Source organism: Polyodon spathula, chromosome 3 (genome assembly GCF_017654505.1).
Source record: "Polyodon spathula isolate WHYD16114869_AA chromosome 3, ASM1765450v1, whole genome shotgun sequence".
In the NCBI taxonomy this organism is placed as follows: Eukaryota; Metazoa; Chordata; class Actinopteri; order Acipenseriformes; family Polyodontidae; genus Polyodon; species Polyodon spathula.
The window spans coordinates 66505630-66750220 of NC_054536.1; the positions used below are offsets into that span (position 1 = coordinate 66505630).

General features: G+C 36.9%; 2 protein-coding genes across 6 annotated transcripts in view; both read left to right on the top strand.

The window, feature by feature from the left end:
- Positions 1–46112, top strand: part of LOC121313331 (nuclear factor of activated T-cells, cytoplasmic 1-like) — a 124204-nt gene extending 78092 nt beyond the window's left edge. For 2 of the 4 annotated variants that reach the window (XM_041245740.1, XM_041245738.1), the window contains 2 exons: positions 10205–10900; positions 43294–46112. In XM_041245740.1, the coding sequence (XP_041101674.1) occupies positions 10205–10900; positions 43294–43349 (752 nt within the window). In that variant the 3' untranslated portion in view covers positions 43350–46112. The remainder of the gene's footprint in view (positions 1–10204; positions 10901–43293) is intronic. The other 2 variants (XM_041245739.1, XM_041245737.1) reach the window with 2 other exon arrangements.
- A 28020-nt stretch (positions 46113–74132) lies between these two features.
- LOC121313332 (RNA polymerase II subunit A C-terminal domain phosphatase-like) lies at positions 74133–217559 on the top strand. Of its 2 annotated transcripts, none has more exons than XM_041245741.1 (14): positions 74133–75031; positions 81154–81237; positions 82936–83029; positions 83363–83491; positions 89007–89157; positions 91748–91838; positions 93977–94143; positions 96514–97566; positions 117104–117245; positions 118091–118321; positions 122765–122927; positions 157130–157314; positions 203481–203633; positions 217395–217559. In XM_041245741.1, the coding sequence occupies exons 1-14, from the start codon at positions 74724–74726 to the stop codon at positions 217423–217425; spliced, it is 2982 nt and encodes a 993-aa protein (XP_041101675.1). In that variant the 5' UTR covers positions 74133–74723; the 3' UTR covers positions 217426–217559. The 2 variants fall into 2 exon arrangements, with proteins under 2 accessions (XP_041101675.1, XP_041101676.1); XM_041245742.1 differs by lacking the exon at positions 74133–75031 and adding an exon at positions 79638–79803.
- Positions 217560–244591: the final 27032 nt, after the last annotated feature.

Here is a 244591-nt window from a genome sequence, read left to right on the forward strand (position 1 = left end):
CCTTTCATTATGATGCCGTCACGCCATCAATGGCATTTTCCTATTAAGTCATTTATAGAACAGGCGACTAAATAAAGATTTTATATATATATATAGAGAGAGAGAGAGAGAGAGAGAGAGAGAGAGAGAGAGAGAGAGAGAGAGAGATTTATATTTTATTTCTATACCAATAAAGCCAGTTCACAAGGAGAATGAGGCTTGTCACTGTCGTCAAGTATCTTGACTTCCTTCCTGCCAGCTAAATTTAACCTGTGATTATTCAGCGTGATGTTTAATGTAGTTGGTGGTGATGACAATCTGAACACATATCTATTTATCACCTAAGAATTATTGCATTCGGTCGTCTAAAAATAAGAAAAAAACACTCCACAAACAAAGGCAGCAAAAACCTAGATGTGAAGCGTGTATGAGTGATATATGGAATTATAAGTTCACAGTATTTGTGCAAGGTTTATCTTCATAATCCTAATCAATTAACCTATCCATCTGTTTTATAAAAAAATCCATCTAAATTAGCCAGCAATTTCAATTGACAATTACCTTATTGGAGACGTCCTGCTTCCCTGGCTTTAACTACACCAATGCTGTAATCTAATGAAAATGTCCATGTCTCTGAATGTTATTGTTAAAACAGGCCACCATACAGATCTCTTTGTCACGACTCAATACGTCCTGTCAATCCTGACTAAAAATTTGAACATAGCCTGCCTATTACATTGTTGCTTGTATTAAGTCAAAAGAAATAACTTTTTTTTTATTGAGCTTGTCACATGTAGATATGCCTGAGTGGCGTTTACATAACCTTACATCTCAACTATTCTATATACCCTAAGCAATAAAAAGAGTTAGCTTATCTTGGCATTGTTTCCTGTTGTATTATGTGAAGCGGGTTTGTTTTTTCTTATGTTTTCAAGACAGGAAATGCTGATAAGGAATGCTTTGCAGATTTACAGACACGTGCTGAATAAAACCTATACAATAAGTTCCAATTTAAATATTTTGGTACATAGCCTGACATAGTAAAACTGTAAAACTACATGTTGCTATTAGCAGAGTGAATGATTTAAAATATATTTATATATATATATATATATATATATATATATATATATATATATATATATATATATATATATATATATATATATATATATTGCCCTGTGCACCCTGTGCACCATCAATGTATCCTATGCATGCTCACTGATTGTGCTTATTGATTGATGCTTTTCAGAAGTCACAATCCTCTGCAGGCATCTTAGCTTAAGTTATTTTAACCATTGTCTCAAGTAAAGGGCCAGACAGCATGGCAAATTAATCACTTCATGACAGGTCACTTTATCATATATAAAATCAATATTTAAAAGGCAGTCGTATGGCTACAGTGCAGACAAATAATGCACACTTTCATATAAATAGCACTACACTATCTACCTTTCTTTTACAAATTAACCCCTGCCACATGACACAACAGCAATTATGGAATGTTGTGCATAGCACCACCTGATGGCCAAATATACCACTTCCCTGTCTGCTTAAGGAAATATTGCATCTGGAATGCAGTTGATAGTCAGTTGATTTCACAACCTCTGAATGTTTAGTCATCCTCATCTCACAGGCTGTGTGAAGATAAACAATCATGGCTCTGCTTGAAGAATCCTGAGACTTTTAAAATAGGAAAGCGCCACTGTCAAGCAGGATGTGACAGCTCTTTATTTCCCTGTGATACGGAAAGTGAAAAAAAGAAAGAAAAGCAATCTTTCTGAACAGCTGTCCTAGGCTGATTGTCTCGCTGGCAGCAGTAACCTGATGCTGAAGGCAATTCAAGGAATGTTTTGCTTTTATGGGCAAAGCTGAGTTCCTTGACAAGATTGACTACATACATAACACTTCTTATACTGTCAAGTGTTGTAGGCCTTGGCAGGAAAGAAAAGATGAAACATAGCAGTAACACCAGAAAAAATAAAATAATTAACTACAGAATATCAAAAAATTTACAAAATCGTCTTCTTATCATCTGAGAAGTATTGCAAAACTTAGACCTATAATCTCTACATCTGACTTTGAAAGACTAGTACATGCCTTTGTATCCTCCAGAATTGATGATTGTAATGCGTTATTTTCTGACATTCCAAAATGTGTATTGTCTCGTTTTGCAGCTGGTTCAAAATGCTGCTGCTAGAATCTTGACTAAAACCAGAAAAAAGGAACATATCACCCCAGTGTTGGCTTCTTTGCATTGGCTTCCTGATTTTAAAATACTGTTATTAACTTATAGGCCCTAAATAATTTGGCACCAACCTGTTTTGGAGAACTGCTTACCCCATATATCCCCAGTCGTAATCTTAGATCCCTGAATGTGGGATTGTTGGTAATCCCATTTGTATAATACAGTGTCTATAGAAAGTCTACACCCCCTTGAACTTTTTTCACATTTTGTTGTATCAGTGCATCAGCATTTCATGCATTTAAATGAGAATTTTTATTGAGAAAAAAATTATGTGTTAAAAATACAAAACTGAAAGATCATAATTGGATAAGTCTCCCCCCCCCCCCCCCGAGTTAATACTTGGTGGAAGCACCTTTGGCAGCAATTACAGCTGTGAGTCTGTTGGGATAGGTCTCTACCAACTTTGCACACCTAGATTTGGCAATATTTGACCATTCTTCTTTGCAAAACTGTTCAAGCTATGTCAAGTTCCTTTGGGAGCATTCATGGACAGCAATCTTCAAGTAATGCCACAAATTTTCGACTGTATTTAGGTTGGGGCTCTGACTGGGCCACTCAAGGACATTTACCTTTTTGACCTTAGCCACTCCAGTGTAACTTTGGCTGTGTGCTTTGGGTCGTTGTCATGCTGAAAGGTGCACTTCCGTCCCAGTTTCAGTCCTCAAGGACTTCTCTGTACTTTGCTACATTCATTTTCCCTTCTATCCTGACAAGTGCCCCAGTCCTGCCAATGAGAAACATCCCCATAACATGATGCTGCCACCACCATGCTTCACAGTAGGGAGGGTGTTCTTTGGGTGATGTGCTGTGTTGGGTTTGCACCAAACATAACGCTTTATATTTAGGCCAGAAAGTTCAATTTTAGTTTTGTCAGACCACAAAACTTTTGCCACATGGCTACAGAATCTCCTGAGTGTTCTTTTGCATACTTCAAACAGGATTCAAGGTGGGCTTTCTTGAGCAAAATACAGGCCAGATTTGTGGCGTGCTTGGAATATTTTTGTCACATGCACACTTTGACCAGTCTTGGCCATAAAAGCCTGTAGCTCTTGCAAAGCTGCCATTGGCCTCCGGGTAGCCTCTTTGATCAGTCTCCTTCTTGCTCGGTCATTCAGTTTGGAGGGACGGCCTGATCTAGGCAGGGTCTTGGTGGTGCCATACACATCCACTTCTTAAGAATCGTCTTGACCATGCTCCAAGGGATATTCAAGGCCTTTGATATTTTTTATACCCATCCCCTGATCTGTGCCTTAACTTAACTTGGTGTGTGATTTTTAAGGCGATTGGTTACACCTGAGCTAATTTAGGATTGCTATTACAAGGGGGATGAACACTTATCCAAACAAGCTATTTCAGTTTTTATTTTAATTCATTTTCTACAAATTTCTAGAATATTTTTTTCAATTGGAAGTCATGGGGTCTGATATGTAGTTAAATGAAAAAAAACTATTTTAATGCATTTTAATTCCAGGCTATAAGGCAACAAAAGGTAAAAATTTTGAAAGGGGGTGTAGACTTTCTATAGGCACTGTATATGTTTTAGTTTTATTGTGTGTCACAGTTTTGATACAGTACTTTGTAAAAATTATATGCATTATATATATATATATATATATATATATATATATATATATATATATATATATATATATATATATATTTTTAATTTAGTTACTGGTGTTTACATTATATATTTCTTAAAACTATTGTTTTTCATCTGACATATTTGTTTGTTTTAAGTCTGATAATATTTGTGTCCAGTAAAGTGCTATGAGATACACATGTATGAAGGGTGCTATATAAATATGATTTGATATTATATATGTGGACGAATTAGCTCCAGTATGATACAATACATTTTTGGATAACACTGTATTATATTTACAAACTGTAATTATACTTTAATTAAATGTGTATTTTTCATGATCAAGGGACTAGTTAGGTTGTTCAGTAAGTCAGTTACTGAGCTAGGATTTGAACCCAGGAACAGCCAATTTCCAGTTGGGAAATATCCGGAATTTTGATGTGTATTTTGTGATTCTGAGTCCTCATTCATGATTAGGTCTTCTGATAAATCTTCATTGAAAGCAACATTGTCCTAGATATGAGCAGTAATTAGGTTAGACAGAAAATCATTACATATTGAGGTTATTTACAACAACTTCTAGAACCAGAGTGTAGCCAAATACATGTGAAAACTAAACTTTAGACACTGCTAGTTTATATAGGTCATGAACTGCAATTCATTCTGTAGTCTGTTTACTTTTTTTATATATAGGGATGTAAGCGTCTTGTTACGATTAGATGAGGTGTTAGAAGGCATGACTTTTTCTTCTGAACCACTTTATTAAAACTTAGCTAACTGTGCTTATTGCCTTATCACTTATTACAGTTAATCTGCTGAAATATTTATAATAATAAATAAGCGCATTGCATTCATATGCAATAACCAGCGCTGCTTTGTAAAATATTTTGAGAATCTTAGAAGAGACCCTTTATCTATACATACTATGGATAAACTGGCATGAAGTGGGCAATCAAAAAGAAGTAGATACCAATGATAAAATGAACGTTAACAAAAAAAGGAAATGGATGAAGTGAAGTGATACAGTAAATGTGCAGAGTCATGCATGTGACCTTTTCACCCCTTTTCCAGCCTGTCTGACCGTTAGTCATTTATTTGTGTATTTATTAAAACCTGAGATTTGACAGTATTTTGCAATTATGAGTGTTACCCAAAACTATGACACACTGCCAGTACTGTTTCAGTCATTTACTGTCACCTAACACCTGATGAAAAGGCTTATATAAAAATTCCCTTTAATATTTGCTTGACCAAGAATCAAGCTGTGTTCCTATTAAAAAGTACTGTATTCATTTATATGTAAAACTGTTGTTTGCAAGGGCACTGAAGGTATATATTGGATGGATAACATTCTGTAGAATTTAAATTTTCCCAGTGGAAGCCTGGGCCAGCTGTTGGGACTTCTCATTTGCGAGGCAGTTCAGTTCCAAATCAGACAGATGTGAAGTGAATGCATTTCCAGTGAAAGCCCACAACTCTGTCAGTACTGCAACTGCTTGCCTCAGATTATTCTAGTAAAACAGGTATTGTTCTGAGAATTTGTTATTTTAATAGCTGATAGTTCTCTGTTGTTTATCTTTTTTTTTTTTTTTTTTTTAAGAACTGCACAGACTTTCATTTTAAGAATTTTCTGGGCCAAGGAAAGGGCATAAAAATATTATTGATTATAATAAAAATGCTGTTCTTAAAATAAAATGAGCATTTTTTTTATAATGTATTAAAAGTACAGTACTAGCAGTGGAATGGTGTGCTGTAAGACCTAACAAAGCAAATCAGTTAAATTAAAGCACAACACTTTGATATTAGTATTATGATTTTCTTATACATTATGCAGCAAGTTATCAGTGTCTATTCAATTGATCTTAACAGTGACAGATACCAGGGTGGGTCTTGTTTTATTGATTTAAACAACAGCAGTTTGAATCAATTGAATATGCCCCAGCATGTCATTTTATGAACAAGAAATATTAGTAACAGACCACTGAATGATACAAACAGCATTCAATGTTTATATGCCATGTTAGTCAAAACAGGATTAAAATACATTACAGAGGAAGCAAAAACATATAAAATTTGTTCTGAAATAGTAGTAGTGTGTATTGATCCTTACTGTTTTACTAATGCCAGTGAGAAGTACTCATTATAGAGCAGAACAAAGAGTCTTCTTTTGCCACACTGTTTTTCATTCACTAGCACCCATACTCTTAATAATGGAAAAACGTTGCTGCTATTATTAAACACAATAACATGTGCCGGCTTATTATGACTAGAGCAAACGTTTGCACGCCCACTCATTTTGCATTGTATAGTGTGTTTATGTACTGATAAATATACTTCCTCTAAAGTCTGATATAAAAATTGGAACACTGGCTATTTTCAGCTAGGTTGCATCATAATCACTGTTGAAATATTGCAAGTGGAACATGATTTAAACAGTTACAAATGAGCTGTTTAAAGAACTAATCCTGGGCCTGGCTACTCTGTGTGTGTGTGATGGGTCTCTTGCTCTGGCATGGCTCAGTTTACACGATTGTACTTGTAGATTAAACACTGATGCACAGCTTTGATAAATGAATAGAAAGTAGCAAAGGGTGGTTAGACATTTGGGCCCAGGGTCTACCGTCCAGTCCAGAAGGAGCAGTCTTCAGTTGAGGTACCACCTTTAAGGGCAGTGAGAAGTCAACAAAGGCCAGATGATGGAGGACTAGGAAGGAAGGAATGGGGAAGTTGGAGGAGAAAGACTTTTAGAATAATTTAGGAATGATGGGCTTGCTTTATTTTTATAAGATTAGTCAATAAGATTTAGCAAAGGTTGACCTCACCCATAGAGCTTTGGCAAGTGTCCAATTATTTGAGGGTCAATAGAAGCTGTTAATTGGAGTGGTGAAAAATGACCAGTTCCATCATCTGTCATATATAATCAAGTCTGCAGTCATCACGTTACGCAAAAGTAACAATTGACAATATATTCAATATTACATTTTTGTTCCTGTTTATTATTCCATATTTCCCTGGTAGTATAATTCATTGACAACAATCTGTTCTACAATTTACAGGATTACCACCCACCTCTAGATACTTTCAATTTGAACTTTTTGAATCCCGTTGATTTTCAGTTCCAAATCTTGTGCTACTTGCACATACATTTTAAATACAAACTACAAGGCAAGTGGTGTAAAGAAATGTGTTCAAAATGTAAAGACTGTAAGACAATTCTGTTTCTGTTTCATTCAAAACTATGGCAATATGCAACAAAAGCCTACGGAGCAGGCATTTCCTGATCGATACGTGACAACAAGTGACAGTTAAGTGTCAAAAGCTATCAAACAGGTAATTGCAGATTCTGAGCTGGCATCTACCATATAGATAATCTGTGAGGGTCACACTATAGGATAACAACACAACGTGTTGTTGTCTGTTCATTATCATTGAAGGTAGTTTAGATGTTTACAGTAGAAAAAAAATGCAAGCTGGTCCCAGACCGAAAAACGCTTAACTGCCTATAAACACTTTATTTACTGAGAACATGAACAGCAGTGGTTCCCCAGTATAACCTAAACTTCTTTCTTTCTTTCTTTCTTTCTTTCTTTCTTTCTTTCTTTCTTTCTTTCTTTCTTTCTTTCTTTTTTTTTTTTTTTGGAGCAAGCCCCACAATTGCAGCCAAATGTTGGAAAGCCCGCCTGTTGGTAGCATTTAAAAATAAATAAATACTAAAGTATTATGGGTTAATGTTCCTATTTGTAAACTTCTCTGCCCTGGATCTGTGCCCACCTGTTCAATGTTGTTTCACTTAAAATGTTTAAATCTTTTTAAATTGATTTTTGAACTGCTGCTGTTTTTCTTCTCTGTGCATTGCTCTTTATACGTATGTGTGCTCTTGTATTTCATTTTCTATGATAGACTGTGTATGTTTGTAACTGTGCAACTTTGCCCACTGCCAGTCACAGGGGCCACCTGGAAACAAGATACTCATTTCTTATAATTAGACAAGTTAACTTGCATTTGGGCAGACCTATGCCGAGACTGTCCGGTCGGGGTGTGCAGACAATTAAAATATGACCTTCTCTTTGATCTGCTTTCACAAATTATAGCAGTCAAATACTTTGTGCCATGTTAAACAGGCTGCAGTTACAACAGTTAGTCACAGGTGGCACTGTGTGCACCAAATGCTTGTGAGTGTACATATAAAAAATGTTGACCCTCTAGTACTGCATGGCTTTTTTTTATTATTGTTTTAATAATATGTTTAAAACATGTGTGTTTTTTTCTCATATATTATGCATGATGTGATGTTTGTTTTCAGGGCATCACTATGATGTACAGGGTTAAAGGGAATACATATTCAGTTTTTTTAGACATTTCCATTGTTTGGAGAAAAACATGTTGGCTGTCACGAATATAATTTGTATGTTATATATGTGTGTGTGTGTGTGTGTGTGTGTGTCTGTGTGTGTGTGTGTATCTGTGTTTTAAAATAAAGGTTCTTAATGCTGTAACTTATTTTACTGTGTTATTTTTTAAACACTTCCTAAAACTTAAGCATTCATTTTTAATACAGAAAGATTAGATCCTACATGCAGTGAATCTTGTCTGAATTTGGACTAATATAGCCTGTGATTATCGATTCACGAAGCATTAACTCATTAGTAATAAGAAAGTCTGTTTTGATTTTATAGACTGTTGTTGCAGCCCAGAAGAGTTCATCAATATAAAATTGTATTTAATTCATAATAACAGACAGTAAAAAAAAAAAAAAAAGACTTTAAATAGCTCATAAGTTAATGCTTAAATACAGAATGGGGTGTCTTTAACAAAAATTCGAGACAAGAACAGTGCTGCCATATTAATATGAATTCAGCATTGTTGTTTGTTAAAAATATATATATATTGCCAATTTAGCACATTCATTTGGATAATGTGATGTGTGTGTCTTGAACTGTTTTACAAATTTAATAGACTGTATTCTTTTCTGCTTTCAAAAAGAAGATTTATTTTGTTATTTTTCCCATAATACCACACAAAGTGTGTATTTTACAATTACGTGCTTGCAGGTTCTTTCACTATGCACATTGCTAACTGATGACTTAGTGTTGTAATTGCAGGGAAGTTCTTACATATGTATTTGCCATTTGGAGTCATTTATGGCTCCCCAGGGACAGGATGTGTGTGTTTTTTTTTTTTTTTTTTTTTTTTTATATTACAATCATATCATTTTGAAATAGTATCGACTGTTTTACCACAGTTTTCTTTTTAATAATGACTTTTTTTTAAATACCAATTAAATCTGCTGCTCATTTTAACCAATTTCAGTCTCCACTGTAAAGCTAAGGTATAATTTAATTGTCTTAAATGGATCTGCTTCAGTAGTCATCTATTATTTAATTAAATCTTAAATGAAATCTTTGATAAAATAACTATTTCAAACTTCCAAATATCCTTCATAAATTCCGTCAGTGCTTTTACTGCTAGGAACATCTGTTGGTACCAGAAGGCATGCTGTGGTAAAAACATTTATTAAGTACAACCTTGATAGTATCTAAATCTGATAAGAGGAATTAATCCAATTGCACTGTTAGAGTTTGTGTTAAAAAGGTACTGCAGTAATCTATTCTTCCTTGTGATTCCTTGAGAATGAAAAGTCATCTTGCTAAGGATAAAAGGAAAAGGGTATAAGTTGTGACAGTTATGTAAAACTCAAATGTTCTCAAAGAATAACATGAATGTGTTTAATATAAAATGTGTGTTTCTTGCATCCACGGTTCTTTTTTTTCCTAAATTAGGTAAATCTTTTTTTTTTTTTTGGCAACAATCTCTAAGACTATTACTGTAAAAATCTTTCTATAAGTCAATTATCTAGGTATTTTTAGGGAGTCCTAAAAAGGGGGGAGCCTTATACACCGGTGTGACCTGTAGTCTTTTTCCTGAAATTGTTGTCTCAAAAGGGGGGTGGGGGACTTATACACTGGTTTGTACGGTAATGTAATAAATGTAACATCTGCACTGCTTTATTTCCAATTTCTACAGTTGAATCCTTTTGCATTTTGAAAGCAAATCATTTGTTTTAAATTGTGGAGCCCTTGGGTCTAAGGCTCCTACTGCAACAAAATATTTTAAAATATGTTTTTTTATAGGACATTAGTGCAGGCGCAGAATCCAAAGTAAATAGGCCTTTTCAATATTAGAACCAGCTGTGAGCTTTCTTGTGCTGATGAGTCATGCATTTCTTTTTTTTTTTACTTTTCTGGGTGGGAGAGCTAGGCAACCAGCACATAGAGTCTTATTCAAGAAGTTGTTTGTTTTGCTGAGGGTATCCTAGCCACAGGCCCACTCAGTCACATGAATTTGTAAGGTATGTTTATTCTATTTTTTCTTTTTTCTTTTTTTTCAACCAGTTCCAATAATAAAAACAGAACCTACTGATGACTACGAGTCTGTAGCTTCTGGACTAAGCACACTATCCAAATCTTACTACAACCAGCAAGTCCTGACCTCCATGATGCCTTCGGATCCTGGCTCCTGTCTGGTAGCCAGCTTCCCTTCCTACCAGCAGAGAAACATTGCGATGTCACCCTCTTCACCCACCTCCAACTCAAGTCCTAAGCTGCATGACCTCTCCCCTTCCACCTACACCAAGTGCAATGCCAACACTGGTCACAGTCAGCTAGCCAGTCTCCAGCAGCCCACAGCGGGTATCCCCATAATCCAAGAAGTGCCCAACAAGTCTGTGGTTGTGCACCCCAACTCCCCTGACCAATCATCTCTCATCATGCTGCAGTCCCAGGTGAGTCAGCATCTCAGCAGTAACTGTTCTCATGGTTACCAACAATCACTCTATCCCAACAGTCCCTCTTCTTCTCCGGTTCCCTCTGCCGCCCAGGAGACACTTTATGTGCAGACCTACAGCCCACCTCACCCCTCCATGCCGATGGGGCAGCAACCTCCTCAGCTGAAGAAAGCTCAGCAAAATGGGTCTCCCACTAACCAGCCGGGGTCACCACCGCTCTTGCAGGAAGAGAATAGTCAGACCTCATTGCCTGTCATTGTCAAGCAGGAGCCCCAAGAGCTGGACCAGATGTACTTAGATGATGGTAAGTGCAACACAACGTAATGAGATTTAAATTGCCTCCAAGCACCTGTCTGTACTGGTACCACCTCACCTTGTAATGAGCAAAATAACAAAACAAGATCAGAAAGAAAGAAAAAGAAACAGTGACACACGCAGATGTGCTCAAATAATGTCAAGTTTACATTAGGGCCTTTTGAAGGAAACAAAACAATGGGGAATAATTTCCTACTGTCTAATATGAAAGATCAGAAGGTCAAGCATTTGGTAAGAGCTGCCCAATTACAGCTTGAGAGGGTTATTAGGCTCTCAACTAAAGTAACTGGCTGCTGTGTGTTGCTGTATGGTGGTAGTAATAAAGTTGACGGTCCACTGTTGTTCAGATGTCTACCAAACAAGTACATGTTTGCAAAAGCTAAGGAGGAAAAGTTGTGTCTACATGACAGTTTATAGAAACCCTACATAATCCGACAGTCCTGATACCCCCACAACCCAGTACAGACTTCAAAGCATGCTGACATCAAAAGCCTCTATCTTTTAATGCACGAGAAACCAGATGACATGCTCTAACAAACATGGGCCAGTTTGAGCAGAATATCAACTTCTGGTTTTGGTTGTCAAGCATTTATTTCAAAACTCATGTGCAACATGTGCACACACACCACAGATCAAATGGTACTGGTGTACAGCGTAACCATCAGTTTCATAGTGACATGGTTGAGTTACAGTACATGACAGCTTTACTCGGACATCAATATGGTTGCAAATGGTATCTTTTAGCTTAGTAGATCTACCTACCTCTCTACTCAGCAGTAGCAGTCTTGATTAGCAGCGACTCTGAGAGCAAATGTCTATACCGTCTGACATCTGCTGATCATAGTTAAACAAGCACAAAAAACACAGCATTTTCCATTGTAAGCCAGACATGCTTGTCATGATCAGTGGCCAAATTTGTACCAGGGATATGCCATTTGAGCACTGTTGGAATCATAGACTTTCAGTCTGGCCTGCCTCTAGCTGACCACAATAAGTGTTATACTTGAGTCATCTCATTTTTAAATAAGGATCCTTGGTTAGTTCCTGAGCCCTTGTAAGTATGTGGTGGTAACTGTATATGTCCAGTGTATCTTCCAAATTAGGCATTCCCATTCTGACCTCAGTGTAATATGAAAAAGTAATCAGACGTGGGTTTTCCTCTAGATTTATTAGTTATATGTTAGTAAGGGATCTTCTGAAATGTGATTATGTGACATCATTGGACTGTGATTTAGCACTCACCACTAAGTGTCCCGCTAGAACTGAATTTCTTAGAGTTAATGGGATACATGAGCTCCCTCAAGTAAAAAAAAAATAAGATGTAGCCTCAATATAAAACAGACAAGGAAACATCTTTCAATTGTCTACATGTACAAAAACGGGTCCCAGACAAAGAAAAAAAAAAAAACTCTGTGTATGATAAAATACTGTGATAGGCTTCCTTTGAGCAGCAAAGGAATCTTGTTGTTAGCAAAATGACAGAAGCTGGAGTTTGTCTGATCATTGGAGGTTAACAATACCAAGCTACCATTCAAGATGTATGACCTGACAGCTTTTCATCATTTTGCTGCTGATATAATAAGGAAACACATACAAGGCAGGAGTTCTTTTGAATATTACAGTATGTGTCCCTCAGTCAGATTTATTACATGAATGATCATCTCTACCTTTTTTTTTTTTTTTTTTTTTTTTTAACTCAGCTTTTAAAATATTAATTCTCTCAAATATACTGGTGACAGTCTTGTTTGAAAATCTTAACTGAAATATTTAGCTAAAATACGTCTATTTAACAGCAGATAAACCTGTTCAATATTGTTTTCAATTGGAGCCAATGGGAAACAACCTCCCTGTCAAGAAGGCATTAGATAACAGGTAGACAAATCTGTATTCCTGCATTAAAAAAAGATTTAAAAAATATCTACAACACAAAGGGGGCGGGTAATGATGCAGTTAATTTGAGAAAGCAATGAGCACAAACTGTGGTTCTCCTAAACTGACCAATAATCACTGCCCAATAGTGCAATGTATTGTTTAATAGTTCATGTCTGCTATTTGTTTGTTTTTTGGGTTTTTTTTTTTTACATTTGGGAGTGTGCCTTGGTCACTACTGATTGATAAAAACTCCTTGGCTGGCCTGCAATGGGCCATGCGTAACAGGTCATAAAATATATTTCCATCCCAGGACCAAGGTCCATTTCTTACAGACTACCTAGATAATTCAATATTTGTAGTTATGCATATGTTTAAGCTTTTTCTATACTTGTGATTATGAATGAGATTTATTCTCTTGGGTTAATGATTTGTAACCTTACGGAATGTTTGTTGTATTTCTAAAATGGTATACCGTTATTTGCACCTAGTGTATTGTTACAGAAATGATCAATGCAACTGTAGCCTATCTGAACTCTGGATACGTATATTATATGACAGCTGACCTGTATTGTAGATTTGATTGGAATTTTACAAATAAAAACTTAAGAGTACCAATCATTGGTACTCCGTGGCTGCAGCTCCCGATCTCCGTTACTTGTTTGCAACACAACAAAACAGTACAAAATACGAGCTCCGGCTGGTTCGTACTGTCTCAATATAAGGGGAAGTACTCACATAGCAGCATCCCCTTTTTACTACCCAACTCCTCCCTGAAATCAGCCCAGCGCCAGGCTTTCTCCAATCACTGCCTGCCCCGTAGCCGATTGCAAGGGATTTGTTTTGTGTACACGCCGCTACGCGCTTCCTCCAAGATGTCCGACTTCAGGTTTTTCGTCTACCGTTGAGTTGACCAATCTATGGGGAAGCGTACTGTCCACCTTACACAGCGCCCTTTCTGATCGGGAGGGAGATTTGCAGCTTAGATTCTTTCTCTCTTTGTCACACATGCATTTTGATTAACAAGTTCCCCTTATCAAGTTGTTGAGAAAGAAAGTGATGTTTGTGATCTCCAACAATTATGCATTTTAACGAGAAATGCAATAATTAACGACCTCATCCACTCAATTTTAAAGCTTTAGTGGATTGGTTTTATTAACAAATTCAGTTTGAAAATCATTTCCTACTAAAGCTGTCTTTAATATACCATGAGTTCAATACAATAATACTTGTTTTTGAAAAAACCCCTGTGACAGGACGGCTGAGGTTGGTAACATCAGGCCAGAAGCAGGAACTTCGGCACCATTTTTCTTGAAACAAAAATAAAAATAAAATATTTGAACAAAAACCACTGCTCACAGAGCGAAATAAAAAGGTTTCAAAAAAACAAATCACGAACACAAAAACTCAACGAAACAAATATGGTGCTGTGGCTTCCAGCACTCATAGCAGTTGTTTCTAGTTTTGATTTATCACAAATTAATCATTTAATTAACTAGGGAGATGGTCACCTTCTGCACGAGGTTTTGTGCCATGCTGCCAAACAATAACAAACACGTCTTCTTCTCCATCACATCTAGATCAGAACACTACAACATCACCCGTTTAACTAATTTACATGCAGGGCTTTGCCTTGTCCCCTTGTATATGTGCAGGGCTTTTCTACCACCCTGCTACACCCCCTCCACTGTATATAACGCCCTTGGCTGAGCTTCCTTAGGCTACAGCTTTTGTATAATGCTCATTTTTATATAACACTAAAGAAACATACTGTACTACACAGATCACTATTAACCAAGTATACCCAACTGTACCTCGTTTATAGAGTGTAAAATGTACACAAATGTTTATTTTATAGTATTAAAATGACCCTATCTATACAGTAATAAGGCCTGTCACATTTTGACAACAGCTTCTGCATAGTTTATTACTGAGAAAGAAAGCAAGTAATTACAAATTGATAGTCATTACAAAATGTAACAAAGGTGTAAACATTGTGAACTCGGTACTGTAGAACTTTCCAGTATGCGTACAGCTTTTATTCTTTTATTGAGGAAAGCCTTTTGTTTCCTCTAAATGGGAAGATGGACTTGCTGAGGGGTTTGTTTAGAGTCCTGTAAAGCATGGTACAGTTGTTACAAAATCATCACTCTTTTTTCTGGTGCTAGTAAGAGATGTATCTTTATCTTCACAATGTTTAAATGTGAGTCAGTAGTCCAGATAAAATATAAGTAGAACCAATATCTGAAATGCAGCTATACTCAACCTGGATTACAGACTGTACTATTAACAGCACTGTAGCTGATAGTGTCATTATGATGATCATAAATTACAGTTATAATGTCGTTCTAAGGTACTTGCACTTATTCATTCACACTTACTGAAGTTTACATCCAACACTGTATTACTGATTTGATGTAGCAACCTGATTACAGTATAATTTTGTTACCATGTCAAATATTTTAGTATTTTGAAGAGTCCATGGCACAGTTCTATAAGCAGGTTTATTAAAATAAACCATGCATGGGTGTGACCTGAAGAAAATGAAAGTCAATTGGGTGTATCGTCAAAGCAGTTTAACAGTTGACTGGCTGACTCTCAAGATTTCAACTACAAACAATTTCAACTTAATGCAACATATATCAGTTAATTAAATAGGTAAAACTCAAGTAGATCTTCAGTGAGTAAAGTGATGGATTAGTACTAGTGTTTTGTAGCTTGCCATACTTTTTAAGTATTTGGACAAGCTATGTTAGCATAGACTCAGGAACGCTAGCTAGATCACAAGATTGTAGGATTGCAGATTTGCATTAAAACTACTTGATCACTCCTGAATCATTTGACTTTATAAAATGTTGCATTATAAAAAGAAGGCTTCACATTTCTATAATGTACCAGATAATTAATCCCTTACATATAAATACATAGTGTTTATCATCAAATAGCATTAGTTGTTCTCTGTTCATCCATACAGTAATTAGAATGATTGGGTTTAAATCCCTTTAGGTTTATCTGGCGCTGCCATAATTCTCTCTTCCTCTATTTTTTTTTTTTTTTTAAACGGCAGACTAATCTCTTGGTTTTTCGGTAGTCCACATGTAATTCAAGACACAGGCAGATTGAGTGTTCAGTTTTAGGAAGGCTGGTTTACCCCCCCCCCCCCCCCCCCTCTCTCTCTCTCTCTCTCTCTCTCTCTCTCTCTCTCTCTCTCTCTCTCTCTCTCTCTAACAATCCAGACAGCTAAAATTTCTAAACAACCCCCTCTACTACCACCACCACCACTTTCCCCTTTGGAAGAAACAAAAGGCTTTCCTCATGGAAAGTTTTGCTAATCTGGCTCCATGCCTGGGACAAGGCCCTCTGCATTTCTAATGATGATTGAGAACATACACACTATGATAAAACATGCTGAGTCTTTAACATTTGGGGTCTGGAGGTTTGCGTGGTGGGTACCAATTAGTTAGGAAAGGGGAATAATTAATTAGGGTCAGAACTTTAATGGAGGTGTACTCAGAGCTTCGGAAGTGGTAGGCCATTTCAAAGACATTGACGAGACTGCAATAAGAATATTGCTTTTACAACATTCAACCTTTGACCTTAAGTTTCATCTTCAATGGGAGATCCATCACCAAAATTTAATTGGTGCAGACAACTATGCATTCTTCTGGTTGTCTTCTCAAAGACTCATGTCAAGTACTACAGATGGTAATGTACAAGGGGCTATAAGTTGCTTGCCTGTTATTGACAGGTTCTCATAAGCAAATGGCTTTATAATTTATGATTTTAAAATTGATATAGATTTAATTTTTTTCTTCTTCTGTAAGATGCTGAACTATCTTTTTTCCTAGAGAACTGTATGAACTTGCCAGAGTATAAATGTGCAAAAAAATGTTCTTAGGCCTTGGGGGGGGGGGGGCAAGGGGGGGTTAAAAATGTGTCTGAAAACAAAAATCAGTCTGCATACCTTCCCCCCCCCCCCCAGAGGATTAACAAGGGATTAATGCACTATTAAGACTACCAAAATAAACGATGACTGGACAACAGATGTGGATGAGCTGTACTTGCACAAAAAGGTATTGCAAGCAAATCATTATGTATAATAAATATTAACAGAATATAATACAGAATGGAAGAAGAATGAATCCAGTCTCTATTACTGACTGTAGACAGGAGCTCCCAGGGGGTGGCGCACAATTGGCCGAGCGCCGCCCGGGGTAGGGTAAACTTAAGTGTGCCAGGGTGTCCTCGGCTCAATGAGCACTAGCAAACCGTATAGTCTGGCCGGGTGTCTGCAGGCTTGCCTGTAAGGTGCCCACAGCCTCGTTGTCCTCTGACACTGTAGTTCTGAGGTGGCTGCACGGTGAGTCTGCAGTGGTAGGCTAATGGCACACTCTTCGGAAGACTCATTCTGACCCATCGCAAAAATACAATGGAAAGAGAACTGCAAAAAAGTAGGTTTATAAAAGTTTAAGATCTGCCACAGTTTGGATCATTAAAATAAACCATGTTGTGCTCTCTTTATTTGCTTTACAAAGTGAGGATTATAATGCAATCTCTTTCACAATAACAGTTTTATACTGCTTTATAAGCATTACCTAAGGGTGAATTAAGAGGCCAAACATTGCTATTTATTTTTTTAATAATAACATCTAAAAAAAAAAAAAAATCTTGTGTGTTAATTGGATTTACCATCTGTAGAATAACCAGACAGTTAAGTAAAAACAATCTCACTTTGTTGGTACTTATCTTTTGCTGCACAAAACAGCTTCAGCATAGAATAAACCAATTTGCATCTTTCTGCTGAATGGCTTCGGTAATGACAAACTTAGAGTAGCAGAATTAATTACAATGTTATTAAAAGAACACCGCAGTGACACCCAAACAACTTGGGCTCTGGGGACATGGGCATAATAATGTTAACAGTTATTAGAGTAGGGCAGCAACTGTGATTAAACCCACCTTTTACCCTGCTGCAGTAATCAGTTTGAGGATTAGCATTCCCCTGGCTGTTTTTATTTTTCCTGGTAGACAATAACACAGATTACATACAGTACAGCACTATCATTTCTGCCCCTCCCCCCCAACAACCTGAATCAGGCTCCCTTAGTGGCTGTTAGCTCAGATAGGGCAGGAAATAGGTTCCGGAATATAATGAGTGTTTTCACCGAGGCACAGAGAAAGATGTTAAAAACGTTTTATAAACATTGTAATGAAATCACTGTTGTAAATCAAAAACAGTTGCAGTGCTCCAGAGACAGTGTTTGATTATGTCACTGTAAAAAAAAAAAAAAAAAAAAAAAGCAGGGAAGGGGGGCTGCAGGTTTTGCGCAATCACCTTACACAGGGGTACTGTGGGGTTATTTGATACCGTTGTGTAAATTGTGAGGCGCTTGGCTCCTAGAAAAGCTCCTCTTGAATTAACGCTGCAGAGCTGGAGCTGACACGTGTGCAGTGGAGCAGATGCTTCTGTGTGCGCTAGGAAGCCAGTTGAGAGAACCCATTGGTAATCTTCAGGGAGCAACCGTTAACGTGTTTTTTTGTTTTTTACAGTTATGATTATGTGCTTGTGCTGACTTCTGTAGCTACAAACAACTCTGAATGTATGTCTTTATTATTATTTTTTTGAACTCCATAATTTAAGGGTGTACTGTCACTTTTCTGTATCTGGGTTAGAACTTTTGAAACAATTGAAATAAGCCAACAATCACAAAGTGCATTACTTCTTTGTGGTTTTTGGTCAAAATTTCCTGTAAATCTCTAGTTTTGAATTACATTGAAACAAAACAGAAAGAGAAATGTAAAAGTGACTCAGGAACTTGAACTTTTGTGTTCATCAATTTTTTTTGTAGGTTTTGGTATTTGTATTGTTATTATAAAAAATATAAAAAAAACTAGAAAACAAAGGCCTCTTCATGAAGAACTAAGGGTGGGTTCATAAAGCTTTTTTATTACAAGTCTACATTAGTACAATTTTATTCTTAAAGGAAATAACACCATTTCAATTCAAAAGTGAATAAGAAACAACTCAAGGCTACTTTTCACTGCCACAAATACTGAACACAATACTCAGTGAGCACACTGTTCCAGTGATTGCCAATTGCCAAAAAACCTAATGTTGGACTCATTGCTAACTGACAATATTAATCTTTTAAACCTGTGACAACACTCACCCTTTAAACACGCCCCAATAGCCATTAAGAATGAGAAGGCTATCTGACTGTCCATTTGACCTCTCGTGAAATGAACATGTGTGTAAGGTCCTGTCCACAATATGCCTTTACACTGTATTAATTGCCTTTAAACAGGCTTAAAAGTGCTAAATACGATTAGTGTCAACACTACACACCGTTTAATACCATACTCAAGAATCGGACTCAAGCCCACCTCAGGGGGTAGTCTCAAGTCTAGCTCTAAATTAGATCGCATCAGGTAGTGCGGTTTATCAGAAATGTGGTGCTGTAATACCAAACTACATTTTTGATGTATACTCCAATATCCCAAAATGCTTTTTGATATGTTTTTGCATGTGCTTGAGTGGGTTTTTTTTTTTTTTTTTTTTTTTTTTTTCTGGTCAAAATATGTATAGTAGGAACTCGACAGTACTTGCACTCTTAATTGCTCCTTCTTTCCTTTGTTGTCTTCCACAATGAAATCCTTCTGGTCATGCGTACATTCTTCTGGGGTCTTTGTGTGTAGGAATGTTTGTACATTTAGTCACAATTTGCAATTCTGTTTTAAATCCGCCATATCTTTATTACAATACAGCTTTAAATTCTGTTAACAAGCCTCCATTCCTAATTGTAATCTTGTTTGAAATCTCACAAGTGGAGTCTCCAATAGAGATGTAGGAACGTGCTGGAATTTGGAAAGGGGTGAAGTCAACATGAATTGATTAACCATTTCCAATGTTTTTCCAGTGGTTTCCAGTGTTATCCACAGATTTCTTTTTTTTTTTTGTATCGGAGGTGTTTTATCGGTTTTTAATCGGTTAAAACCGAAAATCACTGCCAAATTATGTGTATACTGTTATTTAAATTAATTGTTGCAGTTGTATGTGTGACCTGCTATACAAGGGTTTTGTGGTTTGTTATTTTTTTTCTGCTATATACTGTAGAGTGCTTTGCAATACATTAAAAAGCACTATATAAATGCAATAAATAAATAAACTGAAATAAAATAAAATACAGAGCATGGTGGGGTAATGTCATATTAATTACCACAGTCCATTGTGCTGCTAGGAACTGTAACTAAACTATTTCAATAGTGTTTGTACGCATTAAGCCCGACTAAACATGACTGAATTAGAAATCCTTCTCTGCTCTATGAATAGAACATGTTTTTTGGGGGGATTAACATTTCATTATCATCAAAATAGAACCTGGAACTGAGCTGAGCATGTTTTATAAAGTTTCAGTCATAATATGCAAACCTCCTTTGACACGGCAGGTAAGGAATGAGAGGTGTTCCCTGTTCCGCAAGGAAACTAGATAGCAATTTTTAAAAAAATTATAACCTCATATGAAATTTGTTAATGCTGTGAAATGTATCCCATAGTGATGGATGTCAATAGAGAAAGGTCCATAGCCAGAAGGATGGGGAAAGCCATGCTGTTTGCTGCTCCTGGCAGTGCTCCCTGCCTTCACAGTGTTCAGATAATGCAACAGCCCTTAAAAAGCCCTCATTTCTTCACAGTAGTGGTTGTCACCGGCCCGTAAACTACTGTATATCAACGAGATGTAAATACTTCAAACTTTTACACAAATCATGCTTTTGTTGATATTATAACTAAGGGCACAATATAGTTGAACACTGAAGCAAAGGAGCACTTTGGTTTCTATTCTATACTACTTTCTTTTTTTTTCTTTTTTTTTTTTTTTGTTTTTGTCTGTCTTTGCCAGACTCCCAGTATGGAGAAGCTATTTCCTCTTATTGATGACTGCCAGAATATCTGAATGGGGAAAGTGATGTGGCAGACACTGTTCTGAAACTAAGCTGGGGAAGCAGTGTCTCCCCATCACCTGTATATATTCAGAGAACCGCTTGGCACATACTGTCCTTGACTTATTTTACAAGGTTAAAAAGTGTGTGTGGTGGGATGGGCAGGGGGGTGTAAAGAGTATAAGCACACAAGTTTTGTGCAATGTCTTGGCAGTTTATAGTTATTACTTAACAGCAAGTAATAGGGTAGGGAGGCTGTCTCACAGTTGAGTTATGTGCATTATAATAAGTCCAACATTTAGTAATACGCATTACATATTTATGAAGTATGTCTACCACGACATAGTTACAAACCACTAACCATCATGTAGCGACTAAAAATATGCAGCTCAACTTCTTTATGGAACTGGCAGTTAACAATGAGATCATGCTCATCTGCTTTCTGTTTAGCTTATTCTAAATTGAAACCTGATAAACAGACAAGGAAAATAGATCAGGTTTGATGCAACTCCCAGATCTGTGGATAATCCTGACAAATGGTAATACAGTATATAAATGGAATCTTCTTCTTGATTGAGTGCCAAGTTTCCATTTTCTTGCATCAACTAGAAAACTGTTTATAACTATTGTATTTATGATGAATGCAGGTGATAAAAATGTACACTGAAATAAGTCTTTGGACACTTACAATGTTTTTCTGAACCACTTCAAGAAGGACAGTATATAGGTAATAAATATGGTGATGTAATGTACTTACATGTAATAAATCTTAACATTTAGGATTATACTGTCATATTATTCAAGGACCCTTTTTTTTCTTATTTGGTGTGTGTTGCATGTTTTTAGGATGCACATTCTTTAAAAAGAAATGTTTAAAGACAATTTGGTGTGATTAAAGAGCAGTTCAAAAGTGCATGTGAATCTCCTTGGTTAATAATCCTAGATTACACAGCAAAAGAGTTGTATCAAGTCATACAAGACCAATCTTTTTATGTGTAATGAGGTTTGTTAGCCAACCCACTATTGTAGCGTAAGAGAACAAGGCCTCTGGTGAGAATTCAATCAATTTAGCATAACTACAGTAAAGCTGCAATTATGTTATTAAACTGAACTCCAGTATTACACACCATGATAATCTTGTTTTATCATACATAGTAGAAACTACAGCCAGCTGTTATGATACCAGATGGAATGATATAAACCCACTGTTAAACATTTCACAAAAAAAAAAAAAAGAAAAGTTTTTAATTCCTGTGAAATAATCATTCTGGTCACTCTCTGTTTTCTTGACAGGCCTTCACTTTCAGTTAGTGACTGAGGGAAGCCAGTTGGAAGGATAGGTTATTTGAGACAGTGCCTGTACATTGACCAGGAATCCTGGTTGGTTGGATATTTATCTGCTGTCGTTTTGGAAGGGCTTTGAGCAGTGAACAAAACAGCATTGAAATGAGTCACCAATGTAGTTCCTAAAATCAAGGTACATTCTCAAATGGCTGCTTTAAATGGCATTAAGAATTAAACTGATGCACAGCAGTGCATTCATAAATTACATTTGAATTACACGTGGCAGAACTCCCCTCTCTATTGTATGTGGGATTTCCCAGCCATACTCTACATCACCACTTATCATCACGCATGCTATTCATTTTTCAGTCGCCTTTTTCCCCTATCCATGTGCATATTGGCATGCAGTGAGCTGTCTTGGCCCAGGATTGCAGTTGCAACATACCTCCATGGCTGTACAGCTGTTCAGGGGCATTCAATCATTCTGGAATCTTGAAGTTCACTCAGCACCAAATAAAAACTAATTCAACAAACTTTTACATCCAACCACTGCTGAAGCTGGTCACTAGCTAGCATACCGCCCATCAGTTATATTAATTTAAAGTTCTGGAATGCTTTGGAATACTGTGTAATTAGTATTTAAATGTCTTATTTATCTGTAACCCTTGAAGATATCTTATTTGTTCACGCTAGAAACAGTTGGAACAAACAAGTTTATTTTGTCTTTGTTTTTAACGCTTTTGGTGCTCATGATAGGGTAAGGGACTGACTGATGTCAGGGAGAAGGCACTTTGCAAAAACCCAACACCATGAATGGACAATGAGTCCTGGGCTAGAAAAAGGTGTGACCCCTACTGGGCTACCTACACCACTTCTTGCAACATCTGATTTTCCCATCTAAATCCAAACACTAGCCAGGCCCAAGCCTTGTTTAGCTTCTAACTGCTAATGAGATCAAACCGCAAGGTAGAAAGACTGCAGTTGTTTTTTGCTTTTTTTTCAACTCCATAATTGTTTTATTCCTCTTTAGGCCCAAAAAGTTAAAAAAACATGTATATATAAACTATAAAAGAATGCAATAGCAGAAATTATTTGGTAAATGTTGTATAAAGAAACTAAATTAAACTGTTATTTTTATAAAAAGTTTAATTTAAGCAAAATTGTGCTATCCACATGTAAAAAATTGCTCCCCCAAGCGAGTCTGCATCTGGTGGAAATCATGTCATAGTTTTATTCAAAGTAGACAAAAAGCTTGAGATCTTTGTGGTTTCCTGTTCTGAGGGCTGGTTTAGCTTGTCCTTTCCCCAAAGACCCCTGTAGCAGCTTAAAAGCTGAACAGGATCAGTCTGACTAGGTTTTCAAAAACTAAGAAACCCAACATTTCTCAAAATCAAAACTCTTCAGAATAAAAAAAAAAATATTATTTTTTTATTCAAATTAGAAAACAAAAAGATTCTTTGGACAATCAAAATGTTTTCAAAGTAAGCAAATATACCAACAAGCTTGACTGTCAAACAAATGCATTACAAGTGCAATAATAGGATTTGTGTTTGGTACTTCGACAATTGGGCACTGTGATTAAGATTGTAATAGTATTTTGTAAACCCTTTTCTCAAAGAAAGAATTGCTTATGAAATGTTAAAAGCAGCTTTCATAACATTTACCTTACATTTTGTCAACAGTGATTGAAACACTTCAGAAAACAACATATGGTTTTAAGAGTGGGTGTTTATTGGCAGCCAGCAACTAGCTGTTAACCAGAGAGACTGCTTTGAAATTTATGAAACATGTCAAAGCAAAGTTTAATCTTCATGGCACAATCAGTCTGACACAATCTTGCTTAGATGCAATTTTCCTATCTGTATATTTTCCACATGGTACAAGAAGAATATGGTTTCAAATTGACAGAATGCCACATAGCTTTTCGATTATCACAAGAATAATTAGGAAGAAGTCATGATGAGAAAACAAGATAAATACCTTGAATTAGTCACATGGAATATGATAACCAAGATGATAGCGCTGTTCATCCTGCTGACATCTATTCCTGTGTGGGTGTCGCTTTTCTATTGGTATAATTATGCTACAGTTCAGAGTAGGGCCAATATTATAAGAAAAAAGAAAGATATCATCAAGCAAATATGATTTTGCTTATAATCTAGATAGTTAGATATATGAATCAGCCTTAATCCATCTATTTCTCCCCCATAATTGAAATTAAGTTAGTGGTTTTTTTTTTTTCTAAACCTCATTTTACTCAGTCTAATGATTTGCCCCCTTATATGTCATCTTATTGTAACCCTACCTGAAACACTTTATTTGTTTTAAAGAATTCATCCCTCCATTATTGATATAACATCACCTATGATTGATTCAGACAAGAATACCCTGCTTATCATCCAAGGAAGATGTTATTTGCTACATTCATCTGTATTTCCAATAAGCTGGAACTGAAAATACTAAAGCAACAGTAATGATTTACAGTAATAAACTTAGTTAATGGGTGGTGCAATAAATGTGTTGTTGGTTTCAGGTGCTACCCTTCATCAGTGGGACTTTTGAATCTCTGGGCCCTCAATATGATATAGTATATATATAATATATATATATATATATATATATATATATATATATATATATATATACTATATATATATATATATATATATATAGATATATATATATATATATATATATATATCATATTTTTGTAATTCAGGTCGAGCTGGTATAATTGCTTGTGTGGACGAACAGACAAGTAGACACTAACCAATTAGCCAAGCTGTTAACACTGGTGTGTTTCCACGTGTATAATGAGGGTAGGCTGGCCCTGGTATTTGAAACTGAAAGTACACATGTAACTTATTTAGTGGAGCAGGTTGTCCCATTAAGGAATTCCTTCCAGTTTGGGCCTTGGAAACCGACAGAATTGACTCATGTCTGGTCACTCTTTTTGTTGTTTTGTTTTCCCTGGAGAGTTACTGCTAGCAAGGAACGTTGATTTATATCTGAAATGCTAATAAAGCAGTTGCAAACTTGTTATATCTAAACTTCATGAAACTTTAATGTGGTGTACGATAAAAAAAGAAAAACACAGTAAAGTGAAAAAGCCAAACATAGAAAATCTCAGGGGAGGATGGTGTAAAATGACTGCTTTACTATGGTGTTATAATGCTTTTCATAAGAGGCACTAGCAGCAACAATTATGCAACTACATCAATACAGTGCTGTAAAATGACATTAGAGCAATTATTAATATATCAACATTAAAAAAAAAATAATATATGGGAACTTAAACGTTGCCATAGAATTGGTAAAAAAAAAAACAATAAACCTGTGTATCATAAAGTGGTGGTGTATTTGTAACCCTCCCCGCTGTTACTGGAGTTCCGTGTTTTCCATGTCTAAGCTTTCTGCATACAGGTTTTGATCAGCTCACTAACTATAGTGCTAAAAGTCTTCTTTGTTGCAATTATGTGAATCATGAGTATGACCCTTAGCTCCGAACATGGATTCCTTCATTATTTAATATGCTCATGTTCATTGCTTGCTAATTTGATTTCATGATCTTCTTAAGCACCGTTTCAATCGTTTTTAATTGCCCATTTAAATCATAAATCCCTGCTGACATGTAATAAAGGTTGATAAATTGCTTCATCTGTCTAGTGTCTCTGAATCTATCTTGAGAAGTAGTAATTATATAGTAATCAGGGAAAATTTAATTTATATTTTTAAACCAAGCAGTCGCTTGTGAGCTCTAAAGTTTCTGTCTTTCAGAATAATTGCTAACAGCTGAAAGCATTGTGGCATACATAACTATAATGTTAAAAAGTGACAGTTTCATTACTGTAATGATTGATTTACTCACCAAATAATCTTTACCAAGGAGACACAGATCCCTTTCTAATAGATGCTTTTACAGTATCGGCCATGAAAAACGGTGTTTTATTGAAAACCCTTTGCAATATACTGAACACTATAGGATTAAGGGGGCTTCATTTTTATTTTGTTTTGTTTAACTACAGGACCAGTAATCCGTTAAATTGGACTGTTGTGGAAACCTGCTTAATACACATGTTATTCCCCAGGTTATTTATTAAAATATGTCCAATGATAAGTAGTTAATATAGATATGTCTGCAACTGTACTGTTTTAGAAGAGCACTGTACATATGGGTACAGGCAAACCAACTTTAACTGACCCCTTCAGTGCAGTAATGCTAAATTAGTTTTTGGCCACAGATGCACGTGTATTTCAAACAAACTATATATTCCAAAAAGTAACATAAAATGACTTCTACGTGATCAGATTTACTGGAGCCAGTAAGACAGTAAGCTATGTATTCCTCTGTTCCCATTGCCATTTGAAAAGTGTTCTGGCAGAGGGATCGATCCCCATTCCTTTAACAGAGAAATATTTTTTTCCAACAATGTTAGTGTCTACCAGATGGGTCTTTACATGAAGTTCTGTAGTAAAAAGAGCCATGATTTAATCGATGTTCCTTACAGCAATTTTTATATTTTTTGTTTATTGGAATTTTCCAAAAACTCCCTTGGTTTTTCAGAAATCGTGAAATGTGCCAGCCCGTCTTATTGTAAGCCAGGATGCATTTCTTCTGAGTACGCTGGTAGACTTCTCCAGCACCACTGATGTGGCAGATAAGCACACTTAAGTTTATTACCAAACTAACTCTAAGGCTAGTGGAAACATTGTCAAAAGCTAGGGTTAAATTTGCCAGTGGAAACAATGTTTGCCCTTATAAAGTTTGTGGTGTACATTACCAAAGCCAAAGCTGTTTTTGTAAAGCATAATGTATCATTGCAAAACATAGCCAAACTTGACAGAAATATTTGTGAATTAAAGGGATACTTTTATTTCTTCCACACTTTCATGCTGTAAATTCACAGTTGCTACAGTTGCAGAGGGAGTAGAAGTGGAGTAGAGGGGGTAGAATATATATGTGTGTGTGTGTGTGTGTGTGTGTGTTATATCTAAAAGGTAAGCAATTCAATCTTATAAGACAGGGGAGCTTGAAATGTACTTTGATGGCTTCAATTGATTTTTGTTTAGAAATAAGCAGAAGTTCAGTTTTGCTAATCTGACTCAAAATCAAGGACTGCACCTAAGAAATAAGTGAGATTTCCACAGCCATATCAAGCCAGTTGGTGAGGCCTGTGACTAATCTAACTTGTCCTCTCCCTGTAGGATTAGCTGTGAAGTTGAGTACTGATTTCCTACAAGTAGAACAGAGGACTTTTATAAGCAATGGGGATAGAAACCAGTGTCTTTGTCAAGTTAAAGGCTGTGAGCCACAAAATTCTGGTTTCAGATCTCAGTTCAGTGCAAGTGAATGTTTGTGTAAGATTGAGAGTGTGTGGGAGGGGGCAGAAGGGAGGTTGGTTAAGTCATATCTCCTCCTCATGACCGAAGTACTACTCTGCTCCCTCTTTGAATGATGACACTTTTGAACAAGAGTGCTTTTCATTATAATGTAAGGTTGGGGTCATGATTCAGAACAGTCAAAAGTAATTATTTCAGCATTTGTTAGAGTACCCAACCTGGTCACATTTAAGCTATTAACAGTAATAAAAAAAATAGTTCACCCTTAAAGTAATGCTCCTGTTCATGATGAAGTAATGTTTAGGTGAGATTCTTCAGATGAAATCTCACATCCAGTGTTCAGTGGTTTGATACACCCATTTCTAAGGATGACCAGATGAAGAGAGGTGGCTGGCTTGTCTGCCTGTTGATTTTTAGTGCTATCTGAGTTGGTATGTACAGTGCCTATAGAAAGTCTACACCCCCTTTAAAAATTTCCACCTTTTGTTGCCTTATAGCCTGGAATTAAAATTGATTAAAATAGTTTTCATTTATCTACACATCCTACCCCACAACTTCCAAGTGAAAAAAATATTCTAGAAATTTCTAGAAAGTTAATTAAAAATAAAAACTGAAATAGCTTGGTTGAATATGTTTCCACCCCCCTTGTAATAGCAATCCTAAATGAGCTCAGGTGTAACCAATTGCCTTCAGCATCACACACCGAATTAAGTGGCCTCCACCTGTGTAAAATTGTAGTGATTCACATGATTTCAGGATAAATTCAGCAGTTTATGTAAGTTCCCTCTGCTGGGTAGTGCATTTCAAAGCAAAGACCAAGGCACTTTCGAAAGAACTCCGGAACAATATTGTTGAAAGGCACAGATCAGGGGATGAGTATAAAAAATATCAAAGGCCTTGAATATCCCTTGGAGCACGGTCAAGACGATTATTAAGAAGTGGAATGAATGGCACCACCAAGACCCTGCCTAGATCAGGCCGTCCCACCAAACTAGATGACCGAGCAAGAAGGAGACTGATCAGAGAGGCTACCAAGAGGCCAATGGCAACTTTGCAAGAGCTACAGGCTTTTATGGCCAAGACTGGTCAAAGTGTGCATGTGACAACAATATCCCAAGCACTCCATAAATCTCGCCTATATGGTAGGGTGGCAAGAAGGAAGCCATTTCTCAAGAAAGCCCACCTTGAATCCCGTTTGAAGTATGCAAAAAAACACTCAGGAGATTCTGTAGCCATGTGGGAAAAAGTTTTGTGGTCTGACGAAACTAAAATGGAACTTTCTGGCCTAAATACAAAGTGTTATGTTTGGCGCAAACCCAACACAGCACATCACCCAAAGAACACCATCCCTGCTGTGAAGCATGGTGGTGGCAGCATCACGTTATGGAGATGTTTCTCATCGGCAGGGACTGGGGCACTTGTCAGGATAGAAGGGAAAATGAATGTAGCAAAGTATAGAGAAGTCCTTGAGGAAAACCTGCTGCCCTCTGCAAGAAAGCTGAAACTTGGACGGAAGTTCACATTTCAGCATGACAACAACTAAAAGCACACAGCCAAAGCTACACTGGAGTGGCTAAGGAATAAAAAGGTAAATGTCCTTGAATGGCCCAGTCAGAGCCCCAGCCTACATCTAATTGAAAATTTGCGGCGACTTAAAAATTGCTGTCCTTCAACGCTCCCCAAGGAACTTGACAGAGCTTGAACAGTTGTGTATAGAAGAATGGTCAAATATTGTCAAACCTAGGTGTGCAAAGTTGGTAGAGACGTATTCCAACAGACTCACAGCTGTAATTGCTGCCAAATGTGCTTCCACCAACTCAGGGGGGGTGAAGACTTATCCAATTATGATCATTTTCAATTTTGTATTTTTAATATATATTATTTTTTTCTCAATAAAAACTTTTTTCCCCTTAACAGTGTGGAGTATGGTGTGTAGATAAGTGGAAAAAATCCTCATTTAAATGCATGAAACTCTTGAGGCAATGACACAACAAAATGTGACAAAAGTTCAAGGGGGTGTAGACTTTCTATAGGCATTGTAGATTGGAGCATGGAAGACATTGAAATGAAGCATTTTGAAATGACGAGACAGCAGGGGTACAAGGCATGATGGGGCATTGTGAACGTGTGGGTGGCAGTGTGTGGTGTAGGGGTGATGCAGGTGCTCCAGACAACAACAAACACAAAGTTCACAGTTCAAGATCTTTTCTTTTTCTTTTTAATGGTCTCCTTAACCGTATGAAATAATAATGCTAGCTCTACCCAAATATGGGTATTGCCAACGTATAAACCAAGGGGTTGCAGTCTCAAATTAATAATACAAAACACAGAAACACAACATAGATACAGACACGTCTCCAGACAGTGAGTGCCCTAAGTGCAGGTGTGGTGCTTAGACAGTGGTGTTTGCTTGTTTACAGGTGCAGTTAAGTCCGGGTTTAGTGCTGCCTTTAGCAGCTGTTCCCAAATTCGTATTATCCGCCTGAAAAAGACAAATATACACAGTTAGAAAAACAAACAAAACACTTCACTCCCAATTTCACAGGCACTCTAAATTGAAAATAAATAAACAATGGATGATACGAATAGTCTGTTATCATAAGTTAATATGTAATGTGTAGGGGATCTCTTATTCATACGGGATGTTATCTTGTGCAGGACCACGAAGCAGAGCGGTTCTTGCTGTTCAAAGTGTAAAAAAATATTTCTGTTAAAATAAAAGACAACCAACACATGTTTCAAAACCCCCAGAATAGATCTGCTGTGGAAACCTGACAGTGCCCACGCTTTCAGTAGTGTGGAACAACTGCTATCCAATCCATGCTGCAGGTTACAAAGGTAGGAAAGGAAGATAAACAGAAACAGGCACTGGAGTAGGGAAATCAGTCCCATTGTTGTGTCTGACAGTCACTTGTAACAACACTATTCATCTCTGCCAATAGAACATGTTCAGCTGAAGGTATCATGTTTTATTAAAGCCTGCTACTTGTAGTCAGTCAGTTGCTATCCTAGGCACACGTTCCAGAAATAGAATAGCCTGTGGCGATGGCTCGTTATGATTAAAGAAATGCAAATAAGTCCTGGGTTTGAACAGATCCAGGCACTTGAGGCAATAAAATATATGATTTTCTTTTTTTGTTTAGTTTTTTTGTGAGTGGAATGTGTGAAGTCATATTTTCATTACTACACTGGTTTTTAGTCCAGTATCTTGCTCAGATTACTCTTTATTTCTGTTATAAACTACAACTGTACTAACTCTCCCTCTGCAATATTTATTGAAGTAATTACAGAATATTTTAAACTCTTCTCATAACACTATGAGATCAATTATCACAAGCTTTAACCAATCACATATGCATAGTGCTATATACGATATAAGGCAATATTTCCAAAGCAATGGCTTCCATTTTTAAATCTTTTACACAGCATATCTACAGTATACAGGTCTAGTAAAGATTACCACTCAAAACTTCTGTCTGCTTTAATAGTACTGTACAGGAAAGACAGATCCAAGCAGCAGACCAATAAACTAATCTAATATACTATTGTGTCCAACTGTATTTATTTTTCAGTATAAAACCTGAATCTATTTAATTAGTTATCCAAGGATGGTAAAGTTACTTAGTTTTAAACTTGTAAGGTATTTTCTTTAAATGAGTCGATTTAATGGGGCTGAATAGTTACATATATTGGTTGACGTAACTTACTCTTTTCAAAAGGACTAAAAACACTGGTTAAAATTACATAACTAGAATAAACACAGTAGGTATTTAAGTTACATTTCTCCTTCTGTAATTCAAAAGGGACATCATCCTTTGATCTTTTTTTTTCTTTTTTAAAAATGTAATAGTCACCAATTATTTTGTATAATTTAGAATATCCAATTATTATTTAAGCTCGGCTCACTGCTAGCACCCCTGTGCTGACTCGAGAGTGGCGAGGACGAACCCTCCGAAGTGTGTGCCATCAGCCGACCATTTCTTTTCACACTGCAGACTCACCATGCAGCCACCTTGGAGCTACAGTGCTGGAGGACAACACCGCAATGGACAGAGTACAGGGGTCGCTGGTGCATGGTGAGCCGAGGACACCCTGGCTGACCTAACCCCATTCCCCCGGGTGGTGCTCAGCCAATTGTGTGCTGCCCCCTGTGAACTCCTGTCCACGGTCGGCAATGGAATAGCCTGGACTCAAACCAACGATGTTCAGGCTATGGGGTGCATCCTGCACTCCACGCGGAGTGCTTTTACCAGATGTGCCACTCGGGAGCCCCCCCACCCTTTGATCTTTTAATTGATTAATTCTACGCAAAGTGGCTGGGGCTTTGAAGAGGAGTGCAGGGCAGGTATTTTGTTCATTAACTGATCCCCAGTTTATGCTACAAATCCACAAAACAATTCAACAGAAAAGTGAATACAATTTTATTATGCAACAATCATCTAAACAGTTAGATAATTATAGTATTACACATTTCAAACGTAACACTTAGAAAATAACTTTTCAACCCACAGTTTCTCTTGCCTAACAGAACTCGAAAACAGTGAATTACTTTTATCAATTTAACACTTATCGTTGTTTATCCCTGTGGCATGGCGGAAGACTTGTTGGTTTAATGTGTGTGTGGGGAATATTGGGTTGTCATGGAGGGGGTTAAATTCATCCTTGTTAGAACACAGGTGAGAATGTGTCTGAGTCCATAATGGAATAATTGATCATTAATTAGGCTTCATCCACAGGTGTGTAAAAAGGGAAAAATCACTAGTGTTAATGTGAAGATGTGTGAGATGTGTGTGGTACTGTGTTGTGCTTTGCTGTGCTGTGCTGTGCTGTATTTTTAGGGTGATGGAAACAGCCTTGCCAGTGATGCTATTCTTTCACACATGGTGTCAGATCATGCCCCTGGAGACTCAGAAACAGAACTGCAAGTTTAAAAAAAAAAAAGAAAATAAAGATGGACTACAGGGAAAGAGTGGACAAGCAGTAGTGCTGGTTGGTGGCAAAGGGGCTCCTATGTGCGGAGACCACCTCTTTAAGGAGGCCTACTTTCTCAATTAGGAGGTGTCATGTAAGGAATGGCTCTGCCTGAAGGCTCTCCAAATGCCAGCTTTGTAAATGCTGAAGAAGGATCCCCCCACCTACCTCACTACTCTCGAGGCCTCAAGAAGGGGAAGCCGGCTCCAGCGCCCAAGAAGGGGGTGCTGTCTCCAGCTGCATGTCCGGTAGAGCCAGCGTTCATGCCAGCTTGCCACTGCTGGAGTGCCCAGCACCATTGCCAGTATTGCTGCTGCTGGAGTGCCCTGCACTACTGCCAGCATTGCCACTGCCAGAGTGCCCAGCACCGCTGCCATTATTGCTGCTGCTGGAGTGCCCTGCATTGCTGCCAGCATTGCCACTGCCAGAGTGCCCTGCAGCTCTGCCAGCATTGTTACTGCTGTAGTGCCCCGCACCACTGCCAGCATTGCCACTGCCAGAGTGCCCCGCAGTGCTGCCAGCATTGCCACTGCCGTAGTGCCGCGCACCACTGCCAGCATTGCCACTGCCGTTGTGCCTCGCACCACTGCCACTGCCAGCATTGCCACTGCTGGAGTGCCCCGCACCTCTGGCAGCATTGCCGCTGCCGGAGTGCCCCGCACCGCTGCCAGCATTGCCGCTCCCGGAGTTCCCCGCACCACTGCCAGCATTGCCACTGCCAGAGTGCCCCGCACCGCTGGCAGCATTGCCATTGCCGAAGTGCCCCGCACCGCTGGCAGCATTGCCACTCCCATAGTGCCCCACACCGCTGCCAGCATTGCCACTCCCGGAGTGCCCCGCAGCGATGCCAGCATTGCCACTGCCGGAGTGCCGCGCACCACTGCCAGCATTGGCACTGCCAGCACTGCCACTGCCAGCATTGCCACAGCTGGAGTGGCCCGCACCGCTGCCAGCATTGCCGCTCCCGGAGTTCCCCGCACCACTGCCAGCATTGCCACTGCCGGAGTGCCCCGCACCGCTGGCAGCATTGCCATTGCCGAAGTGCCCCGCACCGCTGCCAGCATTGCCACTCCCAGAGTGCCCCACACCGCTGCCAGCATTGCCACTCCCGGAGTGCCCCGCACTGCCAGCATTGCCACTGCCGGAGTGCCCCGCACCACTGCCAGCATTGCCGTTGCCCCCGTAGGGGGTAGAGAAGGGGTTAAACGGGCATCTCCCTACAAAAGCCCAGGGGTTACAGTAAGGGTTAAATGGCCACCCCTTCCACAAGACCCAGAACCAACTCAGTTGAAGAAGGAGGTGAGAGGACCACGACGCAGGCTCCCAGACACCAGGCATTTGTGTTCAGACCTTTGGTCACTGAGCCTAGCTCCCGGGTCGCTGCATTGCCAGGCACAGTTGGTCATCTGGTCTCCCCCGGAAGGCCCAGACATCGCTCCATGGTTGCCAGGGCTCACACCTTTGCCGGCTGCTGCACCTGCCGGATTGCCAACCTGTGCTCCCGACGCCCCATCCACATCACCCGGGTCCCCTGTCGCAGGTTGGCAGGGAGGGGATTATATTCCTCCCTGCCAGAACACATGTGAGAACGTTGTTTGGGCCATAATGGAATAATTGATGATTAATTAGGCTCCAACCAGGGGTGTATAAAAAGGGAAAAAACACTGGTGTTAATGTTGCTGTTAAAGTGTAACTTGCAGGGTTTTTTTTTTTATTTTATATCACTGAAATGGATGCAGCAGTGTTTATTAAGAATATTAGGATATCACAGACACCAATTGCAAGAAATAACTAGGAGTAACTATACTGTGCATAACCTACTGTATAATCTATTGTAGCTAGACAAAGAATCATTTTGTACAGAAAAGTGCAAATCGGTTATGCTGTGAAGGTACAGAATTATTTGTAAAGAAGTAAAAGCAGGCATGCAGACGGTATGCAATGATATAGCTGTGCCCAAATCGTGTAGAGAAAAAAAATGCGCTGTATGCAGGTATGTGATTTATGAGAACACTTCCTTCTTTGATGTTACATGCTGTTGTGATTGTAAACCCAATTTCCTTTGTTTATTTATATTGCCGTGTTTCAGTTATGTCCGTATGAATGCCGTTATGTCTTCGTTTGCATAGTAAGCTTTTGCATGCTTTTTATTTCTATAGGCTACATAAACACGTTTATTTTCAATGTCCTGTTACTTATTTTGTTTGTACAGTTTTATTAAATAATAATAAACCTGTATATAGACGCATTTCTGTTCAAAAGTTGTTTTTATTTATTTATTTTCTGCAGTCGGCTGGTATATGAGCATTTTTATATATAAACACATTTATTTTAAAATGTGTCTTACTTACTGTGACAGAAATACAATGAATCTTGTCTCCCTCCCAACCTGTGAGGGCGCTAAGCAGAGAGGACAGAGTTCTTTGGATGGAATGGAAACAATGTAGCAGCCACAGATTGTAAAGGCAGCTGCATTCGTTTACCAAGGGGTCATGCGTGACAGCATATAAGGGGGACGGAGAATCATAATCTGTTCCTTCGCTTTGGTTTGTAGTGAGTAGAACCAGAAGGACATTGGAAGTATATTGTTACTTAAAATCGTGAGTGTTGTGTTTTTGTTTGTTTGTAATTGTCTCATCTTGTCTTGTACATTACCAGACAGTTAATACAGTTCCAGGGGCCTGCACGAAACTGGACAACACCGCACCTTTGGCACAAATATAAAACTGTATCACCCACCATGAGCACTACTGCACGCACCAGGACTGGTGACCGTGTGTGTATAATTGTGGGACGGATATTGTTTGGTCGCCTGACCTGGAAATACAACAAAAACATTTCTAAAACTGGATTACAGTTATCTCTGCTTCTTTCACGAACTGCATCACCCCTGCACCTGTCTACAGTAAACCACATTGCCATTGAGTGTAGTATTGTGTATTCATATAGATGTACCTTGTGCTGACAGACAGCTTTAAGACGGATCTCGGCTCATAACACCAGCTTTCCATCAGTGCTTCCATCCAGCACTCGATTTAAGGTGTGCTTCATGGTCAGCATAGTTTAGTAAATATCGTCTAATATCATTAGCCTCATTAAGGCTCTCATACCACTTCATTTGAATATATCACCATGTATTTTGCATATTCAGCAGATGCTAACGGCCCCATTGTGTTATGTTTAAGGTGTGCGTGTTAACTCACGTCTTATGGTTTAAGTCGTGCTTTATCGTGGTTGTTAAATACGGGATTATCTAGCATGCGCCTTATCCTTGGGTAACACACGTGTCATCGCTTAATAACCTTTAGTAAATGAGGCTCATTATGTGTTGTTGTCACCTTGAATGCAAAAATGTTTAAAACTATTAAGCACTGTTTTCTGTCTTGATTCAATTGCTGGTGAAGGTTGCCAGTTTGGCAGCATTGAAGACTGAAGTCATCTATTTGAAATACTAATCAGGTACAGTGTAAGCAGAATCTATGTGTTCCTTACCCCAGTGTCCCACCAGTGGGCCAGAACACTTCTCAGCAGAGGGTGCCTCAGTTACCTTGCCTATGCTGCCCTTTGATTCTCTGAGTGGCTGCTCACAAAGGTGCCAACTCCAGTGCCAATTGTGATGTCATGCAGGATTAATACAGAATGAAGAACACACTCCAGGGCTTATGCCTTGTGTTGCATTAACATACAGCTGTAGTTGGGTTGGAGGCACAAAGCAAAGCTGAGTACCTTCAACCAACAAAGCTAAATGTTAGTGCAACACAACGCACAAGCCTTGGAGTGTATTATCCCGCTTATAAAATGGGTACAATAAAAAAAAAAAAAAATCATTGTTTTTCTTTTTTTTAAACAAACAATTTTATTATAAATCCTTCCGCTTTGGAGAAAAAATAGTCCTGCAAACAAGGTTCTATTTGTTGTAAACATTAAACTGGAGGTTTTAAACGTTTCCATTTATTGTAATTAATTTAAATGAATGAAGCTCTGTAAACAGAGCTGACATAACCCTGCAAACCTGCAATGTTAGCCTTGTTAGTGACCAAGCGTGTATTGATAATTTATTAATCGAACTGTGCTTCGGCAAAAATAAAGTTATTGACCAGTCCAAAAAAAATAAACAGTGATAATATCCTTCACATTTGTATTTGCATATTCATATCATTGTAGCTACCAGTGCCAGTGATTACGTTTTTATTCTCCCTCATTTCATCAGGTACTGATATTTTTTTTTTATAAAAAACGGTTCATTTAAAATTAGCTTTCTAACTTTTTTTTCTGTGAATTTCTGCTGAAACCTTGAGGGACTGCTGATTATACTTGTTAGCTTGTGATTAAAAAGAGTGTAATATTGGCAGTAAAGATGCACTCAAAATGCAATTCAAGTAGGCGAGTAGAAAAGCTTCTTACATGTAGTCGTATGTAGTTTCTTACATGCTAACATTCTGAGAATAAAATATTGTTAAATATTGAACACTTGACATGTTTTATGTTTATAAAAGTATAAGTATTGTGATGATGGTTTGGTGATAGGAACTGGGTTTACATCACCAAGGGTTGTTTAATATGGGTCGACCGTCTCATTTAAATTACTGTTGATCTCTACAATAATATCTGATTCAAGAAACAACTTCTTATACCATCACTAATCTACTGTGCTACCTAGTCCCTTACAGTAAGTGACTAATGTTTCTTACAAAGTCTGGCTTTTTTTTCCTACAAAAAAAGTGTTTTTGTTGTTTTTTTTTTAATAATTGAATTATACTGGCTCGTTTTCATGCACCTTCTCAGGTCTGTTTTTGGTTTACTTGGTGTGTATTTCTTCAAAACTACAAGTCAAACTTAAGTAACAACGTCTGGGATCTGTTTAAAAATAATCTTGGTAAGTTTCATGAAAGAAGCCTCTGTATCCTTTTTACATTAAGCACCCTGTTCAAAAGACAGATTAAGGTCAGGGATCAATGTTTGCTTCCAATCTGTGAAATCCTGAAAGCTACAGCAGCAATTGTTAATGGGAGTCCTTGTTTGCTTGGTCGAATGCCACTGTAAAGTCATGATTTCATTCTCCAGTGTGTTTTGTCTTAAGGGGATTCCTGGTAACCTTGATAGAGATAACACAGCTGAGACAAAATTTCCTTTGCTACAAACTGCTTGTTTAATGTGGTCTACTGTAAACCAGTACCGGGAAAACGAGTAACTAGAACCTAACTAGGTGTTGAAATTCCAGACCATCTTCACAATGATTGGGCTGAAGCACTTCACTTTCTGAAGCAGCATACTATGTCATACAAGGAATAACTTACACCCAACTTTACATAATAAGGCTGGGTTTCTGTTGATGTTAAAAAAAAAAAAAAACATGAGGTCATTTCTTATTAAAATGAGTGTTGTTCATTGTGTTTGCATTCTTTTACTCCAGAGTATTTTGCTTGATAAAACCTGAACTGAAGCCCATTGTTGTTTTTTATTTGGTACAGTAGCAATGGCAACATTGCTTTGTCGGCCAGTACAACTACCAGCAACATTGCTTCACTGTGTTCCATGGGCATTGGTGTGTAATACACATAATATAAATGCACTAGATACGCATCAGACAGGAAAAGTCATTTTCATCTAATGTACTGTTTTTTTATTTTGTATTATTATATTTAGTTAGTCTAATGTTTACTAAGCCTAGCTTGCTTAATTATAATAATACCAGCAAAAGTGGGATATGGGTTTTCTTGCATGTTGGAGACCTGAAACAATATGTCTAATTAGGGTTTATAAGTACTGTTTTAAATTATAAATTATTCCATTTGTTATCTAGGTAAGATTCAATAGGTAATGAATACTAGACAGTATTGATCCAACCCTGTCCTAAACCCTTGCTGAATATTATGTGTCCACTGTTTTCTTAAAGTATGGAGCATACTTGACCTTTTCTTAATACTCCTTATAATTGGTCTGACTGTGACAGGAACCCTGTGTTGTTACTTGAGTACTACTGTATGCCTGTCTGTCTACTGTTTGTCAACAGCAGTGTGGCACCAATAAATTATATTGTAAACAATATAATCAATCAGTCAATCTTTATTTTATATAGTGCCTTTCATAGTGGACCACCATCACAAAGCGCTTTACAAGAATCACAAATTGTGTAGTCTGAATTTCTCCCTGACAATACATGACTTGCCCACCCACTGTTCTGTTATTAAACACAAGACTAGCCTTGGACAAACATCAACATTTAACCTACTGCAGCAATAAGAGTCTCGCCTTTTGAAATACCAGCTGTTTACAGTTGCATAACTGCTAGAAGCTGCCAAATCTTTAACACCTGTTGAATTATAGCCTGTAAAAAGTGGACTTGTAAAGGGTTTTAACATACAACTTAAATGTCATTGTTATTAGCCACATTTGATCAAAGATTTTTAATATTTAAATATTTACTTCAAGTTCTGTATTTTTAAAAATGAAGCCGCTATTAATAGAAAACCACACAAATAAAAAAAAAACAGTCAAAGGTTGAACTTTCGTCTTGTGATATTTTTTTATGAAAAAGTTAAAATATAAATATAGCCTGAAATAGACAATAGATTTGCAGTAGCAGTTAGCTATAAATAACCCTACAGTACCTAATTGCATGTGGTCTAACAGTTTGCCACATCCTGTTTCAGTGGCTTAGTATATTTCATGAGGAGTGAGTCTGACTACCTGTCAAACTACCTGTGGAACTGACTAGCATTTCTTTATGTTTGTGTCAGTGGAAACATTTTATATGAAAATGGAAAGTATTAATTCATAAAAAAATTAAAAAATAAACACTGGTTTAGTGTAGGTGTCGATGTACAAAGCAAGGAATTGGTACAGTGTGTCACAAACAATGAAAGTTCAAGGTACTTCCTTGCCACTTAAAAATAACCATTTTTGTCTTCAGCAGCTGCCATTTTTTAAGACAGTGTCACAAGGGCATAAAACAGCTTAAATAAATTTCAAACAAATGTAGCTTAAAAAAACAAAGTTTCTATAATTATTAAAGAAATAATTCTGGCATCATATTAATTTTTCCAATGGGCGTTTACCAAGAATTACCCAAGAAGAAGTAGTAGGAAAGTATTATTTGCATCTCTATAATGGCAACTGCTTTAGAAGATTGTTTTATGTGGGTCTTACAGAGCTGTTTTTTTTTTTTTTTTTTTTGTCATCTTCTGGTTTTACGTTTCAACCAGTGCCAGATTGAAAGTTGTTGAATGGTTAAAATGCACAGATTCAGAATGCAGAGATTTTTACAATGTGCATGACCAGATTGTAAAAATTAAAATTTTTAAAAAAGAGTTTTTTTTGGTTGGAGAGTGATTTTGACTATAATATTCAGATTTGTTTTTCAAATATACAAAAAAGTTTTGTCTAAGAGGGAATCCCCCTGGACGACTTGAAAAAGCCCCTAAAAATTGAAAAGTGTCAAGCTTCAGTAAAGTTATGCCGTATGCTGCATATGCACCCCCACAACGTTGTGAAATATTTTATCTTGCTTCTTGAATTCCTGTTTTCTCTACGTAGGGGCTAGACTAGATAAACTGAGTTAGGTTGTGAACCAAACTCTATTCAATGCAGATGGGAGATATTTAAACATCTAGGTCCCTGAGACCTTCTCCCAACCCTTTCAACATATGGATTTTGTTTTTTTGTTTGTCATTGGGAGTCTATTCCCAAATCTGGCTTCTGCCTGATTCACTCTGCTGGCACAATTCCCCTTTCCCTCTATCTATCATCTGTAGCTATAGGTTATTACACCCACCTGAGCAGAAAGCCACCTGTCATAACAAGAGAAGACTGTAGTAATAATACTGCTATATTTTGGATGTTTTTCGAGGGATTTAGGAATATTTCCCACAGATTCACTACTAAAGATTATTGTTTGATTTATAAGGGGTTTTTCATTCTTTTGAGTGCATTGTTTCTATGTTTGATATTGATGAAACACATGGCTGTTAGGTCAGCTAAATCACCAGTGGTACTACGTGGGAGGTCGTATTGAAAGCTTGCTTCTGAATATAATGAAGGTGATTGCTGAATATTCTTAGGTGAGATTAATTTGCAACTGGGGAGCAATGCTTTTTTTTGCGACCCCACAGACGATGCAGCCAGCAGTGGCACTGAGCGGTTGTCAATCATGGGGTTTCCATGCAAGTTTTGTTTTTTTAACTCAAGACATTTACATGATAAAAATGTCTCGTGTAAAATGTGTTTTGGGGTTTCCATTCGCTCAATTTATTTTACTCAAGTAAACCAGGCTTTTCACCTGACATCATGCAAATGAATGGGACAGGTGGGGTTTGATACTCGTGCTGTTTTTGAAGATTACTAGTGACATTTTGTGAAAATCGAGTAGGCTTATGCTGCCAGAGATTTTCTCCTTTCTTTTAAATTGAGTTGGATTTACTGCTGTGTTATTTTTTAATGATGCAAATAAATAAAACACAATCAATACGTTCATTTGCAATTTTATTTGGTCGGTTGTGAGAGGGCCTCAACAATATATTTAGTATATTTGTGTATTTGTTGCGCTGTTTTGGGCGATCGAGCTGGCTCATGACAGCCAGTTCACCAACTATATATATATATATATATATATATATATATTTTAATGGTGAAGGGCAGACACCGGTTGTCTTCGGACACAGCTCAGATCAAAAAAATCACAGGAATTAATTCAGTTACAGACATTTAAGCAGCTCGGTTGCTCTTCATGTTTAACAGCAAGGGTATTCTCAAACAGCTGCTTTAATAATACAACAAGGGCATAACATAGTTCTTGGTTAGTGGTTTTATACTGAACTGTAAACCCACAAGAGATATAACACATGACAGTCCAGACACAGCAAAAAACTATAATAAAAAAGCTGCTCACATTATCATTAAGGTGAACTACACCACTGCTAACCATAAAATCGCCCTTCAGCCACTACTTTCTGCCATCTTGGAACCCACAGTAACAACTGACCTGCTTCCTTGCGATATTTATAGTTAAGGCTAAAAACGCTTATTAACATTTGCACGTGAAATGCGGGTTTCCATGCAAAACTGGGCGTGAATTTTCCAATGTGTTTCGTCATTTACATGAGTAGTAAATGAGATTTACCCTATCCCTCTCCTTGGCCAGTTTTTTTCGGCCACAAGCTTGATTTACACAAGTAATTCTCCCAAACGTGTACACGCATTGCCATTTCACATGTAAATTGACCCGCATGGAAACCCCATGAATGAAATCAAAAACAAAGACATTGGCTTTGCAAAACCTTACCGCTGACATTTGTGCAAGAAACGTATTTCCTATAAGGGCATGTGATATGAGCAGACAAGGTGGCACAGCCAGTGGCATAAGAAAATAAAGGTTTCCTGTGCTGGCTCCATGAGGCTGCACTGTTGGATGCCTGATTAATACTTATTTTAGATAATAGATTGGATGCATAAACAAGTTGCTGCCTTAGCTGTGACATTTTCACTTATCAGAATGTACATTGAGGGAAATAGATGTGCTGCTGTTTGTTTAGCTTTGGTTGGTCCCTGCCATTTTCAGTCATTTCCTGTTCATCTGCCAAAGAACACAACTGATAAACGGACGCAGCTTCAAGTGTGGGAAACTAGTGGGGGGAAAAAGCAAAAAGAGAGTCTTTTGTAAGGAAAGCACGATTATTACTGGCCATGGAGTTTCTCACTGCCTGATATTGTGAGATAATACTATTTCTTTTTCTCTCAATTTGAATTAGGATACCAAGCATGTAGGCATGGGAAACGATAAGGCTTCCTCTATATTTAAAGTTGATGTAAAGGTGATTTAGTGTGAGAGGCTGGAATTAAAGCCGCCCCCACTGTATTGATAAATCTGTTCTAATTAAGTAGAAGGTGGTCATCATTAGCAAAAGGGGGAACTTTGTATACAAAGTGTACAACTTATTATTATTATTATTATTATTATTATTATTATTATTATTATTATTATTATTATTATTATTATTATTATTATTATCACTTAATTCCAAATCTAGAATGCTACTTTTCTAGAATACAACCATGTTGCATGTTGAAAACTAACATTTGTTTTAAAACAGATCTTCATGGGTTCTGTCAATGAATAATGAACTGTTACATCTATGATTAGATATTTTTTTCTTCATGATAGTCCCTTGAAAATTATTTCTATAACAACATCAACTCACATTCAACACTAATTGACACTGGCCCTTTTTCCTTCTGTGACAAAACTGGTTTTATAATTGTAGAGAACATATTAAGCTACAGCATTTCTGTAGAGATGGCAGAAGATTCAATTGTAGGCTATTTTGTAAGTTACCAAGAGTGGATATTGTTTTCTTTTCATCTACTTTTTGTAAACATTAATATTGTTTTTGTTCTGAGAGTAAGCACCTTTTGCAACCAGTGGACTTCTTATATATGTATGTGTGTGTGTGTGTGTGTGTGTGTGTGTGTGTCTGTGTGTTTATATTCAATGTTTTGATATCTGTACACTTTCAACACCTATGTTTGCCTATGGAGGGGAATAGACATAGGAGATATTTACCCAAAGTTATTCTTCTAAATTCTCATCTGTAATTCCTGAGCTTTTATTGTAGCTAACCTATTGGTTTCAGTACCACTGTCACTGCCCCTCATCAATTGATTTAGTTTTTTTCATCTTTTAAACATCTGAATGTACAGCACTGTACTTATCCTCCGTGCTGGACAGAGGAAATATTTATTTGTTATGCTTCAATTTGTGCAGACCAATATGCATGAGACAGTTTCAAAGTAAAAAAAAATGTATTAGACCTGAGTGTTCAACTGCACAACGAAAATTTTAAAACCTTATCTTTACTGAAGATTGTTCCTCTTGTGCTTTTATTGCCTAATACACTTCCCTGTGAGCCTCAAAAAAGTGATCTATTCATAATGCTATTTATAAACTATGTGTTATTAATTCTGTGCTCTTTTTTTTTTTCACAGTAAATGAAATTATAAGGAATGATCTCTCCAGCACTTCCATCCATGGCCATGCATAGCCACATACAAACTACAGGACTGAAAATTAAAAAAATAAAAAAATAAATAAAATCATAATAATAATCATTCTAAGACTCTGAAATGAACTGTTCTGGTGAAGAAGATGTTAAAGAGTGGAACACTGATCTTCCATTGTTGTTCAATGATAGAAGAAGAAGACAAAGCAGCAAAGCAACCCTTCTGCCCAATAAAGCACTAACTTCCTGGGACCACTTTTTGAATAGTTTTATTAGAAACTGGCATTTTTTTAAAGGTCTGATCTTCCATCCAAAGAAGTTGCTCCTGAGTGGCACTGTTCTATCTTAGAGCTAGCTGGCACTGTTTGGTCATCAGTTGAACAGCCATGGATGTGCCTTATGTATTTATGTAGTGAAACTGGGATGCAATACAACATAGAAAAAAGATATTGTCTTCGTAAGTGATTTTTACAATACAAAACTAATTTAAAAAATATTAATGTTATGCCTTTATTCTGGTTTCCTTTTTCATCAGCATCAAAACCATCAGGTTTTTTAATGTATCTTATGCCGTATTTGTTATTTTCCTTTAAAGTGGCCTGTTTATTTTTTTTTTAATGAATAGTTTTACACACTGCTGCACAGGATACAATGGTAATTTCCATCATAGTGCACAAACTAAGCTCACAATGAAGAACTGCATATCATCTAAACTAGTAGCCTATATGGTTAATTTACGGTACAGAGAGACTGGAGAAATCCGTGAGGATTTCTTAAGTTTGCTATTTTAAATGGCATAGATTTTTGCTAATCAACATTTTTCTTTAATATTGACTTATCACATATACAGTGATCAAATGTGAGTGTACTTGCCTGCAGGGTGACTAAAAGGGAAATATTCAGAACTGAATAAAGAACAGGGCTTCAAACACAGTACCTTATTCAAGACTGATTACAGGTATGTGTGCCCGTAAATACAACTTTTTTAATTATGCAATTAATATATCTGACAATCAGGATCTTTTTTTTGTTTGCCGTTTTGGAGGGGAAAAAAAGGACTTAAGCTAGCAATAAACTGTCTGTGGATACCAAAGCATTCTAGCTAGTGAAGTTACTGCTTTTTGTTTGAATCTTTTTGGCTGTTTTAGATTAAGAAGATATAGTAGCTAGCTTGTTTGTGCTTCATGAATGTATGCACTTGAGATACTGAAAAACAAACTATGGTTTGTATATTTTTAATGACCAAATGTTGTCAGTAGATTGAGGGAACTGATAAATTGAAGAGGATTGACTGCTAACTGTAATCTCCTATAAGAAAACCAAATATTTTAATGGAATCTGAAAAAAATAATAATCTAGATGTATAGCTTCCTAGAGCATGTTATGCCTATGAATAGTCGTACTAGTTCCACTTGGAATACAGTTAACGGTTTATTATATACTTATGAATGAAACTGTACTTTTTCAGATTGTGTGTAGAATAGTCTGTGGCATGGTTTGATATATGAAATTAGTAAAATATTGTGCCTTAGTCAGTCATGGTTTCCGCTAGATGTGGCTATACTTTACACATTCATGGTTTGTCAGGGCTTACAATACTGAAGCACAAAGTGAAATGTATTTCCTCTGAAATTTTACATATTTATGGGGATTTTAAAATGATGTTTGATGTATTCATGGTGTCTTTGAAAACAAAAAGTAAATCAAATAAAAGCCATATTGGTAATATTTGCACATTACTGTGAAGACTATAATATAGTATGGCTTTAACTTTAAAGACATTTGTATAGTTTTCCAAAGCAACTTGTTGCAACAGTCCCTGTTAATCATAGCTGTGACTTACTGGTTCTTTTGTCCATAAAAAAAGAATAGATTTTGCATGCCATGTTTCTTTTAAAACATATCTTTTAAATCATATGCCCTCTTCAGAACCTTGCTGAGTGCATTGTTAAACTCTCCAGCTTCCAGCATTCAGTCAGAAGACAAAAAACATCATTAAATGTGTGCCATTCAGAATTTCAAACCAGACATACTGCTGAAACACCGTTTTCTATGGAAAGCAGACTTTTTGATCAAAAAAAAATTAATTTAATTAGCTCAGAATCAAATTTCTCATAATTAGATCTTCTGCAAATTTCCATTCACATACACTAGCATTCTGTTTCTCATGCTGGCACAAACTTCAATGTTGTTTGTTCTGATTTGTATACTGTGTACTGTATGCTTGACCAGTGACTTGTGCTTATCATGCTTTGGTGTATAATGAGTGCCTTCATTTTGAATCTAAGACCTTATTTGTATATGGAGGTGAGAGAGGTGGGGACAGGAATAAAGTGAAATACCACTGGTGATGCACCACTGGCTGAGATGATGTGTTATGAAGACAGAAGCTGTTGTTTAAGTTGCAAAAAGAGAATGTGGGTATGTTTATGCAACGCGTTTTTGCTGCAAGGAGTGTCTTGCCATCGTCAGATTGGAGCTGGGTAGTTCTTGTAATCTTTCACGCTGTCATGTTCAAACTTTCCTTCTGCTTTGCAGTAAAGCTATTCCAGAAATAAAGGGAAAAAAAGTGCAAGTGAGCTTTCTGCATTTAAAACTGAAATAACCCTCTCCTTAGTGACAAAATCCATGCAGGGTGCAGTCTGGTCTTGCCACACATCCCTGCAGTCCAGTCTCAGAATAGCTCTTCTATTAAAAGATAAAGTCACACCTTTTTTTCTGAATCTTTCTGTTGAGTTGTTGAAATATTTAAATATTAGGTGGTTTCCGCTGACTCGTAAAATGTAACATTTGCTAAATATAATTTTGTCTTTTTGTGTGTGTGTGTGTGTATATATATATATATATATATATATATATATATATATATATATATATATATATATATATATATATATATATATATGCGTGTGTGTATATATATATATATATACACACACACACACACACACACAATAAAAAAGCCCAAATGGAAACTTTCAGTATTGAGAATGATGTCTTTCTTTTTTCTATATTTATTCTTGTTTTTTTTTTCTATACAACTTTGGATTTGTTCATGTTAAAAAACACATGCACAATTAGGTTGCCTTTTGTCTTCGACTTCGATGTAGTTGGCACCATTCTAAGTTAATATAAAGGTTATTTTGGTTTAGTTATTCTTAATGTCAGCTTGCAATACCACCTTAAATAAACTGTGTGTCAATATTGTAATTCCACCAGGTAATAAATAGAATAATACTCAAGAAGGCCTCCCTCTCCAGGGCTTGCAGCCACTGCCCTGGAGCACTTTGTCTTTGTTAATTGTTAAAAACAACTCAGCACAGAGACTGGGAAATTGGGTGTATATAGATACACTAAGTGTCTTTCATTCATCTATTCTGGGCAAGCTGCAAGTCATCTGAAAGGATACATGGTGCATGAATTCTCAGATGCTGTAGGAACTGGGTTAATCAAATTATTCCACCCTTTAGATCCTTACTGTGGCAGGACAAAAGACCTAAATGTAGTGTGGGGGTGTGTGGTATAAATATAGGGTTGGCAGGGAGGGGGTTAAAATCCTCCCTGAGATAATACATGTGAGAATGTGGCTGGAGCCCAATTAACCATTAATAATTCAATTAAGGCTCCAGCCACATTCTCACATGTATTATGGCAGGAAGGATTTTAACACTACCAACCCTATATTTACACCACACACATCCCCATGCTACATTTAGGTCTTTTGCCCTGCCACTCCTCCACACAACCAAGCACGGTTATAGATCAGGCACCTTCAACTGTCCATGTCATTAGCAGCTGCTCTTGTCTTTGAAGCAGAAACACTAGTACATAAAACTGAAGCTGACAATTCCAAGTGTTGTTCATTCACATTGAATCAGCTCCCATTATTATACAGGTTGCTTTGACGGTTGTTTGGCGAGATCCCAGTGGAAAGCTATCTGAATTGAGACCATGTGAATGCAAAAGATGAGCTAGCTGTCTCTTGAGTGCAGTGGTATCCTAGATATTATATATTTACTACCAACTGAGAACCAGTGCTAAGGGGCATGTGTTGTTTACCCCAGCATCTGCAATGGCTGCTTCAGTGACTGGTAGCACACTACACTTGTGGGATGGAATGCTTATTCAAATCTTTTGGCTCTATTTAAGGGGTTGATCACACCGTGTAACAAATTTATTTTATCTTTTTTGTTCCTGGGTAGTAAGTGTTATTTCCTAATTTCTTATGCCTCAAAAGTATAGAAAATGGTTATTATTCCCCACATACTTTGCTTTTGTGACCAGGACAGTGATTTTTCAAAATATCACTATTTCCAATGGGAAAACAGGCAAATGTGTGTCTTTTCGTTCACATAAAGTCAGAAAAAAACAACATATGAATCCAAATTAACATATATTTATACTAAAGTAATACAAAAATTACTACAAAAGATTTAGAAGTGAGTAGTTTTTCGAGATGTACAATTATACTGTAAATACAGTATAATTGTAAATCTTGAAAAACTACTCACTTCTAAATCTTTTGTAGTCATTAGGAAATAACACTTACTACCCAGGAACAAAAATTGTGTTACATAGTGTCATCTACTCACAGATACCAAAGTATAGCAATGGGTAAAATGGGTAACAAATATCCCACCCTCACTCATTCTGCATTTATATTGTCTGTTCAAATACTGTACAAATACTAACAAAATGTAACCAGTACCTGTACCTGCATTGTCATTTTACCAATTGCCTGCTTATACCCTTTTAATATAGCTTTTAATATCACACATAAATCAACAGTATAGGTTACAAGATTAAAACAGGTAACTTTATTACTGTGGAACAACAGGAACACAAATAGGTAGTCAAAGGTAAAACAACATATCTGTAACTATTTACTCTAAAGTGCTCCATGCTGGTGGCCCGTCGCATTTTTGAGTCCCAAATCCCACCTACAGTATGAATATTATACCTACATACGGGAATGGCAGTGCACTGCAGGTAAGATTAATAGAATTATTTTGGCTTTCTGAACTTTGTAATCAAAAGTGTTCATACACAAATCCTTTAATCAAAAAGGTGCAGGGCACGAATTACTCCAAACAAGTAAAAAGATAAAATGCCTGCACACTTAAAGTATGAAGCTCCATGTCTTTTAATTAGTTTAAAAATGCCACTCCATTAGGTAAAATCAACGTTTCCATCTACAAAAGATCTTCATCTAACAAACAGTTACTAACATTGTATATTGTAGTATGTTAATATTTCTACTATTACCACCTGTTGGTACAGTATTTATTTTGTGCTGGTATTGCATTACCTACTGTATAGTGACACCTGTTGGTGAACACACTTTGCTTTTTTACTGAGGATGTATTCATAGTGCTGGTATGGAGTCTTCTGACAGTTGTGGAATTTTTGGCTTTTGCTCCAGCACAAACCACCCCAAAACTAGTAACAAACATGTGATGTATACACCAGAAGCCCTTTAATAAATCCTCCTTAGCCAGTATTTCTAGTTTTGAAACATAGTTCACCATTCTCGCTTTCAGCAAAAAGGTGTTTGAGATGAAATTTTGTTTAAATACACGACATTACAAATAACAGTTAAATAGAGGTGTTCTCTAAACACATTTACATAGAGGTGTTCTCTAAACAGTTACATAGAGGTGTTCTCTAAACACAGTTAAATAAAGGTGTCCTCTTAACACAGTTGAAATCATGACGAGTGAAATGATACTTAGCAGTTGCACAGCTAAATATTGAGCCTGTGAATGTGGAAGAAAACTTTAAAAAAAAATAAGGACTGTTATATATAGGAGGCAGCAACTAAAAAATATATTTTTTATAAATGTCAAAAGAGGATTTACACAATTTTCAATCTGGGGGTATTCAAACAAATTGCTTCACTCAGACCCACCCAGGCAGCACATTTTAATAATCAAGACATCCCATAAGTGCAATGGTACCCCAAGTGTTATCTATTGCAGTGATTTTTGTCCTACATTTCCCCCATATTGATGCTGGAATCAGTCCACAACTTGCCCATTAAAAGCATTTGCATATTTAAAGAGCAGATGATTGTCTATTCAGAGATACCAACATAGAAAAAGTGGACAAAAGATGTACCACAAATGACCACAAAACAGGCTAGAATAAATGACTGTAATATAACCATGTGACGGAGTAGCGTCACAGCTCAAGGAGCGAGACTCAGAGGCAAGATAGCGGCAGTTTAAACACTATCGTGCCCATTTAATCAAAAACAGTAAAGACAAAAAAAAACCATTAACAAATAAAAAGGCATAAAGACAAAAAGAAAAAGTATATACAAAAACTCACGGATATAAAGTACAGTAATCCATAGCAAGGCACCTCTTCACCAACACCGACATTCACACCACAAACACCAGTGATTCCCCTTCTTATACACCTGTGGCTCGAGCCTCGTAACCATTAATCATTCAGTTATGGCCTCAGCCACATTCCCACATGTTTACTCCTCACACACAAACACACACACGCACCTTACACCGGCAGGGCTTCGACCCTGCCACATACACCCCCCCCCCTTCCCCCTCCCCCCGTGCACAGCACACCTGGCCACAAATTACCACCTTCCCCCCAAAACACCAACCCTCTCCCCTCATGTCCATCTTTCTCAACATGGACTTCCGTGGATGGGTTGGAGGGAGACTGAGAAACGATGACAGAGGACACAGATGACGTGGACAGGGCCATGGGAGCGCAACAGGGCAGGTGCAGCAAAAGGTAGAGGTGCGAGCCCCAGCGACCATGAAACGATGTCTGGGCCACCGCGGGAAACGAAGCAGGAGACCAGGCGACTGACTTGGCCTGGTGATGCAGTGACCCAGGAGCTAGGCCCAATAACCAAAGGTCCGGACAGCATTGCCTGGTGTCTGGGAGCCCGGATCAAGGGTCAGGACATATGGGTGGTGGTCCCCTCGCCTCCTCCTTCGGAAATGGCAACATTGGCAATGGCAATGCTGGCAGCAGCGCAGGGCACTCTGCCCCATGGCCATGCTGCTAGCGATGTGGAGCACTCCAGTAGTAGCAGTGGCAACCTACTTACACACACACCTTATACCAGCAGGGCTTCTGTCGTGCCACACATCTACTTTTTAATGCCAAATGCATTTTATAATAAGCAAAATTGTATTTCAGAAACTCCAAAAAAATCTATCTTCAATATAGCATAAAATGATAGAATGTTTTTAAAGACGTCTTTGAGAAAGTTTACAACATTACTCTGCAGAGGGTGCACCTGCTGCACTGGGAATTATTCTAAAATCATTTCAAATTAACCCTTCATACAATAAACTGCAGTTCTGTTAAAAACGCATCTCCAAAAAAAAGACACATAAGCAAAAAAAGACTGCTGACAAGTGGTTGAAATGTACTCCAGGCTTAAAATGGGATGCATATTAAAAAGGTGACTGTAATATTGTCTGTAATCACAAGGGTAGGAAACGTATGGAGTAAACGTATGGATTACTTCCAGCTGCTTTGCAGTGAACTCATTGCTGCCCCTGGCCCAGGCTTAGACAGACACAAGCAGCGAGGGAGGAAGCATTTCACCCCTGTTCCAAACAAGTCCAGCAGGCATTGGATGAACATTTATAGGCCTCAGTGTTACACTAAGCATTTACAATAACACACAATAAGCACTGCTTGTCTGAAGGGACTAACTCCTAGTAATGATTCATAATTGATAATTAAATATTTGGGTGGGTGGATATCCTGCATACACTTTTGGTATTCAGCCACCTGGTGTGTGTGTGTATATATATATATATATATATATATATATATATATATATATATATATATATATATATATATAAAAAACACGGCTTGGAAAAATAACCACCTCTGATTGGTTAAACAGCATCACATGACCGTGCGTATATATAGCGTATACGATGGCTTGTATACTAATGAGCTGCTTCACACCGAATAAATCACTACACACCACTACTTTCTAAATTCCATGACAAACTGTCATTTTATTTGTTATTAGTTACAAAACCACTGCCTAAAATGAGTGGCATTTCACTTATTTCCTTTAATATATTTGGGGATGAAAATCCACATAACTGGTACAATACCAACTTTCTGAGTGAAGACAGCAGTCTATCTGAAAGAAAAATTAATAAATAAAATAAGTGCACCAGCAATAACAGACACAACAGCTGATGAGGAACAGATAAATGAATAGAAGAAAACAAAGATTGAAAAAAAATGAAAAAAAAAACTATAACATGGGCTGGTTAATGTACTTAAAGAAAAAAAAAAATATGGACATTCATTTTATGGAAATAAATCCAAAAAAATCTCAACAACATAAGGAAATTTTATGCCAGTGCCAGAAGTTAAACTAAGGACCAATATTCAGTCTCCAGTTTCATAATGCTGAGCTGGACTAAAGACATATTTTAACAGTAGAAGTTTTAACATCTCTGCTGACAGCGAGTTTAAAACCAGCATTAATGTTTTCATGTCAGTCAGGAAAACTCTTATAAAAGCAGATAACGCAAGGCCTGCCGAATTACCGACTTGGATTTTAAACATCTGTGGGAAAATGTGGTACTGTCCCCTGACACGGTGGTCGGACTGGTGCGTAGTCTGGCTCGATCGTGAACTTAATCTGGCACAACTTGGACGCGAGGGTGTCTGACAAATAACAAAAACATATTTTGAGATCCAAAAGAATGAAAATGTACTAGAATATGTGTAAACTTTATAGTAAATGCTTGCATATAACAAGTTAACAAACTCATTTCAAGATCCAGCTTCAGTCTTTAATGCAGCTGCTCTCCTTACTTCCTTAGTGTAATTTGAAACTCCGCCCATCATCCAGTTTGTGCCCAGCCCTCTAGTTTCTAGTGAGATGGCACTTTCGATGCAGAAATTCACAAAAAATAAACATGCAATTTATTTTTAATAAGCAAACAATGAATTAAATTAAATAAAATTTGGGACTATATTACATTGCAGATATATACACAATAAAAGTGTCTGGTTTTGTCTTAATTTAAATGTGTTATAAGCGGTATAAACTACTATGGGCTGTGCAGTTCCAAAGATATATACCCCACACAATGTCTGGTGGTGGAGTCCCACCACATATAGAACCCTTGGCGTACCGGGAACCGCATGGCCCAAAATATGTTATATATATATATATAATATATATATAATATATAGATATATATATATATATATTCAAATCGAAAAGGACCATAATTATTCGTAATCATATGTTGTTCTTGTTTTAATGCACTGTAAGTGTAAATTAATTGTTTAATAATGGCACAAAATGTGTGAATCCACAACCTTGAAATATAAAAACTTTTTTTTTAAGTGTATATGAAGGGGATCTGTTAACACTTAAATGTTAAAGAAGTCACATAGTGAAATATGAATATGATTTTAAAAGTTCGAGGAAAAATAAACTCATGCAACACTGACTACCAAAACATTGTGGAAAATATTAAGCAGCAGTTGAAGGGTATCCAATTTCCTCATATTAACCCACTCAATAGTCTAAGTGAGGCAAAAGAAAGATTGGTGACTATGTTTATAACATCTGTTAGAAAATATCAATTTTAATTTTATATTAAAGCGCCATAAAATGCCAAAAACAAACTACTGACATAATGTTTTGCAAATGTTTTTATGTGATATTTATGTATTTCTTCCAAAATGTGTTAAAAAAATGTATTTCATAAGTAAGACTATGTCACAATCCTCTGCTGTCATAGTCATCCTGGTCAATAGAAATATGGCCGTAATGGTAATGCGTGATTCCCTGTCTCAATTGCAGTTACAGTCTGGGATGCAGATGCTCCGACTACAGACAACCATTATCAAGCCCCTTTCAAAGTCCAAAAACTCTTTGCTTGTACACATTTTATGGCCACATAACTAATATTTCACAGTCGATCAATTCCTAATATCCCCTTGTGACAGAGACAGAATGATTCTTAGTGATAAATCTCCCTCCTGACCTGTGAGTTTGCAGTGTAAAGGGAACAGAGTGCCCTGGATAGAATGGCCTGACAATTCATTCTCAGGTTTAGATGGAAGTCAGCCATCTAGAATGGGGTCTCAGCTGCAGTACTTTAAATCATTGCCCCAGAGGGAGGAGAAAGGACTACATTTGTTAACCAAGGGGGCATGACTAAAGGTACAAATAGTAGACGTAGATAGGTGATCTAGGACAAAAGTAAAATAACCATAAGTGTTTAGTGTTTGTTTGTTCTGTCGAGTCTACTTGTACTGTTTGTTATTTATTAGATGGCTAACACGATCCGGAGCTGTCAACTACAGGCCAGCACAAATACTGGACAACACTTCACCACTGTGCATGAGTAAATTGTATTTCACCATGAGCACTATAGCACTCATTCTGAACTTGTGACCTATTATTTAAGCAGTATAACCAAACAGATAGAAATACAAGGGATATCCAGGCTGGATAGGTAAATATTATAAGATGGCTGTCTTCCTTTTTTTTTAACTGCTGTTAAGAGACCATAGAGACATAATATGGATTTGCAGGGTATTTTAATTTATTTAGCTTGTGATGAAGAGGTCTTCAGGAGGGTTACTAAGGATTAGACTGTCTTTCAGCTTTGTGATTTGAACTGGCACTCCATTGACAAATAATAGGGATGGCTTACGACAAAAAGTAACTACTATCATTACTGTAACTGTAATTCTGTTTTTCCATTTACTGCTGCCATTAGTTTGCAACACAAGATACAGGAGAACAAAGCTTGTTAAAAACTCTGTGATGTTCAACCTTCATGTCACTGACATTAATTTGACCATTAAGAGTGTTAAAGAATTGGTGTTCCACATATTCATTTTGATGATCTTTCATCATTGATTTGTTCAGTGCGGGGGATGTAAGATAATGGTTTATATTTTCCTGTCACTCATTCTAACTGCTTAAATTATACACTCAATGCACTTCTAACTGAGATGTACTAAAACTAAGTGGAAATACTAGCCTCAATTAGAATGAAAGGAAGGAATGCTCTAACCAAAGAGATTATGAGATTGCCACAAGCGTGTACCCTGTCTTAAAACCTGTTTTATTTAGCCCAGCATATAAATAGTATCATAGTATGAAGATGTTAAATTCATAGAAGATACATCATAAAAAACTATGGCATACAGAATTCATGTGAACAGGCTAAAGGCTTGTTTATTATTGGTGCGTCTGCCCGTGACATTAATATGGTTCGCCATGACCTTTCATCTTGTTTATGCCATGAAAGTTTACTTTTTCTACAAATACAATATCAGCTCTAGCTACCTGAACTACAGTAACTTTGGTTTGGGTTCCAAAGGGAGTGTCAAATAGGATCTGGCGCTCCTACGGGTTATGGAGTCAAAAAACAGCAAAAACTGGTTTGCGCTACAACAGACCCTGGTGAGCTCAAGTGGACATCTGCATGACTGGCCTTTGTCCTCCAGTCTTGTGGCTCCCTGACATCTGCTCTTGAGTCTTTGGGTGTTATCCTGAGCTGTCTGGGAATCTGTTGCAGTGAGGGCACATAAAGAGACATTTTAAATTGGGGAGAAAATTGGGAGTGGTTGGGACTGGTTATGAAATTAATCATGGCATGGGAAGCTACTGTATCAGTTTTATTCCCAGTCAGACATGAACTTGGCTATGGGGCTGGTTTGCCACAAATTGTACAAGGAGAAGATAATGGTCATCTAGTGGACAAATTGAGTCATCCAGTTATAGCTAGTGTATAAATATCAGGCATCAGGCAAGGTCAGGTGTTTATTGAAACTGTACCATGTGTTATTATTACAGTGTAGCAGGGGAGACCTGTGCTGACTATTTTTGCGCATGCTTGGTACTGCAGGTAGGGGGCAGCATTCTCATAGATCTGCCTGTCAGGCATGGCAGTGACATGGAGAGGTGGAAAAAGGGTATGTGGCTTTTCCTCTCTCTGAGTGGCTGAAAGGCGGGCTTTGGGGGATTGCTGGCCCTATAAAGATTACACTCGGTGTTCCCCCAGGCTGCCGCTCTAGACAAATACAAGCCAGTGGAAGCGCTATGGGTAAACCAAGCACAGCTGGAGAAAACCACAGCATAAAAAGAAAGATTATTTTTGCAGCGGGGAAAGAACTCGGGCAGACCCCAATTATTGTATAGGGTAGTGAGGGAGCGCAGAGTAGGACGGAGACCCGGGTCGTGTGGGTAGCGATGGTCGGGGTAAACGCTGCAGAGTGCAGCACCTTTATTTTGTAGTTTTATTACAGTGTTTTATTTTCCCTTTTTCTTTCGCCTTTTGTCCTTTATGATTATTATTTACAGATCACCTACGAGGGCACTTGCAGTGGGCTGTGTACCTGAACTGGTACGACCATGGACTTGTTTACCTTTGCCGGTACTCAAGCCACGGACAATAGTGCCCTCTTCGGGCTAAAAATAAGAATTAAAAAAAAGAAAATAAATAAAGCTGAACACATGTAGGGTGTTTCCAAGTACATCTTTCTGTCTCCCGTGTCAGTGAATACCCACACCCTTCCACATACAGGATAACATGATTTGGTATCCAATGAATGTGAACAGAATACCAATTCCACTTGCAATATAACGTTAATCAAAAACAAGAATGCTTGTTATTAAAAACAAATTGAAGGATTACTATGCAAACCTAACCGACAACATAAATACAGTATCTAACCAAATTAACATCTTTAACAGCACCAAAAGATACCAGTACAAACAAACCATTTGCTACAAATCTTGTATCACAAATGGTCTAATCAGTGTTTGTCAAATATTATATGACACCAGACTAATGAGATATGGTTTGCTTTGGCAAAATAATATAATGGAGATATTTGGCTATTGTGAGTATATTGAACAAAGAATAGCCCAAGTAACTACTGTATGGCTGTGAACAATGGGTGTGGAAACCCAAACTAATGGTACAATATCAGTTGAACAAGAGGGAATTAATTCAATACATTTGAGGTCAAATATATATCAGTCAGCAGTTCGAAGACACTTAATCAAGAAAATGCTGACTGACCTCTTGAAATAAGGTTGTCAGCTCTGTACACTGCTGAAGTCTGGTTTGTCTATACTCAGACCATACGAAGACATCAAGGCTGGAAATACAATGCAGTCCAAGTGCACCATTGTTCTGATACAGTGTAACCGCAGGAGCATTTACTGAAAGCTCAAACAGCAGTCCTCTTTATTAATCTTTTATTTTAAAAGGCTTTATTTAGGAGCCAGTCTTTAGTGTTCCTTTTAGGTTTTTATTATTTTCTTTACTCCAGTAAAATCCACCAATGGTCATATATTATAGACATTTTAACTGCAATTTTGTTGGCTTGTCCACATACAGTACAGTACTGTAGCAATCCATACATTTATGTTTATGTACTGTACTCCATGCTGTCTGTTTGTGTTTGTATTCTGTGTGTGTTATTCCCTTCCTGCTGTATTCACCCATGCTTGTTTACCTTTTGTGTGTGAATATTCCTGTACCTTGTGACCTTGTGACAGAGAGCAAATGCATCTGAGTCAACAGTCTCCCTCCCGACCTATGAGGGTACCGTATAACAGGAACAGTGTGCCCTGGACTGGATGGTTTGACAGTTCATTCCGGAGTCAGTCGTAAGCTGGCCACCCAGGAAGGGGGTGGGGCCACGATACCAGAAGTCATTGCCTTAATGCTGTAGGTGATGTGTCAATCAGGGATTGGCCGCGCCACCAAAAGAGAGTGTAACAGAGGGTATTTAGGGGAAGTGGCCCCAGCAATCTGTTCCTTTTGATGTGGTTACCACTAGGATCAAGAAAGGAAGTAATCAATTTGTAAATTGTGAGTGAAGTGTTTTGTTTGTTTTTGTAACTGTGTATATTTGTCTTTGCCAGATGGCTAATACGAATCCGGAAGCTGCCACTTCAAGACAGCACTAAACCGGAACTGCAGTGCACCTGTGTTCAACACCACTGTCTAAGCACCACACCTGCACTTAGAGCACTCACTATCCGGAGACGTGTCTGTGTTTTGTATTATTATTTTTGGACTGCAACCCCTTGGTTTATACGCTGGCAATATAGTTGGCCCCTGTCTGAGTGGGGAGGCTCAGGCAGCATACCAAGCCATGACCAATGAGGAGGCTAGCCAGTACGACTCGGTCAAACAGGCCATCCTCCAATACCTTAATATCATGGGAGAAACACACCTGGTGCGTTTCCGGGAGTACAGGGTGGTCGCGCAAAAACTCTGTGACCACATGGTGCACCTGTTCAGCCCCGCCGAAAAGACAGGTCAGCAAATGAGGGAAACCATAGTCCTGGAGCAGTTCTGCCATGTAGTCGGCACAGAGACCCAAGGATGGATACAGCTCCACAAACCAACCACCCTGGAGGAGTCAAACTGGCTGAAGATTTTGAGGACTCCCAGGTCTCCATAAAGACCAGACTGCTTACCCCTCTCATCCCACCAACCAACCGAGGATCAGTGCCACCACCTCTCCAACTGGGAACCAGACCCAACCCCAATGGAACGGCCCACCTCCTTACCATGGAGGCAGCGATTGGCCCCCAGCTGGGGTAGATTTAATGCCCCCTACCTGCTTACTTATCGGCAGTGGGACAGACAACTAATCCCAGTGCCTTCTGCCCCACCTGTCTGTTTTAGGTGCCATGAGCCCGGACACATCGTTATTATCAAGGGGCAATTACTGCATAGGGTCAATCCTGCCCTGGGCACAGAACAGCCTGTAACACAATTGATGATTGACCCGTCTTGTCAGCCCGAGGTCATGAGGCTGGCGCATGACATCACCTTTGCAGGACACTTGACAGCCGATAAGACGAGGGAACACATATTGGCTCGATTTCATTGGATAAGGCTTTATAATGAAGTGTCGAAATATGTAGCCACATGCCCAGACTGCCAGTGAGTAGCCCCCGGTCGAGTGCCCCCCGTCCGTTTGGTCCCACTGCACATTATTTCCACTCCCTTTGAGTGCATTGCAATGGACATAGTGGGCCCTTTGCTACCATCTTTCGAGGTATACGCATATATTAGTAATGGTAGATTATGCGATATCTGGAGGCAGTTCCATTGAGATCCAGTGTGCAGCTGCAATAGCCAAAGAACTAGTGCAGATTATGTAGAGTGTAGGGATCCCCAAGGACATATTGACTGATCATGGAATTAACTTTCTGTCTCAAACGTTACAGCAGGTGTAAGAAATATAAAAAAATATGTCCCAACTGGACATCTGGTTATCATCCACAGAGGATGGTTTAGTGGAATTTTTTAATTAAACATTAAAGCAGATGCTGAGACAATTTGTGAACCAAGAGCAGAAACATCTCCCCTACCTCCTTTTTGCAATGAGAGAGATGCTGCAGAGTTTGACAGGGTTCTCCCCCTTTAAGCTCTTGTACGACTGAAAGCCCGCAGCATTCTCGATCTGTTGAGAGAGGGGTAGGAAGAGCACAAAGGCTCATCCAAAAATGTAGTGCAGCATGTGCTCCTACTCAGAGATCATCTGGATTTGGTCAGTAGTTTGGCCCAGGACAATCTAAAATCAGCTCAGCACTGGCAACAGCAGCATTACAACCAAAATGCACGGATTCTGACCTTTCGACCAGGAGACGAGGTAATGCTGCTTCTTCCCACCTCAGAATCCAAGCTGTATACTAAATGGCAGGAGCCATAAGAGGTATTCGGGCTATAGGGAACGTAAATTATGAAATTCGGCAGCTCGATTGCCATAATGAAAGGGAAATTTACCATGTCAATTTATTAACCCTTTGCAGACCAATGTCGGGCCAGGTCCGACATTCCAATTTTCCCTTGCCAGTCCAATGTTGGACCTTGTCCGACATCATCAAAAAGACATAAAGCACAGGTCTCTAGTCGTTTTTTCTCCAGAAAAAGCCGAGAAAACCATTCAATGGCCAATAATTTGAAACAAGCTCTGCAAACTGCTATAGAAATTGAATAAAATGACAAACCCAATGACAATGACAAACCCCTTCTCAACTACCAGACCAATTGGTCATAGAGAAAAAAAAAAATTGGTGATATTAGGATAGCTTTATTCTAGAGACCAATGTCTGTAGGAAGAATCCTTACACATCACAAACTAAAAAGGCAACAATTTATTTGAAATAGGATGCTCCATTACAAGTGGTCAGCAATAAAGGCATAGATGTTGATATCTGTAAATCAGCAGGTACATGCAATGTCTGGATGCACAGGAGCTTACTGTTTTTGTTCCAGAGCAAAAGGGAGCAAAGCCCTTTCCCACAGTTCCTCAGTAACTGTCAAAGTTGTTACGAGCCCCTTATAGAAAAGTGTCTAATATAATGCCTTTTTCATTATTCCTTACAAAGGATAAATAACAAGTGAGTTTTATTTAAGTAGCCTAAATTTATCTTTGCTTGTCTGGGCAATGTAATGAGTAAGAATAAGTTTGTGATATTTGTCAATTTTATGTGCTGTACAGTGAGAAAAAGAAACAAGAGTCACTGAAATCAATTCCTTAAATGGTCAGACCCCACTTGCTTTAAAACATTGCTTTTTGCCTATTTTTTTTTTTTAATTTTTTTACCTCAAACTCCAATCATTATCCATAATTCAGTGTAATGACAGACGTTATCTTCTGCCTAAGGCAATTAGCTCACAAGCAAAAAATTGAAAATGAAGAGCCTGTTAATACCTTAATCCTTCTTTTCAAATGTACACATTAGGATTTTTAAGTAAAAGCTGTAATCCACTGTCATAAAAGTAATACATGTATATGTGTTGTTGTTTTTCATTACAAAATTCAAAAGAATCAAAGCAGAGCTATGGGATTGTTTTATTTATTTTTTAATTATTCATCTGTTCACAAGCACTTTGCTTTAACCTGTTTTGATCCCAATTAGTAGAGCTAGGGTTCACTCATTTTTATAGCACTGATTGACAATGTTTTTTTTTTTGCAAGGCTAGTCAGATTTATCCAGGATAACAAACAGACAAGCTCAATTAAGTATTTAAATCTGGTCAAAGGTTAACCATTAGCCATTTCTGCAGCATGTATTATTCAAAATTACCTTTAGGTCTGCTTTTTAAAATTAAAAAATAAGATATCTTGTACTTAGGTAAGACTCCTAAATAAGAATCAGTTTAGTATCTTAACAGGTGCTACAAGACTAAAGCAGACTAAAGCAGCCATATGGATACAATTCTATAAAATACCATTGCACTGGTGCATAAATCCTATAGAATATGTTTTGAACTGATTTATAGCAGCATATGAAGCTTTTTTTTCTTTTTTTTAAGCAACATAGCCTTTGGCTTTATTAACATTTCACTTAGTTACAATGCCCATTATAAAAGACACTGTGAGCTAGACTTGGCAAGCTATTACTACACCAAATCATAATTTGCAAATGTATTTATTTATTTATTCTCAAAAAAAAAGAAAAAAAAAAAATAATAAAGTTGCCAAAACATAAATAAACCAATCAGACACTTAATTTAGTGGAGTGTACCTAGTCCAAAGGTGTTTGTTATTACATTGTTTTGTGTTTTTGGTGTGATAATAATATTTTATTTTTTATGTAACCTTTTAAAGTTGGCTAGAAGTGAGTCCACATTACTTCCTAGTAAAAGCATTGTATAGGAATGCAGGGTGAGTAGGGGGGCTTGATGGTTCAGATCACAGTCATGACCATCTTCAGGAAAAGGGAGTGCCTCACTGTATCACAAGAATCTGTGCTGGTGAGGTGCCAAAAGAAGGCAGACTAAACTCTGGTCACCAAGGCTGAAATGTGTAGAAGCAAAGATCTATCAGAATTTGAATAGGACACAATAGTATAGTCAGTGAGATTTGGGCCTAAATGAAGAAAGAGCTTTCCTTTGTCATACAGTACATTTACTATTACAAGCCACTTTCTTTCAAGATTATCTAGGACAGCCAAACCCAATTGCACCGACAGAAAAGGCACAATTAGGTCAAGTGACTTACCCAAGGTTGCATAGCAAGTCAACGGTAGATAACGGATTCGATCCTAGAACCTATGTCTCTCTGTTCCTTGCTCTAACCTCTTGACCAGAATGAATGTTTGGTTTCCATTTTGGATGAGGTCAAAGTATTTTTACATTTCAATTGATCTTTTTTAATGCAGAAAATGATAGACAGGGCAGCAATCTTCAGTGTTGAGGTTGCATTGACTGTGCAAAGTTTGAAATGAAAAATTATCATCCAATTGTAGACTGTCTATTGTAGCCTGAGTATTTACAATGAGAGCAGATACAGGCCTTGTTACCTCTTTGATTACCCATAGGGAGTGATCAGAAAATAGCAAGGAAATATTTGTGAAACTGAAAAATAATGGCAGATCACTTTTGTGGATGTTTAATTGCTTTTGGACTTGGATTATATGCGCTGACTCCTCTTTAGATCAATTTATTGCATGAATTTGTGTTTACCTTTATAACTATTTCTATAAAAAAAAGGGGGGGGGGTATAAAAGTGTCACTTCTGGGTTATGTCTTAAGTTTGAGAATCAGTTGTATTTGAAAAAACTAAAAAAAACAAAGGCAAATTATTTCAATTTTTGATCACTAATTAATGTTAAACAGTGCAATCTGCTGAATGATTAGCATATTAATGAGACAGCAGGGCACTGATGATCAAATTCATAAGGAAACAGATACAACCACATTGGTTGTCTTTAGTAAACCTAGACCTTAGATTCAGTTCCAATTAAACTATTTTAAAATGACTATCAAGCAACTATACCACAAAACCCAACTATGACAGCAGTCATTTGCAGTCTAATATGACTATGTCATAATATGAATATGTCTAATATGATTTATACTCGTGTTCTTTTATTTGATATTTTTGGAATTATCAAAGGTGTATGAACATAATTTGTAAAACAAAAGTGTATAAAACAAATCCCAGGTGTCTTTTCACTAAGCAGACTTTAAATTTACAGTTGTGCAGTGGACCATGACTAACTTTCATGACACATTGTAAAATGATCGGCTGGTTGCTTAGTCACCAGTTTGCTTGTCTAAATACATATTTTTTAAACTACGTCAGACGGCAGGAGTTTGTCTAGACTACATGAAGTGTACTACATGTGTTGCTTGTTTGACTTCTGTTGCAACTCCGAAGAGAGCGGTACTGTGCAATACAGACAGGCAACCAATTCAGAAGAGATGCCAAAGTCAATGTGCCTTATATATAGAGGGAGAAGTCAGAACACAACAGGGATTCAAACAGATGCATTGGTACCTCTATTAAAATGCACTTCTACTGTATATGTTGTTTATCTTGAGCTAACTAGATCTTAAAATTACTATTTCACAGACAAATGGAAGAAGTGACCATTAAAGAAAACAGTATAAGCAAGAACAACAGCAACTCAAGCATATGTACTGTATAGTAGTGATGTACCATATAGTAGTGCCATAACCTTCCAGGAACTCTCAAGGTGCTTAGCTTTCACTGCTGACTATTAAATAATGTAACTTAGCTAAATGGTTTTGTAATTTGTACCTAGAACTCAATCAATATTGTGTGTGGTTATTATTGTAAACCTTGCAAATTGTAGTAACTGGAAGGTTAACAAATTGTCCAGATTGTCTTTCCCCTGGTAACTGAAGCAGTATAGAGTCCCTTTTTTTTTTTTGTCTGTTGTTCTGTATGTTGTCTGATTTGGGGTTACATGATAAAAATGAATAAGCTTTCCCTATTTTAAGTAAGGAAAGCAAGGAAAGTTTATATAGGGGCGGTCTAGCCTTGAGCAGATTTGCTACTGCTTCATTATTCTATTATTTTATTGAAAGCAGAACAAAAAGCCAAATAGATAATCAAAGACTAATGGAACTGAACAATTAAACCAACTTGCCAATTAGGCCAAATAAAAGCAGAAGCCTAATGATCACATGAATGATCTGGATTAAAGAGCAGAAGAATGATCAAAGAGGCGGGTGAGCTAATTATATAGTTGAGAAACAGCTTGGGCCTCGGTTCCATCCCTCAGGAGCTCCCAGACCTTCCTCAGACCACCCAAGTGAAACCCAAGCCTTATACAAGTTTACCATAGTAAAATCATAGCAGTGTAGTAAAGCATAGCAAAAGCATGGCACTGCACAGAAAAGCATTGTAAAGCCCAGAGAGGTGTGGTAAAGCATATTAAAAAAATAAATAAAATAAAAATAAAAATGGAAAACCTTGGTAAACTATGGTAAATACACACTGTGCAAATTTACCAGGGTAAACTTCTATAAGCGAAGGGGACAAAATCCCTTGGTGGTCAATGGACAGCTTATTGGGTTGTTGGAACAATGACAGGCTTCAGAGACAAATAGTGAGTTTCTTAAGACTTGAAAAGTGAACAATATCACTTGCTGATGTCTGTTAGCAAAGACATTAATGAATATTGGACATAGAGGCCTCCCAGTTAACTCAATTTGTTAATGATAAGACAGAGTTGGTCTGCATTGTGGGTGCGGAGTATAATGCCACGTTTCCTTCTGCACCATGAAAGCAGTCTACAAAACTATTTTATCTTGTTCCAATATCAAACCGGGGCTGCAGCCAGTTCTATCTGCAGTGTACAATCTAGTCTGCAACCAGACATTAAACAAAAGTCAAAGATGACCTGTATGAATTTGATATCATACTTTTATGTATAATTGCTCTTTCTAAATTAATTTGACAAATTCCAGCATTTCTCTGACAGCGTAATGTATTCACAGCCATCATATTCATCTTACATGTAGTCAGTTTTAGGTAAGAAGGGAAAAGATGCCTTTGTTACTTGTGAGGCTTAAAACTAATCAACATATTTGGTTGTTTTTATTCATAAAGAGCATTTTGCTGTATTTCAGTAATTACTTGGTTAGAAACATGAACCTTGTCCATATACACTCATTTTGCAGGATTTAGGTATCTAAAGTAAAGGGAGATGGTGCAGTGAATTCACTTGGTCAATTAATGATTAACCCTTACTTGAACTGTATTTAAGTAGGCCTGTTTAGTGGACCCATGTGTTCTGATAAAAACTGAACAGTACTTTGGGTAGTTATTATAAACTGCTCCTTGTCCTGAAGTGGTTTTGTTTTCAGCTTTTCTGGGTGGTCTAATAATGAAATAGAAACACCTGTTCAATGTAACCCACTCCTTTGTGTTGCTGGGCTGTACCTCACATGACAGACTCCTAAAAATTCCTCCCATCCTAATTTCCCTAAAGCATGCATACTTTCAATTGAATTTTAAACATCATGCAGACTCTTCACGTTTAATCCATGCCACCCCGGGTTCCCGTTGAGGCCCAAAACACTATTGAAAGTGGAATGAGTTCCTAATTTTGTGTCCACTCCCTGCATAAAGACATCATTTCACCTCAATGTCACAGTATGGGAAAGCTTGTTACATGTAAGCATTTTTAATCGTTCAGTTCAGATTTGAGTTATGTTTTCTTATTTATATATTTCACAAGGGAAAACTAACAATAGCATACAGTATAAACAACATCTGTGTTGTTTTGACGCCAGCTTTTTTAACATTCATATGTTTGTAGTTTCCAAATCTGTTGCAGGGAAGTCCCTTATCAAACTAAATTATAGTACTGATTTTTTGGATGAGTAGGGAGAAGCAGGGGAATAAATCTCCATGAATAAGAGGAAAAACTGAGGCTTTTTACTTTTCTTTATAGATAAGAAATGATACTGTATATTTCACCCTGCAACTGTTGTTTTGAAAGAAACTGCAGCAGCTGATTTGTCATGTTGTTTTTGCTGTGTCATGTTATCACAAAATTTTCCAAATTTGACAAAATGGGTTATTTTAAAATACCTTAGATGGTCATAGCGATGCAGTGAAAACATAAATTCGGTTGGACTAATGAAGTTAGTTGATAAGAACAACCAGTTCACATTCATCATTTTAAGTGACTCATAGTCTATTCATTTGAAGTTATTAGTTGCCATTGAGTAAAAGTTTTCAATGAAATTGTATTGTAATATTCTTCACAAAATGATATAAGGGATCATGTACACCAATAATATATATATATATATATATATATATATATATATATATATATATATATATATATATATATATATATATATATATAATAAGGCGATGATTCCTTCAAGGGTTTCAGGTGACAGTAATTTGAAAAGTGTTGTTTTTGATCTGTTGATTTTGCCTGTTAGTTTGTACAGATGTTCTAAGTTGAAACTGGGAAGACATTTTTGTTTGTTAATTGCAGGTAGAGCATGCAGTCTTACTGTAGTACGACTCCTGTAGTTTATACAGATGTAAATGTTTACAACTAATTCTAATTGAATAATGACTGATATATATTTGAATCCTGTAAATGTCTTTTCAGAATGCAAACAAACACAGACTTGTCTCTGAAGAAGAGACTGCACTGAACAATAAACTATACAAAAAATGTGCTAAGCGAACACCATAACCATAACATCTCATTTCATTTAAAATGGTTCATGACTGTGGAAAATTGTTAGAACTGTGCCCAGTAGCAACAACTTTTTAGAAAAAGTGAAAACTCCCTTAAGATTGGTAATAGAAAACAGCTGGCAAAACAGCAAAATAGTATCTGAGGAGTGTGTGGCTGTGTGATTGAGTTATTATCCCTCAAGGGGACCAACTCTGTCAGTTGCAGCAGTTTAAAATTTGGAAAGAAGTACTGCAGACACAATCCTATTATGAGAACAGTGAGTGCCATCTGGTGGAATTAATAATGAATTTACAGCAGACACCAGTTAGATTTTTTTTTTTGTATAATACATTATGTTAGCAGTCTTTCAGTACTTAGGTTGGGAAGAGAAAAGGTCTTGCATTCTTTTTCAATAAGCTGCCTAAAATGCTGTATTTGTATATTTATATATAAAATACAAATTCTGAACAAATATGTAGTGATTTGTATTTATTAGCACGTTTTAAAATTTTTTTTTTTTTTCATTTTTTTATTTTTCCCACCATAGTGTGATAAGAAAGTATTATACATAAAAACATGTATAGACACATACTTAATAATACATAAGTCAGGCATCATAGGAATAACTATTAATATTGGTTGTCTCTCTATTACTTTCAGATGTGATTTCCATTACATGATAGTAGGTGTTAAAACTTCATGGTGATATTGGACTCGGCTCTCGCCAAGATAAGCACCAACTAAGACATAGCTTTTTTTATTGAAAACTAATGTGAATCATCTGTGTTTCCTTCCATCTGATGATGTAGTTATCCTTCTGCCTGGTGTTGATGGCTGAAGTGCAATGCTGGCTCCAGGGATCAGCTATTTTACCTTGCTGGTGCAACCTGGAATACCAGCTTTCTATACTGAAGTTTCAATGAAGCAGTTCTTCAGTAAGTAAGCTGACAATCTCTGAGCAACAATGCTGAAGAAATTTTGCCTTCCATGTTTAACAGAGAAATAGGGCAAAACTGATCGATACTCATAGAATCTTTTTCTTTGGGTTATAAAGACCCCACCTGCTCGGCGCCATGCTCTTGGAACAATCTGTTTTTCCTATGCTACTTTCATTAATTTCCACAGAATTCATAGAACACCAGGGGCACTCTTGTACTCTATATGGATAATCTTCAAATAATTAAATAATCTTTCCCTTGTAAAGGTTTGCCATGATATGTTTGCCCAGAAATTTAGCCATTTGGCGTTTTGATGTATTTGTGACTTTTATATAGTTGTGACTGCTGTTCATTGATATTCAGGAAAGATTATACATGGTTCTTGTCATTTATGTGGAGTTTTTGCTAATACAGTACGTGGGAGGACTATCTAACGCAAAGAAAGAAAATCCAGTACTTCAAAGCCCTTACAGTTCTTTAATATTAATTTTGAAGCTTAAATTGATGTTTTACTCCATTCAGCTAAACAGTGCAAATTACACTTTGAAGTAAGATGCCTGGTCCCTTAGCCTGAGTGATATGTTTGCATCTACTGTAATCAAAGTGTAATGTGTTTATGTTTAAGCCATCCGCTTCTTCATCTTTAGTTAAACAGTCTTTGATAAAAAATTTGATTTCTATATACTATTTTATAATATTTTGTATTTCTTCTGATTGTATAGTAGATGCAGCATAGTTTGATTGTAACTGCAAAACACATTTAATGGCTCTTTAATATCAATCCCTGTACTTCAGGTCAAAGAGATGAGGACGCAATATAAACCAAAATGCACAGGCACTGTCATACTAATAAAACCATTGCTACATGGAAATCAGAGTGAGTCATACAAGCATGGTTTAAGTCCTGTTTGCGCCAACTTGCTCCACTATGCTGGGGACCCACAGGGAGAGCTGCATTGGTCTTTTACAAACCAGAGTAAGGAGGAAGGCCAACTGCATCAAAGATCAGAACATTTCACAGGCCTGTTGTTATTTTTACATTTATTTGTGCTTTTAATTTGTTTGATAATTCACTCATGGTGGAAATAGAATGTCTTTAAAAGGTGGACATAAACCCCCCCCCCCACTCCTTTTTATGCATTTACTGTCTTCCAGATAAGCATTTAAGCATTTAGGAACATTTGTTGTATATAAAGCTAGAAAAAAATAGCAATTTTGAATGTGACAATGCTATTTTTTTGCTTTAGTAAATATTGTTTAATTATGAAAAATCTTGAAATACCTATTTTTAGACTATAAAATGCCGCAACTTTTTACTATGAAAAAATACAGCCCTTATCTGTCAAAGACATTAAAATTTATTAAGGGAATTGTACTGTATTATTATTATTTTTTGTTAATATAATGATTTTGAGTGCATACAGTATACCTCTAAATATAACGTGTGTATTATGTATATTTATTTAAACATTGTTGAATAAGTGTCTTGTTATTCTGTTATATTTGGATTGTTTGACCTAATGGAAAAGCCCTTAAAAGCAATGATAAAAGGATTCTTCTACTTCAGAATAATTCTACTTCAGTGTTAAAAATATGTTATATTCTAAAACGCTTAAGGTAATTTGCATTGTATTGTACTTGTGTCTTTTGTCCATACTGAGGTTGTAAAAGTCATCTTGCTGGAGACAGGAGGACTGTAGGGTCATTATCCATTTTTCCTAGAAACATTCATGTTCATGAATCAGACGTCATGCATTTAAAGGAGACTGAATACACAAGCAATGCCATCAATTAAAGTTAAAAAATACAGATGTCCCGAACAGAGCTGCTACTTCAAAATACGCATAATAGAAGCTTCCAATCCATTAAAGAATCAGATGCATATAATTTCCAGTGTGTTAGAATCATTCAGGCTACTGTTTAATGAAATTGATCAAAATTACTGATATCAAGAATAGAATTGTTGCTATCAAAAATTGAATTTCTCTATTTGATGACTATGGAGAAGGGTCAGATAGGATTAATTTTCACAGTGTTTACAATTTTTTTAAACTTTTGAAAGTCTGTTTCACTGTTGCCCAGGATCTACAGAAGAAATATATTAACCTGATGAATTATGACATATTTTAATTGATAAGAAAATTAAGTTTTGCCAACACAGTTACTCCTCTGTGCATGCACAGTTAAGATTACACATTTTCTAGTGCTGTGTAAAAACGTTTTGTGATTACATGTTGCAAAATACTTTATTTGTTGCAGTTGTAAGCATCGATAAAATCAGCTCAAAGCAGCTCAAACTGATGCCACTCCATTGACTGTCAATAGAGAAACTTCTCCTGAGCTCTCTTTATATCCCATAACCCTTTGTGCAGTGTGGAGGAATCCCCAAAGAATCAGCAGAGTTGAGTATCTTTATGTAATAGAATATCTTAGGCCTAGCGCTTTCAAATTAACTGCAATATATATATATATATATATATATATATATATATATATATATATATATATATATATATATATATATAATATTTAACAAACATTTAAATGTTTGATATCAACAATTCTATTTTTTATATAAATAATTCAATTTGTGATATCAAAAATGTGACACAATTACTGATATAAAAAGAAAAGAGGATTAAATGTTAAAACATCTTGCTATAGTACTTTTTGTTTTGAGTGACACTCAGTAAGCAAATAAACAAGCCTGTGGGTCTCCTGTGAGATCAAATAAAGACTTGGCTTTTAAAATGTAAAGGTGCAGAGCGTCATTAATGTAAACACATTTGCAAACCAATGTGCATAAAAACATGTAGTTACACAGTTTTATTCTACATTTGTGTAGATATACTTTACAGAAAAACAATACATTCCAGCTGCAGTATAAAAATAAGTAAGTAAACAAAAATTAAAATCTTACTGTTTTTTGTTTTCTTTTTACAAAATACATTTTATAAGCCCAGTAACCCATGAAAAGGTGTGTGGTAAGACGTATCTTAACGTCTCACCCTAGAACCTCATGCATCACAATGCGCCCAGGCATCTGGTAAGATATGTCTTACTGGCGCGCACCCTGATGTGGGTTATTCCTTGCATAACAAATACTAGTATTACTACCATTTACAAAAGTCTGGAAATTCATTGCAAAAAATGTCATTAAATAATAGTTATGGTTTTAGCTGGAAGCCACAAAAGTCAGGAAATTCCTTACAAAAAATTACAATTAAATTAACTTCAATGGCGCAGCTTGAGTTTTAAACACGTTAAAAGTAACAGCTTGGTTATGTGTACTGTCAAGCAATTCTGACACCTGTTCATTGGCTTACTGGATAAAAAACAGCCCCAGACCTTATTGTCTAGCCAATTCATGCAGCTACATCATAAAGATACCATTACTCTACATTGTAGTGGTACCCCAAGGAAAACAATGTTGTCTTTTATTGGAACAAGCAACTAAGTTATCAAGCAAAACTATGAGAAGAGAAAATGTTGTATTTTCAGCCAGCTATTAAAAGCTGCTGCACCAGTGACAAACAAGATGATAAGATTACTGAGGCTCAATTCACAAAGTGTTTGCAGATGTTGTCTGACAGGATTTTTCCATAAAACTGTTGTTCATTTTCCAGTGTTTTTGTTTTCAGGAAAACAGTGGTAATCTGGGATAGTATTTTGCTCTCCTAAACAATTTGGTTTTGGGTGATTTCAAATTGTAATTATGCAATCTGACTTTCAAAGAATACATTTCAATACCCAACCATTTAGAGAAAAAACAAACAAACATAGGTATACAATTATAATAGCAATATATTACCCTTGCAAAAACATGAGCGCAGCCTTACCAGCATTAACAAAATAACTGATTTTGAATAAATATAGTACATTGGTCCTGATATGGTAGCACACTGGTACTTATATAATGGCACTGCAGTGGGTTACAGTGTGTTTTAGTTCATACTATTGTGATCAGTGAGATGTCAAAACATGAAAAACATACTACCAATGGCTCATGCCTATTAATCTGTTATAGCTAAGGGGTAATGGTATTACTGTGACATGTTACAAGGTCATATGGAACTCCTGTGTCACTGAAGTCATTATCATTATTTTACTACAACCTTATTTTTAAGTTATTTATTTACAGTAAGTTAGTTCCTTTTTACTGTTAAACTTCAATTGAATATGGGAGACATAAAGTAAAATGAAGGTTGGGTGTATGAGAGGATAGATTACAGTTTGTGGTGAATTTTAACTTATTAATGCATGTGTATTGACTTACATAATATACTGATCATCCATATGAATTGCAGATAGCAACATACTGCACTATTTTAGAAGGTACCACAGGCCTACAGTACATATTGTGGTCCTTTATAGTGTACAATTCAGTGGGCTAAAAACAGTTAAACCAGATGCTCACATGCTCTCAAGCTCAGTTTTCTTTGCTCAGAAGGAAATGAAATGACAAGGATATGCAATAGACTACCTGGCAGTAAGCCATGCAAACTGAGAGCTTTCTTTAATCTAGTATGCTATCAAGTATTTTGTAAAATGAAAACCAATTTGCTATAGTGTGTACTTTTTTCAATATGTTATACCAACATACTGCATGGAAGTTCACAACAGGCATAATGTATTGTTTATTTTTGACACAAACTACCTGAAAAAGAATATACTATATATATATATATATATATATATATATATATATATATATATATATATATATTATATATATATATATTAAACGTTATGAATTATGTTTACTATACTTTTGCAAACTACTTAATACAAATGATTGAAATATTAACTTAATCCATAAGTTGAGTCATTCATAACTTAACTAAGTTTAAGCAAATTAGGCCCTTTTTGTGCATTTTTAAAAGTGAGCAGAAGTACACATTTTTTCATTTAATTTCTGGATATGTAGACTGCATGTATGGTAAGGTTTATTTTTGCATAATCGGAAAGAAAATGTCTCGGTGCTGCTAAATGCATCACCTGCAAGCCACCCAGGCATTGTCTTTCTACTGGATGTCTTTGCAATCATATAATAACGGATACTGCTGCACCTTATAAATTAACTTTTCATCATTCATGATTAACTTGTTTTGAGGAGTGTGTTTGACGTGTTTCAAGGGTGTTAACTCTGTTTCTGATTGGTCTGTTTCATTCTAGTCATGAAACGAAAAAAACATAGAAACAGGTTCTATTTTTGACGGGAAATTTTCTAAAAGCTCCTTGCTGGTGTGAATACTCGCATGTGACTGCAGCGTCACTCACGTCAGGATACGGCTTAACACAAATAGCCAAGGCCATCTCAGAAACGTCATTGTGACAACCCAGATTTAACAGCAGACCCCCACTGATCTGGGATTGTTACCAATTTAAACCCAAATGGATTAGCTGAAATTGAGTTTACTGTTTGAGAAATCCCTGCACTAACTGAAAATTCAAAAAATTCAATAATACAAATAAAATATAATGTCCCAACAATGGTCAAAATATATACTGTATATAATCAGCATTGTTCAGAGGCAGAGCTGGTTTAAAAAAGTCACTGATCTTGCTCTTGAGTCTTTAATTGTTGTAACTGCTCTTCATATTCAGAGTGCCAGGCTAGAGAGTATTAAATCTGCTTTCTGCTTGGTTGTCACTGGTTACACTAACTACAATACACTACTGTTCGTTGGCTTGCTCTATACTGTACCCAATTTAATTGAATTGAATTAAATGATAACTGTGCACTTCCGCACAGATACTCTGATTTCCGCACTAATAAAGTGTGTGAATACCCGCTTCCGCATAGATCAGATGATTTCTGCACTAATATATTTTGACAGTGTACTGTATCAAACCGCATAGATTATCGAAACACGAATTAACTGGAGTCTACTGTAATTTCAACAGTCATCAGCATGTCATTATTGACAGCATGTCATTATTGACAGCATGTCATTATTGGATCAGTGGTTTAACACAGTAAGAACCAAGTTTGTACCTAATTGTTTAATTCTACAGAATTGTATCCAAATCGGATTATCGGTTCTACTCCTGTCATGAGAACATTGAAAACAGAGAATCAATTTGGTATTCTGTGACCTTGACCTGGAGGTCTAAAGTCAAAGATTTCCCATAATCCTTGTATATGATTTAGTGTACCTGTGTGACAATTACTTAGTTTGTGAGTAATGGAGTGTGAAAGGTGGATGGACAGAAGGAAAGCATTATTTTAGTACAGAGGGTGGTGGATTCAAGAGGAACAGAGATGGAAGTCAGCAGTGGGGGAAGAACAGGGGAGGAAGAAAAGGAGGTCTGATTTGGAGAGGTTGAGGAGGAGATAGCTGAGAGGCAGGTAGAGATATGGGAGATGTAGGAGTTGGGTGGGGGAGAAGAAGCTCTAGGCATTGTCAGGATAAAAATGATAGAAGAAGCCATGGGAGGAGTTGAGGGGACCCATGGAGCTGGTGTAGAGAGAAAACAGGAGGGGTCCCAGGACAGAGCCTTGGAGGACACCTGACGATAAAAAGCAAGGCAGAGGGTGAGCCACGCCAGGACACCCGTTATGTGCGATCGGAGAGGTAGGAGGAGAACCAGGCAAGAGCAGTGCTGGAGAATCCCAGGTTAGCAAGTTGGACAGGAGAATAGTGTAGTCAACAGTGTCAAAGGCGGCAGAGAGGTCGAGGTGAATTAGGACAGAGGAGAGGGAGGCGGCACAGGCAGAGAGTAGAGAGTTAGTGACGGAGAGAAGTGGTTTCAGTGGTGCCGGGCAAAAACAAGATTGGAGGGGGTCGGGCCAAGAATGTATTGACAGAAAAGCAGAACTGGTGATGTACTGCTTGCTCAAGGGTTTTAGAGAGGAACGGGAGAAGAGACAGGACGGTAATTCTGGAGGGATGAGGGATCAAGGGAGGTTTTTTTTTAAGCTGGGGTGATGCAGGCTTGTTTGAAGGCAGAGGGGAAACACAGAGCAGAGAGGTGTTAAGAAGATAGGAAATGAAAGGGAGTAGAGCAGGGGCAGCAGTCTGGAAGAGGTGAGTGGGGAGGGGTCCAGAGCACACATGGTGGGTTTTTGGTTCTGGAGTAGGGCGCATAGTCTCTGTCTGTCATGTGCCTGGTTCACATCACTGTCAGTCCCGCCCCTTTTCAAAGGAACGCCCTTCTGCCCTGCACCCACAAGAGAAAATGGCTGAATACCAATTGATTAATGTAAAGACTTGGTAATGTTATTTTCTAAAACCTAAATGTTTTCTTATTACAAAAAAAAAAAATAGTTTTACCCAGAAAATTATTACAATATACTGTTCACAGAAATGTTATAAACTAAAACCTCGTAGTTTTAGTTTTTTTTTTTTTTTCACACAAAATAAAAAAAATATATAATACATACAACTAATAAGTTTAATTATCGTTCAGGCTGTGGGTCGTGATTTCCGCCGTTTCTATCTTTATTCACAGACGAATTAGAACACCTCTGCTACGTGGAGGTAAAATGTGTTCTTTTTTTTTTTTTTTTACGCAGCTCTAAACCACGTTACACGTTGCTGACATTGAATGCTGTTGTACACCGAGTCCAGCGTCTTACTGTTACAGACGGCGAGTGTACTGCCCAGCTTCAGCTAAAATATAATTATATATTAAAAAAATATATAATTATATATTTGATCAATTAGCGATCACAAGATCCATCGGTGACGAAAACAACTCTGCCAATACCACTGCGTCTCTACCGGAAGCTGTGTACGACCCTGTGCTGTCTCTCGCAAGATTGTGTTTCCTGTTTACGGGCGGGAAGAGCGAACCTGAACCCTCTAGATATGCTCTTGCTCTCTGGTTTCTGCTGTTCAGCTGTTCAGTTTTAGCGCTCTGTCTCTTTAAATCCCGAGTATCTGCTACAGTGCACATATTTTTAGCGTGTTGTTTTGGTCATTTGGATATTTGTGATCAACCGCTGCAGCTAAAATTTAAAGTGATTGGAGTGCAAGACAGATGGAGGACCCGGCGGACTCTGGTGGCGGCGGCACCGCAGCTTCTGCGGACCCCTCGGTGCTGGTGACGGAGATCCACTGCTCGGCGGGGGCTCGTCCCTTGAGGCTGCTGGAATGGAAGGTAAAGCCCGGGTCGCATGTGAACATCGACTCGGTCCTAGCGGTGTGTATCCCCATCCCGGTGGATAGACAGGCCGGAGCAGAGCCCCGGGACCCGCCGAGTCGGCAGGCTGAGAAGAAGGTGAAGTCTGACCGGGCCGGAGTTGTGAGAGAGCTGTGCTGTCAGCCTGGACAGGTCATCTCTCCGGGGTAAGTGCATTACGAAAAAAATAACAAAGTGGCAAGTATCCTTTTAAAACAACGTCATGTAGCCATGGAAACACACCATCAGGTAATATGTAGAGATTTGGCTGTTTTTAGTGCTTATACGTTATGGAAAACTGTTAGAATAAATTAATACAAACATTTCTTGTTATCTTTATCCTACACAGATTAAAAATAATTTGCTAAATGCCATACTTGATTTCCCTGCTTTATTTATTATTGGAGAGTAATTAAATACATTCAGATTTTACTGTACATTCTATTACTAGCAGTTTTATACAGGTGACGGGACAGCGATATAACATCATTTTCTGAAATGCATTGGTGGCATGCAAGAATGACATGTGCAAACTGTAATGCAATTCACACATTGCCAACAGCCAGATCACCACCATTTGTAGCAAGTTGGTTTTAATTACATTTTTAGGAAATAATAACCTGCAAAGTTTACGTTGCTGGAGAATTGACACTCGGAAGCATCGACTGCAAGAATGTACATGACCTTTATTCATGTATGCATTTATTTATGTAAAAGATTATATATTTTTGTATTGTAAAAAAACAACAAAAAGCCCAAATTGGAAAACACAGCAACGCAAAGTATTTTCTGGAAACGCACTATTTTTGACAGGCCTAAAAACAGTGCAGCAGTCACAAGGAGGTGTGCATTTGTGTGCAAGTTGAAAGATGCGATTTTTGTATTTAGTGTTTACTATGTGTATTTGTATTTAGTGTTTACAATAGTTAAGTGTGTTGAAGTAGTGGTCACAAACATTAAAACATTTCAGTGTTTACAGCACAGAGTTTGATAGTCTGTGTGCTGGCCACGTGATTTTTTTTTTTTCGTTCTCTTTCTAGTAAATGTTAAGCTGTGTAAACTAAGACATATGAAATTGTTTTTAGTAAAAAAAAAAAACACATTTATGCTTTAAGTTCATTTTTCTAAACGTTGGCCTGTTGATCTTTAAATATGTCTCATACAGTTTTACTTTAATATTTTTTTTAAAGCCTTTGAACTTGAAAACATTACCTACCTCTTGATGTTTCTTTAAAAATATATCGCTGTAAAAGACTGCCATTTGTAACCACCTACCTCTGCAAATATAAAACTACCTTTAGTTTTAGGGGATGTAATGGTAACCACACCTATAACTCTCAGGTAAAACAATGGCAAATGCCATAGAAGTGTAAATCTGAACATATGAGGGACACTGCAACTGTAATGCCATAATACGCATACAATTTTTTAAAAAAAAGTCAGTCTCTTCTACTTTCACCTGAAGAGCAGACCTTTGACCTCTTGAAAGCTTGTGATTATTGTTTAGTTAGGCCAATAGGTATCACCTCTCCTCTTTGTCAGTAATTAAAAAGAACATGAACTTGTTTGGAAGCAATTATTGAAATTAAGGACCATTATAACTGCACATCAGAATAATCTGAAAAGCTGTCTGCTCTAAAGTGCTATTAATAGATATTGAATACAAACATACATCTGTTTTACACAGTGCACTTATCTGCACTAACATTTTATATAGTTTGGACAATGGTTGGATTTTCACAGTAAGCACCAGGAAATCTCTTGCTGTTAAAGATGGTTGGTTTCATTAACATGAGTTTGGAAAAGTAACTCATATTAATAAGAATGCTGGGGTGATGGTGCATCAGTCCCTTGTATCGTTTCAGTGGTCAAGCCTGTGCATTGTTCTTTGTGTGACTGTGCTATAGTAAATCACACTTTTTAGACCATCTAACTTGTGGCCTCAAATATTGTGTAGTCCCCAAATATTTTTTGGTAATACTTTTATATATGTATTCAGCTGATCCTGTTAAATCATGTATTAACCAGTGTGCTTATCCTATTCAGCCCACTAATCAAGCCTATTTCAGCAAGGTACTTACTGCTGGAAGTTTTTCTAAAGCAGACATTTGTCCAAAACCATGGCGTTTATCACAAGTTTAACCTACAAGTTCCAAACCATGTACTGCATAATAACAAAAATGAAGCATTTCTAGTCAGCGGTTTTGAGTGGAACTACCCTTCCTTAATGTTTTATACATGTCTGCAATGTTAAGAGTTCAAATTATTTGTTTAGATTGTCCCCTGCATCGGGGGTCAGCAGTTAAATTTCGTGGTGGGCCAAATAACCTGCAGAAGCTGCAGAGTGGGTCACGTACATCCACGACCCACCGCAGGGGAAATAAGCTCTACAAATGAGTTGCTGTATGGCGCATGGCATAGAGAACACATTGAACATTTTCAATGTATTTCAACCTGTCATTCATATCATAGTCCGGGGCGCACTGCACATTTTCATAACCTATGTATGGTTGCTGCTGTATTTTTGATGCGCTTACATCAAGATGTGCCTGCATGCACCCTGGGCTGTATGAGCTTTACCTGCATTCCTGGTGGCAATGCTGCGTCTGCATATATGATTCAATGTATCAATATCTGTTCCATGATGGGGGGGAAAAAAAAACCCAGCAGATTAAATTGTTTCACCAGCAACCGGCTCATCAAAAAAAAAAAAAAAAAAAAAAAAAAAAAAGGAATAAGGTAACAATTGTGATTGTGTTCTTGTAAACTCCAAATACTTATCAGTAAAAATATTATAGGGTTTGTGTTGCATCTTTAAGAGACAAATTAGTTTTCTTTAACATTCCGATATGTTGAAAGTGAAACATAACTCGAAATGTCAGCTGCTGAGCCGGTGCCCTCCACATTTGTCAAGTAGTTTTGAGAGACATTGTGCGATGTGGTATTTCAGCAAAGTAATGAGGGGTGCATACATTTCTGGAGGACTGCCTATTATGGCTGTCAGGTCTTTCACACTCACACCTGATGTTTTTAAAGCTGATCGTAAAAGGAAAGTGCAGTTGTTCTCATTGAATTTGTTAGAACGCAATGAAGCATTTAAACTACAACACAATCATGTTTTTTATTAACACAGGTGTGTGTTTACATGCATTGACCAATCGGAATAACCGCTCCAGGTCAGCAGACGAAACCATGGCCAGCCAATAACAAACAGCTGCAAGGTGTTGAAATCCAGTGTTTTGCAGGTGTTAAGGAGGATTTTTACAGGACTGCAGCAAGGCCAGCAAAATGAAAAGCAACAAAATAGCTTTTTGTCTTACCATTTTACCAACAAATGCACAAAAAGGTCAAAGTACACATGCATGCCGTATGCATATGAGTATTGAGCTCACATGTCCGACGACAGTGTATAGTACTTATTTTTTATTTATTAATCAAAAATACAATTCGCCACATGTTGCTAATGTGTTGAACAACCCTGCTGTAAATAATGGAATGTGTCTGCAAAAAACAGCAAGTTTTGTCTTCACAGTAGAGATTGTAGAAATGCAAGATTTTATCTTAACCACTAGAGGGATCCACAAGCCAAAATAAACAAAACAGTAACCACAAATTAATGATTTTCCAAGAGACGCACACATCTTTTTCCTGATTTATAGTAAACACAGTTGGTTCAGATGTGCTTTCAATTAATTTACATAACCAATATAGTCTTGGGTCTAAATGCAAGGTGTCATGTTTTTTTCTGTTTTTAATTAAACAATGGAGACAACTGCACAAACTACTGTGTTTTTTATTTGCTGTTGTAATGATATCCATTACATGAGAGTAGATGTTGAACTTCATGCTGATTTGAACTTGATAAGCACCAACTAAGACGTAGCTTTGCAGTAAACTAATGTGATCCATCTGCATCTCCATCCATTTGTGCTGTTTTCCATCTGATGATGTAGATGTACTTTTGTCTGGTGTTGATTGCTGAAGTGTAATGCTGGCTCCAGGGATCAGCTCATTTTGCCTCCCCAGCGCATCAGCACACACAACAGCTGTGATGCTGGCTCCCCAGCGCATCAGCATGACAACCGCCTAGATTCAGCAGGTATCTCTGGGGTCTTCAAGTGGGCACCTTCCATCCTCTGTGTTTTGTTGACTCGCCCACAACACCTCAAGAGGACTCGACAATGATTCTGGTGTCCCAGCATCACCTCACTCCATCCCCCGCTCAGCCCAGCACTTACCTATACATTAGCGTTGCTTTCTTTCTAATGTGCTTGAGATCCCCATCCAGAATCTTTCTGTCTCAACCACAGCCAGTTGCTGCTCCTTTCTGCTAATTCAGATAAGTTCTTCACTGTGTGATGCAACTCTTGGCCACTGAACCCGATGTCTCTGAGAAACCGGATTGTAGAGTGTGCCACAAATCCTCGGCAACCCACCTCCACTGGGTACACTCGGACTCTCCATCCTCGCTGTTCTGCTTCAGCAGCTAATTGACCCTACCGAAGTTTCTTCCTCTCATACGCCTCATCCACAGTATCTTCCCATGGCACTGGTAACTCTACCAAATGAACAAGGCGTACTGATCCAGACCACAAGACAACGTCTGGTCGAAGGTTAATGGTGGCAGTCTCGGGTGGATAAATAAGCCGTTGACCAACATCTGCCAGCATCTTCCAGTCTGTAGCAGCCTGAGCGAGGTTTGGTTTTAACACCTTTTCTTGGTGGTTGCTCTCCTGGACAGAGGAATATTGTCTTTTGTGTGTAATGCTTTGATGGAACTGGTGGCAACTTATTGGTCAGGTTACGCTTGTCTTCCAATGCTAAGGTCAAACATCGCAGCACGTGGTCATGGCACCAAATAAACCGTCCATGGTTAAGACCCACCTTACTTGTTTTATTTTCTTTCAGTTGGTGTCCTTTGTGCAGAAAAATGTATAAAGTAAGTAATTACTGTCTCTGAAGACCTCGTTTGGTGTGTTGCAGACATGGTAAAGACATGTTGCCATAAATAAGAACAGTTATAAATGTCTCCTAATTTTAAAACATCAAGTTTTTCCATAAAAATGTACTGTATGCCTTTTATAGAAACTGGACTGTGTTGATTGTTTTATTATTTATATTAAACATGCGCATTTAGCTTGTAAACTTGTAGCGTTCTGTGTTCTCTAGGGGCGCTGTTACACTTCTGAATGCGCAACATGGTAGCATCACAGCCAAGCACTTACTAGTAGTGAGAGAGACTCGGAACACAGAATCCGTTTACGCGCTAATGTGCATTTAATGTAATTAATAAAACGATAAACAAAACACGGGAACAAGCAAACAGCAGTGTGGTGGCCAAAACAAAAGGTTTTTAAAAAATCCCAATCCATCTACTTTAATTACCATGGTTTCAGGCTGAGCAGCCACTTCCAATCAAACACAGCGTCAGAAAACTCCACTGAACACCAGCGGTATTTCTCACTATATTTAACACCACAGCACAGGAAACGCGGACCTCCACCTGTCACCAACATTATCTACCATTGACACCTGTGATCACCCTTTGACTGTGCCCTAATTAATCACCCATTATTTGGGTCCAGCCACATTTCTAGGTGTATCTGCAGGGTGGAATTTTACTCCCTCCTTGCCAGCCCAATTTCACCACACAAACCCACACACCAGCAGGGCTTTCACCCTGCCACAGGGGTATATATATGCCAGTAGCCTGAAAGCTTGCATTATGATGAAACCTGATCTTGACCAGAATGAGATTTCAAAAATCAGAAGAAGGATTTATAATTCCTACGCAATGCAACCAGAACCAAGATTAAAAAATAAATAAAATGCAAAGCTAATAAAATGTTTCAAACCTGTCCTGTTATTTTAAGGATACTTGTCATGCATATAGTTATTCATTTGCATATAGTTATTCATTTGCACAAACTGAAGACTTTTTATGGGGGGGACGGGACCCGACAAATATAGTTCTTTTTTGTTACTATGTGTGAAATTCTAAACCAAATGAATATCATAAATATAAAAATCAGGTTATTAAAAACACTAGAGAAAAAGTAGTTATGACTAATGGTGAAATTTGAATTCATTAATTGTTACCCAGGGTAGCCCAGATGAGAGGCACCATCCTTGTTTTGAAGTGCAGTTGCCTCGAGTGTACTCTGCGTTATAGCTACTGTACGAAAACTTCACGAATGTATCCGAAACAGATTTAAATTCATATAAAACCATTTTCTTTCTAATGTCTTGATTTTGTTAACGCACAGTATTTTCATTAATTGTTCTTCAGGGATATATTAGTACGAATTGAAGAATGTACCCATCCAGTTGTCATGAAAGGCCTCTGTGCAGAATGTGGCCAGGATCTCACACAGTAAGTACTATGTTTCCATCATGAGAACCATGAAAATAATTTGAAAAACTCAATCATGTTACTGCTATCTACAAACCACAAAAGATTGCTTCAATACATGTTGTGTATTTCCAACTTCTAAATTCTGTCACCAACCTACAGTATTTCCTTCATTGATCAGTATAATTAATTGAATTAGTATAACTAAATGCTCATTGTTCATCCATCAGCGCAAGAGACTGAATCCTGATAGATAGCTATCTTAACTGGGGCAGACTTTGGATTTGTTGCACTATGAGAGGTTTCTAATATTGTTCTATTTTATTTGTTGCTATGCTTTGTCTATTTCCTTAAATTCAATGTAAAGGCAAGTTTGCTAAGTTACTGATAAGGACACATTCCTTATTTGGATACGATATATGGAGGTGTCTTCTAATCTCTTGTAATAGATCTTATTTGCACGGTGTGTTTGTCAAATGCATGAATTGTGGGTGTGCTATTAGAAGGATCAAAAGCAAACCAAGCAATAATGGAAAACAGTTGCAAAAGAAAGAATTGCTGTAGAAAAGGTAAAACCACAGGTTAGGTATAACTAAAAAGGCATGTTTAGGGATTTTTGTTACACCAGAGTTCACACTCTGTTGTCTCAGAAATTGGTAATTATGGGCTTGAATGCCTTTTTCGTATTGCATGCTGTTCTGTTAGTTTAATCATGTATTAGTATTAAACTGACTAATTGTTGTATTGAGCCAGCCATTATGGGTTAATCCACAATTAAGACTCGCACTAGTGAGCCAGTCAACAGGTTGATTTCCACCTGCTCCCGATTTGCTGCTGTTTTTCTAGAATTCCAGTTTATATATTCTTTCATCTACCTTATCCCTTGGTAGTTTTGCAGTGTTTACAAAAATGCATTTATTTATTTCAGGATGCTAAGTGGACTATTTTTTTTTAAATATACACTGTTGTATGCTTTTATGATCAGATTGATCAGAACTTGATATAATTTTGTCATTTTTTTCCCCACCTCTACAACCCTCAGACATTGTTATGTGCAGAGTTGAATAAAACAGCAGTTCCATTTTGAGAAATGCTTTCAGTTTTTTCATTTCAGAGTAAATTTTTAATTAACTAATTTCATGTTTTAATAATATCAATATAAAAAGAAATGAATCCATTAAATTCATAGATATCATTTGGAAATTAAGTGTTATATTTTACATTATTTAGTTCTTCATTTTAAAACCAACTTTTCCCCTGCTTGTCTGAAAGAATGCCACTGAATTACTATTTTGTCATAGTTCTGTTGGGACAGCCTTAAGTGTCTGCATGACTTCCTTGTGTCTGTCTGACAAGAAGCAATCGGAAATTGTTGTTCAGAAATCGTCTGATTGCATTTCTGTGTTAGCAGATCTATAAATAGAGCTAGGTATGTTACACATGATATGATGAGGTAGTATGAAGCCCTTCTGTTTCCAGGGTTGGACGGTTTGTTGGTTGCTGTTCTTAGAAGCTGCTGGACAAAGATAGTTCTTGTGGTTGTGGTGGTGTTTTTTGATGGGGGCAAAACTCAATGCATTGACAAAAACATAACGCATTGAACTGTTTAATTTAATTTTATAGCTAACTTTTTAGTACTTAATTTAGAACAAGATAGCATTCAAAGACTAATTAAATAGCCACATTCTAATAATTTTAAATAACTTTTCAATTGTGTAGATTGCAAAACAAAAATGGAAAACAGCAAACCCCCATATCCACAGCCAACGTGTCCATGGTCCACAGTGTCCCGGAGCTGATGGTCAGCTCAGAGGTAAGTAAGCACTCCTGGAGTTCAGTGTTTAGGACAAGGTTTCTCGTGTAACAGACAAACCCATCCCAGGTCCCCCTTCTGTCTCTGGTTTCCATTTGGTATGGAAATCAGCTCCAGAACTGAGATTCACTTAATGTGATGTCAGATTTAATTTGTTTGTTTGAAAAGATCACTCTCATTACAACAGATGTGATAAGAACAGGCCAGAAGGATCCAGTGGTGGTGGCATCTGTAAATATGTATGTCAGTTATAACAGGTAGATGTTGTGGATGTAGGTCATGATACAGATGGTGACTAAGTTGCATAAAGATGCTTTTGTTTATTTTCTCCAGCAAGCTGAGCAGTTGGGGAGAGAAGACCAACACCGACTATACAGAAACAGGAAACTTGTGCTGATGGTAGATTTGGACCAGACGTTGATCCATACTACTGAGCAACACTGCAAGCAAATGTCCAACAAGGTAAACTGATTGTAGGGCCTCTGGGGGAGTTTGACCAGTTGACCAATTTGACCACCAGAAATTCTTTGTTTGTTGGAGGGTGTTTGAGTGTTTGTTGGTATTATTTTTTTTAACTTTGTAGTGAAGGCCAATGCATAGCCTACAACTGTTTATTCTTTTGTTTGAACCTTTATTTTGGCCCTTATGCCGTGTTTATTTGTTCTTGTGTTTTGTTTAATAAATCTGCACTCTAGTGCTTCAACTGCACCTTCCTTATTTGAGTCTCTTTCCTGCTGATAACATCTCGGGCCAAAGCGCTATCCTATCACATGTGGTGTTAAGTAGGATAGCATCCTCTAGAGACAGAGCAGGACAGCATTTGATGGGCAAACTGACAGAGGAGTGGGAGCAGGAGCAGGAGCAGAGGCGTCTGCAAGCTGAAGGCGCTTTCATTTGCGTGGCTTGCTTGGAGTTTGGGCACCACCAAGAGGTGTCCATACGAAGACCCCTGCTTTATGATGGCATATGCGAGGGATGAGGTGGAGTCCCCGGATGAGTGGCTCTGCCTTAAAGCTCAAGACCAGCTACCTACCTGAAAGCTAGAGAGTGGGTCCCCCTGCCTCTCAAGCCATATGGAACAGTGGTGTGGACACCACCCTTGCATGCCTGTGGACACCCTATTACTGCCCCCTTCAGGGTGAAAAGGAGTTGCCACCTGCCAGAAAGAGGAAGAAGTGGAGGAATGGCTGTTCCCTGCCCGAGTGTCCAGAGAGGGATGTCCTGCCTGCCCGATTGCCAGAGAGGGAGGAGCTGCCTGCCCGAGTGCCAGAAGGAGGAGAAACTCTAATAGGTTGTGCCTATTTGCTGTGTGCTGATCAAGGTTGCCCCAGTAGTTTCTTGAAACTTGGCTTGTGTTTCTGATACACTTTAAATGGCTGGGCACTTCTGATAACTTGGTGTTTTTTTCACATTTCCAATTAGTTTTTGTTTCAGATATCACTTCTTTTTTCACTAATGAACAATAACACATACATTACGGGGACAGCAAAATTGCTCAACCTATATTGAGGCAATGTATTGCTGTTTGTATAGGGTAAATTTAAATAGTAGCCTAGTCTGTTAAAAGGGATAAGATGTGAATCTGTGTAGTGTAGTAGTTATGTATTTGGGTGAAAGTATGACTAATTAGGGTTCAAATCTTGCTTGTATCAAAGTATCTGGACAGTGACACATTTTTTGTTGTGTTGACTCTATTCCAGCACTTTGGATTTGAAATGATACAATGACTATAGGGTTAAAGTGCAGACTGTCAGCTTTAATTTAAGGGAATTTTCATCCATATCGGGTGAACAGTTTAGAAATTACAGCATGTTTTCTACATAGTCCTCCCATTTTAGGGTACCAAAAGTATTTGGACAATTGGCTCCACAACTGTCTCTCATTAGGCCGGTGTGTTTGTTTGCATTGTTAGTTAATGCACAAGAGAGCTGACAGTGTCTAGTCTTGATTCTAGGCTTTGCATTTGCCTTTGGAGTCTGTTGCTGGTGTCTGACAACATGAGGACCAAAGAAGTGTCAATGCAAGTAAAGCTAGCCATCATGAGGCAGAAAGAATAAATCGATCAGAGACGTAGCCAAAACATTAGGCGTGCCAAAATCAACTGTTTAGTACATCATTAATCAGAAAGGTAGCACTGGTGTGCTTAGCAGTGGCAAACAACCTGGTAGACCAAGGAAGACATTATAGCGGATGACCAAAGAATACTTTCAGTGGTGAAGAAAAACCCCCTAACAACAGTCCAACAGAACAGGAACACTCTCCAGGAGGTAGGAATAGATGTGTCAAAGACTACCATACGCAGAAGAGTACACCAGCAGAACTTCAGAGGGTACACCACTATTAACTGCCCACATTTTGTGTTTTACAATTATAAAAACAGTAGCTTGAGCCACAGATTGAACAGCAAAAATAAGGTTGCCTTTGCCTTGCAGAGCTTCACAAATACCTGTCCAGCCCCCAGCCCTGTGAAGAAACAAGCTTCCTCCCTATCTTCTCAGAATTCCATGCTCTTTGAAATCTTAACTACATCCCTGTTAAGACAATTCTTAAAAGGCTAATCGATCCAGTGAAAATGGGATTAAGCATCTCTATAATTCTGATAGAAACCCAGCTTGCTAAATTCTGTTTAGTGATGTAGGTATGTTTCTTGAATAACAGCTTTCAGTTCACTCTGACAAGTGGGATGTGTGTTTCTTTTTATTAATATGATTTAACACTGAAGTAAATGAGTTGGAAGATGAATATGTGTGAGAGTGTGAATCTTCAATTTTTTTAAATGCACTGAACCCCTGTTTTATGAGAAGTGTTAATGAATATTCTTGGAAAACCACATGTTGGTTTTTCATAATTCTGCCAGCCAAAGTAAGTAGCCTAGACCAGTGATTCTCAAACTGGTGAATGTGTGCCTGTGAGACCAGAGTGGTGTTCTTACGACAACAGTTAACATTATCTGCAGTAATGATGTACAGTTTTGGTAGGGGAACTAGAACCTTACAATCTGCTACTCTGCTGTCAGCATTTGCTTTTTTGCCATTTGTTAAAGCTATACTTTAATGTAATTAAATTTTTTTGTTTGGAATAAGAAGTGAGTTAAATCTTAGAGAAAAAGAATCTAGAAGAAATTCAACAATTTCCCTTTTGCCAAAAAAGGACCATGAATTAGCTTGCACCACTCTGTGATGATGGCTTTCTTTCTACATTATTTATGTAGATGACACACATTTAATTTGAACTTGACAGCTGAGCTAACTCAAGAACCTCTGCCGCAGCAAACCACAACTCAGCTGCTGCTGTTTTATTTGAAAAAATGTCACACAACTCTCGCTGGAGATCTTGCTAAGATGACGCATATAATATTTAAATTAGTATATTGTGGCTCTCTACATTAAAAGATTTTTTCTTAGTACATTTGACAAAATGTGCACTTCGCGAATTCTCGTAACGAAAATGCAACCTGAGGTATGTTTGTACTACTACTGACCCATCTTAGTACATCCACCCTTAAATATCTTTTTAGATTTAAGTAAACTTTGATCTAAATATTTTTACTTGGATTATATTTTAATAGAGGAATTTTAAAAATGCCATCCATAAATGTGGTTAATTTGTAGCTTATTTAAAAAACAAAAAAACAAAAAACAGCAATGTGATTTAATACATGAACCACAAATAAGTTACTTAATTACATTTAATTTGTAAGTACATGGTTAATTAACAGAAAACATGATGGTTCTTTGTGGGTTAATCAAAAATAATCAGTTTGAGTAAAGACATACACAGCTTGGGACACCTTACCCACACAGAACCATCATGTACAGTGGCTTGCGAAAGTATTGACCCCCCCCTTGGCATTTTTCTTATTTTGTTGCCTTACAACCTGGAATTGATTTTTTGGGGGTTTGTATCATTTGATTTACACAACATGCCTACCACTTTGAAGATGCAAAATATTTTTTATTGTGAAACAAACAAGAAATAAGACAAAAAAAACAGAAAACTTGAGCGTGCATAAGTATTCACCCCTCCAAAGTCAATACTTTGTAGAGCCACCTTTTGCAGCAATTGCAGCAGCAAGTCTCTTGGTATGTATCTATAAGCTTGGCACATCTAGCCACTGGGATTTTTGCCCATTCTTCAAGGCAAAACTGCTCCAGCTCCTTCAAGTTGGATGGGTTCTGTTGGTGTACAGCAATCTTTAAGTCATACCACAGATTCTCAATTGGATTGAGGTCTGGGCTTTGACTAGGCCATTCCAAGACATTTAAATGTTTCCCCTTAAACCACTCGAGTGTTGCTTTAGCAGTATGCTTAGGGTCATTGTCCTGCTGGAAGGTGAACCTCTGTCCCAGTCTCAAATCTCTGGAAGACTGAAACAGGTTTCCCTCAAGAATTTCCCTGTATTTAGCGCCATCCATTATTCCTTCAATTCTGACCAGTTTCCCAGTACCTGCTGATGAAAAACATCCCCACAGCATGATGCTGCCACCACCATGCTTCACTGTGGGGATGGTGTTCTCGGGGTGATGAGAGGTGTTGGGTTTGCGCCAGACATAGCGTTTTCCTTGATGGCCAAAAAGCTCAATTTTAGTCTCATCTGACCAGAGTACCTTCTTCCATATGTTTGGGGAGTCTCCCACATGCCTTTTGGTGAACACCAAACGTGTTTGCTTATTTTTTTCTTTAAGCAATGGCTTTTTTCTGGCCACTCTTCCGTAAAGCCCAGCTCTGTGGAGTGTACGGCCTAAAGTGGTCCTATGGACAGATACTCCAATCTCCACTGTGGAGCTTTGCAGCTGCTTCAGGGTTATTTTTGGTCTCTTTGTTGCCTCTCTGATTAATGCCCTCCTTGCCTGGTCTGTGAGTTTTGGTGGGCGGCCCTCTCTTGCCAGGTTTGTTGTGGTGCCATATTCTTTCCATTTTTTAATAATGGCTTTAATGGTGCTCCGTGGGATGTTCAAAGTTTCGGATATTTTTTTATAACCCAACCCTAATCTGTACTTCTCCACAACTTTGTCCCTGACCTGTTTGGAGAGCTCCTTGGTCTTCATGGTGCTGCTTGCTTGGTGGTGCCCCTTGCTTAGTGGTGTTGCAGACTCTGGGGCCTTTCAGAACAGGTGTATATATAATGAGATCATGTGACAGATCATGTGACACTTAGATTGCACACAGGTGGACTTTATTTACAATTAAACTAATTATATAAACTAATTATGTGACTTCTGAAGGTAATTGGTTGCACCAGATCTTATGTAGAGGCTTAATAGCAAAGGGGGTGAATACATATGCACGCACCACTTTTCCGTTATTTATTTTTTAGAATTTTTTTAAACAAGTTATTTTTTTCATTTCACTTCACCAATTTGGACTATTTTGTGTACGTCTATTACATGAAATCCAAATAAAAATCAATTTTAATTCCAGGTTGTAAGGCAACATAATAGGAAAAATGCCAAGGGGGGTCAATACTTTCGCAAGCCACTGTATCCTCTCTAAGGTTTGCTGGAATTATGTAATTAACTCTATGTTCCTTCACTACTGTACATCGATAATAAAAGGAAGTTGGACATAAAGCATACTTGCTATGTTTTAGTCAGATTAAATACATAAACAACTGTGTAATCTTATACACATGGTGTTGTAAATATATAAAATACATTAGTTATTGCAGGATTTCTCATGATATTTTTATTTTGTTTGTACCAAACATTTGCAAGATGTTTAACTTTAAGAATAAATGTTTAATTATTTGTAATGGTCACATCATAAAGCACCACAAGAAGCCTTCCAATATAACAGCCCTAGTCACTATTTAATACAATATAAGCATACACGTACATGTTGTAGTAGCAAAACACAGTAGAATGGTTCTCAAGATGGGCTATACATATTTCAGATATGTTTACTGTGGCCGGGCCTTTTGTTCTGTATTTATTTTTCTTTACGTGATATGAAAGCTGTTTATTTTCCCCCTTTCCAGGGAATCTTCCACTTTCAGCTTGGCCGGGGAGAGCCGATGCTGCACACCCGGTTACGTCCCCACTGCAAAGATTTCCTTGAGAAGATCGCCAAACTGTACGAGTTGCACGTTTTTACCTTTGGTAGCAGGCTGTATGCACACACCATAGCAGGTATGCAAAAACACTGCAGGTGGAAGAGCACCTGACTTGAGTGTATTGCAAGATATGCAATCTCTTTCATTTTAAATGTAGGAATACCTTAAGCAAGATGTTTTCAAAAATGCGTAACTGCTTGTATTCAATGTATATCTGTAGATCATAAAGCATATGTTATATGTAGGGGGTAAGCAAGTTACACTGCTGTGTCCACAGTGCAGTTCATCACCGATTTGTAGTCTTGGTGCCCTATACTTTTTATTACAGTTTGGCCCGTGAGGTTGTCATCTTGTAAGGTTGTCTGAAATAACCAGACAGGCAGCCTGCAAAATAGGCCATTGGTAGGCTTGTACATCCTGCAAAACCTTGCCATTGAACATAAATTGAAAACCTGAAAAGTAAAAAAATCTATATATTTTGAAGAAAACACATTGTGTAGCTTGTTGTCTTTTTGATCTGTCATCTCCTCAAAGTAAGTATATTTTTAATAAATCAAAAATGTACTTAAGTTATACAGGCTAACGCATTACTTTCTCATTATCTAATAGCTTTTTTTTGTGTTTGGGTAATTTTAGTTTTCAAGTAGCATAGCTTTATTAGTAATATACATCATTAAACCTAGTGAGTTAAGGGAGGCATCTGAGATTTTTATTTATTTTTTTGTCACCTCGCCTTGTTTGATATGTGAACAAACATCAGCTGTCCCTCCTTGGTTGAGTAACAGTTAAAATCTTTAACACTTACAATTACTGAAAGAAACAATATGGGGGGGTTGGGGGATTTAATAGAAGATTTCCAACAGCAGCCACTTGGTGGCAGCACATATCTATAAAGGTATTACTTGTACAGTACTTGTAGGATAGCTTAGCTTGGAGAACAGTAACAGCAGTCTGTGTGTGTGTGTGTGTGACCCACTTCAGTAAGTTGGCATTTCAACGAGGTGAACATTTTACAAAGTAATGTGAAGTGGCAAGTGGGTATTGTATTACTGTTAGCCAATTCATTATTTAAGAATTAAGATCATTACAGCATGTGATGATTCTTGGAAACTTATGTTTGCAAACATTCCGAGTAGGTCTTATGGGTTGCTTCATCAGCCTGTACAGAGCAGGTGCAGTGACTTTTTTTATTGTGCTGATTAACAACTGACATCACGAAGATGCTGCATAATGATCTGTTGATCTTGGGCAGGTGTTGTGACTCTTGGTCTCCCAGTTCGTGGCCTGTCATTGACAGAGTGTGTCTGGTTATACCGTCTTGCCAGGCTTGAAATTGCTGGCTGTGAACACTCAAGACGATGAGCCACAGTACGCTGCTCTAGTCCAGGCTGCAACATGCCGATTGCACGAAGACGCTGCTCTCTTGACAGGCGTGGCATATTGTTTTTTCAGTGATTTCTTTATTGCTTTTTTTTCAAGCTTGCAGTTGAACAGCTGAAATCACTCCATATCCAGTGTCCAGTTAACCGTCCCACTAATTAGCTGATTAAGTGCAAATGCTTCAGTCATCGTCACTCAAGTGTATCATGGTCAAGGATGAATGATCGAGTGATTAAAAAGAAACCAAAAACAGTCAATGTCCATCATTTATATACCTTATTTTTTTCATAAAAATAAGTGTTATAATAGTGATAGGTTTCTTTTGATGCTCTGTATATAACAATTTCAGAGCCTGTACTTTTGAAGAACAGAAAAAATGTCTCTTAGAGGGTTAAAGTTTTAAGTTCAAGTTTCCAGCTACTAAAAAGGCTGTACTAGTACTTTGTGGAAAAGGGAGTAAAAGAAAGTTGACAAATAGTGAGCACAGACTGGCGATTCAAAACAGCTCCAAGTACAGTAAGTAGTTCAAGCTTTTTACTGAACAAATGAGAATGTAAAAATGTATATCTGTCATTTATAATAATTATATATTCACATTTAAAGGAGTGCTAACCAAGGCATGCATTTTCCCCACCTAACTTAGCTCTCACTACAGTACTACGGTATTTCTCTGCTGCAGATTTAAAGGAATACTGTTAGCAGTCCAGGGTTTTAGCTCTGATTTAATTTAGTTGTATTCATGTGTAAAAATTGAAATGAGAAGTTGTGTAGAGAACTCTGACAAGAACTGGTTCACAGGCGCTGCAAAACAGCTCTGGCTTTAGTGAACGAGTTGTTTTTAGATTACTTTCTTTTTTCAGACCACTAACTTTATACATAAAACACCTGTCTTTATTACAGCTCTTGTTCATGTTATTGCTCATGTCAGGAGTCTGTGGCTTAAAGTTTTGTCAAAAAAAAGGAACATGTATTCTCCAAATATTACAGTATGCTTAATGATAGTGTTTGTGGTCTTATTTTGCGTCTTTGCAAAGTTGAATATTTTCACAATGTTTACATTATGTGAAAATACACTATAACCATGTTCTCAGTTATGTTATTGTATAAAAAAAAAAAAAATCTAGTTTACAATAATTTCGTTAGAGGTTTAGGGTTGCTTATGTTTCCTACACATACTAGCAGGGATCTAAACTACAAAGCTGGTTTGTGCTCATGTACCAATGTACCGGGCTTGTGCTGTGTAAAAATGTGTAATTCATAACTCATGTTTTCTGCTTTCTGTTTAGGATTTTTAGATCCTGAAAAGAAGCTCTTCTCACATCGAATTCTGTCAAGGGATGAATGTATTGATCCTTTCTCTAAAACGGGAAACCTCAGGTAAGATATCTGCATTAACACAGAGATGTGTTATTTCTGAGTGTCATTAATCCTTTTCTGACTTGGAAATATACTAGTATAGCGGTGGAGACTGTCTGTCCACAACTGTTTGGATAGCACAACCACAACTAGATTTATGTTATTTGTGGTTGTTTTGTGTGGTATAATGGAGAGAACCACACAACACTTGTTGTTACCAAAAGTAAAAAATGAATATGTGATATAGATTGTTTTTTGCTAACAGCAAAACATACAGTGCATAAGTTTTATTTGAGAGTTGCCCTTCGTGGAAAACAAAGCTGCAACCAGTATCTTGACGTGCCTGTGAATGTAGCATTCTGACTGGCAGAGACACATTTCGAATGCAAGATACCAAGTAAATGCTTGGTCCAGGAAAGAACACTTTGTTGCAGACCCTGAGGAGTTTAGTGTTAACTGGGCTTTTTTTTTGTAGGGTTCCCAGTTTCTGTTGACTGAGCTGACAGCAGGACAAACTTAGCAACCTTATCTGAGAAACAACACTCAGTCTGCAGACTCAAGATGTTAAACTATATTTTTTAATAGCAGGAAGACCGCAATGGCCAATTAAAAGTATATTTGCATATCAAATTGCTGAAACTTTTTTTAATGCTAATTGGCTCTTAATTAGTGTAATGGTCTCATTACGAGAACATTAACTCTCATGATGAGACAGCCTTGAACTTCTTGTCAGTTTTTTTTCTTCTGTGTTAAGCAAATCTGACTGATTTCTGTTGTTGAAAACAGCTGAATCCTAAATTTATTTTAGATTTTAAATAATGTATTGTGCTACATATCATATTGTTTTACAATCTTTGTTTTGTTAACCCTCAATAAAAACAAAACAAGACTTATTTTAAAAATGTAAAAGAATGTTTTTAATTCTGAAGTGGCTGGAAATTATTTGTACCATGTTTTAGTAAAAGAGAAATTCCCAGGAGTAAAAAAAAAAAATTTGCCCCACCAAAAGATTACCAGTAGATTAACATGTTGTTTATTCCAGCTGTCATTTATACTTTGGTTTTCTTTGCTTGATATCTTTTTGATAGTCTTTTATAAATTCTGTTATGTGAACAAATACAAACATGCCACTGAATACATTTCAAGCAGTGTTTCTTTGAATATTTGTCCCAGCACTACCTTGAACAATTTTCCTCATTATGCATGTGCAATTATTAGAATTGTTAATGTATTAATATGAATGTTAGTATGCTTTTTTTTTAAAGAATATGTAATTCCTTCTGTGCAAGAGTGAATTAAAAGGTACAATGGTGATTCCCATGTGAAAACACAATTCTGGAGGAAAGAAATAAATATATTGTCTACTTTATTGAAAGGGTTCATAGGTGTAAAACAAAGAAAGAAAAGCAGTAAGTGAACCCTTAAGATGTGCAGTAGGTTAATATAGCTCGCTGTACACATGTACTAGTGATATTTACGGTTTTTATTTATTTATTTATTTTTATAATAAATATGGTCTACCATGCAAGTGTTCTCCTTCAAGGCAACCTCCCTGGCTTGCATTGCATTTTCTGATTCACTAGTAATCTGAGAGAATTCTAGCTGATCTTTTAAGGCCTTCAGACTAATCTTGACCAGGAGTTTGGGGAATATGTGGGAGTCCAGGGTCCAAGCCTGGAGAATAATGGGGATAAGAAAGCTTTTGATGTTCTTTCACTATGAAGTCCTTTTCATACATTAATTTTGGATTATTTAGGACTTGTGCTGTAGGCAGATAACTTTCCTTCATTCAATGAGTCACACTAAACTCCATTGCAGTTTCCACATGGAAGACATGTGCTCCTCAGTCATGACTTGTTGGTTCCAAAAAAATCCATAAATCCATTTCCAAATTCAGTGTCTTCGCGCCACGGTTGGTTTGGATTTCCCGTTGATTACCGTATATGCTCTGGTTTTCTGTTCGCCACATGTCCGTCCAAAGTGATTTAGGCAACAAACTGGATCCTAGCAAAAAGACAGGAACATAGCTTTAAAAATGCGTTCCCTGCCACTGGCTTTGTATTTCTGTGTGCTTCATAAGTTTAATTTTTGTTTGTTTGGTTTTTTTTTCTCCCTTCTGTATTATCTGGTAATGTGATGCTTTTATATCTGTTTTCTAGAAATCTCTTTCCATGTGGCGACTCAATGGTTTGTATCATTGATGACAGAGAAGATGTGTGGAAGTTTGCACCTAACCTCATAACAGTAAAGAAATACGTCTATTTTCAAGGGACGGGGGATATCAATGCACCACCTGGATCTAAGGAAGCTCAGATGAGGAAGAAAGGTAACTATTATTGCACATATCCAAACTCACACTACCACACAGGTGAAGATGTTCAGAGCACATAGCATCAGTAGTGAATAGTACTGTTATTTATTTATACATTCATTTTTGTGATTCAGTACTTATTTGAGCCAGGAAGTCCTGGCTTTGATCTCTGCATAGCCACGAGTTCACATGAGCATTCCCACTCAAAACTTTGTGAGGTTCTTAAACGCTTTCTGTTTACCTTGGTAAGCAAGAATTGGCACTCGGAGGTCATGCAATGACATAAGCTTACAGGGTGTGTGTTGTGTGTTTTTATCACAGCTTATTAATATTGGCTAATCTCTTCCATATTGTGTTTGAAAGTACTTTTAAGGAACAATATGCACTCAGAATAACACAATGTATCCTTTACTTGTAGGACATATTAATCACAATACAGATTGTTATATTAATGGTGATTTGAATATGCAACGCCATATGCATTTATCAATATTTAGATTTACAATTTTAGCTACAATCTGAAGTGTGTGTGTATATGTGTGTGTGTGTGTGTGTGTGTATGTATATATATATATATATATATATATATATATATATATATATATATATATATATATATATATATATATATATATATATATATATATATATATATATATATATATATATAAATTAGGGATGGGCACCAATATCGATATTTCGATATATCAATAATCATTTCCATATTGTGGGATAAAAAAAATTCACTTATGCTCACAGACACATACTTTTTATTGCTAATACTGCTAAAAATGCAAACAGTATAATCAAGTTTATTTTGTATTACGATACAACAAACCCTCTAGATACCAGTCATTGCTAGTCTTGTAGGCAAACATCACACAAAGTATTATTTAACCATTTTATTCCATTGATTGGTGTTTCTTTTTAGAAGAACCCGATTTAACTAATGTATTTCATTCAATGGCTATAAATTAAGAAAAACAACAAGTCCACAGCCTGTTTATTAAAATCTATTAGCAGTAGAAGGTTACAACTCAGGAAACATTTAGTAGAAATACAATCCAAATAACCTCTGCCTAAAGGGTGTTTGATCCAGTGGTTCCCAGTGTGTATTTAAAGTACCAGTTTACTGGTCGACTGGGGAAAGTCAAGACCTTAGGGAGGAAAAAAGTTATCATAATTTGTTTAGAATTATCTTTGTTGCCTTTTTTTGTTTCAATTGAGCAATATCAATAAAACAGAGTATCGGGTACACATAAATGTGATATTCTATACAACAAAATGATATTGTAGATCCGTTATCTGAGAGTGGTTTCCAGGAAGCTGTGAAGCAACAATACCAATAGAAACGTCATTGTTGAAGTTCCAGACTCCATAGATGGTGCAAAGGAATTTTCTTTGAGATGTACCTTAAATCTTAATTGTCTGTATACAACTGTTTGCAGTTTAACGATATGAGTGGTCACGAAGGATTAAAAAGCCTCAGTGTTGTTCACTTTACAGTTTGTATGCACACAGTCAGTTGTTATGCCTTGCAGTTGTGATAGGAGAGGTTACTAAGATGCAACTATGCACTGAAGACCTGTATCTCCCACAGGAAATGCCTATTGAGATTTGAGGATTAATTAAAGGGAGAGCAACAGAAGTGTGTATGTATAGCAACTCATTAAAGGAATCGTAGACTTCATTTGTCTGTGTGCTTCTGCAAATATGTGTTTTATGAAAGGCTCATATTAGTGTTGTAATTAATGTAAAGAGTGGGGTAGAGAAAGTAACCTGCCAAAGTTAAGTTTTTCTGTTATTTTACTCCTTGTCTGACTCTGAAATGTGTGTAAATGCAACGTTTTATCTGCATTTCAGTGGTACAGCTATTACTTTTTTTCCCCCAAAAATAGATGAATGAGAATAAGTCATGAATATTTTTAGAAATTGTTCTGAATTTTGTAATAAGGTTGATGTATGTATAAATAAATGGATGTCAGACTATCCTGTAGACTGTCCTGTAGCGTTGAAAATAATAAATTATTTAAACTTATTTTTTGTCAACATTATTATATATGCTACTGTATCGGTTTCCGCTTGTGTTTGCCACAGTAACTTTTTATTTTGGATTACATTTCTGTATATAAGAGACCTGATGTGTGGTAGGTGGGGAAAAAAAGTTAAAACAATGGCTCGACTACCTGTTAAGCTGCCGCTAACTTCTTAGATTAAACTTGCTTAAATAATTTGAGCATCCCAAATCCCCCCCCCCCCCCATTTTTATGACCTGTTTGACAAACATCCTTATAATTGGCAAAAGCAACACAGGATATTTGAATGTTCAGATGTATGTAATAATGTCATACTAACATCCATCTCTGTTCTCTTGTATAACTCCAGCAAACAATGTGAATAAGCCTACTGAGGTATCAGAGCTAGCATCATCTGCCCATAAGGAGTCGGAGGAAGTAAAGGTCTCTGCTGTGGAGGAGCACAGCAATGGCCTCAGGAAACGCGTCAAGGAGCAAAACGGCAACCAGAACACTCCTGCAGATGACTCTTCCTCAAAAAGTGACCCTTCAAGTTCTCGGGACAAAGCTAATGAAAGGATACACTCAGGTGGGGAGTGCTCTACTGTAGAGGATGCTTCTAGGGTTAACTATTCTGCAAATGTAAGGGAATACCACTCCGGCTCCACTCAGCAGGACAGTGGCAGGACGATTGCAGATAAGCCGTTGGTCAAAAGCAGTCGTGGCAGCGACAGTGTTGCCAACGACTTTGACCTGTCTAGTGACAGCGAAAGCGAACATGATTCAGAGGCAGGGAAAGCCTCCTCCAACAGCGATAGCGAAGGGAAAAATAGCTGTAAAAGAGCTATTGCTGTGCAACCAGAGCACAAGAAGAGCAAGGTCAACACGGTCGGGGAGAACCATTCTGGGGAGAAGCAGGTTGATCCCGAGGACCAGGCTTGTGATAATCAGTTGGACAATGAGCAGGATAGCCTGGGGGGCTTGGGTAATGGATGTAGAGAAAAAAAAGAGGCAGAGACAGAGTCCCAGAACAGTGAGCAGTCTGGGGTGACCATGGGAGAGTCTCTGGACCAAAGCATGGAGGAAGAGGAAGAGGAAGAAGATCTAGATAGGGACGACCATTTGATATACCTGGAAGAAGTCCTGGCCCGCATACACATGGAGTACTATGCCAGGTATGACCGTTACCTAAAGAAGGAGTTACCCGAGGCACCTGACATCCGCAAGATTGTCCCTGAACTGAAGAGCAAGGGTCTGGCAGGGACGATAATTGTTTTTAGTGGACTGTACCCCACCAATTATCCCATGGAGAGAACGCGGGAGTGCTATCACGCAGTTGCCCTTGGAGCAAAGATCAGCAAACACCTAGTACTTAATGCTAAAGATCCCAACAGGACAACACACTTGATCGCTGCTCGACCTGGTAAGTAAATGATTTTTCTGTGCACAAGTTGAGGTTGCCAGTAATTACCGCTTTTAGCAGTCTAATAATTATCCTTAGTATGAGTTCCATCTAAGTTTCAACTTGCCTGGCATAGCCAAGACAGTACTGAAATGACTTTGTATCGCGTGTTGTAAGGATTGTACCATCCATGTGAATTTCTGCGGTTTGGAATATTTTGACACATCCAACCTTAAACCACTTGAGGAGCCATAGCATGATTAACCGTGGCATCACATATGCAACCTAGCTGATTCTACACATTCTGAAAGATGCACACCTATCTGCCGTAAAAATGTATTTTATAGGACAAAAAGGCCTGTGAGAGTTTGAATTTGTGAAACTTGCATTACAAGTAAGAATGTGATTCTGATATACAGTAAGAGTGATGTGCAGTCAAAAAATGAAGTCATTTATTTTCTGTCATAGCCAAAAATCATTCATTTAATATGGTAACACTTCAGTGGAATAGTTATCAACAGGGAGACTATCAATTTTTGATTGCACGACCTGAAAAGGGTGAAGATTTGAGAGCTCTGATGGCACCTTCAGTTAAATCCAACCGTGCAATCAGATTGATTTTGCGGCAATTTCGGTTGCTTATGCCTTAGTTCTGAATTAGCAGCCACTGCCTTATCAGTAATTTACTATTCATTAACCATTTGGGTCATTTCATGAAACAGGGTTACCAATATATGGTTTATACTAAAATAAAAAAAAATACAACATGACTACAGTTATAATTGTAAATCAATAAGGGGTACATGTCGTGTAGATAAATAAGAGACCTGAAAGTCAGAGGATGTGTCATATTTGAATAAACATCTTGTCTATCAAAAATGCACCATTTTTAAAAAGGGGAAATGTGACAATGTGTACTGTCACCAACATCTACTTGCATTGTTATAATATTATTTTTATTTATCTTTGAGTAAATTATTTTCCTGACAGGTCCTTTTTAAAAGTGTTAACAAACCTAATGTGTCCAAATCTGTTTTGAATATGTCATAAAATCAAAAAAAAAAAAAAAAAAAAAAGTTCAGTAAAAAATCTCCACCTTCACTAGTGTTCTTGTGGCAATTTTTTTTCATTTAATGCACTTTTTTTTTTTAATTGGTTGTAAAATGCCCATACAGCATGCACAGCAATCCTATAGCTGAAAAAGTTTTAGAAACCGGTGTCATAGGAAATAAGTTGATTGTGCAAGGGCAGTAATGCAAAAGTAAGGCAGGGCAACAGTTTGATTAAAGGGGAGGTTCACTGCATGGCTTTTTATTTTTATATGATCATTTTATTTGCAAGACTATGTTGGTGTGTGTTCGTGCCACTGTGTTTTCGTATGAACTTTAACATGTGTGATCGACTCTTTTATATGGTAAATTGTTTTAAACCCCGTATTTTTATGTTTCTATAACATCGTTGTTAATCGGATGTAGTTTATGTGTGATCGCAGAGGTTTATTTATATATTAAATGATTTTACACGTCAGAATTTTGTCAATCTTTCATCAAAATTAAAATGTTTCAGTAATATAATCTAATGACAGGCTGCATCCATAATATTAGTATGATAAGGGCGTAGATTTACATTTTAATATTAGTATAGCTATAACTTTACTACAGTTTAGATGTGGCCAAACATAGGCCTACCACTGCCAGTTAAAATAAAGGTAGTATATACAGTACATTGTTTTGTCTGCATGTCTTAAACATTAACATTTATTGTTACAGATACAATTGTGTATTTAAAAAAAAAAAAAGGTTCTAGGTTTAGGGTTGTGGTTTTTAAATTGGGATAGGGTGAAAAAAATTAACCACAAATAGCCAGACATGTACTCAGGTTGAGAATTTAAAAAAATCTCTCATGTGTGCACACAATACATTAACATAAATGCCATATTCTTTCTAAGCATGACAATTGTATTCCTTGCAGTAATATATAGTATACAGGATACGATTTGTGAGGAAGCGAGATCATATAGTATATATGTGTGTATCTACGTTATTTTAAATGCTGATAAATCACTTTAGTTCAGTGTACTGTATCTCTTTCTCGTTATATGTCTTACATGGTTGTTGCACTACAGGAATTTACCATTTTTAAAATCATGCTGATATACAGTAGCCTACATGTATGATATCTCTTTCTTACAATAGCTATCTTGGTTGTTATTGAATTACAGGTACTTACCATGGTTTAGCAAACCCTCTTAACTCTTTAGTTTTTATCTAATTCATGTATTAAGCAACACTTTAAGTACATCATGTGATTTGATGTGCACCGCAGCATGGAGCTCAAATTTTTCCATGACTGAAACTCATGCTTTAACTTTTGGAAAATCGCTCGCATACCTGTCCACACAGTAGTGCTTCTCAAACATGAAAACCTCCAGAAATGCAAAATAACGTTAAATGTATAACACATTTTGCTAGTTAACATTTGTTACACAAACAGTAATACACATTAATATCACAGACGACTTACACATTTCATAAATTTAAATTGTATATTTGTTGCTAATATATAATTACATACTGTTGAATATGTCCAATCTACTTATTAATATAAGTTATACTTACAAAATTAATTTTATATTTCTTTTTTGTTAGGCTTATATATCTGATATACAGCAATATTCACATTCTCTTATCTAGCATCATTCTGTCGAAGACATCCGATCTACTCATTTATATAAATTATACTTACAAAATTCATTTAAAGTGATTTATTGTTTGTTAATATATCCGATCTACTTATTTCCTGGGCTCAGTCCATTTATTTCCTAGCCAAAGCTCATAGACATTAGAAAAAATGGAACCTCCCCTTTAAATTCTAAAGCTTGATCAACTTATTTCCCGATCAATTTATTTCCTGTGACACCGGCAGTAAGTTTATGAATAAACTTTGTTCAATTCTACATTTAAAAAAAAAAAAAAAAAGTCACACATTGGTAACCCATTTTCATGAAGTGACCCATTTATCATAAATGTTTGTAAATTACATGTCGGCCTTGTAGATGCAGCCGAAAGACATTGGATTCCTAGTATCTGTAACATGGGTGAAATGGGATCAGGGACTTGGTATTCACACTAGGGCTGTGTTTGAAGGTTCATTCACTAGCCAGGAATTCGAAGGTACTTTTAAACCTTCAAAGGTTCGTCCGGCAGTATTCACGCATTGTTTTTTTTTTCTTTCACTGTAACATCAACCATTTGACAATGTATGAATACTGTAAATCACACCTTAAATGTCACTTGTAGCCCTAAAATCTTGAAAATCTAAAAAAAACAATCTAAAATATCTAATTTTTTCACCGGTTTTTGTTTCTTCGAAAGGAAACAGCATTAGTTAATACTCTGGTTTTGAGCTTGAAGTCGGATGTGACGTCCTGCACTTCACGTGGAGCGCTTTTACTGGATGCGCCACTTGAGATCCCCAGCAGTATTGTTTTAAAATAAAAACTAATTTGCACTCTTTAACGCTACATAACCTGACCGGACCCAGACTGAATTCGATACTTCATGTTCAGGTCGGGTTGCTAGGCTCTACTTCGAAGGTCAAAATGTACCCTTCGTTACAGCCCTAATATTAATGAAGCCAGCAGCTATGAGTAGCTTTTAGACAAAATGGCAGTCAAAAATGTATAATATGCTTTTATTTTTTAAACTAGATCTGTGTTTTCTTCCATATTTGAAAGTACATTTCTGCCCTACAGCTGCTGCCATTTATTATTATTTTTATTTTTATTTTTATTTAGTCATGATATTCCTACAGTAAAACTCACTGATGTAGCAGAGATATCCAGAGTCTTTGCAATTTGCAAAGTGAAATACTCGAGATTATAGGGTAATCACTATGTTATGCTTCAGTGGTCCAGTAAATCAGACTGGTTTAGGTATCCATCGTTAATGACAATAACACAACCTGCGATTTTAATCCACCTTCCACTTCCTCGGCATGAGAGGGTGTGGAGTTGGCATTAGATACTTGCTTATCATACAAAGAAATTACATCATGGGACCACATAAGGGATAAGTAAAGAATTTCTCAGACCGCAGAAAGGTGATATTAAGAAGGTATAGTTGCAAGTTATAGTTCCAAGTTTAAAACCTCTTGTATTTTAAAAAGTAGCCTTTTTCATATTTAAGAAGGTTGTTACCTTAAGAAGCCCATTTTGAAACTGTTACTTTAGGTTTCTTTTAAACTACCTTTAAAACAAACTGTAACCATAGACTGTTTTCTATTCATAGACTAAACTATAAGAAAATAAATTAGAATTAAGTGAGCTTTAACATAACTGTGGAAAAAAAATTGACGGAGAACTTCCTGTCTTCACTTAGAATTGTTCTGGTTGTTGTTTATGCACAGCTCAGTATATTAATATTGCTGGTCTAATCTGTGTGTTTTAATTCTCATTAAAAATAATAATATTTTTTTTTTGTTTTTCTAATAAATATAAACATTCACTAAGATATCTGGGTTGATGTTAAAGTTTACAACAACTTTGGGAAAAAACAAACAAACAAACAAATAAACAAAATATAACCTTAACAAACTTTATACAAGGAAGTCAAATAAAAATGATTATTTTATGATGGTTGAATTTAAGGATTCAAAAGTGACCAAACCACTAAGTGGTTAAGTGGTTTAGTGCATTTTTGAATCCATAAATTCAGCTTCTGAGTTGTTTGTTGCTTCTGATCTTATCGTTTCTTGCATCCGCAGCTTGTAGTACAGCGTGGCATACAAATAGATGCATTGTTTATCAAAAGTGGATCCCAATACAGGGTATGAAGTTAAGGTCATGAAGGGCAAGGCAGTGTTGCCTTTGTTGGACATGAAGATTCAGGGGCACAAGGCAGTTCTAGGGGGCAAAAAGGCAAAATATAAATCAAACAAACACAAATCAGTGTGAATTCTGAGTGATTCACAGATTGTTAGGACAAAAAATATATAGGTCACGTTTCCATTGTAAAAATAAAATGGTATAAAAAAAAGTGCAATTTTAAAAACAAAATATTCAGTGATTAAGTGAGCTACTCGGTCTGCAGTGTCTGCACAACTGTAGTTTGCTAACCACTGTTACAAAACCTGTGCAACCTGTAGAAACAATGCAGCTTTGAAAAAAACGAACTTGAAATAGAAACTTTGTCAGGCAATGGAGAGTACAGTGGGATGTACATAATGTTAGATATTTACATTTGAGAGGCTTTATATAGTGTCACAGTTCTTGAAATTTGGTGCATTGCTGGCCACTTGATTCGGGGGGGGGGGGATGCTGTTTTTAAGCATACACATTCTAACCCCTGAACTGACACAGGAAGAGAAGGGACATACTCGCTACTTCCAACATTTAATTCGTGGCTTACCAGTAGCTGTCAATTTAAAAAAATTTTACTGCTGGAACTGTGTTTTGCTCAGTACAAAAAAGGCGATATGAAACAGCACTGGCTACAGCAATCTGGATGTTTAAGGAAGTCAGCACAAAAACATGAGCATTCCCACTGAAAACTTTGTGAGGTTCTTAAACGCTTTCTGTTTACCTTGGTAAGCAAGAATTGGCACTCGGAGGTCATGCAATGACATAAGCTTACAGGGTGTGTGTTGTGTGTTTTTATCACAGCTTATTAATATTGGCTAATCTCTTCCATATTGTGTTTGAAAGTACTTTTAAGGAATAATATGCACTCAGAATAACACAATGTATCCTTTATTGGTAGGACATATTAATCACAATACAGATTGTTATATTACTGGTGATTTGAATATGCAATGCCATATGTATTTTTCAATATTTAGATTTACAATTTTAGCTACAATCTGAAGTGTGTGTATGTGTGTATATATATATATATATATATATATATATATATATATATATATATATATATATATATATATATATATATATAGTGTCTGTAATCTGCTACAGTTATGCTTAGCAATGGTAGCTCTGTTTCGCACCTGACCTAGTAGGGGAGTGGTTTAAACTATGTCACCACATTGATGTAATAAGGCCGGCCCAGGGCCTGTGTTGGGTTCACATATACAGATAGGCCCGTCCTGAGGCGGCATTGCCTACTTTAGGCTGCATCAAAAAGCTGGTCTTTTCATTTTTCAAGCGTTCCCACGTGAGATAAAGCAGCCCTGGGCCGGCCTAAACCGCAAGTGTGAATGGGGTCTAAGTTCACATTAATATTATTATTATTCACTGGGACGAATTGTTGTGCACCCATTTCTTACCTGAACATTAGGTCAACCTTAGAACACTTTGCTGCCGTTTTAGACACCTCTTCTGCCGCCTTGCTTTTTAAACATTCTTGAGTTGGCATGGTGCTCACAAACAGAAAAATCACACAGTGACACTGCCAGTGAACACATGTGATAGAAAATTCCTGGAAGTGCAGTCATATTGAGCTCCGTCTCACAGCACCACTCCCTCCGTTTGCCCGTCATTAACCAGTGATACAGTACGTCTAAACAGTGAGGTGCTTTGTGGCTGAGAGTTGTGTGGCGCTGCGCATATTCTTTTGATATGTGGCCTATATTCTATAGTACTGTAAGAAATGTATGTTCCTGTAATACTGTACTACAGTTCCAATATTGTACACTTACCGATTCTCAGTCCAAAATGTTCTGATAATTGAACCGACAGTAGATCTTTTCAAATTTGGTTGGACAACACGACCAGCTGCTTGCGTTGTCAAACCTGTGTTTATAACGTGGTCAGTCATTTTTGCTCTAATTTCATTTAAGACTACCACACGTTGTTGACAATGTCCATGTCCAGCAACTTCATCCAATTGCTGCATTTTGTCACAAACTGCTGCTGTTTCCTCAGAGTTTTTATGTAGTGATGTAATGATTATCAATTAAGCTTCCTTGCATTCTCGCATGGATGAGGTCATTTGCAACAGTGAGCACTAATTGTTGCCAGATGCTCAAATAATTAAGTATTTTACCAGATTATCAATTAGCGTTTGAAATAGGTTGTTAGGAAAGACAATAGTACTTAAAGACTTGAGCAGGTGATTTAAGAGTTTTGCATTTTGTATGTAAACATGGTAAAATGTGTCTTTTACAGTCAGAATTTTACAACTCTGGCTTTTTGTGTTATGAGTTTTGCACTTTGGAACTGTTTAAAAAAATGTGTCAAAGCAATTGTAAAAAACTGTAATGTATTTTTATTGCATTGTACAATTTTGAAACAATATTCAAACACAAGGCGCAACAATTTACTTTAGATTTACACAAGACATTTATTGTACCTCCTGCTTCTGATTCTGAATCACCCTCTAATTTATATAATATTGTGCTACTAGTCCATAGGACTAGTACCTTTTAAAACTTGCTAGTCCTTATGTGAAGTGCCGTGTTTAAAATCAACAACAGTAGTTGAGGTCCCTAAAAATAGGCTTAGATTTAATTTTGATGTTTTTTTTTTTTTTAAACAAAGCACTATCGTAAACGCTCATACAGATCGATCACTCGCCTGTTTGCACTACTGTACTGTGTGCTGAGAAATTGACAGCACCAGATGAGATGACAGAGGAAAAAATTCTCAGTTGTGTTTCCTTGCCGACCATGACTCAAATAAAATGTTTGATATTTACAGAAATGCTGGCTGGCTATGAATTACTATCTACAATAATGTACTCATGTACACATGCAGTCTTCACTAAGGTCCCAATGTAAAGGCAGTACATTTCACTGTAGCCCTCGGGATGTTGTTGTATAGGTAGCTATTTTTTTTATTTTTTTGATTAGCAGTGGGAGAAAACCACTTAAACAAGTACAATAAAATCTACCAGAACTGTTGGACGCTGTATCTATTATGTTTAGATACTAATGAAAGCATAACAAATACAAAAGGAAAACCAACGGAAACGCAGGTCTTTTCAAGAAAGCTGGGAGACTTTGTATAAATGGATTTTATTTTTTTAAATCTCTGCAATAGCAGTTCTGCTTGTAAAGCATCCACACTGTAATTTGGCAGAAGTGATTTATTTGCACTGTGTGGGACCTTGTTTTCCCACATTGGTGCTTGATCACTGGAGAACTCAGGAAGTCACCTCCTGTGCACCAATTATCAGTGATTATATCCTGGTTTTCAAACTAACTGATTATTACTCACCAGTACTGTATCGGTATAAGAACAGTGTGTTTTTAAAAAAATAATTTCAGCTTTCAATCACTTAAAAAATGCTGACGATAATGTAAACAACACCAAGCTGCAGACAGCGAGTCCCAAGCTTTAAATGTTACTGTTTATAAATAAGAACTCCACTTTATTATGATTGTTGTGTTATTATGTTTCACAACTAAGTGTTTACAACACATACTTCAAAAGATGTATTGCGCTTCAGTAAATTCAAACAATAAACTTCACATCCCGTGCAGAGGGAGAACACAAACGTAAAACGCCATTAAATGGGGTTTGCATTGCAGGGGAGATGAAGGGAGGTTTCAAGTGTTCCGATCCAGTGACTGTTTTCTAAGCATTATTTGTGAATGCTTATTCACCATTGCTACACCACGTTAGAAAATTGACTTCCCTGCATTTTTTTAACGCAAAACTAAACGTGAGAGTATATGTGTACATTTGTTTTAAGTAATCGCCCAGAGGACTACTGAGACACAGACATCAACTAGTCCTCATCAGATTTAATTAGCTGATTTTAATTTGCTAGTTAAAATAAGTAAATTAATAAGTATTTCAGCATTTTTTTTAAATCAACTTGTTGCTGCAATAGTAAGTAAAGCACCTAAAGACACTTAAAACATGTCATAATGGTTGTAGACATCACTTGGCTCATTGCTGGTATTAAAATAAGCAGAAGAAAACCTAAGAATGATATTACAACAGTTCAGAAAACTAATGTCCAGCAAAGTTGTAAGAATCATATTTACAGTCTTCCACTGACACTGTACTTCAGCCTACAAATGAAGGTGTTTTGAAAAGACCTGTTAAGCTTTTGCTGGGATTACAATAAAAATATAAAATGGTTTAGTAACAGTACATCAATGTCATGTGAGAGTAATCCTATGTACAGTACTCCACAAATTAAGTTTAACATTTTACTGTCATTAATACTAACCAGGATAAAATACGAAACACTGATTGGTTGACAGATTCTAAAACAGGTTCACTGCTATGTATTGCCCGATTGTAATTTAAATAGCCCCCCTTTTAATGTAAATGCATAATTAATCCTCCCAATCGTTTCTTTGTTAATTCTGCCTTGATTTTTGCAAAATACAACAAGAGGTATTTCTCCAGACAGAATGTCTTTTTGAAACAAACTGTGTGTAATGTAGTGCTATATTCGTTACAGAGTAAAACGATTGTTTTCCTTTAAGGAATGTATAGCTATAAAAATAGCTTTGAGCTCATTTCTTCATCAGAAAATATAATTCAATTAAGAAACGGCAATGGTATAACATTCCTAATTATAACTTTATTAAAGGCAGGTAGCGTGGAAAGAAATAAACTAAACAATAATGAAATATGCAGTTAAGCAGTAGCGCTCTCTTTTACTGAAACACTGATTTATTTATTTTTTTTCCTTTGTTGGTGCAGATGCCATGTTGAGTTTCAGATATGAGTGAAGTCACACAATGAATGAACTCAACTTGCAAAAAAAAAAAAAAAATGCATGTCATGTCTTTAATTACTGTACACTTGTATATGTGTATTTTCGACTCTAATATTCAGATTACATTTTTACTAGTTTTGAAATGCTTGAGATTTCTGAAATTGTCATGTTTTAAAAGGGAAATAAAAACTGTCAAAGTCTGAGTATTGTGATTTTTATTTGTTTATTTGTTCTGAATAATGCAGAAAGATTGTGCTTCACTGATAAGTATGCAATTATACGACAAGTTAAAAACTGCAAAGTTCATGAGCAGCACTCTCCATAGACAGAATCGCCAGACACCTGCTTTGCCCAGCCTGTAGATTTGCTGGCACCCAAGCGAGCTCTGCACTAATGTAATGTCCATTTTTACAGAGTTAAGTCAGTGAATGAGCTGACAGACAGACGTGACTATGCTTATGTTAATGCTTTACAAGAATGCTGTCAAAATGTTGGAGTCAATTTGAGGTTGATATTTATGATGCAAAGGTTGTTGCCAATTAAAAATGCACGCATTTTAGCCTTAGAGGGACCTTTGCTGGGAGATGTAGGCCTAGTTATTAGGGGAGGTATGAGGGGAGGCAGAAAAGCTGTGTAGTAAAATTGCTATGCATATTCTTACGCATACAATTTAGTGTGTATTTCAGATTTTTTTAATGTGTAAAAATGATAGGTACGCAGCTTATCTGGACTGCTGCCAAATCTTTTTTAATAGCTTAGCCAGTATGATGTTGGTACCGTGAAAGTAGGAATCCTTCAAATTTAGGCAAGAGTTTAACACCTGCTCTAGCTTAAAGTGTTATATACTTTACAAAGTTTACACGAAGCACATTACCTTTTCTGTATCTTGTGTTGTCCATATTGTTTATTTTGAAATACATTGACTCTTTTGACGTTTAATACTGGGTCATAAATCAACTGGGTAATACATTTCTCAGCATTTATTTAGGAGTGTTCCAGACAATGGAACGTAGGTGTGTCTACACCAGCTGCGAGCGATGGGAGCGGCTGTCTCGGTCAAGCGAATGACTCCACAGGAATTTAAATTTGTTCTGTTTTTGTTGCCAGTTGCGAGTGACTAGAGTGAAACAGACTAATCGCAATGAAAGTCAGTTCCCAACCCACTCGCAAAACAACATCCAGGATCAGCTTCAGCCCTATTTCCAGACACAGCCCCAGGGTCAGTCCCAATTCCCCAGTTCCAGGGTGCAGTAAGCCCCACCTGCAACAGCTTTACTGTGGTATGGACTATTGGGACTGTGGGAGAGGGGGGACGAGAAGGGAGAATTGGGTAAATAGTTGTTCGTGTACTGTTTTGTGGGTGCCGGGGGTTTTACTGCGAGTGTGATTGTGTGTTTTTTTACATTTTTGACTGTCTCCTCGAATGACCTTGAAATGCAAATAAATCATGTATTTTTGACCTTGTTGACATTGCAACAGGACCATCATAGTCTTGTTTACCTGTGTATCTCAAAACTGTCTTTGGTAAGCAAAACCATTAATTTTCATCAGAATATTAAAATACTTTTTCATATTTAGAGTACAGTAAGCAGGCAGATGGGGTTTTCTGCTTTCCTTGCAGACACATTTTCAGAAGTTCAACAGACCCCTCTTTCACTGAAAATGGAGTGAATGACTGGAAAAATCTAAAGAAAACTTCAGAAGCATTCATAATCTGACACCACAAACAGTGTTCTGAAAGGTGGCATTTGTTCAAACAGTCAAAGGAAGTATTCTGACTGTAGCGTCACATGCATGTCACATTGAATGTTCCAGGCAAGGGAATGTGCGAAAAGGAGTCCGAGTTTTTGTTGGCTGCCTCTGCAGTGGTATGGGGGGCTCAGATCGACGGGAAGAATTGACGTTAAACCAGCCAAGCATTGTCTTCTAGCTGCCAAGCATTGTCTTCCAGCTGCCCTAGTGGTCTGGCAGTTGCACAGTAGAAAAAACGAGAAATATGTTTATTAGACCTGATTTGCGCCGTTGTGGGGGGGAGTGATCTTCTCTCACAGATATTTTTGTGTTGGTCAGAACAATTTCTTTTGAGGTTTGGGCAATTTATTTTGGGGAGGCTAAGCCTCTTATATGCGCCGCCCATGCCCACCCGCCCACCAAACATGGGTTAATTTAGTCTGTGGCGGGTAAATTTCACATACTTATACGCCACAGTGGCAGGTACGTTTATGTACACTTAATATCGCTTGACTTTCGAAGAGCAATTGGACTGCTGATCATCACTGCCGTGTCGCCGTGCAGTTTATACTTTCTACCGGCAACTGCCCTGTTCAAACTGCAGTCGCTGACAGTTCAAATCAACTGAACTATGACCTCGTCGCTGATGGATGAATGGTTGTTTGTCGAAGGTGCTTAAGGTTTATCCCTGCGTATATGCAGTCGATATTGCTGGTAAGATCAGATGAAAAAGGAGAATGCATGGGTGTCAATTGCTGAACAAATGCAATTAACTTGTGAGTATTTTAACCTCACTGAAAGTGTAACTGGTGAAGTTTTAATTCATCTGTTTTAAACACATTGTTTATTACGAAGTGCCCCAGGTCCAACTTCTTGTTGTTACTACAGTGCTACAAGATTTTTTTTTCAATATAGGATAGTACGTACAATATTTTTTTTATTGTTTTGCGTGCTACAAACTCTGAAAAAGGGATTCAAGTGATTGCTAGTAAACTATAATGTAGCCACATTAAATAAAGTAAACTCTTATTTGGTATTTACGATGAATAAAGGTACGATTTTGTCGGAGGTCACGGAAATCGTGATTTTGAAAGTATGTGAAATCTTGGAAATGGATGTAAAAACACATTTGGTTCAGCATTGCCTTTATTTCCTTTTAAAATGCAGTATGTCATGCACTGAAATACAAATCTGCGAGTATCTGTAAATTGGTTGTGTAGCACGCAGCATTTACGTGTAGCTATGTAGATCAGCGAATGAGATTTGTATTTTGTAGCTGAGCGAGCATGTAAATGAACAGATCCTACGTTAATGTAAACTCTAGTTTGTGATCTTCACATACATATATACAACGCTTGTTAATTAATTTTTTTAAACAGAAAGTGGGCTTACATCTTCAAAAATGTCAATGAAATTTCTTGAAACTGTTTTTCATGTAATGTAGCTAGTGTACCCAAGTAGTCTGTTGAAAATAAATACTCACTTTCTCTAAAACTAAACATCGCTCAACAAAATACTTTAGATTGCTGTTGAGCATCTTTTTTATTTCCTGCACACTGTAGATAAAACGAGATGCTTATCTGTGTCTGGTCTTTTTCTGATCTTTGTGATGCCCCATTTCTTGGACACTGTGCTGCCTGTGTGATTTGACCTTTCAGCTCTGTGTTTTTTTTTTTTTTTTTTTTTTTTTTTTAATGTTTTAAAGGGGCAGTGCTTTGTAGGCTACTCAGAAACAACCAATTTATATGCCTTGTTCTTATTATTGAAGAAAGAAATACATCTTGTTTCATTTTGTACACGGTAATAAAAACAATGCCACCTGCTGATTCTGTGTACAGTGGCTTGCGAAAGTATTGACCCCCCCTTGGCATTGTTCCTATTTTGTTGCCTTACAACCTGGAATTAAAATGGATTTTTATTTGGATTTCATGTAATGGACATACACAAAATAGTCCAAATTGGTGAAGTGAAATGAAAAAAATAACTTGTTTCAAAAAATTCTAAAAAATAAATAACGGAAAAGTGGTGCGTGCATATGTATTCACCCCCTTTGCTATTAAGCCTCTAAATAAGATCTGGTGCAACCAATTACCTTCAGAAGTCACATAATTAGTTTATATAATTAGTTTAATTGTAAATAAAGTCCACCTGTGTGCAATCTAAGTGTCACATGATCTGTCACATGATCTCAGTATATATACACCTGTTCTGAAAGGCCCCAGAGTCTGCAACACAACTAAGCAAGGGGCACCATGAAGACCAAGGAGCTCTCCAAACAGGTCAGGGACAAAATTGTGGAGAAGTACAGATCAGGGTTGGGTTATATAAAAATATCTGAAACTTTGAACATCCCACGGAGCACCATTAAAGCCATTATTAAAAAATGGAAAGAATATGGCACCACAACAAACCTGGCAAGAGAGGGGTGCCCACCAAAACTCACAGATCAGGCAAGGAGGGCATTAATCAGAGAGGCAACAAAGAGACCAAAGATAACCCTGAAGGAGCTGCAAAGCTCCACAGTGGAGATTGGAGTATCTGTCCATAGGACCACTTTAAGCCGTACACTCCACAGAGCTGGGCTTTATGGAAGAGTGGCCAGAAAAAAGCCATTGCTTAAAGAAAAAAATAAGCAAACACGTTTGGTGTTCACCAAAAGGCATGTGGGAGACTCCCCAAACATATGGAAGAAGGTACTCTGGTCAGATGAGACTAAAATTGAGCTTTTTGGCCATCAAGGAAAACACTGTGTCTGGCACAAACCCAACACCTCTCATCACCCCGAGAACATCATCCCCACAGTGAAGTATAGTGGTGGCAGCATCGTGCTGTGGGGATGTTTTTCATCGGCAGGGACTGGGAAACTGGTCAGAATTGAAGGAATGATGGATGGCGCTAAATACAGGGAAATTCTTGAGGGAAACCTGTTTCAGTCTTCCAGAGATTTGAGACTGGGACGGAGGTTCACCTTCCAGCAGGACAATGACCCTAAGCATACTGCTAAAGTAACACTCGAGTGGTTTAAGGGGAAACATTTAAATGTCTTGGAATAGTCTAGTCAAAGCCCAGACCTCAATCCAATTGAGAATCTGTGGTATGACTTAAAGATTGCTGTACACCAGCGGAACCCATCCAACTTGAAGGAGCTGGAGCAGTTTTGCCTTGAAGAATGGGCAAACATCCCAGTGGCTAGACGTGCCAAGCTTATAGATGCATACCCCAAGAGAATTGCAGCTGTAATTGCTGCAAAAGGTGGCTCTACAATATTGACTTTGGAGGGGGTGAATACTTATGCACGCTCAGGTTTTCTGTTTTTTTGTCTTATTTCTTGTTTGTTTCACAATAAAAAATATTTAGCATCTTCAAAGTGGTAGGCATGTTGTGTAAATCAAATGGTACAAACCCCCAAAAAATCAATTTTAATTCTAGGTTGTAAGGCAACAAAATAGGAAAAATGCTAAGGGGAGGGTCAGTACTTTCGCAAGCCACTGTATATGTACATTTACGCTGGATGCACACAGAGAAACAGAAACACAGTTTATTTCAGTCTGTTTCGCTATGCACTTTGAAAGCCTGCATCATATTGTGTTTAAAAAAAAAAAAAAAAAAAACACGTTGGTGTGAAAGGACCTTTAACTTAACTGAGTTTTGTTCTCTAAAGCAACACTTAAACTTGCCAGCAGTAAAAAGCAATAGTCTTTGTATTTGTTTTTTTTTTTTTTTTTTTTTTTTGTGTGTGTGTACTATTTAACCCTGCTATTAGGTTTCGGGTCTATTTGACCCGACTCTTGTTTCCAGTTAGCTTAAATGCTATTTTTCTTTTCAATTATGACTTTTCCTAAGTTGGGGTCATGAACTTTTACACAGAAAACAGAACCTTTTGAGATGTTTTTTTTTTTTTTTTTTCTTTTGAACAGGTCATGTGTACAAATAAGATGTTTCGGGTCACTGACCCATGGCATTTATCTATGTAGATTTGTGTGCAGGAAGAAAACAAACTTCTTTAATTTGTTATTTTATTATTATTATATTTGTATTATTATTTCTGAAAATGGCTGCACCTGTCTGGAGATATTTTTATAAACAAAAAAACAAACAATATATATCTACAAGGCAGAGCCTAATTTTATCAGTCAGTATTGCAACAGATTCTCACTGGTAAAGACATTCCAAAAGAGCTCTCAGGTTGGCAGTCAAAGAAGTTTTATTACAGCTGCTGGACTAAAAGAGCAGGCTGTTTTTTAAAATTTAAGGCTGTTTTTGAATTAGTTTGAAATTGCATCGGGTCAATATGACCCAAAACAGAACAGATGTACTTAAATTCTCAGCATAATAGGAGGGTTAAAAGCTCTTGCGTATGTTGATGTAGCTAAACCTACATTATTTGATGACCTTTCCGTGACATTTTCATGAATTCTTGATTTTTCTTTTCCGCATCTCGCTGTGAAATGTACTAAAAATCACTGTGATTTACTATTTACTGGAATAAATTTTATCTTGAACTGACTTGTTTAAAGCTTGAAAAAACATTGTAAGTTAATGCTTAGCAGATCCTCAGTGAGAAAGTGTGACAATAGAGAATAGCATTTAAAAAAAAAAAAAATAGTGATATGGGGTTGAACAGAATGGGCTAAATCTAGGAAGTACTTACAGGAATGATAAACAAGCAAGAGTATTTATGCACTACATTGCTGAGGTAGAAAGAAGGCAGCTGCAAGAGAAAATAAAAGGTGCTAAGTTCCCGTCAGTGATGTCAGATGGTTCAACTGATAGCACTGTTATAGAAGAGGAGCTAGTATATGTATGATTCTGTCAGAAAGGGCTGGTAACTGCAGTCAGTGGAGAAGGCAGTTGCCCAACCCATCTCAAAAGCTATATCTTCACTCGTGAGGCAGATTGTTTAATACCCTGTTGAGGCTGCTCATAAATGTTGCTTGTTTTGTCTTTACAATAAAACATTAGGGCATCAAACAAATCACAGCAGCATAGAAATTGGTGAAATCAGTTTCAAGGGATCAAAGGGCTTACACTTATTAATCAAGTTTGAAATAGGAGATCGTTATGAGAATACTTTTGACACCTTTTGTCTTTCCCACATTTCTAGTATTTTGGGTACAGACTCATCAGTCTTTACCATAGGTGGGATTAAGGGAGGGGGAGGGGGAGGGGGAGGGGGGAGGGGGGGGGGGGGGGGGGGTGGCACAAGCAGTGGCATTTGTCCCCACACTTTTTACAACATTTCAAGGGGCAAAACTACAGTATCAGTATACAGTAACTACTAATTCCTGTATCATTTATTATAGTTTAAACTGTGTCTTTGTGTGATACTAACCTAAATGTAGCCTAATCATATAGTATAAATAAAAACATGCCTGAGCGCAACCAAAAATATGCTGTGTCATTTTATTAGTAAGCCTATCAGAAACATCATTAAATAAATTATACTAATCTGGGCAGTATTTGGTTATTATTTGCGTGGTAGTAAAGTTTTAAAAATAAATAAATAAATACAAACCTTCTGGCAAGGCAAAGCAGCCCCATGAATTGATGAGGAGCTGATGTTATTACCTGTCTCAATGTGGACATCGTTGAAGATACTGCTGGGTTAACAGGACGTACAAAAAGTCCAATTTGTCCCACTGTCGAATAATATTGTGCAAAGCTACAGCCCCTTTCACACTGGCATGCTGTGCACGGGTTGAAACCTACCCGGGTCACGATCCAGTGTCATGCGGGTCGGCTACGAGAATTCACACTGCTTTTGACAAAGCAAGGTTGATCTGGGTGATAGATGCAAGTACACAATTTGCGTATCAATGCCCCGGAAGTGGCCCAAATGTTGATTAGAGCAAATATTTCTTCATTCCTGCTGCAGTCTGGCTCGTGCTGTTTTATCTCGATTCACATCCTAAGGTAGGTCGCTGGGACGACCCAGATACGTGGTTTCACACTACGTAGGATTGTGACCCGGGTAGGAGTGAAAGGGGCTAAAGACTAATTTAAGGCATGTCGGAGGTTTGCATTCGAATAAACGATTTTCCTCTGCAAATTAATTCTGAACAGTATGCATTTGTATAGGTACTGTAATGTTACTTTGTTGATTTATTTAACGCAGCAAGTATTTTTTTGTGTGGTTGGATTTTGACTTCAACTGGACTCCCAAAAGTTGCAAAATTATTGTTTCAAAACACAGCAGTTTACTATAGCTACAGGTATTGCATAGTGAATAAGTTAGTTGGAATTAATGCTAGTAGGCATATCACTGTTGACCAATCAGTGCAGTACTTGGTGGAAGTGGCTGCAGGAAAAGTTTCATTGAAAGGCTTTTCAACTGAAAAATGTAGCAATTCCCAAAAAGCAGATCACATGTTCAACAGCTGTTTTTTTCTTTTGGTTTGTCTTTTTTTTTTTTTTTTTTTTTTTTTTTTTTTTTTTCATTTAAGTAATTTCATTTCTTAGATTTTTGTTTTGTCAGTTGTTAATAAAGACTTTAAGTGCATGGGAATATACTGTGGCAATAAAATTGAATTCTACACTTTTTTTTGTAAAAAAAAACAGCAGTATTAGACTTGAATAAGAATGTTCCATGCTGTATTTTAGGAGAGAAACTATTCAGTCTGCTTTACATAAGTACAGGTACATTTCGAACAGAAAAAAAAAGACAGAGCTCCTTTTTTAGCAAATAATTTTTGTTACAATGTTAAGCTTATCAGTCAACTTGTCTGTATTGTCTGCCTGTGTATGTACAGTACATGTCGTTCAAACTGTCAGTCTGTCTCATACTATGTTTCTTGTGCTAGATTATTTTATTAATTTTCAAAAAGGTGCAAAACTATGGTACACTATAAGTGGGGGGGTCTTTGTTAATGTCAGTGCGTTTTAAATTAGATAGTAGACTGAAGTATCATCTGAGAAGATTAATTAATCCCTCGTGCTGTCTGTCCTGGTGACATGCTCTCAATACCACTGCTAATGTGCAGTTTTATGCTGTGGTGATGTTGAAATTCAGATCATCCATCTTATAAATGGTTACAGTTTGATCAAAAAAACATAACAAATTAAACCAAAATGGTATTTTCTAGTTTATGCAACTTTTATTTTAATAGTAGATTTGACAAGACCACTCTCCATAGGTACATATGGATACCATAAAAAGTATTTTTTGCCAAAGGCATGGAAAAGGTTAATGACTGCATCTGCCCAGGCCACCGCCATTGCAGGACATTGACAGCATCGTCATTAGGGGCGCTTGTATATAACCTTGCAAGTTCAGATTTTCAGGGTTATGTAAAGTCCTCTGCCAAAAACTAAAGGCACCCTTCATTTGGACACCTGATCTAAGATGGCAGACAAATTAGAATCAATAACCCTTTTGTGGCAGTTACAGTACTACTGGTAGTATTTGCATGCTTGTATAATTTAACACAAAATTGCAAATTGTGTCAAAATGTAAAAAAAGTGTATGAACTCACAAAAACCCCAGAAGAATATGCCTGTGACTAAGGATTTCGTTGTGGAAGACAGCAAAGGAAAGAAGGTACAATTGAAGTGTGCAAGTACTGTTGCGTTACTGTACATATTGTGACAGAGAAAACTGAAAGTAACCGAAAACAATAATTTCATAGAGTATATAAAAAGTGACAGCCCCAAAAAAACAGATTTACATACAACTCAAATAGCTTAAAATAAGCATTAATAAAAACTATTTCAAATTTATGCAGGTGTAATGGGCTGGCTTTTTTTTTTTTTTTTTTTTTTTCTTAAAATGGTTGACATTGCGTAGAAACAGTATGCTTTGAGCTACTGTCTTAATATTTGGTACACAGCTGTATTCTTTGATTTCCTACGCAAGCAATTCTTTCACTGTCGCAATGCCTTGCCCTCTGGCCATGTCAATTATACAGATTACATGCTTTGACATAGTGTTCAGATGTTTTTCATATTTCCATATTACTTTATATTTACAACCATTTGATCTGACATGACCATACTTCTTAGATTTGCTGCTGGGGATGTTTTGTTATTTGTTCACAAACTAATTTCAGTTATTTCTGTAGTTGTTTCTCAACATGCCTGGAAAAATATTCAGTCGGGTTCTCATCATACTGCTTCATACACTGTTGTCTGTAAATGTGATTGATTGCATGCCTGTCCGATTTTATGACAACCTGGGGGGTTCTTTTTTGTCACAGGTACTGAAAAAGTGAGGCAAGCCCAGGGCTGTAAACACCTGCACATTGTCAACCCAGACTGGTTGTGGGGGTGTCTGGAGCAGTGGGAGAGAGTGGAAGAAAAGCTTTTCCCTTTGAAGGAGGACTACATCAAAACACAGAGGTAAAAACTTGGATGGAACAAAATTAGTATTTTAATGAAGTAAACGGTGGCATATCTGCAGCTCAAATATTGCTGTTAGCTTTGGGAAAGGACACTGGCTGTTCTGAGGTGTTTCTGTATTTGTGTTATTTTGTTAGTTATGTATTTTAAATGTTTAATTCTTCATTGTTTTTATATGTCTGCTATGTCATTTCATCTGCCATTTATCACTGTAGCCTTATTTTTCTTTTTCTATATTCTTTTTCCTTCTTGCAAAAACAAACATTTAATTTTTCATAATAATAATAACAATAATAATAATAATAATAATAATAAATAATTAATAAAAAAAAAATAATAATAATGTAATTTGGTACATTAAATGAAATGTTTCGGAAGGAAGAGAACTTTCTGGCACTGAAAGAAGGTACTAGGTAGTAATCTGGGTGAGCAATTGAAGTCTGTCATGCAGGAAAATGCAGTTATTTCGAAGCAAGCACTTAGTTCAAGAACTGTATCTAATTGTTAGTGTGTGTTTTGGGGTTTTTTTCAACTGCAATGACTATATAGTGGATATTTGAAAAAGACAGAATTGTAAATGGGGTTGTGGATTTCAAGCTTTACCCCTAAACACTAATAAAACCCAGAAACAAGTAAATTTATATTATCCGATAAACACAAAAAAACACCAGCAACTGCTACATATTCAGTTTTCACTTACTCGGTTAAACCCCTGGTGCAGTTTACTGTTGTATTTTTTCCCCATCTTTCTCTTGCCGCATTTATTGTTTGCAAAAGTAGATTTATAACACATTTATGTTCCAAATAGTCATTCTTGTTGGGGTTTCCCATTCTTCTTATTTTAGAACCAGCAGCCCTGCCACATTTCCTGACATCCAAAGTACATTTCAGACGCCGTTGTTCCACCCAACTCCCGTCCACCCGAAGGTACAGGCCGGCCCGGAGGTACGGATCTACGACCCTGTAACAGGGAAACTGATCAGGAAGGGCTCCCAGAGCTCCAGGCAGGCTCCATACATCCAGTCGCCAGATCCCCCAATCACACTGCAGGTGCACGGACAGCAGTCTTCCTTCAGGTACTGTCAGGTGCCTCTGTTGGGGCCAAAGTAGTTATTTTTGTTAATGGATTCGTACCATCATAAAATTACTTTCATGTGTCCCATTTAGTAAATAACTGTGGTTGCATCAGCTGAGCAGAAAGATGGGGTCAGGTTTGCATTTTAACTACATTGAACCAAAAAAATACACATTAGCACACAATGTTTTCCTTTTCCATTGTGTTATACAACCAACACCTATGTATAGCTGGACTTAAGTACTATTAAAAATTGTATGGGAATATATGGTGGAACATGTACATTTGTGTGTACTTGTTGTAAGTCATCATCAAATCAAATTTAATTTCTAAGGCACCATTGCCACCAAAGCCATCTCAAGGCACTGTACAGCAACAACAATTACACTACAGTAAAACGATGTTCAAAAAAACAGTAGAGGAAGTAAGTCGTAGGTCTAGATTTTAAAGCTGTAACAGTCCCAGCCTCCCTAACAAAGGTAAGAAGGGCATTCCATAACTGTGGTGCTGTGTGAGAAAGCCCTGTATCCTGTGATCAAAGTGAATGACTGGGTACATATGGGGTGAGGCCAGATTTGTGGAGTGCTTGGGATATGTTGTCACATGCGCACTTTGACCAGTCTTGGCCATAACAGCTTGTAGCTCTTGCTCTTGCCAAGTTGCCATTGGCCTCTTGGTAGCCTCTCTGCTCGGTCATCCAGTTTGGAGGGACGGCCTGATCTAGGCCGGGTTTTGGTGGTGCCATACACCTTAATAATTGTCTTGGCCATGCTCCAAGGGATATTCAAGGCCTTTTTATTTTTTTTATTCCCATCCCTTGATCTGTGCCTTTCAACAACTTTGTCCCAGAGTTCTTTTGAAAGCGCCTTGGTGCTCATGGTTGAGTCTTTGCTTTGAAATGCACTACCCATCAGAGGGAACCTACAGGAACTGCTGAATTTATCCTGAAATCATGTGAATCACTACAATTTAACACAGGTGGGGGCCACTTAACGTGGTGTGTGATTTTGAAGGTGATTGGTTACACCTGAGCTAATTTAGGATTGCTATTACAATGGGGGTGGACACTTATCCAACCAAGCTATTTCAGTTTTTATTTTTAATTAATTTTCTACAAATTTCTAGAATTTTTTTTTCACTTGGAAGTTGTGGGGTAAAATGTGTAGATAAATGAAAACCATTTTAATGCATTTTAATTCCAAGCTGTAAGGCAACAAAAGGAACATTTTGAAAGGGGCTGTAGACTTTCTATAGGCACTGTATATGTTATGCTCAGGGATTATTCTAAGCTTTGCCATTGTTGTGCCTTCTTTTGCTCTTAGTTCTTAGTTTTTTTAAAGTGATCATTTATTTCACTGTGTTTAGATTCCCGTGGAATAAGCTCCAGTAGCACTTTGCAGCTAATACATTGTCCTTTGCTGTCTACTTAGGGAGGCAGTGCTATGTCATAGTGCAGACAGCTTAAAGAGATTTTTATATTAAATTGATTTTCATAGGCATTTCACTATGTAAGCTGTTTAAAATGCTAATTTAAAAAATTCACACGTTATTGTCTTTTTTTTTTTATGCTGTGAGGCTTTTTTCTCTGCTAAAATCAGCTCTGCTTGTCATTAGTGCTTTGACGATTTGAGTCCTATGCAGATTTTAGATCATTTGATAGTAATGTTAAATATTTGCATATTTCCAAAGCTTTTTAAATAGGTGCAACTTAGAAAGAAAATGTGTAAATGTATAAAGATTTTTTTGATTTTTTTTTTTTTTTTTTTTTTTAAGCTTTTGGAGTGGGGTTCTTTTGAATATTCTCAATTTCTATCTCAATTCTCTTCCAGGTGGCTGTAAAATGAGTGCTGTTTATTGCAGTATCCCACTATATTTTTTTTGCTAAAAGTTTTACTAACCTATTGCATAACTTGTGCAAGCGCTTTATTTTTTTTATTTTTTGGTAGCCTCTCTCTTTGTCGTTGACTTTGTCCTTTTTAGGGTCCCTTATATGCTATCTTCACCAAACTTAGCTTAGATTGCATAGATTGCATTTGGCTTTAATTGACTTTGTAGAGATATTTTTAACTGTTTGGGTACTGTGTTATTATGAGAACCCTCTGTATAACCATTTACTTGTTTTCTAGTGCAAATGTTTATTTATTTATTTATTTTTTTTTTTGTGCTGAAAGACTGGGTGGGACCTTCATTTTGCCCCAGACTGTGTCCTTCATTGTTGTGACTTCCATTCTGGGGGCATCCAAAACCAATATTTCACTTACATATTTAGGGATACAAGGGTCTGAATGTAGAAAAATGGGCAATAGATGCCCCACCCCTGTCTGTCCAGGTATTTGGAGAGTTGTTTGTGTCAGGCAAGAAAACTACTTTTATTTATAGCATTACCTGTTTTCAGACTGCTAAACCAATTCCCTATAATTATAATTTATTAGCTGACTTTTAATTACTTAACAAAAGCAAACCAGTCTCAAGCTGTATGAATTCATAAGACATGATGTAGTTTGCTATGTTACATAGCATTCATTATACAAATGTCATTTAACAATCAAAATCCAATCAATACAAAACATGAACACATTTGACCTAGAGGTTTTGTTGTGAATTAACTACCTGCTCTGAGCCAAGTTGTATGACCCATGTAATTGTTTGGTTTGAAAGATTTCTGTGGCAGTTGGTTATTTTCTGGTTGGATTGTTGTTTACATTTGCATATAGAAATGCATTGATAGGAGAGCACCAAAAAGATGACGTGTGGTTGAAAATGAAGGTCACAAGAATAAAGGCATTACAATATTTCTTTTTTTTTTTCTGGGATGTGCATTGCTTTCATGTGTTTCACGTGTTTTTTTTTTTTTGTTTGTTTTTTTTAAACTAATGCCATGTTTTCAGCTTCATAATGAAACCAGTCTGTAAACTCACCTCTTTCCAATATCAAGCTTCCAGGTTATTTTCTGTCTACCTGGTATTTTTGTTCAGCATGTTTATAAAACAATCTTTAGACAAAAGATACAACATATTTTAGAAATCCCAGGGGCATTTGTGTGGGCCCAAGGGTCATTTTTTCTTGTAAATTACTGCAGTTTGTCAGATAAATAATAACTGCTGTTTAGGGCTGTCAGTTAAGCATCCAGATAGCAATCAATGAATTGGGCACACAAAATATAATCATTTGAATAGATATCGATGATTGTACTGCCCACATATATTTTTGCCACCACCCCCCACCCCCACCTCCCAGGCGACGTGATTATTTTAATGTCATTTCAGTTCAGTGAAAGCTTTTGCACAACAATTGAATGTGAGGGGTAATTAACTATAATACAGCTTTCTGCATTGTACTGTAGGAGTACTAGCATAAAAATGTTTTATCTAGAGATGTGCGAACCGGTTCCTTTGAAACCGGGTACCCACTTCCTGCTTTAGAACAGACGAACTGGAGTGAATACTATTATGTTTTCAATAAAACTGATTTATTAAAAATCCTCAAACAATTATCAAAAACTGCTGATAACTATAATGGACACGTTCATACTTAGAAACAAAACGAAAAAACATGCACTTAGCTACACTATATATTTGCGTTTTGTTGTCCTTGTTTTGGACTAACTACTGTCTGATCGCGGCTGTGATGAGTTTAGTTTGACTTATTTTTTGCTCTGTGATTGTTGTGTTCTGATGTAGAAGTGTAGCGCTAGTGCTTGTTTATATGTATATAAGATTCCATAAACATAAACAGTATTATTCCCAGGTTTAACAGTTCATTTTGAAGCGCAAATTATATACAGTCAGTTTTCAATGTGCACAATGTATTTACATGTTGGCCAGATATACAAGCCTGTCATTCTGTTCTGGATCCAAGGCGGCATACTTTTTGTTTACATCGAATACACAGAGGTTGCATACTTACAAAGCATTTTCAAGACTGATTCGCTGGTATGATGGGACCAGCAAATTAAATGATAGTTAACACAATCAGGAAAAGAAGAGCATGCCCACTTTTTGTCTGGCAGAAATACTGTAAATAGCAAGGCAGGTTAGGGTGTAGTTTCATTTATAAACTTAAATAGTTATTAACTATGCATATTACAAATGTTATTTAATCGATTTTATCCAGTATTTAGATTGATGTATATAATGAGGAATGGAATCGATTGAAAAAATCGTTTTTTGGTGGAGTCCTAGGAGCCCTAATAATGTAATTGTGCAAGCTTCTTTTCAGTGCTATAGTGGGTATCTTTCTTAAGATCGGTTCATGCAGAAGGAGAGGGGCATATTAAGTAATTGGAAATGGTTGAATAACAGGAATATCCACTTTAATTTACTACACAGGTTAACATACCCCCCTATCTCTGGTAACTCCATACTCATATAAATGGTTTGCTTTTCTAGGTTTCCGTCTCCTGTGGTCTGTATTGTTTATTGTGTGGATCATTGTCATTGTCTAGGGTGGTACAGCCCCACCAGCACTTGGGTGAGGAGGAACTTCAGTGTTCGAGCCAGGATGATGAGCAGCCAGGCCCTTCACGGAGGGAACGACAGCCGAGCATGTCGGAATCGATGCCTCTGTACACCCTGTGCAAGGAAGATCTGGAGAGCATGGACAAGGAGGTGAGGTTCAGAGTGACGCATTGACATTTTAATAAGTCTTACCTTTAATGCAGTGCAGTCCATTACGGATACTGACTCAAATTCATGATTTTTGAAATGCCAAATTCATATAAATTAAATACAGTAGACACGTGTTAATCCAAACCACAAACTGAACTACCCTATCATAATTAAATGCATGCTGATATTGACTGTTTAAACTGAATTTTCACACAGATGAATTGAAATATTACTGCAAAAAGTGACATTCATTTCTAGTACAAAGCAAGTTGGCATTTGAAAGTAGCTTGATAAATCTATATTGGAGGTGTAGTCAGCTACCAATTTCATAATACTGGACATATTAAATCATCAACAATTATTGATGGATTAGGAACATTTATTTATTCAAAAGCAAGAAGCATGAAAATGTGTAGACTCATCACAAAAGCTGCAAAATACAACTGAAAATATGCATGTGCTTTTTATTTATAGTAATATACCAAATGCATTGGGGAAATTTATTATTAAAAACCAGAAGCAAAGAAAGATAGACTCTTCACAAAATCTTGCAAAAAAGCCATGCATGCATCTGTAATATAATATACAATATGTGTGAGTTTTCAAATAAAGCACCAGGGTGATTTTAATAGATCAGTGAATGTTTAATTGAAAATAGCAAAGTAAAATAGATGACAAGCAATAATACATTATTTTCTGCATATTGAGTTTGTATATATGTACATATATATTTAGCAATGTGTATTGATCAATGCATAGTAGCAAAGCATTCTTAAAAAACAAAAACAAAAAAATAATAACAATCAAATGACTCGTTAGAACTCTCCTATTGAAAGCTGTAGCTTTTTCTCCTTACAAATGGATTCAGGCAACCAGAAAATCATAAAGTAAACACACAGTTCCTTGCAAAAGCTACTTTTTTTTTTTTTTTTTTTTTTTTAACAATCTTTTTAACAGTACACAGATCTCATTGCTAATAAAGGATTGCTTGGTACTGCCATTAGTTATAGTAGACAGCATCTTTACTGTATAAACTTAGTTTTTAGTCAGTTTGGGTGGCTTTTTAGCATGAGAAGGCGATTTATCAACCCTTTTTTAGTCATACCATGTTTTGGCGGTTCACTTCCTATAGTGTGAAAAATGTGTGTGACGAGTACGTGCTATATAAGACACTCTCATGACAATGAAGAGAGAATTTGGAATTTCCAAACTGCATGTAAACCAAGCCATTGATGTGGACACAGACATTATTTCCACCTTTAAGGCTGAAGGACTTCACATTTGAATGACTATACTTATAATTGTCTGTGTGGCAAGTTTCTTCATATGGTTCCCCCACAACTGTTTTATTGTTATTTCCTCAATCTAAGTAGTAAAGTTATTAATTTCGCTCCCACAGTTTAAGATGTCACAAATCCTTTGATGTAGTATTCACTTGTAATTCCCTGCAGCCATATATTATTCTATATATACAGTGCCTTGCAAAAGTATTCAGACACTTCACAGTTTTCACATTTGGTGCTTTAAGTCTTGCAGTCATGACACTTTGAAGTAGGAATTAATATGTGTTATATACACAACCTACTCCACACATTCAAAGCAAAAACAAAAAGAAAGTAAATGGATAATTAATATGGAAAAGTCATGCTTGCATAAATATTCAAATCCTTTGTTGTGGCAAATCTAAATTAATTCCAGTGCACAAAATGACCTTAACGAGCCACACAATTAGTTGAATGGCATCTTGTCTGTGTGCAATATTAGTGGTTCTCATAATTTCAGCATAAAAACACCTGTTTGTGAGGTTCCCTGGTCAGGTAGTGAATTTCAAGCAAAGACTCAACCATGAAGACAAAGGAGCTTTCAAAGCAAATCAGGGATAAAGTCATTGAAAAGCACAGATCAGGAAAAGGGTACAAAAAAATATCAAAGCCTCTGAATATCCCTGTGAGCACCGTCTACTCAATCATGAAGAAATGGAAGGTGCATTGTACCACCCAGACACTGCATAGATCAGGCCGTCCCTCCAAACTGAGCAGCCGGGCAAGAAGGAAACTGGTGAAGGATGCCACTATGAGGCCAACGACAACTTTGAAAGAGCTACAGAGTTCAGTGGCTGAGATGGGAGAAAATGTGCATCAGTCAACAATATCCAGAACACTTCACAAAAGTAGCCTGTATGGCAGGGTGGCAAGAAGGAAACCATACTAAAAATAAGCCATCTCAAAGCCTGCATGGAGTTTGCAACAAAGCACCTCAGTGATCCTGCAAAAATGTGGCAAAAGGTGTGTGTTGTGGTCAGACGAGACCAAATTGGAAATTTTTGGTCTATATGCCAAGTGTTACGATTGGTGCAGACCCAACACAGCACACCTCCTAGTCAACACCATCCCTACAGTCAAGCATGGTGGTGGCAGCATCATGCTATGGGGATGCTTCTCCTCAGCAGGGACTGGAAAACTTGTTAGGATTGAAGGAAAAATTGAAAAAATACTGTTTCAGACTGCTAAAGACTTAAAACTGGGGCAAAAGTTCACCTTTCAGCAGGACAGTGGTCCAAAGCACAATGCCAAAGCTACACTGGAGTGGCATAAGAATAAGAAAGTGAATGTCCTTGAGTGGCCCAGTCAAAGTCGTGACTTGAATCCTATTGAGAATCTGTGGAAAGACTTGAAAACTGCTGATCCCCAAGGAACTTGAGAGAGCTTGAGCAAATCTGCCAAGAAGAACGGGCACAAATTGCACCAAGCCGGTGTGCAAAGTTGACAGAGACTTACTCAAAAGGGCTGTAATTGTTGCCAATTTCCTAACACCGTTATGAAGTGCTGTGAGGAATGTTTAGATCTGTTCTTTCCTGTAGATGGATGCAGTGATGTCTGTTTGTCATTTGTTTGAGTGGCAGACTTGTTTCTTATCCTTTGGATCAGGAACAGCAAACACCAATATCTTTAGTTTATACCAACCATTCTTATCAAGAAGGAAATGGCTAGCCTATTAAATCAGTTACACAGGGTTTACTATGGACAAATTGTGTTTAGTGCCACTATTATTCCCATGAAATCCCTCCTTAAATGCTTTTTCTTATTATTATTATTCTTTTGTGACATTGTTACTCTTTCTTGCTTAGGCCCAATTATCTGTAACCATAAGTAGAGCAGTTAATGTCCAAACTGAAATATATGTAGTCAGCTTTTTGTGTTTGTGAATGAAAAGCGCCTTGTACAAAAATAACTACAGTTGGATTGCTTTATTTTTTTCTTGGTACAACCCTCTTCTGATCTCACTTTTGCTTTCTTTATACAGGAGGCCATACAGTGAAAAAAAATGCAGTGCCTTCTAAAATTGCAGCTTAGAACAGCAATATCCATAAGAAATGGTAATTTTGGCTTAATTAATAAGTTGTGTTTTTTAGGAGAGTGATAAAGGCATTAAACCAAATGTTCAGCTGTGTACAGGGCTTGTCTTTGTCAGGCTCCGCCGGTGATTTACTTTATTTAGAACCTAAGATATGGTAACATGCGAGGGGTCTTTCACAGCAATACTGAGAGCATGTCTCTTGCTGTGATAATTAAGAACATGAGAAAATAAAGTTTACAAACGAGAGGAAGCCATTTGGACCATCTTGCTCGTTTGGTTGTTAGTAACTTATTGATCCCAGAATCTCATCATGCAGCTTCTTGAAGGATCCCAGAGTGTCTGCTTCAACAACATTACTGGGGAATTGGTTCCAGACCCTCAATTCTCTGTGTAAAAAAGTGCCTCCTATTTTCTGTTCTGAATAATCTCCATTTGTGATCGGGTCGAAAAAGTCTCTTGGGTCGACATTGTCAATACCTTTTAGAATTTTGAATGCTTGATTCAGATCACTGTATAGTCTTCTTTGTTCAAGACTAAAGTAGATTAAATTATTTAAGTCTGCATATGACATGCCTTTTAAACCCCTAATAATTCTGGTCACTCTTCTTTGCACTCTTTCTACATCAGTAATATCCTTTTTGTAGCTAAGTGACCAAAACTGAACACAATATTCTAGGTGAGGTCTTACTAATGGATTGTAAAGTTTTAACATTACTTCCCTTGATTTTAAATAAAACATTTTTTACTATATATCAGAGCATCTTGTTGGTTTTTTTATAGCTTCCCCACATTGTCTAGATGAAGACATTTCTGAGTCAACATAAACTCCTTGATCTCTTTTATAGATTCCTCCTTCAATTTCAATGTCTCATATATGATATTTATACTGCACGTTTGTATTTCCTGCGTGCAGTACCTTACACCTTTCTCTATTAAATGTCATTTGCCATGTGTCGGCCCAGTTCTAAATGCTGTCTAGATCATTTTGAATGACCTTTGCTGCTGCAACGGTGTTTGCCACTCCTATTTTTGTGTCATCTGCAACTTTAACATATTTGCTTACTTTACCAGAATCTAAGTCGTTAATGTAGATTACGAATAGCAGAAGACCTAATACTGATCCCTGTGGTACTTCACTGGTTATCTCGCTCCATTTTGAGGTTTCTCCTCTAATCAGTACTTTCTGTTTTCTACATGTTAACCACTCCCTAATCCATGTGCAAGCATTTCTTTGTATAGAAGTCAGGCTTATTGGTGTGTAGTTACCTGGTATAGGTTTTGTCTCCATTTTTGTGGATCGGTATTACGTTTGCAATTCTCCAGTCTATCTGTACAACTCCTGTGTCAAGAGACTGTTGCATGATCTTGGTTAGCGGTTTGTAAATAACTTCTTTCATTTCTTTCAGTACTATTGGGAGGATCCCATCCGGCCCAGGGGATTTGTTTATTTTAAGAGCTCCTAGTCCCTTTAACACTTCTGCCTCTATTGTACTAAAGTTATTTAAAACTGGATAGGATGATTTTGCCTTGTGAATCTCTTTTACATTTTACCTCCTCTTTGAATGTAATCCCAAGTACTATCTCTGTGTATTTTGTTCTTGGTCCCTTTTAAACGCTTTGTAAAGTGCCTTTTTTTTCTCTTAATATTTTTTTTAATTGATCTATTAAACCATTTTGGCAATTTTATTTTAGATTTATCTACTTTTGGGATGTAATTGTTTTGTGCCTCTAGTACTACATTTTTAAAAAACAGCCTTCCTTTTTCAGTGGATGCTTTCTTTATTTTATTCCAATCTACTTCTGTTAGTCTCTGTTTCATACCTTATTAGTTTGCCTTTCTAAAATTTTAAACCTTAGCTTTGGTTATTACTTTTTGCGGTCTGTTTGCATGTTGTGGTCTGAGTTTGCCAATGGTTCTCTGAACTGTGTTTTAGTTATTCTGTCTTTGCTATTTGAAAATACTAAATCAAGTCATGCCTGAATTTGGCAGTCTATAGCATGCCCCTATTATTATGCCCTTTTAATTTGTGTCCATTATTCTGACCCATATTGATTCTGCCTTGTTTTTTGCTTCAAGACTATTTTTGATGTATAGCGCTACCCCTCCGTCTCTTATCTTGCCTATCTTTCCTATACAGTGTATACGCACTAATATTATATTCGTCTCCATCACTCTCGGATAACCAAGTTTCTTTAACACCTGTCACATCGTACTTTTTAGTGCAGTAGCTTCAAGTTCAAGTGTCCCTTCTGTTTTTTTTTGTTTTTTTTTGTTGATTTCTCACCCTATTTGTCTGTAGTAATCTAATGAAGTGCCAGTTAATTTCAGTCCAATGGACAGTGGATCCACCAAATGCAGGGAAAGACTTCCATAACTAAGTCAGAGATTGTGCATACTATATTATCTGTGATGATTTATGGTTTTGAAGAATAATCAGAAAAATACTATGAGCTGTGAGCTCCCAGGGGGCGGATGGTGTTCTTTGGGTGATGCGCTGTGTTGGGTTTGCGCCAAACATAACGCTTTGCATTTAGGCCAAAAAGTTCCATTTTAGTTTCGTCAGACCACAAAACTTTTTGCGACATGGCTACAGAATGTTTTTTTGCATACTTCAAATGGGATTCAAGGTGGGTTTTCTTGAGTAATGTCTTCCTTCTTGCCACCCTACCGTACAGGCCAGATTTGTGGAGTACTTGGGATATTGTTGTCACATGCACACTTTGACCAGTCTTGGCCATGAAACCTATAGCTCTTGCAAAGTTGCCATTGGCCTCTTGTTAGCCTTTCTGATCATTCTCCTTCTTGCTCGGTCATCCAGTTTAGAGGGACGGCCTGATCTAGGCAGGGTCTTGGTGGTGCCATATACCTTCCGCTTCTTAATAATAGTCTTGACCGTGCTCCAAGGGATAGTCAAGGTCTTTTGATTTTTTTAAATTTTTAAAAAACATTTTTTTAATACCCAACCCTTGATCTGTGCCTTTCAACAACTTTGTCCCGGAGTTCTTTTGAAAGCGCCTTGGTGCTCATGGTTGAGTCTTTGCTTTGAAATGCACTACCCAGCAGAGGGAATCTACAGATACTGCTCAATTTATCTTGAAATCATGTGAAATCACTACAATTTAACACAGGTGGAGGCCACTTAACTTGGTGTGTGATTTTGAAGGTGATTGGTTAAACCTGAGCTAATTTAGAATTGCTATTACAAGGGGTGGGGGGGGGGGTAGACACTTATCCAACCAAGCTATTTCAGTTTTTATTTTTAATTATTTTTTTTACAAGTTTCTAGAATATTTTTTTCACTTGGAAGTTGTGGGGTAGGATGTGTAGATAAAAAAAAAAAAAAAAAAAAACTATTTTAATGCATTTTAATTCCAGACTATAAGGCAACAAAAGGTGAACATTTTGAAAGTGTAGGCTTTCTATAGGCACGCACTGTATGTTGATTTACGAAATGATATCTTAATGAACAGTGCTTCTTGTGACTAATTGTTTTGTATGCGTGGGAATTTAAAAGGAAATCCGTGTTAATTGTTGTAATTTATCAGACTTAATTTGTCCTTGGAAAAGCAGGGTTTAAATTTTTTATTTATTTATTTTTTTAATAAATTTAGTGCTCGGGAATTGATTTTACCCCATTTTTCTCACATTTGAAATGTCCAGTTATATTTTTAGGCTCAGCTCACTGTTACCATCCCCTGTGGTGACTTCGGAGCGGCAAAGACGAACACACGCTGACCACTTCTTTTCACACTGCAGACTCGCCGTGCAGCCACCTCAGAGCTACAGCGTCGGAGGACCACGCAGCTCTAGGCAGCTTACAGGCAGACCCCCAGGCACCCGGCCAGTCCACAGGGGTCACTGGTGCGAAATGAGCAGAGGACACTCTAGCCGACTTAACTCCCCCACCGGGTGGCGCTCAGTCATTTGTGTGCCGCCCCAAGGTCGGCAGTGGAATAGCTCGAGCTGGCAACCTCCAGGCTATAGGGCGCATCCTGCACTTCACGTGGCGCTCGGGAGCCCAGAAGGGTTTTAACGAAACGGTATATATATTCAAATTGAAACCAGAAATTTAACAGACCGTGGCTGACGATAGAGAGAGAGAGAGTGTACAGAACAGAGTTAATTTCTTACAGACAACCTAGATAATTCAATATTTGTAGTTAAGAAAATATTTTAGCCTTATCTGTACTTCTGGTTATGAAGGAGATTCATGAACTTCTTTTAACCGTTTGTAACCTTACGGCACATTTGTTGTATTGCTAAAATGATACACCATTATTTGCACAAAGTGTAATATTACTACCAAGAAATTATCAATGCAACTGTAGCCTATTTGAAGTCTGCATATGCACATTATATAACAGCTGACCTCTGCTGTAGGTTTTATTTGAATTATACAACTGAACTCTTGCTATAGAAAAAGGCATATTATTAGATATTACAATAAAGATTCCTTAGGTGATTGCGGATTTGCAATGTGTCCTTGACATTTAACACTTTCCCACATTTGTATGCATATCATGTTTTGTTTATTTATCGCAGAGGCAATCAAAGAGTACCAGAGAAAATGCATGATTAGGGGAAGTCGCCGAACAATTAATTATAAACATATCGCCTTTTCTGTACAGAGCAAAAGACAGTTCCAGCAGTAGAATTTTATTAATTCACAGCTACCGGTAAGCCACGGATACCTTTCTTAATTCAATGGTGGAAGTAGCGAGTATATCCCTTCCCTTCCTGTGTCAGTTCAGGTATTTGTGGTATACCTCCCTTTTTTTTTTTTTTTTATCAATCTCCAATTTTTCTGAGAACGTAGTTCTTGAAGATTGATTCGTAACCAAATCGACTACGATGTTTCCATCGTCTGATGGCTTTTTTTTTTTAATTTGTAAAAAGCAATTCTAAATATTACTTTGAAGTTCTCAGTGCACATCTCAATAATTGACTCTCCCATTAGTTAAACCTACTCAAGACCTTCAACTTTTTATGACCTGCCTCCGCTCACTTATGATTGGACTGCAGCGGAGAAAATGCAGATCTTCTGTTGGTTGATTTGACTTTTATGTTTTTAAAAATTGATAAATAAATTCTGCAGAATTTAAATTATAAAAAAAGTTAATCTACGATCAACTCTTTAGTTGATTAATCGGTCCGATTAATCTGTTAATCGGAGCAGCTCTATTTTAAACACATCTCTATTTAACCTGGTTTAATGAGACCTCTCACAAGATTACAAATTACCAACAATATTGAAATAGGACCCTATGTGACCCCATCCTAAATATATTTATAATGACTTATTTTAATTGGCACATTTGTAGAAGCAGTAAATTGACGACACCTCTTGTCAAAGGCCAGTTGACAGTTTCAATGGACTTCGACAAAGTTCTGTGCAGTCCATGGTTCAAATTATATTAAATAAGCTATGTTTACCCTGGCTTGGTAACGTCCCAGTATATTTGTTCAGATATTGACTTCTGACAACTTAAAGAATTTCAAAGATGTATAAGTAGCTGGTAGCTTCAAACTTAACTTCTAGGATTTACGCATTGAATATGAAAGAGTAGGTACTACAGTGAGTATAACCATGTGCATTTTTTGTTTTACAGTGTCATTGATGTAGTCATTTAACTTTTGGTTCTTAACAGTGTGTTCAGTGGTACAGATATTTATTTATATCCAGTATATGCTGTACCATAGAGTGATTTATATCTAAAGATATGCACTGTAACTATTTTTCTAATGAATGGAAATAAATCATTTCATGAGAAATTGTACTTCAGGTAACTGATGCCTTTTTTTCAATTTACTGTTGTACTGGTTCATAGGGAATAGTTTTGTTTGAAGAAACTCTGGATATTAAATTGAATTTGAGGGAGAAAAATCTCTATTGTAATCAGTCTGGAACAAACAGACACTCTGGGAGCTATTCATAAAAGTACTTGCCGACTGCCGTAATAAAACGAATTTTGTTTAAAACTAATAAATGTCATCCATATTGCTATTCATAAAACGATCTGAGCAAACGGGCGACTGTCTCAAAGCACTTTATGAATGGATATACTGTTGTTCAAGAACGAAAATCCGCCTCCTTTAGATGACATAATCAGCATTATTAATATTCCCTGGTTGCCGTCGGTAGCTGTTGCAAAAAGAAAAACGTAATCCACCAACAGTACTACCAAAACCTGAGTCTGCAGCCCCTATCACGTATGCCAAAAATTGAGGACGTCATAATTATATAAAAAAAAAAAAAAAAAAAAAGTATTTTTTGTAATACTGCAATTCTAGTGGTAATAATAATTTTGAAAACTTTTAATGTTAATCATGTATATATATATATATATATATATATATATAATAACACACACACACACACACACACACACACACAGCTCTGGAAAAAATTAGGAGACCACTGCAAAATTATCAGTTTCTCTGGTTTTACTATTTATAGATATGTGTTTGGGTAAAATGAACATTTTTGTTTTATTCTGTAAACTACTGACAACATTTCTCCCAAATTCCAAATAAAAATATTGTCATTTTAAAGCATTTATTTGCAGAAAATGACAACTGGTCAAAATAACAAAAAAGATGCAGTGTTGTCAGACCTCAAATAATGCAAAGAAAATAAGTTCATATTCATTTTTAAACAACACAGTACTAATGTTTTAACTTAGGAAGAGTTTAGAAATCAATATTTGGTGGAATAACCCTGATTTTCAAGCACAGCTTTCATGCGTCTTGGCATGCTCTCCACCAGTCTTTCACATTGATGTTGGGTGACTTTATGGCACAAAAATTCAAGCAGCTCGGCTTTGTTTGATGGCTTGTGACCATGCGTCGTCTTCTTGATCACATTGCAGAGGTTTTCAATGGCGTTCAGGTCTGGTGATTGGGCTGGCTATGACATGCTGTGTGGCATGGAGCATTGTCCTGCTGGAAAAAACAATCCTCAGAGTTGGGGAACATTGTCGAGCAGAAGGAAGCAAGTTTTCTTCCAGGACAACCTTGTACTTGGCTTGATTCATGCGCCCTTCACAAAGACAAATCTGCCCAATTCCAGCCTTGCTGAAGCACCCCCAGATGAGTCCAATTTTCAGCTTTGCCCAACATCTGGTCGTCTAATGGTTAGAGAGAGACCTGGAGAGGCCTATAAGCCACAGTGTCTCGCACCCACTGTGAAATGTGGTGGAGGATCGGTGATGATTTGGGGGTGCTTCAGCAAGGCTGGAATCGGGCAGCTTTGGCATGAATCCAGCCAAGTACAAGGTTGTTTCTCATTTCAACAGGCGTTAACCCTTTATGAATACAACCCTCTGTGTCTTAAAAATAGATGTGTGTGGATTTTAAGGCACAGGCTACTAATTGTATTTGTTTCTATGATACTGCTTCCCTGGTAAGGGCCAGGGAGGGTGAAATAACTAATTTACTGTAACTAGCCATGTTAGGATTTTATGTGCAATATGTGTGTTGTATGACACCAAATAAATGTTACATGAAGGGTGATGAACCAGATCCTGACTGTAAAGCATGTTTAAGAGTGTTTATACTGGGAATCACCTCTACAGTTAAACCTACCCTTGCATTTTCACCCACAGAAAAGACTATCAGTATATGAAAAAAGCCTATAAAAATGCCATTGCAGTCAGGGCTGCACAAGTACTCGGGTTTACCTTGTCGGAAGGTGTTAAATTAAGCCTATTTCAAATGTCTTCATTTCAAAATCCATATTTCTTTCATCTGTGGAATGGAGTACCAATCATGGCAATTCACTTCCTTATAGAGTTGTTTTTAAAGCTACTTGGAGTCAAATTTTCCTTTTTATGCTGGGTGCTGACATTTTTACTAACGTACTGCAAATGGGACTAAACTGACACAAAACATTACACAAAAAACAAATGCCACCGATTTAGTGACCTTTCCTTAGTTATTATATGTGTTAAAAGCTACATTTTTTAAAATGAAGCATAAAAAATTATTAATGTTAACAGAATGATTAGCCCCCCTGTAGGTAATGTGTCTTTCTAAAATGCCACTGCATTTTATCCAGCACCAACTATCTGTCTTTGACATTTAACAAATTATATATCTTAGTTAATGATGTTCCCTTTATCATTACAGTCAGCAGATGGGTTTGTTTTTGTTTTATTTAAATGTCACAGGCAAAACATTACATAATACATAAGAGTTGGAGTTGCATGTGATTAGTGCCCTGCTAGCACACATTTTGGAGTAATCTAATTCAGTGACTTCTGGTGATGTCGACTGTAAAGCCGTAAATTTTGGCACTTCGCAATTGTAGACCATGAAGAAGAGGGTAACATGGGTGGCATGTTTCATCATGGTGGGGATTGACCATCTTTTTGTTTCCACAGTGACAACTGTGACAATTTTATCCACAAATACAAAGGTTGACATCCCTGAGCTTTCTGTCACTCCCCAAACTGCTGTAAACCCTTAAGTGGTGCAGGGGATTAACAGATTAAGATTTTGTTGTCTTGGGAAATTTAAAGACAAATCTGTTGACATTGAATTAGTTACTTACTGAAGAAGTATAAATATCTATATCTTATTAAATTTAAGTTGTGTCACATGACAGAACGGCCATTTCCTCTTTTGGGAACTAAAAACAATGACAGTGTCATGTTCTCAGCGAAGGGTATCCTGATGAATCATTACAAGTTCAAGGTAAATTATCCTTTTAAATATATAGGCACCTTTAGATATATAGTGATGCAAAGGTTGACTTGAAATGGGGTAATTTTCAACACTGCAGACCTCGAAACAGGTTTAGGAAAGATGTAAACCACAGGCCAGTAAACTGATATAATATATTAATATGTGTACCAGTGCCCATTTTAAATGTATTCTTCAGTTTGACTAACTATTTAATTAGTAATTTCTATAGTCTTCTAGTCAAGTTATTTAGAGCTAAATCAGTTAAAAAAAAAAAAAAAAAAAAGGCATCAAGCCTGTGACAAAGCACCGCTGTCGGATGCCCCTACTACAACAGGGCATACCTTTGTTCCCGAGGTGGACGAGATGCTGCAACGCTCTCACCGCACGCCGGAATTCACGAAGGAAATGGTGCACTTGCTTTCCAAGTGGCTACCCCCAGTACGCAAACCAGTGGCCAACTGGCACCCTAGGCCCCAGAAACCTCAGCCTCCGGCCAAGCTGCAGCTCTTGGAGGCGTAGGGCCCCTTGTCAGGGATCATGTCTCCGGCCGCCCTCAACGGTTGGGCTTTATGGTGAATAAAGCGAAGAGCCAGCTCACTCCTTTCCAGACAGCCTCCCATCTAGGAGTGTGCTGAGAATAGCCGCCTGTTTAGGGCAATTTTAGCTCAACAGAGCGTTCACGGTAGTGACATTAAATAAACTTCTGGAGTTGATGGCAGCAGCTTCTCAGACCCTACCTTTGGGTCTCTTGCGCATTGAACCGGGACCGACTATTAACAGTGTCTTGCCAATGTTTTTTAAAGGCACTCTCTTCATAGGGGATAATGTGATCACGCCCTGTTCGGCGCCCACGCTTTCTTCACCACTGTCCTGGACTGCTGAAATTAGAACACAGTATTTTTTGGATATCTATGATTCATCTTTTCTCAATTCATAACAATTGGAAAATACAGCCAGATACATAATTAAAAATGTACACAAATCCAAAATGTGTAAGCACTTATATAATGACCTAAAAATCTCTCCAGGCTTGTGTCAGAATTTTTTTTAATGTTGTTTGTTCTTATTGCGTATCTTTATGTTCACGCAGCAAAATAAACATTGACAGATTTTTTGGTTTTCTAAACCCGCTCTTTTTATTTCATTTGACAACTTTGTGACTTTAGTTATTTGCATTTACAGTTTTTTGGCAGCTGGGTGGTTCTTAGCTGTCCAACAGTGTTATAGAATTATACCTGCTGAAGATTAGATCAGTGATAAACATTTTGCACATAAGAAAATAAAAAGGATTTATTTAGAAAAATAATTATCAGAACTTGTTATCTTGTTTTGTTACTTAAAATATTTTACATTATTAAACATTTCATTTATGGCTAGACTTTCAGATGTAATCTTGAACATATCTGCCAGGTTCTTCGGATGAGAGAGAAATGGGAGAATACTATCTAGATATTGTATTTATTGTTATTTTTTGGCACTTTTTTCACACCTTTCAGTAAGAGTATAAATCAGTCTTGTTGGTTACAGAAGTCTGTTGGTAATTTCATAAGGAACTTCACCTTTTAAAGTGTTAGTTTCCCATTAACTCACATTTCCAATTAATAGAGTTCACTTTGACAGATTACTATAAGTGCTGTGGTGGGTTTGACTGCTGGAAAGAGGAAAAGTGATTAAATCTGACAATCAGTTACGGTTTTCAAGCAACCTACACACTGCTTTATGTTTGAAAGCAGCCCAATCTTCTTGTTAGGATTAGTGCTGAATGCTGAGGACCCATGAAGTCATGTTATCTGCTTTATTACAGAAGTTGCTCAGGCATTTTACAGTAAAGAACACATCAGAACTACAAAGCAGCTATTGCTTTGCAGCTATTGAACAGCCCTGCCGTCAGAGAAAAAAAAGGTTGCCTTTTTTGTTTGTGTTTTTTTTTTTTTAAAAAAGCATTTCCCTTTGTGAATAAATCTTAAAAAGAAAAACCGAAGGGTAAAAATGTGTTCAGCAACCAGTAAATTAAGTCTGCATGGAGAGTGCACTGCAGTTAAAATTAGACCCAATAGATTTATGTACAGGGTGATTAGAAAGTAAGTTTACCACATCAACACACCATCATTTATCCAGTGCAGAAGTTACTAAGAACAGTAAACAAGTGCAGTGCAACCAAAGCTCCAGAACAAAAATTAATTTGAAGATCAGAAATCCAGGAATATTCAAAACATTACCCAACACATTTCAAGTTGAAAACTCAGAAATCATCATTCAAGAGTTTTAAACTTAGTTTACAGTAACTGCGTCTTCCTTGAATCTTTTTAATTGTCATCCAACTTCAGCTGTTTTAGTTTAAGAAAATGCAGCTGAACAAAAGCTCCAGAACACAAACCCACGAATATTCTAAACATTTGGAAGTTTTTCAGTATTTATCAAAAAAGCTCTGCGTCATTCAGAAATCCTTATTTAAAAAATGAAAATAAATAAAGTTCAATTTTACTGTTTGCTTAACTGCGCCATTCTACTTTTGTTACATGCTTTCAGTTGTTTTTCTTTTAAAAATAAATAAATAAATAAATAAATTTAAAAAATCATCTCAACATGTTACAGGTAGGGTTCTGAGGGCACAGATGAAGTGACTTGCGCAGTCTTCACAGTGTTTCTCCATGCATGCGGTTGTAGTTTAGTTATAATATGCCACAAAAAGGCACACGGTATTCCAGCTTCACAAAAGCCATTCATTTGAGAAATCCTGCACCTTCAACAAAATGTATTTGCAGCATGACTTCAGTTACCAAGGTGCACAAAAGCTCAGTTCATTTCTTAGCTAGGTCGTGTTGTATCTATGTGAATTTTCAGAAACAAATGTTGTCAGCGTTGTTTGCTTCGTGGGATCTTTATTTCCCATTGAAATATGGGTGCTTAAGTTTCAAATGACATAACATTTTCGAAATGATTCCACACGTAGTTCGTTTTCGAACTAGCCATGTTAGCTAGTAGCTGGATTCTCCTTGTCGCTCACGCTGATGCAATCAACCAGTTATTTTCCCTCTGTAGCTACGCCGCACACAAAATAAACATCACCTTGCTGTATCCCAAACGGACTTAAACAAACTTAAGTCATCGGTACTGAGGATGCAGATATGTCCAAACCCTTTTTGTAAAGTAGTTTAAGAAGCTATTGGGAACCAGCTGAGAAAGACAGGTCGTCAATTCGTAAACAAAAGGCAGAAACAAACTCCCCTACAGTGCCACCTACTGCACAATCTGCTAAACTGTAACCTGCCATTTAATTTAGAAAAATGTACATTCTCTGGTAGTCAACTTCATTAATTACTTAAAATAATGTATGTAATTCATTTAATTTGAGACAAATACTGAAAATATTCTGATAATTTAATTTATTTGAATTTATTTAATATATATATATATATAAAATATATATATATATATATATATATTATATATATTATATATAGGGCCTATATTATATAATATATATATATATATATAGATATATTTAATTGACTTTGATAATATATATCTATTAAATTCATTGGAACTATTACATTTATTGGAACTATTTTTCCTAGCGTAGTAATATATTTAGGAAAATATTAACCTATATTAATTTTTAAATAAGTGTGTCTATCATTATTTCTAAAAACTAGTAACTCCTTTTGGCCTATGGCCTTGTGCCTTACTATACCCCTGGCAGTGTGGTTAATCTAGCACAACCAACACCCTGCCATGTCTTATTGCTTATGTAAGCTTTTGCATAATTACTTGTTTTTTTAGATTTATTAGGCTTATTTATTTTGTTTAGAGTTTATTAAGATTACATTTATGTACTGTAGCTAGTTCATCACTTCATGGGAAAAAAAGGGGTTTGGGAATTTATATTTAGGTTAAAACTAATGATTGAGGTTAAATTTGTACATACTCAAGTGCAATTTAGGGTTATTACTTTCATCTGTGATGCTGCCATCATTTCTGATTGATTCTTGAGAAACTGATACATTATAAAGCAGTATAAAAGGAATTTAGTCAGGGAAATTGCTTTTTAGTAAAATACTGGCAATTCCTCGGGACTCTGCTGATTCTGTCATATGTCTGTTTTTTTGCTGAAGGGTACTTTATTAACTCTAATTACAAAGCATACAAGAAAAGCGCTAGTTTGCAAAAAAAAAAAAAAAAAAAATCAGAAACCATGGTATAGAAAGTCTTTGTAAGAGCAATCTGGATCAAACAGGGTTCAGCATAAGAGAATCCACTGTAAGGCTGGGGGAATGAAATCTGCCCTTATAACCAGAACAAATGAATATTGAGCTTGTGCTTCAGCTAGTTGCAATTCTGAAGATGCGGGCTTATTCATGGATCAAAAGCTTTAGGTAACAGTGAACAATTTTCCTAGTACCTGCAAAGTATCTCGGGCAGAGAAATCCAAATTTCCTCCACCTACATTGTTGGTGTGTGTTACTAAATTAATTGTGTGTTACATCTGAACTGTTTAAGGCAAATGGCTTTCCTTCCATGGTTTTCGAAGTCTCTTCCAGTACAGACTCATGAACTCGTGAAGCATGTTACAGGCAGTATTGCATCTGGCAATGTTATACATATGTATACAAGTATATTTAGTATGTTGCTAACAGACTAGAACTGCAATTTGTATTTTTTTTTCATGACTGAAATCTTTCACTTGACTTCCATTGTTCATGCCATTTTGTACTAACAGATTTGGGAAGTATTTCACATTATAAATAAATTAAATTATAGAGTTTGTTCAGAGCTCCTGCTATTGTTATTTGTTGTGACAATGTAATGGAAGAGTGTAGTAGAACCTTTATCCCTTAACTAAAGTTGAATTGTTAACAAACGTTCTAGGTTATTTGCAGGGAACACTTACTTAATTTAGTAAGACGCGAAGCTTTAAAACCCAGTGGTCATTGACATAACATTGTCACAAGTATCTTTTAAATGTACCCTGTTATTGTTTTTGTATTACTTACTTCATTTCACTCGGTGGGAAAATATAAATCCAGCCATAGCACTTAAGTTTGAGCTTACCAATTTATATAAGTCAGAAAGAAATTGTTGTAATGATCTTAATAAATCTAATTTATTAAGATAATTACAACAAAATGTATTTTGCACCACTGTAAGGCTTATGAATGAAGGTAAACATGGAATTAATATTGCTACGCTATAAAGATGAGACCAGTCCATGGTTAAAATGTTTACAATGTTTACCAATTGTTAGTTCAAAATACCCACATTACATTCTACACCGAACGCTATTGTTTAGATACAGTACATGCCACTAGTATTAACAGAGATAGGCAATTTACCTTAACCCCTGGAGAGACAGCCACAGACTGATACATCAATGGTCCATGATGATCCTGGAGGTACTGGTAGTATCTCTATCTGTATACCTCTATGCCTGAATTTATACTGTGACAGGCTGATAACTAAAGTTTGTTTTTGTTAGCTTAATAATTATCAACAGAAATTATTTTATATTATTTTACCATTATTTAGCTGTTACTTCCTGTGGCTGTGAGTATTTTATGTTTTATGTGGTGTGTTATTGTTGCACAGGATATAATTTGGGTTTTGTAACACAGGTGATTTGAAATGTATATTTGTAATTGTGTACAGCTGTTTCACCATTAGTTCACGTGCAGACACTGCCAGTGTCACAGCAAATAAGCTAGCTGGGAAATGTTAGCTGGGCAATAAGTTAGCGTTTGCCTTTTTGAGCCTTTCTACGCATTTGTGAATCTTAGACTTTAAAAGCAAGGTTCTCTGTGGCGATTCATCCAAAATTACAGGACGCCATGTGTATTTTTTTGAGAAACGAAAACAGGTATTGCATTGCAGACAGTAATTTTTGTTCAAATATGTTGTCATCTTATTTATCGAAGTGTATTGCAGACAGTTTTTTGGTTTAAAAAGGTGATATTTATCGTAATGTATATTTACGTTTAATTTTTATTATAAATACATTTTATCTTCAGGAAATTGCTCACGGTATTTTAGTTTTTTCATTAACATTAAATAAATATTTTGAAAAACATTATTTTGTCAGTATAATTTTATTTATGCATAGTTAGTCACTGCCAAGTGTCTTGTCATAAGTGTTTAATAAGTGTTTATGTAGGTTATAATATTTTCACACTAAATTGCTCAGTGACTTTGTATGTACCCACTTTCTCATTCATTTTATTGAAAAGGTTCACTTTTTCCTTCATGTAGAGAATACTGTTTTTGACGTTTTAATCAAGTCTACGTGGGATGGCTAAACCTGTTTTAATATAGAAAACAAACATGTTTTTAGTGGAAGGTGGTGTTTTAAGGTGTATTTATAGTTTGAGAAATGCACTAAGCGACTGGCTTCCTATACATACTGTCCTAAAGTGCAGTTAAATTATTTAATATGAACATCTGTAATCCTAGTTGACATTAAATCAGCCTTTTGAGTTGCACTTGACTAATTTTGTAAGGAGCTTGTGAGACCTAGTATTTATTTTTCTAGTAAACAGTAATAAAATACTTTTCAAATAATGGTTAAAATTATATTGATGTTACGGCCAGCTGCTGTCTTCACTCACAGTGCAAATAAACAAGGAAAATTCTATCTTTCAGAATAAGGAACACAAATCTCAGTAGAGTTAGAAAAATATACTTGCTCTCTGTTTGTGTGTTCATTTTACTGCTTGTTGTTAGTAAGGGTGTTAACTTGTTGCCTAAATGTTATTATCCTGCAGGCTGCACTTGTTTTACTCGTCAAGGTGTCATGGCCTGATAAGAATGGAAATCATTTAATAACTGTTGCAAGAAAATACCATTACGCAGTATTGGCTCTATACAGAAAGTAAATCCTAATTCAGTCCCAGGGATGTCAAGCAATTATGAAGCATCAGAGCATGCATTTTGGGGTAGGTCTTTTCTGTGTCAATGATGTATGCTTGAAAGAGCCTGGAAATCCAAAAGCAGTTTGTTTCTGAAAGGGCACGATGGAATTGTATATGCCATGTTGTGTATGTAGTTATGTATTTATTTTACGCAGCTTTGTGTGTTGCTAATGAGTGTTGTTCAATGGCAATTTGGTTTTAAGCCAGTAGTAACAGTTTGCTTTATGTTTATTGGGTTTTGAATTATGCCCAGATCTGATAGACTGCAGCATCTCTTAATGATTTGTTTTCTGATGAAATGTGCTTTTTCTATGTCATAACAACTTCTTGGTACCAAATAGGTAAGAATGCACAGATAAAATTTAGCCTTTTAATATAGGCTATTTAAATTAAATTAGTCAGTATTTGATTGTATAAACCAAATTGCAGCTAGCCTTTGGTCATTACTGCCTATTTATAAGTGTGTGTGTGCTCTACTTTCTATCTGTGATGTGACATGGTGTGTAATTAATGTTGACTATTTCAATTTGGGAGAAAGTTTACTCTTACAAAAATGTTTGGATTTGAAAAGACAAAAATAATGATGGTGGAGTTAACACACATGGCTTTGAGTTATAAATAAGGCTGGGGTGATGCATCATTGCATTGATCCTTCATATCATTTGATCACCATCGATAGTCAAGCTTGTGTATCTTATTTTTCTTTTTCTTTTTGTATTACTTTTGACACCCCCTCTGCCTGCTTGAGTTTTCTGTATGTACATTTGTACCCTTTCAAGAAACGTAAGACAATTGTATTTGACTACTGTTTGTTCATTTTATACCACTACACATAATCGTTTGGTGGAAAAAAACAACTTCAAAGTAACTTGGCCAGAAGCATCTGAAGCATCCCAGCAAATGTGTTTTTGGCAGATTGTGAATTAAACTGCGGGAGGGAAAGGCCAGGGACAAAAGAGTCAGTATCTGTAATATTCAACAGCATACCCTGGGATATTAATCAGAATGAAAATAGGAGAAGCAACAACCTTTCAAGTTGTAACATATTGAAAATAACCTTTTTGGTTTATAGCAGTGGTCCTCAAAGTAATTTTGGTACCGGCATAAACTGATCTTACTTGGCTGTTTGCGGGCACGCTGGCTATTGCATAGGTTCTTATCTTACACAGTGCCTTCTTGCGACATGTAATTTTTTTTGTTTGTTTGTTTTTTGCATTTTAATGAGGTTATTCTTGGCTCACTCTAAGGCCAAGTCTCAGGTAGTAATTGTGTGTGCTGCGCTTATTCTTTAAATAATTTACATAAACTACGCAATGCAAATATTTGTAAATAGCATGTTTACACAGATAACCATGAATAAAAGTGTAGATAGCATCTTGCTTTGTTTCATTTTAACAAATTTGTCAACACTACTCTGTTTTAAAGATCGCTCATCTGCAGTACAATTATTCAGAGAAAGTGGATTTGTAACTAAATATACTACGGTGTTTCCCTTTTCTGGTGAAATAAAAAAATATAGAGATAGAAAATTAAATTCTAAATTAAACTTTTCTCAATAAGAGTCGGTGAAATTCAGTGCTTACCCGGCATATTAACAGCCCGTCTCTACTCACGAATGATTGGACAGCTGTCAGATCTTTCACTTTCCCATTGGACCGTGAACAGCCTCTGCTTGCTTATGATTGGACAGCTCCGTAAAACTTGGCAGATATTTGACTCTCCTATTGGTTAAACTTAGTTGGTACCTGCACCTGAAACAGACACAGTTTATGTCCCACCCAGATAACTTATGATTGGGCTACTGCAGAGACAATGCAGATATTCAAGTGGTTGATCATATCGCAAAAATGTTGCCTACGTACAAGCACAGCATAAGCGAGCAGCACTATCAAGAGATTGCTGTGGTAGTTTTGTTGGAAAACGTGTTTTAAAGCATTCTTTATTTTCCCACACTACAACCCGCCAGAAATGTGTTCACGACCTATAATTTAAGAACAGCTGCGGCGGGGGTACAACTTTAAGGACCACTGGTTTATAGAATGTAACTTAGTTATAATCCTCCTAGAAATAGAAATGTATCTTCATTAAACATATTGCTTTGCAATAAAAGGACAAAAGGCTGAATTTGTTTTGTTTTTTTCCTATTGTACATGAATCTATCTGTTGATGATAATTAAGCTTTTAGTTTCCATGGTGCCAGTAAAAACCACTAACCAATTTCCCTGCTATAGTTTGAAAATGATTGTTTTTGTTTGAAAGACCTTATCTGATGATGGTTATGAGTAATGATATTGATATGTGGATTACGTTGACTGAGTTTACTCTCAATTAAAGTGACATATTTAACAAGCATCTCATAAATTAGGAAGCTGCTTATGTCTACTTTAATTTTCCTATGTCTGGTACATTCAGTTAATGCTGTCAGTCATGATGAATTTAGCATTACACACATTCCATCCATATGAATTGTCCATTTGATTTCCACAAATCCCACATCCTCAGGTGTAAACTATGGTGGATGTTTGAAGTTAATGATCAACAGTCCACCAAAAACCTTGTAAATAGTCAGTATCTACTTTAATCTTTGCCTTGTTTTTCTGTAGTTGGGAGTGGTTAAAGATTTATACTGTGACACCCTTGTCAATGCAGTCAAAACAGGCTTTGCATATATTTTACTGCAGGTGCTAGTTGTTCCTCCATTCAGGTATGCAGAATACAGAGGTTGGAGTTTTTTTTGTTTTGTTTTTTTAAATAAAAACAACAGTGTAAATGTACAGAGAATTCCAAGAAAAATAGTTTCGAAAGTCATAAATAGACGACATGTTGTCACATAGCTTAATTATGACTTTTTGGTGTAGATCACTTTATTAAGCATTTCAAATATCCATGAATGCGGAAACAGTAGTTTGTTTATATATTATCTAAATATATATAATAATATATATATATAATTTTTAATGCTAATTCGGAAGGATCTCATGTATTTAGGTCCTGTGAAAACAAATGGTAAATTAAATATGTATTATCATCATCATAGAAAATCTCTAAAGTGTGGATTTCTAAATTGTGCTTTAAACAAATGATTATTTTTCTTAAGTTTTGATTTCAGCTTATAAAAGGGTCTGAGTCACCAATACATTTTAAACAGGGATTATTAAAGCCATTATCTGCAGCAATAAGAGTCCACTACCAGAAGAGTATACATGCAGGGACTTGACTAATAATGCTGGAACTACAGTAGCACCATGGCATGAAGAAATCATGTATGCTATGTGCACTCCATAATAACTAATGGCTCTGGTTATATGCAGGGACAAGTAGATGCTATTTTGCTGTAGATCCCTAAATTATGTTGATTTTATATCCATACCCGTGGTTGGATGTTGACATTCTGATCCTGGGACCATAACTCCTATAGAATGTAATTTATTAGTGTTTTAGCCTTGGTTTATTTTAACTATGAACATGATAACCCTAATTTTATAGATATACACACGACCGCCAGCAGTTGTAGATTCATCTAGCGTGAATGCTGGAACCCTGACCCTGGTTAACCCATGCAGTAGTCCGCAATCTCCAGTTCTCTCCAGCGGGATTCCAGACCTCTATAGCGCTGAGTCTCATGGCCTTGCAGCAGTCTCGAGCCATCTCCCGCGGATGTTTTGGACACTGTCAGGGCCCGCCCACCTGCTGATTTGAGGACCAGCACAGCCAATCACTTGCTGCCCTTTCCCTCAACCAAGCCTAGCAGGCAGAAAGTCTCATGAAGTATGCATTGCCTTCATGAAGTATTTATCAGATTATTACAATGCAAAAAATGAGAAACCTCCAGTATGGGTGTTTTTAAAAGCACAATTATTTTCTATATTTTTCCATTTTCACCTGCTTTCTTCCCTCAGTGGTTGTCTTCTGTCACTCACTCTCATTATTGGTTAATTTGTGTTACCTATTTTCAGTAGGATATATTCAGTTATGGATATTTTTGTTTGTCGAAAATATTCATAAAATTCCAGGGGGTGGTAAAAGTACGCAATGCTTTATGTTTGTTCTTAGTGTGTTGTTTTTAAAACAACCATTAGTAATATACTGTGAAGTAGATGTTGATGTACTACATTGTCTAATCATTTTGTGTGAATGGGTTGCATAGTAGTGTTAACTTTATTTTCTGAGATTGGCATGCAGGTTAAAGTAAGTTGTGCTTATACAGTTAATGGTACTAAAACAACTGTATAAGCACAACCTCAGCAAAATCAGTTGGACTGACTGGTGTCTTTGGTGAATGCCCACCTATCCCAGAGTCCTCAATTAAGGCTTAAATGTTTGCCAAGTTAATCAGAAAATGCTCTGCTACGCCACTGAATGATGCTTTGTCTTTGGTTGCCAAATAAAGGTAGGTAGCCAAGACTAATCAGATGTTCCCCTTTTTACCCCTTCAACTGTTCAATATACAGTGCTATCCATTTTCATGTTATAAGTTGATATGGCTGGCATTTTCAACACAAAGAGAGGACCTTGCTAAGGTCCCAAAACTGCTTAATATGCGCAGGCCATTTGGTCGGTATATATTTTTTTTCTTGAAATGTTATTTATTTTTCTCTAGCTCAAGGTAGCTCACAGCTACCATTGTAAATCATAAAACAAAGCCCGCATCTGCTCTTTCCTATGAATCTGTATTTATCAGTAAGCGCTGTCTCGTCTCTTTTGTATTGTAGAACAGCGATTGTCATACCAGCCTTAATAAAAAAAAAAAAAAAAAAAACAACTGCTACAAGAACAGCAGCAATTACTACTAATGCCACTACCACTGTACTACTAGCAGTCACATCTGTTTGCTTATAATGGTATTCCAATAAGAGTAATTTTTATATAAAACAGTTCTGGTCTGGTGAAAGATGTGCAGATTTATAAATATGGATTTAATTTATTTGCTCGTTTATATATAGATTCAAAGAGCAGGTGGCAATTTCAATTTAGGTGTAAAATTGTATAAGAAACTACACTAAGCTACACTATTTAAAAAGTAAAATTAAGCTACTTATTAGTTTATTAAGGGTTCAGTTAAGTAAGGGCAGTGGTCCCCCAGGACCAGGATTGAGAATCACTGCTGTAGATACTTTAATGCTGGCTTAGGGGAATGCATTAACTACAACCTTACATTTTAACTGTAATGTTACTTGTAACTACTGTACAAAAACTTGGTCTTACAATAAAAACAACTGTTATTTTGCTTTATTGACTCATACGTAATTAATAGTTTATCTACAGATCAAATTGAATTACTTTTTTACATGCTGCTGATTTCCTTTTTTGTAAAGGCGAATAGGAAATGTGCGATCTTGATTCCTGTGGACCCGTCCATTAAACTTGCCCAGAAGCGGTGTTAGTGTTTGGTTGATTGATGACACTTTAAGGTGGTTCCTGTGTTGAGCATTGGCTCTTAAGGGTTTAGCTAAATTATCTAGTGATACAGTGCAGGAAATGAAAAATCTCTAGTGTGATAATGGGCAGTCTGCTGTAAATAGATTTAAATATTAATAAATTAGTGTAGTTATCATGGCATCAAAAACCTAAAAGTACCTCCTCTGTTTGATGTTTGATTTTATCAACCTTGGTGAGCAAATAACCCTATACTACTACTAGTAATCTAAATATTTTCCGGTTTACATCTGCCACTGTTTAGATCAATTGAATAGCCCCCGTTGAGTTGTGATGTGTCCCACACAGTTTAGCAGTCACTGGCTGCCAGGTGAATATAGGGAAATTGAAAGCACATTGAAGCCATTGTTGGCACCAATAAGATTCAGAAATAGACTGTCAAAGTTAATGAACCAACCACTGTCTATTTTCTAGCAGATCATCTTAGAAGTGATCTGCAAGATTCACTAAATTTTAAGGGAGATTGCGTTGAAATGGTAAGAAAACGGTATTATCTATTTTCAGACATGGAACCTTTTGCACCCCCTTAATTGTTTATCAGGAGAGTCACACGAGTTTCTTAGCGGGGACAGCAAAAACAACGCTACGCCTCTTTAACTTAAGAGTTACTGCTTTCAATATTATACAGGTAATGCACAGTGTAGTGATGGCTTTCCGCATGAGGTATTAATGATGTTATTGTAAGTTTTACATTGTATGTGTGTCTTTTATAGTTTAGTTCTTTCTAGTCATTGTTTAAATTATGTGAATGTGTTTTTATAGTTGTTTTAATGTGCTTACTAATTCAGTTGCTTTAATATGCTTTTATATTAAGGTTCTATACAGTATTCTGTAAGTTTTGAATTATTTCATTTACCATTTCGCAAAACCAGCTACGTGCAGTTTTGCACAGCCTAACATGACTCAAAGTCACAGATGGTCGTCTGAGCTAAACGCCAAAAGGCAGGAAATTAGCAGAGATAGTGTGAGATGGGGGAGGGGAACTGAAAGACAAGATGGATGCACCCTGCTAGGTACAACGTGTTATGCAGCCCCCCCTTTTCCCCCGCAGAAGGAATGTGCAATGATAGAGTGGAAACCCCTATCACTGGACAGAAGTAAAACAAATGTGAGTGGAGTCAACAGTTATTTACAAAGGTATAAATACCCAAAATGGTAAAGTGTTGTCAGTCTTTTCATCTCTTTCGAATTGACTCCATGGATATCCATGCTTTCTGATACAAACGTATGCACTGAGCTGTACTGAGGTCTCGTCCGAAGTCAGTTTAAATCTCTTGCTTATATGATTGTATTGGAGGTATACCTTTCTTGTATATAAAGTGTTTTTGAATCAAAAACCGTTTGTCAGCTTAATCTTTTTCACTACAACAGTATTCACATGATTACAGTTTTTTGTTTTTGTGTAATTAGTTTTTATGCAGGGGGAAAAAACATACTTGATTCAGAAATTATATACATAACAAAAACGCACGGCTATCCCGTCATATTTACAGAAAAATGCCATTTATATATATATATATAATATATATATATATATATATATATATATATATATATATATATATATATATATATATATATATATATATATATAGCTAATAAATCATAATAAAAAATAACACAGGGGAGGAGGAGGAGACCCTGTTCTAAAAATAAACAAAATACATTTAGACAGCAGGGCTTTCCTGCAGCCCTGCTACAGTAGATTATTGTCAAAAAAAAAATTCTATACCTACATTGACAGCAGTAATATCTTTACGTAAGGATAGCATTCACAATAAACAGTAAAATCTCAGGAAAAGGACGATCCTTTGCAATCTTTTAGAAAGTTATTTCTGAAGGAAGAGATGGAAGGTAGCATTTCTTATTTTTAACTGTCTTGTCATTTGGCTGATCTACTGTCTGATAAATGCAGTGTAGAATTGTATAGTTCCTCATTAGGTTCCAAACAACTGTTTGATAACTAAAGCTCCAGTTCTGCTTTAATTCCCCCAGTATTCATCCACTAGATAGGCTGCATAAACTGTGAGAGACCTCCCGGAGAGGATATCATGGGAGACACCAGACCAACAGAAAAACACCTCTGCAAAAAGGCAGCTTTATAATCCCTGCAGTACATTAGCTGTGGCAACTTCTGTTAAAACTCAAATACAAAGGTTATCATTAAAACCACGCTGTTAATGAAATTCCAGGAGCAGTGAAACAGCGGCTGCCGATGCTTTTAATTACTATGCTACAAATATTCTGGTTTTCTTTCACACGGTCAGTGCATCAGCTGTGGAAAATAAAAAAAAAATTGAAAAGAATCATCTTTAAAGGGGAAACAGCTAGAAATAATCAGATAGGCTTGGTAATACTATCAATGCAAAATTGATTAATTCAATTATTTTATGTTGGTGTATAGGATAACATTATGTAAAAAAGAAGGGAAGTTAATAAAGTGAGTAGGTTTTTTAAGTGAAATATGGTCCAATAAATCATTATGAAAGTTAAACATGCAGTATTTCATCTCTTCTGACATTCCCGTACTGTAGCTGCAGCTGTGAATACACTTTGACATCTCCATTTAGGTCTACCTCCCTGTCAAGGAAACTTGCTCTGTAATATTAAATATTCACACACACACTCACACATCTACTATAATTTTAATTTAAGCTCTCTATATGTGCCTTTCAACCTTACTGTTAATTTGACTTTGAAAGTACCTATTAGACTGCACAAGTTATTTTCCAACTAAAACTGATACATTAGTCTTGTCTTGTGGTGTTTCCACCCTCCATTGCTCCATGGGGTACCATATAGCAAACTGTTATGTTTAACCTACAATGTGTTGCTGCATTATTAGAAACATTCAACATATTTGGCTTGCTTTCTTCCATGTGAAATAGGATACAGAATGTTAATGAGGTCAGTGCTCCAGATAACCGTCGTAATTCCCGACTGAAAAACAGCCATTTATACCCCCAAAGAAATATTGAGGATTTGTTTTACACGCGTGGAAAAAAAAAACAGATACGACCGTTGTCACTTTAATGGTGGTACAGAAAGCAAGTATTTAGTTCCTCTGTGACTGCCAGAAGCTTCTACTGGTGCACTCGATAATGACCAGTTCATGCCACAACCAATAACTGTTTGGTTTTCAGAACTTGATTGGGATTCAGTAGGTGATATTCAGTGCTGCTAAGTGAGTCTTATAAATGCATACTTACTGAAAGAGTTAAAGTACAGTCGTGTTTGGTGTAGTTGTGGATGAGACGACAGATTTGGCAGTTCAGGAAAATATGGTTGTTTACTTGCGCTATGTATGTTATGGAGAAGCTGGTGAGTTTAGGCTCAGGTGGTGCAAGTGTGATAAAGAGCAGAGAAAATGGATTCAACTTAAAAGGCATTTCACCCCTTTTCATGTGCATTTCCACTGCTTAGTACACATACTTGCTTTGAAATGAGCAATAAAGGTATTATTATTATTATTATAATAATGTCAATAATTCTGCCTTTTCAGCACCAACACTGGAAACCCAGCACTATGTTGTTGTCAGAAGTGGAGGCAAGGCAGGTACCCTGGCAAGTACTTGGAAGCTGGTAGGGGAGAGTGTAGAAATGCAAAACTACACTTGCCCAAATAATTGGCATAGGCAAAACTGGATTTGCCCAGCATCGATGTTGAAGCTTTGTAGGAAACTTGACTTGCCCAAATTAATGTCATGGGCAAACCAGATTCATCCAGCATCGATTTTAAAGCGTTGGACGAAACTAGACTGGCCTGGGCTAGTCCCGAAATGTAGTGAAAACTGTTTAAAAAAAAAAAAAAAAAAACAAGGTCGAGTGCCAAAAAAAAGTGTTACTTCGGGATACGCCCAGAAGCCCTTGGCGAAACTAGATTGGCCCGGGCAAAACTAGACTCACCAGACCACCGGGTTTCGCCCTTAACGTACACACACACACACACACACATTTTTATATATATATATATATATATATATATATATATATATATATATATATATATATATATATAAAGTACTGTGCAAGAGTTTTAGGCAGGTGTGAAAAAATGCTGTAAAGTAAGAACGCTTTCAAAAATAGACATGTTAATGGATTATATTTATCAATTAACAAAATGCAAAGTGAGTGAACAGAAGAAAAATCTACATCAAATCAATATTTGGTGTGACCACCCTTTGCATTAAAAACTGCATCAGTTCTTCTAGGTACGCTTGCACACAGTTTTTGAAGGAACTCTGCAGGTAGGTTCGCCCAAATATCTTGGAGAACTAACCACAGTCCTTCTGTGGATTTAGGCAGACTCAGTTGCTTCTCTCTCTTCATGTAATCCCAGACAGGCTCGATGATGTTGAGATCAGGGCTCTGTGGGGGCCATACCATCACTTCCAGGACTCCTTGTTCTTCTTTACGCTGAAGATAGTTCTTAATGACTTTCGCTGTATGTTTGGGGTCGTTGTCATGCTGCAGAATAAATTTGGGGCCAATCAGATGCCTCCCTGTTAGTATTGTATGTTGGATAAGTATTTGCCTGTACTTCTCAGCATAGAGGAGACCATTAATTCTGACCAAATCCCCAACTCCATTTGCAGAAATGCAGCCCCAAACTTGCAAGGAACCTCCACCATGCTTCACTGTTGCCTGCAGACACTCATTCGTGTACCGCTGTCCAGTCCTTATTTGAACAAACTGCCTTCTGCTATAGCCAAATATTTCAAATTTTGACTCGTCTGTCCAGAGCACCTGCTGCCATTTTTCTGCACCCCAGTTCCTGTGTTTTTATGCATAGTTGAGTCGCTTGGCCTTGTTTCCACGTCGGAGGTATGGCTTTTTGGCCGCAAGTCTCCATGAAGGCCACTTCTGACCAGTCTTCTCTGGACAGTAGATGGGTGTACCAGGGTCCCACTGTTTTCTGCCAATTCTGAACTGATGGCACTGCTGGACATCTTCCGATTGCAAAGGAAAGTAGGCATGATGTGTCTTTCATCTGCTGCAGTAAGTTTCCTTGGCCGACCACTGCGTCTACGGTCCTCAACGTTGCCCGTTTCTTTGTGCTTCTTCAAAAGAGCTTGGACAGCACATCTGGAAACCCCTGTCTGCCTTGAAATTTCTGCCTGGGAGAGACCTTGCTGATGCAGTATAACTACCTTGTGTCTTGTTGCTGTGCTCAGTCTTGCCATGGTGTATGACTTTTGACAGTAAACTGTCTTCAGCAACCTCACCTTGTTAGCTGAGTTTGGCTGTTCCTCACCCAGTTTTATTCCTCCTACACAGCTGTTTCTGTTTCAGTTAATGATTGTGTTTCAACCTACATATTGAATTGATGATCATTAGCACCTGTTTGGTATAATTGTTTAATCATACACCTGATGCCTACAAAATCCCTGACTTTGTGCAAGTGTACCTAGAAGAATTGATGCTGTTTTGAAGGCAAAGGGTGGTCACACCAAATATGGATTTGATTTAGATTTTTCTTCTGTTCACTCACTTTGCATTTAGTTAATTGATAAATATAATCTATTAACATGTCTATTTTTGAAAGCATTCTTACTTTACAGCATTTTTTCACACCTGCCTAAAACTTTTGCACAGTACTGTGTGTGTGTGTGTGTGTGTGTGTGGTATATATATATATATATATATATATATATATATATATATATATATATATATATATATATAATGTGTGTGTGTTTATAACATGAAAAAAATTAGTTGACATGAATGACACTTTCATTGAACATACATACTTTTGCACACATAACTTAACGTGCGCGCGCGCGCGCACACACACACACACACACCCACACACCCACACACACACACACACGGACCACCATGCTGTTAGCTGTTAGTGAAGCCTCCCTTCCCGGCCCAGGACTTTGACCTGGACTGCTGGGTTTTTAAGGGGGGAGGTGGCCGTTGAGGCAATTTGTTTGTGTTGTATGTTACATGTAGTGTGTTAATGTTGGTGTATAGTCATTGGTACACAGGATATAAATGGGTCTGTGTAACACAAGTGTTTAAAATGTATATTTGTATTTAGGCAAGAGGATTGCACAGCACTTCATGTGCAGGTAAAATGTAATAATATGTGAGCACAGGGAATTGCACTTTTATTAATTCACGTGCAGTTGTACCGAGATGGGATTAGAGATGGAGGTAATAAGAATAGTTAATAGTTAAAATACGAGCTTACCCTGTTTTGTCTATATAGTCCGTTTTATTTGTCTTTTTTGTTTTGGCTGCGAGTGCCGTGTCCTGTGTCTTGTTTGTCTTTCAGCCTTTTATTTTCTGTGTGTTTTGTTATTAAATACTGAGCAGGAACAATCGCTCAGCTGCACCAAACCTCTCTCTGTTGTTTATTTCCTGGTTCTGGTCTGATGTCACCCACTGCAGCTGTCTTTGTGACAGTTACACATAAATAAAATACATTTCATTTTCATAAAAGTTTGCAATATAAACACTGTGTGAGACTCGAATCCAAGACATGGGTCCAATGCAGCTTGCAGTGCAGACACCCTTGCTTTCATGCCACATGTGTTGTCCTTCCATTTCGCAACATGCAAGTAGTAAAGCAGTAAAGTTACAGATTTTAACAAGTAACGGGACGATCAAGATTTTGTAAGTAATGATTATGTATTATCCTGATTTGTATTTAAAGCTTTCATCTGATTTTGCAAACTACCATAAGCTTGATCTGTTGTTATAGTATATGGTATAATGTTTTCATGTTTAGGAAGTAGTACTCGGGGAGACAGTGTTGAATTCTCAAAATGTTTGTTTTATTTGAAACTAAAGAGAATTCCTGTCAGAGGCTGGAATTCACGGCACCAAAATAATAACCCTGTGTTTTAGTCTTGGCACTTTCACTGCATATTCTTTCTGTTCACAGTTCACACGCTTGCTCAGTCACATCCACAGTTTCTCATTCAAGTTCAGCATTGGTCTGTCTCCAGTCCCCAGGTCATGCACTCCCTTATGTAACCTCCCGTTGCTTCCCTCTTGTGTCCTGGCTCAACATCATCCAGTCACATCCATGCTCTGCAACCCCCGAAAACAGCAACACACATTCTCTCCACTCAATCACTCACTCCCCCTTCCCATGCGAAGTAACAGCATGACCCGTTCCCCTTACAATACATGTAACATAAAAGACAGGCGAGATAAACTGAACAGACAACAAGTCTTGCAACAAAGCAGTTGTCTGGGTCGTTACAATATATTTTTTTATTTGAAAGTGAAGATATATGAAAGCATGACAACCTTTATGTTTAACAGTCTTCAACAATTGAACAAGAACTGATGAGTATTTATTTTCGTTTAGTTTCATACAGTATTAAATGGCAGTGTTTATATGATAGTGAAAAAGAAATAAATAAATGTCTGTTGATTTTATGTATTAATTTATTTAATATTTATTCATGTTTTACTTTTACCAAATACATAGGCTATATCCTTCAGCATACCTAATTCTCAGAACAATTACATTCCTTTTTGTAACGTGGAGACCACAAAGCGTTACTCTCCTCAACTAGTATCGAGAGGAACCGTACTTCCTTGCACCAATAGGGACCACAATGAGACACAATTACACTGACAGGAATACAAACTTTGACTCGAAAAATCTCCAAAATATAAGTCCCATGAATTCTCAGCAGGCTGACTTCATCTTTCAAAATACTGCCGAGACAGAGAATACCATCAACTGTTTATGTCCTGCCTTTGCTCACTCATGACTGGACATCTGCATAACAAGGGGCAGATCTTTGACTCTTCCCATTGGTTAAATTTACTCAAGACGTTCAGCCGAGAATACCTTCAACTGTTTATATCCCGCCTCCGCTCACCTAGTATTGGACTGCTGCAGAGAGAATGCGGGTCTTATATTGGTTGATTTTATTTTATATAAAAAAAATTAAATTTGGCACAATTTTAAATAGTTAAAAAAAAAAAAAAAAAAAATGGACTGCGATCATCTCTTTAGTTGATTAATCGGTCTAATTTAATATGTTAAATAGTAACAGCCCTAATTGTTATGTAAAATATATATGTATATAAAAGCATCACCCCCTTGTCCCTAATCATTCAACAAGCACATTTACAGTTATTAAAGGAATAAAAGTATGCATATAAATTAAAAAAAAAAACATAATTTCCTACTTTGTACATTTGATTATTACATTATATGTCAGTCTACAATGCAGATTTAGAAGTACAAAGACAAATATTAATCATTCAGTGTCTCTTCCTACATACAATACATTCTAACTGTAATAAACTTTGTCACCATCGCACTAACATAATGAATAAAAAAGAAGCACGGTATAAAACAAATAGTTACCGTTTTCACAGATTAAAGAATTAATATACTGTATATGGTAAAATATAGAGATTAAATAAACATTTCTAAAGTTTAGAATATCACAAACTTAATAACTTGCATGCATTGATGTTTTTGTTGTCCTTTCAAATGGAAAATGCAAATAGAACATTTTTGTTGGGCTGGAAAAAATAATTCCATGCAGGAGATGTGGGAACGTGAGTCAGAGAGAGTGAATGCTGCAACACCAATCAGAGCCACTCTTCAAAGGAAACAGCCTATCAATCTCTATACAAAGTTTGGTGCAGTTTAATGGCGAATAATGCAGTTGCGTAGCTAAGAAGGGGCGCATAGCGCAAAATTGAACAGGGCCGATGAGACTACCCAAAGACCACTAGGGAATTTTGTGTTCTGCTTTTTCATGCGACCGTCAGGAGTTCCCATTGAACTAGAATGAAAGCACATCAAACACTTCATAACTTGTACTGACCAAAAATACACCACTTTGACCTCCTTATACAATGTCCATAAGCAGAATGCAATGCATGAGTCACTAGCTTTATGAAATTGATATTTTGTTTTTTAAATGGGTGAATAAAATAAACTGAGTGCAACGGATTTAAGTGAGTGCAAGCATTATTTAAGCGATATTACCCATCGATGAAGGCTCTACCCTGTGTTAGTTGACCGCAAGTTGATTGTTATTCTACTGCGGTAGAGCTGTGGTTTATTATGTTGTTGTTGTTGAGCAAGTGTATTTGACAAAGGTGGTATTCATGCAGGTTAAACAAAAACGTGTGAAGGAGAAGAAACATGTTCAACATAAATGTATATGAATGCTTATTGTAAATGGCATGAATGTTAAATAAGTTTATTTTTGTATAAAATCATTCAAGGTGTAACTATTTATTGAATAATTGATCCTGTTAGGAGTTGGCGGGGCTGGGCTTATTTAACCGTGTTTGTGAGCTTGTCTTGAAAATTTCAGTCATTGCATGTACAACCTGTTAGTCAGTTGTAATTTGTGTGCAGTGTCCCATGCCACAATAGATATTTATGCCTGTGAACACTACCAAGTGGCTGTTTAGTGCATTCTAAAGACCTCTGTGTTCCTGAGAGAATAATGTGAGTGTGGGTGAGGGTAAGCTCGGACCATCACCCTGTTACATGCAGGTACAGGATTGGTTGCTTTTGAGTATCCAGTAACATGGTGCTGAGGTGAGGCAAGTCCAGTGCATAGTAGGAAAGGTAGATAAAGAGATCTACAAGTGCAGTCTAAACAGGCAGTCAGAGTCAGAGCAGCCCTGAAGTTCTCCGGTAGCTGGTTCCACCTTGTATAAAACAATGTGTTTTAAAGGTTGAATTAGCTCAGGAGGGAAAGTAAATGTGATGCATACAGCCTGTCAATGATTATGTCAATTATTTTTGCATGTTCTTTTGTAATGACTTGACATGTTTGCTGACTGCACCATAAATGTGTTTTAACCTTTGCTAGGTTGATGACATGTTAGGGGAAGAGAGTGATAATGAAAGTGAAGGTGGGAAGGAAGAAAAGATGGAAGAGGAGGAAGCAGGAAAGAATCCGCCAAAGGAACAAAATCCTGAAACCCTCGGAACGACAGTAGAGAAGCCTAAAATGTCATCGAGCGAGGAGGGGAACTTGACTGGCAGTACCCCCAGGTAAGTCGCTGCTTCTTCCCAGGTCATGCATAGTTCATTATCTGCTAGGTAAATCGTCCTGAAAGCCCTCCATCACCAACACTAAACTTGTTTGTTTTTTTTTGGTTTTTTTGCCCTACTGCAAAACATATGCTGTGCTCCATAGGATATGCACGTCACCAATTTTTTTCTAAATCACCTACACAAAACATATTTACTTTTGAGTCATTTGAAACCACAGACTTTTGGAATCCCAGAATTTCATTAATGAAATGAATATCATGCTTTTTCATTTAAATATCTTGTTTATGCAACAAATCTTTACATTTTCTACAAATAAGATAACAATAATAATATTGTAGCTACTCAGATTTATTTAAAGGTACCATACTTTTTAAAAGGCAGTTCGGAGTATGCAGTATGGACCACGTCCATTTTGACAGGTGAGCTGGGTATAGAGAAACACATTCTTCATACCCAGTGTTTTGAAAAGTCTCTTTGAAATTTCGCTATTAAAATATTGTCGTCCTGGTCAAAATTTGCATCAAAGTTTACTTTCATGAGTGGTAAAAAATATTGTAGTATAAATGCAGTCTCCCAAAAGCAAACCATAGTATGAAATATATCCAAAATTAGAAGGTATTTGTTTTTTTGTTTTTTTTTGTTTCTTTGTTTTTATGCACATATTTCCTATAATAGTCGCAGGTGCTCTGTGAACTGCTGGCACAATTACAGTACTTTTACACTTCAGTAGGCCTGTTGAGCACCAAACCAGAAGTGTTAATGAGGTGGAAAGACTTGTTCCTGGAATAGCATGCAAAAGTGTATACAAAAAAAAGGGAAAAAAATAATAATTTTTAATAATAATAATATTTTTTTTTGGCAGCCCCTGGTTTAACTCTTAGAACACTAAGGACTTGTATACAGGTCAAGGAAAGGTTACATCAATCCTATTGCATGCCACTATTTCAGTATAGGAAAGAACTTCTGAGGCCACTTTTGAATGTAAACATCAGTCTCTATTTCCTACTTTCACCTGAAGAGACCTTTTAAGGTCTTAATTATTGTTTAGTTCGTCCAATAAAAGGTATTGCATCTCCTTCTGTCTATCATCTCTGGACTGACACGGCTACCATTTCATATATCAGTGAGAATAGGAAAGGCAATTTAACTCCCATACTGTTTATTGTTTTCAGTACAGCTAAAGTATTCAAACAGTATTTAAAGACAGGCTAATCTTTCTTTTTTGTTTGTTTTTTTAAAAAGTGACAGGCATTGTCTTTTTTTATGAAGTTTAGAAATAAGTTTGTCTGTACAGTACTTCTGTTACTCTTCTTATTGTTTAAATTTAAGGTTCTAGCCGAGTTATTTCAAAATAGTAGGTGTTCATGGGTCAGTGGTATGTTGTTGGTCAAGTCTCTATTGAAAAGAGATGTAGCTCTCTGTGAAATATTAATTTGCACATCTGCGGTCATAAATCACCTTGGGAATACATTTCTCAACTTTTAGTTCGCCAGGATAAAATATGTTTTCTTATAAACACTTTAGGGTATCTAGATCATACTCCATCCTTCAACAGTTCTCTGGTTGATTGAAATGAGTGTCTGTCTTATTATGGACATCTAAAACAACCATTGTTGTCTGTGGGAGTGTAATCTCGATACTCTCCTGTGTTTTAAAGAGAAATGTTCTCTCTCTGGGCGAACGCCTAAAAAGATCAAAACAATTAGGGTTGTGTTTAAAAAAAAATTGAACAACACAGGATGCAGCATAAGTAAAGAAATATTTCATTATAAGTGAGTTTTAAGTGATCATAATGTGACTCAAACAAACTGAGGTTCATGTCCTTACAGTGGTTGGCTTTTGAATCACAGAACATGGAAATACATTGCACCCAAGCATTGATTAAGCATCACTGAAACCAAGTGTTTTTTAGTATTAATTGCATTATCGGAAATAATGTAATTTAAAAACTAAATCTGTGAAATATATATACACACACAGACACACACAGTATCAGTCAAAAGTTTGAGTACACTTGCTGGAAACTATTATTTTTTTTATGTTTTTTTCATAATTGACAATGTTTTACGTCGTATACTTTTCTGTAAATACTTGAAAATGAAAAGACATTTTACAGTATACAAAACAATACATAAGGAGTATCAAAGCAATGTTCAAGAAAATTGAAAATTGTCTCTAAATCTTAGATTCCTCAAAGTAGCCACCCTAGTAGGGCACTTGTGGGTAGCTTTGCTTTGACTCTTCTGTCCCATACAAGTTCCATGGGATTGAGGTCTGGAGACTGGGCAGGCCAGGTCATTAGATTGAGTTGTCCTTCACTTTCCTTCTTCGCCAGATAGTTCCTTCACAACTTTGAGGTGTGTTTCGGGTCATTATCTTGCTGAAGAATGAAGGACTGCCCAACTAGCCGTAATCCTGATGGAATGGCATGCCTCTGAAGTATGCTATGATAGCCATGCTGGTTGAGCTTGCCATGGACTTGGTAAAGATCACCAGCTCTGTCACCAGCAAAGCAACCCCAGACCATGACACAGCCTCCTCCATGCTTGACAGTGGGAACCACACATGCAGAACTCATGCACTCACCTTCTCTGCATCTTCGGTTGGACCCAAATATTTCAAATTTTGACTCATCGGTCCATAAGACCGACTTCTACTCCTCAAACGTCCAGTTTCTATTTTTTTTGGCCCAGGCAAGTCTCTTCCTCTTATTCTGCACTCTTAACAATGGTTTCTTTGCAGCAATTCCTCCAGTTAGGCCAGCTTCACGCAATCTCCTCTGAACAGTTGATATTGAAACATCTGTACTTCTAGTAGCATTTAGCTGAGCTTGTATTTCAGGGGCAGGTAATCGCCAGTTTCGCAGACTTGTGACTCGAATGAACTTGTTCTCTGATTCTGAAGTCACCCGTGGCCTGCCTGACCTTGTTCGATCCTCATGAGTGCCAGTTTCTTCAGATGATTTGTTGTTCTTAGCCACAGCAGTTACAGACACTTGCAAAGTTCTTGCGATTTGTCTTAAAGATTGACCTTCATTTCTTAAAGTAATTACAACTGTCTTTTTTCTTTGCTTAACTGAGCGTATTTTGCCATTTTGTGCTCATACATTCAGGAATGACAAACTTGTGCCTATGCTATCTATATTTATAGTAATCATGTACCCACATCTGTTAACAATAATTGGTGACAAAGGGTTAATTAGGTAACATGCTAGTTAACTCAGAGAACATCTAACAAAGACACTTTTATACTTAGTCCAGTGTTCTAACACCGTGTTATACACATTTCAGACTTGGGCTTCAGACTGAAATCCCCTTGCTTTGGGTGACCATTGCATTGAAATTGACTAGATTTACATTTTCATTTAAAAATTAAAAATTTGAATGCAGTTCACTTATGATTATCAGCTTATATAAGTACACGTCATATAATGAAATATTAAGTGTTTATAGACAAGTTTATACAGTTAAAAGCATAATTATTAGTTCTTTTTGGACCAAGTGTTCGTCCACATGAGTTTGAAAACTGACCATGATATATATATAGATATATAATATATATAATATATATAATATATATATATATATATATATTAATGTCGACAAACTTTCCACACCTACATTATCCAACATTCATTTTATTTTTATTACATTTTTTATCCCATGAGTGAAACTTAAGCTGTGATGCCCCGTGTCAGCATAAATCAAAATAGCTCAGTCTTGTTCTGAATTTGAATTGTATTTAATTAAAAATAATTGTTTGTCAAGGTTTGTGGTTAAATGTTTGTATAAATGTATATGTTTATAAATACATTTATCTTCTGTCATACTTAAAAGTAATGATAAACAGCTTCATCCTCCACCAGTTCAGCTGTCTCAGTTAGGCTTTCTACAATATAATCCTCATTGTCCTCGAGTGGAGAGCAAGTACCGGTCCTTTCAGAGTTCATGGACTGAAAGGGCTGAGTAATGTTTAAAAGTCCAATCTCTGGTTTTGGAGAAAGACTTGCATGGTTGCTTGCTGGAGGCTGTGTTTGCTCAAAGGTCTTTGGCTGGATGTTATCTTTTTGCCTTGACAAAGGTAATTCTCTCTTCTTCTGGTAATATAAAGAGTATAATACAGTAGCACAGGCTCCAACAGCCAATCCTGCAGCAAAGAACAGGTTCAGTGGATACTTGTTACTCATGCCACAGGTACATCACAAGACCTTCGCTGTGATTCATAAAAAGGATACAAACAAGTTGCTTGGAAAGTCCAGTCTTCCTCAAGGAAGCTCTTTCAAACTATCCAAATAGGATTTGAGAATCACAATGTTCCATTACTAGCTAGAGGCTGTTCAGTTTGTTCTGTCATCCTATTCTCCATGGAGACAGTTATAACAATGATGTCACAACAGTTGCTAAGAGTGGAATTTGTCATTGAAGATGCAGTGAGGTGACTGTGCAGGATTAATGTAAATGTAGTTAAAAACTGCTAATTAAAATGATCCACTAGTGGGAATGTTACCTTTTTTTATTTATTTTTTCTTTTAAATATAGTGTTGATTACATGGTGCTTTATGCATGGTTAATTCACGGAATGTTACATTTTTGCTTCACTATATGTGCATTATAGTGAGGGAGTTATTTTATTTTGTATTTTAGTCAGTGTATTTTGTCTCGCGGCGCCTCCCTCCCCTGTTTATAACTCTCTTCAGTTATAATGCTGATATTGAGTTTTTTTCACCATCTTTAATCATCGTGATTTCTCATCCTTGTTACAGAGACTGACTAAAGTGGTTGCAGAGTGCTTGATTAAACCCACTTTGAAGTAACCTTTTAACATAGATTAACTATCTTAGCATATTTGTCTTTTCACTGCAAATAGCTGCTCTTGTTTGTCAGATTTCATCAGCATAATTTACAGATGCATTCAAAACCACACCATTAGAATTTGTACAAATGTTAATTCCAAAATGTTTTTACTGGCGTAGGAACAGAAAGATAATCAGGTGAGGATTAGTTTGCTATTAAAGCTGTGAGGAAAAGCTGTCATGAAGCCAAACTGTAACCAACACTGTTGCCTAACCTTTATGTGCACTAAAATTCACATTTACAACAAAAGAAAAGAACTCTGACAGTTGCTGTTGGGATGCTGAGTGTTTGCTGCTTAATGAGAGAGGATTTTCTGCGAGTAGTTTTACAGTATTTGACTTGCAATCCATTTCCAAAATGTATTTTGTTTTCGTTTTGACTTTTTTTTTTATCCAAATACAAGTGAAAGGTGCAATTTTGGTGTTAATAGTTTCATCTATTTTGTATGCAGTGAATAACATAGTTACTATAGTTCTTGACACAGCAATTCCCACATTTAACTCTCGATACAGAACAATTCCCACATGATGCAGCTCCATCAGTTGTAACACCGACACACTTTGTCCAGCTCAATCCCATGACTCCAAGTAAATATCCAGCGCACCACATATATCAGCAGCAGTAGTAGAAGCACTAAACAGGTACTTTTCTTGAAAATCATACATTCCCCATATATGCCTCATATAAACCAGCAAGATAGTACAGTTTGATACGTCTGTTGATTTTTCTAATTGTAAAGCAAAACAATCACTTACTGAAAGGCCATCAGTTATTTGCAGTTTGATGTCTTCTGAAATATCACAGATTCTTCTCTGTATTGTTTTGTTAGAAAGAGGGACAGTGTTCAACTTTTTTTAAACAATTCAGTGCACATGTCAATAGCAGAAGGTAAAATGAACTCAGCAATTGTGTGAGTTTTTTACATTTCGCAATGCAACAAGGTAACAGGCACAAAGTGCTTGCTCCTGGACAGTACATACCTGTTTTTTGTTTTTTTTGTGACGTTTCCAAATCTTTGCCTTTTCATTGAAAAAAAATCAAGATTGGAGGTTTTTTTTTTTGCTAAGAATTCAGTGCAGATGACGCACTGCGGCCTGTGTTCACCCTTTCAGTCCTCAATAAATTAAAACCCAAACTTTAAGTAAGCAGGGTCGTTATCTACGATTTTACTTTTCTTAAACTGTGAAGAATTCCTACTATCACTGCCGTGTGCAACAGGACAGTTTAAAAATGTCTCAGTTTTCACAGACTAAAAGACATGCTTTGCTGACTAAAATGTACTGTAATCTCTGCTGCAAGTTTCTAATACAATGATAGAATGTTGCATTTGATTGGCTAATCAGTGGTACAAGCTGCTGTTCAAATAACTATGCACACTGTTAATATGTGGTGTAGCACCAGCAGCATCTATTTAAAAAAATTGTGCAAAATGCTAAAACAATTACCTATTTTCAAAGTATTTTTGCGACCCTTTCACACATTCTTACAGCCAGTGGGTCGAGAAACTCGCCTAGGGAAGTGTGCACTCAATGAAAACAGCTGGAGAGACTAATTCAACAGAGTAACACTGCAAGCTTTTAAAAACGCATTTGTTTGAAATTACTTCTGTCATTTGGAATATGTATTTTATGGAAGGACAAAGATCATGTTGACATTCATGTAACATACTGTTTACTAGGCAGCTACTGTCTGAGACAGACAATACAAAATTGCTGTGTCAGTCATGTTGTGGAGCTCTTGTTATAAACCAAATGTTTCAACAGTAAGTTTCTGATTTTAAGCTTGTTATTTAAAAACAAAAGAGAGAAAAAAAAGAGAAGCTGGATACAATCTAGTATTTGCATCACTGGTTGTGTTTCTTTATTTTCCAAAAAGAAGGTCATCTGCAAACACCCACTAATAAAGAGTGTTACTTACATTTGCAAAAAATGTATTGTTCTAACAGCACACCATTGCTGCATTTTAATTCCACATGGCCATTTCATTAGTTACATATTGAAGTAAAATTGCCAAACTTTCAACAGCAGGGGTTAGTTTCCAGTATAATTTATGATAGATAAAGATGTAACTTTAAAGTAAGAAAAAGCTTTTAGATCCTGAGTAACCTTTGTGCTGCAGTTTCTCTCAGTGTGTGTTCATTAATGCCTTTTCCTAATGTTTAACAAAAGCAGGCAGGAAATTGTTGTCTATAAACTGCTAGCAATACTAATGGAAGGTTGGCTTTTTTTGTTTTTTTTGCTCTGTAATAGGATGTGAGCGGTGCTGGTATAGATCTAAATTGATAGAAAACTGTTGCTAAGGTGGAAGTGGAGTGCCATGGAAACAGGTTGTCAAGTAAACCCAGCAAGATTTCTCCAGTACTTCAACTTTCTGGCCTTTTACTAGCAAGCCTGCTTTTAAAATGGTTTCTGTCTTTGTTTTCTGACATTTTTGACTTAAAAGAATTTGGGCTGTCAAGATTTAAAAAATTAATTGTGATTTAATCTTCTGATTAAAAATTATAATCTTAGTTAATGTTAGCTTTAATCGCATATTTAATTGATACAATTACTGCATATTATATGACTTGCTGGCATATTATAGAACACTTTCTTTGACAAGTCATTCTGTAATCAATTTGTAGGTATGAGCAGTCAGTGTTTTAATGTAATTTAAACCACATTAAAAACTATATATAAACACACACATGTGTACGTTATTATACATGACTGTCATTTCTTTTGGTGATACAGTATTTGTCAGGTTGAAATGAATTAAGTGTTCAGGTCCCAGGTAAAGTATAGACTGCCAGCATTAATATACCAAAAACGTTTTTATTCACTGGTGTGTGTGTCTATATCTATATATATATATATATATATATATATATATATATATATATATATATATATATATATATATACACACAATATATATATATATATATATATATATATATATATATATATATATATATATATATATGACGGTATGTACCTGCAATAGGAGTCGAATTCCACTAATGAGAAGAATATTCTGTCTTAAACAGACAGTGCTACATTCGCTATGATTCTTCTGTTAAATCGCATATCATTGCCTCACATCAGCTGTGACAGACACTTAATGCAAAGTGGAAGGTTTTTTTTTGTTTTTCTGCACACATTTCCCTGACCCTCTGTTACCAGGGGAAGTCAGGAAGCAGTCTACGCAGCACACAAACAAACTAGATGCTGATTAAAGCCTGGTGTATTAATACAAAAATAAGTTTTAAAAAAATTAAACGTCAAGAAATAATCCAAATGTTTAAATACAACTTTCTGCAGTATATTTATATTTAAACATCATGACGAGTTAATGCGAGAAGGTTGGTTTGATTGTCTGCAATGACAGGGTAGGTCCAAAATTTGTTTTATATCCAAATGGAATATAAGGCAGAAATATAATGTAGGCATAATAAGGAACAATGATGCAGCCAACTGAGTTGTAGCTCATGGACTATAACTTTCTATGCAAACGCAGACTGCACTCATTGCGTTGCATGCGCTCGAGTTCTGTATATTAAATGGGTGTCGCAGGGAATGAATTGCGGTATGCTAAAAGGGTCAAGGCAGATAGACATGTGTTAAAAATAATTAATCTCCAAAGAAATGAATGCGTTAATCACAGAAGTGTGATTAATTGACAGCCCTCATAAGAATGAATCCCAAGCTAAAAAAATAATGTATGTATTCTATTTAAAGCATGAGCATGCAGAAGCAAAACTGCATAGAAATGCATACTGGGTTATATTTAAAAAAAAAAAAAAAAAAAAAAAAAGTACTCACTTAAGCTCGGAATCAGTACTTTTCACGTTTATTTTGCAGTGTTTCTTTATTTGAACATTTCGTTTCTTAAACCTTTCCACTTTGGAAGAAAAGACCTGATGCGTTTTTTTGTTCTGTTTTGTTTTTTTCCTATCCAGTTGAGGTTATTGTATAGTATACCAATAAAAACACATATAATAATGTTATTTTGGGTGCAATGTAACAGATGTCGCAGCATGAGACCGGGCTAGCCAAAACCTTAGATCAGTGATCCGCACCTTGCTAATAAGTATGCAGACACAATAAAAATAATTAAGAGTAAATAATACATTCACATGTTCAACTGACTGTTGAAAAAGTCAGTTGAAAATCTTCAGCGAGGTTAAAGTTGTTGGTTTTTTTTTGGTTTTTTTTCAGCTAGTCGGATAAGCCAGTGACAGTTTCTTTAAGTCATAAACCTTAATTCAACTGAATTTAGACCCTGGTCTATTTAGGTTTAATAACATATTTTAATCGGTAACTATATATAGTTAATAAATAGAACCTGATTTGAAGTGGAAAGGTAATGTACTGTACTGAGAGCTACCAAGGTAATAATCTGTAATCAGCATTTTATTACCACTTGAAACATGTCCTTCGTTGCTATTTTAAACATGTTTTAAATTAGAATTGTAGTAACCGTTTCAATGTTATGCAGTTTTCATCTGTTTCAAAGCATTATTTGGGTTTTGCCTTGCAGTACACTCCAGTCTTTATTGAAAAGCCATTCAGGGGTATCTTAAACTAGTGTTCAACAGTCAGTTTCAGTTTTAGACAAAACAAAAATACTTTTAAATCTTTGGTGCCCGTAGCTCTCATCTGTAACACCAACACTCAATTATTAAACACACCTTTATGAAAAGCAAACATTTCAAGCTGCTGTTTAGTCTTTATATTATTGTTGTGTTTTATTCTCTGATGGCATTTAACAGAGACCACATGTAGAGCTGATCTGAGAGTAGCAGAATTATTATAGATTAAAGAAAAATAAATAAATACTCTAAGGCATCAGTCACAGACCCACAAGGCACCGCTCTGGTGTCTCATGAGGTAGCAGTTTTGCTTCAAAAATGGGCTATTTGCATCCCCAAGTGGCTGGATGTGTTCAAGCTCTGCCGCTGGGAGTGCAGGATGTGTCACACAGCTTGGACGGCACCAGTTCGTGTCCAGGCTGTGCAAAGAGGCCGAGCTTTGCTGGGGACCCCAAGGGGGGGGGTGTCATATTGGCTCTGACGCTCCCTGGGTGGGGATGGGAAACCAGCAGGGATTGCTTCTCTTCGAGTAACAGTGAACCCTACTGGCCAGACACAGAGCACATTCAGAGTGGATAAAAAGCAGGGCTGATCTCTGTTCTCTGGGATCGGTAACCTACCCACCTCTGCTCTGGATTGCTCGTGTAAAATCGATTTTGGCTTTAGGCTTTGAGATCAGAGGATGCTCACACCCTCATAAGGTCTGTGCTGTGTGGGGACTCGCTGTGGTGAGGAGGAAAAAAAAACAAACACAATTGGACATACCAAATTGGGGGGCAATAAATAAAAAAGAACAATTGGTCACTCCTAAATTTAAAAAAAAAAAAAAAAAATGGCTATTCTCATGATAGACCTTCTCGATGATTATGTTGTTGACAGGACAAAAAGTTGGAGGAAGTCTGAACAATTTTTTGTTTGCTATGGGGCAAAGTGCCGTGGTCAAGCCCTAAGCAGTGGCTTTCCAAGTGGATAGCAGACATGGTTAGGACTGCCTATGAGCTGGCCAACTATTCCCCTGGAGAAAAGCTAACTGCACCAGGGGCCTTGCAACTTCGTACACTTTATTCCTGGGTGCATCTATGCAATGTGGCGGTGTGGGCTACTCCCCATACCTTCACTGGGTTCTAAATTTTGTGAATCCTCAAAACCCCGGCTTTGGAACTCGAGTGTTAAGGGCAGCTTCTCAGTCGACCCTTACAACACAGGTATAGAGGGGAGTTTCTCAGTCAATTTTTTAGCCCCAGCTACTTGTTACTGGGGTTCCATATGGTAAAGCACAGGGCAGCCTCTTGGCTTAGCCTTGCAGCATTCCATTCGTTCTGCAATATTGTCCTTGCCACGGCTTTGGTACACTTAACCATGCATTAATGGTTACATTTCGTACTTGAAAGGGAACGTTAGGCTATTATCATAACCCTGGTTCCCTGAAATAGAAATATAACCATTAACCTTCAAGGTCGCTGAGGCCATGATTGCAGCAGGTTTGAAGGAAAAATGACGTCAAGGTCAGTAGCATCAGTGTCTTTATGTCCTTGGGGGCGGACCATGACTACATTGCAGGCTCGTCGATCAGCTTTGATATACAGTGGCTTGTGAAAGTGTTGACCCCCCTTGGCATTTTTCCTATTTTGTTGCCTTACAACCTGGAATTAAAATGGATTTTTATTTGGATTTCATGTAATGGACATACACAAAATAGTCCAAATTGGTGAAGTGAAATGAAAAAAATAACTTGTTTCAAAAAATTCTAAAAAATAAATAACGGAAAAGTGGTGCGTGCATATGTATTCACCCCCTTTGCTATTAAGCCTCTAAATAAGATCTGGTGCAACCAATTACCTTCAGAAGTCACATAATTAGTTAAATAAAGTCCACCTGTGTGCAATCTAAGTGTCACATGATCTGTCACATGATCTCAGTATATATACACCTGTTCTGAAAGGCCCCAGAGTCTGCAACACCACTAAGCAAGGAGCACCACCAAGCAAGCAGCACCATGAAGACCAAGGAGCTCTCCAAACAGGTCAGGGACAAAGTTGTGGAGAAGTACAGATCAGGGTTGGGTTATAAAAAAATATCCAATACTTTGAAAATCCCACGGAGCACCATTAAAGCCATTATTAAAAAATGGAAGGAATATGGCACCACAACAAACCTGGCAAAAGAGGGCCACCCACCAAAACTCACGGACCAGGCAAGGAGGGCATTAATCAGAGAGGCAACAAAGAGACCAAAGATAACCCTGAAGGAGCTGCAAAGCTCCACAGAAGAGACTGGAGTATCTGTCCATAGGACCACTTTAAGCCGTACACTCCACAGAGCTGGGCTTTACGGAAGAGTGGCCAGAAAAAAGCCATTGCTTAAAGAAAAAAATAAGCAAACACGTTTGGTGTTCGCCAAAAGGCATGTGGGAGACTCCCCAAACATATGGAAGAAGGTGCTCTGGTCAGATGAGACTAAAATTGAGCTTTTTGGCGATCAAAGAAAACGCTATGTCTGGCACAAACCCAACACCTCTCATCACCCCGAGAACACCATCCCCACAGTGAAGCATGGTGGAGGCAGCATCATGCTGTGGGGATGTTTTTCATCGGCAGGGACTGGGAAACTGGTCAGAAATGAATGAATGATGGATGGCGCTGAATACAGGGAAATTCTTGAGGGAAACCTGTTTCAGTCTTCCAGAGATTTGAGACTGGGACAGAGGTTCACCTTCCAGCAGGACAATGACCCTAAGCATACTGCTAAAGCAACACTCGAGTGGTTTAAGGGGAAACATTTAAATGTCTTGGAATGGCCTAGTCAAAGCCCAGACCTCAATCCAATTGCGAATCTGTGGTATGACTTAAAGATTGCCGTACACCAACAGAACCCATCCAACTTGAAGGAGCTGGAGCAGTTTTGCCCTGAAGAATGGGCAAAAATCCAAGTGGTTAGATGTGCCAAGCTTATAGATACATACCCCAAGAGACTTGCAGCTGTAATTGCTGCAAAAGGTGGCTCTACAAAGTATTGACTTTGGGGGGGGGGTGAATACTTATGCACGCTCAAGTTTTCTGTTTTTTTGTCTTATTTCTTGTTTGTTTCACAATAAAAAATATTTAGCATCTTCAAAGTGGTAGGCATGTTGTGTAAATCAAATGATGCAAACCCCCAAAAAATCAATTTTAATTCCAGGTTGTAAGGCAACAAAATAGGAAAAATGCCGAGGGAGGTCAATACTTTCGCAAGCCACTGTATCTTATTTAGGTTTCAGGTGTTTGAAGAGGTAAATACCCATAATGGTTACATTTCTATTTCAGGCAACCAGGGTTATATGATAAGAACAACATTTAATTTTATTAGTTGTGTTTTTACTACATTTTGTTTGGTTTTGTAAATACCTGCAATAAATCCTGCGGGTCTGAGTGGCGGACTTCCCACAGATCTCCAGTGTCTCTACGGTATCTGTCAGCAATTGCCCACGCCCCTTTTACACATGATATGAGAAGTGGGATTTGCTACGTCCTCTGGAGGCAAGGTAAGACTAGCCAGAGTGAGACTATGGATATCGCAGAGGTGTGGCTATTAGACCCCAGGACCCCCAGTCTGTCTTATATACCACTCATCAGAAAATCAGATTAAGATTTGAAGTAGGACGGAAATGTCTTTTTACTTCTAACTGGTGGCTGCTGCCACGTAAAAGTTATATATGTATTGTTGCATATTATGTATAAATAAATAAAGCTTATTTTTGTTTAAAATTGTCGAATAGGCAGTGCTTCTTATGATGAGGCGCCACTGGTAGACATGGGATGTTTTCTGGCAAACAGCACCCAAAACTGCTGCATTGATTGGCTGTAAGCTCCTCACCATAAAAACTAAATTCAGATAGATAATTTTACTGTATATGTGTAGCTGCTATTCTTGTAGAGTGGAGTACAAGAAAGCCAACTTAAAAAATAATTTTAACATTATATTGTTCAACTTCTGCAGGTATCTTTCTGTCTATTTTACCAAACATAGTAGGAAATAAGTACATTCCTAAAGGAACAGCGTGATTTTTTAAATTTAAATTATCATCTCTTTGGGAGCTAAGATAATAATGAGACTGTGAGCCCATAAAAATAACATGGGATCTCTTGAGGTCGTAATAGCAGTTTCATTTGTCTTGCTCAATTTCATTTCCGTGTTCAGTTGTAGCAGTTTCTATTCTTAGTCATATGTACTTTGGAGGATAACTGCTTCCTCTGTATTGTACCACGGCATTCCAGTCTTTCAATTTTCAGATTAAGAAGTACTTTATAGTTAAGCTTTTATATCAAATGTCAGTGCTCTCTGAATATTGCTTTTTATTACAAAAGTGACTTTATACTCTGCATTCTTTGTTTATTTAGCAGACGCCTTTATCCAAGGCGACTTACAGAGACTAGGGTGTGTGAACTATGCATCAGCTGCAGAGTCACTTACAACAACGTCTCACCTGAAAGACAGAGCACAAGGAGGTTAAGTGACTTACTCAGGGTCACACAGTGAGTCAGTGAGTGAGCCGGGATTTAAACCAAGGACCTCCTGGTTACAAGCCTTTTTCTTTAACCACTTGGCCACATGGCCTGCATGGGGTTGTAACGCTGCTTAAGGGGTTAATAAATACCGAAAGTAATGCATTCCTCAATTTTTCAACAATTACTGTTGGTGGCCAAGCCTTTTAATTTATTATAGAGCTGAGAATTACCATTAGAAGTGCAGTGAACTGTGAAACAAAATGCATCTGCATCCCCTGTTTAGTAGGGCCTTACTAGAAATGTCAGGTTGCTGTGTGAAAGGATAGACCCATCGCCACAAAAATTGTTGACCTGGGGTTAGCTGGATACAGATGATTTATCAGTGTGTAACAAACAATTCAATTTCATGTAATAGCCCTATTGTTAAGAAGCTTAAAAAAACGACCTGCGTTGGAGGCGACTACGTCCTGTTTTGCTTTCCTTTGTGTGTTTTGATAGAAAAGAAATTGTCACAAACCTGTGTGTGTTTGTAGAGATATATGCATGCATACATACCCACAATAATCTATTGAGTTGCATACAGCTGTATATCTCCTGCTGAAGCGGTTTCATTATATGAACATTTAGTTTTAGACTAAAATTATTACTAATCAAGACATTTTGAAACATAATTCATAGCTTCTGCATACTATATTGCATGTTTTTGTAAAATATATAATGATAATGTTAATGACATTGATGATGATTTAATTTAATATATCTAGGGCTTCTGTTTCATTTGTTTAATAAATTTGAATTACATGTAAATCAGTTGTTTTTTTTTTCTGGGTTTTTGCTTTTTATATACCGTATGAAGTGATTGTTTTCAGTTACTTTCATTTTTGTTTTGTCATAATATATCTAGTAACTCGAGTACTTGCACAGTTTTTCAATTGTACCTTACTTCCTTTGCTGTCTTCCACAATGAAATCCTTATGGTCACCTTAAATTTAAGCACAAATTCTCCTTCTGGCGTGTTTTGGCTTTTTTTTTTTTTTTTTTTTTTTTTTTTTTTACCATTTCGCCACAATTTGAAATTTTGTTTGAAATTCTACGAGCGTGTAAATATTCCCTATCAAATTGTAATATAGCTTTCTCTAGCGAGCAAGAACAATCATCGGTTTCTTGTAATCTCGTTTCAAATCTCACAAGAGTGTACAGTCCTCCAATAGAAATGTAGGAATTTGCTCCACTGAGTAATTGGGGTGGATTCAAGTACAAGTACACCTTCACCATAACGAACGTGTTTGGGTCCAAGCCTTTTGTTCGTTATATTGAGGGGTTTGTTATAGCGAAAGGACAATCAAAACTGTAAACTGTTGGAGTAAGTAAATGAGATGAAATTGTGAATAAAAGTAGAATTACATGTACCATGTATGCAGTATTCTGCCTTTGCTTTATCCTATTTGTTAAAGAATTAAAACGCATTAGAGAAAGCAAGAATCCGGAATTGAAGCTGAACTTTTATTCAAAATCAATCTGACATGAATCATTTCAAAATGCCACAAATCTTAATCCAACATGCAAGAATCCCAAACTGGCCTTTTATTCCAGATCAACCCGACATGAAAAGTTCATCAGATCCTCAAGGTGTTTTTATTTTGTTTTTTGTTTAATCACTTTTGCTTTGCTGCATGGTTGCTGAACAAGCCAAAAAGCAAAGTGCTTTTTGACAACCTATATTCATGACAGAGATATGCTACTCCTTTTATCAGTATAGTTTCGAGCTTTGTTGCAACATCAAATTATTTTTGTTTTGGAGGCATAGTTACACAGCACACACTTTTTATTAAACAAAAGAGTTGACTTCACTGCGGAGGTGGCATCCCATGCATATAGACCGGGATGTTGACAGTGTGTGTTTAAATTAACTTTTTTATATGGTTTTATTTGGGGTCCAAGGGCCAGATTCATTATAATGAAAGGCGTTATAGCAAGGGTATACTGTATTGAGAACGAATCAATATGAGGTACAAGTCAGGAAGGAGGGACATTGCCCAGCTGCACTGCACAGAGTTTTTTTGCAAGTTATTTTTTTATTTATTTATTTTTAATTATTGGGGAAAGGGGTGAAGTCAGCGTGAATTGGGTAACCATTTCTAGTGTTTTTCCGGTGTTTATTGGATGTAAAGGATTTCAGGGTTTTTTTTGTATTGGGTGTGTGGCAAAGTAATTAACAGTGTGCAGGTGATCAGTTGTGATCGGTTTTTCGGGTTTTATTAATTGTATTTTTCAGTGCTTGTGTTTAGCTATTTTTGAGTTTTATGTAAATCGTTTTTTTAGGGCTTTCATTTTTATATATACTGTATGAAATTAGTGTTTTTAGTTACATGAGCGTTTTTTTTTGGTTTTTTTTTTCTGTGAAAATATATATAGTAGAGGCTCCAGAGTGTCGCATCCAGCAAAGGCGCTCCACGTGGAGTGCAGGATGTGCTCTATAGCCTGGGGATCGCAGGTTCGAGTCCAGGCTATGTGACAGCCGACCATGACCGGGAGTTCCTAGGGGGTGGCATACAATTGGCCGTGTTGCCCGGGTAGGGAGGGCTTAAGTCGGCAGGGAAATCCACAGCTCACCGTGCATCAGCGACCCCTGTGAACAACAGGGCGCCTGTGGTTCTGCAATGGAACCACCAGATCTGTCTTGTCCTCCGGCACTATAGGTTTGGTGGCCTCGCTGTGGATCCGCAGTGCGAAAAATGACAGATTAGCAGGATCACACTTCGGAGGATGTGTGCTCCAGCCTCCGTTTCCCGAGTCGGCAGGGGGGGCAATCTAAATATATATTATATATATATATATATATATATATATATATATATATATATATATATATATATATATATATATATATATATATATATATGTAGTGCCTTGCAAAAGTATTCAGACCCCTGACCAATTCTCTCATATTACCGAATTACAAATGGTATATTGAAATTTCATTCTGTTTGATATTTTATTTTTAAACACTGAAACTCAATCAATTATTGTAAGGTGACATTGGTTTTATGTTGGGAAATATTTTTAAGAAAAATAAAGAACTGAAATATCTTCCTTGCATAAGTATTCAACCCCTGTGCTGTGGAAGCTCCCATTTTGCACCGATGAAAGAAATTGCCCTAACGAGGACACAGTTACCTTACCATTGGCCTCCACCTGTGAACCATTTTCTGGATAAAAACCCCACTGTTGAAGGATTTCGCAGTAACTGGCAACAACATTCGCACTCAGTTTACTAAACTTTCCAAGTTATTATCATATCAGCCTCAATCGAGACAACAGCCTCTAGAGGGAAACCTGTTATTTTGAGACCATTCTTACAAAGCATTAACATAAGCATATTTGTGTCTGTCTTGCAGCTGATTGTCTGATTTCCCTCTGTAACATGCAAGTCACATAGGGCAGAGCTCGCTCGGGTGCCAGCTTATTTATTTATTTATTTTGTGAGTTTATTCATAATATGACTTCACTCAGTGTCTCTGCTGAAACTCAGCATGGCGGCTGCACCAACAAAGAAAAAAAACCAAGCAGTGTTTCAGTATGACAGCTAAAAGAAATCTAATTATCCATATGAGGTGGGTGCGATAGTCTTGTTAGTTTTGCTGTAATTCGCGTGATCATGTACGAGTCAGTACCATTAACATAATACCAGTTGTAAATAAGTAGAGAATAAGGCAAATAGGCATTTTTTTATATACCCATCCCCTGATATGTGTGCCCTTCAACAACTTTGTCCCGGAGTTCATTTGAAAGCGCCTTGGTGCGCATGGTTGAGTCTTTGCTTTGAAATGCACTACCCAGCAGAGGGAACTTACAAAAACTGCTGAATTTTTCCTGAAATCATGTGAATCACTACAGTTTAACACAGGTGGAGGCCACTCAACTTGGTCTGTGATTTTGAAGGCAATTGGTTACACCTGAGCTAATTTAGGATTGCTATTACAAGGGGGGGGGGGGGGGGGGGGGGCGACTTATCCATACAAGCTATTTCAGTTTTTATTTTTAATTAATTTTCTAGAATATTTTTTTCAGTTGGAAGTTGTGGGGTAGGATGTGTAAATAAATGAAAAATAAAAACTATTTTAATGCATTTTAATTCCAGGCTATAAGGCAGCAAAAGGTGAACATTTTGAAAGGGGTGTAGACTTTCTATCGGCACAGTGTGTTTGTGTGTATATATAATAAACAGATCTAACAAAGATGTGTCACTTTTAATGAAACAGCAGCAACCCCTAAAACAGTGAACATTTGAAATGGCATACTTGTTGTAATTCAGAACAGATCTGCATTACTGATGTTGCTATGGCATTGACATCAGAAGCAATATGCAGTATGTTACCTTCAGCTAATAATAGCAGTCAAATAGGAATTCAAAACAATGTCATTACAGATAAAAAGAAAAGTATTTCATTGCAGCAATACAAGCAATGGATGTCCCTAATAACTTAATTCTGTTTCAACACCATTACCAGTATTCTTCCAAAAGAGGAAAACAGAGTTTTCAATAAAATAATGAAGTGACCTGAGAGCAAAGCAAATATGAAGCTTTGTACCCAGCGCAGGTGAATTGACAATAAGCTTAAGTCTGAAAAAGCTTTTGAAGGTCAGGGGAGGTCCTCATATGCTTTTAATGATATTTCTCTTCTAATGCCCTGCAGCCCTAGAGACAACTGTAATTGGAAAAGCAGACTGCTGCTACTGCTGATAGAGAAGTTACACTATGTCCTGTTCAGATACAAAATCTCAAAAGTACATTCTTTAGAGGTCACAGTACTTCTCACTTGGCTGCTGTTGTGTCTTGCAAGCAGTTTAACAAGTGTCTATTTCTAGAATGCATTATTAAAGTATTTAAGACTTTTTTTTTTTTTTTTTTAGCTGTTAATGTTCAAGTCCATCTGAATTGCTCAGCATGGGTATGTTTTATAGCATCAAGTGAAACCACTACTGATCTCACTGGCCTGCACTTAACATCAATGCTAAGTCTGAAAGCCTGTAATTTAGCACATTGAAGTAATTTGTTGAACCCCTAAAAAGCAAAAAGCTATTTAAATAAACTTGCTTTAAAATATATATATATATATATATATATATATATGTATATATATATATATATATATATATATATATATATACACACACACACACACACACACACGTTTCCTGTAGGTAGTTATTTTCTTAATCAAAATATAATAGAATTTAGAGTAATATGCACACTGCCCTTTTAGATTCATTGCTATTTATATCCATTATAATTTGGTAAAACTTGGAAAAGGCCAGAATTTGACTAAAAGCATTGGTGCGTAGCGTCTATACTTTAGCAATTGCTAGGGATCCGAAAAATGCACTGTTAGGAGCCATTTGTGCCATCAAATGAACACTAATTTCATAGGACAGATTTTTTTTTTTTGTTATATATATGTGTGACTATACAGAGTTCGTTGTGGAAGACAGCAAAGGACAGAAGGTACAATTTAAGTGTGCAAGTACTGTTGAGTTACTATTTTATATATATATATATATATATATATATATATATATATATATATATATATATATATATATATATATATATATATATGCACACACACACACACACAGTTTGCACCAATGAAAGAAATTTCCCTAACGAGGACACAATTACCTTGCCATTGGCCTCCACCTGTGAACTATTACAGTTGCTGTCACATTTTCTGGATAAAAACCCCACTGTTGAAGGATCATTGGTAAGGCTGTGAATCTGAAGGAAAATGAAGACCAAAGAGTAATTGATTAAAAAAGACAATAATTGATTCTGAGTTTCAGTGTTTAAAATTAAAAAATCAAACAGAACGAAATTTCAGTGTACCATTTGTAATTCAGTAATATGAGAGAATTGGTCAGGGGTCTGAATACTTTTGCAAGGCACTGTGTGTGTGTGTGTGTGTGTGTGTGTGTGTGTGTGTGTGTGTGTGTATATATATATATGTGTGTGTACATATACACACATATATATATATATACTCTGAAGTAGTAACCAGAATAAATAAAAAAATATATATATGTGTGTGTGTGTATATATTCTGGTTACTACTTCATGCATTTATAACTCACTGATTCGTACCCTCTGTTCTGAAGTTTCATTTACTTGGTTTTGAAAGTGTGGACTTGCCAGAGTATTGTTTTACATCAACTGACGCGCCACACAGATACCAGGTAACCTGCGTTAAAGATCACCTTTAAGACCACTAGGGTGGTTCCCCTTCAAGTACAAAATGTTACCATTATCATTCTTAAAGATCCGAAACCTGAATAAGATATAAAATCTGAGTTTCTGATCTTTATATAGGGTGGGGCCTCCCAAACTCACCCCTGAAGATCTACCTAATTATTTTTATTTATTTATTTATTTATATAAATGAGCTGTTCATCCCCATGTAGAGTACACTGTATTTCACAATTTAAATTTGAAACTGTTCATGGTAGCTTTGGTTTATCTACTGGAAGTGATATAGTCACTTGGGGAATATAGCCACAGTGAATTCTGGTCCTGACAGAGAACAAGACATGGGGAGCACAATGACACAGTTAAACTGTGCACATAGGAGAAGCTGTTGATTAATAAACTATTGGTGAGATGAGGTATACCTTGTATACCTACTCACAGTTATCAAACTGATTGTATTGCCCATGGCTTGATCACTGTCGGTACCAAATTTCATCACTTAAAATCATCAAGTCATAGGCCGATATATTATTTGTAGGACTACTACTTGTGCCTTTTGAATTTATTTATTTTTGTTCTGTCCAGACCGCTTTAACTAAATTGAATTTTAATGGAAATTCACAAGCTAAGAAGTGCACTACAAATTTGATTCTTGTCATTTGATTCCTGCATTGATTTTTACAGCCAACTATTAATTGCATTACAGTCAGTGCTAAACTGATTTCGTTTGGCATCTGCTGTTCTAAACATGTATTCTTTTGTCATCCAATTACACTTTTTTGTGTTTTTTTTTTGTTTGTTTTTTGTGGCATGCATAACTGTGTCTAGTAGTGAAGGGTGAAAATGAAATGCCCACTGTTTTAAAAGGGAAACATTCAGTTGTGTCCCTTACGTTGACGCAACACCCACAAATCAAATTAAAATTGAAGTGTCGAAGAAAAAGTTTGTGAAAACGCCAAAAATGAAGTATTCTGATTGTGACCTCAGAAATATATCACCCCAGCTGTAGGGATATGATGGAGGTTGGCTTATGTCACACTTTATAGTATATTTTGTATACATCTAAACTTATTCAATTCTGATGAACCTTGGTCAAGAATTCTTTAGCAGACATTATTGACAGTATCAGAATGTGGGGTACATGGAGGCATCTGTCCTGACTATGTCTAACAAATGTTTACATGTGCACTCAGTAACTGTAGGTCATGGTAGTTTAATTTTTTTCTATTTTTTTAATAAAGTTATCCATTACTGTTCCTTGTTTCTATAGTTGGTGTTTCTTTCAAAATGTTAAGTTGTTACAAGTTAGGACATGAACAGCAGTAACATCAGGTTTTATTGAATGATTTGTATATCTATTTGATAGTCCTGCTGCTTTGCTTGGCTTTGACATCATTAAACCAAGGTCATTTATACTCATTAGCTCCAATGAGTAGGTGATGTGTGAGATGCTGAAGATGTAATTAAAAAAAAGGTGAGTTTTCAGGCATTTTCGCTATGTATATATATTTTTTTGTATTCAAAGTATAGGCAGGACAGAATAGATTGTAAAAGTCCTCATACATCATTCTACAATTTCTTTGTTTCAGTGTGGAAGTTATGATGATTAATTTTGATTTGTTTGAATGTTAGTGTTGCATCTTTTTCCTTATTCATCTGTTGTTTTTATTGAAAACGTGTCACGTGTAATATATGCTTTATTGTAATGGGAAGGATGCATGGTGTTCCTGTTGTCTTCAGTATCCCTATATTCTTTTTGTTTTTGTTTATTCTTTAGCAGGTTAATATTCCATTATCGATATTTAGTGAGTGATCAAAGAGAGCAGCATCTCTCTCTACAGTTTTATAATTCAGTATATGTTTTTATTGTAAATCCACCTCTGTGTACTAGATGACTTGCTGTTGCAGAGTGCTCTCACTGTTAGCAACCGTTTACACTTGGCACAACATCAAAAAAACAGACAACAGCAAACTTCATTTATAAAAGAAATGGTCATTTATAGGTTTAGTCGGTGGGTGTTCATTATGGGTTGCTATTTGTCAAGTAATGATTGTGCAATAAGGAGAACTGAGTTTGTTCAATAAGAGGAAATGTCTGAGCAAACTAAGCATAAATATTTACCGTGCTCAATTAAGCCTTTTCAGCCAAGTGTATTTCCTGTATAAGGAACAACAGATGAGATCCAGTGCAATATTAGAAAGGATTATTTAGGGACAACACTCTGTGTGCCAACACACATCATGAAACATGTTGAAGTCCACAAGTTACCTAACTTACAGGGCCCCAAAATTATGTTGTAACCTGACTTCTCATTGAAAATAAAATTGTACAGTTTTCAGTAATTATGTGAGTAACTTAATGTTAAAGTGATAAAGTGATTTTTGCTAATTTCCCCTATGGATAGGCCTAATTATCAGAAACAAGGCAGGACATCTCTGTCGCAATTTGGTAGATATGCTGTGCTGAAATATGTATGGAGAGAGACAGGGTGATAGTTCTGGGCAGAGGCAGGGGATCCAGACCGTAAGTAGTTAGCTTGGAATCCAGGAGTAAAGAGCAAAGGTCCAGGTCATTTATATATAGACAATGATCCAAAGCACAAGCCCAAAGCTACACTGGAGTGGCATAAGAATAAGAACGTGAATGTCCTTGACTGGCCCAGTCAAAGTCCTGATTTGAATCCTATTAAGAATCTGTGGAAAGACTTGAAAACTGCTGTCAATAAGCAATCCCCAAACAACTTGAGAGAGCTTGAGCAAATCTGCCAAGAAGAAATTGTACCAATCCGGTGTGCAAAGTTGTTAGAGACTTAGCCAAAAAGACTTGTGGCTGTAGTTGCTGCCAAAGGTGCTTCCACCAAATATTGAATTGACGGGCTGAATGCTTATGCATCAACATTGCAGCTTTTTCTCTTTAGTTTTTGCTGACATTTACCGAAACTTATTTTACCCTTAGAAGTCTTCAGTTTGAGCATTCAAGTTTTAAATAAAATATTAAGTTTAAAAAAATATGTATATATCATTTTGTAATTTCACAAAATGGGACACCCTAGGATGGGTCTGAATACTTTTGCAAGGCACTGTACATTTATAAAAGCTTAACTTGTTTCTGCTTTAAAAAATGTTTAGTTATGTAAAATAGGATCATTTAAAGACAGACCAGCAAAGAATGTACAAACAAAGCCAATGTCGACTGTGACTACTGCTACAAAATCTTAAAATATGTATACATAATCCAGTCGAAATTTCATTCAAAAACAATAGGCTAGCAGAGTACAGCATTATAAACACACTGCAAGACAATATGTAATTGTAAAAAAATAATGCAAACTTTTGTGCTTTAACTGTATGATTCCATCTATTGTCTTTGTCACTGAAGCAGCGATTTCCGTTTAATCATCAAGTGATTGCAATATACTCACGTCATAATGCTATTCCTTAATTGGCTGGTGATTATACAACAAAGTCAGATTGATGTAGTACAGTGTATGCCGGTTTCCTTTTTGATTGTTTAGGAGGGAGTGGTGGAGGAGGACAGGAGGAGAGGAGGCAGTAGTGTCTGGCAGATGTGAGGGGTGTCGAGGAGGAGGAGAGGAAGGAGCACTAGTGGTTTAAGTCGAAGGGTAGCTTGGCGCAAAATAATTGATGTAAGTCATTGACGTGGACATCCGTTAGTCCACTTGAGCGAGAATGACCCAGCTGAGAGAGCGTTAAGGTTTATATTTAAAAAAATGCCTCCAAACACCAGAAAATCATTGTTATCCTGAATAAAGGATTTAGTTTTTTATCCACAAAACTTTTTATTTTTTTTATTTTAGCTCAGTGTAGTGTAGTACAATAAAACTGTGGTGCTCAGAGCAATCATACTTGAATACTAAACAGTCTACTGTTTATACCCATCATTACACAAACATATCATGTTTATTAATCCTGGAGTAATAAATCAGTTACAATACTGGTCTCAAAATTCTCAAAAACAAGGCTTTAAAATCCCATTACCTGTAAAGAAAGACAGGACATCTCTATCATCTCAGTGGATCTGTTGTGCTTAAATGTCATATTAATATCAGGTTACTCTAATGTTACTTAGAAACGGTTCCATGGCAACTCCTGATGTCAGACCATTCATCATAATGTGATATAAAAGTCGCCACATGCTCAAAATAGCCATAAAGATAAGGGATGCTGAGTGCTTGCCCTGAGAGAGGCCACTTTGGCTTGCAAATAAGTTATTGTATGTCTCTCTTAGATGCCTTCTATTCAGAAAAAGATTTAATTCCATCAAAACTTCTGTCGTCCTCAATGTTGACCTGCATGAAAGTAAGTGTTATCTTGTTAATGCATTACACCCTTGGGTATTAGATGGGTTGGGATGTTTAGATGCATTGTGGGTCACAAATAGAGATACATAGGTACAATGGATAAACCTTTTCGATGAGCATTAGTGTGGTGTTTATTCTGTACATTTCTATTTGGAACAGCTCTCGCAAGCAGCGTTAATCCATCCATTCTCTATAAATATCATCATTGTTTACACTGACGATAGTTATTTTCCTCACAGCAGTAAACATCAAGTCATCTCTCACTGTCACCAGAGCAGGGAACCCTTGCAAGTGCAGTAATGAGAAACAAAGAATGCTTACTACATGCTCTAGAATGTGCTACTGAGGGGTAGTAGCCAAGTTTTTTTGTTTTTCATTTCTGTGGCTTAAAGAGTAAGAAGCAGAGTTCCGAAAAATATAGCACTATACATCCTCAAGTATTGCTACAAATGTATAAATAACGCACCTGTAATTTTTCTTTTCATTGTTAACATCCTGACAACTTTTTACACTTCTAACTTTAAAGTCGGTTTAAAAGCTCTTTTCACAATGGTCGCTCTAGTGCACTGGGGTTTGAGATCTGTCCTCTAAGTCACTGCAGGAGAGATTTGAAAAAAAAAAAACATAAGTGCTCTGGCTTTTCTGTTCTGTACCTCATCATGGATCGTTGTTGCTGTGTTACATGTTTGACAATATGGGCAATAATTCTTACACTGTCAGTGCACTAAGAGGCCATTTTGAAAAGAGCTTAGAAACAGACGTTAAAACAGTAATACTTAATTACATTTACTGGAGTGCCAGATAATGATATGTCCAAATCTTGGATGGTCTTGGGGCCCACAAGGTGCTCATGATGTGCGTATTTGTCATTTAATAATATAAATACAAAGCAAATATGTGCATCACTGTAATGCTATTAAAAGTGCATGCTATTATACTTAATATTATTAAAACTATGAATTTAAAATGGACATCTAATTTATTTTTCTCTAAAATTGTGGCATTCCCTTGGGGGGGGGGGGGGGGGGGAGAGAGTCAGGAACAAAAATTGAGGGGGCTGAACACCACTTTGTGCGGGCACACAAAAAATGCATTCAAATCATTTTACATGTCAGAAATGGACCAGGGTGAAACGTAGCATTTAAATGTGTGCTGTATGTATTTTACCCTCAAAAAGGATAACAAGAAAGTGAAATTGTCAGGATGCATTTTTTTAAAACCAGCATTCACAGGAACACCTTGTATGTAAACAGACTGGGATTGTTCAAAACAGGCAAGCTGTCACTGCAGCTGTTTTCCCTGATTTGCACATGGTAGGACGGGGGGTGTGGACTAAAAAGAATTCATAACACTTGTCCTTTCTGTGTATCTTGTTTTCTGTTGGTTCTGTCGATGCAAAAGTAGAATTTTTTTTACTGTGTTTTTTAAGCTGGGACTACTAACAGTAATATTGCACCAATTCCGACATTAAAACTCATTGAGCAATAGTGAGACGAATCCTCCTTTTTAAAATAATAAATGTGTCTATTCTTTTACTAATTGTTCCTCTTTCGAATATTCTTGGAACCATTCTGCTACTATTTCCAACATATATTTCAGCATATTTAAAAAAAAAAAAAGGGAGCAAATAGCGACTGTGACTATCAGAGTCATATTTTAGTTTTTCGCATATGGGTATTCCTGCACCATTGGGCTGCATCTTTTGGAACATGAGTCTGATAATGTGTCTGTACAAGTTTCTTTTTTTTTTAGAAACATGTCAGGAAGTTTCCCATTTTGGATGCAATGTTTTTTTTTCATGTTTTACAAGCAACGCCGTCTGCTGACTGTTTCTAATTAGAACTGTCCCACCAAAGTGTATGTGACGTAATCAAGCTAAAGGGCTTTCATTGGGCTAAATGAAACAAAACAGTCTGTATTGATTCATCTCTCTGCACATGTGCAAATTAATCATGCTGGCATTGTCTTACAAAGGTAGGTTTTTTCAAAGCCTTCGCCACCGTGGTGAACTTGGTGAAAATTAATTGAGACACAAAGGAAAATATTTCACTTGTGGCGAGCGGCTAGCGTGAGTTTCTCCCTTCTTTTTTAGCCCTAGCTATTTGTCCTGAGGTTTCGTATATAACACATAAAACAGCCTCTCGGCTTAGGCTTGTAGCATTTCATGCATGGATACGCGACTCTTGAAAGACTGACATTTCAATTGATATTGGTGGGTATTTTTGTTCATTTTTTATCTATCCTTAAATGACTTCTGGTTATTTACAGGACAGAGGAGTTGGAAGTCCAACCATGACATGAAGTTTTGTCATATCAGAAATTAAATATTAATTTGACCTTTCTGTAAGAAAAGGATAATCGTGGAATGACAAATGAAAGGGAATGCTGAATTAGGAAATATGACAGATGCTTTGTTCCTGGTATCCTTTGCCACTGGTTTTCAAGATGATTGAAGAGGTAGGTTGGTGGCTTTATTTTTAAAGAAAGCCCACCTCTGCTCTATTATGTTTAATTGTAAGTGATGTGTAAGTGCTGTTCTAAGTACTTTTAACATTAGAGATCTCCTAATACTGATGTTAATGTACATAATTTATACAACAAAGAAAGGTAATACTCACTTAATCAATATGGCACGTGGAACTCGGAGGACTATAGTAAGATAACTTTGAACATGTAATTTAGTAGATTTTGTTTTTGTGCTTGTTTACACAATCTAGTGCCATTTTATGTAGCAAAGTGGCAAAAAGCTACTTTGTCCAGTTGACTACTTATTGGTAGTGAAGGAACCAACATGAGGCTGATTGAAGGACAAAAAGGAAAGGCATCATAATAGTATTGAAAGTATAGGAAGGTGTAAAAGGGGTGTGAGTCTGCTGCGAGAGGGAGACCAAGGGATTGCGGTTGATATGCCAGCACAGGTATCCAGGTTTTATTGTGTTATAGCAAACAAAACAAACAGTGCAAGGTGTAGTACTAGACACCACCACCGGGCTACCAACAGAGGTATCTCTCGGGGGCATGTTGCTCCTTCAGCTGGGCCATGGCTTATACACAAAACAGTTTTACAAAAATATAAAAGAAACATTGTTAAAACAAAGCTAATAAAACCAAATGTGGCTTAGTTTGGCTATGTGGTACTCCCTCTACAATGGGAGGTCCCGCATCTGGAACATTACTCTAAACAAACTAAACAATACTTTGCAAACATAAATTAAATTATTTTACTTTACCAATGGCTTTTTTTTTTTTTTTTTTTAATTCCAGAAGACACTCCTGATGTGAAATAAACCAGAAAGTGCAAGGGTAACCGATATGACCAATAAGACGTGGGGAAATGACAAATTTATTTTACTGAATTTAACACCAGGTGTCATGTTTTAAAATGAAAATACTTGTTTAAAATTTTTCTTTTAAAAACTGCACATTTTGAGACTGATGTAGGTAATGGAAGTGCAAAGCAGTGTGATTAATAGAATTACTTTGTTTAGCTACAATGACTTTAAGTATCCTGTATAAAGTACTCATTACTAAGGCTGCGATTTTGGCACAGTAATTTTTAGTAGATTTCACGGGCAAGGTGCGGCAAAAAAATAAGAATTCACGGAAAGGTCACCAAGTGTACTTTCAACATACACAAGAGCTTTTAACACCAAAACCCATAATATAAAGACTTGCTTTTGACTTCTGACACGTTTAAATGTTACTTTAGAGTACAACACTTACAGTACATACTTCAGACTCCGACCCTGTGCAGTGGATTTACATCCTCTCCAATTTTGCAGTGTGTCCTTTTTTTTTTTTTTGTACAAATTATTATAATTTTTTTTTATGATCCGTTAACGACGCATTGAATTGATGTTGAAAATAATTGTGGGGAAACACATTGGCTATTGATATAACTGAACATGGTGGACGTTGAATTAGTTTTTTCTATATCACTTCGGGAAAGAAAAAAAAATTGATTAGTTTCTGATTACCTTTTAAAGTTTTGAGCGACCTTGTGATTAAAGGTCAAAAGTACTCTTAGTGTGTTTTTGTTCTTTTGGTATTTAAAAATGTGTGGAGTGAACTGTCTTTCCTTCAATGATAACAGAGTAAGCAAACCATTAGACAGTGACACAGCTGGGTGTGTTATACTGTAATAATGGCACTGCTCGGGTGGATTTTGAGGCAACAATTCTCACAAAAGTCATTTTGAATTCTGAGTAATGGAGTACCAAGTGCCGCTTTGTTTCAGTACCTGGTGGATTTATTTACAACCTTTTGAAATGTGTGTGAGAAGGCGGCTGATCTCAAAGACAATATCTTAGCCATGGTGGTGTGGGGAGCTAACTTCATGGGTTAGAGCTCTAATCAGGCAGCAATGGAGCTGGGTTGTTGTGGTCATTTTATACTATGTGGTGGATTGTGAGGCTCTATTCAGTTGCTGTAAAAATGAGGGACTATAACTACTGATGGGGACCATTGAAGAAACAATTCAATAATTGATAATTTAATGTTTATCTGGGTTGATTAGTTCTCTTAATATTTAATTGCTGTGTTACAAAGATCGAGGATTTACTATGAACACACATACAAGCACAGACACAAGGAATATTTAATCAACAGAAGTATTTTATTAAGTACACAAATATTAAACAGAAATCAGAATAGTCAGAAAGTAAATCTCTTAGTCGCTAAGCACAAAACCGCACTCATGCTGGCTAGCAGGCAATTGAAATATGACACCCACCTGTCTCCTTGCACACAAAGCAGCAATTCGGCAGCTCAAGCAAGCTGTGACATAGCTATTAACTTGCATACACGCCCACATACAAACTGAAATGATGCAGGCAATCTTAGAATATATCACATTAAGCTTATTAATGATATATAGATTAAGGATATGTCAAATTTACTTTTAAAGAAATTCTTCATACAACATTTTGTATTTTTCTTATAGTTAGTTCATCAAGCTTCACTGAAAGTTATTTAACAAACAAAGTGTGCAAAATAAATAATTAACAGTTCAATTCTATGTGAATGTGTTACAATTAATTAATTTAGCTCCATGAAAGGAAAATGCAACTGGAGTTATACTCAATGGTTCCTTGAAGTTTAGACTTTTGGTCCCCTGGTTTGGAAACTCAGTCAGTTGAAGTGTCCAGTAAAAAAGGCTGTCCTCTCAGCAACAAAGTTTTCAATCCCATGTTGGATCAAGCTCGGCGACAAAGCTTTCAATTATTGATAGAATCAACAAAGAACTGCAATAAAGTCTTCAGTCCTCGGTATAGGATCCGCAACAACGCCTGTCCGCTCTGCTCTCTTGAATCTTTTTGCTACGCAGGTAGCAGGGCACAGTTTCTTTTGGATACTGTGGTTTTAGGTGTACAGTAGACATAGACTGGTTTGTCTGAAGTCTTCAGTTTTACGGCAGTCCTCCAGCTGGGCCTCAGTCTCTTTGCTTATGGTCGTTGACTCACTTGCAGCTTGCTTCCTTGTCTTGGGTCTGTTTTTAGGCAGAGTCCCAGAGTTGCAACTTTGCTTAGCAGAGTGACAGCACCTTATTTAGCGTTCGATGTGGAGCGCAAAATGTTTAGTTTTATTTCGATATTTATAGCTTTTCACTCTGCTAAATAGCCACTTTCATTAGATAATTTGTGTATCTTGCCTTTTTTTAAACTCAATCATTTGATGTTTTAATATCCTTTTCCACTGGGACATCACCAGTTTATGTCTCCCTTTCATCAAAATGATTGTTGCACGTGTGAATTATCTGTACATAATTCAACTGTCCTTTCAGCCTAATCCAGTTCAGGCGTCACCTAGCCCCTGTCACCTCGTTCAGTAGGTCACGTAGTTCAGTATATCTACAAGAGAGAGACCCTCTTCTCAAGACACAGCAGTTTGCCCTGTTTCTCAAGATGTGCACAGTTTCATTAATTAATCCAGTTACATTTCTAATACATGTTCATGTATTGAGGACCTATTCAGGGAATATATCCCACACCATCCTGGTGTTTTTAAATACTTCCAGAGATAAAAAGTACACTGAACAAAATGTTCATATCTGTGATCAAAGCTGTGGATATATTTAGATCTCCTGCTGTTTAAATCAGTTTAGTAGTTTTCGATCAGTCGAATAGTCCATTATCGCCCTGCTGTGACTATTAGGAATGTCTGAACACTTGTGTTACATTTACCTGGTGAACCACTAACTGCAGTATAATGAAACATACTAAGTTATTGAGTTCTGGGGTTATTTGGAGGCAAGTGTCTTTATTTTACACTTGCATATCTACATTCTGTGAATGAACATTATGGTAGTCTACTTTTCCAGGATAGTGTTGCTTCTTAAATTCTTCCTTCACACAAAAAGTTGTGATTAATGTGATCTTTTTCACTCTGGCCTGACCCTAGCGCTTTAAGACATGTCCCATTCAAAAGGGTGCATTGACTGGTGATGGTCTATGTCTTTGTGTCTTAGTTAACTGGGTTTAACAAAGTAAACACTGGTGAATCGTTTATTGTTTTTATCGTTCCAGTAAATACTCCTCACTTACTAGTTAGGGCTCATGCTGTGCCATCCTGAGGCAAATATTTCCACTGTCTGTCACAGGGAACATTTGAGGACTCTAAATCACACAGGCCTGTTGTCTATAGTTCTGTACAGTACCATCAAAGAAGTTATGAAAACTTAGAATGAAATGTTTCTAAACAAATAAGATAATAGTGGGTAGCAAATTGGATTTTAAAATCTTAGTTGCAGTTTGTTTTTTAATGATTATTAGTATTTTATTTAAATTTATTTAATCAATGAAAAAACTTATGGCAGGAAGTGTTTACCACAGATTTATAGAGCACATATAAACATGAAAAACTGTAATAAAATAAACTTTACTCAGTAAACTTCTGTGTAAACAGGTGTAGAAAGTTGTATACACATATAAAATTATAAAACATAAATAACTAGTTATACTAACAGCATAAAACTAAAATATAACAACTTATGCAATGTGAAAGCGCTTTGAGTGAAACAGAGTACAAAGGCTTTGTCTGTGTGTTCAGAGGTCTAGTACAACTTTCTAAGTACAATCTACGCAGAAAACACGCTTTTCAACTGTACCAGTGCATTTGCCACAGACTGCCTTTTCACAACGGGCGCAGACATCAAAATTTCTCTTTTTATATGTAAGAAATAAAGAAAATGGTGACTTTTACACTGCCTGCGTTAACAGAGATCGCTACGGTGTTATCATTGTAGCCTGTAAGCCAAATATGTACTGTCCATTTTTATTTACGTTAGTCAGGGATGCAGTGCTTAATTGTGCGCAACTACAAACCACCTGCACATTATTAGAGTAGGTGTGTTTCCTATTCATATACATAATGAGCTGGAGGGGTTAGAGGCACGTGTGCAGTTTACTACTCCCATCACGTTGGGGTAACCAGAGCTCTCATAGCAATTTTTCTTCAGGGTTTGTAAGTACACCCTGCTTTTCAGAGAAAAATAGGTATTTGTCTGTTGTCTTCAAAAATGCATTGAGCACAACTGGCAAAGCACGAGAAAAAGCAGACTATTCATGCAGTTGTTTTCATGATATAAAATAAAACCTTGATAAACATTAAAATTAATAAAGCCTGCTACACTGTTGTTTGCGGCAAACAAATAACAACCTTATTCAAACCTCACTGATACTGGCATTATTTGCCAGTAGGTTTCTGTAATGAAGCCTACGCTCTCAGTGGTCTGCTACAAGAGAAACAATTATTATACTACCCAAGTTTAACGTGCTGTGAACAAGCGAACATCCACTGCTGGGTGTACTATTTATCTCCATTGGCATTCAGAACTGCACCAGAAGCCTGTGGTCTGCTCATTAGTTCAGTGGCATTTAATGGAAATTAGGTTTTTTTTTTCTTCAGAAAGACGCAAGTTGCAGCACATTATAGGATTCACTATGTGTAGCATTTAATAGTGACTCCTACACCTTAAAGCTGTCTTATTGTAATAAACTGAACATTTATAAGCAATGATACAAATAGAGAAACAGTATGTCTCTGACAAGAACATTTTTTTTTTACTTGGCCTTTCAACCTTGCTTCTTAGTGTGAGTGCTGGAAGTACTGTTTTTTCTAAACCACCAATGGCCGGAACCCAGAAGTAATCCAGAACTGATGTGCCTCAGAAAGCTCTATTAGATTTCAGATGCATTAGCTTAAATAAACAAATAATTCTTCCTATTTCATGTGGCTCATGCAATACTTTAACTCTGAATGCCAAACTTTGTTGTAATTAAACCCCATATTCTCAGAGTAAGCATATACAGTTGCAGACAAAAATATTGGCACCCTACACTTATATAAGACAATTTGAGCAATTAGCTACTAATTAATATGAGAAAGACCAAAATACACAATGTCTGGTAGTTTAACACAGCGGTTCTCAAACTTGTTGGGCCGCGCCGCCCTTCCTCTTGTCTGTGGTACTTGATGCTTTTATTTGCTTCAAAATAATTTCAAACTGATTAATAGACTAGCAGGTACTGGCAAAATCAGCTCAGTTTTATACTGTGAAAAACGTTTTACCGTTTTGTTTCTGGACTTTGCGATACTGCACAATGCCTGCATTAATACAGAGAATGAAGTACACGCTACTGTACATAACACTATGTAACACAATTTTTGTTCCTGGGTAGTAAGTGTTATTTCCTAATTGCTTATGCGTCAAAAGTATAGAAAATGGCTATTATTCCCCACAAACTTTGCTTTTGTGACCAGGACAGTGATATTTCAAAATATCACTATTTCCAATGGGAAAACGGGCAAATGTGTGTCTTTTCGTTCACATAAAGTCAGAAAAAAACATCATATGAATCCAAATTAACATATATTTATACTAAAGTAATACAAAAATTACTACAAAAGATTTAGAAGTGAGTAGTTTTTTGAGATTTACGATTATACTGTAAATACAGTATAATCATAAATCTCGAAAAATCTCGAAAAACTACTCACACTTGGAAATAGTGATATTTTGAAATATCACTGTCCTGGTCACAAAAGCAAAGTTTGTGGGGAATAATAGCCATTTTCTATACTTTTGAGGCATAAGCAATTAGGAAATAACACTTACTACCCAGGAACAAAAAATAAATAAATTGGTACACGGTGTAATCAGATAACCTCGGAGTTCTGTGACATCTCAAGAGGACTCTGCCGCTCACGGAACTCCTTGGTGGCTTTTAACTGTCTGATTTATGTACAGTAGCTTGTATTTTATTTGTATAATACCAGCACAAAAAGAAACACACAGATACAATTAAACAAGTCTTTACTATAACTCTCAAACTACTTTTTTATAATAATAATAATAATAATAGTAATAATAATTAGGCGTTGTCGGTTAGTATCGTGGCTTTTTCTTTTGGCTAACATCAGATTCATAAAATTTCGCGCTGACTTTTGAGTTGTTAAAAATGCTGTTATGCCCAAAAATGCTCTGGATGCTGTAATGTATGAATGGCCTTTGGGTGGCGCTGCAACAGAGACTACCGGTCTCAGATCACTGATCTCTGCCAAGTATGATCTGAGGATGGTGAGATCGGAGTTGTTTTCCTTATAGTGTTGGTATTATGCTGCTGTGCCACAAATTTCTGCCTTTAAGACTCTGACACAATGGTAAATCTTTAACAAATAAGCTTTCTATTTGAAAATTGTCTTCTTAAATTTTCAAAGCATTTTGAAACTGTCAGATAATTTTTTTAAGTTTTTAAAAAAAATGTTCATTCCATTTACGTCAGATCATGCCTGTAATCAAAAATATCAGCGCGATCTGTCGTCATAATAGGGATTACAGGATAGTACTGTTGTCACAATAAGGATTACAGTATAGATATAATACTGCTGTCGGTAGTAGCCTGTAATCATAGAATTAAGAATAGGGTTCTATAGGGAAATATCAGTTACACTGGTGTTATAGTCGTATTTACAACGTATCGACAATAACAATCAACCATTTTCTTAGACTTTTCAATAATTCGGGCTGTTACTTAATTAAACCCTTATTAAAAAAAATAAACACGCTTAAATGCTTAACATAAAAAAGAAGAGTCCTACTACAGTAGCAGGCGCAGATTACACTGCCTCTGGATTTCTGATCGCATCAGATCAATTCCAGATTTTTTAAATCCGTTGATGGAAATGTCCGGTTTATTTTTAATGTTTTCAAGCAAATTGGCTTCGCCACTGCCATTCACATATGCACTTTTATAGCTGAAGACGTGGCTCAGCGCCAGCTTAGGTCCGTCCCAAAAGACAGTGTAAACTCACCTGACTTCAGGATGGCTCACGCACTATGTGTGTGCCACTCGGCTCCGCCCCCACTAAGCCACCTCAGGGCACAACTGCAGTGTAAACACTAGTGAAAAATGATAATCTCAGCGATCAGCTGGACCTGAGTTGGCGTAAGTCTGAGGTGGCAGTGTAAACACAGCATTTGTATTCTACAAAGTACAATGATACCATCTTCTTGTAGGCTTCTCTTCCAACACGACAATGATTCAAAGGCATAATTAAAGCACAAAGGAGGACACACTAAATACTACAGCAGGGGTGCCTTTTTCAACCAGGAATTCAAGGAACTGTGTTTTGGACTTTGTCATATTAATTGGTGGCTAAAGTTCACTAAGTACTTGTTTTCTTGAATTATCTTATATTGTGTAAGGTGCCATTACTTTTGTCTATGACCGTTTTCAATCATTTGAAACCCAATTCTTCAGTTAAGACCTGCAAGTTAGTTATCTTGTCATCTGAACCATAGTACTGTAAGAGATCAAACTTGTAAACCTTTATACTAATTTCCTTTAAATGCAATTTCAAACTTTTTCAGTTGTGTTGGGTTCAGTTTAATGGAGTACAATTTTGTTTGTAGTTTGAGTTTGGCCATAACCTTTTTTTTATGCAGTTGAAAGTTAAATAATTTTGTGCCTTTCTTAAATTCAATACATTCCATTTTCAGATTGTCAGGCTATTGAGAGCAAGGTCAAGTGCATATATCTCTAATTCAGCCATATTCCAAATGGATTTCTGTATCTCTGCAGTCAAATGTGTGTAGCAAATTGAATTAAACTGGATCATTTTTCAGAAGTCTTGCAAATTAAGTAAATAAAAAAGCACAAGCTCACTTTCATTTGTCTTTCACTCCCACTAAAGAATTTAAAACCTGTCTTGCAAACTTCAAATCTAGATTTGCTTTTATTGTTTTTCTTTGCAATCTTTCCAAAACATGTTGGCACTAATTACCTATCAACTATTTTCCCTACAAACAACTGCATAACTGAATTGATTTCTGTAAAATGACAGTAAAAGATTAATTTTAAACCAAACCGCATAGGCAGATAAAAAGTATGTACCGTATCAATGTCTTGCCTGAAGCAGAGGCACAGTTAGCAAAATTAGCCAAGAGCTTGAATTAGACGGTGGGGTGGAGCGCATTGACTGTCTTAATAAGAGTTTGTCGCCTTGGGGCTTGCCTGGGCTGAATTTTCAATCCGTCTGGAAAACTAATACCTATTATGAGTAGTTGAAAGAATGATGGTTAATTACAATCCTTCTCTCTATTGGACCAAACAACAGGTCTCCCAAGTCCCACAAGTGAGATTTCTACCAACCAATTAACCCTTACTGTACATGCCATCCCCAGACAGTCCCATCAGTGATAACACTCACTTGTTCCTAGGTTAAACAAGCACAGTCTCGCTTTCCAAAGATGGGTGTGTGTGTTGGAAATAATGAAATGTGTGTGTACTTAGGGTTTATCAGATGCTGAGAGAACTGCAAGATGAAGCAGGTTGTGGTTACTGGGCTTAATCTAGAATCAATAGTAGTTGTATAGGAAAACATCCTTGTGCCAAGAAATATGATATGTTCATCAAGTTTGTATTGACTTTTAAATAATGTGGATCCTATGGTTGAAGATTGATGATAAAATGGAGTGAAATTCCTCAGATCAGATGTTCATTTAAAGTTTCTAACTTCAGTGGGTGTTTTTCAATTTTTAGAAAGATGTGGTGCTAATAACACGTGAGTGAATGGGTTTATTGTTAACCCCATTTTATTTTTTGGCGGCAGTTGCTAAAGAAGGATTTATAATTTCATTTCAAAGTCAGTGTTTCATTTTGGCAGGATCCAGTGCAGAGGCAACTAGTGTGACCATTGAAATCATATGGCCTACTTAATTAAAAGAAACCGTGTTACATTTAGGACCATTGTTATACAAAATAGTAGCGCTTCTGAAATACAAAATGGGAAGGAATAGGCTTAATGGCATTCACCATAAAGTGTAAAATGATAAATCGGTACATTCTTTCATTACCATTATTTTACTGATTACAATTAGAATACTATGATAATATTTTGTTTTGTTATTTTTGATCAGAATTTGCTCACTGTTTAGCATTTTAATTGGATTCATACCCATCTGCCGCATCAAATAGCCAATACAGATTTCAGAAACGCAGACCAAAGCAGCTTTTCTCCACAGCGCATTACACCTTTGAAAGTTAAATTAAAACCTTTTCATTTTTCACCTCTGTGGTAGTTTAAGGTATAGTGGCTTCGCAGTGGGGAGATAACCAACATATATATATATATAATATAAATATAATATATATATAATATATATATTTTTTTTAAAAAATAATACTATCTGCTATCAGCATAAGCAACAGAATTTGATTTGAAAAGAAGAAAGCAAGTTTTATAGAAAGACCAACATTGATTGATTGCTGTTGCTGTATGCTTCTCTGTTTTATTGTTTTGTTGCTTTTTTGCTCAAAACTGTACCAGTAGCAGAATTCGAAATGTGTTTTTGTTTTTCTTGTGCAGGGGAAGCTGAAGCAATGAGTTGCTTACATTAATGTTGCATGCAGTGGATTCAATGCTGGAATGCTTTTGTTGAAGCTCTGCTGTCTGGTCTCTTCAGAAATATGATGTCATATAATGTGATCATGTTAGTGCTTGGGCTCAAACCATAGATTGTTTTAAAATTCAATATCCCAGCTTTCTAAACTAGTATCCAAAAATGGGAGTGTAGTATAAACAATGATTCCTGATGTTTCTAACCCATTTTTAACATCTGACGCAGGTATTTACAACTTGCCATTTCCAGGAAAGAATTCAGTCTGCACCTGGAGAATTAAAGCAACGGTCACATGACCTCACCCTGATATAACTCAGGTCACTGCCCACAATTCAACTCATCTCGGCTAAATGCCAAATTTCCAAATCTTAGTGAAAGAGGAAGACTGCAAAGTTTATACTCAGTGGTGGTAGATGTTTAAGTAAATATACATTAAAAAAGAAGCATTAATGTGTTGTTGTTTGATGTTACCACTAACACAGACTTGTGTTAAAAAAACACACACACACACACATTATTGTGTAGTCCCTGTTTGTACACCAGGTTTGTGTTATATATAACACTTTTTTTTTTATAGTGCTAAAGTACATTTGCCTTTATTGTGTAAGTGTATGTAAGGTGTGTTCAACTAAAATAAGTGCATGTGGCTAAAACGGTGTTGCCATAGACACCTGTGGCTAGTCAACCATTTCTATTGGACAACACTGCTAGATAGTATGAGTCGTATTATAGTGATATAACAGGGTTCAAATCGTGTTGATTTCGCTCTGCTGACGATGAACAAGTTCGATTTCAACTCGTTTCTCAACTCAGTATCAGTGGCAGATGAAACAAGGCGTATCTATATGGGGTTGTGGCAGGGCAGAAGAAAAGCCCTGCACCTAGAGGGGAGCAGGGCAAAGCCCTGCTTGTAAATACATGTGTTGGGTTTATTGTATTACTATGTAAAGAAAATGTATTGTTTTGTGTTTATTTAGAATGGGTGAATGCATGTTATTTGGCAGCATGGACAGGGAAAAGCCCCATCCTGGTGAACTCATGAGGAGTGTGACCATCTTCGAATTGAATAATTTAGAGTTAACTTGGAGCTGGTCACACGTATAAAAACCCACAGCTTTTCTGTGTTCAGGGTGGGTGTTTGGAAGGAGGAGCATGAGCAAGCTGAAAGAAAATCTAAACCAAAACAAAGTAAAAGCAATTGCTTGGGCATGCTGGGCAGACCAACATGGTATGTGTTGGAGATTTATTTTTGTGCAACCTTTTATTTTTCTCTGTGAGCAGTTTTTTGTACAGTTTTTTTTAAATAAAAATGGCGTACCAATGCTTTCAACCCTGCAAGTACCTGCCTGTGTCTCTGTGTCAGCTTCTGGGTCTGGTCTGGGTACGTCACCACTCAAGCCATCCTGTCAGGGGGGTTGAGGTTTATCACCAGATTATTATATATAATTATATGTCAATTATATATAATGACTTAATAAAATGGTCTTTTGTATAGCTTTATTTTTTTTTTCCCCAGTTAGGATGTTTCTTAAAAGTTGTCAACAGTGTTGTTGTTGAGTTTGGTTTCTTTAGCTACCTTATCAGTAAGTAGCTGTCAAATCTGTTCCCCTGAAACATTCCAGAACAGTTTGAAACATTCATCATGGTGTCACGGGTTTTTAAATTTACTCTAGCTGTCTTAATTTGTTTTACTCGTAAGAATTTTTAGACTGGCAGATAGTGCTTGTAAGTTTTCAGACTGCTATCGTTTTGATTACCACAGAAATGCTGATGAAGATGGTGATCGATAATTGTACACAGACATAGTTTACATCAAGATCTTTAGTTCAGATTAATGTGTTGAACTGTGCTAAAGAAGCATGTATTCTTGTCCAATTAGAGAAGTACAGCATGAAAATTCACACAGTGCTTTCTGCGAATAGAACTATTTCATTCAGGAGTTGTTTTATTCAAAATGTGTAACCTAACTGATAAAATACATTTTGATTTAATGTAAACAATTGGGGGTACAAAAATCAGAAATCCTACTTCTGATTCTGTTTTGAGGCAGGAGCCTATCAAAGAATGATATCATTTTTTTTCCTGCAAACATGATGAACATGTATAGTGTGTTGGATTTATAATTTATGCGCTGGCACTTTTGGGATTAGAATAGAGTTCTGTGTCTTGGCATGTCAGTTCTCTACATCAAAGTGTGGCACATTTAATCTTACAATGCAAGGCCTTTTCAGTTATAAAAATCTAATTTTCTTATACCTTTTAACATTTTGTTCTAGTCTTTTTTTGAATGAATGTTATCGTGTATGTTATATAACATACACTTGCAGTTTTGAATGTATATTAAAAAAAAAAAAAAAATGTAAAATACACCTAAACAGAATCTTGATACAGACTCTCAAAATTAATCTCCACTACATTTGCAGTGAAGAACATAGGTGGCTCCAACCCTGTACAACCCTACATCTATAAGCAAGACAAAGTCTCACCATGATAAGTCAGGACAAGGTGATTTGAAGCTCCTTTGTACAGAGTCCAAGTCCAGGCTGGTTAGCATAAGTTCAAATTGGAGTCAGACTTCAAGTCATCACTCTTTAGACTTGAAATTACATATTACCATACTTTATTCCAGCTCTGATATGAAACTAGTTACTGAAAATCATAAATTTAAAAAAGTCCTTCGTTTAAAGCAGCTATTTGACTTGCGTGGATAAACAATTTTTTCCACTAAAATAAACTACTTCTACCAATTACTTTTGAAACTTCCACACAAATAACATTTAGTAAATAGTTTCACAGAGCTATCACATGAGGTTTGGTTCACTTTTGTATGTGGCTCTTGTAATCCTAGTTGTAGACTTCCCAACAATAAAATTAGACAGTAGTTTGTGCCATTGCAAAAGCAACAAGTAAAACATAAAAAGTAACTATTTAATTTGTCACTTTTCTGGGTTCGCTGCATCCACTGGTCATATAAAAGATACCTGAGTTGGCATTGTTTCTTCAAACACTCTTGCGAAATCCAATACAATCTGTGCTGGTGGCCATGCCTGTGCTAAATTAGGCTGATGCATTTCAAAGTAAAGATAACAGCTACATTTCAGAACCTTTAGTAAAACCGCATGAGTGGTAAATATTGGCTGTGTTCTAAACACAGGGTGTCACATACCATTTCACAGCACTTGTTTTCCTTTCTCTTTTTACTCCTCAGACTGGCTGGGGACTGTACGCTATAGTTAAGTCACAAGGCATACGTACTTGGTTCCAGAGCTGGCAAATAAACTGTATTTGGTTCCTCTAAAAACAGTGTTGTCAGTTTTATAATTGAGTATGTATTTGAGAGTGTCTAGGTATTTCAGGGTATTGCACCAGCATGGCAAAATAATTGAGATAAGATAAAGTAGTGCTTTTTTTTTTTTTTTTTTTTTTTTTGACTTTCCACATGCTTAGGTTTTTATTTAACCTTCTCCCTTTCAAGATGTCTGTTTTTTATTAGAATTAATGCATTCAATTAAATCAAATCTGTAAAACAAAGACGCTGATTCAAAGTGCCGTCATGGCAGACCGGATATGTTAATTAATGTACTGCACCAGCTCCATATTTTTGTTACTTTTTGACTGCATACTGTAGTTGATGATCAATCTATTAAACCATTTTTTTTAATGTTCTCATGCTTTGAAAAGAAAATTATTCCATGCTTTGAAAAAAAGAAAAAAAAAAATTGCGTTTGAACTGGAGTACACTCATCCTTTGTTATAAAATTGCTGCCATGAGGATGGTCTTTTACCATAGTAAACTGCAGTGTTCACACGGTTGTCTTTTACCATAGTAAACTGCAGTGTTCACACGGTTGTCTTTTACCATAGTAAACTGCAGTGTTCACACGGTTGTCTTTTACCATAGTAAACTGCAGTGTTCACACGGTTTTCTTTTACCATAGTAAACTGCAGTGTTCACACGGTGGTCTTTTACCATAGTAAACTGCAGTGTTTACACGGTTGTCTTTTACCATAGTAAACTGCAGTGTTTACACGGTTGTCTTTTACCATAATAAACTGCAGTGTTCACACGGTTTTCTTTTACCATAGTAAACTGCAGTGTTTACACGGTTGTCTTTTACCATAGTAAACTGCAGTGTTCACACGGTTTTCTTTTACCATAGTAAACTGCAGTGTTCACACGGTGGTCTTTTACCATAGTAAACTGCAGTGTTCACACGGTGGTCTTTTACCATAGTAAACTGTAGTGTTCACACGGTGGTCTTTTACCATAGTAAACTGCAGTGTTCACACGGTTTTCTTTTACCATAGTAAACTGCAGTGTTTACACGGTTGTCTTTTACCATAGTAAACTGCAGTGTTCACACGGTGGTCTTTTACCATAGTAAACTGCAGTGTTTACACGGTTTTCTTTTACCATAGTAAACTGCAGTGTTCACACGGTTTTCTTTTACCATAGTAAACTGCAGTGTTTACACGGTTGTCTTTTACCATAGTAAACTGCAGTGTTCACACGGTGGTCTTTTACCATAGTAAAAGACCTCAATGTGAACAAGATCTGGACTCGGTCTTTTTACACAGGAAACAAACTAAACAAGTTAACCTGACTAGGAAGTAAACATCTTGCGGTTTAGTTCATATTCTGAGGAAACAAGTAGCGCAAAAAACAAAAAATATCAGGGGATCTACATTAGGGTTACTAGACGTCCTGGGAAATTTGAGTTTTTTTTTTTTTGTCACTTCATTTTTTTAGGTTGTGTGTTAGCGTTATTCAAAAAATAAAATAACAATCTTATGGATTATTTGTTTTAATAATTAATTGCAATAGCTGAACTATTTTTTAAATCTAGCTTTTTGTACATTTTAGCATATTTTGACCAGATGACTATATAAAGAAAGTAATGAGTTTTGTGATTTGCAATAAATTCCCCAGATGTTTAATTTTTAAACTACTAGTGTGTTATTTTATATACTGTTATTTTTGTTAACAGCTTCAAAGTTGCTACAGCGTTAGTGAAAAAAAAAAACACTGGAAATCTGGTAATCCTAAACTACATGGACAGTGCAAGAAATTAAAGTTCTGATAGAAAGTTTGGTCAGACAACAAAATCCAAGCCGAACTGGACAAAAATGGTAAACTATATTGTCTCTTCTCAAATGAATTTGTTTAATGCCAAGATTAGGAGAACCGTGCAGAATTGCGTAAACTGCATTCTCCTACTGTAGACATTCAATAAATGTATTCATTAAATTAGCGAAGTGCTCCCAAATGCTTTCTTCCATAGCAATATGTAAGAATCTAAAACATGCTATATTAAAAACTGGAGCAATGCATCAATAGCTGCCATCTTTCAATATGCCTTGCAGGATATAGTAAACGAACCGAGTGCACTTGAAAACTGCATTAACAGACTTGGTCCTGGGGAAAAAAAATGGAAAAAGACCAAAAGAAACTAACTTTAGCTTGCATCCAAACTCAGCCCCTTTACTCTCAGATCAGTGTGACAAACTGAACGAACCAGATCGAGTCCATTTAAAACAGACCCGGTGCGCATGCAGCCAAAAACACATAAGCATACTATACAACAGCAATAACAAAAATCATATTTTCCCACAAATCCTGGTTTTTGAAGTTGGCTTACTCCTGCATAAGACTATCAAATATGTAAAGCCTTATCTGTTACAATGCTACTGGATGCCAACTTTTCACAGGATTCCAGTTCTGATGAATTGTCTGGTGGCTGGATGATGTAGTGTACAGTACATGTAGACTAATACCTCTTGGTTGAGACCACATTACTCAGGCCTCCAGAATATCCAGTTTCATTGAGGAATGTATTCAGTAACAACTTCAGTTGAAACTGGCTCGGTATTTCTTCTGATGGAAACCAGGAAGGAATATATATATATATATATATATATCTGTGTAATTTTACAATCTTAATGTTAGAACTTTATATTTTTATTTCAGATTTAATGTAAATCGCGTATTATATTTTTCCAAGATTTAACCAGAGAAAGTCCAGATTTAGCTAAATACATAAATGTTAACACAATCTTAAATGTTTTGAAATTTGTACTTTCAAATATAATTCATAAATGTTGAAATCGCGTATCACTAATTGCCACATTTAAATCAGTCTGTAAATCTTTTTTTTTTTTTTTTACACTTGTCAAGATTTAGCTGACACGTTAAATCTGTTTTTCTAACAAATAAATCCATGAATTTAAATATTTTGTTTACACTTGGCAATTCAAAGTTTATGTAACAACAGAAGTCTTAAAAACGTTCAGCAATTAAATCTGAAAAAATAGGTCTTCTTTTTCACAAAATAAATGTTTACTTTTCCAGCTAAATCTGATGCTAACATGCAAATGAGTCCCCACCCGTTTGATTTGGCATTGTATGCTGCAGAGCTGCTCTTACACTCAGAGAGCCAATCGCTCTGCTTCCCTGCCAATGCCTTTTTTTTTTTTTACAAATTTCAAAACTTTTTTCATTATAGTAATTACTACCAGTCGGCCTCCTGGATTTCAAGACTTGATTCCTCTCTTCCCAGGAAACGTATATTTTGAAAGTCTTTCTAAAATTATGATTGATATGTGTTACTGGCTACCAACATATTCTGTTTCTGAACTCCCCAGGCAATATGCAGTGCAAAGTGTTTGCATGTTCTTGTTTTGTTTTGTTTTTTTTAATGCTCATATGAATTTGGAAACAAAGTTTAACAGTTGTAAGAAAAAAAACAGCATGTTATTATCCTTAATCCCATCTCAGCGCTAAAATAAGACCCTTAACGTTGCTATGAAGCTTAATCTAAAACCATGACAAATTAATTCATCATTTTTAGACAGACTTCTATAGAGGTCTAATACCCCTTTCATACACAAATGCCGCTACCGAGCCGTCTCAGAGATGTTTAAACGATTTAAAATACCCGTTCACAGAGCACGAAATTGTGCAGTCTGTGCTGGTATAATACTGTCATAACCCTTTCACAGAGACAAACCTGTCAGTCAACAGATCGTTTTCATGGCAACGGAAACCAAACAAAATGTTTGCTTTTGATTTTCAGTTCTATTACACAATGTAGCAACCTGTTCATTGTCAAATTGCAGGAGCTTCAGACACAATGTAGGTCGCATATTTTATTGCAAAGAAGGCGAAATACAATCTAATTAAAAGAACAGATACTGCAGTGCACTGTAAATTTCCCTGTACTCGCTTTGTCCTCTCAATTAAAAATTTTAATTGGCATTAGTTGATTAACCGGTAGATTCATTCCTGCACATTTTTAATAAAGGTAGCGATCTTATAGTGGCTGTCCTGCATAGTAATACATAAAAAAAATAAATAAAATTTATAAATAAATAAATAAATAAAAACCCCAATGGAAATTTGGTCGTTTTAAAAGCCTTTTTATTTTGGTAAGTGTAACACATTTTCACAGACCAACATCAATCCATGAAAAAGTTTATAACATTTTTTTTTCCCCCCTCATTGTATTTAGTGCTTTCAGGTTTTCATCATAAAACCCATATTCATCCCGGCATTCATCCTACCCGTGTTCCACAAAAAAATCTGTATACATAAGCAACGTGAACAGTAATGTAATGTTAACAGTAGTAATATCAATAAAACAAAATTCTATAATCGCAGCTTGTGACAATAGAAAAAACATTATGTTACTTACAAGGTTTGAGCAGTCAAGATCCAGTTTTTCTGACTTAATATCATGTGTTCTCCAGCAGAAAGGCCGTACAATACATAGACACAAGCTGTTGTGTCTGTTGTTCGTTTTTAGTTTCCTACAGATTCTACTGAACAGTTCAAAGTGCTTCATCTGTTTAGGACCTCTGCCAGTAATAAAATGATGGCATTTTTGGTACGGTTGTATCCACGCTCACTCATCATGTCAGTAGTTCGCCCGTAAATTACAGCACCTTGCATCATCCCTTCTATTTGTGACTTTACCACCTTGTTAACTTCCTCCAGACTTCAATTACTATCTCATTCTTGATCAGCCATTGTATTTAAAAAAAAATAATAATAATCTAAACGTGTAACACGGACGACAAAAAGACCCAACATGTCCGGTATACTTTCAATCCACGCCATTTCACACAGGCAGTTAGACAGTTCAGTGCTGTCTCTGAACCACCTCGCGTGTAGCCTTAGGGTAGTCTTTCTGTAAAGTTACTTAGCACTGAAAGAGAGTACTGACTTTTTTGTTATAGTTACGCGTGTGCCTTTTCAACGTTTATTCATTTGAGACGACTCAAGTTCTTTATTGAAATATTAGGAAACCTGTTAATTATGCAAGAAGTTGCAGGTTCTTTGCTATTTAATGAAATCATGTTCAATGTATTCTTTGCTTCTGACCAGCTGCTGAACAAATGTGCTAGGGCAGAGATTTCCAAGGAAAATCATGGCAAATGAAATGGATCTCAGTAATGGGCACTTCGGCTCCACCCCATTTAGTCACTGCATGTTGTCAGCTCAGCTGGTCAAAAACGACTCATAAACTGAAAGTGGTAAAACCTGTTGTATAATGAAAAGGTTTCATAGTTTTCCAATGAAGGACCCCAGTAAACTATGTATTCTACATGGTAAGTAATTTATTATGGTATTATGTGAGACCCTAAAAAATAAACTTTGAAAAGGAGCAAGCCCATTGACATTTAACTCCAGACCATTAACAAAACATTAATGTTAATCTATTAAAACCATAAGATTTTTTTCCTGCTAAAATTGAAAAATAAAAATGTGGGTTTTTTGTGTTTTAAAGGGGCCATAAACGCAAATTAGAGGAGGCTGGGGGCCAAGATGGGAATTCCAGTAGGGATTCAAGCAAGGAGTCGAGTAATGAAGACGAAGAGGGCAGCAGCTCCGAGGCGGACGAAATGGCTGCAGCACTTGACGCCGAACTCAATGACTTCATGTAATGCCAGCACTGTGTGTGTGGGAAGTCAGCAGTGTGAGTGAGTGTGTGTGTGTTTGTGATTGTGTAGAGTTCCACTGCTAGATCAGGGAATATTGCTTTTTTTTTTTTTTTTTTTTTTTTTTTTTAAGTAAAATAAATAAATAACCAAACATGTTTTAAATGTTTTATTGTGAAATAAGATAGAAACAAAACATGTTTGTTTGTTTTTTTATATAAAAGTAAGCTTTGCCAAAGAGTTTAAACTGGGGCTTCTATACCCTTCCAAGTTTCCAATTAGTTTTTTTGCTGATCAGTTTACATTAGGTAACCTCAGCATTGTTTCACAAATGGTACTGTATTCAAAGGTTTGAGTTAAAGATTTAAACCAGTGAATTTTGAAGTATATTTAGTTTTCTAGGCTTGGTTAAAAAAGACACACTTATTAGCCTGATCACTTTGGTCTGAACTGAGTTTGTCAACCTTAAACAAATTAATAAAGACAATTAAATAACATAGATTGTTAAGTGAAAAACAAAATTATAGAGACTGTTGACTGGATTTAAGGTTTCCTCTTGTCTATCTTGTATTTCTTCTCTGAATCACTATTTTCATGGTTTTAATATCTAGTATATTTTCAAAATAGTTTGGTTCTTTGGGAGAGAGCAGTGTTTCGATTTTAACTGTTTTTCTTCTGCAATGTGGGATTTTCAGCACGGGATACTGTGCAGTCCTAACTGCCATGATTGTTTTTTTTTTCATCCATTTGTTATCTCAAGACAAACAGAAATTAAATGAAATGGTAGTTTGGTGTTTTTCTTTTGTTGTTGTTTTGTTTTGAATGATTGATGTAAAGTTTTTGTATATTCTATTTCATATTTGACCTGTAGGAATAATTTTTTTCACTTAATAAAGATTCATTTTGTAAGTGCTGTCAGAATTCTGTTTGTATTCACGTCTTGCTTAAGGTTATGAAGCAGATTGTGGGTGTTATGTTGAGGTTACTGAAAAATAAATCAAATAGAAGTATATCAGTGCACAGGTGAGGCACATTCCACCAGCCGAAATCTTTAAAGACCAAAACATAATAACAGATTGTGGTTCTTTGCTGTGATTTCTTAACACTAACAGATGATTGCAGCTGGACCACTACGTTCAAATGATTTAAATCATTAGACATGATTAAGTACCAATGAAAGCTGCAGCAGCTTGTACAACAGTGAACTGATATGTGAACTACACAAATTTAAGTACAGGGACTATGCAGATTTGTGATGTGATCAGTGTACAGATTGTGTTCTACACCACGCTGAAAATGACTTGTATAGTTTTTGTTTTATGCTTTTAATACTTCCATTTCATCAATCTGTAGCCCTCAGCATGCATGTCATTATGATAGCATGCTTTGTATAAATCAGTTCAGGTTAGCGAGAGTTGTGAATGACAAACCAGGAGATCTTAAACCCAGGAGCACAATAATGTTACAATCATGACAACTGTAGCCAAAGGGTACATTCATGGATAACGAGGAAAAGATAATGTTCTAAACCAGTTTTGCAAATTATATTACCTGTGTGAAATAAGAAGAGAAACTATGCTTAATTTGCAAAAGAATGGCTATAGTGTGTGGGCAATAATAGTAAAACTACTGTACAACTGATGCTTTCTCCATTTAGAAATATTTGTGTACTTGCCTGAAGTTCCTATTGGGCTACAGTTTTGACTTATAATATGATTATTGAAGTTGTTGATGAGGTAGACTTTACTGTTAAGGTTTGTATTGCCTACACTTCAACTGACAATTGAAATATGTTGACACATACAGTGGCGTGCAAAAGTATTCAGACCCCTGACCAATTCTCTCATATTACTGAATTACAAATGGTACATTGAAATTTCGTTCTGTTCGATATTTTATTTTAAAACACTTAAACTCAAAATCAATTATTGTAAGGTGACATTGGTTTTATGTTGGGAAATATTTTTAAGAAAAATAAAAAACTGAAATATCTTGCTTGCATAAGTATTCAACCCCCACACATTAATATTTGGTAGAGCCACCTTTTGCTGCAATACCAGCTTTAAGTCTTTTGGGGTAAGTATGTACCAGCTTTGCACACAGTGTCAGAGTGATTTTGGCCCATTCTTGGCAGATTTGCTCCAGGTTGTTCAGGTTGGTTGGACGACGCTTGTGGACCGCAATTTTCAAATAGTGCCACAGATTCTCAATGGGATTGAGATCAGGACTTTGACTGGGCCACTGTAGGACATTCACCTTTTTGTTCTTGAGCCACTCCAATGTTGCTTTGGCCTTGTACTTGGGATCATTGTCCTGCTGAAAGGTGAATTTCCTCCCAAGCTTCAGTTTTTTAGTGGACTGAAGCAGATTCTCTTGCAGTATTTTCCTGTATTTTGCTCCATCTATTCTTCCTTCAATTGTAACAAGATGCCCAGTCCCTGCTGATGAGAAGCATCCCCACAGCATGATGCTGCCACCACCATACTTCACTGTAGGGATGGTGTGTCTTGAGGCATAGGCAGTGTTAGGTTTGCGCCACACATAGCGCTTTGAGTTTTGGCCAAAAAGCTCTATCTTGGTCTCATCTGACCACAAAACCTTTTCCCACATCGCAGCTGGGTCACTCTCATGCTTTCTGGCAAACTCCAGACGCGTTTTCAGATGGTACTTTTTGAGTAACGGCTTCTTTCTTGCCACCCTCCCATACAGGCCAGTGTTATGCAGAGCTCTTGATATGGTTGACTGGTGCACCATTACTCCACTCCCAGCCACTGAACTCTGTAGCTCCTTCAAAGTGATTGTTGGCCTCTCTGTGGCTTCTCTCACAAGTCCTTCTTGTTTGAGTGCTGAGTTTTGAGGGATGGCCTTTTCTTGGCAGTGCCTGGGTGGTGTGATGCAGCTTCCACTTCCTGATTATTGATCCAACTGTGCTCACTGGGATATCCAAACACTTGGATATTATTTTGTACCCTTCCCCTAATCTATGCATTTGTATTACTTTATCTCTAACTTCTGTAGAATGCTCTTTGGTCTTCATTTTCCTTCAGATTCACAGCCTTACCAATGATCCTTCAACAGTGGGGTTTTTATCCAGAAAATGTGACAGCAACTTTAATGGTTCACAGGTGGAAGCCAATGGTAAGGTAATTGTGTCCTTGTTAGGGCAATTTCTTTCATCGGTGCAAACTGGGAGCTTCCACAGCACAGGGGTTGAATACTTATGCAAGCAAGATATTTCAGTTTTTTATTTTTCTTAAAAATATTTCCCAACATAAAACCAATGTCACCTTACAATAATTGATTCTGAGTTTCAGTGTTTAAAAATAAAATATTAAACAGAATGAAATTTCAGTGTACCATTTGTAATTCAGTAATATGAGAAAATTGGTCAGGGGTCTGAATACTTTTGCAAGCCACTGTATATACAGTATGCTGCTTGTATAATTGTGAAGTAGCTTGTTTCTTCACATTTTTATCATTATCATTTGTATTTATGATCTGGGTTTGGTGAGACACAACATAATCTATATGATTCTGCCCTACAGGGTTAAATTGGCATTATATTAAAAGTTTAATAACTTTATGTATACTAGGCTAAATTACACCATCAACATGATTAATTTATATTAATCGGAGTTAGGGAAAGTAAAGTTAGCTTTTATACTATTGCAGAATTGCAAGATGCAATTTCAAACCAGTGGTATATAACATCCAGTAAACTATATATCAGTGCAATGCTATGCATTAGACATTATGAATTTGTAAGGTTTTATATAAATTGTCGTCATTTTATGTGCCTCTTTTAAATGGTAAAGATGCGAGAAGTCATTGAAACTCTGAACATTGTGTGATTTTCCTGTGTTTATTGTAAGGCTTTTCAAATCTACTGCCAAACATTGCCCTGACCTTGTAGCTCTGTAACTGCACGTAGACAAACCCCCACCCACGTGTGCCGAGATAAGCAAGCTGATTTAACAATACCAAGATGAACTTGTATAACCTTGGGTCTCATCATTGTCTGTCACAAGATTGTTTTGCTTTCCTCATTTCTATTGTAAAACCACAAGCCTGTCTGGTAAAACCAAACATGCAAGTTGTACTTCTGCTTAAAATGTCACCATGTAGTCAGAACTCGACCTTCTATCGGAGTGGGGTCAGCTTTGCTATTGGTAAGAAACACAATCTCTGTCGCCATGGCAGCTCATAAAACTACATCTACACTGATGCCAGCTCAGAACACCATCAACTGAGGCCTGTGTGTGAGATCACTGATTTGGTTGAGATCATATCAATTTATCACATTTAATTTACTTATTTCCTGAATACATTTTGATCGAAATGACCTGAAGACTGACTTATTATAATTAAGAAGAAATCGAACCTTTCAAATTCAAAATAGCATTAATTTTGGTTGAGAGTTGGGAGATGCTAGCATTTAGCCACAAAAAAAAAAAAAAATTGTAAAAAAAATTGCTTTATTAAAAGTAATAAAATTAGTTATTCTGAAAAAAAAACTATATAAAGATATAACCATACCTCCTTTGTAGTGTACATTAGTCAATATATATCATTAAAGAAATATTAAAGGTGATAGGGTATTTTGCGTATAAGCTCAGTGAAGCAATATTGTGAGAAAACAAAACCTAAACATTGAGATCAATATCTGCTGCTCTTGTTTGTTAAAGCTCTGTCCTTTTTGTTTGTTAGGTACTTTTTATATTCACAAATTTATCCAATATACAATATAAAATCATTCTCTTTTTGAGACGTTTACACTGCTTTAGTAAAATTCTGAAAATATCTGTAAAAAGATGTCACATCCAAAACTAATGGGTAGGAAAAAGGTATAAGGAAGTCTTAGCTATTTGGATGTCTGTTTTCCTAACATTAATTAACCATGGAGCTGTTTTCATTGTTACCCTTATAATTGTTTAGTTCAGCTAATAAGTCAGTCATGTGTAATGTGTCACTGGCAATTCACACGTAAAAGGCAGTAGTTGAAATGTTGATCTGTAGCTTCTGGTTGAGTGTATGGAATTCCTTAACACATTGCAACCACATATTTTAATTCTATAAAGCTCTCCACACAGAGAAGAGGTTAGAACCAAACCTGCAAATGTCAACACTGACGTCTGACATGACTCATATCTCTATTCCTGCATTATGCATTATTCCTGATTAGAATAAGATTGCAAAATATTTTACACATAATATTAACTTCCGGTGCAAATTCTTAAAACCAATGCTAAAAAATTAAAACAATTTCATGCTTTTCTTTTGGATGTACAGAAAAGGTTTCAATGAGTAAAACATTTTTTTTTTTTCAGGATGTTCCAGGCAAAAGCCTTTCAGCTGTGTAGAAATAAAAGTAAACAGTGCAGTGTATATGTACAGTGCCTTGAAAAAGTATTCGGCCCCCATCCCTTTTTTCACATTTAAGAGTCTCACAGCCTGGGATTTTGATGCATTAGATTGGTGAATTTTTATTTGTGAGTCACACATTTTTCTTCACAGAGTCCCCCTCAAAAAGAAACAAAATAGTAAACAATAAAATAGTAAAAATTAAAAAACTGAAATGTTGTAATTTTTTAAGTATTCATCCCCCTGGGTCAGTACTTGGTTGAACCACCTCTGGCAGCTATTACAGCCAGTAGTCTTTTCGGATAAGTCTTTTAACTTTTCACACCGTGATGGCGTATTTGCCCATTGCTCCTTGCAAAATTGCTCAAGCTGTGTCAAGTTAGTTGGGGAACAGTGATGGACAGCAATATTGAGGTATTGCCCAGATTTTTGATGGGATTATGGTCAGGACTCTGACTGGGCCACTCAAAGACATCTGTTTTCTTCATTTTAAGCCACTCCAGTGTTGCTCTGGCAGTGTGCTTTGGATCGTTGTCCTGTTGAAAGACAAACTTCTTCTGCAGTTTAAGTTTTTTGGCAGAGGGGCTCAGGTTTTTTTATCCAGGATTTCTCTGTACTGTGGCGCCATTCATCCTCCCATCAATCCTGACAATATTACCAGTCCCTGCTGCTGAAAAGCATCCCCATGACATGATGCTACCACCGCCATACTTTACGGTGGGGATGGTGTTACGTGGCTGGTGTGCAGTGTTTGATTTGTGCCACACATACCTCTTAGTGTTCAGGCCAAAAAGTTCCACTTTAGTCTCATCAGACCACAAGACGTTCTGCCACATAATTGCAATATCTTCTAGATGGCATTTTGCGAACTCTTTGCGGGCAAGGATATGGGTTTTTTTCAGCCAGGGCCACTCTCCTTGCCACTCTCCCATAAAAATTCCTTTTTTGTGGAATGGCTTGGAGACTGTTGATACATGCACATCATCACCCATCGCAGTCACTGACATCTGTAGCTCATTCAGAGTCACAGTTGGCTCACAGTAGCTACCCTAAGAAGTGCCCTTCTTGTCCGGCAACTAAGTTTAGAGGGGCGGCCTGATCTAGGCAGTGTAGTGGTAGTTTTGTATTTTTCCCACTTCTGTATGATGGACTGCACTGAGCTCCGAGGAATGTTCAATGCCTTTGAAATGGTTTTGTACCCTTCCCCAGATTTTTGCTTCTCTGTAATCACATCCCTGACTTACTTAGAATGCTCTTTCGTCTTCATTTTGAGTCTTTCTTTTGGAAGTCTCTACCATACTGTGGGACCATACAGAGAGAGCGGTATTTATCCTCACAGATTAATTTAAAGCAGGTGATCCACTAATTTCTTACACAGGTGGAGTCCATCAACAAATTCTGTGACTTGTTGAGGTAATATATTGCACCTGAGCAAATTTAGGTTTGCAATTACAAAGGGTATGAATACTTTTTTAATCTGATAATTTCATTAATTGTAACATTGATCAAACAACTTTATATATATATATATATATATATATATATATATATATATATATATATATATATATATATATATATATATATATATAGTGCCGTGAAAAAGTATTTGCCCCCTATCTGATTTTCTGCATTTTTGCACATTTTTCACATTGAATTTGGTCAGATCTTTTGTGGGTTGTAGTAGTATATAGAGGGAGTCTGAGAGAAAAAATGACACTAAAGTTTGGTGCTTCTTTCATTTGTTTGGTGTGCATGGTAATCAAACATGCAATCTTCGGGTGTGAAAAAGTTATTGCCCTCCTAGTTAACTCATCCCAATTAAAGGGATCTAAGGTCAGCAGTTTGAATACTTTGGTTAACAATTAGGCCTGATTTGGGCCAGCCCTGCCCAATATAAATCTGACTAACTTCGACCCTTACCCTCAGAGTGAAGTTGTCAGCACACAGGTTCTAGAAGCACATCGTGCCACGATCAAAAGAAATTCTTGAAGACCTACGAAAAAAAGTTGTTGATGCCAATCAGTCTGGAAAGGGGTACAAAGTCATTTCTAAGGCTCTGGGGCTCCACCAAACCACAGTCAGAGCCATATTATCCAATGGAGAAAGTTTGGGACAGTAGTGAATCTTCCTAGGAGTGGCCACCCTGCCAAAATCTCTCCAAGAGTAAGACGTAAAATTGTCCAGGAAGTCGCAAAGAACCCTAGAACAACATCCAGGGATCTGCAGGCCTGTCTCACCTTGGCTAAGGTCAGTGTTCATGACTCAACCATCAGAAAGACACTGGGCAAAAATGGGTTTCATGGCAGAGTAGCAAGGCAGAAACGACTGCTCACTAAGAAACATGAATGGTCGTATATCTCAACTTTGCCAAAAAGCACCTGGATGATCCTCAAGAGTTCTGGAACAATGTTTTATGGACAGATGAGTCAAAAGTGGAACTTTTTGGCCAACATGGGCCCCATTATGTCTGGCAAAAACCAAACACTGCATTCCACAGTAAGGCCCTCATACCAACGGTCAAGCATGGTGGTGGCAGTGTCATGATTTGGGCATGCTTTGCTGCATCAGCACCTGGATGACTTGCCATCATTGAAGGAACCATGAATTCTGCTCTGTATCAGAGAATTCTACAGGAAAATATCAGGTCATCCATCTGTGAGCTGAAGCTGAAGCGCTGCTGGGTCATGCAGCAGGACAATGATCCGAAACATACAAGCTGCATCAGAATGGTTGAAGATCAAGAAATTTAAAGTTTTGAAATGGTCTAGTCAAAGTCCAGACCTAAACCCCATTGAGATGTTGTGGCAGGACCTGAAACGAGCAGTTTATGCTCAAAAACCCACAAATGTCACTGAGTTGAAGCAGTTCTGCATGAAGGACTGGGAAAAAATTCCTCCACGAAGCTGTGAGAGACTGATAAGTAACTACAGGAAGTGTTTGTTTGCAGTTATTGCTGCTAAAGGTGGCGTAACCAGTTATTGAGTCTAAGGGGACAATTACTTTTTCACATGGGGGCATTGGGTGTGGCAAAACTTTCTTAATAAATAAGTGAAATACTTATCAAGTTGTTGTGTTATTTGTTTACTCAGGGTCCCTTTTATCTAATATTAGATTTTGGTTGAAGATTAGATAACATTCAGTGTCAGAAAAATGCAGAAAATCAGACAGGGGGCAAATACTTTTTCACGGTACTATATGTGTTTGGATGTGTGTGTGTGTGTGTGTGTGTGTATATATATATATATATATATATCACACATACACTTATACACTGCTCAGGAGCTTTCAGCCAATCAGCACACATTTTGCCTTCTGTATTCCAAGACGCATAACAGAGAAACCTTCTTTATGATGTTTTTATCGTGCTGTATTCACCACATCAGCACTGTTGACTTCACCTGCTTTAAACAATCATATTTAACTGCAAAGTCCGTTCAAAATGATAACATCATAATTGTACCTCAGCCACTTAACGGTATTCTCTTCAACAACCTTTTCCCGCGTCATTGAAATTTTAAATTGACTAAATAAGCATTGGTAATGATTAGAAAACAAATGTAGCTGGATTTTTAACTTGTTTATTAATAATAAAGAATCTGTGTATTGGTTATATCGGCACTCACAGCCTGTACACAGACCTGGGCTTTCAGCCTCCTCCTGTTCACTTCTGCTCGTACTGATATTAGCCACTTGCACAGATGTTTGCTGTCCTATAACCCTATACTAGAAGCCTTATAAAGTCTGCTTAATAGTAACACTGACCTGCTAGCTATACTTAGAGAACATATATCTGAGAGCTTCTGAGATGTTTTAAACATCTGAGTTTTAAAAACTTACCAGAATAACACTGAAATAAAGTCATTCTTAACATAAAGAAGAATACATTATGTAAGATACAGTAACTGTGATCTCAAATCTGCACCATGTGGCTCTTTAAGTGTTGCAGCTGCTTTTAGCTATTCCATTTCTGTGACACCTGACAAAATGGGCCTGGTAATTGAATTATAAGCTTTTGCTGGTATTATGAAGAATTCAAATTAAAGAAAACTGTTATGGTATGATCAAATAACAAATACACAACCTAAGTATTCCAAGTTTTAGCAGTTTTCTGCTAAATAATCAGATACTGATCAAAACATAACACTCGGTACTAAAACCTGCAAGTCAGTCTTCACTGCAATATTTCTTAACATTGATCCCTCCACCAAAGGACTGCATATTTTATGCAGGCTTGTATCCTGCCCCACTGCTTCATCGCATAGTCTCTAGGATTCACATTGTGTTTCCTTACTCATTACACGTGGGTTTATACCTTAAGCTGCCTGCTGCTATTCCAGTTTAAATGTGGTATAAATGCATCACAGGATTTGGTTCCCACAAACTATTTGGACTTGTCTGCAGTGTTTCCACATGTTTCCTGGATTATCTTACGGTTTTAGTAAGCCTTCCAGGAACACAGCAAAATCCCAGGTTTTGAGTAGCTGCATCCACATCATGTACTGCAAGTAACTAGAGCAACAACATAATGGCAAAGCTCTATTTGGTCCAAGATACAAATAAAATGGTGTAAACAATATATACATAAACGGTCAGACCACAGCAGTTAGCATTTTTGCTCTGGTATATATTAAATAAGCTCCTGGCAGAGTTGTTATCACAGTGTACACCTAACAGCGTTTTACATTTCCAGTAAAAAAAAAAAAAAAAAAAAGGTTTCTAAAAAGAGATATTTTGCCAGGTAGTATTTTGTTTTTATTGCAATATGATTTCCTAGAAAACTTGTTTGCTCTGAAATGTCATTACACCACTGATGTTGTTTTGGAATGCACAGCCATTTGCAAAAACACTTTTTAACTGCAAACGCACACACACACCCAAGGGGTATGGAAAGACCAACAGCAAAAGAGAGTTATTCAGAACTGTGTCAATGGTATCGGAAATAACGTTCTAACCAATTAGCATGCTCGTCAATCACAGATACAGCTGCTTATGTGTGCTGGAATGGATGGAGGAGGATATTGGTGTCAGCTGTTAATGATTCTCTTGCTAGAGTTGAGTTGAAATGTTTTCTCTGTCTGTAATACATTTTTGGGACATACAGCTGCATGATATATTTTTTAAATGTGTGCTAAAATACAGTGAAACCACAAGGACTTAACATGTGGCTGCTAACTCAAGGTGCCTCTCATTCTTGTTTATTGAAAAACTTCAGAGAGACATTGAGAAAGGCTTCTAACCAAAAGATTTGTCCAAGAATTTTAAAAGTTTATTTTAGCTTTACTTTATATACCCTTGAGTGTTTTTATAGCTATGGATGATATTGTATATTGAAAAAATTAAATCTCTCAGAGTTTACTATATGAGAAACTCAGGTTTTACAATATGATTATTTGTGGGGGGGAGGGTTATTATTATTTTTATTATGGAATTTTACAGGAAATATCTACACTTATGTTCATTTCAGCTCATAAGGAAACTAACAAACCCTAATCTAAACTAAAGTAATTCACTTCAGCCCCATTTTTTTTTTTTTAATACTTTATGGATTGCACAACATTTGTGAAAATGAATAGGTTTTTAATTTTAAAATCCAGTAAAACATCACAAATGAATCCCTGTCTCTAGTTTCTCTAGTTGTAGGTATATTTTTTTTCACAAGGTTTATAATGAAAGGAGTTTTGTTTGCTGTGGGTTTTTTTTTTTTCTTTTTTTCCTTATTCTCCAATGATTGAATTTCAAAATGGCCTGACATTTTCAGTGCTTGGAATAATTTTAATAATAAAAACAGCAGTCAGCGGTACATAGAATTGCAAAAAAAGTAGCTGGGGGAAGTCATAAAAAGGAGATTGTTCGTCACAATGCTTAATTATGACTTTGTGGCATAACATCACTTAATTATGACTTTTTGGGGGGTACCGAGTGGCACACCCAGCAGAGGCACTCCGCGTGGAGTGCAGGATGCACACTATAGCCTGGAGATCACATGTTCAAATCCAGGCTACATCATTATCGACTGTGACCAGGGGTTCCTAGGGGGCAGCATACAATTGGCAGAGCGCCCCCTAGGTAGGGAGGGCTTAGGGCAATCCACAGTTCACCACACACCAACAACCCCTGTGGCTGATAGGTCACCTGCAGGTCTTCAGTGGTGCCATTCAGATCTGTGTTGTCCTCCATCACTGTAGGTCTGGTGGATCCACAGTACAAAAAATGACGAATTGGCAAGAACACCTTTCAGAGGACACATGTTTCAGTCTCCATATCCAGAGTCAGTGGTGAACCAGGATTAAATTATATATAATATACTGTGTGTGTTATTGGGAAGAAAACCGGGGTAAAAAACCATTGGCAATGACTAAATTAAAATAAATACATTTAAAAAAAGATTTTTTTGCATGGGCTGAGATGCAATTATAGTTCTTGACCATATATTATAAGTAAACACATAAATAAATACTCTATACATTTAGCATACTGAACATGTTGAAGTGTTGTGAAGTGCTGCTAACAGTTGTTTGTAGGTGTGCCTAAGTACTGTGATCTAGAAACAGTTTAGCCCTGAACATTATCGATAGCAGCAGCAGCACGCTGCCTGTCAAAGCAAATGAAACTCTTATGGTTTATGGATCCCAGCTGGTTATTGATATAGAGTACCACATAGGAGCCTTCCCGAGCTGAAATGATGACTCCTGCATAACACAGTCTCGCTCCACCGTGCTTGCGCATTACCTCCTTGGGTGCTATTAAAAGCTTAATCTTCCAATGAGATGTGCTTGAATGAATGCTTAGTATATTAATCAAAAGAACAACTCCTTCATCATCATCAAACAGTCATGAGCAAAGAAAGCTTGGGAATAAAGGGAATCACTCACAGTGACAGGTGCAGCATATTGCATTTTGATGAATAAGAAAGCACTAGCATCAGAGTTTATTCATTATACTGTACATTTAAATGTAACATTTTAAATGAATCCACTGAGTTGTTTAAATTGATTATGGTTTATGAAATTATGTTAGCTAACAGTAAACAAGAAAACACAATTAATTGTGTTATATGAGAAAAATGAAAGACATGTTATAAATGTACATGTACTGTGTTTTAATCTTTGCTTATTTTGACAGAAAGAACTGACAAGCTGTGCACATCACGGTTCTCTTGCTCACAAGAAGTTTTATTCTGAGGGCTTCAATGCATTTTGAGCCTTCTGGAGCTTTCTAATAAGGTCTCTGATACCCTGCAGAATGCCAGAGTGTTGACCATGCATTTTTAGTGTGGGTTAAAGTGGGGTGTTTTTCAGACATGGTGTCTGTCTCATGGGTTCAACCTGTCCCATGGCAGTTGTACTGCAATTTGAGCAGGACTTTTTTGACGAGAGGAAATCTCCTTCCATGTTAAAGGTTTATCTGGCAGCTATTTCAGCTCGCTGTCAAAATTGACTCGGTCTTCTCAGGAGCTCACTGCCGCCTATGAAAAACATTGTTCCTCTTTAGAGGCTAGCTGTGATGCTTAATGCACTCAGGAAGCCTCCATTTGAGTCCATGCATTCAGCTGAGCTGAATTTTTTTTATCTCTAAAAGCAGTTTTGCTTGCTATCGCCGCAAAGTGGGTGAGTGAGATGCAGGCATTCTCCATAGCAAAAGCCTGCTTAATTTTCACAGAGGCCAGGACAAAGGTTACTCTCAGTACCAATCCTGCCTTTTGGCTGAAGATGATCTCGACATTCCATGTAAACCATCTGTGGAACTGGGGGCTTTCATTCCACCTCCTTTTCCAATCTGATAGAGCGTGACAGCTCCATACGCTCTTTTTTTTAAATTTCCACTTGCATCAGGATAATAGACGTTTGAGTTCTTGAAAGCTAGTGTTTCATTTGTCATCAAACTTGAACCACATTACCTTATGATTTATTGCACTGGATTTTAGATGGTCAAGGTAGTGTATGTTTTATGATAATAAAGTTTATAATAACATATTCTTTATTATTTGTGTATGTTTTTTATTTAAGCTTTTGTCTGAAATACTGGACAGTTAAGCTGGATAATAATACATTGAGTTTTTTTTTTTGTTTCATGCCATGCAACATAGGATTAAAGTAAAATTGCTTGCTCGTTAATTTACTCTTTTTAAATGCAATCCCCGAGTAACTGGACTTGGTATTTGTTTGGAAATGTGTGTTTGCTTTTGATTGTATACAGTGTTCCTGTATTAGCATTCTTTGTTCTGTGTTGCCATGAGATTGCATTTTAAATGCGAGTTGTTCGTCTGAGTGAGTAAGTAGATAACTACACGCTTTCAGTTACAGACCATGTATTAAATAACAATTACTATGTAGTTAGTGTACGTAATACAGTATAATAATAATAATAATGTTTTTTTTTTTTTTTTTGTGTTACTCAAGAACTTGTACTAGCCATGGGAGAAAGACGTAAAGTGGACTCCGGAAACAGCTGGGACCCGCGCTGATCATAGTTTGTGCCATACTAAAAATGCCTTGTCTAGTCTGTGTTTTATGTTTTTTATATGTATGTTTTATCACACATCAATAATAACCCTTTGAATAAAAAAATAGAGACACACTTATCACAGACTTTAAGAACTTGAAGTTTGTTATCTACAATTGCTATCGACATGCCTTTCATTGTGATTCTGTGGTTGAGGTTACAGGTTAATTCAGATAACCAGGATTTGGGTTAGCGAAAGTTTACACTACTATATCACAATGTAGAAATTGTTTTCAGGAGTGATATCATTTTTGCTGTATAAAACTAGCTTGTAAAACGTATAACCACTATATACTTTAATTAATAATAAAAAAAATGAACTACAGTACTATCCAGTAATGCAGCACAATAAGTACTAAATGATTACAGTAAAATGACCCTGTTACAGGGTGCTCGTGTCACGTGTGTTTAAGCAATAGAGACACCTGGGAGTGGAGTTGAAAACGCCAGCACAGGCGCGTTGGAATTATTCATAAAAACAAAGTAAATAAAGGTGGTCATGTGACTTTACCAGCCATGGTAACGCACAGAGGACACATACAGCAAGTTGTACAAAAAATAAATAAAACACACTACAAAAACTACAAATAAAAGGTGCCATACAGGGTGAACACTAGCCTTATAAACGGGGGGTCCTGCTCCAGGAACCGGCTCCACTACGTAACCCTCGCTATACATTACATGGGATCACTATCCCCTAAACAAACCTACTGATGAGCCAATATTCATACGACGACTCCTGCTGCTTCATACCACCTTGGCTGGGCATTGCCTTCACAAGCACCGCTTGCAGCTTCAGGGTTGCATAGCTGTCATTCCTGCAGAGCTGACGCTCTCCTCTCGAATATGCACCGCTCCCCTCGGTAACATAGCGTTGCAATCGCCCCCAGCCATCTCCACCAGATGTTTTTAAATCGACAGATACTCGGTCAAGACCTGCCCACCTACTGATTAAGGACCAGCACAGCCAATCACTTGCTGCCCTTCCCATCAACCAAGCCTAGCAGGCAGCATATCTCAATTGAGCGCCCATCAGTAAACAATAATTCAATCACTCAAATTAACTCCAAAAAGACACACATCAAAACCATTTCCACATACAAATTACACCAACACTAATTCCCCATTGTGCAGGGCAATCACCCTGCCACAGACCCCTTAACTGCATTATCAATTATACTGAACAAAAATATAAATGCAACATGCAACAATTTCAAAGATTTTACTGAGTTACAGTTCAATTGACTAAATTCATTAGGCCCTAATCTATGGATTTCACTTGACTGGGAATACAGATATGCATCTGTTGGTCACAGATACCTTGATAAAAAAAGGTAGGGGCATGGATCAGAAAACCAGTCAGTATCTTGTGTGACCACCATTTGCCTCGTGCAGCACGACACATCTCCTTCACACCGAGTTGATCAGGCTGTTGATTGTGGCCTGTGGAATGTTGTCCCACTCCTCTTCAATGGCTGTGCGAAGTTGCTGGATATTGGCAGGAACTGGAACACGCTGTCGTATACGTCGATCCAGAGCATCCCAAACATGCTCAGTGGGTGACATGTCTGGTGAGTATGCAGACCATGGAAGAACTGGGACATTTTCAGCTTCCAGGAATTGTGTACAGATCCTTGTGACATGGGGCCATGCATCACTTCATGTTTCAGCATGATGATGGCGGCAGATGAATGGCACGACAATGAGCCTCAGGATCTTGTCACGGTATCTCTGTGCATTCAAATTGCCATCGATAAAATGCAATTGTGTTTGTTCTCCATAGCTTATGCCTGCCCATACCATAACCCCATTGCTACCATGGGGCACTCTGTTCACAACATTGACATCAGCAAACCGCTCACCTACACAAGGCATACACGCTGTCTGCCATCTGCCCAGTACAGTTGAAACCGGGATTCATTCATGAAGAGCACACTTCTCCAGCGTGCCAGTGGCCATCGTAGGTGAGCATTTGTCCACTGAAGTCGGTTACGATGCCGAACTGCAGTCAGATCAAGACCCTGGTGAGGACGACGAGCACGCAGATGAGCTTCCCTGAGACGGTTTCTGACAGTTTGTGCAGAAATTCTTCCGTTGTGCAAATCCACAGTTTCATCAGCTGTCCGGGTGGCTGGTCTTGAACGATCCTGCAAGTAAAGAAGCCGGATGTGGAGGTCCTGGGCTGGTGTGGTTACACGTGGTCTGCGGTTGTGAGGGCGGTTGGACGTAATGCCAAATTCTCTAAAACAACATTGAAGGCGGCTTATGGAGGAGAAATGGACATTCAATTCTCTGGCAACAGCTCTGGTAGACATTCCTGCAGTCAGCATGCCAATTGCATGCTCCCTCAAAACTTGAGACATCTGTGGCATTGTGTTGTGTGACAAAACTGCACATTTCAGAGTGGCCTTTTATTGTCCCCAGCACAAGGTGCACCTGTGTAATAATCATGCTGTTTAATCAGCTTCTTGATATGCAACACCTGCCAGGTGGATGGATTATCTTGGCAAAGGAGAAATGCTCACTAACAGGGATGTAAACAAATTTGTGCACAAAATTTTAAAGAAATAAGCTTTTTGTGCCTATGGAAAATTTTTGGGATCTTATTTCTGCTCATGAAACATGGAACCAACATTTTACATGTTGCGTTTAACTGTTTTATGTTCACTTGAAGTGTTAATGTTTTATTTAATTAGGGGTGTTCCAGATCTCTCTAATTGGAATGTATACTTTGAGAATGCAAAGTTTTTTTAGTTATATATATATATATATATATATATATATATATATATATATATATAATATATATATATATATATATATATATATATAGTCACCTTTTTGCTTATATCTCACAGGCTCTCACGGGTTCTTCTCCCTTCTAAATCACGACCCAACACACAGGATTGTACTGATCAGCGCTCACACGCACTTTTCATACACACAAAATTAAACAAAACAAACACCTAGCTCCTATTTGCACTAAATAAACATAAACAGGAACCTAACTATCACGCAGGATGGCTAAACTGTTTACCTACCAGAAACATTTAAAAACACACCCTCACACAATACCTCGATACAACTGCTCACTCACACGGTCGGGCTCTTCTCTCAGCAGCAGCCTGGAACAAACTGACTGCCTCTCTTAAATACCCTGCACCTGGCTCTAATTTACAATTACCACCAGGTGCAGGGGATAACTAAACAATAAAACAATTAAACCCCGTAACACCCAAATGTGCATTCTCACATGGTTTTTAGCAGGAAAGGATTTTAACCCCCTCCCTGCTATCTCACTATATATATATATATATCCCATTGACAATGCTTCTGCACTAAGGGACAATAGGTAGTTGCAATGGTATATGCTAACCAACCTTGTAATTCCATGGGCTATCATGTGTGTTACCTCATCATACATCTATACAGATTACCTATTACCACAGTGAAGTCTTTTTTTTAAGAGTAAAACTGAGCCATAGAGGAAGCACACAGCTTGAAATAATGTTGACAGCAAAAGTAAATAGCAGCTCTAAGGTAACACAAAAGAAAAATGTGGCCCATGCAGAGCACAGTTTAAAGATTCAAAGACATTTATCAGAACCTATTACAGGCATTCTTTGTATTCTGTATAAGATTTTGCTATTGTTTTATATTGAAGAAAAAAAGCATTTTCCGTAATTATAATTATTGATCCCATCCGGTATAGAACCACGACATCTGGTGTATGTACAATATTTAAATACAGTAATCCGTCGCGTACCCGCCCGTCACATATCCGCCATGATCAAGCTCTTCAGCAACGTTAGTTTATTATTGAACAGAGAAGATTAGTCCAGATATTGTAGATCCTATCAAAGTTTTCGTACACTGTGTTATATGTGCTCCGTGTGTTGCCATTGCTGGTAGTGTCACGTGAGCTGTTCAGTGTGTTGATATGTAAATAAATCCTGTTCGCTGCGGGATATAGGAATTTTAACCTCCGTCTCGATCTCCTGCCTGTCACTCAGCAGCAGATACACGCAACCACACGGAAGAGGGCTACTCAGTCAAAAGCAGTAATACCCTGTATCTTTCTAAACCAGGGATTTAGGGGATAAAAGCTAAATCTCAAAACAATAGTAATTTTACAGCTGTGTATAATCAATCTTGACAAAGCAGCCCTTATAAAAGTTTACCATAGTAAAAGTATAGCTGTTATAAAGCAGAGTAAAATGCATGGTAAAGCATAGGCAAGGTTTGTAAAGAGTAGTGAAGCATTGTAAATCATGTTAATAAACATGGCAAACTGAGGTAAACCATGGTCAGTGCATAGTATAACCACAGGAAAGCATGGTAAAACTACATAAAATACAGAGCAAAAGCACTGTGGTAAACTTTTATAAGGGAGTTACTGCTAATTGTTTGGTGATTTTGTGATGTGGACAAATGTTCTTAGACTAGATTACCAAATGGCTTGATTGATGCAGTAAGAGGCTAGTTTAGTAGCCACAGTGCCCTTAAAGTTGTATTTTATATCATGTGAGTCTGAAATAGCAATCCCGGTATCACAAGCGTCATGTCAATGCATTTAGACAATAGTCCTATTTTATTTATGTTTGAACAATTGCACAACAAATACACTACATAAAGTGTGAAAGCCTGTTCTCTTCATCCTAGGCTAGTTCCAGTTCTAAACTGACAAGCATGAGTGAGGTCAAGTTTAACAGCACAGTGCATCAGTGATATACAGCCCATGGCCATGCTTATTGGAACGTTTCAACTGAGGGTAATTAATGTTTGGTGAAGTTGGGAGTGGAAGGGTTTAGTGTAGTAGTTCTCTCCATGGTGCGGACACTGGCCTCCTCAATGTCAACACAGCAAGCTTTTGCTCAGAGCCCGTCTGCATGGCTATGGCCGTGCAGTATCATAAGAACATAAGAACATAAGAAAGTTTACAAACGAGAGGAGGCCATTCGGCCCATCTTGCTCGTTTGGTTGTTAGTAGCTTATTGATCCCAAAATCTCATCAAGCAGCTTCTTGAAGGATCCCAGGGTGTCAGCTTCAACAACATTACTGGGGAGTTGATTCCAGACCCTCACAATTCTCTGTGTAAAAAAGTGTCTCCTATTTTCTGTTCTGAATGCCCCTTTTTCTAAACTCCATTTGTGACCCCTGGTCCTTGTTTCTTTTTTCAGGGCTGAAAAAGTCCCTTGGGTCGACACTGTCAATACCTTTTAGAATTTTGAATGCTTGAATTAGATTCAATTCTTTTAGCCTGTCTGCATATGACATGCCTTTTAAGCCCGGAATAATTCTGGTCGCTCTTCTTTGCACTCTTTCTAGAGCAGCAATATCTTTTTTATAGCGAGGTGACCAGAACTGCACACAATATTCAAGATGAGGTCTTACTAGTGCATTGTACAGTTTTAACATTACTTCCCTTGATTTAAATTCAACACTTTTCACAATGTATCCGAGTATCTTGTTAGCCTTTTTTATAGCTTCCCCACATTGCCTAGATGAAGACATTTCTGAGTCAACAAAAACTCCTAGGTCTTTTTCATAGATTCCTTCTCCAATTTCAATATCTCCCATATGATATTTATAATGTACATTTTTATTTCCTGCGTGCAGTACCTTACACTTTTCTCTATTAAATGTCATTTGCCATGTGTCTGCCCAGTTCTGAATCTTGTCTAGATCATTTTGAATGACCTTTGCTGCTGCAACAGTGTTTGCCACTCCTCCTACTTTTGTGTCGTCTGCAAATTTAACAAGTTTGCTTACTATACCAGAATCTAAATCATTAATGTAGATTAGGAATAGCAGAGGACCTAATACTGATCCCTGTGGTACACCGCTGGTTACCACACTCCATTCTGAGGTTTTTCCTCTAATCAGTACTTTCTGTTTTCTACATGTTAACCACTCCCTAATCCATGTACATGTGTTTCCTTGAATCCCAACTGCGTTCAGTTTGAGAATTAATCTTTTGTGCGGGACTTTGTCAAAAGCTTTCTGGAAATCTAAATAAACCATGTCATATGCTTTGCAATTATCCATTATCGATGTTGCATCCTCAAAAAAATCAAGCAAGTTAGTTAGACACGATCTCCCTTTCCTAAAACCATGTTGACTGTCTCCCAGTACCCTGTTACCATATAGGTAATTTTCCATTTTGGATCTTATTATAGTTTCCATAAGTTTGCATATAATAGAAGTCAGGCTTACTGGTCTGTAGTTACCTGGTTCAGTTTTGTTTCCCTTTTTGTGGATCGGTATTACGTTTGCAATTTTCCAGTCTGTCGGTACCACCCCTGTGTCAAGAGACTGCTGCATGATCTTGGTTAGCGGTTTGTAAATTACTTCTTTCATTTCTTTGAGTACTACTGGGAGGATCTCATCCGGCCCAGGGGATTTGTTTATTTTAAGAGCTCCTAGTCCCTTTAACACTTCTGCCTCAGTTATGCTAAAGTTATTTAAAACTGGATAGGAACTGGATGACATGTGGGGCATGTTGTCAGTATCTTCCTTTGTAAAAACTTGTGAAAAGTAATCATTTAACATATTTGCTATTTTTTTTTCTTCCTCTACGATTTTGCCATTTGTATCTCTTAAACATTTAATCTCCTCTTTGAATGTTCTCTTGCTGTTGTAATATTGGAAAAACATTTTGGAATTGGTTTTAGCTCCCTTAGCAATGTTCATTTCTATTTCTCTCTTGGCCTTTCTAACTTCCTTTTTGACTTGCATTTGCAGTTCTGTGTACTCTTTCTGTGTACTTTCTTTTTGGTCCTTTTTTAATGCTCTGTAAAGTGCCTTTTTTCGCTGAATATTTTTTTTAATTGATCTATTAAACCATTTTGGCAATTTAGTTTTACATTTAGATTTGTCTACTTTAGGGATATAATTGTTTTGCGCCTCTAGTACTACATTTTTGAAGAACAACCATCCTTCTTCTGTGGGTGTTTTCTCTATTTTACTCCAATCTACTTCTGTTAGTCTCTGTTTCATACCTTCATAGTTTGCTTTTCTAAAATTGTAAACCTTAGCTTTAGTCTTTACTTTTGAGGATTTAAAAAACACTTCAAATGAGACCATCCTCAAGCTGTGTGCAGCCTCCCTGGGCATGCCCGCCACCCCCCCCTCCCCCCCAGCCAGTCCTGACCTCACGATCAGCTCGTGCCTAACTGCTCAACTGGTTGCCAAGCAACACATCTCCTGTTCCACATCTCAGCTGCAAACATCTGCGCAACAACCAGTGACAGGGCTCTCCCTGCCAAAGAGCTGTATTGAGGCAGTGGTCTTTAAAAAGTCAGTAATGGTATGATTATAAAAAAAAACAGAAAAAGAAAACTCAAATGGTTGAATCTAAATAGCAACATTACTATTTAGTTGAAATAACGTATATTTTCAGATAATTGCTTTACAGTTAGATATAAATATTAACACATTGCATCAAATCCAGTAATTATGTGTGAAATTTCTAAAAGCCTACATTAGAATGTAATCCGAGGGTTTATAGTCTGTATGCATACAGTTATAACTAGTTTTAAAATCAAGCTGCGCAGTAGTGTCACAGTAGCCACACCAACGACAGAATTTCCTAAGACACCAAAAAAAAAAACCCTCTGGCTAGCCAGCAGCTTGTGGTTGCTAGAGAAATAGAACTTCCTCTTTCTAGCTAGTGATCAGTACCTTTCCATCCCTTATAAGGGCCATTGGTTCCTCAATGAGACAGAGGAAGTATGTTCACAAACAACTATCGATAATAACACATTATTATTATATGATACCTAATTCTTATAAACCTGAGCATTGAAAGCTTAAACAGTTATAGCAGTAATAACATCAAAGTGGCCTATCAAATTATACAATAACAACACATTATATAACTAATATCATAACTACTTATAATTAACTTATTATCGCTTTGGCCAGCATGTCTTGTTCCTCCTGGCACCATGACAATCTCTGTCTTGTCACGTAGGCTCTTTTGCAGTCTACTTCAAACATGACTAAATATGGACATCTCCGGTCCACCTTGACCCTCTTCACTTAGCAATAACAAGATGTGTGATGAAGGCTGAGAGAGGAAGAGAAGCGTCCAGACTATATTAGTGTATTTCTTAATTTTAAACATTATAGAAAATAAGCTTCAAACTTCTTATTACATTGATATAATCCTTTTTTAAGTCACACAGGCTAAACAAACACATGAACAAACAGCTCAGAGGTTAGTACAGAAATTGCATTAGATGTAATTTTCCCACCACACAGTGCATTCTCAAATGAAGCAGTTTATTGCAAGATGCAAAGGTAGACACTTTTGAACACGCTCAGGGTCAGGGCTACTCTCTATATAGAAAGCTTTCTTGGGAAATGACTGCTGCTGTTGAACTGTAAAGAATGATATAATTATCCTGTAGACCATGATATCCAAGTCAAACCCCACTGGTCAGAAACATTGTAAAATGAATGCTCCTCAAGCAGGACTGCTAAACAATCAATACTCTGCAAATGAAGCTGTGGTTATAACCACCCTTTTATTGCTTTATCACTGCTTCAGCACAAGCTGGAATGCTCGCCATTTACTTATGTCATTTGAAACATGTAAGGAATGATTGATATCCATAATCATATGTCTATCGACTTACAATCTAATCTAAAAGTGAAGAACATGTAGTTATTTAAAAGAAAGCAAATACATCTAGAATGTAAGATCAATATAGCATACTTACAGTACAGTACTTATAACAAAAAAGCAAAATTACATTGAATATCAATATGAAAAGATATAGGCACTTTTGATTACTCTTGATAGGTCATTTTCTTAGGTAGAACTATAAGAAAAGCAGACAAACCTTTAGACCAAATGTAGTTCACTTGCTTCATTGGCATTATATTGTCTAATGCACAGCTGATATTATATTATCTGACCAGTAAAGAGTGTACAGTTTTGTGCAAGGAAACACATGGAATAAACAAGTCATCAGCTAACTCATATGGTATTGAGAATTCAAATCTAAAACAGCTCATCACAGTGTAATAATTGCCAATAAGAAGACAATGGACAATGGTTGTCCAAAATGAGATCAGACTAAGTCCAGCTTTGACCTTAGGCAACCATCTAATAATATTGCATGGTTTAGATATATTTATTATAACACATGAGGTGACCATTTTCTTCCCATAAACAACGATTTACAGTCACGTTATTGTTTGGTACTTGCAAACTGTATTTAAGAGCAGTAACTGTTCAGGTTTGAGAATGACAAGGGGAAACCAAGAAAAAGAACATATACTGTATTCAAAAGTAATTATTTCAGAAACAAAATTCAGGTCTTAATATTCTAGTACTAAAATACTTCTCCTGGTGTCGAGACCATTCCAGATATTGTATTGAATAAGGTGACTTTATTCAGGGCCCAACAAGACAGATGTTCAACATTAACACACTGACAGTTCAGTTGTTGCATAAATGTGAGCAAAGACAACAGCCATTCACTTTCTTGCCAAGTTATTTTAACTTCTATGCCTTGCTTAACCATTTAAATATAATGTACTGTATAAGACCATTATTAAAAACCAATAAACAAAGGATGGTTTCCTATAAAGGCTATTTTTTCCAATGCAACATGTAGCATAAATATATACAGAAATTACCACACCATGTGATCCAGTCCAATATGGTGGACAGGTCTAGCTGTGATGTACTGACAATCACAACCAGCAGGTGGATTGCTTAACCATCTTCATCTTCCTGGTGGCCAGCATCATGAACAGGGTCTCACTGACAAACCAATGAATGCATGTGTTGGTCTTGATATCCCACAGGTACTTTCACTTCAACAACCAGGTTTCACATAAAACCACTGTTTTAAAAAAAAACTTATAAATCTTTACCATAGTAAAAGTGTAGCAAACTTCAATGAAGCAGAGTGAAAGCATTATAAAGTGCAGAGAGGTATGGTAAAGCATATTTAAAAACTTGCCAAATGATGGTAAATGCATACTATAGTATAACCAAGGGAAAAGCATGGGAAAAGGGCAGTTACAGTGCAAATTAACCGTGGTAAAAAGGGATTTTGCAATGCTCCAAAAATATGTTTTACAGTGATACTGTTTGAAAAGAAATGTATTAATTTAGTTTTAGAAAAAGAACACCACACAACGCAATTTGAATAAGAGAAGGTACAGATAAAACAACTGCCTTGTTAAATGCCTTGTTTCCACTGTAGGACACCTTTAAACTCGTTTTACCCGGGTGGAAGCCTTGTGAGATGGTGAGAATGTCTTGTCTTGTTAATGGAGCAGGAGACAGTTACCAGGCTATAAACTCAGATATTGCAACAATCTACTTTTAAAATAACTCAGGCTGGCTCATGATAAAAAAAGAAATGTGTTCCAGTTAGCAGGGCCCCTGAATTTAATTGACATCCTGACAGTTTCTGTGCATGACTGTAAGACAGATAGAAAATATTTTGTGGGGGAATTGAATGAGAACTGTAGTGTACCAAATATAGTGTTGTGAGGGGGAAAAAGCATGCAATCAATTAATGGTTAGTTAGTGCACAGTATCATATTTACCAATAATATAGAACAAACTACAGCTACTATACAATGTGTTTTAAACAAATAAAACAAATGTAACCCTGTTTCAATTATGCATTCAATTTGGGGTTGATAATCCTTAAATGAGAGTCAAAGCAATTTCTGTGACTGTATAAATAGGCTATATAACTAATCATCAATGAAAAACATAATGAATTGTAATATGGTAATAAGCAATTGTATTTGATTACTGTTCACATATCCAATTAGATTCCGATACTTAAAACATGTGTAGCAATTTATTTAAAGGATCTGTTATAAACAGTCAATAGTGTAGCTATAACTGGGAGATAAAATATGTTATAAAAGATATTAAGCACTACAGACTATAGCAATTCAGTATTCCCATGTTATATATACACTGAGTGTACAAAACATTAGGAACACCTGCTCTTTCCATGAAATAGACTGACGAGGTGAATCCAGGTGAAAGCTATGATCCCTTATTGATGTAACCTGTTAAATCCACTTCAATCAGTGTAGATGAAGGGGAGACTGGTTAAAGAAGGATTTTTAAGCCTTGACACAATTGAGACAATGGTTGTGTATGTATGCCATTCAGAGGGTAAATGGGCAAGACAAAAGATTTAAGTGCTTTTGAACGGTGTATGGTAGTAGGTGCCAGGAGCGTGGTTTGAGTGTGTCAAGAACTGCAACACTGCTGGGTTTTGTTCAGCAGGATAATGCCCCATTTTCTTTAGCATCTCACATCCACTAAAGGTGAGTCTCATGTTCAGGAGCTAACTGGTTTAAACCTTGGCCATCATGCCTTTCTTGGCTAGAGGCCAACATGTAGCTCTGCATTGACCTTTGTGCTCCAGCCATTTGGGGAGGAGCTTAGTTTACTTATTTGCACCTCAGGCCCCACAAGTCCATGCAGAGGTTTTTCAGATAGGACCCTTGCCTTCAGGTTTCAGTACCTTGCTTAGGTCCGGCAGGTAAAAAAAAAAGAGATTGGCTTGACAGGATAGGAGGTTGCCCAATGTTCTTTCATCCTCCAATCAGTAAGTTGATTGCAGTGGTGAGGTAACATACAAATTGGCCATTTCATGGTATAAAGAAACAGAGTCACTCTGGTTATCTAGCTTACAGTCACTTCTCATACATAAAAGAATTGAATACATGGCTTCAGCTAATTAACAGCACTCTTCCTGAGTATCATTACTATTGCACTAAGCAAGGCTTGTAAATCTTTGAAAATCAATACTCTTCCAGAAAGGCATGTCCTGTTATAGACTCATACAGTATCTCACTGGAGTCTCTGAATAATTAACGGTCCTCATTCCTCTTAACAATGTGTCTGTGTGCGTGAGTGAGAAGGTACGAGTAACAGACACTTAAACTTTAAACTCCCCTTTGACTTCCAGGTGCTTAAAAAGAGCAGAAACTAAACACGGAATCAAAAGATTTAACAAGAATTGAGAAATAAGAGTGCTCAAGTTATGCAAAAGGACTTTCATGTGATTGCACAATACATAATGACAAGTTAGTCATATAACAGAACAATGAAAAGAAGCAGATAAACCATAGACTGAAAGCTCTTTAATAAGAACTGTTGTGCTAAGTGACACACAATAGTAGAATGGTACCACAGTGGTAACATACCAGTAAACATATATTTTGCAGTACCATGCTTCCATATAATGATTACTGAAATATTTATTCTAAATCTCTTGTGTTGCAATTTCTTCTTTGTAAGCGGGCAGTTGCAAACGGGAAATCAAAGGTCAGTATCAAGCATCTTCACATTTGTCCAAGTTTAATGGGATGCTCTGCTTTATCTGAGTCAAAGGCACAATAAAATCTGTAGCACCACTGTTGCAGCTCAGAAATAATAACTGAATTACAATGCAGTCATATTTGCTATAACATGTTATATGAATGTTATAAGATGTATTGTTACAAGGCTGGACTATCTAACCACTATGCCTTCGAACCGGCTAAAAGTGTTAAATACAGTTAGAGTCCAGAGTCCAGTACACGAGAACCAGACTCGAGACCACCTCACGAGGTAGTCTTGAGTCCGGTTCTAATTAGATTGCATCAGGTAGTGCGGTTTATCATGAGTGTGGTGCTGTAATACCAAACTACATTTTTGATGTATACACCAATACTCCAATATCTCAAAATGCTTTGTGGCATGTTTGGTGGAAATACTCAGAACAGGCACCTGAAGGATTTGCTATCAGTGTACGCTCCGCACTGGGTATTCATTTTTATGCTTAAAAAAAAAAAAAAAAAAAAAAAAAAAATCTGTCAGGACAGTAGGGGAAATTACTAGTGGGGGAAATTACAAAAGCACAACATTAAATTAGACAACTGCAAAAATGAAATGCGAGTTAAAAGCAGGATCAGGATGAACAAGTCACATCATTTGTCAGCTCTGTTTAAATAAAATGAAGGGGACCAGAATTAGGCTCAGGCAAGAAATTAAAGTGAAAATAAAGATTGTTTTGTAATTAACAGTTTTCAACAAAGTTTAATTATGATACAGGATTAAATCATTTTGTTTAAAGAGACTTTGCCTGTTTAAAAACAGAACCTGAAAACTTCAAGCCCTACTTGTGTGTGTGTGTGTGTTTGCGTGTGTGTGTATTTTGGCATTTAGATGTTTTCCAAAATACTTGTTTTATTTCTTTTTAGCAATATTAATATTAATATAGAGCATAACACATTATTTTAAAATAAAATACAGTGCATGGTGGGATACTATTGTATTCATTTCCACTGTTCATTGCGCTGCTAGGAACTGTAACCTAACTATTTTAATAGTGTAATACTAAACATGAAACAACGCTTCAGTGTGGACGCTTTGAGCTGGATTCATTAAAACAGTTTCGAGTCTGGTTCTCAAGATCGGTTATGTAGTGTGGACAGGTCCTAAAGTGTTACCTGTATTATTCTGGAGTCTGGGCCAAATGTAATAGTTTAAACCTGTATTGTCAGGTCTGTGGCCTCCACACTAAAATGCTCCTGCAGATAACATGTAGGTCAGTTCTCAGCAGGGGAAAAGAAGATTAATTGAAACTTCAGTTCTCGTCACCACGTGCAGCTAACCCCTTGTAACCTTTTTTCAAGCGTGGATTAATATTAGTCTGTTTTGGATTTGTGTTTGTAAAGTAAAGTGCTGGTAAGTTCAGCCAGTATAAAAAGTGGAATAGAGGTGGAGGTCTATATTGGAAGGTGAGTTGGGTTGTGTGATGGGGTACCCCCTGCCCCTGGGTGTAATTTGTTTATTTTGTATAGTTAGGGTAATATAGTACGGATGATTTAAAGCTACATAAAAGGGTCATAGTTCTCACACTCGAGTTTGGGTGTTCAGGGGCGGAGTGAGAGACAGAGAGAAAGGAATTTTCTAAGTATAAGCAATTGCTACTTGTGTTAGATTTAAGCCAGCATGATACTTGTTTGTTTCTTCACAGTTCTGAATGTAGTGTCTGTTTTGGCCACCATGCCGTTTTGTTTATGTTCAAACCTTTTATTTGTTTTGCAATAAACTCACGCATCAGCGCTTCATACTCCAGTACTGTGTGTCTCTTCCTGGTTTGACATCACTCACAAGGCTTCCTTTCCACAGGCTGGAGGAGAAGTTAATTGAAAGAGTGGTTAGCTCTGTGGCTGGGATTAGATTTTAATTGGGACACTGAATTCCAAGTTATTGAAAATAGGGTTGTGACCTCGACCAAGTTATCATAAATCCGGTGCATAATAGGAATTGCACCCTGGAGTCCTGGTTAGCCACGTATTAATTGTCACCCTGGGAGTCCTGTATTTCAAATTTACCTTTTTGAACAAAGTGACTTACCCCTTGGGAAAATTTTGACAATGTCGAGTTTTTTTCTATATATATATAATATATATATATTATATATAGATATATATATATATATATATATATATATATAATATATCAAACACTGCTGGCACTGGTTAAAGCGCTTTCAGGCTGTTTTTCATAAACAATAACAAAAATAAAACAAATGCCTAATTGCACTAACTGCACACTCAGGATCTCCCCGGCTACTTAACCCAATAGCTAATCTATTTACCAACATACACAAACCCCCCGCACAAGTAATACACAGAAAAAAGGTTTTACACACTACCTTTACTTTCATAGAGCTGTGGTGCATGTGTCTCTCTCTCTCTCTCTCTCTCTCTCTCTCTCTCTCTCTCTCTCTCTCTCTCTCTCTCTCTCTCTCTCTCTCTCTCTCTCTCTCTCTCTCTCTCTCTCTCTCTCTCTCTCTCTCTCTCTCTCTCTCTCTCTCTCTCTCTCTCTCTCTCTCTCTCTCTCACACACACACACACACACACACACACACACACAGTCAGGCTTCTTAACTCCACAGCAGCCCGGAGCAGACTGACTGCTCTCCTTTTATACTTGGAAGCTTTACAATAACAAGGCCAATTGCCAAAAACAGTAAAACAATTAACAATAAAGAAAACAATTACATTGAACAAATGTGCAATCACACATGTTTTTCTTCAGCAGGGATGAGTTTAACCCTCTCCCTGCTCACATATAGATAGACAGATAAATTGATAGATAGTCGGTGCAGTAGTATGCCATCGTTACCTAATTTGTTTTGGCCTTTACTATAGTATTCTTTATGTAGGAAGATCAGTGCATTTGGTCTGTTCTACATTATTAAAGTCATAACCAAGCCAATATTTTCCTTACAAGTGACAAAAGCATTCCCTTTCATTTTTCATGCCACAGTATAATAAATTAATCTCTCATTTTACATTTGCATTCCATGTTGAGCTCAAGAAACTACATTGTGTCAGGTGGGGTGCTTTTACTTGTAACTGGTGATGTGTTTCAAAGCTTTGAATAAGGATCAAAGTAAGAGAACGTGAGGAGAGCTATAGAAACTGTACTGTCTGACTATATGCCCTATTTGTTGACTTTGAAGCAAATAAATATTGTTTGTCTTTTAAAAGGTGGAAAGTGATCTGTTAAAAATGAACTGTCCAGATCATCACATAAATTGATTGTTTATTGACCTGATCACATGAGTAAGATTAATAGTAAGTAGTTTGGTCCGACTTGCCTCAGAAGTACAGTGAACAAGATGAAATAAATAGCATCCCCTCATATGACTGATTCATTTTTCAGCACATAGCAACCCTGATATGTATTCTGCGAATGGGTGCCTCAGTAGCACATCTGAAGAAAATCTGTTTTCACAAGGAACAGTCTTGAAATGGAAAACTCTGGGTTATTTTGGAGAACAGACTTAGCAGAAGATTCTAACCCCCAACTTTCTTAAAAGAATTAGTGGAATAAATTGTTGAGGAATGGTCACCTTGCAGACTTGTTAATTTGAACCTAAGGTATGTTAGCTGCCTATAGTAGACCTACAACCTATTGACTGTGTAATGGGAGGTATTTCTTTTATTTCTTTCATTTTTATAAGAAACACATAATAAAGTCTTAAAATACATCTATAGTTATGTAGTTTCAGCTATATTATAGTTTAGACTGATATGTGTCTCTGGTGTTATTTCTAATGAATTTAAATAACATTCAGTGACACCGATAAAAATAAAATGTACTCATTTCAAGAGTTTTGAAGTGTGCAAAATTGAGTCAAAGATATTTTTAGAGCTAATTAGCTGTCCATACATATTAATCTGGGTCACATGAATGGTAAATATAAATATGAAGACATTGTGTACTTCTTTCTGAAACCTACATTAATTTGAGCCTCTTAATTGATGTTGCATAAAAAATAATTTACCTTCAAGGGGATTACATTAATTGAATTGTAGATGTTTTAATCTGTCTTTCTAGTGTGTGAATTTCATAATGAATCTTATGTGGCTGTTATTATTACCCTTGTCGTGGAGTACACTAACAAAATATAATCTTATTTGGAACGGATATTCTTTACTGCATACTGGGTGTTCTTAATTGCTGTATGCTTCCCTATTTAAGAAGGACAAATTAATCAAATGAGTGGCATAAAAATAAAAGCTGTGAATTCAAACAGGCTCCTGTGAAACTTAAAGAAAAAGCTCTCTGTGGAAAAGTATGGCAGTGGGATTTTAAAATAAACCCTGGAATTCTCTTCTGAAGAATACCAAATAATAGATAAAAGGGACTAGAACAGTCCATTTAAATTCCAGAGACGCAAAGGGGCACAGTGAAAAGAAACTGACAATACATTTGTTGTTTGTGTTTTAAAGCAAATATATAAATATATTTTGTTTACACAGTGAGTTTAAAGAATTAATAGCTCCAAATAATTTTTTTAAAAATATTTTTTTAATGTATCTCTTTCATTTTGAGTAGTTTTGAGCGTGTGTACTTAAAAAAAAATTCCAGATGGGAATCTGCTAAAGAGAACTGTGTGCTTGTGTACATAGACACTCTCTATTTATTATAGTTTTTCCAACATTATAACAATAAGAGAGCATTCAAAGAGGGGATAAAATGTCTAAGAGATACAAATGGCAAAATCATAGACGAAGAGAAAAAATAGCAAATATATTAAATGATTACTTTTCACAAGTTTTTACAAAGGAAGATACGGACAACATGCTCCACATCCAGTTTTAAATAACTTTAGCATAACAGTGGCAATAGTGTTAAAGGGACTAGGAGCTCTTAAAATAAACAAATCCCCTGGGCTGGATGAGATCCTCCCAATAGTACTCAAAAAAATGAAAGAAGTTATTTACAAACTAATAACCAAGATCATGCGACAGTCTCTAGACACAGAGGTTGTACTGATAGACTGGAGAATTGCAAACTGCTCGGATGTATAGTGAAAAGTGTTGAATTTAAATCAATGCATTAGTAAGACCTCATCTAGAATATTATGTTCAGTTCTGGTCACGTCGCTACAAAAAGGATATTGCTCTAGAAAAAGTGCAAAAAAGAGCGACCAGAATTACTGTGGGTTTAAAAGGCATGTCATATGCAGACAGACTAAAATAATTGAATCTGTTCAGTCTTGAACAAAGAAGACTACTGTGTGAACTAGACATTCAAAATTCTAAAAGGTATTGACAGTGTCGACCCAAGGGACTTTTTTGACCTGAAAAAAGATGCAAGGACCAGGGGTCACAAATGGAGATGATAAAGGGGCGTTCAGAACAGAAAATAGGAGGCACTTTTTTACACAGAGAATCATGAGGGTCTGGAATCAACACCCCAGTAATGTTATTGAAGCTGACACCCTGGGATCCTTCAGGAAGCTGCTTGATGTGACGAGCAAGATGGGCCGAATGGCCTCCTCTCGTCAATGGGCAGCAGTTAAAATGGGTCCCCTTTAACTTCATGAGCTGAGAATGAAAGAAGGAACCCTTTTTTTTGAGTGCTGCACCACATGTATACTGTGAGACTACTAGAAATTTAAAGATTTTTTTGCATGAACCAAATATTAATAATGCAGCATGAATTGTTGAGGGTATTTCATATTGAATTGAAGTAATCATTTTAGAGTTTTTGATTTGTGACCTTTTTCTGGGTGTATGTATTGCTTTTTTATATAGTGTTTTTATGTTAGCTTGCTTAAGTTCAGGAGGCGTGTAGCAAGGGGGTTTCCAATTTCCTGTCAATTAGTTCCTATTTACTATTTAAGCCCTGATCACTTGCACCTTTGCTGTCTAGCATTTCGTTTTCCTCCTCCTCCCCTCCTTCACCTTCTCATACATGCCTTTGCATCGGTCATCTCTGGGGGGCAAGTGATCTCACTTAGCCGACCTCAGGGCATGGCTTCAGCTAACCTTTAAACTTCAGAGCGGACTCACTGTGTGAGTCAGAGCGGACCCCCGGCCACACTCTGTTCTTTCGCAGCTCCTGCACTTATCTTGCCTCACTCAAGGCATTCTATACTCTGTCTCAGTTCGGTACGTGGCTACTCATGCTCGAGTCCCATACTAACCTCTATGCCTTGTTCTTATCTCAGGTCCCAGGCAACGTGAAGTCTCGGCCAACTGGGGGTCTAACGAGCGCCCCTTTACAGAAGTCTTAGATGCTGGGTACCTCTCCCTCTCTATCTCCTTTCGTGTCCCAGTCTTCCAGGACCATCTTCCTCTGAGGGGTGGCTCCACGAGTTATAACCCTCATATATGTTTTCGGTTGCTAGACCCGTCGGCCCTGACCATGTCGGCATCGCCGCCCTCAGTCAGTGACCACTTTTGTATCCCGTTTCCGGTTGCTTGGCCTTTGGCCCTGAGCTCGTGTCGGCATCGCCGCCCTCAGTCAGTGACCACTTTCTGTATCCTGTCTTCGGTTGCTGGGTCCTTTGCCCCTGGGCTCGTGTCGGGTTCGCCGCCCTCAGTCAGTGATCACTTTTTGTCCTAGCTTCCATGTCCAGCTTCACTGGTCTGCTACTAGAGTGGGCCTTGCCTGCTCTTCTATCCTAGGTCCAGTCCTTCTAGTCGGCACTCTGTCCTACTAACCGTTCCCTTCTGCTTCTTCTGCCCTATCTCTATCCCTATCTCTACCCCCAGCTCACGCCTTGTGAATTAAAATTAAAACTTAATTTATATTTTCTGATATTCTTTGAATGAATGTTGTGTTCTGTATTTTAAAACTAGCTGTCTCTGATGGCCAGTGAACATATTTCAGCCTTTCACTTGCATATAGTCTTAAGTTTAAAAGTGTAGGAATAGTTGAATACTTCTGTTTGTGTCAACATAACATGATTAGCTTCCACTTTAGCGAGGGTTAATAAATAGACTTCTTCAAAAAGACTGGTTCTAAATCCATACAGGCTTTGTGACTATATATTTTTTGTGACTGAAATCATTTTAAATGCCTTTTGTTGTTGTGCAGTCTACCTCCCATGGTGGTACCACAGTGGGTTATCATTCCCATGTTGGAATGTGGATTATAAGTAGCACATACACAATGTACATTAGTAATTGGTCCAATTATGTCAAAATCCATTCCATTCCTGCTACCGTCTGCTAATGGTTCTGCTAGGGTTTCTTCATGGTAATGCTTTGGTATTTAATGCTATCACAATGGAATTTGTGAAACTTTGCTGTTTTAAGTTGCTTGAACTGTATTTTAATGCTGAGTCCACATTCTTTCTCCTCATGTCAGTCAAAATCTGAGACGCAGTGGGGACTTGAACAGTTGAAGCTCAAATTAGATCTGCTTGGACATATACAGCATAATCAGCCTTTCCTATAGATACTCAAACTGATAAAGTGCAACCAGCGCTTTCTCATCAATCATTGACATACTCTCGACTAAGCATTGCTACACAAAGCATAATTCGCATTTGTTTCTCCAACGATATAATCTGCTTTTATATTTTACACAGGTTTAAATGAGACGTGGGCCAGGGAAACAAGCATGCAATCCTTCATTGCTGATATACACAGGCAGAGCAGCTATATTCAAGCAAGTCCAGTAAAACCATGCTTCTGTATCTAGAACTGTAATGACATCTCTTTATAAAAGGCTTTGCAGAGAGTATGCAAAATGCTCATATTATAAGGGTTTAAAATCCTTTTCTCTACCCTTACAAACATCAGTTCAATTTCTCAGCTCCATTAAGGTTTTCTTTACTTTGAAATTGACTTCATGCTTCCTTTGTTGGACACATAATCACTTTCCAATTATGTCTCCACACAAGTAATATTTATTTCTTCAGAAAGGGAAGCTCTGTCAAGCATGGAGAGAATTGGGGAACTGATAGGGACTGCTCTATACCACACTTTCTTTTAGTGTTCTGCTGGTTACTTGTATTAAGAATGCACACTTTAGTTAGCACCAGCAGTTACATGTGGTTTATGAATGATGTTCCTGGCTATCCAAGACTGCTAATTGATGTTTAGAAAAATAAAGCCTAAAAGGCATTGGAAAAGGCAAGTCTTCTGATGATGGAAGAAAATGTAATATCTTCTTATGGCAAATCTGTGTATTAAGGCAAATTGTCTTTAAGCAAAGGTCTAATGTTGAGTTATTAGCACTCATCTTGGTTTATCTACCACAGATGTTCTACATTTGTCAATTTTTAAAAGCAAAATTGCTGACAATTTCATGTACTTTCAACCAGTCGAGTCCAAGGTCATTGCTGCTTTCCTGATTTCACGATAGTGTCATGAAACAGTAACGAGAACTAGGGTAATGTTTTAGATTTCAGGGCATGAAGAGCTATGTAATTGCATTGTAATAACTGGGTAATTATAAATGGTTACAGCTTTTACTTACTACTATGTGATTACAGGGAGTTGTGTTACCTGTTGTAATGACACAGGTAATTGCCATGTAATCATATCATTATATTCCACAAGTAGTCACCTATAAAAACAGAAACCATTGGTAGTTACATGGTTATTACCATGCTGTCACATGGTTATGTACGAACTGTAATAAAGTGCAACACTAGCAATTCAGTGGCATTTTGTGAATCTACAATTATTGTTAACAATGAGTGCAAGCAATTGTTGCATTGTATATTTGGCGGTATTTAATTCTTCATGAGGTGTCATACAAAGTTCAGTTAAGAGCTGATCTAATATATCACAAGCATTTCACACTTTTGCTAACACATCACAGGATAGCACCTCCTGTAAGGTTTTAAACATTCCACCCCAATGGACAATTAGCTTCTAGAAATCGGACAAAATTCAGTTCAATTACTAATCTGTCAGTTACTAATCAGACTTAATAGGGAAACATGTTTCCTATACTGACATTTACAGTTCAGTACTGGCCTCACAACGACAGACCACATGTAACCACACCAGCCCAGGACCTCCACATCCAGCTTCTTCACCTGCGGGATCGTCTGAGACCAGCCTCCCGGACAGCTGATGAAACTGTGGGTTTGCACAACCAAAGAATTTCTGCACAAACTGTCAGAAACCGTCTCAGGGAAGCTCATCCACGTGCCCGTCATCCTCACCAGGGTCTTGGTCTGACTGCTGTTCAGCATCGTGTGGGCAAATGTGGGCACCTTCGATGGCCACTGGCACGCTGGAGAAGTGTGCTCTTCACGGATGAATCCCAGTGGGGTTATGGTATAGGCAGGCATAAGCTACGGACAATAAACACAATTGCATTTTATCGATGGCAATTTGAATGAACAGAGATACCGCGACGAGATCCTGAGACCCGTTGTCGTCCCATCATCCGCCGCCATCACCTCATGTTTCAGCATGATAATGCACGGCCCCATGTCGCAAGAATCTGTACACAATTCCTGGAAGCTGTAAATGTCCCAGTTCTTCCATGGCCTGCATACTCACCAGATATGTTACCCGTTGAGCATGTTTTGGATGCTCTGGATCGACGTGTACGACAACATGTTCCAGTTCCCGCCAATATCCAGCAACTTCGCACAGCCATTGAAGAGGAGTGGAACAACATTCCACAGGCCACAATCAACAGCCTCAAGGAAGGAGATGTGTCACGCTGCATGAGGCAAATGGTGGTCACGCCAGATACTGACTGGTTTTCTGATCCATGCCCCTACTTTTTTTTTTTTTGTTTAAGGTATCTGTGACCAACAGATGCATATCTGTTTTCCCAGTCATGTGAAATCCATAGATTAGGGCCTAATGAATTTATTTCAACTGACTGATTTTCCTATATGAACTGTAACTCAGTAAAATCTTTGAAATTGTTGCATGTTGCATTTATAGTTTTGTTTCGTGTAGATGTCAACATAAGAAAACAAATCCCAGCCAAACCCACATAGAAGGCTTACCCCCATCCCCACCCAAAAAAAAAAAAAAAAACGTATTTTTTTTTCTTTTTAACCAAAAAAATATTGCAAAATGCACATAAAAAGAGTTGTATATAGTAAGCTTCAGCCATGACACCATGGACTACACAATTCCAACACACACACACACAGTTTTTTTAAATAATCCCAAACAATACATTATAAATAATAATACAATACTTTTATCATAATACATTCACCAGAAATCCATTATTTTAAATAAACCCATAACACAATTATTTTCAAACACAAAACAATACATTAACCAACAGGACTTTGACTGCCCCCTATTTACACACAGCGCTCTCTGTCTGAACAATTTTGGTTTCTATTGTATGTAATGAGATGCCGTGCACTAAGTTAAAGTGGCAACATGATTTACTTGTGGTTGTTTTCTCTATTAGATTATCTCTTCATTTAGTAAGCTTTTGAAGTTCAGAATATGTACGTACCTAGGCATTTGATTTTGATGTAGTGGTGTAAGACTAATTTCTTATCATTACTGACATGTTAAAGCAGTTTATTCCTGTATTATGTGTCTGTGTTGGGAATATATTTCACTTTCATGTCATGTTGTTCTACAGTGAACTGTGTGGACAGCTAAATCAAAGCTGCATCTAGGACTTCTGTGTTACAGAGTGATAAAAACAATGATTTGTTTTGAAAAAAGCTAGCTCTGGAGCTGCATATTTATTCTTTTATACACATTCCCTTTGAAGGGAAACTTTGACAGATGAGACAATTTGGTCAAAGGTACCTGTGGCAAAGTGCCCGGCCCTGTGTGTATTTTGTGTTGTATGTTGTGTGAATGTTGGTGTATAGTCATTGGTACATGGGATATAAACGGGTCTGTGTAACACGAGTGTTTAAAATGTATATTTGTATTTAGCCATGAGGATTGCACAGCACATTACATGTAAGTAAAAAGTAATAATATGCGAGCACGGGGAATTGCACTTTATTAATTCACGTGCAGTTGTACCTCGACTCCAATTGAATGATTGATTAGCAATCGAGTCTCTGTACAGCTGCATAAAAGCTGCATGTTTTCACTCACTTGGAGTTGTGTGTTCGGGAGTGGAGAATGAGAGAAAGAGAGAGAGAGAGAGAGAGAGAGGAAAAACGTAAAATATATCAATTGCTACGAGTGCTGGAAGGACCAGCACAATACTTGTTTTGTGTAGCGTTCGTCCACCCTGTTTTGTTAGTGTCTACTCATTTTGTTTGTCTGTTTATTTTGGCCGCAAGTGCCGTGTCCTGTTTTAGTGTCAGTGTTTTTGTACAACTGTTTTATTTTCTGGTAATAATAAACCACGCAGCAGGGCATTCATTCATTATTTTACTCGCAGTGCTGTGTATTCATTTCTGGTCTGACATCACCCACTACAGCCGTCTTTGTGACAGTACCTCATTATGCCCACCACTACTTTTCTATTGTAAAACATATGGTATTAAAATCCGACAATGTCATTCGTCATTATTTTACACAGTGGATGATACCACAAGCCATAGCCACAATATGGCTACATCCATGTTTTTATTGACCTAGAACACTACGCTTTATGGGAATGGACGTCAAGTGGAAAAACCACAACAGTAGCTGTTGTACCAGGCAAAAATAACAAAAATAATAATTGAAGGGACACCCTCACAGCTGTGTTAGGTAATAAATACATCTATTTGAAGCAAGAAGGACAGAACAGCACACACTTGGTTGTGAATCCCTGCTTAATCATGTAGAACAACCTGCAGTTTAAATAGCAGAGGGTGACATTCATATCACGGTAACTTTCTTGAACTCTTGGATGTTCAAACAAGGTGTCCAGCTAAGCCACTGTGTACACCGGGGGATTTACACAGCTATGTTGCAGGTGTAAAAATAGCCTTGAACATCCAGTTCTATGAATAATGCATTATGTTTTTTTATTAGTATGTTTGCTTGTAAATATTCTTATTTAATTTTAGAATTCGGTTTCTTCTATCAACAAAACATTCAATGTTCTTAATAATTTCCCTTATCTGTGTATTTTTACTTAACAATTTGTTAAACCGTTCGTTTTATTACTAGATAAATATATAATATATAATATGTATATATATATTATATATATATATATATATAATATATCAGAACCTTGACAAAGACTTATGACACGCAGAAGATATGTGTTCATTTTTTATCCAAAATATCTTCAGACACTCTTTCCCCTGAAAAAAACACCATTGTGTGTAAACACCTGTCATAACACCCACCTTATTGTCAGCCGAAATGTAACTGATTCATCCTGACAACCCTGCAAGGTACATGGCCATTCTTTAGTGATTACCACCTCTAATTTCTCTTCCAAGCTGTATACAGGTTTAACTGTGAACTGGTCCTCAATGTGTAAAGTATTTCTTAAAGAAGTATTGCAATATTTGGAAAGCAACTTGTTCCCAACTGCAGCATCTGTGGCCACCATCTGTGATCTTGCTTCATTCTTAATCTTTGAAAAAATGTGTTTTTTGCTGAGATATGCTCTCTGTAGAGGGATGTGCTGACCAAAATTTGGTACTATCTGGCACTTAACAGCTTTGTAGGTCAGCACAGCAGGCTGTTTTCACACTGTGTAGTCAGGACCTGACCAGTGATTTGTGGACAGCTGGTCTCTTGTAATACTGTAAGTTGTGTTTAATTAAGCAGAGAATAATGCATATGATGTGATATGAAATTTGAATGCCCACCCGAGGAGTGGGATGCTGCACAGTTTGACAACTCACTCTGGGGTTACACTCTGTGCTGGTGTTAATGAGACCATTGAAAAAATTGCACACCTGTTACTATAGTACTATACAGTCTGTCAAGTCTATTGTGTTGAGCTGCCCTTCCATATGTGCAATCGCCATATTGCTATTATTGGTTTTTTTGTTTTGTTTTGTTTTGGTTTTTTTTAATAAATTTTCCTTAATTAGACCATTAATCTCAGGTTTGATATATGGCAAAGAAAGCAAGAATCACTTTTTATACAGTGAGTTATAAATATATGCAAGAGTTTACCTGGTGAAATAGTACCTAAAACACAGCCTTAAAAATCTAACTATTTGGTTCCTACCTGTCCTGCACTTCTATTCACTATATAAAGTAGGTTAGGTAAACAGTTATGATAGAATACTGTAAATAAATATTATAGCAAACAAGTATTTTAATTTGAACAATTAAAACTCTTCCAGGTATTAAACTACTGTTCCACTGCAGTCAATGGAGATGTGAGGATTTACTACAACTGATATTTGTTTACCTCCGCTAACATTAGTTCTCATTAGAAGAGTCTGTAAGCAAAAGCAATGTGCCCTTGACGTTACGTAATTAATAGGTTTTCAGCACCTAATATCTTGTCTGTTTGCCATCGCTGCATGCAAAATATAAGACACCATTCACGAAAGGAGCAAAGCAACATTGCTGTGTTTATTCAAGTAATCAATACCATTGGATAAAGATTAAATTAGGAGCTTCAAATTAAAGTTGGAGACCTTCCTGTTTACTTTTCTGGTGAAACTGGGCTTAAAGTAAAACAAATAACAATGAGAGTTTGTTGTATGAATTCCTGAAACTTTTAGAATTTTCATTGACTTCACTAATAACAGTCTAGAAAGGTTTCATGAATATTCCATTTTATTTTATTCTTAAAAATAACTCATGAGTTTGTGAAAGTAACTTTTCTTCACATGCTCAATCAATAATTCTTAAGTAAAACTATACATAACTGCTTAGTTTAGTTTAGAATAGCCCATTTAGATGACCATTTCCATGTATTGGGCTATCCTTCTTGGAACCCTATACTATGCACATCAAATCTATTGGTCTTATTAAAATATATGATTCCAGTGGGCTACAAATGTAATTATGTGGGTACTTGTACAGTGTGTACTTGGCCATTCCAGTTCAATACTTGGTTTTAAGAAATAGTGGGAAAGACGTTTGTCTTGTAAAGAAAGAATAATAAATTGCTGTTTTCCCTTTAAGCGTTACTTAACTTTATGTCTATTGTATATTGTGAGCAGGGAGAGGGTTAATTTCCTCCCTGCTAGAAAAAAAAAACAGGTTTGTTTAAGGGTTTAATTAACGATATTTGTGTTAATTGTTTTATTGTTAATTATCCCCTGCATCTGGCTATCATTGTAAATTAGAGCCAGGTGCAGGTTATTTAGAAAGATAGCCAGTCTATTTAGGGCTGCTGCGGAAAGAGATGCAGGAAGGTATGTGCCCTGTTTCTGAGCAGACACAACGGGTAGGACTCTATGTTTTTGTGTACTGATAAACAGCTTAGCTGTACGGTGTGTTAGTTAGGGCGATCCTGAGTGTGTAGTTAGTGCTCCAGTGGGAGCTAGGTGTCTATTTTGTGTTTTGTTGTTTGCTTTTGTGTTTTTGTATTTATTAAAAATAGCGTGCAATCGCTTTAAACTGCAATTCTGTGTGTCTGGGTCTGCTTTTTAAAGGGGAGAGTTGGACCACAATATTTATTTTGCCCCTTTAAGGTTTGTGGGAGCTCTGTTGGGATATGTTGTACCATTGCGTCTTGCAATCAGCCATCGAGAATGCAGGTGTTTGTGAGACTTTTATTGAGCTAGGTGGACAAATGAGGGTTTACATCATGGATTCTCATCCTTTGTCACAGTAGCTCACTATTTGCCCCAGGGTAGAATTTAATAAAATCAAATGCAACACTGAAGAATCTAATTGTGGTTTTTTTTTTTTATGGCCATTGAGTATTAGCTGTAAAAAGCCCTGCTGACAGTCAACTGCTGCTAGTGA

What these genes read in the sequence shown, in the direction of transcription:
- LOC121313332 (XM_041245741.1), top strand. Translation starts at nt 74,724, where the DNA reads ATGGAGGACCCGGCGGACTCTGGTGGCGGCGGCACCGCAGCTTCTGCG. An exon ending in TGGAGAGCATGGACAAGGAG is followed by an intron (nt 122,928 to 157,129) that starts GTGAGGTTCAGA and finishes AACCTTTGCTAG; the next exon opens with GTTGATGACATGTTAGGGGA. An exon ending in TTGACTGGCAGTACCCCCAG is followed by an intron (nt 157,315 to 203,480) that starts GTAAGTCGCTGC and finishes TGTGTTTTAAAG; the next exon opens with GGGCCATAAACGCAAATTAG.